Genomic DNA, 288,358 nt, shown 5'->3' with positions numbered 1-288,358 from the left:
TATGGTTAAACATTTTAGCAACATAGACGAAGACTCTACAATGCAGTCTGTTACCAAATCATGCCCGTTTTTCATATTGGGTTATTCAATTATGTTAAAAAAGCATAATGAGATAGAACTTAAATTGGACGAGTGTCAGAAAGACCTGGTGCTCGAACAAAGAAGGTTCAACAATTTGTCTGATGAAAATAATATAATTCAGGCTAAAATTCTGACCTTTCAAATAGACTGGAAGGAATGAGCAAAATGATGGATGATTATGATCAACAGATAAAACAGACACAGATACAGTTAGATAAATATGCACAGGAAATAAGTCAGCTTAAAACGCAATTGGATGAGTATGAAAAGGAGAGTCAGAAATCAGAAGTGAGGTTAGTAGTCATCATTGTCTGCCAAAAAGTTGCACAAAAATGCAAGAAAAGACTATCTGTAAATCCCCTCCTTATTAGGATTTTCCCACACCAGACCAGGTTTTCATAAAACAGTCTCAAAGAAAAGATGTGAGTAATTTTGAGAAAACACCTGTAGATTCTTGGCAGTCTTGGGCAGAACAGTTTGAAAAGACTGTCTTGGCCAAACTTGACGGAGGGAATCAGGTTCAAGGTGATAGGAATGAAAACAGACATGGTTCTGTACACTGGCAGAACTCTGATGCTGATCAGAATTGTGACAGTGAACGAGAAGCTCAGAGTGATGGGAGTGAAAGTGATTGCACTGTCCACTCTGAAGGCCATGTGACTGATATGCTATCTGCACTGTTGTACGGATCTAATTCCTCTTCAGCAGCCGGATCGCATAGACATTTACTAAAAAGAAAGGAAAATAAAAACAGAGATCGTAAATCAACGATGCCTGTTTATTAAACGCCAAAGGTTATTAAATTCCTCAAAGAGACTGTACCACGATTTTCTAGAGGTTCAGGAAACATTTCTGAACATCTGGAAAATTATGAAAGAGCCACAAATTCATTGGGCATGTATGATGACATCCATAAGAAATGGCACATTGAATCAAAGATCCATGTAATGAACCGTGTTTATCTAGAAAGTCTTCAAGCTATACAGCTCATGTCCTGGTCCAAGATGAAATATGAAATAATCATGGAATATGGTAAGTATAAAACTATTGCTTCTGTAAAGAAAGCGCTTTATAACTTAAAGTGCCGTCCAGATCAAAGCCCCAGAGAATTTTTAATAATTCTTAAAAATGCATATTCCGTGGCCCAAAGAAAACCCAGGTATGAAAGTACAGACTTCAAAGATCTGTATTTTCATACCATGCCGGTAAACATACAAATGAATCTCGCAAGAGATTATGATTGTAAGTTACCATTAGAATGGCTAGTCAGTCAGTGCATGAAATTGTATACTATACACCATTCACATGACGAAAATCAGCCAAAGGTTAAGAAGCCTGGTGATAAAATGGTGAATAAACGCCCCTGGGTTAATAAGAACCAAGGCAATTCCCAATGGAGAAGGAATCCTCAGGGAAATAGGAGATATGGAAACAGAAACAACCAATCTGATTCCAATAACTCCCAACATTCTCAGCCTTCCCAGCCAAATTCTAATGGGCAAAGACAAAATGGCAATGGGGGAAATAGTTTGCGTCGTCAGGTTGGTCAATTGACAGACCAGATGGGCAAATGAATGGAGGAAACGACAAAGATTAACCAAGTCTTTGCCAGAAATCCTTTTTTAGGGACAGCTCCAATTGCAGAGCCACCTGTGCAACTGCAGCAGCAACAACAGGTGCCGCAGCAATAATAGCCACTGTGACTAAACAGGCTAGGTTGTCAGTAGATATAATACCTAACCCTGTTTCCTTTCCAGGTACTCACAGTCAAACAAACAATAGTTGTGTTAGGAAACCTATTGCCTACCCCGTCACTTCACTTCCGGGTGAAGGAGGCGCAACATGTTCCTCTGCTTTTTCATTTCAGCCAAAGGCTAAAATAGCCCCAGCAACCACTAGTTTCCAGGATCCAGACCTGAAAAGGTTAACTGATGAGATGCCGACCACTAGTTCCCGCTTGATAGTTCAAAATATTCCTAAGAAGGATGGGCCTGTGGGTAAGACTGAGCATCCCTCAGTACAGGTAGAAACCCAAGCGCCTACATTGATCAGTACAAGCCTGCTCTATATACTGTGAGTAGTATATTTATTCTCTTTTTATACCTTTTAATTACTATACAGAGAGCACTATATACTTTATTTTATCTCCCTGGGTCGAATAATACCAACTTGGACGTTGAATCTGAGCCAGATACTCGCCAATCAATATTACTCCGCATATCCTTGAGTGGGGATTATTCCACTTCACGTGCGTTATATCAGAGCTAGGTTCTAGCTCTGAAAAGTGTGAGTAAGACTACTTTTATTTTATTTACCATTTTATTCATCTATATACTGTGCCATTGGAGTTCCTCTTGTTTTTTTCTCCACATATTACTTCACTGGATTTCAAGGACACCTTTGTGAAGACACACCCCATTTTACGCCTCAGGATCCCTGTTCTTATACACGGCATCTACCATTATGGACTTATGATAAGTGCTTTGGACTATTGCCAAATATCCATTTATATTTCATTTAATATTTAATATTAAATTGTATTATTTTATATTATTTATTATATACACTCTTATATGTTTTACTGTATATTTTAGGCGCAACCTTTTTTTGTTCTATTTTGCATCATTTCTTATCATTAGGGGATTATAGGGGACTCCCCTTTAAGGATTGCTGCCTTACTATTATTTTCTTGTGTGGCAATCTAGCGCTGATTTTTTTTTTCTCTTTCCAGAAACTACTGCTGTGACAGGTAAAGTATGGAAAACGAGTGACATTAGGAGAGCAGATAGGGCAATCTGCCACTCTGATCGGCTCAACCGGACAGTTTGCTGTCTCCCGGGTGCTCGGGTCCGGCATGTTGCTGACAGAGTGGATGGATTATTGGGAGGGGCTGGGGATGACCCAGCGATCATGGTCCATGTTGGTACCAATGACAAAGTAAGAGGAAGATGGAAGGTCCTAAAGAATGATTTCAGGGAATTAGGTAGCAAACTTAAGAAAAGGACCTCCAAGGTGGTATTCTCTGAGATATTACCTGTGCCACGCGCTACAGTGGAAAGGCAGCGGGAGATTAGAGAGGTCAATGCGTGGCTTAAGTCTTGGTGCAGGAAGGAGGGTTTGGGGTTTTTAGAGCACTGGGTCGACTTTGCGATTGGGTACAACCTTTATAGTAGTGATGGATTGCACCTAAACGGGAGAGGGTCTGCAGTGCTGGGGGATAGGATGGCTAGAAGGTTGGAGGAGAACTTAAACTAGTAGTGGGTGGGAGGGTCATAGCAATCTACAAAATGGAGGTATGACAGAAAGGAGATGGGCTTTAGCACAGTATAAGGGGGGTGGAGACGGGGGGAGGGGCAAGCTCAGAACAGAGAAACGATGTGATATTGATAATATTGAATTCACAAAATATACAAGTGACGCATGATATTAAATGTATGTTTACTAATGCAAGGAGCCTAAATAACAAAATGGGGGAACTAGAGGCATTAGTATACACTAAACAATATGATATAATAGGCATAACTGAAACATGGTGGGATGAGACACATGACTGGGCAGTTAACTTAAATGGGTACATGTTATTTAGGAAGGATAGGAAAAACAAGAAGGGTGGTGGGGTATGTTTGTATGTCAACCATGATTTAAAGCCAAATCTTAAGCAAATGGAATGCGATGAGGAAAATGTGGAAGCTTTATGGGTAAATATCTGCTTGGGGTAAAATAAGGGAAAACAACTATTGGTTGGGATATGTGATAAACCACCTAATGTTAATATTGACGAGGAACAACTTCAATACCCTCATAACCACACTCTCCCGCGAACCCAAACGACTATTTCACACATTTAACTCTCTTCTTCGCCCTGCTGTACCTCCTCCACCTACTAACTTGACTGCCTCAGACTTTGCAACTCACTTCACTGACAAGATCTCTACAATCAGAGAAGAGGTCTCTCATCTTTCTCCTCCCCCTTGTGTAACGGAGCTCCGTGTACTCCAACCGAGTACCCTCCGTTGATGGATGCTCCTAGCGCTTACAGAGGACTCCAAGCACTGCAGACGACACCACAACCACCGCAGGCTCCACAACCGCCGTAGCTTAACTGGAGCCGCACCGTCTTCCTTCCACCCTGGATCGGCTTCTGTCCTCCAGGACCATGTGGGGAAGACCTCTCCTCCAGGAGAGCGTAACAGGAACAAGCTCTTAAAAGAGCTAAGTGATTGAAAGCTCAGGGGAATATGCAGAGCATAGCAATCCCCAGTGTGATACAGCAATTCCCTCCAATAACGAGACAAGGCTACGTTTTGAAGGGAAGAAGAACTGAGGACTGGGACACCCAGCCTGCTTTTTATTACAAAAAGGTACATACAGGACACTCCCAGGGGGAGGTTGAAATGAACCAATCACATACATGGTACCACCCCCACGTCTCCTCCCCTCAGATAAACATATAACATAATTATAGCATACAGTAAAAATACAGTTTTCACACATACACTGTAACTTTAAAACTATACATTTAATCTCCATAAATTACATATTTGAACTCAGCACACTTCAAACATAAACACTTCCAAAAATCAGGCAAATCCCTCCAGTGGATCAAAAGTTAGCTGGAGGTCCCTTTATGACCGACCGCAAGCACAATTTCCTGCCCAAAACAGTTCCATAGATTTGGGCTGTGCGGCCGGTCAATTTCATGCGAAAAAACGACTAAGTCCCATTTCGAACGTCTCTGGAGCTGAAAAACGAAGTGTAGGAGAAGGTAAGGGTCAGCGGTGTTCGGTAAAATGTGTAGCCGATTTCAGTTCCACAGAATCTTTAGCATACACCGCTGACCGCATTCGACTGAACAAAGATGGCCACCGCCACGTGCAATTAACCTGCAGTAACCTCACAGCCTGGGAGGTAAATTGCCTGCACACTTTAACTTCTGGGTGGTCCGCCTGTGTGGTACTTGGTTCAGTAAGCCCTATTTACTGAACCAAGTGGGAGAAAGCCAGGGACAAGTTATTTTACGGGTCTGGGGACATAGTCTTAAAGGGGTATTGTTCAGCAAAGACACAATATGTCCCCAGACTTAAAGGGCCATACACACCCAATAAAAGTTAATAAGTTTTCAGGGGCACAATCTTCCAGGGGCCATAGTCATGAGGAAGGAGGCTGGCAAATTGGCTTCTCCACAATCCAGGGAAGCAGGGCAATTTTCCTTTTAAAGGGCCAGTTACAAATAGCGATTTGTAACACCTTGCAATACTTCCCCTAACTTCACTCCCTCTGCTGTTCTATGTTCATTCGCACCTGCTACATTGGAAGAGGTTTCTGCTCTGCTCCAGTCCTCCCGCCCCACCACCTGCTCCCTAGATCCAATTCCCTCGCATCTCATCCATACTCTGTCTTCTTCTCTTTCTCCACCTCTCACTAAAATTCTCAATCTCTCTCTCTCCGCTGGTATATTTCCATCGCCCTTCAAACTGTAACCCCAATTCTAAAGGAGCCCAATCTTGACCCTAACTCCCCATCCAACTATCGTCCTATCTCGCTACTGCCTTTTGCATCCAAGATCCTTGAAAGAATTGTGTATGCGAGATTGACAGACTTCCTCGAATCAAACTCTCTGCTAGACCCGCTTCAGTCTGGTTTCCGCGCTAAGCACTCTGTGGAAACGGCACTGACCAATGATCTACTCGCTGCAAAATCTCATGGTCACTACTCTTTCCTAATTCTCCTTGACCTGTCTGCGGCTTTTGACACTGTTGATCATCAACAGCTTCTTCTCAACCTTAGCAATATCGGTCTACAAGATATTGCTCTCTCCTGGTGCTCCTCCTACCTCTCCCAGCGCTCTTTCAGTGTTTCTTTCTCTGGCTCTGCTTCTTCTCCCCAACTCCTCTCTGTTGGTGTCCCTCAAGGTTCAGTCCTTGGTCCCCTACTGTTCTCCATCTATACTGCCTCCCTTGGTAAACTCATTAGCTCCTTTGGCTTCCAATATAATTTCTATGCAGATGACACGCAAATCTACCTGTCCTCTCCTGATCTCTCCCCGTCCCTCTTGACTAGTGTCTCTGACTGCCTCTCTGCTGTTTCTAACTGGATGGCTGCCCACTTCCTTAAACTAAACTTGACCAAAACTGAAATTCTGGTCTTTCCTCCCTCAAGTGTTGTTACTCCTGTGTCTGTCTCCCTCCAAGTCAATGGTGCTACCATCAGCTCCACCACGCAGGCTCGTTGCCTAGATGTTCTCTTTGACTCCGACCTCTCCTTCAAGCCTCATGTTCACTCTATCGCCAAATCCTGTCATTTCCATCTCAAAAACATTGCGCGCATCTGCCCCTACTTAATGCCAGATGCAACTAAGGTGTTGGTCCATTCCACTGTACTTTCTCGCCTTGACTACTGTAATCCGCTTCTCAGTGGTCTTACGTGCTCCCAACTTGCGCCATTACAGTCCATAATGAATGCGGCGGCGAGGCTCATCTTCCTGTCCGCCCGCAACTCCCATGCCTCACCCTTCTGTCAGTCCCTACATTGGCTTCCTATAAAAAATAGAGCTCAATTTAAAATTCTGGTTCTTGCTTTCAAATGTCTACATAATGCTGCTCCCACCTATCTATCCTCCCCCATCTGTATAAACCCCATACTCCTTCAAAAAAATCATTAAAAACCCACTTCTTCATAAAAGCGTATCAATTAAACTCTTAATAGCTCCCAACTGATTCCTCTTCTGCAACTGTCACTAGTCTAATACTATCCTTACCTTTTGTGTCATTTTACCCCACTCCCTCTAGCATGTAAGCTCATTGAGCAGGGCCCTCAACCCCTCTGTTCCTGTGTGTCCAACTTGTCTGGTTACAACTACATGTCTGTTCGTCCACCCATTGTAAAGCGCTGCGGAATTTGACGGCGCTCTATAAATAATATAATATAATAATAATAATAAAACAACAGCTGTTTGAGCAAATGGAGAAAGCTGCAAATCTGGGTAACACGTTAATTATTGGAGATTTTAATTACCCGGGCATAAATTTGGGACAGAGGGACTAGTAGCTCAACAAAAGGAATTAGGTTTTTAAACTTGTTAAATGACACCTTCATGTCACAACTTGTACAAGCACCAACTAGAATGGAGGCTTGTCTGGACCTGGTTTTAACAAACAACGTTGATCTTTTGACCAACATTCAAGTAGGTGAGCACTTGGGAAATAGTGATCACAATATAGTGTCCTTTGAAATAAACTCAAAAAAACAAAAGCACATGGGGTATACTAAAACATATAATTTTAAAAAGGCAAATTTCAATAAGTTAAGGGAAGCTTTACAATATATTGACTGGCATAAACTCTTTAGTGAAAAGAACACTGAGGATAAATGGATCATCTTCCAACAAATATTAGAAAGGTACATTTCTCAGTATGTACCATTGGGAAATAAATATAAAAGAAACAAATTAAAACCAATGTGGCTTAGCAGAGAAGTAAAACAAGAGATTAAAAATAAGAAAAGGGCATTTAAAGCATTTAAATCAGACAAATCAGATGCATCTTATAAAAGATATAAGGAAGCAAATAATGTGTGCAAAAAGGCAATTAGACTTGCTAAACTTCAAAATGAAAAAATGATAGCTAAAGAAAGCAACCCCAAAGCATTTTTTAAGTACATAAATTCTAAAAAAAAACAAAAATAAAAATGTGTAGGTACACTAAAAACTGAAACGGGGGTGTTAGTTAATGAAGACCAGGAAAAGGCAGGAATTTTAAATAACTATTTCTCCTCAGTATATATTAAGGAAGAACCCATGGCAATAGATGTGCAAATGATTGCTACTAAAAACTTGCAGAATAATTGTAATTGGTTAACTCAAGACAAGGTGCTGCAGCAACTAAAGAAAGTTAATAGAAACAAAGCTCCAGGGCCTGACGGTATCCATCCACGTGTACTTAAGGAACTAAGTGAACCTCTGTTTTTAATCTTTCAAGATTCGTTTATTTCAGGAAGTGTTCCGGAGGATTGGAGGAAGGCAGATGTGGTTCCTATATTCAAAAAGGGTTCAAAATCCTTTCCTGGAAATTATAGACCTGTGAGCTTAACTTCTGTGGCTGGTAAAATATTTGAAAGGTTATTAAGGGATAATATTCAAGAATTCCTTGATAAGAACATGGTTATCAGCAAAAATCAGCACGGTTTTATGAAGCACAGGTCATGTCAAACTAACTTGATTGCGTTCTACGAAGAAGTAAGTAAAAGTATAGATCAGGGTGTTGCAGTGGATGTGATCAGAGGCGGCTCTCTAATTAGGCGGTTTAGGCGGCCGCCTAAGGCCTCGCGCTGTGCGGGGCCTCGCGGCCGCCTAAACCGCCATAGGGCAGACTGACATGTCGGGTCCTTGAGGACCAACACAGGAGGGGGCCCGGCGGCTTGCCCTGTATGCCGCCGGGTGCGAGGCCCCTCCTGTCAGTCTGACCGGGAGAGCCAGCCTTCAGTCTGCAGCTCCGCCGGGTGTGAGCTGCAGACTGAAGTGTCTCGCGATCTCTAGCCAATCAGAGCGTTGCCGCGGGTTACCACGGCAACGCTCTGACTGAAGATCGCGAGACCTTCACCATGTGGTCTGCAGCTCCCGGCAGAGCTGCAGAACGGAGAGCCCACTGGATCACCAGGGAGTCTGCCACCACTGGACCACCCGGGAGTCTGCCACCACTGGACCACCAGGGAGTCTGCCACCACTGGACCACCAGGGAGTCTGCCACCACTGGACCACCAGGGAAAAAGGTACCTGCCACCCCACCTGTCACACTGCCACCCCACCTGTCACCCTGCCACCCCACCTGTCACCTCATCTGCCACCCCACCTGTCACCCAATCTGCCACCCCACCTGTCACCCAGCCACCCCACCTGTCACCCCCCCTCACTCAGCCACCCCACCTGTCACTCTCCCCACACAACCACCCCACCTGTCACCCCCCTAACCCAGTCACACTACCTGCCACCCCACCTGTCACACTGTCACCTCCCTCCCCCTGCCACCCACCTGTCACCAATCTCTCACCCTGCCACCCCACCTGTCACCCCCTCACCCTGCCACCCCACATGTCACCCCCTCACTTTGTCACCCCCTCTCACCATGCCACCCTCCTGTCACCTCCTCTCACCATGTCACCCCCCTCTTACTCTGTCACCCACCCTGTGACCCCCCCACTGTCACCCCCCCTCACCCTTCCACCCCACCTGTCACCCCCCCCTCACCCTGTCACACCCCTCACCCTGCAACCACCCCACCTGTCACCCCACCTGTCACCATTCTCTCACCCTGTCCCCCCACCTATCACCCCACCTCACACTCGGTCACCCCCTGTCACCCCCTACACAATGTCACCCCCACCTCACACTAGATCTCCCCCCTCTCACACTAGGTCTCCCCCTCACACACTAGGTCTCCCTCCTCTCACATTATGCCACTCCTTCACACTCTGTCACCCCCCTACACAATGTCACCCTCCCTCTCACACTAGGTCTCCCCCCCACACACTAGGTCACACCTTGTCACCCCCTCTTACTCTGTCACCCACCCTGTGACCCCCCCACACTGTCACCTCACCCTGTCGCTCCCCACACACTATGTCACCCCACCTCACACTGTCACCACCTCTCACCCTGCCACCCCACCTGTCACCCCTCTCTCACCCTGCCACCCCATGTCACCCAGCAAACCCATCTGTCACCCCCTCTCACCCTGCCACCCAACCTGTCACCTTCCTCACCCATTCTCACCATGCAACCTCCCTCTCACCCCCTGTCATCTTGTCATCCCACCTGTCACCCCCTCTCACCTTGTCACCCCACCTGTCACCCCCTCACCCTGTTACCTCCCTCTCACCCCTCTCACCCCTTCTCACCCCACCTGTCACCCCCCTCAACCTGTCACTCCACCTCTTACTCTGTCACCCACCCTGTGACCCCCCACACTATGTCACCCACCCTTACTCTGTCACCTCACCCTGCCACTCCCTAAACAATATGTCACCCCCTCTCAGCCTGTCACCCCACCTCACACTGTCAGCGCCTCTCACCCTGTCACTCCACCTCACATTGTCAGCCCCTAACACAATGTCATCCCCTCTCACCATGTCACTCCACCTCACATTGTCAGCCCCTAACACTATGTCACCCCCTCTCACCATGTCACTCCACCTCACATTGTCAGCCCCTAACACTATGTCACCCCACCTCACATTGTCAGCCCCCTAACACTGTCACCCCACCTCACACTGTTAGCCCTTAACACTATGTCACCCCACCTTACACTGTCAGCCCCTCACACTCTATACCCCCACCTCACACTATGTCACCCCATCACACTCTGTCACCCCATCACACTCTGTCACGCCATCACACTCTGTCACCCCTACACAATGTCTCCGTCTCCCTCCTCTCACATTATGCCACCCCTTCACACTCTGTCACCCCCCTACACAATGTCACCCTCCCTCTCACACTAGGTCTCCCCCCCTCACACACTAGGTCACACCCTGTCACCCCCTCTTACTCTGTCACCCACCCTGTGACCCCCCCACACTGTCACCGCACCCTGTCGCTCCCCACACACTATGTCACCCCACCTCACACTGTCACCCCCTCTTATTCTGTAACCCACCCTCTTACTCTCACACCCCCCTCTTATTCTGTTACCCACCTTCACTATGTCACCCTCCCTCTCACTCTGTCACACCCTCTCACTCTGTCACACCCCTTTACGAATGTAACCCTCTCACACTGTCACCACCCTCATACTCTGTCACCACCCCTCACACTATGTCATTTCCCCCCCACACTCTGTCACCACTCTCTGCGCACACTGACACCCCTCCATACACACTGTCTCTCCCTCCGCACACACGGGCACCACTCTCCGCACTCGGGCACCTCCCTTCATTCTCACTGTCAACCCTCAACACTTTGGCACCCTCCTGCTCTTTTACACTCACCCTGCCAAAGATACCCCTTTACTCACCCTGTCACCCCCTGAAGGCAATAATTATACACACTGTCATAAAACATAGCTCTGCCATAAACTCAGTGCCAAAGGACACAGGCAGTACACAAACATACACATGCTCAGAGAAACATGCATACATATACAAGTATACTCACTGCCAGACACACACTCTCAGGCACACAGGTAGACAATGCAACAATGTATACATAGACTAGCTCTCTATATCCAGTGCTGCAAGTTCCCTCTTCAATATATCTACAGCTTCTTATACACACAAATCAACTGCTATTTTTTCCAAAAATGGTGTTAGTGGGGGCCTCATGTATGAGTCTCGCCTAAGGCCTCACCAAGTCTAGAGCCGCCACTGGATGTGATCTATTTGGATTTTGCCAAGGCATTTGATACAGTTCCACACAATAGATTAGTGTTCAAACTCAAGGAAATCGGTCTAGATGAAAATGCTTGTTCTTGGGTAGAACATTGGCTTAAAAAAAGAGTACAAAGAGTTGTCATTAATGGTAAATTTTCAAGCTGGACAGAGGTGGCAAGCGGTGTCCCTCAGGGGTCTGTTCTGGGACCCCTTCTATTTAACATGTTTATAAATGATCTTGAAGACAGCATTGAAGGTCATGTTTCAGTGTTTGCAGATGACACAAAACTTTGTAAAATAATACAATATGAGCAAGATATTACTTTGCTGCAGAGGGATTTAGATAGAATGGGGGACTGGGCAATCAAATGGCAGATGAAATTTAATGTTGAAAAATCCAAAGTTATGCACTTCGGCGTAAAGAATACACAAGCAACGTATACCCTAAATGGAAGCGAATTAGGAATAACAACACACGAAAAGGACTTGGGAATTGTTATAGACAACAAACTATGCAACAATGTGCAATGTCAATCAGCAGTGGCCAAGGCCAGTAAGGTATTGTCATGCATGGGGACGAGAATATAATTTTGCCTCTTTATAAATCACTGGTAAGACCACATATTGAATATACTGTGCAATTTTGGGCACCTGTTCTAAAGAAGGATATTATGGCACTAGAAAAAGTGCAGAGGCGGGCTACAAAATTAATAAAAGGAATGGAACATATCAGCTATGAAGAAAGGTTACCAAATTTAAACCTATTTAGTTTAGAAAAACGTCACCTGAGAGGGGATATGATAACATTATACAAATATATTCGGGGCTAATACAAACCATTGTGTGGAAATCTATTCACAACCCGGACTTTACATCAAGGCCACGCGTTTAGACTGGAAAAAAGAAGATTTCGTCTAAGGCAAAGGAAAGATTTTTTTACTGTAAGAACAATCAGGATGTGGAATTCTCTGCCTGAAGAGGTGGTTTCATCAGAGTCCATACAGATGTTCAAACAGCTACTTGATGCATACTTGCAAAAACAGAATATTCAAGGATATAATTTTTCAATGTAGGGTAATAACTGCTTGATCCAAGGATAAATCTGACTGCCATTCTGGGGTCAAGAAGGATTTTTTTTCCTAGCTCGTTGCAAAATTGTGCTTCAAACTGGGTTTTTTTGCCTTCTTTTGGATCAACAGCAAAAAACAAATGTGAGGAAGGCTGAACTTGATGGACGCAAGTCTCATTTCAGCTATGTAACTATGTAACTATGTAACTATGTAATTCTAAATTCTTATGTGAATTAGAAGAACATGAAGGAAGGTACTACATATCTGTAGAAATACAGGATTCGCTACCCCAGCCTTTCAAAGGGTTGATAGATACTGGTTTACAAGCCACTATCTTATCCAATACCTACTTTCAGCAGGTAATGGACTTAGCAGCGGATAAGCCGAAGCTAAGAGATTTCCCCAATGCTCTGTTGAGTGTAGGAGGAAATGCCCTTAATGTTATTGGCAATACCTGGTTAAAAATTTAAATAGGTAACAAAACCTTTAGACACCCGGTGATAGTGGTAGATCTCCCCTATGACCGACTGATTCTGGGTATAGACATACTCAGAAGACTTAACACAATTATTGACTGTGTGAATGGAATTGTATGGTCACAAGCTAAGGTTCCTATAACCTATGAGAAATCACATGTTCAAACTGATCGTAATTGCCATGTGATAGAAGAAAGACCTGACTCGATTGAGGTACATTTTAGGAATAGTCAGTCACCTGACGTGACTATCCTGCAGGTGAATGATGCAATCGCACCTGTAGATGAGCATTCCGTAAGAGTTGCTCCAGAGAGGATCCAGAATGTCTCTCTGGAAGGTGATGTTTTAACCATTTCTCTCCACAGGGACTATGTTGAATCTGTCGATCTGGCAGGTCATGCTCAATTCCTTGCCAGAATTGAAAGGGTTAATAACAACTTATTCTTTCCTATGCAAATAAATGACTTAGGAAGAAGTAGGAATGCAAAGCTGGACTTAAAGAGTGAGAACAGCTATATTAGCAGAAGTCTGTTAAAGCAGATCGCTAATCCTAAAATGATCAGGTACGCTTCCCCACATGACAGGTGGATCCAGGACCTGGATGGCGAATCAGAGAGTCACAATGTGATAGCAAAATGTTTACTATCTATTTCCATCGCAAATAAGACAGTTAAACATTTATTCCTAGTGATAGACGAACCTCGCTATCAGGTTTACATCGGCAATGCTTGACCTGATTAATTCCAACTTGTGGACAAGGTTAAAAGGTAATCCTTGTGGATACCTTTATGAGGAAACCGCCCTGAAATCAGGACAAATACTACCATATGCTGTAAGTATCCAAGTACCTGATGACATAACCATTCAACAAGGGACAAGTAACTTTCTTTTACCTCTACAGGTCAAGGAGGGTCAGAGATTAGAAAACTCTGATGCCCTAATCTGTTTATCCGACAGGTGGTAACGCATACATCAATGGTAAGTATTGGTAAGACTCCCACCCAATAGTGTTACTTTACCAAAAGTAACATTATTAGGTCTAGCATTGGATGCTGAGTACTATACATTTGGTTTCCAAAACCAAATTATAGGCCTCATCCCTGAAGAATACTTAGCTGAGGACGAAATTGTCGGTCAAATATTCCATTCCTCCCCAGAAGGATTATTCACTATCCTATCTGTATATCCCTTCAACGGCAAAGAAGGCTCGTGTAAAATCGAAGAAGCATCAATCACCTTCGATCATCCGCTCAATGAGCAGGAATCACGAGAGTATCACGACCAAAGAGAAAAGGTAAGTCAACAGCGAACTGACCTAACTTCTAGGCTTGAAGAAGCTTATGAGATAGGCCAACCTGAAATCTTTCCAGGATTCCAGGAAAGGCTAGAAGAGCAAATATCTTTAGCTGACAGTTGCTCCAACGATGCTGAGCGGCAACAGCTAAAGGAAATCCTAATGGAATTCCAAGATATTTTTGCCAAAGATTCCTACGACTGTGGGTTAACTAACCTCCACGTAGCCAGAATACAAAATGATCCAAATTTACCACCTGTATTTATCAAACAATATAGACTACCATTAGCGTCATATGATGGTCTACAAGACATCATTCAGAATTTAAAGGAAAGGGGCATTATACGTCCGGTGCACAGTTCATATAATAATCCGATTCTGAAACCTAATGGACAATGGTGTTTATGCGCTGACTTACGACAGCTAAATAAACGCGTCTATATGTCTGGTTGGCCAGTGTCATACATAGACCAATGTTTGGTACAAATGCAGGGATCCAAAATATTCACTGCCATTGACTGTGCGCAGGGATATTGGACTGTACCAGTCCATGATGAAGACCAATACAAATTGGCCTTCAAATTTGGAAAACAGCAGTATACCTGGACCCGTATGCCCTTCGGTTACATAAACTCTGGTCATGAATTCGCTGTGTTCATGCATAAAGCTATGCCTGACGCACTCGAGAGAGGAATGTTATCATATGTCGACGATGTCTTACTGAAAAGCACTTCCTTTGATAAGCATATCATAGAGATTAGACATGTTCTCACTCAGCTAAGTGTCAGGATCGGGACAGGGATCCAACACGCAAAGTACAAACAGGAGGTAGGTACGTATACCGGACCTTAGAATGGCCGGACTAACGTAAGGAGTAAGCAAAGAATGGTCTAGAGACAAGCCGAGGTCGAGGGAACGAGAGAGCAGATAAGCGAGAGACAAGCCGAGTCAAAGGGTAATAGAGGTAAGCAGGATAGAACAAACAAGCCGGGTCAAAACCAAAGAGACAAATAGATAACAAGAGCACTGAGTGACTAGACAAGCTAGAACCACGACAGGGCAATGAACAAATGCATAAAGCCCTACTTTATACCCTGGTTCTAGATAGGTAATCACGCCCCCGACGAGTCCTGATTCGTGGTCGGGACTTGATTGACAGGTCGGAACGGATTGTCGTCATGACGTCGGCTACTGAGCGCCGCGTCATAAAAGGAAGCGGGTCCCTCGCGGCCGGCGTGTAAACGGCCGAGAGAACTGCGAGGAACGAGTGAGTCAACCCCTCTGAGAGGATGAACATCTAAGTATCTCACCTCCTCTGAGGTAGAGACAACAGGTACCCTGACACTAAGAGAGGCAGGGATAAAACTGTCTTTACAAAAGGCGCAATGGTGTCGCACCCATGTCAACTTCCTCGGACATGAGGTAACTTCTGAAGGATTAAATCCCCAGAGGAAGAAGGTTGAAGCTGTAATTAAGGCTAAAACACCTTCAAACATCAGGGAATTAAGATCGTTCCTTGGTATGACTAACTACTCCCGTAAGTTTATAGATAACTATGCAGAAATAACGAAACCACTCTTTCACCTGCTTAAAAAGGAAACTACCTGGAACTGGGGGGAGCCTCAGGACCAAGCGGTAAGTGAACTGAGGAGGAAGCTCACTCATGAACCCTGTTTAGCATACCCAGACGGGGGTAAACCCTTCTATCTGGAGACAGGATATACCGATTTAAGCATAAGTGCTGTTCTGTATCAGAAGCAGGACAGTTTAAACAAAGTTATTGCATATGCTAGCAAGACTTTGTCACCTGTTGAAGTTAAATTCAACACGTGTGAGAAAGCGTTATTGTCGACTGTCCCTATCCCCGGTGGTGCAGATGCAGAGACTACGGTCCAATCTACACTCTTGTGGGGCTTAACATCTCCCCTTGGTGGGTTATGCTGCCGCTGGAGAGAGGGGGTAACAAACTCCTCTCTCTGCACTGTAAACTGCCGCTGGGGAGAGGGGGTAACAGGTTCCTCTCCCTTACGCTCTCTCTGCTGGAGGGGGAAACCGACTGCCTCCCCTTCCAATACCTTGTCTTGCTGTTGGGGATCAGGACAGACTGTCCTTATCCCCAGTGGTGTAGGTACAGAGACTGCGGTCCCATCTGCACTGTTGTGGGGCTTAATGTCTCCCCTTGGTGTGCTAGACTGCTGCTGGGGAGCAAGGACGGCACCTTCAGCCCCCTGTAACACACACTGCCGACTGCCCAGCATCCCTGTAGGGCCGGTAGAGAGACCTCGGTCCCATCTCCACCTGCCCTCTGTGGGTCTTCCCAAGACCAGTCTATGAGGTCCCTCATTTCTGGGGCTGGTTGGGGAGTAGATGGTACAGACTCCAGGTCTCCTGATGACGGGCTTGGTGGTTGGGGAGGAAGGACGAAACTCAACGCTCCCAATGGTGTACAGTCCATAAGCCCCCTCAGGTTAGAATCAGGCAGGGTTACTGTATCAAATAAAAGGGTATAATCCTGTTCGAACTCCCCCTGCTCTGGTGGTACCTGCAAAGTATAAGATGACTGGCTGGAACTGATCAGGTGCTGGTAATCCTGTTCAAGCTCCCATTCCTGGACGGCCAATTCCATCAAGTCTGGCTCCAGGTCTCCAGCCATAGAGAGATCCAGCATGGCCCCTCTATAGTTAAGGAGAATCCCCAAAACCGGGATTCTGCAAAGGCCCCCCATAATAAACCAGGGCCATTGTACTCCTGGCCCTCCGGTTTGTCGAACTTGGCCATTCCGGGGACCCGCTGAACCGCGTACCAACGTAGTGCTTGGTACGCATCATCAAGACCCAGTTCCCTCCATGCCAGTGAATTAAGTTGTATCACTAATTCCTCCTGGGGCTGTTCTCCCAGCATAGGTATCCGTAGGGCCACTCTGGTTTGTAATCGCTGCTCCTTGTTGGGAAGAGGCTCACTTCGCCAACGCTGGACACCCTCCAGGGTTTCTTCCCACATCCCCTGTGGGGAGTCCTCTCTGCGTGCCAACCTGGATGCCTCTGCTATCGGCTTATCCAGTGTGGCCAAGATGCTCTGTAATCTCCAGTTAAACTCCTCTTCCACCTGGAGCACTGTCCAGGGACTCGCTGGTTCTATGCCGCTCCATAATAATTCCTGTGTCTCCAGGGTGTTGTTCCTCTCACACCAGGACGCCATCCCACCGCTTGCCACCAATGTAACGGATCGCCTGGCACCCCGACTGGGTACCTCCGTTAAAGGATGCTCCTAGCGTTTCCTGAGGACTCCAAGCACTCTGGCAGACACCACAATCACCGAACCGAAGAAGTATATAAATCCTCTCAAGCATATGAATGCTGTAGACAGTTGAATAGGAAACCATACGAATAGGTTTACACTCCTAGCAGTCAAACTGGAACAGCATACAATAAATCCTCCCCCAAGAATGAGACGACACTTCACTTAGAGGGTTAAAACAGGAACTCTAGATTTATTCACATCACCTCCTTTTAAGACATTCTCCCATGCAAGGGAGGGATTTACAGTATACCAATAGCATAACGGTTACAACCCACAAATTCCCTCCCCTCAGATAACCAGTTAACATAATGTACATAGTTTTACCCGAGTTTTGGATGTACCCTAAATACTTGTATCTCCAGATAGCCCTAGTCTGGAGGAACAACATATGTGAAAATCAGTCCATTCGGATAGAGGGTTCGGGAGTTATGGGACTTTAAAGGTTTGACCGACCGCACAGGCAAAGTAATCGAAAATAGTTCCATGAGGTTTGGCCTTGCGGTCGGTCCCAGATCGTGCGTTTAAAGTCCCGAACGGATTGCCATCCAGAGTTATACCGAAGTCCAGATGAATCTCATATGTACATTAGTGTTTCTACCGAACGGCGGCTCGTTCGGTAGTTGTGGCACGAATCCATGGAAGTCTGGAGGTCTCAGCGTTGTTTGCCTAGTCGAGTGTCCGATTTTAGTTCCAGACACTCGACGGCAAAACACCGCTGTTCGTGAGTCAAAGATGGCCGCCGCCACGTGTTCGTTTTACGAACAAAGGCCACCCAGCGCTCGTCAATTAAGCTGCGGTTAACCGCAGCTGCTGGGTGGTCAATTGATGGCACACTCCAGTTCCCAGGTGGTCCTTAGATCGGTACTTCGTTCGGTAAATTGGATCTACCGAACACTCTGGCAGAAAGGCACGAATAAGCCTTTCTGCAGGGAAAATAAAGGTTTGAACTGCAGGGCCATAATCCAAAGGGAGCAGGCGGGCAATCAGGCTTCTCCAGTTCACAGTGGCGAGGGTAGTTCCGCCACAGCCACTACTCCATATTAATTCTTCTTGATCTCTCTGCTGCCTTTAACACCGTTAATCATGCTCTCCTTCTTCAAACTCTTTAGTCACTCAGTCTTTGTGACTCTTCCCTCTCTTGGTTTTCCTCTTATCTCTCCTAACACTCATTCAGTGTCTCCTTTTCTAATGACACCTCCTCCCTACGTCCTGTCTCGGTTGGAGTCCCCCAAGGCTCTGTCCTTGGTCTTCTTCTATTTTTTCTTTATACTGCCTCTCTTGGCAAACTATTATTACCTCATTTGGATTCCACTACCACCTGTACGCTGATGACACTCAGATATATCTCTCCTCCCCAGACCTCTCCCCTGCCGTCCTCCAACGTGTCACTGCTTGCCTTTCTTCCATCTCTGACTGGATGTCCTCCCTCTTTCTGAAACTAAATCTGTCTAAATCTGTCTAAAACTGACCTTCTCGGTCCCTGTTTTCCTTCTCGGTCCCTCCACTCTGCCCGTGACCTTCTCCTGTCCGCTGCTCGCACACCTACGGCCAGCTCACACTTGCAGGACTTCTAGCGGGCGGCTCCCTTCCTATGGAATAGCCTGCCTACAGCCATCAGACTCTCCCCTAGTCTTCAATCATTTAAGAAGTGCCTTAAAACCCATCTCTTCAGGAAAGCTTATGGCCTCCCAGAGTAACCTCTACCTCACATACCTGTCTCTTGCTCTCTCCTAAAGGGCAGCACTCTACTCTCTCCTCCAACTCTGCTTCACTCCAACCTTATTTAAATGCTTTTTCCTGCCCTTTTGTGTTTTACACCCCACCTCCTATAGACTGTAAGCTCGTTTGAGCAGTGTCCTCTTCAACCTATTGTTCCTGTAAGTTTTCTTATAATATTGTAAAGCGCTACAGAATCTGTTGGCGCTATATAAATGGCAATAATAATATAAAAATATACTCTCAGTGTAAGCTTTTTACACTCTATACCTAATACCAAAGTTCCTAAAGTACTAAAGAAATGCAAGAACTAGAGGCCATTGCTCACGAGTAGTGATGTACCGAACTGTTAGCTGGCGAATAGTTCCCGGCGAACATAGCATGTTCGCGTCCGCCACCGCGGGCGAACACATGCGGTGTTCGGTCTGCCCCCTATTCGGCATCATTGAGTAAACTTTGACCCTGTACCTCACAGTCAGCAGGCACATTACAGCAAATCAGCAGCACACCCTCCCTAGCAGACCCTCCCACCTACTGGACAGCATCCATTTTAGATTAATTCGGAAGCTGCAACCATTTTTTTTTTCAATTCATTAATTTTTTTTATTTATTTTTTAGTGCATATAAATGTTACAAGCAGATACTCCCCCCCAGACACTCTGTATTACTGCAGATACTCCCTCCAGACACCCTGTGTTACTGCAAATACTCCCTCCAGACACCCTGTGTTACTGCAGATACTCCCTCCAGACACTGACACAGAGCAGAATAGGGACTGTTCCCCCTACATAGGGTCACTTGGCAGATATGGATTGACACCTATCCTAAGGATCCCTGATAAACACTGACACGGAGCCCTCCATGGGTGAAGATGAATTAATTTTTTTTGCGCTCGGGTTTTTTATTTTATTTTTAAGTTCGACGGGTATGATGGCTTTTTATTTGGCCCTTTTTGGGGCTGAAAAATGAAGATTTTAGAAAAAAGAAGACATTGAATAGTAAGTTGAATTTTACTTTACAGGGTAGTAATTTTATTCCCCCCTCACTATTTTTTAGGGTGAGGGGGGTAGGTAGGGGCTTTTTTATTTGGTTGTGTGACTAGGGGCTTGGGGACACACACTGCATACACACTATACACACACTGCACACACTATACACACACTACACACAATATACACACACTTTACACACAATATACACACACACTGTACACACTATACACACACTGTACACACTATGCACACACTGCATACACTATGCACACACTATACACACACACACTACACACACTGCATACACACTGCACACAATATACACACACTACACACACTGCACACACTATACACACACTGCACACACTATACACACACTGCACACACTATGCACACACTGCACACTCTATACACACACTGCACACTCTATACACACACTGCACACACTGCATACACTATACACATTCTACACACACTGCATACACACTGCACACACTGCATACACTATACACACACTGCACTAACTATAAACACACTGCACACACTATACACACACTGCATACACCATATACACACACTGCATACACACTATACACACACTGTACACACTGCATACACTATGCACACACTACACACACTGCATACACACTGCACACACTATAAACACTGCACACACTATACACACACTGCACACTGTATACACACACTGCACACACTGCATACACTATACACACTATACACACACTGCATACACACTGCACACACTGCACACACTATACACACACTGCACTAACTACACACACTTCACAAACTATACACACACTGCATACACCCTATACACACACTGCATACACACTATACACACACTGTACACACTATGCACACACTATACACACACTACACACACTGCATACACACTGCGCACACTATACACACTGTACACACTATACACACACTGCACACACTAGTCACACACTGCATACACACTATACACACACTGCACACACTATACACACACACTATACACACAATATACACACACACTGTACACACTATACACACTGTACACACTATGCACACACTGCATACACTATGCACACACTATACACACACACACTACACACACTGCATACACACTGCACACAATATACACACACTACACACACTGCACACACTATACACACACTGCACACACTATACACACACTGCACACACTATGCACACACTGCACACTCTATACACACACTGCACACTCTATACACACACTGCACACACTGCATACACTATACACATTCTACACACACTGCATACACACTGCACACACTGCATACACTATACACACACTGCACTAACTATAAACACACTGCACACACTATACACACACTGCATACACCATATACACACACTGCATACACACTATACACACACTGTACACACTGCATACACTATGCACACACTACACACACTGCATACACACTGCACACACTATAAACACTGCACACACTATACACACACTGCACACTGTATACACACACTGCACACACTGCATACACTATACACACTATACACACACTGCATACACACTGCACACACTGCACACACTATACACACACTGCACTAACTACACACACTGCACAAACTATACACACACTGCATACACCCTATACACACACTGCATACACACTATACACACACTGTACACACTATGCACACACTATACACACACTACACACACTGCATACACACTGCGCACACTATACACACTGTACACACTATACACACACTGCACACACTAGTCACACACTGCATACACACTATACACACACTGCACACACTATACACACACACTATACACACAATATACACACACACTGTACACACTATACACACTGTACACACTATGCACACACTGCATACACTATGCACACACTATACACACACTATACACACACTGCATATACACTATACACACACTGCACACACTATACACACACTGCATACACTATGCACACACTATACACACACTGCACACACTATACACACAATACACACGCACACACTGTACACACTATACACACACTGTACACACTATGCACACACTATACACACACACTACACACACTGCATACACTATGCACATACTATACACACACACTACACACACTGCATACACACTGCACACACTATACACACTGCACACACTATACACACACTGCATACACACTATACACACTACACACACTATACACACACACTGTACACACTATACAGACACTGTACACACTATGCACACACTGCATACACTATGCACACACTATACACACACACTACACACACTGCATACACTATGCATACACTATACACACACACTACACACACTGCATACACACGGCACACACTATACACACTGCACACACTATACACACACTATACACACACTATACACACACTGCACACACACTGCACACACTATACACACACTGTACACACTGCATACACTATGCACACACTATACACACACACTACACACACTGCATACACACTGCACACACTATACACACTATACACACTGCACACACTATACACACACTATACACACACACTGCATACACACTATACATACACTACACACACTATACACACAATATACATACACACTGTACACACTATAGACACACTGTACACACTATGCACACACTGCATACACACTACACACACTATACACACTGCACACACTATACACACACTGCATACACACTATACACACACACACACTACACACACACAGCATACACTATGCACACACTGCACACTCTATACACACACTGCACACACTATACACACTATACACACAGTGCACACACTACATGCACTACACACACTGCATACACACTATACACACACAGCATACACTATGTACACACTGCACACTCTATACACATACTGCACACACTATACACACACTGCACACACTATACACACACTATACACACACACTATACACACAATATACACACACTGTACACACTATACACACACTGCATAAACATACATTTAAAAAAAATTGCAGCTGTTTTTTACATTTCAAAGTTGGGGAGGGGGGTGCCAAATAAAGGATCCGCCCCGGGTGCCAAATGCTCCAGGTACGCCCCTGTATAGAGGGGAGCCATGTTACTCTGTATATAGAGAGGAGCCATGTTTACACTGTATATAGAGGGAGCCATGTTACTCTGTATATAGAGGGGAGCCATGTTTACATGGTATATAGAGGGAGCCATGTTTACACTGTATATAGAGGGAGCCATGTTATTCTGTATATAGAGGGAGCCATGTTTACACGGTATATAGAGGGAAGCCATGTTACTCTGTATATAGAGAGGAGCCATGTTTACACTGTATATAGAGGGAACCATGTTACTCTGTATTAAGAGAGGAGCCGTGTTTACACTGTATATAGAGGGGAGCCATGTTACACGGTATATAGAGAGGAGCCATGTTTACACTGTATATAGAGGGAGCCATGTTACTCTGTATATAGAGAGGAGCCGTGTTTATACTGTATATAGAGGGGAGCCATGTTACTCTGTATATATAGAGGAGCCATGTTTACACTGTATATAGAGGGGAGCCATGTTACTCTGTATATAGAGGGGAGCCATGTTACACTGTATATAGAGGGAGCCATGTTACTCTGTATATAGAGGGAGCCATGTTTACACTGTTTATAGAGGGGAGCCATGTTTACACGGTATATAGAGGGGAGCCATGTTACTCTGTATATAGAGGGAGCCATGTTACTCTGTATATAGAGTGAGCCATGTTATTCTGTATATAGAGGGAGCCATGTTTACACGGTATATAGAAGGAAGCCATGTTACTCTGTATATAGAGAGGAGCCATGTTTACACTGTATATAGAGGGAACCATGTTACTCTGTATATAGAGAGGAGCAGTGTTTACACTGTATATAGAGGGGAGCCATGTTACACGGTATATAGAGAGGAGCCATGTTTACACTGTATATAGAGGGAGCCATGTTACTCTGTATATAGAGAGGAGCAATGTTTACACTGTATATAGAGGGGAGCCATGTTACTCTGTATATAGAGGGGAGCCAAGTTACACTGTATATAGAGGGAGCCATGTTACTCTGTATATAGAGGGAGCCATGTTTACACTGTATATAGAGGGGAGCCATGTTTACACGGTATGTAGAGGGAGCCATGTTACTCTGTATATAGAGGGAGCCATGTTTACTCTGTATATAGAGAGAGCCATGTTTACACGGTATATAGAGGGAAGCCATGTTACTCTGTATATAGAGAGGAGCCATGTTTACACTGTATATAGAGGGAACCATGTTACTCTGTATTAAGAGAGGAGCCGTGTTTACACTGTATATAGAGGGGAGCCATGTTACACGGTATATAGAGAGGAGCCATGTTTACACTGTATATAGAGGGAGCCATGTTACTCTGTATATAGAGAGGAGCCATGTTTAGACTGTATATAGAGGGGAGCCATGTTACACGGTATATAGAGAGAAGCCATGTTTAGACTGTATATAGAGGGGAGCCATGTTACTCTGTATATAGAGAGGAGCCATGTTACACTGTATATAGAGGGAGCCATGTTACTCTGTATATAGAGGGAGCCATGTTTACACTGTATATAGAGGGGAGCCATGTTTACACGGTATATAGAGGGAGCCATGTTACTCTGTATATAGAGGGAGCCATGTTTACTCTGTATATAGAGGGAGCCATGTTACTATCTGAGGTGGTTAACTATGATTGGCCCTGGCATGTTTGTTAGTCTGGCCTGCATGGTTGTCTGGCATGAGTAAAAGTAGCATGTTTCAACTATATTAGTAGTTAGACTAGTTTGCACTAAAACATGTGCAAATGGGGAGTTTGCGGTTGTGTAAATGGACTGTTTGCGGTTGTTTGCGGTGCGTTAAACGGGGAGTTTGGTCTGTCACTGTGAAGCGGGCGTAACCCTTACACTACCTGATCGATTCAACATCATACTGATAACGGAGAAACTGACGGAAGCCAAGCACAGAGAGATGGACACAGGTTTCTTCAGGAAGGAAGAGATTCTTTATTCGATTCGATTCACCGAACGGGACTCAGAGGGACTAATGTCACCAAAATACAACAAGATCTGAGTCCCGGACAATAGTGTAGGCTCCTTATATAGGCATGTAACTCCTCCCATAATAAGCTCCACCCACACATACTCTTACCCAATCAATCGAACAAGAACTAACTTCCTGTTTGACCGCATGGCTTGCCCAGCACAATGGAGGAGGGGAATACTACATCCGGTATTCTCGCACATGCTCCGTACACTACTGATTGTATCTTTGCCACGTGCAACCAACCGACCGATACACCAGTATATGCACGTACACATGCCACGTGGTAATCTCGGCCTACTAAATTTATTTTTACCGAGATTCCGCCACATTCCCCCCTTTGATGCCTCTGATATTTTCACAATTCCGGAGGCATCACTTAACCATAGTTTGCATATACCTCAGGGTGGCATGAACCAGACCAGACTTTGCGATCAATGACATGAATCCCTCAACATTCCTCTTCCTGCACTGGTTCTCCCTGATTTAGAGCCTCATATCTATATATGGCCATTATCTGTGCAGCAGCCTTTCTCTCTGCTATATTTTCTATAATGCCCTGCACAGACCTAACTACCAAAGGAACAAGACATGGTAGGAGAAGACACAGCATTAAGATTAGCATGACTCCACCTACCAATGCCTTAAGTCCTCCAAACTGCTCATACCAATTACCAAACCAACTACTTGGATTATACCCTTTCCATACCTGAGTAGGCACATGCGATAGTTTAACCATATGGCTAGTAAGCTCAGCTATTGCTTGCCCTTCATCATCTATTTGAAGACAGCAATTGCTTAGGTTAAACTTCCCACATACACCTCCCTCTACTGCCAATAGGTAATCCAAAGCTAATCTATTTTGGTAAACGGCTGTCCTCATCCTAGTATTATGCTTCGCTAGGAGATGGAGCGCTTGTGATGTCTCATTGGTAATTATCTCAACCACTGCCTGTAACCTTATAATACGGTTATATTGGGGTTCTATATCCAAAAGTACCATCCTCTGCCCATGTAGCTGGCCCATAATAATCTATAATACGCTGGGGAGGCCATTCATTATCTTCCCAGGTACCTATCTCTAGGGGTCCCCTTTTCTTTCTATGATTCACATCATATACATTAACTCCCAAAGTCTCTCCTGTTTCAATAGGCAACAAGAAGAAGGATGGTTTGAGCATACCTAACACACATGCCCCTTCCCAGTCCTGTGGTAACTCCAAATAGGCTTTCTTACCACAGATCCAGTACAAATTTGCCGGGGCTTTCCAACTAGATGTGATAGATAGATCAAACCACACGTCCTTTAAATTGGTATAACTTGCAAACGGGTTAGGTGGTTCTGAGACATTTGAAGCCGACCACCAGGTTGTATTCTTTGTATTATCATCATAAGCTTTTTGCCCTAGACAATTTAATTCTCCTACAGATGTATTAAACATTATTCCTTTTCTTGCTATGCAAACATAACCTATAATGGAGGTCTTTAATCGCCACTCAGATTTACCTCTAACACTCATTTGATAATCGGCTTGAGAAGATATTATTTGTTCAATTGTCTCAGAACCAGAATACATTACCTCCTTTGCTTCCCAGGGCCATTGGTCTCCTATGTTAGTACCTCCACACACATAGCAGTTGGTCACATTAAGACTACCAGCAATACTCTCAGCTAGACCAATAAACAGGTTTTTAGCATTATGGGGGATCTTATTTTCTACACTCATCTCTTCATAAAAAGAATGAAAAACCTGATGAGTTTGGGATGCTACGGTATCGGTCTCTATCCCTATAAATAATATTGTCCCAGGATCCAAACCCGTCCCATATATCTGAAACCCAAATAAGTTTCCGAACCTATCTATAAATTGTTGAGGATTATTAATAAGTATATGGACTGGGTTACACTCCATAGACTTACAATATGGTTTGGTAGGCAACTTAGTAACAATCATATCCCTATCTACTGTCTGTCCCCAAGTTGCCCACCCCACACAAGACCAATATGGACAATAATTATAATCCCTATCTGGGCATTTTGGATTTATGTACTTGTTTTTACTACTGGGACAAATATACTTATCATTAGACCTATACGTTCTCTCCCACTTAAGATCCCCGCATACATTCCACGGTTTTCTACCACTTGATATCGCCTTACATGCATCAAATAGCAGAACACCCGAAGAATGTACGGTTTCTAATACTGTTTTATTTATTAGGGTCCCCTGTGGGTCTCCATTCCGGAGGGTCAACCAAATTGTACTGGGTTGATACTCTGGATTGAAGCACTTAGGTTCTCCGACTCCTAAATGGCATACACTATACTCTATACCTAAGTATCTACATCTAGATACATATCCTTTACACTCATATTGTGAATGCCAAATAAGGGTCTGGAAAATATGATTACCTGTTATAGTAGTCTTAATGCAAACCTCACAGCTAGGTGTGTCGGTACCTCTACCTTCCTGAATAATTAAAATCACAAAAATATACATTATCAAAAGCACTTCTTTCGACGTTTTGATCCTCAGTCTTCGTCCGTGCGATGGCACCTCAGCTTCCAGGATGTAAGGGCTGCAAGGAATGGAGTTCTGCAGGTCCTCTCTTCCCTTCACAGAGGTCCCTTCAAGACACCCTGGCTATGACACGTGGGTAAGTGGTCAGGCTTTATTATGGCCGTCAAAACACTCACTTGCTGATCTCTTTAAACACACTTGAAATCCCGATATCTCCTCGTCACTCCGACTGAGTCGTGCGCTTTAACCGGATCTTGCAGGGATTCTCTGGATCTGTTGTAGCTTGCCAAGAATCTACTGCTGCTGGTTTAACCCTGGAGTGATGAATCCACGGAGTCACTTCCGCCACCTTTATAGCTGTAGGGGTAGACAAAAGAACAACATAAGGACCCCTCCACTTAGGCCCTAACGGTACACTGTTCCACTCTTTAATCCATACTTGATCTCCTGGATGATAACTATGAACAGGGGGATAAATATTCACAGGTAATCTATCTTGTACCCATTTCTGTACCTCCTCCATAGTTTTACCCAACTCTACAACCTGCTGCCGGGTAATTCCTTCTCCCAACTGACTCAAATCCCCCCTTAAGTTACCAAGTACGGGAGGTGGACGCCCATACATGATTTCAAAAGGTGAGAGACCCATCCTTCTGGTAGGTGTACTACGAATATGCAACAGAGCTATGGGCAAAAGAACATTCCACTTAAGCTGAGTCTCTTGACACATCTTTGCCAATTGGTTCTTAATAGTTCTGTTCATCCTTTCTACTTTACCAGAGCTCTGAGGTCTATATGCTGTATGAAGCTTCCACTTAATACCAAGCATATGAGTCAGTTGTTGTAGGCACTGGTGAACAAAGGCTGGACCATTATCCGATCCTATAGAGCATGGTAGTCCATATCGGGGTATTATTTCTCGCAACAGGAATCGTACAACTTCTCCTGCTTTCTCTGTACGAGTAGGACATGCTTCTACCCACCCTGAATAGGTACACACAACTACTAGTAGGTAGCGATGTCCACCGGATTTAGGCATTACAGTATAGTCTATTTGAAGATCGGACATAGGGAGTCCCCCCATATACTGGACTCCCGGTGGTTTCACTGGTCCTTGCCTTGCATTATTCTTGGCACATATCACACATCTTCGTACAATGGCTTGAGTCAAGTTGGACAATCTTGGTATTGTGATCCTTGTTAGTAGATAGCACAGTCCTCTAGGGCAACAACATGCACAGTCCTTTTATTTTCTTATAATCCTGGCAACTTTATTTGTAAATTTACACATCAGGCAGCAGCAAACGAAACATAAATGCAATGATGTAACACAAATCCCTACAACAAAAAACCTAGCTCGTCTGAGCACTAACTCACATCAGATTCCCTATCTATCAGGGGTTAAACTATAACAAAATTTGTGGGTTTTACCAACCTAGTGTATTTGTCTGCTCTCAGCACTCCAGTGCTCCAAGCCAGCCTTGACTGCTTCCTTACGCACTCCTAGTGCTCCAAGCCAGCACTCCTAGTGCTCCAAGCCAGCACTCCCAGTGCCTCAAGCCAGCACTCCCAGTGCTTAGTCTCCTTGACTCTCTTACTGGAGAGAACACCCTCTCTCCTACCTGCTTCCTGAGAGGAAGCCAGCAATCCCCCTGTACCTGCCTAGCAGGGAGTGGTTTATTCCCACTGCTACAGCTGATCATCTGCAGCTGAGCAGTGGTTTGGAGACAGTCCAAAAACCCTGGCCTGGATCTTTGTCTCCCAAGAAAACCACTAAACTGTGGAGTGGAGCATTGGCCCACTCTTCTCTCCAAATACTCCACCCCAGGGGCCCATAACTAAACAAAGCTATGTGTTGTGCAACACAAAAACTACACGTACTTCCCCTGGGGTTAGAAGGCCTCTCTACCTTCACTTTATCACAGTATATAGAAATGTTTCCTGAGAGATTCTTCCATACTATCTCTTCCAGAATGTGTCCCGTTGTGATAGTTCTGGACAATTTCTACAGCTAGTGATGCTGGAATAACTATTCTTCCATCTACTAACTGATACCATTTGTTCTCCAGGTATTTCCCAGTTTCAGTCTTTAACCACTCTTCTTCTTGAGCTGTATAAACTGGAGTCCATTGAGACAGTGGAGTCGGTATAAGAGCAGCTATATGTTCCACATACTCCTGTTTTCCTGATTCAGCGGCACGCTTAGCTGCATTATCTGCCATCCGATTTCCTTTTGTTACATCACCATCTCCTTTCAGATGCGCCCGACAATGTATGATACCAACTTCTTTCGGTTCCCACACGGCTTCCAGTAGTTGTAATATCTCAGCTGCGTACTTGATTTCTTTACCCTCTGAATTCAATAATCCTCTTTCTTTATACAAAGCTCCGTGTGCATGAGTGGTTAAAAACGCATACTTGGAGTCCGTGTAGATGTTCACTCTTAAACCTTCAGCCAATTGTAACGCTCGTGTGAGTGCAATTAGTTCTGCCTTCTGTGCCGATGTTCCTTTTGACAATGGCCGAGCTTCTATCACCTTGTCTATGGTTGTTACTGCATATCGTGCATAGCGAATCCCTTCTTTCACATAACTACTGCCGTCCGTATAGTACTGGACATCAGGGTTCTGGATGGGAAAGTCACGAAGATCTGGTCTACTTGAAAATACTTCATCCATCACCACCAGGCAATCATGTTGACTCTCAGTAGGTTGTGGCAAAAGGGTAGCTGGATTTAAGGTGTTAACAGTCTCTAAATGCACTCTTGGGTTTTCACACAACATAGCTTGATACTTAGTCATGCGGCTGTTACTAAACCAATGATTGCCTTTATAGTCTAGCAACGTTTGTACTGCGTGCGGGACTTGCACATAGAGTTCTTGACCCAGAGTGAGTTTATCAGCTTCGGCTACCAGCAGGGCAGCGGCAGCTACGGCTCTTAGACAAGGTGGAAGACCACTGGCCACTGCATCCAGCTGTTTGGACATATATGCAACAGGTCGTTGCCATGATCCCAAGTACTGTGTCAATACTCCCACAGCCATTCTTCTTTGCTCGTGTACATATAAGTAGAATGGGCGTGTATGATCAGGTAGACCTAATGCTGGGGCACTCATCAAAGCCTTCACATCTTCAAATGCCTTTTGCTGTTCAGGGGTCCACAGGAAGGGATCGTGTTCTGTACCTTTTATAGCTGCATAAAGAGGTTTCGCCAATATCGCATAACTGGGAATCCATATCCTACAGAAGCCTGCTGCCCCCAAGAATTCCCGCGCTTGTCTTCTATTCTTGGGTATTGGTATTTGGCATACAGCTTCTTTTCTCTCTGGCCCCATTATTCTTTGACCTTCAGAGATATGGAATCCCAGATACTTGACAGTTGGCTGACACAACTGAGCTTTCTTCCTGGACACCTTGTATCCTGCCTTCCAGAGAATGTGTAGTAAATCATGTGTTGCTTGCTGACAAATTTCTCTAGTAACTGCCGCTATCAACAAATCATCGACGTATTGCAATAGTACACACTCTCCTGGGATGGACTTGAAATCCAGTAAGTCTTGACTTAAAGCTGATCCAAATAGGGTAGGTGAATTTTTAAACCCTTGGGGCAGTCTTGTCCAAGTCATCTGGCGTTTCGAGCCCGTTACAGCATTTTCCCATTGGAATGTGAAGATACACTGGCTTTCCGCAGCAATTCGAAGGCAAAAGAAGGCATCTTTGAGATTTAGGACAGTAAAATAGGTAGACCCGCCCGGAATTAAAGCAAGCAGGTTATATGGATTGGGCACAACTGGGTGTATACTTACGACCGCATCATTGACTGCTCTCAAGTCCTGCACAGGGCGATACTCATCTGTACCGGGCTTTTGAACAGGCAACAATGGGGTGTTCCAGGGGGAAGAACAGAATTTTAGGATACCATACCGTATGAACTTATCCAAATATGATTGTATGTTCTTCTTGGCCTTTTGTGGGATGTGGTATTGTCTTAAGCTCACTGGATAAACCCCAAGTTTCAGTTCGATTCGAATTGGTGGAATATTGCGAGCAAGTCCTGGTGGGTTGTTCTCTGCCCACACTCCTGGTATATTGAACAAGGATTCATCACTCTTAGGGTTTTGGCTAGTCAACACTGTATAAAGTCGCCACTCTTCTTCCTTTGGTACAGATATTGTCATTATACCTGAAGGTCCGTTGAACTTTAAAGATGTTGTTCCATTAGGTAGAAACGTTATCTGTGCTTGTAATTTAGACAACAAATCACGTCCTAGCAGTTGGACTGGACATTCAGGCATATAAAGGAATTGATGTTTCACTACGTGGCCTCCCAATGTACAGAGTCGACTTTTAAGAACCGGTTTAGCAGCACTCCTTCCAGTTGCTCCTATTACGGTGATAGTTCTTCCAGATGGAGGAGCAACTAGGTCAGTCACCACCGAATGTTCAGCACAAGTATCGATCATGAACGCACTCCTTTTTCCCCCTATTGCTACATCGACCATAGGCTCCGCTCGGCCAAGGGGGATGGAGCCCGGTCGGTATCAATAGTCCTCCATGACTGTGTCAGCCAAACATACAAAGTCCCTATCTTCTCTATCGCGGGGTCTCTGCGCTGCTGGATAGTACCTGTCTCCACTAACACTTCCTCTATTGCTACCACTATTCCCTCCAGGACCTCCTCTACCTCTCGCTCTGCCTCTATAATTACCATATCCTGCCCTAGGCCTGTCTCTCTCATACTGTTCCCTTTGTGGACACTCACTTCTCCAATGCCCTTCTTCCCTACAGTACGCGCATTGATTCCTACTCAGGGGTTCCCTATTCCATTTACTCTCACCTTTATCCGTTCCCCTATACACTTCCTTTTCCCTTCTATCTACGCCTGCGATCGCTACCGCTAGCATATCTGCCTTTCTATGCATCTTGCGCTCTTCCTCCTTCTTTGTCTCGGTTTCCCTATTCATATATACCTTGCGCTTTATATATCCATAGGCTTGGCTGACAAAGGCAGAGTTAACCATCCGGGAATTCTCAGGAGCCTCCGGATTAAAGGGGGTATACAAACGGTATGCCTCCAATAATCGGTCATAAAAGACCATGGGCGATTCATCACATTTCTGTAATACCTCAGCCGTCTTAGACATGTTAATCGCGTTCTTTCCTCCAGCTTTCATGCCAGCAATAATAGCGTCCCTGTAAGCTTTTAAATGGACCATGTCTGCGCCATTGACATTCCAATTTGGATCGTTGTTTGGATAATGGGCTGCGGCCCATGCTGCTGGGTTGGCCTGATTTTGTGTACGGGCCTCTTGTTCCAGCGCTTTAATTGCCGCTTGATTTATCCTAGTCCTTTCCTCGTTATTAAACAATTTCATTAATAATTGCTGGCAATCAGCCCAAGTGGGATTGTGTGTCTGGACTATTGAGGTAAACAAATCCGTCATGGCTTGAGGCTTTTCAGTGTAAGAGGAGTTATGGGTTTTCCAATTAAAGAGATCAGTGGTTGTAAAAGGGACATAGACAAAGACTGGATCAGCATATTGTATCTGGCCGTCATCGTTAATGTGTGTCGGGCCAGGAGTCAATCGAAGAGGCATTTGATAATGTCGGGGTTGGAGGGTACCGGTCAGTTGTCGGGTTAGTATGGGGCTTCGTTGAGATGCGTCAGTTAGGTGTTCCGGTCGAGTGGTAGTAAGACAAGGGGATGGGGACGCTTTACTAAGGGGAAGGTTGGTGAGTAGAATATTCCTGGCCAGGCTAGGAAGAGCCTGACCGGAAACTAGATATGGCGCCAAATCTGGGTATGTGGAGTTAACGGAGGTAGGTACCGGAAGGGTAGGGTTTGAAACAAGGGGGCTGGGCTCTGAGCTAGAGGAGGGAGTAGGTGGGGACAACGGGGCAAGGGGAGGAGCGTTTCCAACAGCACCTCCTCTTCCTCTTCCGGTGGAGGAGGAGTAAGGGGGTGGCATGGGGATCTCAAGGGGCGTGTCCAAAATGGGCGTGATTACGGCCTTAGTGGACAAGCGAGTCCTGGCCACCATGAGGCGACATTGCTCCTCGTGGCATACTCGGATCCATTTTGGCGAGTCATTTACGGCCTGCCTCCAACAATCAATATATGGAAACTGGCCGTAAAGTTCAGGCCTACCTGATACAGCCACGTGTACACGCTGTACCAGATTAGGATCCAAACTGCCACGTGGTGGCCATGCGGCAACCAAAGTAGGCCATTCCCTACTACACAAAGTAGTCAAGCGTGCTGGAGACATCTTTACCCCAAAATCACATGCAGTATATCCCTTTTTAAAGTTTTTTATCATACATCCTAAGGGATCCAAAATCGTCGAATCCGACGCGCCCATACTTAACAATGGAGCGTCGTCTCCAACAGAAACTAAACACACAATCTTCCAACGGTCACACCCGTTCCCTCGGCAACAGCACCAAGTGGTACAGTTACTAAGCGAAACGCACACAACAAAACACTCAGGGAATTCCCGTACACACACAGCTGTTACACCAGTCACTAGGTAACTAATACTGTGCCCTTTGGCGAAACTATACAGTCACCCACGTTATAATTCTCAGTATTTGAATTACCCATCTATAACACACCCTAGTAACATCGTCTTTACAAACAGTAGTTATAGTACGGTTAGCATTGGTTAGAGTACAATTTAAAGTCACAGTTCAATTAGTAGTGGTTATGGTGTTAAACATACAACATAGACAACAATTATTAGTACTTATTTACAGTGTCAGTAATTATACATGGTTATGGTACCGTGCGCTATAATACAATTACACACTATTCACACTCTCGCTAGACGGCAGAGCTCACGCTATCTAGCAAGATAGACACGCTACTACAACAATCTTTAGCACATTTACAATTCCCAACTAATCTATTGGCCAGTACCTTGATGGACTACCTAAAACTATCTACATACGTTTTGGTTAGCCACACTGCCCAAGCACCACATATAGCGAACTAGAGGGCGGAATTTACAACAGTACCCTCTTAGTCTATCTACTCTATCAATAGTCTAGTGGGTTCCAAATTTACACGCCTTCCCACTTAGCCAAGAAGGCGAACTAGCGAACCGAATTTACACAGGCGCTCCGACCTAGCAAGCAAAATATACACCATAGAACGCTAGTCTAGACAAGACACCGGTGTCCGGCTAGGGCTATTTACACCAGAACCCCGCCTGACTCCAAACCAAAATTAAACGGGCTGACTACAGGGCGTTTAATTGAGCGGTGCGCCTTCGCTCCTTCCCTCCACTGGAGGGGGCAGATTCCAAATAACCCCTTATGGGCCTACCGCACAATCGGTATCCAATACCCCTAGTGGGTCCGCCGTCTAAAACAGCGGTCGTCTTACCTCCTCGTTCCTGAACCTGAGTTCACACTCATCGACGGGGACACCCCAGCACTTACTACGTAGAGGCCGATGATCTCCTGGACAACAGACCAGTGGCGCCGAGACGAAGGGAGGTCCACGCAGAAGTTCAGGGGTGCAGCCGTAGAGAACGTGGGCAAAGATAGACCGTCTCACGCCTCTGCTTCTCAGCTACCGTTGAACGATGAGCTTCCCTGCCAATGCACCAAATGATACCGGAGAAACTGACGGAAGCCAAGCACAGAGAGATGGACACAGGTTTCTTCAGGAAGGAAGAGATTCTTTATTCGATTCGATTCACCGAACGGGACTCAGAGGGACTAATGTCACCAAAATACAACAAGATCTGAGCCCCGGACAATAGTGTAGGCTCCTTATATAGGCATGTAACTCCTCCCATAATAAGCTCCACCCACACATACTCTTACCCAATCAATCGAACAAGAACTAACTTCCTGTTTGACCGCATGGCTTGCCCAGCACAATGGAGGAGGGGAATACTACATCCGGTATTCTCGCACATGCTCCGTACACTACTGATTGTATCTTTGCCACGTGCAACCAACCGACCGATACACCAGTATATTCACGTACACATGCCACGTGGTAATCTCGGCCTACTAAATTTATTTTTACAGAGATTCCACCACAATACCTGATTTTTTTTTTTTTTATTCTTTATTTTTGTTATGCACAGATGAGACAAATGACATATACGCTAGCACTGCCACAACAGCTGATGCCAGATTTTACATAGTTGTAGAAAAACAGTTGTATGGCATGGAGAAATAGTGCATTTTTTGTAATTTAAGAAGAGGTGAACAACAGTATAGTGTAAGCCATAGTGTGCGTGTCTGTATAAGCCTATCCGCTGAGTAGGTATATAATAGCGTCCTAGACACTTGTGAATTGTGTGGAGGTCAGTGGTAAAACAAACTTATTTTGGTCGCTCAGCATGGCAATTTTGCAATATAAAACGATGTGTGGGCTGTCGCCCATAAGGGTCACATGCGATATGATGTATGTGGGTAATGTCTGGGGCTCAGTCCCATGCTGAGTGGGTGTTGGATTGTTTAAATCATGTCAGTTCACATATTAATACAACAGTAATAAGTCCCCCTGGGTGCATAAATGGTATGTAGCCATAAAAATAACAACAACAAAATGTCTTTCATAGACTTGAGTACGCCAGGGGGGAGAAAAGCCCCTTCTGGGGATTTGTAGTGTTGAGTTAGCCTGTTATCTAGGATAAAAAAAACACATGGAAGGGAGAAGGGGGCGGGGGATCGGAGCTAGAGTAGGAATGAGTCTCCCTTATCAGCATCCACGTTAGATGTTTGCGCGTTGCCTAAGACTGCTTGAGTAAGAAAAAAAAGGAAAAACTATGAACAAGGTGAAACAGCTGCCTACTCTAGCATGTCTGAGTTCGTAAGATGCTAGGGGACGTAATCACAGGTGCAGCACGTCAGAACGTACGCCATTAAGCCAAAAGGGAACAATAAAACACAATTGTAACTTGGTAGATATAGTCACTGATTCTAGTGGCAGAATCCGTGGCACCCTTGAGGGTGGCGAGTAGTCAGCCTGGTGCGGTGAGTTCAGGTTGCGTTGCCTGCTGGTGCGGCACGTTGAGATGACCTGGGTATGAATTCTTTTGCTGAGGTGGGATCTAGCCTGGCCGAGGTGGTTCTGTGCTCTGTTCGCGGAGCCGTCAGGCCCAGCCGGCCCAGATGAGTGTCTAGTTCCTGTGGACTTCGTGCCCGGTATCCAATCCCTTGGAAGGTGAAGGTAATGAGTCTCGGTGTTCCCCAGCGGTACTGGATGTTGTTGGATCTCAGGAGTTGTAGGCTAGGTTGAAGCGATTTGCGCCAGATTAGTGTACTTCTCGTTAGGTCGGGAAACAGCAGCAATTGAGAGTCCTCGAATGATAGAGGGGTCTTCCCTCGGGTCGCTGCCAGGACAGCGGTTTTATCTTGGTGGCCTTGGAATTTTACAATAATGTCCGCCGTGGCGGTTGGGGGTGCGTTCGCCGATCTGGGCAGGCGGAACAGTCCGTCTATTTTCACGTTTTTCACCTGTTTGGGTTGCAATAATGTTGCTATTAGGTGCCTCACATAGTGTGGGAGGTCAGCTAGGCCTATGTCATCTGGTACCCCTCTAACCTTTAAATTGTTCCTCCTCCTGTGGTCCTCCATGGCCTCCACCTTCTCTGCTGTACCAAGGTGTTGTTTGTGGAGGTCTGATACTTTTTGTTCCAGGGTATTCAGACGTGTGTCTTGGGACTTAGCTGTGGTCTCCAGCTGGGTGAGCCTCATGGTAGCCCCCTCGATGGCCACTTTAAAGTTTTCTCGGTCGGCAGCTAAGTCCTGCCTGAGTTCCGTGAACTTTTTGTCAGCAAGGCTGCAGTCACCGGTTCTCCTGTTGGAGGGGCTGTGATCTTGTGCCCTGTGGGCTGAGTTACCGATGCGCCTTCTTCCAGATCTGGGTAGAAGTCTCCTGAGGAGTCGGAGTACCCTTCTTCCCCCAGCGCCATTTTCTCCCATGCGGCCTTCTGTGATTTGCGCAAGAGTTCGCCGATATCGCGGCTAAGAGGGGTTTTGTCCGGTCTCGGCTTTTTAGTTTTCTTGCCCATTATCTTCTCCTCGACCGTTGGGTGAGGTTTTGGGAGAAGTAGGTGCCCAATTTCCGCCAAAAAATCAGGTATTTTGTTCAGTGTGGCACGGAGATTTTCACTGTGCGTCCGTGCTTGTCGGCAGCTAGCTCCGCCCCCCAATACCTGATGTTTTAAAGCACGTTATTCCAAACAATTTAGGAATGTTAGGTGATTTCTGCCCTTTATGGATTAAAACCAGACTCTGCATCAACTGTGTAATTTTCCATGGGAGTTTTGCCATGGATCCCCCTCCGGCATGCCACAGTCAAGGTGTTAGTCCCCTTGAAACAACTTTTCCATCACTATTGTGGCCAGAAAGAGTCCCTGTGTGTTTTAAAATTTGCCTGCCCATTGAAGTCTATTGCGGTTCGCCCGTTCGCGAACATTTGCGGAAGTTCCCGTCCGCCGTTCGCGAACCGAAAATGTTGTGTTCGCGACATCACTACTCACGGGCAATGGGCTAAGATTCCTCAGGAATGCTGCCAGAAGCTGGTGTCTGGCTATGTATCGTGTTTGCAGCTGGTCAGAGCAACAAAAGGGTGCTCTACTAAATACTAAAGTTGCTTGCCATGAAGGGAATTGAATTCTGAGACCGGAGAAGTCATTATAAATTGCATTTGCAGCTTAATTTGAAACCACTTAAAGCATTTGTTATAGTGAACTATTTCAATTGCTTTTGTTTGATTTTTTTTATTGCAAACAACTGAAAGTCTGTACATTTTGACAATAAACCTGATTTCCAATGGTGGTTGAATAATTTTGATTACAACTGTATAATATAATGTGTGTGTGTGTGTGTGTATATATATATATATATATATATACAGTTGCAAGAAAATGTATGTGAACCCTTTGGAATGATATGGATTTCTGCACAAATTGGTCATAAAATGTGATCTGATCATCATCTAAGTCACAACAATAGACAATCACAGTCTGCTTAAACTAATAACAAACAAAGAATGAAATGTTGCCATGTTTTTATTGAACACACCATGTAAACATTCACAGTGCAGGTGGAAAAAGTATGTGAACCCCTAGACTAATGACATCTCCAAGAGCTAATTGGAGTGAGATGTCAGCCAACTGGAGTCCAATCAATTAGATGAGATTGGAGGTGTTGGTTACAGCTGTCCTGCCCTATAAAAAACACACACCAGTTCTGGGTTTGCTTTTCACAAGAAGCATTGCCTGATGTGAATGATGCCTCGCACAAAAGAGCTCTCAGAAGACCTGCGATTAAGAATTGTTGACTTGCATAAAGCTGGAAAGGGTTATAAAAGTATCTCCAAAAGCCTTGCTTTTCATCAGACCACGGTAAGACAAATTGTCTATAAATGGAGAAAGTTCAGTACTGCTGCTACTCTCCCTAGGAGTGGCCGTCCTGTAAAGATGACTTCAAGAGCACAGCGCAGACTGCTCAATGAGGTAATGAGGAATCCTAGAGTGTCAGCTAAAGACTTACAACAGTCACTGGCAAATGCTAATATCCCTGTTAGCGAATCTACAATACGTAAAACACTAAACAAGAATGCATTTCATGGGGGGATACCACAGAGGAAACCACTGCTGTCCAAACAAAACATTGCTGCACGTTTACAGTTTGGACAAGAGCACCTGGATGTTCCACAGCAGTACTGGCAAAATATTCTGTGGACAGATGAAACCAAAGTTGAGTTGTTTGGAAGAAACACACAACACTATGTGTGGCGAAAAAGAGGCACAGCACACCAACATCAAAACCTCATCGCAACTGTGAAGTATGGTGGTGGGGGCATCATGGTTTGGGGCTGCTTTGCTGCGTCAGGGCCTGGACCGATTGCTATCATCGAAGGAAAAATGAATTCCCAAGTTTATCAAGACATTTTGCAGGAGAACTTAAGGCCATCTGTCTACCAGCTGAAGCTCAACAGAAGATGGGTGTTGCAACAGGACAATGACCCAAAGCATAGAAGTAAATCAACAACAGAATGGCTTAAACAGAAGAAAATACGCCTTCTGAAGTGGCCCAGTCAGAGTCCTGACCTCAACCCGATTGAGATGCTATGGCATGACCTCAAGAAAGCGATTCACACCAGACATCCCAAGAATATTGCTGAACTGAAACAGTCAGTTTCAGGAATGGTCAAGAATTACTCTTGACCGTTGTGCATGTCTGATCTGCAACTACAGGAAACGTTTAGTTGAAGTTATTGCTGCCAAAGGAGGTTCAACCAGTTATTAAATCCAAGGGTTCACATACTTTTTCCACCTGCACTGTGAATGTTTACATGGTGTGTTCAATAAAAACATGGCAACATTTCATTCTTTGTGTGTTATTAGTTTAAGCAGACTGCGATTGTCTATTGTTGTGACTTAGATGATGATCAGATCACATTTTATGACCAATTTGTGCAGACATCCATATCATTCCAAAGGGTTCACATACTTTTTCTTGCAACTGTATGTATATATATATATATTTATATGGGCAGGAAATTGAGGAAATTGTCCTTGTGCAGGGCCGGACTGGCCCACCGTAATACTGGGAAATTTCCCCGGTGGGCCGGCATACTATCGAGCCGGTGCGCGGTCACCTAGTGCGCACCGGCCCGTGGGTCGCACGCCACAATTACACAGTAACCGGCAGGAGGGGATGCGCTCCCCTCCAGCCGATCACAGAGTGTAGCGTGACCGAGCAGGCAGACCGCGGTAGAGGAGCTTCTGTTCCCCTACCTGGTCTGACAGGAAGTGTTTACAGATGGCATGACTGCTTCCTGTCAGACCAGGTAGGGGAACAGAAGCTCCTCTACCGTGGTCTGCCTGCTCTGCCACACTACAGCAAGGTACAGGGAGGGGGAGGAGGGGCTATAATGGGACACATTGGGGCTGGGGGAGCTATAATAGGACACATGGGGGCTAGGGAGGGGGCTATAATGGGAAACATGGGGGCTGGGGAGGGGACTATAATGGGAAACATGGGGGCTAGGGAAGGAGCTATAATGGGTCTATGATGGGACACATGGGGCTGGGGAGCTATAGGGACACATGGGGGCTGGGGAGGGGGCTATAATCGGACAAATGGGGTCTGGGGGGCTATAGGGACACATAGGGGCTAGAATGGAACATATGGGGGCTGGGGAGGGGGCTATATTGGGACACATGGGGACTGGGGGCTATAGGGGCACATGGGGGCTATAATGGGACACATGGGGGCTGGGGAAGGAGCTAGGGGTTGAGGAAGTTTGCCTTCCCGGAGAGCCTAGTTAAACTAATATCGGCGCTGTATGGTTAGGGGTTGAGGAAGTTTGCCTTCACGGAGAGCTTAGTTACACTAATATCAGCGCTGTATGATAACCCCTGTGGCTTTATTTCCAAATCATTCCAGGTCTCCAACGTGTCTCGGCAGGGTTGCCCGCTTTCCCCACTATTATACATACTAGCATTAGAACCCCTAGCACAACGTATAAGGGATTCCCCCGACATTAAGGGGATAACAATAGGGGGGAAAATGCACAAGATCACCCTGTTTGCCGACGATGTGATGCTCACCGTATCGCACCCTGACGCCTCACTGCCGCAACTTCAAAATATACTGACACAGTTTGGAAACTGTTCTTATTATAAACTTAACATCAGTAAGACACAAGCCATGGGCCTTAACCTCACAGCAGACCAACTCATTAACCTACAAAACAAATACACATATGACTGGAGACGGGACCACTTGACATTCCTAGGAATTCACCTCACACCCACAACTAGGAAGCTGTATAAAGCAAATTACCTTCCATTACTCAAAAATATCAAACAACAACTGCACAGTTGGAAGGGTAAATATGTTTCCTGGATAGGTAGGATAGCGGCAGCAAAAATGATGATACTACCCAAGCTACAATACCTATTCAGGACACTCCAAATCCACCTGCCAAGGGAATTTTTCACTGGAGCCCAACACTTATTAAATAGTTTTATCTGGGGAGGGAAACGCTCTAGAGTGGCAGCGGCCACCATGTATAAACCCTTTAAAGAGGGAGGGATGGGGGTACCAGAGATCATGGGATACTATACAGCGGCCCTCATGAGTGCCCTCATGGCGACCTTCCACCACACTACGACGCCGCCATGGCACCAAATCAAAATGGTGCACACTGGTGGACTGGCATTGTCCACCCTGGCCTGGATTCCCAAACATAAAAGGCCATGATACATGAATGCCTGCCCCACCACAACGGCTACACTCGCAGCATGGGATAAATATGTCACAAAACACTACCCTGTTTCCTATATTTCCCCAGCACTGCAAATCCAAGCACTACACGTTCTTATCCCTGGATTTGATCACGGTCTGTGGCATAACCACGGGATCAAATGCCTATCCCAGATAATGCCGGATGGCCATCTACTGGCCTATGACTCGCTCTCTAAAACATTTGATTTGCCCCATAGAGCCTATTTTACTTATTTACAACTGCACTCGTGGGTGCGGAAACATGTCATTATAGATAAGACACACCAACAGGAAACATCCCTGTCACTGATAGAGAAAATATGTGTAACCAATAAGCAACCGCAAAAACTACTATCTCTTTTATATAAAATATCTAGAACCCAAGCACTACCTAAAACTCTACACTTTGTGCGAGCTTGGGAACAAGAGCTGCACACGGATATATCCAACGAAGACTTGACAAAAATTTTGTTGGCTCACAAACACCTCACACTGAACACGTCTCATGTAGAGACGAGCAGAAAAGTGTTATACCGCTGGTACATGGTACCAACTAAACTACACAAATATGATAGACGGAAGTCAAAAGCTTGCTGGAGGTGCCTCAAGGAGCCAGGTACGATGCTCCACATATGGACATGCCCAAAACTAAAACCCCTCTGGGATAGCATCTCGCATACCATTAAGGCATCCACAGGTACTGACATACCATTCTCACCAGAAACCTACTTGCTATTAGCATTACCTCAGAAATTGAAAAAGGTAGACCTATATCTTATTTACCATATAATTATTGCAGCTCTCATGTCCATAGGCAAAATGTGGCTCAAGGCAAACACCCCGGACATTGACAAATGACTAGATACTGGGATACTTGGCGACAAGCAGTCCAAAAAAGCAACTAGCTAGGAAAAGTTCTAAATAGAGATCATGTCCCTGACAAAGAACCGATCCCCCCCCCCATTCCCCCCTCCTCACTATCCTCCACCCTTTACCTTCCCCACTAGTTTTATTTTCACACTACGTTAAGGAATATTGGTCGAGCCCAACCTGACGATAGACAAGGTTGTAAGAGTTAGATGTTACAGCAGGATGTCGTTATGTAACTAAACACTCTGATATTGCGTTAGGTTACTTTAATGATACCTTGATAATGTAAGTTACTCCAGGGAATCTGATATGCCCCTCCAATGTAACCACTGTTACCTGCTGTACATATGTGAAAATTGTTTTAAAAAATTCTAAAACATGTGGGAAAATTGTTTCTAAAAATGTTTCAAATATGGAAATTGTTATGCAGATTGAAAACTCAATAAAATCTATTATACAAAAAAAAAAAACCCTTCAGCCACTTACCTTAATCCAGCGCTGGGCTCCCTCGGCGCTGGTGACCTCTCCTCCCCGTCCAACATCAGCTCCCCCGTTTGACGTCAGTGGAGCCGAATGCGCATGCACGGCAAGTGCCGCGCGCGCATTCAAAGTGTCCATAGGAAAGCATTTCTCAATGCGAAATTTGCATCCAGCGTCGCAGATGCGCTTCTAGTGGCTGTCCGGAAGACAGCCACTAGAGGCTGGATTAACCCCAAATATAAACATTGCAGTTTCTCTGAAACTGCTATGTTTACATCTGAAGGGTTAAAACCTGATGGACCTGGTACCCAGAACACTTCATTGAGCTGAAGTGGTCTGGGTGACTATAGTGTCCCTTTAATATGCCAAGGAAGTTGTACTGAAACATTGATTATATGCAAATTCGCATCCGCTTACAACAAATCCGCTCTTTTGGTTTTTTTTTTAAGCCCTATGACTACTTTATTTCACGTTTGAGTAATAGTTTTCAGTTTTCATGTTTTTGTTTCCCGCTTTCATATCTGGAAACTATGCTGGCGCGATTCATTATGGGGCTGGTATAGAATTTATTTCCAGGGCTGCTTTTCATTCCCAGTCCAGCCCTGTCCTTGTTGAAGTAAGGAGGGTAAATACCTGGTCAGCTGACTGCATTCAGCCTATCATAGTGCCATAGTAGGTATGAATCGGTATGACTACAAGGAACTGTTTAACCTTTGATTTAAAAGTTAAAAAGAGGTCAGCGCTAATAATAATAAAAGGTGAGTAGGCAGCGTCCTAGCAGAGAGTAACCCTCTAACCCTCTAGCATAAAAGTAGGAAACAACAACAACAGTAGTGCAAGGCTGCGCCAAAGTATATTAACCCCTTAAGACCGGAGGGCGTACTATTACGTCCCATTATAGGCGGCTCTAAACGCCGCCGGGCGTAATAGCACGCCCTCCGGTCTTTCCTTACTTACCCGGTCGCCGGCGGTCCCACACCGGCGTTCGCAGTTGGGGGGACCCAGAGGAGCCCCCCCTGCAGCAGATCTTCCTCCTCCGGTCCCCCCCGGCCATGTGAGAGTGAGGTCCTTGCGAGGACCTCACAATCACATGGCCGGGATAGCTGGCTTCTGTATTGCCAGCAGGGGGACTAACTGTAATGACAGTTGGTCCCCCTGCTGGCTAAAAAAATAAAATAAAATAAATGTTAAAAGTGTAAAAAAATAATAATATATACTTAGATCATATATATATTATATATATATGATCTAAGTATATATATATATATATACACATATACATACACACACGTACACTGTATTGGTGTATTTTACTATTAATATATATATAATTATATATATATATTAATATCAAATTACACGTAGACTGATACTGATTAAATATATATATATAATTATTGTTATATATATATTTATATAAAATATAAAAAATTAAATATGTAAATACGTTAAAAAATAAAATAAATAAAATAATTAAAAAAAATAATTACAAAATATATAGATGTGTTATTTCATTCTAACTGTATTGTGATATTAATATATATTTATATAAAAAAACACGTAGATTGAAATAATATATATATCTATATACATAAATATATACGTATATATCACTATATATATACCTATATATATAAATAGAAATATTTAAAAAAAATTATATATATATATATATTCACATACGTATATATATATACATATATTAATTCTACATATATATTTATGTAATATTATTACATAATTGGGTATCTTAATTAGTTACAATTAGCGGGACCTGCCTGACAACCCATGCCAAAAGTAAAGGGAATTTAATTTGCTAGCACAATATTTAACCCTATAATTTTCCAAGACACCATAAAACCTGTACATGGGGGGTACTGTTCTACTCGGGGGACTTCGCTGAACACAAATATCAGTGTTTCAAAACAGTAAAATGTATTACAACGATGATATTGCCAGTAAAAGTGAAGTTTTTTGCATTTTTCACGCACAAACAGCACTTACACGGACGATATTATTGCTGCAATACTTTTTACTGTTTTGAAATACAAATATTTGTGTTCAGTGAAGTCTCCCGAGTACAACAGTACCCCTCATGTACAGGTTTTATGGTGTTTTCAAAAGTTAAAGCGTCAAATATAAGGCTTGTGTTTCATTTTTTTCACATTAAAATTCGCCAGATTGGGTACGTTGCCTTTGAGACCCTATGGTAGCCCAAGAATGAAAATTACCCCTATGATGGCATACCATTTGCAATAGTAGACAACCCAAGGTATTGCAAACGGGGTATGTCCAGTCTTTATAGTAGCCACTTAGTCACAAACACTAGCCAAAATCTGCGTTTTTTGAATTTTTCACACACAAACAAAAACTAACGCTAACTTTGGCCAGTGTTTGTGACCAAATGGCTACTAAAAAAGACTGGACATACCCCATTTGCAATACCTTGGGTTGTCTACTATTGCAAATGGTATGCCATTATGGGTGTAAATTTCATTCCTGGGCTACTATAAAGTCCCAAAGGCAACGTAACCAATCTGGCGAATTTCAATTTCAAATGTAACGTGCTATATTTGACCCCGTAACTTCCCAAAACTCCATAAAACCTGTACATAGGGGGTACTGTTTTACACGTGAGACTTTGCTGAATACAAATATGTGTATTTTATTGCAGTAAAAGCAAACAGTATTATGACGTTGACAGTTAAAATGTCATGTAGAACCAAAAAAAAAAAATGTATTCTTATTTTCTCCCATCTTTTTCATATTAAATTATGTTTCATAGCTTAATATTTGATATTAAGGGGGGGGGTGCATTTAATATGAAAGAGGTGAATTACGGTTGGACAGACATATAGCGCAAATGCCAGGTTTTGTTTACATTTTGTTTCGTTCACAATGTGTACATTTGGCTCCGTCCTTAAGGGGTTAATATGGACTAAGGGTAATAAAACAAGTATATAGATACAACATATATAGATAAAACATATATATGAAGTTAGTGCATATACAAAAGTCCAAGATAATTTAGAATTGCACTCTGGCGATAAGTGTCTTTTAAGGTGATTTTGGTGATGGGGTGTACTCACTGTTTATACTAGTCCGATTATTCTCATGATATGGAAGACACAAAATAAAAGACCGATTGTATAGACTGTGTGGGTCAATATATGTGACAAGAAGGATATATATATTAAACTCACCTTTAGGAGAGCTATAGCCAGCTCAGGTATAACAGGCGTACAGCGGTATGATCCCCGCTTATGGGATATATTGGTGATTCTCTTCTGGAGGGAATGATGTCCAACATTCAGGAAAGGGGTATATAAAAAAACAGCTGATAGTGTTCTCTGTTTGACAATATATAAAATTTTTAAGAAATGAAAATGTACTTACAAGTATAGTGCAGGTCAACTGCACTATGATAACAGCGTTAGTGGTATAATCCCCACTTCAGGATAAGCTTGTAAACACGCGATAAAATCGATAAAACGCCAGGTAAAAATAGAAATTGTGTATAAAAAGATAGTTGGTTCAAACAGTAACCAAAAAAACCTTTTATTATATCAAATACACAAATAATAAAACCATTTATGCGTTTTGCCTCTAGGGCTTTTTCAAAATGGGATAAAACCTGATTAACCTTTGATGTAGCTATATCTCCAGTGGTCAACACTTAGTGGACGGACAGTGCCACGGTTCTCTAGGCACTATTTCAATTAGATTAAATGTTTATAGTGCCTACACTGTCTTCTTAATTTCACAATTAAAAGGTAAAGAAGATTGTAACTAAAATGGCAGTAGATGATTTAATAGGGAGGTCTGCACTTGTGGTGGAATCTCAGTAAAAATAAATTTACTAGGACAAGATTGCCACATGGTATGTGCGCTTGCATATGTTGCTGTATCGGTCGGTTGGTTGCACGTAGCTAAGATACAATCAACAGAGTACTGAGCAAGTGTAGGAATACAGGATATACGAGTATTTCCCCTCCTCCATTGTGCTGGGCAAGCCATGTGGTCAAACAGGAATTTAGTCTCTATTCAGTTGATTAGATAAGAGTATGTGTAGGTTGAACTGATTATGGGAGCTACATGCCTATATAAGGGACCTACACTGTATGATCAGGACTCAGACTTTGCTGTTTTTTGGTGACATTAGTCCCTCTGAGTCCCGGTCGGTAAATCAAATAAAGAATCTCTTCCTTCCTGAAGAAACCTGTGTACATCTCTCTGTGCTTGGCTTCCGTCAGTTTCTCCGGTATCATTTGGTGCAATTGGCCGGGAAGCTCATCATTCAACGGTAGCTGAGAAGCAGAGGCGTGAGACGGTCTATCTTTGCCCACGCTCTCTACGGCTGCACCCCTGAACTTCTGCGTGGACCTCCCTTCGTCTCGGCGCCACTGGTCTGTTGTCCAGGAGATCATCGGCCTCTACGTAGTAAGTGCTGGGGTGTCCCCGTCGATGAGTGTGAACCCAGGTTCAGGAACGAGGAGGTAAGACGACTACTGTTTTAAACGGTGGACCCACTAGAGGTATTGGATACCGATTGTGCGGTAGGCCCATAAGGGGTTATTTGTGTATGGAATCTGCCCCCTCCAGTGGAGGGAAGGAGCGAAGGCGCACCGCTCAATTAAACGCCCTGTAGTCAGCCTGTTTAATTTTGGTTTGGAGTCAGGCTGGGTTCTGTGTAAATAGCCCAAGCCGGACACCGGTGTCTTGTCTAGACTAGCGTTCTAGGGTGTATATTACGTTCGCTAGGTCGGAAGGACCGGGAGACTAAGCGTCGTCTGTGTAAATTCAGTCTGCTAGATCTCAACCTATCTTGGCTAAGTGGGAAGGCGTGTAAATTTGGAACCCACTAGATTTTTGATATAGTATATAGACTAAGAGGGTGCTGTTGTAAATTCCGCCCTCTAGTTCGCTATCAGTGGTGCTTGGGCAGCGTGGCTAACCAAAACGGATGTAAATAGTTTTAGGTAGTCCATCGAGGTACTGGCCAATAGATTAGTTGGGAATTGTAAATGTGTTAAAGATTGTTGTAGTAGCGTGCATATCTTGCTAGATAGCGTGAGCTCTGCCGTCTAGCGAGAGTGTGAATAGTGTGTAACTGTATTATAGCGCATGGTACCATAACCATGTATAATAACTACTGATATTGTAAATAACTACTAATAACTGTTGTCTATGTTGTATGTTTAACACCATAACCACTACTAATTGAACTGTGACTTTAAATTGTACTCTAACCAATGCTAACCGTACTATAACTACTGTTTGTAAAGACGATGTTACTGGGGTATGTTATAGACGGGTAATTCAGATATAGGGAATTATAGCGTGGGTGACTGTATAGTTTCGCCAAAAGGCACAGTAATAGTTATTTAGTGACTGGTGTAACAGCTGTGTGTGCACGGGAATTCCCTGAGTGTTTTGTTGTGTGCGTTTCGCTTAGTAACTGTACCACGTGGTGCTGTTACCAAGGGAACGGGTGTGACCATTGGAATTGTGTTTGTTTAGTTTCTGTTGGAGACGACGCTTCATTGTTAGTATGGGTGCGTCAGATTCAACGGTTATGGATCCCCTAGGATGTATGTTGAAAAACTTTAAAAAGGGATACACTGTGTATGATTTTGGGGTAAAGATGTCTCCAACACGCTTGACTACTTTATGTAGTAGGGAATGGCCTACTTTGGTGGCTGCATGGCCACCACGTGGCAGTTTGGATCCTAATCTGGTACAGCGTGTACACGTGGCTGTATCAGGTAGGCCTGAACTTTACGGCCAGCTTCCGTATATTGATTGTTGGAAGCAGGCCGTAAATGACTTGCCAAAATGGATCCGGGTATGCCACGAGGAACAATGTCGCCTCATGGTGGCCAGAACTCGCTTGTCCACTAAGGCCGTAATTACGCCCATTTTGGACACGCCTCCTGAATCCGAGATCCCCATGCCGCCCCCTTACTCCTCCTCCACAGGAAGAGGAAGAGGAGGTGCTGTTGGTAACGCTACTCCCCTTGCCCCGTTGTCCCCACCTACCCCCTCCTCTAGCTCAGAGCCCAGCCCTCTTGTTTTAAACCCTCCCCTTCCGGTACCTACCTCCGTTAACCCCACCTATCCAGATTTGACGTCATATCTAGTTCCTGGTCAGGCTCCTCCTAGCCCGGCCCGGAATATTTTACTCACTGATCTCCCCCTCAGTAAAGCGTCCCTTTCCCCTCGTCTTACTACCCCTCGACCGGAACCCCTAACTGATGTTTCTAAACGAAGCCCCATACTAACCGGACAACTGACCGGTACCCTCCAACCCCGACATTATCAAATGCCTCTCTGACTGACACCAGGCCCGACACACATTAACGGTGACGGCCAGTTTCAACACGCTGATCCTGTATTCGTCTATGTTCCCTTCACTACTACTGATCTATTTAACTGGAAGACCCATAACTCCTCATACACCGATAAACCTCAAGCCATGACGGATTTGTTTACCTCCATAGTCCAGACACATAATCCCACTTGGGCTGATTGCCAGCAACTGCTTATGACATTGTTTAACAACGAGGAAAGGACACGGATAAACCAAGCGGCAATTAAAGCGCTGGAAGAAGTGGCCCGTACACAAAATCAGGCCAACCCAGCAGCATGGGCCGCAGCACATTATCCAAATACTGATCCGGAGTGGAATGTCAATGGCGCAGATATGGCCCATTTAAAAGCATACAGGGACGCTATTATTGTTGGCATGAAAGCCGGAGGAAAAAAGGCGATTAATATGTCTAAGACGGCTGAGGTATTGCAGAAATGTGATGAATCGCCCAGTGACTTTTATGACCGATTATTGGAGGCATACCGTTTGTATACCCCCTTTAATCCAGAGGCTCCTGAGAATTCCCGAATGGTTAACTCTGCCTTTGTTAGCCAAGCCTACGGAGATATAAAGCGCAAGCTACAGAAGTTAGAAGGGTTTGTAGGGATGTCCATAACCCAACTAATGGAAATAGCAAATAAGGTCTATATGAATAGGGAGACAGAGACGAAGAAGGAGGAAGAGCGAAAGATGCGTAGGAAAGCAGATATGCTAGCAGTAGCTATCGCAGGCGTAGATAGAAGGGAAAAGGAAGTATATAGGGGAACGGATAAAGGTGAGAATAAGTGGAATGGGGAACCTTTGAGTAGGAACCAATGCACGTACTGTAGGGAAGAAGGGCATTGGAGAAGTGAGTGTCCACGAAGGGAACAGTATGAGAGAGACAGACCTAGGGCAGGATATAGCAGTAATTATAGAGGTAGAGCGAGAGGTAGAGGAGGTCCTGGAGGGAATAGTGGTAGCAATAGAGGAAGTGTTAGTGGAGATAGATATTACCCAGCAGCACAGAGACCCCGCGAGAGAGAGGATAGGGACTTTGTGGGTTTGGCTGACACAGTCATGGAGGACTATTGATACCGACCGGGCTCCATCCCCCTTGGCCGAGCGGAGCCTATGGTCGATGTAGCAATAGGGGGAAAAAGGAGTTCTTTCATGATTGACACTGGTGCTGAACATTCGGTGGTGACTGACCTAGTCGCTCTTCCTTCAGGAAGAACTATCACCGTAATAGGAGCAATTGGAAGAAGTGCCGCTAAACCGGTTCTTAAAAGTCGACTCTGTACATTGGGAGGCCACATAGTGAAACACCAGTTCCTTTATATGCCTGAATGTCCAGTCCAACTGCTAGGACGTGATTTGTTGTCGAAATTACAAGCACAGAAAACATTTCTACCTAACGGAACAACATCTTTGAAGTTCAATGGACCCTCAGGTATAATGACAATATCTGTACCAAAGGAAGAAGAGTGGCGACTTTATACAGTGTTGACTAGCCAAAACCCTAAGAGTGATGAATCCTTGTTCAATATACCAGGAGTGTGGGCAGAGAATAACCCACCAGGACTTGCTCGTAATATCCCACCAATTCGTATCGAACTAAAGCTTGGGGTTTATCCAGTAAGCCTGAGACAATATCACATTCCACAAAAGGCCAAGAAGAACATACAATCTTATTTGGATAAGTTCATAAGGTATGGTATCCTAAAATTCTGTACTTCCCCCTGGAACACCCCATTGTTGCCTGTTCAAAAGCCCGGTACAGATGAGTATCGCCCTGTGCAGGACTTGAGAGCAGTCAATGATGCGGTAGTAAGTATACATCCAGTTGTGCCCAATCCATATAACCTGCTTGCTTTAATTCCGGGCGGGGCTACCTATTTCACTGTTTTGGATCTCAAAGATGCTTTCTTTTGCCTACGAATTGCTGCGGAAAATCCAGTGTATCTTTGCATTCCAATGGGAAAATGCTGTAACGGGCTTGAAACACCAGATGACTTGGACAAGATTGCCCCAAGGGTTTAAGAATTCACCTACCCTATTTGGATCAGCTTTAAGACAATACTTACTGGATTTCAAGTCCATCCCAGGAGAATGTGTACTATTACAATACGTAGATGATTTGTTGATAGCGGCAGTTACAAGAGAGATATGTCAGCAAGCAACACATGATCTACTGCACATTCTTTGGAAGGCAGGATACAAGGTGTCCAGGAAGAAAGCTCAGTTGTGTCAGCCAACTGTCAAGTATCTGGGATTCCATATCTCTGAAGGTCAAAGGATAATGGGACCAGAGAGAAAAGAAGCTGTATGCCAAATACCAATACCCAAGAATAGAAGACAAGTGCGAGAGTTCTTCGGGGCAGCAGGCTTCTGTAGGATATGGATTCCCAGTTATGTGATATTGGCGAAACCTCTTTATATGGCTATAAAAGGTACAGAACACGATCCCTTCCTGTGGACCCCCGAACAGCAAAAGGCATTTGAAGATGTGAAGAAGGCATTGATGAGCGCCCCAGCATTAGGTCTACCTGATCATACATGCCCATTCTACTTATATGTACACGAGCAAAGAAGAATGGCTGTGGGAGTATTGACACAGTACTTGGGATCATGGCAACGACCTGTTGCATATATGTCCAAACAATTGGATGCAGTGGCCAGTGGTCTTCCACCTTGTCTAAGAGCCATAGATGTCGCCGCCCTGCTGGTAGCCGAAGCTGATAAGCTTACTCTGGGTCAGGAACTCTACGTGCGAGTCCCACACGCAGTACAGACGTTGCTAGACTATAAAGGCAATCATTAGTTTAGCAATAGCCGCATGACTAAGTATCAAGCTATGTTATGTGAAAACCCGAGAGTGCATCTAGAGACTGTTAATACCTTTAATCCAGCTACCCTTTTGCCACAACCTACTGAGAGTCAACATGATTGCCTGGAGGTGATGGATGAAGTGTTTTCAAGTAGGCCGGACCTTCGTGATTTTCCCATCCAGAACCCTGATGTCCAGTGTGGCGAAACCGACCTTGCCACGTGTCCTTGGAGGGGGCTGCTTGCCCGCCTCTTGCCTTTGGACTATGGACCAGACTTTATGTGAATGTGTTAACCCAGATAGCTATGCCATGGAGCCCATTCGTGTAGTTAAAGACTTCGGCTCCATGGCAAGTGAACTGTGTGAGTAGGATCTGCGCGCTATTCGGTAGTTTTGTGCGCTCAGATCCCAGCTATCTGGGGATATGTGAAATGTCTGTGTGTTATGTGTAAAAGGTGAATTTATGTATTTTAAAGTGTTTTACTGTCTTTGTGCCCCCATGTGCTCAATGGAGTCTGTCTCTGTGCTGGGAGGTAATTGGATTACTTCTCCAGCACAGAGAAGGCTCTGTAAAAACCTGTAAAAAAAGAGTGCTTGGAGGCCTCAGGAAACGCTCGGAGCATCCTTTAACGTAGGTACTCAGTCGGGGTGCCAGGTGATCCGTTACATTGGTGGCAGCGGTGGGATGGCATCCTAGTGCGAGGTAAAGCAGCTCAGAGACACTGTTTGGATTTACAAATTGAGGGCAATGCTAGCAGTGCAGCGCCCCCGGGAGCAGACAAGTATGGAAGGTTCTGGCTCTGGAGATGATTGGCTGGCCGAGGTGAGGCAGCGAGTGGACGAGTATGGGGATGATATACCCATGGAGACACGTCGGGTGATCTGGAACCAGGTCATGGGCGAGCGAAACACAAGGCTGGGCCGAGAATTCCGGCTGGCGAAAGAGAGGAAGTATGCTCAGCAGCAGGAGCGTTACAGCAGCCGAGTAGAGGCTTCATCCGAGGAGGTTAGCCGTCTTTCTCTGAGGCGGCGGGAGGAACCCGAAGTGGGGGTCCTCATAGACTGGTCCTGTGAAGAACCACAACAGGCAGGTAGAGATGGGACCAAGGTCTCTCCACCGGGCCCACCGGGATGCTGGGCAGCCGGCCCAGATCCCCAGCAGCAGCCAGAGTTGCCTGGTGGCCCTTTCTCACAAATGTTGAGGGGCCTCACGGATTGGTCCTGGGAAGACCCACAGATGGCAGGTGGAGGTGAGACTGCGGTCTCTCTATCGGCCCTACAGGGATTCTGGGCAGTCGGCCCAGATCCCCAGCGGCAGTGTGCGTTACAGGGAGCTGAAGGTGCCATCCTTCCTCCCCAGCGGCAGAATATTTTACCAAGAGGGGAGAGTCTCGTTCCCCCTCCCCAGCGGCAGCCCAGCTCACCAAGGGGAGACAGTAATCCCCTCACCAGCGCAGATGGGACCGTGGTCTCTGCGCCCTGCCTACAGGGAGCTGATGGGGCCGTCCTTGCTCCACAGCGGCAGTCTACGGTAAAGGGAGAGGAGTTTGTTACCCCCTCTCCCCAGGGGCAGCTTAGCCCACCAAGGGGAGACACTAAGTTCCCCACTGGCACAGATGGAACCAGGGTCTCTGCGCCCAAGCTACAAGGAGTACGGACAGTCGGTCCTGCTTCCCAGCGGCAGCGTAGCCCACCAAGGGGAGATGTTAAGCCCCACAACGGTGTAGATGGGACTGTAGTCTCTGCATCTGCACCACCGGGGATAGGGACAGTCTGTCCTGTGTCCCAACAGCAAGCCAAGGTATTGGAAGGGGAGGCAGTCGGTTTTCCCCTCCAGCAGAGAGGGCATCAGGGAGAGGAGCCTGTTACCCCCTCTCCCCAGTGGCAGCTTACAGTGCAGAGAGAGGAACGTGTTGCACCCTCTCTCCAGCGGCAGCCTAACCCACCAAGGGGAGATGTTACACCCCCCAACGATGCAGATGGGACCGTAGTCTCTGCACTTGCAGCACAAGGGGTAAGGATGGTCGGTCCACTCCCCCAGCCACAGAGCTGTGTACCCAGAGGGGAGACGGTCGGTCTCTCCCTCCCACAACCAGGCTCCAATCAGGCTACTTCAGTGGTAGCGCTGGCACCAGGGCAGAGTACCGCTGGACTCTGCCCACTCAGCAACCCACCAAGGCAGTCTACCAGCTCCCCGCACAGCCGTGGTGAGGAACCTGGACCTGGACAAGCTGCTACTTTATCCACGTGGAGTAAACATTTATTGTGGGTGGGAGGTACTGCTGTTTGTGCTTCGTGGGTGGGTTGCTGGACTAACCAGGGCACTGACCGGCAGGAGGTCAGATACCCTGTGTCATGCCTTAACTATGGTATCCTCTTACTTCCTGGTTCCACGGAGCCTAGCCACACCCCTTTATGACACGGTCTGCCTATTTAATCTGACTGCACCAGCTGATCAGGGCTGGATTATTGAACTACGTTCCTTACTCACAACCAGGCTACAACTTCGTTGTGAAAGCCTCTGCTACCAAACCGGACTGAAAGACTCTGCAAAGTTCCCTTCACCTCTCCTCATCCAAGACTAAAGTTTAAACACTCTTCATACGCCTCTGAGGATATCTCGGGAACCAGTGTTCTATGTGCAGGAAGCTAAGTAAAACCAATGTGATAAGAGTTGCATCTAAAAGCTGTTATTACCTGTCTCCAAAAGTCCTTCGGTAAAAACAATCCTGTTACAGCTAACTTCAACTCATACTTCATATCAGTTATCTGCATCTGTCTTGCTTCAGTTAAAGTATGGAACAGCTATTGTAATTACTTCTCACCTAAACCGTTAACTCTATTAAGAGACTCTTTATTGATTCAGTGTCTGCAATTTTCTATCGTTTACTCCTTAAAGCTACAGTGCCTGTAATTGTGGACTTCAGTTATCATTTACTACTTAAAGCTACAGTGCCTGTAACTGTGGACTTCAGTTATCATTTACTACTTAAGCTACAGTGCCTGTAATTTGGAATTAAAGTTTTTACCTTTTACTTTCTTTAATAAATATTCAACTATACGAAATCTGCAGTTGTGTTCCTTCATAACAAATGTTTAAACGTGACAGAATAATCCAGCCATTGTAATGGATCCAGCAGATTTCGATTCTACTATAGCTACGCTGAATCAAAGAGTTAATGCACTAGCCCAAAGTGTGCAAGACCTGCAAGTTACTAATGAAAGACTTCTCACTTATATCAGAGATTTACAAACTCATACTCCTCATACTACTCTGCACTCGGCTAGTGATCCTGCTGTGTGTAACCCTGAAAAGTTCTATGGAGATCGTTCCAGATACAGGGAGTTCCTCAACTCTTGCAAACTTTTAATTGCTTTGAAACCTAGATCCTATCCTACAGAAAGAACTAAAGTTTGTTCGGTTATTTCCTTTCTAAGAGGTGAACCTATGTCATGGGCTCATTCCTTTCTGGAAAACGATGACCCCATTTTAGATTCACTGGATGAATTTTTTGAAGCCATGTCTCTTCTCTATGAAGATCCTAACAAACAAGCTACAGCTGATTTAACAATCAGAACACTACAGCAAAGAAATAGACCCGTTGAAGATTACATTGCTGAATTCAAAAGATGGGCTATAGAAACGCAATGGAATGACATCACATTGCGCAACCAATTTCGAATTGGTTTATCGGAAGCTGTAAAAGATGAATTATCTAGAACAGAACTCCCTACTAATTTGAACGCTCTAATTCGCCTATCAATCAGCATTGACAGAAGATTAAGAGAAAGAAATGCTGAAAAAGCCCTTTCACATTCAAAAGACCGCAAACCTTTCACTCCCTCAAAAGCTCCAGATAAGACTTCCATACCAAGTGAACCTATGGAAATAGGGATAATAAGAAGTCCCCTCACTCCTGAAGAGAAAAATCGAAGACGTCAATTAAACCTATGCATGTATTGTGCCTCTCAAGTTCATTTAGTCTCTGATTGTCCTTCATTGAAACGGATAAAAGGCAGAAGGCAGTCTCATGCCTCTTCCATCCTAAGTGTACTTCCCTCTACAGCAAATACTCAAATGTCCCCTATCGTTCTTGTATTACAGTGGGACAATAAAAGAATTATAACCAAGGCTGTTATCGATTCCGGTGCAAATGGAGTATTCATCGACTCAGCCTTTGTAACAAATAATAAAATTCCTTGTGTTCGTAAAAGAACTTCTGTACCTGTTAAAGTGATTGACGGGTCCCTCATCTCATCGGGACCAATACTTCATGAATCCATCCCTCTAAAAGTAACCATCAATCATACTCATACGGAAAGTCTTATATTTGATGTCATCTCATCACCATTATTTCCTATTATATTAGGGATCAACTGGTTAAGGAACCACAACCCTCAAATCTCATGGTTTCCCTTCTCTCTTGCATTTGATTCTGATTATTGCAAGAAAACATGCTTGCAACGTATTCCAATTCTCCAGTCTACGAAAGAACCAGCTAAAACCTCATGTTGTTCTGACACCGAACTGGAGTCTCCTCCTCCTACAGTCATTGGAATCCTATCTTCTCTTATCGACGACGTTAAAGGTCTCAGTGAAGACGCTCTTGAACTTCCTAAATCAAGTAAATTATCCAAGAAAAACGGTCTCTACTATTTTAAAGACCGGATTTATGTACCTCCCTCTTTCAGAATTAAAGTACTTGAAATTATTCATGATTCTCCTCTGGCAGGTCATCCAGGTATGAAAAAGACCCTTGAATTGTCTAAAAGATACTATTGGTGGCCTCGTCAAGACCAAACTATTGAATCTTATGTCAATTCCTGTTCTGTATGCCAAAGATCCAAACATGTGTCATTGCTAAAGCCTTATCATCCTGACCCTTTCCAAAGAAATGTCACTACTTCTCCTGATCCCATATTGGTCCAGGGTAAAGAAGAATACGAAATTCAAAGTATACTGGATTCAAGGATCCATCGTGGCTCCTTACAATACCTCATCAGATGGAAAGGATATGGTGTTGATGAAGATACATGGGAAAACTCCTCTGTCGTTCATGCTGACAAATTGGTTTCCAATTTTCACAAGCGTTACCCTTCTAAACCAAGTCAATAGCACCCAGAGGTTGCTCATTAAAGAGGGGGTACTGTCATGCCTTAACTATGGTATCCTCTTACTTCCTGGTTCCACGGAGCCTAGCCACACCCCTTTATGACACGGTCTGCCTATTTAATCTGACTGCACCAGCTGATCAGGGCTGGATTATTGAACTACGTTCCTTACTCACAACCAGGCTACAACTTCGTTGTGAAAGCCTCTGCTACCAAACTGGACTGAAAGACTCTGCAAAGTTCCCTTCACCTCTCCTCATCCAAGACTAAAGTTTAAACACTCTTCATACGCCTCTGAGGATATCTCGGGAACCAGTGTTCTATGTGCAGGAAGCTAAGTAAAACCAATGTGATAAGAGTTGCATCTAAAAGCTGTTATTACCTGTCTCCAAAAGTCCTTCGGTAAAAACAATCCTGTTACAGCTAACTTCAACTCATACTTCATATCAGTTATCTGCATCTGTCTTGCTTCAGTTAAAGTATGGAACAGCTATTGTAATTACTTCTCACCTAAACCGTTAACTCTATTAAGAGACTCTTTATTGATTCAGTGTCTGCAATTTTCTATCGTTTACTCCTTAAAGCTACAGTGCCTGTAATTGTGGACTTCAGTTATCATTTACTACTTAAAGCTACAGTGCCTGTAACTGTGGACTTCAGTTATCATTTACTACTTAAGCTACAGTGCCTGTAATTTGGAATTAAAGTTTTTACCTTTTACTTTCTTTAATAAATATTCAACTATACGAAATCTGCAGTTGTGTTCCTTCATAACAAATGTTTAAACGTGACACCCTGTTAGTCTGGGGGGTAAAGGGGAGAAGTGTGGCGAAACCGACCTCGCCACGTGTCCTTGGAGGGGGCTGCTTGCCCGCCTCTTGCCTTTGGACTATGGACCAGACTTTATGTGAATGTGTTAACCCAGATAGCTATGCCATGGAGCCCATTCGTGTAGTTAAAGACTTCGGCTCCATGGCAAGTGAACTGTGTGAGTAGGATCTGCGCGCTATTCAGTAGTTTTGTGCGCTCAGATCCCAGCTATCTGGGGATATGTGAAATGTCTGTGTGTTATGTGTAAAAGGTGAATTTATGTATTTTAAAGTGTTTTACTGTCTTTGTGCCCCCATGTGCTCAATGGAGTCTGTCTCTGTGCTGGGAGGTAATTGGATTACTTCTCCAGCACAGAGAAGGCTCTGTAAAAACCGGTCTGAGCTGGAAAGCTAGGGGTTTTAAAAGATACTTTACTAACTTTTGAACCCCTGGTCTGATACATGCCATTTAATATGTTGTTCCCCTGAATGGATTGATTGTGGATATGTAATTTTGTGTGAATGTGATGTATGGTTTTGAAGTTATAAATATTGTGTAAAAAGTATATTTCAACCTGTATGAATAATGGGATTATGTGTCACACTAAGGGGAGGGGATGTGTGGGAGGTAACATCTATGTCATTGGTTATTTTATGCCTCCCCCTGGGTGTGGCCTGTATGTGTACTCTTGTAATAAAAGCCAGGCTGGATGTGCCAGTCCAGAGTTCCTGTTTTACCCTCAAAGTGAAGTGTCGTCTCATTATTGGGGGAAGGATTTATTGCATGCTGTTCCAGTTTGACTGCTAGGAGTGCAAACCTATTCGTATGGTTCCTATTCAACTGTCTACAGCATTCAGAGGCTTGAGAGGATTCATATGCTTCTCTGATTCGGTGATTGTGGTGTCGGCTAGAGTGCTTGGAGGCCTCAGGAAGCACTAGGAGCATCCTTTAACGGAGGTACCCAGTCGGGGTGCCAGGCGATCCGTTACATCCAGTACTATACGGACGGCAGTAGTTATGTGAAAGAAGGGATTCGCTATGCAGGATATGCAGTGACAACCATAGACAAGGTGATAGAAGCTCGGCCATTGTCAAAAGGAACATCGGCACAGAAGGCAGAACTTATCGCACTCACACGAGCGTTACAATTGGCTGAAGGTTTGAGGGTGAACATCTACACGGACTCCAAGTTTTTAACCACTCATGCCCATGGAGCTTTGTATAAAGAAAGAGGACTACTGAACTCAGAGGGTAAAGAAATCAAATACGCAGCTGAGATATTACAACTACTGGAAGCCGTGTGGGAACCGAAAGAAGTTGGTATCATACAATGTCGAGCGCATCTGAAAGGTGATGGTGATGTAACAAAAGGAAATCGGATGGCAGATAATGCAGCCAAGCGTGCCGCTGAATCAGGAAAACAGGAGTATGTGGAACGTATAGCTGCTCTCATACCGACCCCTCTGTCTCAATGGACTCCAATTTATACAGCTCAAGAAGAAGAGTGGTTAAAGACTGAAGCTGGGAAGTACCTGGAGAACAGTTGGTATCAGTTAGAAGATGGAAGAATAGTTATTCCAGCATTGCTAGCTGTAGAAATTGTCCAGAATTATCATAACGGGACACATTTCGGAAGAGATAGCATGGAAGAATCTCTTAGGAAGCATTTCTACATACTAAGATTGTCCAACTTGACTCAAGCCATTGTACGAAGATGTGTGATATGTGCCAAGAACAACGCAAGGCAAGGTCCAGTGAAACCACCGGGAGTCCAGTATATGGGAGGACTCCCTATGTCCGATCTCCAAATAGACTATACGGTAATGCATAAATCCGGCGGACATCGCTACCTACTAGTAGTTGTGTGTACCTACTCAGGTTGGGTAGAAGCATGTCCTACTCATACAGAGAAAGCAGGAGAAGTTGTGCGATTCCTGTTGCGAGAAATAATACCCCGATATGGACTACCATGCTCTATAGGATCGGATAATGGTCCAGCCTTTGTTCACCAGTGCCTACAACAACTGACTCATATGCTTGGTATTAAGTGGAAGCTTCATACGGCATATAGACCTCAGAGTTCTGGTAAGGGGAAAGGATGAACAGAACTATTAAGAACCAATTGGCAAAGATGTGTCAAGAAACTCAACTTAAATGGAATGTTCTTTTGCCAATAGCTCTGTTGCGCATTCGTAGTACACCTACCAGAAGGATGGGTCTCTCACCTTTTGAAATTATGTATGGGCGTCCACCTCCTGTACTTGGTAACTTAAGGGGGGATTTAAGTCAGTTGGGAGAAGGAATTACCCGGCAGCAGGTTGTAGAGTTGGGTAAAACTATGGAGGAGGTACAGAAATGGGTTCAAGATAGATTACCTGTGAATATTTATCCACCTGTCCATTGTTATCATCCAGGAGATCAAGTTTGGATAAAGGAGTGGAACAGTGTACCGTTGGGGCCAAAGTGGAGGGGTCCTTATGTTGTTCTTTTGTCTACCCCTACAGTTATAAAGGTGGCTGAAGTGACTCTGTGGATTCATCACTCCAGGGTTAAACCAGCAGCAGTAGATTCTTGGCAAGCTACACCAGATCCAGAGAATCCCTGCAAGATCCGGTTAAAGTGTGTAACTCAGTCGGAGTGACGAGGAGATATTGGGACTTCAAGAGTAAACAAAGAGATCAGCAAGTAGGTGTTTTGACGGCCATAATAAAGCCTGACAACCTACCCACGATACATAGCCAGAGTGTCTTGAAGGGACCTCTGTGAAGGGAAGAGAGGACTTGAAGGACTCCATTCCTTGCAGCCCTTACATCCTGGAAGCTGAGGTGCCATCGCACGGTCGAAGAATGAGGACAAAGATGTCAGGAGTGATGTGTTTTATAATGTATATATGTGTGTTTTTAATTATTCAGGAAGGTAGAGGTACCGACACACCTGGCTGTGAGGTTTGCATTAAGACTACAAAAACAGGTAATCATATTTCCCAGACCCTTATTTGGCATTCACAATATGAGTGTAAAGGATATGTATCTAAGTGTAGATACTTAGGTATAGATTATAGTATATACCATTTAGGAGTAGGAGAACCTAAGTGTTTTAGTCCAGAGTATCAACCCCGTACAATTTGGTTGACCCTTCGGAATGGAGACTCACAGGGGACCCTAATAAATAAGACAATACTAGAAACCGTACATTCTTCAGGTGTTCTGCTATTTGATGCATGTAAGGCGATATAAAGTGGTAGAAAACCGTGGAATGTATGCGGGGATCTTAAATGGGAAAGAACGTATGGGTCTAATGATAAGTATATTTGCCCCAGTAGTAAGAACAAGTATATAGATCCAAAATGCCCAAATAAGAATTATAATTATTGTCCATATTGGTCTTGTGTAGGGTGGGCAACTTGGGGACAGACAGTAGATAAGGATATGATTGTTACTAAGTTGCCTACCAAACCATATTGTAAGTCTATGGAGTGTAACCCAGTCCATATACTTATTAATAATCCTGAACAGTTTAAAGATAGGTTCGGAAACTTATTTGGGTTCCAGATATATGGGACAGGTTTGGATCCTGGGACAATATTATTTATAGGGATAGAGACTGATACTGTGGCAGCCCAGACTCATCAGGTTTTCCATTCTTTCTACGAGGAGATGAGTGTAGAGAATAAGATCCCCCATAATGCTAAGAATTTGTTTATTGATCTAGCCGAGAGTATTGCCGGTAGTCTTAATGTAACCAATTGCTATGTGTGTGGAGGTACTAATATGGGAGACCAATGGCCCTGGGAAGCAAAGGAGGTAATGTATTCCGGTTCTGAGACAATTGAACAGATAACATCTTCTCAAGCTGATTATCAAATGAGTGTTAGAGGTAAATCTGAGTGGCGATTAAAGACCTCCATTATAGGTTATGTTTGCATAGCAAGGAAAGGAATAATGTTTAATACATCTGTAGGAGAATTGACTTGTCTAGGGCAAAAAGCTTATGATGATGATACAAAGAATACAACTTGGTGGTCAGCTTCAAATGTCTCAGAACCACCTAACCCGTTTGCAAGTTATACCAATTTAAAGGATGTGTGGTTTGACCTATCTGCTACATCGAGTTGGAAAGCCCCAGCAAATTTGTACTGGATCTGTGGTGAGAAAGCCTATTCGGAGTTACCACAGGACTGGGAAGGGGCATGTGTGTTAGGTATGCTCAAACCATCCTTCTTCTTGTTGCCTATTGAAACAGGAGAGACTTTGGGAGTTAAGGTATATGATGTGAATCATAGAAAGAAAAGGGGACCCCTAGAGATAGGTACCTGGGAAGATAATGAGTGGCCTCCCCAGCGTATTATAGATTATTATGGGCCAGCTACGTGGGCAGAGGATGGTACTTTTGGATATAGAACCCCAATATATACGCTCAACCGTATTATAAGGTTACAGGCAGTGGTTGAGATAATTACCAAGGAAACATCGCGAGCGCTCAATCTCCTAGCGAAACATAATACTAGGATGAGGACAGCCGTTTACCAAAATAGATTAGCCTTGGATTACCTATTGGCAGTAGAGGGAGGTGTATGTGGGAAGTTTATCCTAAGCAATTGTTGTCTTCAAATAGATGATGAAGGGCAAGCAATAGCTGAGCTTACTAGCCATATAGTTAAACTAGCGCATGTGCCTACCCAGGTATGGAAAGGGTATAATCCAAGTAGTTGGTTTGGTAACTGGTATGAGCAGTTTGGAGGACTTAAGGCATTGGTAGGTGGAGTCATGCTAATCTTGATGCTGTGCCTTCTCCTACCATGTCTGATTCCTTTGGTAGTTAGGTCTGTGCAGAGCATTATAGAGAATATAGCAGAGAGAAAGGCTGCTGCACAGATAATGGCTATATATAGGTATGAGGCTCTAAATCAGGGAGAACTAGTACAGGAAGAGGAATGTTGAGGGATTCATTGTCATGACATGAAGGGGTGCTGCCCTGCAACAGCACTGTCCCTTTAAGTGTGGGAACCAACTTAGCAGAGAAATAATTCTAGGACACGATAAATGGAGTAATAAAGAAAATGTATTAAGGCAAACCAAAAGGATATGATATATATAATATATACAAAACAAAATATGACAATGCCACAAATATATAAATATATACAATAACCCAATATATACAATAGAGCAGGCAGAGTCCACGATAGTCCTAGGCAAAGGTAAAGGCTAGTCAGGTTAGTGCAGCTACCAAGTACAAAATGAACATCAAGGGGCAAAGTCCTAAGCAGGTCACACAGAAATAATGCAGCAGGTCAGAATCACTGGAGAAGGAGTCTAGACAGGAACACTGCAGGCGAACACTGGAACAGGAGGCACAGGACACAGGACCATAAGGACATCGGAACACCGGATCAGGAAACACAAGATACTCAAGATACTCAGGAAACAAGACACAGGAGACAGGAAACAGCAGGTACAGGGTCAAGGATAGAGGATAATGATCTGACCGGGAGTGAGGGGAGAAACCAGAATATATAGGTGCTAAACAAGGGCCAGGTGTAGTGCCTAACGAAAGGAAATGAGAACAGTGCCAAACAGAAAGAGTGGTGAGTGCGAGTACTGCACGAGGGTATGTCGACTAAGGAGTGTCGTGACAGTACCCCCCCCTTAAGGAGCGACTCCCGGCGCTCCAAAACCCAAAGATCCCCCACGGGTGACAGAAGGAAATCAGGGCCACCCAACCAGTAGAGGAAAACAAGGAGGAGGCTTAGGAGGAATGAGAGGTGGACAATCCCATGGGAGAAACCAACGAGGCAGAATAGAAACATACAAAAGCAAGGACTGTAGAGTAACATTTAGCAATAGAAGGGCAGACACAGAAACAGAAGGTAAAGGCACATAAGATAAGAAACACTCCATACCAGTGACCGACAAATGTGTTAACCCACTAGATCTGGGACTATGGCTAGTAACAGGTTCATCACTCAGAAGTCCTGGGTCTGACTTGGTTTCTGGCTTGTGGGATCCTCGGAACAAAGACTGCGATGCAACTTCAGTCGAAGGGAGAACAGTCTCTGCGTAATCTTGGGTAGGTACCACTGGAACCAAACAAGGAGAATCCCCTAAATTAATAGGTACAGGATCAAGAACATTCTGCGAGCCTTCCTCCACAAACCGCAGATATGCATGAAGGAACGGTTCCCCAAATTTCTCCGAGCACGGGGCTAACCGAAGCAGAGACGACTCTCTCTCAAATTGACATTTTTCTGTAGCGGCTAGAGATACCTGATTAATGAAATCATTCTCTTCTTCCCTTGTGAACTCAGCTTGAGGTAGTTCTTTATTAGTCGTAGATAGACTTTCAACTGAAGGCAAGTCTTCATTTAATACTTGCTGGAGTTTAGGTGGAGTGATAGACATCATGGTAACTGAAATGTCATAGAAGGAGCTTCCTTCATCATGGGAACAGGTACCTCCTTGTTCGGTTTCACTCCCTTCCTTTGGCGTTTGGTTAAGCGGCTGATTAGAATAATCTTCGGCGCTTGGTTCAGGTACAAGCTTGGTAGTTGGGGTTTCCTCTTGCAGCAGAGAAATTGTTCTACCAGAGCATGTAACTTGAAGAACTGTAGAGTCTTCTTCAGGCTGTGGGTTTAGAACAAGCCTGGTCTCATTTAGATTCTTCTCTTGGGCTTGATCCATCACGGGTTTGTCACGTTGCACCCAGTCTGAGTCTTTGTCTTCTATTTGAAGATAACAGTCTTTTTTACTTGGCGACAACTCATTTTCCACAGTTGCGGTTGTGAGAGGGGTGCCAATCTTCAAACCCCCAGAGGTAGAAGGGTTAAAATTGGAATCATCAAGCCTCCCCACATCAAAATCATGAGCTGCCTTTGGCACAATAGCTTCTTCTTCCACTGGTTGTTCTGAAGTTTTCACCTTTGGTTCTTCAGCCTTCTCAGCCAGTGTCTTGAAAGAAGTAGGTCGTTTACCACGTCTCCTACGTGGTGACTTTTTGACAGGAGATTCACCTTCAACGAGATTGGTCCCCAATTTCAATGGTCCAACCTTGTCGTCACTTGCATCACCCGGAGCACATTTTATAGGTGACTCTTTTAGTTCGGATGCATTGTCCTTTGTGGGACAGGCCTTCAGATCAGATCCCGTTACCTGGTTAAGGTCACTGGTGGTCTCCTCAATTGGCACGGTGAGGTAGGAATTCGTATCTCTAGTTGCAGACTCAGGGGAGTCTGTTTCTGCTTCGTGGTTGGGCAGAGTTTGCTTGAGACTTTCTCTGACCAGACTTGTACCCTCTTGAACGGTGTTGAGATCGTTCATCTTGGTAGCCGGTAGCTTCACCTTGGGAATAGGCGAGTGGATCTTGCAGAAAAGAGACGGTAATATATGGGTACTATGGGTCTCTGGTACTGAGACAACATTAGGAAACTGCGTACTGGTACTACCTTCCCATTCAGACTGCTCGTCCTCTAAAGCTGCTATGCAACGAGCACCCAGTTCATCAAAGACTTGGTCCATGAGGGGATCGCCAGTGCTGTATAACCCCTCAACATCTTCGTCTTTTGTTTGGGCAGGAAGGCATTCAGCTTTAATTTCCAGAGGGACTTCGGTTTTGCAGTCGGGAGGACCAACAAGCCATTTTCCCAAGTCAGAGTCAGGAGGATTTGTTATGCTATGTACATCAGAAAAGGGAATGCCATCATTATTATCAGGCATAAAGACAGTCATTCTTTCTTGTACAAGATCAATAATAAATTGCACTTCAGGTAACAAGGCAACAAGATTATTGTGCATTACTCTCACTTGTCTCTGCAAATATGATAAAGATTTTTTATGTGATATCTCTTTAAGAGACACACGGATAAGTGTATACACCCTACTTATCACAGGAGGCTCTCTCAACCATATATCGCAATTAGGTAACTGAAAAAGCAATGAATCACATATGTTTTTGTGAAAAGTTTGAAGTTCATAGATAAATCCACATAATACAGATTTCTGGATTTGACAGGAGACATCTATAATAGATAAGCATAAATTAGAGGCCTTTCCAATCTGCCGCTGAATTTTTCCTAACTGATTACAACAAGTCTCAATGAGAGCACACTCTTGCTGTGAATCAGCGTGAATACCAACAAGGTTCTTCATTGTGATCCTAGACATTATACTCTGCCGGTTCCAAGTGGTCAGATCATTCTGTCATGACATGAAGGGGTGCTGCCCTGCAACAGCACTGTCCCTTTAAGTGTGGGAACCAACTTAGCAGAGAAATAATTCTAGGACACGATAAATGGAGTAATAAAGAAAACCAAAAGGATATGATATATATAATATATACAAAACAAAATATGACAATGCCACAAATATATAAATATATACAATAACCCAATATATACAATAGAGCAGGCAGAGTCCACGATAGTCCTAGGCAAAGGTAAAGGCTAGTCAGGTTAGTGCAGCTACCAAGTACAAAATGAACATCAAGGGGCAAAGTCCTAAGCAGGTCACACAGAAATAATGCAGCAGGTCAGAATCACTGGAGAAGGAGTCTAGACAGGAACACTGCAGGCGAACACTGGAACAGGAGGCACAGGACACAGGACCATAAGGACATCGGAACACCGGATCAGGAAACACAAGATACTCAGGATACTCAGGATACTCAGGAAACAAGACACAGGAGACAGGAGACAGGAGACAGGAGACAGGAGACAGGAGACAGGAGACAGGAGACAGGAGACAGGAGACAGAAACACGGGAGCCAGGAAACAGCAGGTACAGGGTCAAGGATAGAGGATAATGATCTGACCGGGAGTGAGGGGAGAAACCAGAATATATAGGTGCTAAACAAGGGCCAGGTGTAGTGCCTAACGAAAGGAAATGAGAACAGTGCCAAACAGAAAGAGTGGTGAGTGCGAGTACTGCACGAGGGTATGTCGACTAAGGAGTGTCGTGACATTCATATCGTTAGGGAGTCGCAAAGTCTGGTCTGGTTCATAGCAACCTGAGGTGTAAGCAAACTATGGTTAAGTGATGCATCTGGAATTGTGAAATATCAGAAGCATCAAAGGGGGGAATGTGGTGGAATCTCAGTAAAAATAAATTTACTAGGATAAGATTGCCACATGGTATGTGCACTTGCATATGTTGATGTATCGGTCGGTTGGTTGCACGTAGCTAAGATACAATCAACAGAGTACTGAGCAAGTGTAGGAATACAGGATATACGAGTATTCCCCCTCCTCCATTGTGCTGGGCAAGCCATGTGGTCAAACAGGAATTTAGTCTCTATTCAGTTGATTAGATAAGAGTATGTGTAGGTTGAACTGATTATGGGAGGAGCTACATGCCTATATAAGGGACCTACACTGTATGATCAGGACTCAGACTTTGCTGTTTTTTGGTCACATTAGTCCCTCTGAGTCCCGGTCGGTGAATCGAATAAATAATCTCTTCCTTCCTGAAGAAACCTGTGTCCATCTCTCTGTGCTTGGCTTCCGTCAGTTTCTCCGGTATCACACTGGCTAATATCTAAGATTGAGTTAATAGAGATTATATCATAAGTGCAAATAGGACAATAGAAAAAAACTATATCTATTATATCTGGTGGACTGCATACTGATACCGGAGAAACTGACGGAAGCGAAGCACAGAGAGATGGACACAGGTTTCTTCAGGAAGGAAGAGATTCTTTATTGGATCACCGATCGGGACTCAGAGGGACTAGCGTCACCAAAATACCACAAGTTCTGAGCCCCGGACAATAGTGCAGGCTCCTTATATAGGCACATAACTCCTCCCATATTAAGCTCCACCCGCACATTCTCTTGACCAATCAATACAAAATAAGAAATAACTTCCTGCTTGACCGCATGGCTTGTCCAGCACAATGGAGGAGGGGAATACTACCTCCTGTATTCTTGCACATGCTCCGTACACTACTGATCGTATCTTGCCTCGTGCAACCAACTGATCGATACGTCAGCATATGCACGTACACATGCCACGTGGTAATCTCGGCCTACTAAATTTATTTTTACCGAGATTCCACCACATTCCCCCCTTTGATGCCTCTTGATATTTCACAATTACTTGAGGCATCACTTAACCTTAGTTTGCATACACCGCAAGTTACCTTGAACCAGACCAGACTTAACTTATGATGTGAATCTTCAACACTCATCTTCCTGCATTGGTTCTCCCTGATCTAGAGCCTCATATTTATAAATTGCCATTATCTGTGCAGCAGCCTTCCTCTCTGCTATATTTTCTATCAGGCTTTGCACAGACCTAACTACTAAGGGTATAAGACACGGCAGGAGTAGACACAACATTAAAATCAGTAGGACTCCACCTACCACTGCCTTAAGCCCTCCAAACCACTCATACCAGCTACCAAACCAACTACTTGGATTATACCCTTTCCATACCTGAGTAGGCACATGCGCTAGTTTAACCATATGGCTAGTAAGCTCAGCTATTGCTTGCCCTTCGTCATCTATTTGAAGACAGCAATTGCTCAGGTTAAACTTCCCACATACACCTCCCTCTACTGCCAAAAGGTAATCCAAGGCTAATCTATTTTGGTAGACTGCTGTCCTCATCCTGGTATTATGCTTCGCTAGAAGATTGAGCGCTTGTGATGTCTCGTTAGTAATAATCTCAACCACCGCCTGTAATCTTATAATACGGTTGAGCATATAAATAGGGGTTCTATAACCAAAGGTACCATCTTCTGCCCACGTGGCTGGCCCATAATAATCTATGATACGCTGGGGAGGCCATTCATCATCTTCCCAGGCGCCTATCTCTATGGGTCCCCTTTTCTTCCTATGATTCACATCATACACTTTAACACCTAAAGTCTCACCTGTTTCAATAGGTAACAAGAAGAAGGATGGTTTGAGCATACCCAACACACATGCCCCTTCCCAGTCCTGTGGCAACTCCGAATAGGCTTTCTTACCACAGATCCAGTACAAATTTGCTGGGGCTCTCCAGGTAGATGTGATGGATAAATCAAACCACACATCCTTTAAATTGGCGTATCTAGCAAACGGGTTAGATGGTTCTGAGACATTTGAAGCCGACCACCAAGTTGTATTCTTTGTATCATCATCATAAGCTTTTTGCCCTAGACAAGTTAATTCTCCTACAGAAGTATTATACATTATTCCTTTCCTTGCTATGCAAACATAACCTATGATGGAGGTCTTTAATCTCCACTCAGATTTACCTCTAACACTCATATGATAATCGGCTTGTGTAGATATTAATTGGTCAACTGCCTCAGAACCGGACATTACCTCCTTTGCTTCCCAAGGCCATTGGTCTCCCATGTTAGTACCTCCACACACATAGCAGTTGGTAACATTAAGACTACCGGCAATACTTTCAGCTAAGTCAATGAACAGGTTTTTAGCATTATGGGGGATCTTATTATCTATGCTCATCTCTTCATAAAAGGAATGGTATACTTGATGAGTTTGGGAGGATACCGTATCAGTCTCTATCCCTATAAACAATACTGTCCCAGGATCTAAACCCGTCCCGTATATTTGAAACCCAAATAAATTGCCATATTTGTCTAAGAACTTATCGGGGTTATTTATAAGTATATGGACTGGATTGCATTCCATAGACTTACAATATGGGCTGGTAGGCAACTTAGTCACTATCATGTCTTTGTCTACTGTCTGTCCCCAAGTTGCCCACCCCACACAAGACCAATATGGGCAAAAGTTATAGTCTTTATTTGGGCATCTAGGACTCACATATTTATTTTTACTACTGGGACAAATATATTTATCATTAGACCCATACGTCCTCTCCCATCTAAGATCCCCACATACATTCCACGGCTTCCTACCACTTGATATCGCTTTACACGCATCAAATAGCAGAACACCCGAAGAATGTACGGATTCTAACACCGTCTTATTAATTAGGGTCCCCTGAGGATCTCCATTCCTGAGAGTCAACCAAATTGTACGGGGTTGATACTCTGGACTGAAGCACTTAGGTTCTCCTACTCCTAAATGGCACACACTATAGTCTATATTTAGGTATCTACATCTCGATACATCTCCTTTACACTCGTATTGTGAATGCCAAATTAGGGTTTGGGAAATATGGTTACCTGTTCTTGTAGTCTTAATGCATACCTCACAGCTAGGAGTGTCGGTACCTCTACCTTCCTGAATATAAAAATACACATAAATAAACATTATCATCAACACATCTTTCGCCGTCATCCTCAGTCTTCGTCCGTGCGAAGGCACCTCAGCTTCCAGGATGTAAGGGCTGCAGGGAATGGAGTTCTGCTCGTCTTCACAGGAGTCCCTTCGAGACTTTCCCTGGCTTATACACTATACGTCGGTGGGCGGACAGGCTTTATTATGGCCTTCTCACTCACGCACCAAATCCCAAAAATAATAAAATTTGTAATCCACAATAGTTCCTCGTTACTCCGACTGAGTTGTGCGTTTTAACCGGATCTTGCAGGGATTCTCTGGATCTGCTGTAACTTGCCAAGAATCGACTGCTGCTGGTTTAACCCTGGAGTGATGTATCCACGGAGTCACTTCGGCTACTTTTATTGCTGTAGGGGTAGACAAAAGAACAACATAAGGACCTCTCCACTTGGGCCCTAACGGTACATTATTCCACTCTTTAATCCACACTTGGTCTCCTGGTTGGTAACTATGAACTGGGGGATAAATATTCACAGGTAATCTATCTTGTACCCATTTCTGTACCTCCTCCATAGTCTTACCCAACTCTACAACCTGCTGCCGGGTAATTCCTTCTCCCAACTGACTCAAGTCCCCCCTTAAGTTACCAAGTACGGGAGGTGGTCGCCCATACATGATTTCAAAAGGAGAGAGGCCCATCCTTCTGGTAGGGGTACTGCGGATTCGCAATAAAGCTATGGGTAAGAGAACGTTCCACTTAAGTTGGGTTTCCTGACACATTTTAGCCAACTGATTCTTAATAGTTCTATTCATTCTCTCTACCTTACCAGAACTCTGGGGTCTATATGCTGTATGAAGCCTCCACTTTATACCAAGCATATGAGTCAGTTGTTGTAGGCACTGATGAACAAAAGCTGGACCATTGTCCGATCCTATAGAACAGGGTAGTCCATATCGGGGTATTATTTCTCGTAGCAGGAATCTCACAACTTCTCCTGCTTTCTCTGTACGAGTAGGACATGCTTCTACCCAGCCTGAATAGGTGCACACAATTACCAGCAGGTAACGATGTCCACCCGATTTAGGCATCACTGTAAAGTCAATTTGTAAATCGGACATGGGGAGTCCCCCCATAAACTGGACTCCTGGTGGCTTTACTGGTCCTTGTCTTGCATTATTTTTAGCACACGTTACACATCTTCGTACAATGGCCTGAGTCAAGTTGGACAATCTTGGTATGTAGAAATGTTTTCTGAGAGATTCTTCTGTGCTGTCTCTCCCAGAATGTGTCCCGTTGTGATAATTTTGGACAATTTCTACCGCTAGTGATGCTGGTATGACTATTCTTCCATCTTCTAGCTGATACCACTTGTTCTCCAAATACTTTCCTGGTTCAGTCTTTAACCACTCCTCTTCTTGAGCTGTATAAACTGGAGTCCATTGAGACAGTGGAGTTGGTATAAGAGCAGCTATATGCCCCACATATTCCTGTCTTCCTGATTCAGCAGCACGCTTAGCTGCACTATCTGCCATCCGATTTCCCTTGGTTACATCACCATCTCCTCTCAGATGCGCTCGACAATGTATGATACCGACTTCTTTCGGCTCCCACACTGCTTCCAATAGTTGTAGGATTTCAGCTGCGTATTTGATTTCTTTGCCTTCTGAATTCAGTAGTCCTCTTTCTTTATACAAAGCTCCGTGGGCATGAGTGGTTAAAAACGCATATTTGGAGTCCGTGTAGATGTTCACTCTTAAACCTTCAGCCAATTGTAACGCTCGTGTCAGTGCTATCAATTCTGCCTTTTGTGCTGATGTTCCTTTCGCCAGTGGCCGAGCTTCTATCACCTTGTCTATTGTTGTCACTGCATATCCTGCATAGCGGATCCCTTCTTTCACATAACTACTGCCGTCGGTATAATATTGAACATCAGGGTTCTGGATGGGAAAATCACGAAGATCTGGTCTACTTGAGAATACTTCATCCATTACTTCCAAACAATCATGTTGACTTTCGGTAGGTTGTGGCAAAAGGGTAGCTGGATTTAAGGTGTTTACAGTCTCTAAATGCACTCTTGGGTTTTCACACAACATTGCTTGATACTTGGTCATACGGCTGTTACTAAACCAATGATTTCCTTTGTAATCCAACAACGTCTGTACTGCATGTGGGACTCGTACATAAAGTTCTTGACCCAGAGTGAGTTTATCGGCTTCAGCTACTAGCAGGGCGGCTGCAGCTACGGCTCTTAGACAAGGTGGAAGTCCGCTGGCCACTGCATCCAATTGCTTAGACATGTAGGCAACAGGTCTTTGCCATGATCCCAAGTACTGTGTCAATACTCCCACAGCCATTCTTCTTTGCTCATGTACATACAGGTAGAATGGTCGTGTGTGATCAGGTAGACCTAATGCTGGGGCACTCATCAAAGCCTTCTTCACATCTTCAAATGCCGTTTGCTGTTCTTGGGTCCATAAGAAGGGGTCGTGCTCTGTACCTTTGATAGCTGCATACAGAGGTTTTGCCAGTATCGCGTAGCTGGGAATCCATATCCTACAGAAGCCTGCTGCCCCCAAGAATTCTCGCACTTGTCTTCTATTCTTGGGTATCGGTATTTGGCACACAGCTTCTTTTCTCTCTGGCCCCATAATTCTTTGACCTTCAGAGATATGGAATCCCAGATATTTGACAGTTGGCAAACACAACTGAGCCTTCTTTCTAGACACCTTGTATCCTGCCTTCCAGAGAATGTGTAGTAGATCGTGCGTTGCTTGCTGACAGATTTCTTTTGTAACTGCTGCTATCAACAAGTCATCTACATACTGTAACAATACACACTCTCCTGGGATGGACTCGAAATCCAATAGATCTTGACTTAGAGCTGAACCAAATAGGGTAGGTGAATTTTTAAACCCTTGGGGCAGTCTTGTCCAGGTCATTTGGCGTTTTGAGCCCGTTACAGCGTTCTCCCATTGGAAAGCGAAAATTCATTGACTTTCTGCGGCAATTCGGAGGCAAAAGAAGGCATCTTTGAGGTCTAAGACTGTAAAGTAAGTAGCCCCGCCCGGAATTAAAGCAAGCAGGTTATATGGATTGGGTACAACTGGATGTATACTAACAACCGCATCATTGACTGCTCTCAAGTCCTGCACAGGTCGATACTCATCTGTACCGGGCTTTTGAACAGGCAGCAATGGGGTGTTCCAGGGGGAAGTACAGAATTTTAGGATACCATACCGTATGAACTTATCCAGATAAGATTGGATGTTCTTCTTAGCCTTCTGCGGGATGTGGTATTGTCTTAGGCTTACTGGATAAACCCCAAGTTTTAGTTCAATTTTAATAGGTGGAATATTGCGGGCCAGTCCTGGTGGGTTGTTCTCTGCCCAAACTCCTGGTATGTTGAATAAGGACTCATCACTCCTAGGGTTTTGGCTAGTCAACGCTGTATAAAGTCGCCACTCTTCTTCCTTTGGTACAGATAATGTCATAATACCTGAAGGTCCATTAAACTTTAAGGATGTTGTTCCATTTGGTAGGAACGTAATCTGTGCTTGTAATTTTGATAGCATATCACGTCCCAGCAATTGGACTGGACATTCAGGCATATAAAGGAATTGATGTTTTACTACGTGGCCTCCCAATGTACAGAGTCGACTTTTAAGAACCGGTTTTTCAGCACTTCTTCCAGTTGCTCCTATTACAGTAATAGTCCTTCCAGATGGAGGAGCAACTAGATTAGTCACCACTGAATGTTCAGCACCAGTGTCGATCATGAACGCACTCCTTTTTCCCCCTATTGATACATCGACCATAGGCTCCGCTCGACCAAGGGGGATGGAGCCCGGTCGGTATCAATAGTCCTCCATGACCGTGTCAGCCAATCCTACAAAGTCCCTGCCTTCTCTATCGCGGGACCTTTGCGCTGCTGGGAAATACCTATCTTCCCTAACACTTCCTCTGTTCCCATTGCTCCCTCTATTACCATTACTCCCTACGGGGCCTCCTCTACCTCTCGCTCTGCCTCTAAAGTTTCCGTAACCTGCCCTGGGTTGGTCTCTCTCGTACTGCTCTCTTTGTGGACATTCGTTCCTCCAATGCCCTTCTTCCTTGCAATACGCGCACTGATTCCTACTCAAAGGCTCCCTACTCCATCTACTATCGCCTCTATCTGGGCCCCGTCTATCTACGCCTGCGATCGCTACCGCTAGCATGTCTGCCTTTCTATGCATCTTGCGCTCTTCCTCTTTCTTACTTTCGGTTTCCCTATTCATATATACCTTATTCGCTACCTCCATTAGTTGGGTGATGGACATACCTGCAAACCCTTCTAACTTCTGTAGCTTGCGCTTAATATCTCCGTAAGCTTGGCTGACAAAGGCGGAGTTCACCATTCGGGAATTATCTGCGTCTTCCGGATTAAAGGGGGTATACAAGCGGTATGCCTCCAATAATCGGTCATAAAAGACACTGGGCGCTTCATCACTTTTCTGAATCACCTCAACTGTCTTCGACATATTAATGGCTTTCTTTCCTCCGGCTTTCATGCCAGCAATTATAGCGTCTCTATAGGCTCTGAGTTGAACCATATCAGCACCATTTACATTCCAATCGGGATCGGTGTTGGGATAATGTGTTGCGGCCCATGCTGATGGATTGGCTTGGTTTAAAGTACGGGCTTTATCCTCTAGCGCTTTAATGGCCGCTTGATTAATTCTTGTCCTTTCCTCATTGTTGAACAAAGTCATTAATAACTGCTGGCAATCAGCCCATGTCGGGTTATGTGTCTGTACTATTGAGGTGAACAGATCAGTCATAGCTTGTGGTTTCTCAGTATACGAGGAATTGTGGGTCTTCCAATTTAAGAGATCGGTTGTCGTGAACGGGACATATACGAAGACTGGGTCAGCATGTGCCATTTGGCCTGCGGCATCGATATAGGCTGGCCCAGGATTCAGACGAAGAGGCATCTGATAGTGTTTTAATTGTTGGGTACCGGTCAGTTGTCGGGTTTGTATGGGGCTACGTGGAGGGGCGTCAGTTATGGGTTCCAGTCGGGGAGAAATAGGGTATGGGGATGTGGGAGCTTGGTTTTGGGAAAAGGTTGTAAATAAAACACTTCGAGTCGAGCTAGATGAAGCTTGACCGGAAGTCTGAAGTGGCGCCAAATCAGGATATTCGGATCTAATGGGGGTTGGCTCTGATTCCGGAAGGGGAGATTTAGTACGAGAGGGGGTGGATTCTGTACTGGAGGAGGAAGCGGAAGTGGATGAGGGTAATGAGGGAAGGGTTGCAGGACTTCCTGCATTTGCGTCACTTCCTCTTAACGGAAAGTAAGGGGGCGGCAAAGGGATCTCGGACTCAGGGGGCGTGTCCAAAATGGGCCTAACACCAGTCCTAGTGGACAAACAAGTCCTAGCTACCATGAGGCGACACTGCTCCTCGTGGCATGTCTGAAGCCATTTTGGCGAGTCATTTACGGCCTGTCTCCAACAATCAATATAAGGAAACTGGCCGTAAAGTTCAGGCCTACCCGATACAGCCACGTGTAAGCGCTGTACCAGAGTTGGATCCAAACTGCCACGTGGCGGCCATGTCGCAACCAAAGTAGGCCACTCCCTAGTACACAAAGTGACCAAACGTACAGGAGACATTTTAACCCCAAAATCACAAGTTTTGAATCCCTTTTTAAAATTCTTCACCATACAACCTAAGGGATCCGGAATCGTTGACTGCGACGCGCCCATACTTATCAATGGAACGTCGTTGACAACGAATACTATGCACGCGTACTATTCAACAATCACACCCGTTTCCTCTGGCAACAGCACCACGTGGTACAGTTACCAAGTGAAACGTATACAATAACACAATAAACACTCAGGGAATTCCCGTACACACACAGCTGTTACACCAGTCACTAGATAATCAATATTATGCCCTTTGGCGAAACTATACAGTCACCCACGCTATAATTCTCTATATACGAATTACCCGTCTATAACACACCCCAGTAACATCGTCTTTTACAAATAGCGGTTACAGTACGGTTAGCATAGGTCAAAGCACAAGTTAAGGTCACAATACAATTATTAGTGGTTATGGTGTTAAACATGCAATGGACGACAATTATTAGTACTTATATACAGTGTCAGTAAATATACAGGGTTATGGTACCGTGCACTATAATACAGCAACACACTATTAACACTCTCGCTAGACGGCTGAGCTCGCGCTATCTAACAAGATATACACTTTACTAAACAATCTTTATCACATTTACAATTCCCAACTAAACTATTGGCCAGTACCTTGATGGACTACCTAAAACTATATACACCCGTTTTGGTTAGCCACACTGCCCAAGCACCACATATAGCGAGCTAGAGGACCGAATTTACACAGGCGCCTCTTAGTCGATTACTATCAAAAATCTAGTGGGTTCCAAATTTACACGCCTTCCCACTTAGTCAAGATAGGTTGAGAGCTAGCGAACTGAATTTACACAAGCGCCGCTTAGTCTCCCGGTCCCTCCGACCTAGCGAACGTAATATACACCCTAGAACGCTAGTCTAGACAAGACACCGGTGTCCGGCTAGGGCTATTTACACAGGACCCCGCCTGACTAACCAAATCAAACGGTCTGACTAAAGAGCGTTCGATTGAGCGGTGCGCCTTCGCTCCTTCCCTCCGACAGAGGGGGCAGATTCCATACACAAATAACCCCTTATGGGCCTACCGCACAATCGGTATACCCCTAGTGGGTCTGCCGTCTAAAACAGCAGTTGTCTTACCTCCTCGTTCCTGAACCTGAGTTCACACTCATCGACGGGGACACCCCAGCACTTCTCACGTAGAGGCCGATGATCTCCTGGACAACAGACCAGTGGCGCCGAGACGAAGGGAGGTCCACGCAGAAGTTCAGGGGTGCAGCCGTAGAGAACGTGGGCAAAGATAGACCGTCTCACGCCTCTGCCTCTCAGCTACCGTTGAACGATGAGCTTCCCGGCCAATGCACCAAATGATACCGGAGAAACTGACGGAAGCGAAGCACAGAGAGATGGACACAGGTTTCTTCAGGAAGGAAGAGATTCTTTATTGGATCACCGATCGGGACTCAGAGGGACTAGCGTCACCAAAATACCACAAGTTCTGAGCCCCGGACAATAGTGCAGGCTCCTTATATAGGCACATAACTCCTCCCATATTAAGCTCCACCCGCACATTCTCTTGACCAATCAATACAAAATAAGAATTAACTTCCTGCTTGACCGCATGGCTTGTCCAGCACAATGGAGGAGGGGAATACTACATCCTGTATTCTTGCACATGCTCCGTACACTACTGATCGTATCTTGCCTCGTGCAACCAACTGATCGATACGTCAGCATATGCACGTACACATGCCACGTGGTAATCTCGGCCTACTAAATTTATTTTTACCGAGATTCCACCACAATACCAGGCTCCAAAAGACTGCTGGGCCAGGAATAATCCATTCCAAACTGACCTAAAATACAGCAAATAGTTGGCTTCCAGAAAAAGCAGTGTTTAGCTGAAAAAAAAAACTTTATTGCCACTTTTTAGACAGGCATGGAGACAGCATTACAAAGAGGCAGCCAATAGAAAAATGTGCTTCGGAATAAACAGTCCTTCATTCACATGCCGAGCTAGTTGTGGAAATCTGAGTCTTGAATTTATATTTTTGGCTAAGTGTTCCAAATGGTTTCATATTCTTGGTTTCACTTTTAAAAGTATTCATATTTTTTATTTACAAGATCTTTTTTGATATCTTAATATTTAAAAATACTATTCTAAACGTTTATCCAAAAAGCTGGAATCCAACATATTCAATCAAGTCCATTGTATGTTAATAAGGCTGCCATTAACAGGAGTAAATGTTTTATGTAAATTTGCAACCTTTTATTGAAAGCAATTGCATAAAAAAAAAAAAAATGTTAACATTGATCTTTCTACAGGGAGTAGGCTCCTCTTAAAATAATACAGTGTGTGCACTAAATAAGTAATAGAGCATTTGTTGTTTCAGAAACGGGGCTTTAGCCCTTAAACGCCAAGCATGCGCGTAAAGAATTAATTCATACTAAGTTACATACGAGTATGACACAGAGCCAAACCACAAAATGTATTAAGGTGGCGTCATGTTGTGGGCGGAAGCGACGACATCTTGCGTACATTTGCCAGTAGTTCCTCTTTTTTTTTTTTCCTTTTCATCTTCCTGGGGTGAAAGTGTTCAATCTCCGGGGTGGTTCCTTGTGTTTGTTAGTCGTGCAACTGAGTCTATAGGAAGAAGGCCTTGGATGAATAGGGAAAACATCAGAAGTAGGGTGAATTCAGATCTGTTGGACCACTTACCTAATTCATTTCACACGCTGTCGCCTGGAAGCTGCACAGTATATACTATGTGCCAGTAACTGACATCTAAACCGCAAGGCAGGTACAGGGGAAATGTGCCAGATCATACATCTGTCTGATGTTTATGTATTCTAGAATGTTGCGTATAATGAATGATTTTATGCAAAATGCACTGGTTTCAGCAAAAACCCGTGTTAATGTATATGTTTTTCACTTGGCCCATACAAACGTTAGTTAAACGACAACTACGGTAAAACTCATTGGTATATTTTGAATGACCGTTTCATATTGCTGTATTGTGTGTACATTAGGTGCATTTGTCTTTCGTTTTATTTGTGATTAAGGATTATTTTTTTGTGAATTGTATAGTGAATGGAATATGGTGAGTTAGAGAGGATGTTTTCATGTTCATTAGGCCGTTGTTGAATCCACCTTTGGACGAATATGTAATATGCCTTGAAAGATATATTGCTTAGTTTGTGGGCAAGGCTGAATCCAACTAAACGTCACTACGCTTCATGGCTGCTCTGTGGAGTATGCCAAAGGTGACCGTATTTTATTAGGGATGCTTATGACGATTGCGTAGGCCTGCAGAGATTATAATGTAACTGCTGTATTAACATTCTATAGGGTAGGATGTTTTTTCATAATTATATTTTACACCGTTTTCTCTGCCTCTATGAAACCCAAGCAAATCACAATAAAAATGCTGATCAAGCTTAGAGTTCAAGAGCATTAGTTCAGTGGTTATCTTTTTTTGAAGCTATCCATTATGGTTGAATAACTAACTCGGCTGTAAACTACGTGGTGGTTTTTTTTTGTATATAATTTTTAGTTTACTGTGACCCTGTGTAATGTTTTGTCTAAGTATCAGTTATGAAAAGGGAATTGTCACGTCTCTGGAATTTACACAGTACACCGAATAAAACCTCTATAACTTACTTTAAAGGAACACATTTAAACCACTTCTCTTTAGACGTAACTGCAAGCCCCCTTGTCCCTATTAATAAAGTGCTGCTTTCTCTTGAATTCTTTTATGAATTAAAATGATACTGTAAGCACCAAATATAGATGATTCTGCAGTCTCCCTGCTATTCTCTGCTATTTGGAGTTAACCCCTTAAAAAGACACTGTAGTCACCAGAACAACTACAGCTTATTGAATTTGTTCTGGTGAGTAGAATCATTACCTTCAGGCTTTTTGCTGTAAACACTGTCTTTTCAGAGAAAATGCAGTGTTTACATTACAGCCTAGTGATAACTTCACTGGCCACTCCTCAGATAGCTGTTAGAGATCCTTTCCTGGGTCATGGCTGCTTAAAATACGTCCAAACATTCAGTATCTCCTCCCTCTGCATGCAGATACTGAACTTTCCTCATAGAGATTCATTGATTCAAAACTGTAAAACGTATAATGATGATTAATTCTAGTCAGTGAAAATGCAGTGCTTGTGTGAAAAATATAAACACTGTCTGGTCAGCGTTACTAAAAATACTTGACACACCCCATTTTGAATACCCTGGGTTGTCTATTTTTGCAAATGGTATGCCATAATGGGGGTTATTTTAATCCCTGGGTTGCCATACAGTCTCAAAGGCAACATAAGTCTGGCAAACCAATCTGGCAAATGTCAGTGGGCAAAATCTGAAATAGGCATGCTCTTTATTTGACCCTGTAACTTTCCAAAACATCATGTAACCTGTACTGGGTAGGTATCGTCGTACTTGTGGGACCTCACAGTATACAAATATGGGTACTTTATTGATGTAAAAGCTATGAGTATAATTCACAGTTCACATTCACAGTTAAAATGCCATTCACACTTATTTAGATGTTATTCGTAGTAAATAGTTACATATATAGATCAATAAAAAGCCTGTCTTCTGCTGTACAAATGCTATATAATAAGTGTGGGTACACTTAATTATGAAAGAGGTAAATTCTGTTTGAACAGACATATATATTTTAAATTCTAGGTTTTGTTTTGGTCAGAACTTGTAGAATTGCCTCCGTCCTTAAAGGAACACTCCAAGCACCATAACAACTTAGTCTAAATGAACTCTGGATGCACTTTTAATTTAAGGGGTTAAACTGTTCTCCATCGCCAATACCAAATTTGCCTCCATCGCTAATCTCAACAGCCTAAAGGCGACATCCAGCTTCTGAAATTTCCGTTTTGGGAAGCATGGTGTCTCTCTGGGCAGAGATGCCCCTGATTGGCTGAGAGTAATCAGCTGACGCTAAGAGTAGCGCTTCATGAAACATAAATTTTAAAAGCCAGATGCTGCCTGGAGGGAGTTGATATCAACGCTTAAGGCAACTTTGGGGTTAAACCATTCTTGAGGTGACCATGCACCAGAGGGATCTGTCACTATGATAACTTCATTTAGGTAACGTTATTATGGTGCCTAAAAACGGTCCATTTTATAGTAAGAGACTGCTGTCACTGACTGTCTCCCTGGAACGTAGCACTTATGAGTGAAAAAGATAAGTAACCATTATTGTTTTAATTTAATTGCGAGTTGGGAGAAAAGGCAGTGTTTACATTTGTGCCTAGTAACATTTATAGTGGCAGTCACTCAGCTTGCCACTAGAGGTGATTTCTAGTCCGGCACTGGCATTCAGCGTCTCCACACTGTGTATGGAGGTGCTGAGAGTTCCACATAGAGATGCATGAGTTCAAATCAATGCTATGAGGAGTTACTGATTGGCATGTTTGTATTCCTGCAACTATAGTGTTCCTTTAACCCCTTAAGGACCAAACTTCTGGAATAAAAGGGAATCATGACATGTCACACGTCCTTAAGGGGTTAAATTCACACACAAAGAATACTGGAACCAAATGTCATGGTCATTTAACTTATGCAGATAATGAATATATTCTGATGGGATGCACCTAAAGTTATATGCACTGTATCAGTTTATTTTTACTTGACTTTTTGTGTCCTTGTATTTTTAGAATTAAAGGGACACTGTAGTCACCTGAACAACTTTAGCTTAATGAAGCAGTTTTGGTGTATAGAACTGCCCCTGCAGCCTCACTGCTCAATCCTCTGCCATTTAGGAGTTAAATCCCTTTGTTTATGAACCCTAGTCACACCTCCCTGCATGTGACTTGCACAGCCTTCCATAAACACTTCCTGTAAAGAGAGCCCTATTTAGGCTTTCTTTATTGCAAGTTCTGTTTAATTAAAAATGTCTTATCCCCTGCTATGTTAATAGCTTGCTGGTCCCTGCAAGAGCCTCCTGTATGTGATTGAAGTTCAATTTAGAGATTGAGATACAATTATTTAAGGTAAATTACACCTGTTTGAAAGTGAAACCAGTTTTTTTTTTCATGCAGGCTCTGTCAATCATAGCCAGGGGAGGTGTGGCTAGGGCTGCATAAACAGAAACAAAGTGATTTAACTCCTAAATGACAGTGAATTGAGCAGTGAAATTGCAAGGGAATGATCTATCCACTAAAACTGCTTTATTTAGCTAAAGTAATTTAGGTGACTATAGTGTTCTTTTAAAGTTCAAATACACACACACATGCTTACTGACAGAAACACACACTCACAAATGATGTTTTATTTTAATTAACGTCCACCCAGCTTCCCTACCTTTGGGATAGCTGGAGTGGATCCTTTCCTTGGGGTCCAGGGTGGCTGTAATCTTCAAGCTTTTCTTGTTCTGCTCCTTTGCGCACTGTAGTGATGCCGAGGCCGTAGTGATGTAACCCGGCTCCCGGCATCACAACAGGGCGCGTGAGGAAACAACAGAGCAAGAAGGGCTATAAGATTACAGCTCCCTCCCCGCCCACCTCCATTGCTCACAGACACCCTCCTCCAGTTTAGCACATATCGGTTTGTACTGACCCTGTGTATATATTTGTATAGTGGGATCATATCCCCTCTGAGGCTCTTTTTCTTCTATAGGAAACCATTTCAGTTTTTCTAGCCTTTTCTCATAATTGTTTTCCTTTCTGCTTGCCTCCTCCTCCGGACTGGGAAAAAAAATTGGGCTGGGCATTTTTTAATCACAACGGCCCACTGAAAGGGAGGCAGAGCCAGATAAGGTGTGTTTGGTCATGACAAGCACACCCCATCACAAAGTGAGCATGTTGGTTCAATGCTCTTCTAGGGCAGACCATGCGCAGAGCTCTGTATTTACCCTGTATTTGTAATGCACAGCACAAGCAAATTTAATAACATGCTTGCGCTGTGTTTGCTTGAAACTTTTCTCTGGATACCAGGAGAAAAAAAATCCAGGAAAGAGTATATTGTGCATGTGTTTGAAAGCCTACTTGTGGGATTGCGTGTGTATAGAGTGCTGATTGTGGTGTGGTATTGTGTAAAGAGGTTGGTTTCAGGCGTGTTGTGGTGTAATGTATGTGTCTAGGTGCTGTAGTGAGTTTGTATAGAGGATGTAGCAAGTGAGTGCAAACTGGCTGTAGTGTGTGTGTTTAGGGAATGTAGTACGTGTTTTTCTTACAAGGAATCTAGTGTGTTCATAGGAGATCCAGAGTGTGTATGTCAGGAATGTAGTTGTGTGTGTGTGTGTGTGTGTGTGTGTAGGGGATCTAGTGTGTGTGTGTGTGTGTGTAGATGATCCAGAGTTTGGTAATGGATCTAGTGTGTGTCTGGAGTGTAATGTGTTTAAGGGGGCAGTGAGTGTGTGGGGTTCTGTAGTATATGTACACATATGTTTGGAAGTGTTGTGTGGGGTGCAGTGTGTAAATATGTTTGGAGGAATTGTGTGTTGAGGGAGGCAGATTAATGTCAATATATATGTATTATTTTTTTTTTTTTTTTAATAAAAATAAACAAAACCATTGTATACCCCCTCCCTTCTTACATTTTGCTTGGGAGGGGGGGGAGAATGCTGCAATCCCTGGAGGTCCTAGTGGTGAGTGAACTCTAGCCTGCGGTGCTAGAGTTCACCATCGCAATACCTGGAGCATTGTCCTTGTGAGAGGAAACCTGGCGGAGCTGCAAGATAGAGCTCCTCCCGGGCCCTCTCCTGTCTCCCTCCCCCCACCTGCGGCTGCATGTCAGTGATAGTGGGCCTGTGAGGGAGATCTTTGATCTCCCCACCGGCCTGTCATGGAATACAGCAGTATGGCGTGGGCCCTGCATGGACTGGCCGTGGAGATCCTATGACTTCCCCTGCTGGCCTCGGCCCAATGTCCAGTCCGGGCCTGCTTGCCTCTGCACTTTTTCTAGTTCTGCAATATCCCCCTTAAAACCTGATGTCCACAACTGCATGTTATATTCAAGATGAGGTCTTACCATTAATTTGTAAAGGGGCAAAATTATATTTGGATCACGTGAATCAAAACCTTGGGTTTGACGAGTGCCATTGACCAAATATCCTTCAGCGAGGATTGTACCACAGAAGGCTGCCGGACTTGAGCTATTGTGTTTAATGCCTCTTCACATGAAGGGGCATTCTTTATTTGATGTTTCTATCTTTGGAATTTGCAATTTACAGCACTACACTTTTTTTTTTTATATAGTTACATGTTGAGGACATATATATTATATGTTCAAGAAGAAATAAATGAAAATCGAATCCCAGACCCATGAACAGACATTTGGGTTGTTTATTCTCTTCCATAATATATAAAGTTTTCCCTTCTTTTACATTGCAGGTGTATTCTTTTGAATATGTATTTGATTTTTTTGGTCTGGTGCTAAACTACCTGTTTTTCATTTTAAGGCTCCAGAATAGCACAATTTGTTGTAACCAGTGATTTTTCAAATATGAAGGTACACAGTTGCGTGAGGACATCAGCGATGCTATAGCACACTTTTCATGTGCTATAATCACGGAAGTGCCCTCTAGTGGCTGTCTAGTAGACAGCCACTAGAGGAGGAGATAGTCCTGCAAGGTAAATATTGCAGTTTATGAAAACTGCAATAATTACACTTGCAGGGTTAAGGGTAGTGGGAGTTGACACCCAGACCACTCCAAAGGGCAGAAGTGGTCTGGGTGCCTGGAGTGTCCCTTTAAAGGAACACTATAGGGTCAGGAACACAAACTTGTATTCCTGACCCTAAAGTGTAAATATACCAGCCCCCCAAATATAGTAAAATCTTACTTTTATTCCAGTGTGCTGCTGCCTCTGCCCCTGATCTGCCTGCTTGGTTGACATAATCAGAAGTTATGATCTGCGCCAATCACAATGCTTTCCCATAGGAACGCATCAGATTGGCTGGCTAAAACTGTCAGGGAGGCAGATCAGGGGCAGAGCCAGCACAAGCCACACACGTGACCAATCAGCCCTCCCTCATAGAGCTGTATTGAACCAATGCACACCTATATGTGGAAAATTTTGTGTCTGCATTCAGAGGGTGCAGACACTGAATGTCATTGCTGTACACTGTGCAGCACTGCCCCAGGAAGCACCTCTAGTAGCCATTTGGGAACTGGCCAAGGGAGGTATCCCTAAGCTGTAATGTAAACTTTACCTTTTATATGCAAAGAAAGTGCTTACTGAAAAAACGCCTGAAGGGAATGATTATACTCACCAGAACAAATACAATAAGCTGTAGTTGTTCTGTTGACTATAGTGTGTCTTTAACCCTGCAATTGTGATTATTGCAGCCTTTAAAAACTGCAATAATTGCCTATGAGGGTTAACTCCTCTTTGACATCAATGGGGAGGAGCAGATGTGGAGCCCAAACCAGCGCCAAGGAACATCGACACTGGACTCAGGTAAGTTACAAAAGGGTTTGTAAGTTACGAGGGGATGTTAAAGGGAAATTGTAGACCTCTTAAAGCACTTCAGCTTTTTTAAAGGCTTTCTGAGTTAAGAGGATGTCTTTTTGTAAAATAAAAAATAGAAAAAGTCAGATTTTAATGAAAATTTTGTACTTTTGTTTTATAAATTAACCTTAAACCCCCTTCTTGTCAATTGGACATTTGGTCCTATTGTTCCTTGTTGTTTAGCCGAATGTAGCTAAACTCGAGGCAGGGAATTGCTTAAGGTCTGCCTTGGAAAGAATCTAGTTAAAGGGACACTCCAGGCACCCAGACCACTTCTGCCCATTGGAGTGGTCTGGGTGCCAACTCCCATTACCCTTAACCCTGCAACTGTAATTATTGCAGTTTTCATAAACTGCAATAATTACCTTGCAGGGTTAAGTCCTCCCCTAGTGGCTGTCTACTAGACAGCCACTAGAGGGCACTTCCTGGTCCATAGCACAGGTTTTGAGGACCTCCAGCGTCGCTAAAATCCCTATAGGAAAGCATTGAAAAGCATTTTCAATGTTTTCCTATGGAGAGGTCTAATACGCATGCGCGGCATTGCCGCGCATGCGCATTAAGTCTCCCCCACCGGCTGATGTAATGAAGGGGAGGAGCGGCGGCGGAGGAAGAAGCAGCAACGTGGGACATGTCACTGCCTCTGGTGTTTTCACCCCTTTAGCAACCGGGGGTGGGAGGGAGAGGGGACCTGCAGTGCCAGGAAAACGGATTGTTTTCCTGGCACTGGAGAGTCCCTTTAAGCTGCATTGGGACATCTGTAATTGGACAGCCACAGAAAATGTGTTCTGGGTTAGAAATGGAGGACTTGCAAAGCCTACAGGGGAAAAAAAACCCTGCATCTTTTGCAAGCTGCTTTTAGATATAACCCTAATGAAAAACTGTCTCTATTCATTAGGGATATATAGGCTGCTAAAGTTTTTTTTTTTTCGGGAGGGGGGGGGGGAGTAGTTTGAGAGGGGGATTGTGGCAGCATAGCAAAATGCATATAAGCAAACACCTAGGTAGCCTATATGATTTTGACTCCAATCAAATGTATAGGTACTTAACATAGCATGAGACAAATTGACTTTAAATTTTGTGGTATTGCACCTTGCTGTAAGCCGCAAAGACTAATTCTGTGGGAATTTTTGGAGATGGCATATGCTTTAAAGGAACACTGTAGTCACCTAAACAACTTTAGCTTAAAGGGACACTATAGTCACTAGAACAACTACTGCTTATTGAATTTGTTCTGGTGAGTAGAATCATTACCTTCAGGCTTTTTCTTTTCAGAGAAAATGCAGTGTTTACATTACAGCCTAGTGATAACTTCACTGGCCACTCCTAAGATGGCTGTTAGAGATCCTTCCTGGGTTATGGCTGCCTAAAATGCATCCAAACATTCAGTATCTCCTCCCTCTGCATGCACTGAACCAATTCATCTCTATGAGGAGATATTTATTTGCCAGGGCTGTGTTTGAATTGTGCTGGCTCTGCCCCTGATCTGCCTCTTTGTCAGTCTCAGCCAATCCTATAGGTAAGCATTGTGATTGGATCAGGCCAGCACTTCTGATGATGTCAGAGGAAGTTCACAGGCAGAGGCAGCAGCTTCAGACTTGACTACAAGTAAGATTTTACTATCTTTAGGGAAGAAAAGTGGCTAGTTAGTGGTTTTAACACTGTAGGGTCAGGAATACATGTTTGTGTTCCTGACGCTATAGTGCTCCTTTAACCCCTTAAGGACACATGACATGTGTGACATGTCAGGATTCCCTTTTATTCAAGAAGTTTGGTCCTTAAGGGGTTAATGAAGCGGTTTTAGTGTAGATCATGGGGCGTCAACCTGGTCCCTACCGTCCACTAGTGGGCTTTACAGGATTCCAGGTGGGTGGTACAGGGTTTGGCAGCACAACAAGCTGAATCCTCCTTCCATCGAGAGAGTGGGAGGGCGCGAGTGCACAAACGCACATCAAAGCATGAATGTGTACATACGCGCTAGAACATGAGAATGCGTGCACACGAACGTGCCAACTCGAGCGTGTGTAACACGTGGAAAGAGGAAGTGAAGGAGTGGGAGCTGATGCATGATAGCAGGGACAGGCAGAAGCAGAGTAGAGCACCGGAGAAGGAGAGAATTGTTGTTGGCTAATAATAATAATAAGATAAATCGGAAGAGATTTAAAAAAAAAAAAAAAAAACGAAAAAAAAAAAGTAAGAAAAATAGAAAAAAATTATAAAATGAAGGAGAGAAATTGGTGTTTAGAGTGGCTCATGTTTTGGCAAGTTAAGTTTTATCTTATAAAATTAAATAAAGATTTCTTTTTATGGTGACATGTAATAAAAATTGGCACCTAATACAGTGTTGTTTTTGTAATAAAAGGGAAAAGAGTGGGGGGGGGGGGGAGTGCAGATCAAAAAGTAGTTAAATTGTGCAACAAATTTAGAACCCATGTCTGAAAAAAAGAAATACATATCCTGTAGAATCAGACTTTAGTGCTGTTAATCATATTATAAGAAAACCGAGAAATCGTCTGAATATCACCGAAAGAGGAGACCTTAGTTTGTTCCTTACGAAAATCGAACCGGATATCAAATATTTAGTCTCGCAGCATCAGCCGCAAGGATCTCATTAACCCCTTAAGAACTGAGCCAAATGTACACGTTGTAAACAAAACTTAAACAAAACCTGGCATTTGCGCTAAATGTCTGTCCAACCGTAATTCACTCTTTCATATTAAATGCACCCACCCTTATTATATATCATTTTATTCAGGGGAAACAGGGCTTTCATTTAATATCAAATATTTAGCTATGAAACATAATTTAATATGAAAAAATGGAAGAACATAAGAAATTATTTTTTTTAGTTCTACATGACATTTTAACTGTAAATGTCATAATACTGTTTGCTTTTACTGCAATAAAATACACATATTTGTATTCAGCAAAGTCTCACGTGTAAAACAGTACCCCCTATGTCCAGGTTTTACGGTGTTTTGGGAAGTTACAGGGTCAAATATAGCACGTTACATTTGAAAGTTCAGTTCAGGAACTGAAAAGTTCACCTGGATTTATTTGGAAAATAACAAATTGATTGTAAATCCAGGAGTGCCGGTATTTTTCATGCAAAGTATTTACTGTTACTTGGCACTGGGTATCTGACTGGAGGTTTGCGTACAAACGTTTGAATCTACAGACACATGTAATGAATAAATTATTATTCTTTGACTGTTGAACCCAATATGTGCTGAATATTCATGGGGTTTGCTCTGCCTCTGCACTCCTATTCTTCATTAGTAGGAGTGTATGTGTCAAGGGTCAGATCAAGAACCATATTCAGTCACCACATAATATAATATTAGTTGTTGGGATAGTAGATCATTTAAGTGGTACAGCACTAAGAGTGGGAATAGGATTATCACTTGGCAGATACATATTTACTATGGTAAGCTCCATTCTATTTATGATGCCAGCCACAATATTAAATATGCTGGTTTCATTTTTAAAGACTGAGAAAATACATGAGAGTTTCTCAAAAATTGATAGATACCTTTTTTGTTTTGTTTTGTTTTTTTTGTTTATATAATTAAGTACATTAAGTACTATCTGGGTAATTCACTGAAGTCCGAACCGGCCTGAATTTGGTTTGTGTTTCAAACGTCTGAAATCCAGGCCAAATGTGGCAAATCCATGCTCTGAGAATTCAACTCAGAGCCTAAATTGGTAAAAAAAAAATAAAAAAAATTAGCTGAACAATTTGCAAAATGCAATGGGCAAATAGTTTAAAGTTCTCAGCACTGCGAGTCTTAAAGACCCCCATAGGTGTTTTATCTATAATTTTTTATTACTTTTTAATGTGGTGGCTGGCTAGCAAGCACTGGCCAGCCGCCACAAAAATAACTCTCATGCTGCCGAGGGTTTTTAACTATTTGTCCTCCGGCTTCTAGTGCTGCCAGCAAGCAAATATTTCTTCAAATGATCAAATCACTTGCAAAAAGTGAATGATTTGTATACATGCATTCTGTCTGATGCATTCGGTTTAAAATTGGCCACTATGCGGTCTTTGACAAATCTTCAAGTGCTGTAGATTTTGAACTCATCCACACCAATGTTAACTAATCGGTCTGACAGACCTATTTCTGACGGCATATGACTAAGTATGAGAATTGCCATAGGGGTTGGCATTGGTCATTTTCACCAGATTTTGTCCATGTTAGTATATAGCACTGAAAATACTTGCTATCAGATAATGCCTTTTTGTTACTATTAAAATAAAAAAGGCCCAATTTGCAAAAATCCTACCAAAAACAAAAGAAAACATGCACCGCAACAAGATTAGGTTGAATGCTTTCACAGACTGTTTCAGGAACTTTGAATTCTAAGAAGGGTTTACCATGGCAAATTTTGCGAGAAGTGATACTTGTCTGAACACTGGTTGGCTTAAAAGCCAACCAATCGCAGCACTCTACTTAGAATTAAAAGCAGCTGGCTGCTCACTGTGTAGTAGATACACCCCACCTGCTTCATGGCAGGTGGGTGCATAAGAGAGGCTAAATTAAACCTCTTATAGTGGGGGTCATAATGGCCCCATTTGTTGATCTATTTAACTTTTTTTTTTTTTTTTTTTTTTTAAATATGAGGGTGCTGGGTAGGAGTTGCTGTCTTAACATCCACATGATTGACCATTGTGCTGCTGAGGGTTATTGAACTATTTGAATGGTGAATTCTGGTGGCAAATGGTGCTTGCAAAAAGCAAATGAACAATTTTGAATACGCATACTGCGCGATGCATTTGGTCCCAGGTTTTTTCTTTAGGTTTTTGTTTTGTTGTTTTGTTTTTTTTAAATATGGGTGCTCCTATACATGTTCCAAAATGTATTTGTTGTATTGGGTCAAAATGTTAAACCCACTGATTTTAAACTGGGTATTGACTACATTAGTGGTGCAGATTCCATCAGGCTGACAGAATTACGACTAGAATTGGCTTTAGTAAATTTGATGGTAAACATTCCGGTTGGAAATAGGACATCTTCACCAGATTTTGTTCATCAAGTCAAAATCCTGTGTAGTGAATTATGTATCGAATGTATGTCTCAAATTAGAAAAACGATTCACAATAGTTTAAGTGGAAAGATAGTCATGTAAGGATACTTAGTCTTCCAGAAGGACTGGGAGGTCGAAAAGGTGATGACATGGCAAACATTTCCATGTTAATTTTAGACAACCAGGATTCATCAGGTTTGGAGATTTTGCAGGTAAGGAGAGGTCCCATAGTTGAAAGCTTGTTCCCCTCACCTAGGATAGAAAGAACATTAGTGAAGACTGCCAATCATAAGCAATCCGTTTGGATATCTCCATCTGTAGATGATTGTGCTCTCTTAGAATCTGTGTCACCCGGTGAAGATCCAGGGCCATTGCATGGAATATGTGGACAGGTCCAGGTAAAGCTAGACACTGGCAAACTTTTCTGGAAGTTCCCTTGCTCCTCTCGTTTGTCAGTAAAGGACAAAAAAAATGCAACCTTTTCCAAGTATCCTTGGAAGTGGTCGGTAGATATGATAAATGTGAAATTAATCCTTATTGAAGTCAGGGAACATCAACTGAAATCTTTGAAACGTTTCAACAACTCATTGTTGGTTGCAGAATCCAGTTTCACAAATTCAGCTGTTATTCTGTCTCGAACAAGCTTCTGTATCTGCATTTTTTTGTTCTGACCTGGTGTCTTTGTCCGAGAGCCCCAGTGAGTTCTGGGAGTGCACAAATTCATCCATCTTAGTTTTGTACTGCTCTGTTCTTTCTCCAAGATCACCGATGGGATAGAAAATCTTTTTATAAGTTCTGCAGCATAGCTTTCATTTTGGCCTCTGAGTCAAGTAATATGGCAGTTGTGAGGATAGGCTCCATGGCTTGGCAATGAGAAAGTGGATTAGACGTAGCCTGTAGCTTCTTGGTATTATTCCGCGCAGTCTCAGTAGTGTTAGGTAACTTTATGGTAAAGCTATGAAATGCTCTGCGCTCAGTGCAACAGCCAACACAAATGACCATCTCGTGCTTGCTCTCTCCAACAGATAACCCTAAACACAACCCAAAAAATGTAATTACTGCTCGCAGGCGAGACCAGATTTTGACCCTCAAGTCAAAATCCAGTGTAGTGAAATATGTGTTGAAAGAATATCTCAAAACATAATGTCTCAAAAAATACCTGTTCCAAATTATTATGCAAATGATATTTTTCTCATTTTCCTAAATAATTGATGTAAATAACAGTCAGCATAATTCTCATGTTATCAACTATTAAGAGTACAATTCAAATTTTATTGAACAAACCTCCTAATGATAACAGTATTTTTTTTAAACATAAATTTACAATGCACTGTTACAAATTATTACGCACAGTAAGTTTCAAAACACTTTATAGGTTTTAAAGAACTGAAAATTGTCATTTGTTGTGTTTGCAGCATATTTACTGAAATCAAAAGCTATTTCAATCAAACTTATAACAACATTTTAACAGGTCACGTTACTTTTTAACATAGGAGCCCTGATTTCATAGCAGCTTCACAAGTCTTGCATCCATCGAACTTGTGATTTTTTGGACAGTTTCTGCTTTTATTTGTTTGCAAGATGTCAGAATAGCCTCCCAGAGCTGCTATTTGGATGTAAACTGCCTCCCACCCTCATAGATCTTTTGCTTGAGAATGCTCCAAAGGTTCTCAATAGGATGGAGGCCACACCGACTTTCTCTCCTTTTATCCCCATAGCCATTGATGCAGTTGTATTCTTTGCAGCATGAGATGGCGCATTGTCATGCATGAAAATGATTTTATTACGGAAAGCATAGTTCTTCCTTCTGTACCAGGGAAGAAAGTTGTCAGTCATGAGCTCCACATACTTTGCAGAGGTCATCTTTACACCTTCGGGGACCCTAAAGAGGCCGACCAGCTCTCTTCCCATGATTCCGGCCCAAAACATGACTCCACCACCGCCTTGCTGACGTTGCAGCCTTGATGGAACAGGGTGGCCGTCTACCAACCATCCACTACTCCATCCATCTGGACCATCCAGGGTTGCACGGCACTCATCAGTGAACAGGACTGTTTGAAAATTAGTCTTCATGTATTTTTCTGCCCAATGCAGCCGTTTCTGCTTGTGAGCATTGGTTAGTGGTGGCCGAATAGAAGGTTTATGCCCAGTTGCAAGATTCTGGAGGACTCTACGCCTTGATGTCCGTGGGACTCCAGAGGCACCAGCAGCTTCAAATATCTGTTTGCTGCAATGTAATGATATTTTAGCAGCTGCTCTCTTGATCTGATGCATGGATCTGGCAGAAATCTTCCTCAATGTGCCTTTATCAGCCACAAATCTCCTAATAGTGCGATGATCACGCTTAAGTTTTCGTGAAATATCTAATGTTTTAATTCCTTTGATTTTAGCAATTTCCTAATTCTAAACCCCAGGGGTTTCCCTCTGCTAATATACGTACTGTGTGTAATGTGTAATGTGTTTATTTGTGTAGTGCGTGTATATAATGTGTGCAGTGTGTATTTGTGTAGTGCGTGCATGTAATGGATGCAGTGTGTAGTGTGCGTAAAGTGAATACAGTATGCGTGTAGTGAATGCAGTGAGTGTGTGTATATAATGAATGCAGAATGTGTGTGTTTCTGTAGGTATGTAATTTGTGTAAAATGGGGGGAAGGGGAGGCATTTTTTATGTTTTAATTATTTTATTTTTTTAAATATATATATATTTTTTTATTCCCCCTCCCTGCTTCTTACTTGGCCAGGGAGGGAGAGAGGGGGGGGGGGGGGGGGGGGAACTATGGCATTCCCTGATGGCATGAACTGTGCAGTGGGGGGCCCAGCAAGCACTTACTTACCTTCCCAGCAGCTCCCCTGTGTAAATCTCGCGGCTAGTGTGCCGCGCAGAACGTTGCCATGGTAACCTGTGGCAACGCTCTGACGCCCGCGGGACTCGCGAGATTTACACATTGGAGCTGAAAGGAGCTGCTGGGAAGGTAAGTAAACGCTTGCTTGGCCCCCCAGGACCGCCGGGATGGTATGTATTATCGGTATCTTTATTGGCCTATACCGATATTGCAGAAAATACTGAATATCGGCCGATAATATCGCAGAGACCGATAATCGGTCGATCCCTACTTCTGAATTAACAAAAAACTTTTAATGAGATTAGACACTAGGGAGACCCTGATTGTGTCAATCATTCCTTTTCCCAAACAATATAAAGATGAACAATTAGTAGTTGTAGACCATCTCATTACCAAACACATTTATCAAAATCTGTAATGGTATTGACCGAAGGAATAAAAGCGATAATTACATTTTTGATTGGAGAAGACAGAGTTGAGTTTGTTCCCAGAAGATTCTCAAATAATCATATAAGAAGTATCATAGATATCGTAGATGTGTCAGAGAAAATGAAGGTCCCCATGATCAATCAATTGATGCAGAGATGGCCTTTAATAGGTTTAGATGGGAGCTTGTTTAAAACCTTAGAGAATTATGTTTTTTCTTTTTTAATTATTTATTAATTCTTATATGCTTTACAATTAATAAAGGAACACTGCAAGGCTGCCCACTCTTACCGCTCCTATACATCTTGGCCCTAGAACCACTTGCAATTAAAATCAGAGAAAGTCATCAAATTAGGAGTTTTCATGCTTTCAACACTATAAGCAAGATAAACCTTTACACTGATGATGTCTTGCTGACAATGGAGGATCCCTTGTCTTCTAAAGAATTAGACGACTATTCCAAATATTCGGGCTATAAATTAAATGTAGAAATAAAAAAAAATATATATAATATATATATATATATTTTTTTGTTAATTGAAAACTTTTCATAGCCGCGTAGCAGATAATTGTACAAGGACATATGGCTTTAATTTGGGCACAAGATCATATTAAGTATGTAGGTATTAAAGGACCACTATAGTTCCAGGAAAACATACTCGTTTTCCTGGCACTATAGTGCCCTGAGGGTGCCCCCATCCTGCCGGGCTGGATGGAGAGGAAGGGGTTAAACTTACCTCTTTCTGCAGCACCGGGCGGGGAGCTCTCCTCCTCCTCCTCTTCTTCCGTCACCGGCTGAATGCGCATGCGCGGCAAGAGCCGCGCGCGCATTCAGCCAGTCCATAGGAAAGCATTATCAATGCTTTCCTATGGACGCTGGCGTCTTCTCACTGTGAAAATCACAGTGAGAAGCGCATAAGCCCTCTAGCGGCTGTCAATAAGACCGCCACTAGAGGCTGGATAACCCATAGGTAAACATAGCAGTTTCTCTGAAACTGCTATGTTTACAGCAGAAAGGGTTAATCCTAGATGGACCTGGCCTCCAGACTACTTCATTAAACTGAAGTGGTCTTGGTGCCTATACTGGTCCTTTAACATTACATCATTTTAGACTCACTAATAGAAAACAATTTTCTTTGGTTAGTAAAATAAACAAATACAAATTTAAAGGGACACTATAGTCACCCAGACCACTTCAGCTCAATGAAGTGGTCTGGGTGCCAGGTCCCTCAGGTTTTAACCCTGCAGATGCAAACATAGCAGTTTCAGAGAATCTGCTATGTTTACATAGCCTGGGTTAAGCCAGCCTCTAGTGGCTGTCTTCTGGACAGCCACTAGAGGCGCATCTGCAACGCTGGAGGCATATTATGCCTCCATCCCTCAGAGCATACATAGGAAAGCATTGAGAAATGCTTTGAGAAATTGAGAAATGCTTTCCTAATGACAGCTCGAATGCGTGTTTACAAAGCAGGGTTAATCCAACCTCTAGTGGCTGTCTTCCTGACAGCCGCTAGAGGCGCTTCTGCGGCGCTGGATGCAAAATGTGCCCCTTCAGCCCCACGGGGGGGGGGGGGGGTGGGGGGGGGGGGGGAGGATGGACGGACGGATGGGACCCTGAGGCTGAGGGTCCCCCAAGGATGACATAGTGTCAGGAAAACAGGTATGTTTTCCTGTTTTCCTGACACTATAGTGATCCTTTAGTTGACTGGAGAAAATTGGGTTTTTCATGGTGGTGGAGAATTAACATATTGTGGGCATACATTCTTCTTAAATGTCCATATGTTTAGAGATTAAAGGAACACTATAGTCACCTAAATTACTTTAGCTAAATAAAGCAGTTTTAGTGTATAGATCATTCCCCTGCAATTTCACTGCTCAATTCACTATCACCGGGACCCTGCGTTCATACCGGGTCGCAGGGTGGCCGGGCCCCCTGGTGGGCCGGGCCCGGTCGCAGCTGCGACCGCGGTATGTACACCGCTGGTTGGAGATGTAGAAAGAATATAGGGAATTTTGTGCATATATGTTGGAGCTGTTCATTGATTACGAAGGTTTGGAGACACAGTTTGATTTTCTGTGTAATTTGTGTGGTATAGTGATATAAATGAATCCAGAACTTGCCCTACTCCACTTATGGTTAAATAGATTAGAAAGAGATCTTCGTGCTATAGTCTTGCATATAATAAGTGCAAAAATAATGATTAAGAGGAACTGGATATCTCTCGACAGATTGGGTAAACAAATTATTTGGCAATGTAAGAGAGAGTTTGTTGTGCTGGAGTAAAAAAACACTGGAACCCATTAAATATTAAAATGTGGAAATAATGGATTTAGAGATTAGACCCCATTAACGAGCGTGACTGATAAAATTGGTGGATCTAGCTTCATAGAACGTACAAGTAACTCTCTGGTCCATACTTTCTTTTCTTTTTTTTTTTTTTTTTTTTATTCATGTTTTCAATGTTTTAGCATATAGTCACTTAAGAAAAGTATATTTAAATAATGGTGTGCCTTATTTTTTTTTTTTTTTTTTTAACTGTTTATCAGTCAATGTCTGATTTGTATTTTTTTTTCTTGTATGTGAATAAAATAAAAAACATTAAACAAAAAGGAAAAGAGGGGGAGAAATACAAAATGCTGAATCCGCAATCAAAGTATTCAGACATAAGTTATTTATTTATAAAATATTTTACCAGGAAAGATACATACATTGAGATTTCTTTCGTTTTCAAGTATGTCCTGAGTCCACAAAACATTGCAAGTTCTAGTGTGATATAGGCCTGTGTGAAAGGGAGATGCAATGTCTCAATACTAATGTAGCCATTTGGGTCCGAATGCTACTGTATAATATACTGCAGCAAAAAAGAGGGACGTCTTGGCCCCATTTTCCTCCCCTCTATTGGTATATCCTTACCATTTAGTAATTAATTGTATATTCTGCTATAGTAGGGTGGGTAGTCCCTACGTTTGTGTGGAAGCTGCCATAAGTTTGCTCTTTCCTATTTGCATAGAGCACTTTGTTGTTTTCTTTACGAAAGTACACTGTCCCGACTATGAAAGATATGATCTATAGTATGTATCCAATACGGTGTTCCATTGTAGGCTCCCCCAACTTATCAGAGAAATCTATAAATGCACAAAGTGAGCTATAATGCAAACTGTATAGAAATGTTATTGAAATAAATGATAAAAAAAAAAAAAAAAAAAACTTTAAATCTGCTCACACCAATATTTCTTCAAAGGTGTTTAAAGAGCTGCTCGCAGAGCTGGCTCCCAGCATTTCAGGCAGCTCATCGAACAATTGGAGGCCAGTAGACAGAGGAGAACTCAATTTATCCTTTGATACCTGGTAGGGATGCACCGAAATTTTGGGTGCTGACATTTTCAGCCAAAAATGGGCCTATCCCATCTCGGCCGAAAATGAGTCAAATCTGCAGAAAATTACCCCACCTCTTTTCCCGTATGAGAGAGCACAATCCCCGGTTAGTAGCCAGCACTATGAGAGGGCACAATGCCTAGGTAGTAGCCAGCAGTATGAGAGGGCACAATTTCCAAATTTTTCTGTCTCTTCTCAGAACTTCAGAAGTGTTAGAGAATACAATACACAGGAGAGGAATGAGATTTTACCAGCTGTCTCCGTGCCGTCACTGCTCCTCCTCATCTAGATGGTTCCAGTTACCAGGACTCTAGTTCCGTGGCGGTCGGTGACACGAGATCACGGAGCTTCAGCCGTCAAAGCACGCAAGACCAAAGCGTTACTCCTCCCTTCTCAAGCCGGTGATCCAAAGCACAGGAGAAACCGCATTATCACGCCAACCACCACGCGACTCCATCCACTCGATACAGCCGAGAGTTAGTCAGTGAGTGTTATTGTTGAGGATAGCCACGCCCATTAGCTCATGCTCGCTGTGGGATTGGATCAAAGCCCTGGCTTGAATAATGGTTGGAGAGTCCTGGCTGGCAAGGAAGGCGGCGGACATATTGTGATTGGCAATTCTTCACCCAGTTAAAAATGTTGTTTGGTGTCTTTGACCAATTCACTAACTAGTGCTACAGAGACTGCGTTTTGCAATTCCTCACCCAGGCTCCACAATGATCAATCTTGTAAATAAAAACAAAAAATAACAGCTGAAAGTTTAAGCTATAAAATCCAGGTTGGAAAAATGGGTTTAGTCAAGTTATTCACTAAAGTGTCTTTTAAAAAAAAAAAAAAAAAAAAAAAAAAGATTTCAAAATGTGAATAAGCACTTTTCTGGGTTATTCAGCAAACTCCTCGATGTAGCAAAATTAGATCTGAATTTTGAAATAGCTCTGGAAACGTGGGGGTTATTTTCGGTTTCTGTTTTCGGCCAAGGGCATCCTGAAGTTTTGGTTTCGGCCCATAATTTTCATTTCGGTGCATCCCTAATACATGTGGCTCCTGGTACCAAATCTGCAGGACTTTCCACGCCGTCCTACAGAGATTTAAGCCCACTATGTGTAGGTACATCCTAACATTGGGAAGAGATTGATATAAGTTTTTATAAGAATTAGAGATCGACCAATTATCAATCTGGCCGATATTCTGTATTTTAAGCAATATTGGTATCTTCCAATAAAGATACCGATAATGCAGACCAGGGCCACCATCAGGGTCCTGGGGGGCCCAGCACACTCTTACTTACCTTCCCAGCAGCTCCCTTCACCCTGTCTAAATCACGCGAGTCTTGCGGCCGTCAGAGCCATGGCAACGCTCCGCGTGGCACACTGGCCGCGAGAGTTAAGCAGAGGAGCTTACTGGGAAGGTAAGTGTGTGCTGGCCCCCCCAGGGAATGCCATATCCCCCCTCCGTGGCCAGGTAAGAAGCAGGGAGGGGGGGGACTAAAGTTAAATGTAAAACATTTTTATATTTAAAAAAAAGTTAAAACAAAATGCCCCCCCATTTTACTCACATTACATACCTACACACACACCCTGCATTCATTATATACACACACTGCATCCACTATACACACTTGAAACTCATTATATACACACTACAGAAACACTGCATTCACTATGCACACACTACACAAAACACACACTTTGCATTCTTTATATGCACACACACTACATTTTACCTTAATAAAAAAAGACATTTGCAAAAAATGTTCCGTTAACAGTAGATTTGTGTAGAAATAGTTTTTTCAAAATGGTAAATGTACAGAATATCGGTAAGTTATCGGCTATCTGCCTGAAAGTTCACATATTATCACTATCAGCTCTAAAAAAAAAAAAAAAAAAAAAAAAAATATCAATATCGGTCGATCCCTAATAAGAATTAAATATAAAAAGTTCTCCCCTTTGGGAGCTTTGAAGACATTTAGTGTGGCTATTAGGAGCACTGCAGACCTGCTGCAGCAGCAGGTCTGTAATATATGTAGCTTTAAGATCTCCCCTTTGTCCTAGTATCTCACTGTAGCGGGCTCTGCTCAGCCACATCCTTCCCTGAAAGGGAATATGTTCTAATACAGAGAGACCCATTTACCACCCAGTAACTGGATGGCACACCGTTCTGGGGGTACAACTTCATTGACCACACTCTGCTTTTTGCTTTCCTCATGCAAGGGGTGGATCACACAAAGTCAGTGTCCCCTCCCAGGGTCCTGTCCCTCCCAGAGGGTCGTATAATGGTACTAGAACCCCAGTCCCTTTGTCCCTCGTTGTCGCCACTCCGTGTCCCCTCCCAGGGGCTCCTGACAGAAGCGGGGCTCCTGACAGAAGCGGAACTCCAGTCCCTTTGTCCCCTGTTCCCACCACCCATCCTCAGGATTTCCCACCTCCGGTGACAAGGGAATCTTCATCCCATAAGCCTCTGTACATGGGAGTCCCAGCGCGGGAAAGCTTCCCGCCTCTTTGACTCTCAGTTACAGAAAGCCTGCCAAACGGCCATTGTCCCCACCAATCTCAGGGACCCCCAAACTGTAACTACCACGAACAGCCTCTGTTCGCAGGGTCCCTGGTTGAAACCAGGCAAGGGAAGTGTAGCGGAACACCTGGTGACCCGACCGTTATCTCCGCTTGCTCCCCTCCTTCAGAGTTCAGGAACCGTTCGGCGCCCAGGGCTTGATTTAGGCATCAAGGGTGGGCAGAGGCTGCCTGCTCTCTGCCCGGAGGCCCGCGCCTCCACACCAACTGACTCCTGGGAAAGGAGCGAGCAGAGGCTGGGTGCACTCTGCTCTGGTGCCGGAGCATCCTTAAGGGATGGGGTAGCGGCAGCCGTAGCTTCGCCCGCGACCTGCTGGCCCGGCCATACCAGGTCCCTGGGCTCAGCTCCAGGGAGGAGCCAACTCCTACTGGGAGCCCGTGGCCCGAGTCCCAGCAATGACACCATCTGTACCCATCTGTCTCTCCTGATAACTCACACTGCCGCTGGGACGGAAGGACATAACTCTTCTCCCCCTGGATTGCGAAGTCCATTAGCCTCACTTCCGAGCCTAATGGTTGGGTCCCAATAAGGGCAACAGTTTCTTCATCTGCCTGTCGAGCTCTGCCTCACTGTAGCTGGGTGCAATCCTTGCTCCTTTGGGCTGGGAAGTACGATCTCGCGCTTGCCACCAGTGTAGCGGAACACCTGGTAACCCGACCAGTTAACTCCACTTGCTCCCTTCCTTCAGCCGTTCAGGAACCAATTAGCAGGCACAGCGACCCAGTTCTCCTCCAGTGACTAGCTCTCATAGTCCTTACAAGGACTTTACCTTGCTGAATCACCTGCAAGCTGGAACAGCAGAAAGAGGGGTTAAATGTTCGTTCCTTCTTTCCCTCCAGTAACCGGACGTCACACCGTTCTGGAGGTTAAAACTAAGAATCAACCGATATTATCGGCTGATATTCTGTATTTACAGCAATATCGGTATCGGCCAATACTGATATTGGTGATAATGCAGATCAGTACTGTCATCAGGGTCCTGGGGGGCCCAGCAAGCGCTTACTTACCTTCCTAGCAGCTCCCTTCAGCTCCCCTGTGTAAATCTTGCGAGTCCCGCGGCTGTCAGAGCCTTGCCACCGGTTACCATGACAACGCGGCGTGCAGGCCGCGAGAGTTAGACAGGAGAGCTGAAGGGAGCTGTTGGCAAGGTAAGTAAGCGCTTGCTGGGCCTCTCAGGGAATGCCATATCCCCCCTCTCCGGTCAGGTAAGAAGCAGAGAGCGGGGGGGACTAAAAGCTCCTGCCTCACCCATGGATATTGGGTCAGGACTTCCATTCAAAGAATGGGTAGTAGACAGATCACTGTCCACCTGCACAGTTGGGCTAATAATTAAATAAATTAAGCAGTGGAGACACTACTCCATCTGTGGCAAGCAGATGTGGCCATAATTAAAATAAAAAATTAAAATAAAAAAATTAAATATTTAAAAATAAAAATGCCCCCTCCTCCACCCCATTTTACACACTTAATATACCTACACAAACACACACTACATTCATTTTATACACAAACGCTCTGCATTCATTATATACACACACTGCATTCATTATATACGCATTCACGGCACAAACACACTCTGCATTCACTTATCAAGTACTCTCACTGCATCCACTAATCAAGTACTCTCACTGCATCCACTACACCAGGGCTTGACAAATTTGTTTGGAATATAGGAGCCAGCTAAATAAAGTTAGGAGCCAGTTATTTTCAACGAGAGTGCAATTCTTAAAGGAACACTATAGTCACCAGAACCACTACAGCTTGATGTAGTTGTTCTGGTGTCTATAGCCTGTACCTGCAAGCGTTTCAGTGCAAACACTGCCTTTTCTGCAAAAAGGCAGAGTTTACATTGCTGCTTACGAACACCTCTAATGACAGTCACTCAGACTGTCACTAGAGAGTTCTGGGTCACTGCTGCACCATGTGCAGCACCCAGGTTCAGTGTCTCCAAGCTCTGCATGGAGGCGCTGAATGTTTCTCATAGAGATTGGTTAATGTAATGCATCTCTATGAGGAGATGTGGATTGGTACATTTGCTGCGCATGCACAAAATCCTCCCATTGCTTTCCTTATGGAAAGCATTGCCTTAGCTGAGATCATAAAGCTTGATCATCTCAGTCATGGCAAAACTGTCACGGCGTGGGAAAATGGGAAGAAAGTTGAGTAAAAAAACACCTTCCTCATGAGATCGGAGGGGGCAGGTACCTAAACGCGCATACACATTCTGACTAGCTCTCTCACACACACACACACTCTGACAGGCGCTCAAACACACTCTTGACAGGCTCTCGCTCACACACACACACTGACAGGCTCTCACAAACACACACACACTGTCAGGCTCTCTCGCAAACACACACACACTGTCAGGCTCTCTCGCAAACACACACACACTGTCAGGCTCTCTCGCAAACACACACACACTGTCAGGCTCTCTCGCAAACACACACACACACTGTCAGGCTCTCTCGCAAACACACACACACACTGTCAGGCTCTCTCGCAAACACACACACACTGTCAGGCTCTCTCGCAAACACACACACACTGTCAGGCTCTCTCGCAAACACACACACACACTGTCAGGCTCTCTCGCAAACACACACACACTGTCAGGCTCTCTCGCAAACACACACACACACTGTCAGGCTCTCTCGCAAACACACACACACACTGTCAGGCTCTCTCGCAAACACACACACACACTGTCAGGCTCTCTCGCAAACACACACACACACACTGTCAGGCTCTCTCGCAAACACACACACACACACTGTCAGGCTCTCTCGCAAACACACACACACACTGTCAGGCTCTCTCGCAAACACACACACACACTGTCAGGCTCTCTCGCAAACACACACACACACTGTCAGGCTCTCTCGCAAACACACACACACACTGTCAGGCTCTCTCGCAAACACACACACACACTGTCAGGCTCTCTCGCAAACACACACACACACTGTCAGGCTCTCTCGCAAACACACACACACACTGTCAGGCTCTCTCGCAAACACACACACACACTGTCAGGCTCTCTCGCAAACACACACACACTGTCAGGCTCTCTCGCAAACACACACACACACACTGTCGGGCTCTCTCGCAAACACACACACACACACTGTCGGGCTCTCTCGCAAACACACACACACACACTGTCGGGCTCTCTCGCAAACACACACACACACACTGTCAGGCTCTCTCGCAAACACACACACACACACTGTCAGGCTCTCTCGCAAACACACACACACACTGTCAGGCTCTCTCGCAAACACACACACACACACACACACACACACACACACACACACACATTTTTGTTTGAATTGAAACCCACTCAGCCTCCCTACCTTTGGGAGAGCTGAGTGAGTTTTTCCTGGGGTCCAGTGGGGCTCCACTCTTCCTGTGTGCGAAGGAGCAGTACTCTGCCTGTAGCTCCTCTCTGCTCCCTTGCGCTCTGTAATGGTGCCGGGGCCGGAATTACGTCATATTCCGGCTCCCGGTATCAAGGGAGCAGATGCCTTGCAGGCGGCATCGTCCATGTACCCGCGGGCTGGCGGCATCGTCCATGTACCCGCGGGCTGGCGGCATCGTCCATGTACCCGCGGGCTGGCGGCATCGTCCATGTACCCGCGGGCTGGCGGCATCGTCCATGTACCCGCGGGCGGGCGGCATCCTCCATGTACCCGCGGGCGGGCGGCATCCTCCATGTACCCGCGGGCGGGCGGCATCCTCCATGTACCCGCGGGCGGCGTCAAAGCTCCCTCCCACACTAACTAGAGAGCTGGCAAATCCCAGACGCCAGGGCGAAATTTCTAGTCGCCGTGGCGATCTGGTGCCTGGGATTTGTCGAGCCCTGCACTACACACACGTATATTCTTGAAAACATAGAAAATTCTGACTGACATGTATAAAAATTGCTAAATAAAATAAACATGCTCAGTTAACAGTAGATTTGTGTAGAAGAAATAGTTTATCTTTTTAAAATGGTAAATGTACAGAATATCGGTAAGTTATCGGTTATCGGCCTGAAATTTCACAGATTATCGGTATCAGCTCATTTTTAAAAATAATCTCTTGTTCTACAAACTGCAAATCATTCACCTTGCAATAACTTCATGATCTGTGTGAGGAAGGCTGAACGTGGTGGACGCAAGTCTCTTTTCAGCTATGTAACTGTGTGTGTATAATGGTATATAATAAAATAAAGTCTTACGAACCTTACCCTCACTGTTAGTTGTGGAATAAAATCTTTTTGCAATTGTTATATACGACTTTCCCAAGGGGAATCCCAGTAAATGTCCCCTTATAAAATAGCCACAATATAAAATATGAAGGTAATACAGCTGATTGTATCTACCAAAAAAAAAAACCCTGGTGTAATACAGTTAAAATTAGTTTAAACACTGCGCAGCTAGAAATGCACTCACAAAATAGATGGTAGTTAAATAAACTCTGCATGCCTCTCCTTACCTCGCCACTGTTTTTTGGAGGGGCCTGTTTGCCAGCCTCCTGCCCTGCAACTATGGCCCTGGGCTGTACTGCCCTTTAAGGAACTGAGTTGGGGCTTATGGACTTATATTGGAATGTGTATGGCCCTTTAAGAACCGTCTGTGACTTTGGTGAACAATACCCCTTTAAGACTATGGCCCCTGGAAGATATTGCCTGTTAAAGACTATTTTAGCAGATTTGATTTTAAAAGACTCTTGCTGCCCCTTTAAATTGTATTGGAGCAGTTCTGCATCTTTAAACTGGCACTTTGGATACAGCCGCAGTAGTCGAAGTGGCCGCCATTCGACAAACGAAAACGTGGCAGCGCCCATCTTTGTTCATTCGAACCGGGTCAGCGGTATGTGTAGCCAAATCCATGGAACTGAAATCGGCTACACATTTCAACGAACACCGCTGACCCTTACCTTCTCCTACACTCCGTTTTCAGCTGCAGAGACTGTTTGAACTAACTGCTATACTAAGCTAAATGCATGAACGGCCCCGTGCATTCGAATGGGACTTAGTCATTTTTCTGTGTAAAATAGACCGACCGCACAGCCCAAATCTATGGAACTGTTTTGGGCAGGATAATGTGCTTGCGGTCGGTGATAAAGGTCTCCCAGCTAACTTTTTATCTACTGGATGGATTTGTCTGATTTTTGAGTGTTTGTTTGAAGTGTGCTGATTCTGAATATGTAATTTTTATGAAGATTGGACGTATATTTTTAAGTTATAGTACATGTATAAAAACTGTATTTTTCCTGCTTGTGATAATTATGTTAAGCATTGTGCACCATAATTATATCACAGGCAGAGGGAAGGATTTTGTGTAGAATTGCTGGGAGTGTTTTCTGTAATGTACGTGTCTTATTGGTTGTTCTGTAAAACCCTGTGGGTGGTCCTATGTAGGGAAAGCCTGCATAAAAGAAGGCCCTTTGGTGCCAAGTAAAAGAGTTCTTCTTCACCCTCAATCTAGAGTCCTGTCTCTTATTGGGGGAATTGCTATATCACTACAAGGGATTGCTATGCTCTGCATGCTCCCTTGGATAATCACTTTTAAGCTCTTTTAAGAGCTTGTTCCTGCTTCACTCTCTTGGAGAGGTTCACCCACTGGAACCTGGAGCCTTGTCGTAGGTCCAGGGTGGGTAGGAGACGGCGAGACCCCAACCAAGCTGCGGTGGTTGTGGTGTCTGCGGAGCGCTTGGAGCCCTCTGTAAGCGCTAGGAGCATCCTTCAACGGAGGTACCCAGTCGTGGGTGCCAGGTGATCCGTTACACCCCCACCCTCAGGGTCCCCCTCCCGTGGTGCTGAGGGGGTTAAAAGCCACTTGCCTTATTCCAGCGCCGGGCTCTCTCGGCGCTGGTGACCTCTCCTCCCCCGCCGACGTCAGCGGATCCGAATGCGCATGCGCGGCAAGTGCCGCGCGCGCATTCAAGCGGTCATTAGGAAAGCATTTCTCAATGCTTTCCTATGTATGCTCTGAGGGATGGAGGCATAATATGCCTCCAGCGTTGCAGATGCGCCTCTAGTGGCTGTCCAGAAGACAGCCACTAGAGGCTGGCTTAACCCAGGCTATGTAAACATAGCAGTTTCTAAGAAACTGCTATGTTTGCATCTGCAGGATTAAAACCTGAGGGACCTGGCACCCAGACCACTTCATTGAGCTGAAGTGGTCTGGGTGACTGTAGTGTCCCTTTAAATTAATTTTAACTGTGTTACACGGTTGGAGAGAAAAACAGTGTACCGTATATACTCGAGTATAAGCAGAGTTTTTCAGCACATTTTTTGTGCTGAAAAACCCCAACTCGGCTTATACTCGAGTCAGAGTCTGTATTATGGCAATTTGCATTGCCATAATACAGACAGGGGCTGTGGGGGCTGCAGAGAGATGTTACTTACCTTTCCTGCAGCTCCTGTCAGCTCTCTCCTCCTCCGCCGGTCCGTTCAGCTCTTCTGTCAGCTCACAGTGTAAGTCTCGCGAGATTTACACTGGGAGCTGACCGAGGTGCTGAACGGACCGGCGGAGGAGGAGAGAGCTGACAGGAGCTGCAGGAAAGGTAAGTAACATCTCTCTGCAGCCCCCACAGCCCCCTCCTACACAGTGCCCATCCACTGGACCACCAGGGAAGGAGAGCCCCCCCTCCCTGGCCAGCTAGCAAGCAGGGAGGGGGGACGAAAAAATTTGAGGATTAGTGCGGATGCTGCTCAGTGTAACTCTCTCTCTCTCTCTCTCTCTCTCTCTCTCTCTCTCTCTCTCTCTCTCTCTCTCTCTCTCTCTCTCTCTCTCTCTCTCTCTCTCTCTCTCTCTCTCTCTCTCTCTCTCTCTCTCTCTCTCTCTCTCTCTCTCTCTCTCTCTCTCTCTCTCTCTCTCTCTCTCTCTCTCTCTCTCTCTCTCTCTCGCCACTAAACAAAGACATTGTCTGCGATGTTCCCCCAGGAGAGACATGTTAATAGGGCTGAATGTTCACTTTGCTGTAGGTTTTTCAATGTTTAACTCCTTCTGCTAGGGCTACAGGATAGCTAGCATAAGCTATATATATAGTACTGAAGAACTGCATGGACACCAGGAGTTCTGGAGAAACAGGAGGCACAATTAATAAATGGCAATTATATAAACTTCACTGTGTGTATTATCGTCTTCAGTGTATATGCATAATAATTAATAATAATAAAAAATTAATGAAAAAAAATAATAAAATAAAAATAATAAAATAAAAAATAATAATAAAATAAAAAACATTTAATGAAACAAAAAAAAATATTAAAATAATAATTAAAAAATAAAAATGCCCACCCCCCACCAAGGCTCTGCATCACACTCTGCATCTCACACACACACACACACACACTGCATTCATACACACACACTGCATTCATACACACACACTGCATTCACACACACACACTGCATTCATACACACTGCACTCATACACACACACTGCACTCATACACACACACACTGCACTCATACACACACACACTGCACTCATACACACACACACTGCACTCATACACACACACTGCACTCATACACACACACTGCACTCTCATACACACACACACTGCATTCTCATACACACACACACTGCATTCTCATACACACACACACTGCATTCTCATACACACACACACTGCATTCTCATACACACACACACTGCATTCTCATACACACACACACTGCATTCTCATACATACACACACTGCATTCTCATACACACACTGCATTCATTATATACACACACTGTAAATAAATATTCAATTAATATAATTTTTTAGGATCTAATTTTATTTAGAAATTTACCAGCAGCTGCTGCATTTCCCACCCTAGTCTTATACTCGAGTCAATACATTTTCCCAGTTTTTTGGGGTAAAACTAGGGGCCTCGGCTTATATTCGGGTCGGCTTATACTCGAGTATATACGGTAATTGAGCTGTTGTCCGTTCTCCCCTCTCTTGCTGCTTGTGTTTGTCTCATTAAGTTTAAAGGGCAATCCAGACATGGACCCCTTGCTCACGGTGCCTAGAGGGATATTGGCTATACCTCACTGATGATACCTTACAAGGTTGAAACGATCGTCTGTAGTTGCTGTATCTCTCGTTCAGAGGGAAATTGCTGGCATTTTGGATTGCCCCCAAAACAGGTCATTGGAAGACCAAAGCGGTTTCTTTATTTGCAGCTGCAAAGTCCCAGTAAGTTCTGAAATACATGATATACACTGGGCCCCAAACAACAAGAGAACAAAGAATATATAACGTAAATTACGTATTCCATACTTATAGAGAAAATCCAAAATCACACCCATATTACAAAGATTATTATCCAGTTGTTGGGTTAACACTTATCTCTTGCATATATTAACTTCTGGTAGGCATTCCTGGCATTCCACACATGCTCCCTGGTCCTAGATGTTTACATAGTAGTTTTAACCATGTGAGTACCAGAGATTTTTCTAAAGCATTTTGAAGCTTTTACCACAAAATCAGCTGCATTCCCCTTGTATTTTATCAGATCCAATCTGCTCCACATAAGTCCATATGGCCCTGTAAAGGGCAAAACCATTTGGCTGCATTCGGGGCATGAACAATGTCTCGGTTTTGCAGTCCAATGTCCAGATATAACAATTTAGGCCGAATGGATTGCAGCTGGACTAAATTAATTAAATCCTGGACCCAGTGGCTTCCAATCTGGGCTCAGATAAAAAAAAAAAAATAAATAAATTTGCCCACTGGCATCGCTAGCAGTCAGTGGTCAAATCGTTTAAAATCCTATGTGGCAGCTGGCCTGTGCTTCTAACAAGGCCAGAGTAACATTGGGGCTGATGGAACTAAAGCTCAAGGCCCATGGAATAGGCTAATTGATAAATAATTGTAGAGTGAGCGCATCATTAGATGCATGTGCGCCAACCTAGGGCGCTTCCTGCATCCTACTCTCAGTTGGCTTGCTTGCAGTCATGCCAGGCTGACCTTCCAAATCGTCTGACAGACCTGACACCTTCCTTTGCATGTTTGCACTGTTGGGCCATGTTTGTTTACGGGAATTGCATCAGTTGTCCACTTTTACCCTGTCTTCCAATGTCCTGCTTCACAAAACACTGCTGAGATGAAAGTGAGTTTTATTTTTTTATTTTTTTATTTATCTTTTGGTATATCCTGTGATTTTCTTAATTTATTTTCTTTTATTTTTTTCTTACAGCACCACCTCTGTCAGATACAGGACTGTATCATTAGAGATTTTGCCTTAATGTTTAAAGGAACACTATAGGGTCAGGAACACAAACATGTATTCCTGACCTCATAGTGTTAAAACCACATCTAGCCCCCCCCCCCCCCCCCCTGCTAAATATAGTAAAATGTTACTTGTATTCAAGTCTGCAGCTGTTGCCTCTGCACCTGATCTGCCTGCTTGGCTGACATCATCAGAAGTGATCCAATCACAATGCTTTCCAAGCAGGGGTGGGGAACATTAAGGCCCTTTAGATGTTTTGGACTAAATCTCCCATAATGCTGGCAAAGAATCAACAGAGATGTAGTCCACAACATCTGGAGGGCCGAAGGTTCCCCACCCGTTCTTTAAAGAATCAAGGGGAAGTATGGCTCATCTAAGAGTTTTTGCCTTGATGTGGCAGGTGAGCCTACACTTTAATGACCATTGGAGTGATACTAAAAAAAACTGCTACAGGGTTATTTAAGTGTACATAGAGATTATTTTGGATAGTGCGCAAGTAACTTTTTTTTGTAATGTCAATATATGTACTCTTTTTGAATAGGAATTTGAGCCTGCAACAACATAATTTTTCTAATCAATCTTTTTGTTTTCTTACAGATAATTCAATGGCAGACTTCCTCATTACCGGAAAACTCAAGAATTTGTATTTACGGATACCCTTAACATCTTAAGAATACAGTTTTAGCCCACAAAGATTTTTTTCTTTGACCAAGACAATTCAATGTGTGAACACAGAGTTCTGTTGCTATAAAAGTTTGCCCTTTGTGGAACATATTTTTTTATAAGCTGCCACTTGCCATATTTGGACAACATGTCTACCTCCTCGTTACGGCGTCAGATGAAAAATATTGTTCATAATTACTCTGAGGCAGAAATCAAAGTGAGAGAGGCCACATCAAATGATCCATGGGGTCCATCCAGTTCTTTAATGTCTGAAATTGCTGATCTAACCTACAATGTAGTTGCATTCTCAGAAATAATGAGCATGATTTGGAAGCGACTTAATGATCATGGCAAAAACTGGCGACATGTCTATAAAGTAAGATTTTATATGGGTAAATTAGTTTCTTAAATAGTATATTTTCTAATTAAGTAGTATGTTACTTAAATATGTCTTTAAATTATATTTTTACTTTTTAATGCTGCCTATTACCGATGGTCTATTATGCATGGTTATATATATATATATATATATATATTTTTTAAATTCTTTATTTTTACGTATGCAGGTGAGTACAACAGTGCCTGTGTCGCCACAACAGCGTTAGCAGGCTCGTTTCGCATATTTATATTAGTACAAGAATGTGGCACATTAGTTATGCATACATTTTTAAATTTCTGAATTTTTCCATCTTGACAAAGGTAGCATGTAAAAAGTGTGCAATTACGGCTTATGCAAAAGCCCAGTATGTTACGTCATAGATGAATGTAGATATACAGTTACCCATACTATACATGTAACTACAAGCGCATCTGGCATTAGGCCTATTTAGCTATTCACCAATAATTTTTAAAGTTACGCGAAATTTGTGTTTTTCAGTGCAATATAGTCTGCGTAAACAATAGGACTAACGTTATAACAGTCCGGTGTAAGCAGGAGCCTGTGATACAAGTCGGTCAATGGAACATCAGTATACGGTGGGTGGGTTAGTACCCAATCTATGTTTACTAATCTCTTTTCTACATTCAACCAGTGGAGATACACGATATGTTGCTACGACCGACTATCTATTTGCCATTCCGTCATCGTGCCTCCAATCATTTTCTATGTCTACAGAGCTTTTGCCACCCTGTCTCTTATCGTGTTGTGTTCTACACACGCTCGCTCCCATGTAAAGCATGGGGAGAGAAAAAGAAGAGAAAGAAAGGAAATTATAGACACATAAAAGGAAAAAAGGGGCCCCTGCGGCGCGCGGCGGGAGATATGGGCGACCCGGATCATATCGTTAGTAACCACGTTGCCTTCCCACAGGCACTTTCTATAGCGACTGCCTCTCATGCCATCTAGCTTCCCATAGGGCTCCTCTCAATCACCTCCCTGTCCCATTGGGCTGTTATCCCAGGGTTCCCACATTTTTTGGAACGCTGCTGTGGTGCCTTTCACCCTGGCTGTGAGATCATCCATTCATCTACTATCCCTGACCTTAGAACATACTTCTGTAAATCTTGGTCCCTCAGGCGCCAACCACGCTGTCGCTATCGTTCTAAAGTGCAGTAATTTTTGCTCCCTCCTAGTCCACCCCTCCACTGATCTATTCAGGAGGTATACCCACGGGTCCACAGCCGGTGATCTAGAAAAGATCTGTCGCACTAAGTTCTCTACCGATTTTTCCAAAATCTATGCATGGTCGGGCATTCCCACCACATGTGAATGTACGTTCCTCTATTACCGCACCCCCTCCAGCAGTCATCAGTGGTTATTTTTTGCATTCTTAATAGCTTCACTGGGGTGGTATACCACCGGAACATGGTTTTCCACGCCTGTTCCTGAAGCGTCACGCATATTGATGTATTTTTGGTGGCTTCCCAGATCTCCTGCCATTCCACCCCCTCAAGGGTCTCGCGCAGGTCCCTCTCCCACTGGTCCGTGTAAGTCAGTCTGCCCCACTCCGTGTTTTCGGAGCTAAGGTGGGCATACAGCAGCATTATTAAACCCTTCGGTGCTCTCTCTGCCTCGCACAGCCTCTCGAAGAAGGTCAGCCGTCTACAGGCTGCCGTTTTTATGTGGGGGCGGTTAGCAAAATCTCTAAGTTGAACGTATCTGAAAAAGTCGGACGGTGTTAAGTGATGATGTTGCTGAAGGTCTGTGAACTGCACTATTTCTCCTCCCTGGAACATGTTGCCAAGTCTCTGTAGACCAACCCTTTCTATGTTCCGAAATTCCCTCGATGCCATACCCGGGAGGAAGGCTCTGTTTCGGCGCAACGGCGTGAGTGGGGACGGGAATGATGCGAGACCGTATTTGACGTTGGTCGCATCCCAGATACGTATTGCATTCAGGATTGCTGGGCACGTCGCCCTTATTATAGGTCTGTGTTCCTTTGGAACCCACATCGTAAACTGAGGAAGGTCCAATCCTGCCATGAGAGCCTCTATGTCTACCCATTTCCGTTCGTCCGGCGGGGAATGCCACATCACCTGCGCCAATTGGGCCGCAAGGTAATAAAAATAAAGGTTTTGCAAACCCAGTCCCCCTCTATCCTTTCTCCTGTATAAGACCTGCCTGGCGATCCTGTGTCTCCTGTTCTGCCATATGAAATTTCCAATTGCGCGTTGCAGGGGAACAAGTTGTGTTTTTTGTAATGCGTATGGGCAGCGTCTGAAACAAGAGGATTCGTGGGATAATATTCATCTTGACTGAATTAATTCTTCCTATCCACGAGATTGGTATGTCCACCCACCTTTCCAGGTCCCCTATCAGAGTTCTGAACATCGGCGTATAGTTTGCAGCATATAGCGTGCTAGAGTCCGCAGTCAAGTTGTGTGTCCCGCAGCATGGCCACCGCGTCCGGAGACATCCCTACTGGTAGGGCACTTGACTTAGTGAAGTTAGCTTTGTACCCTGAAATCGCCCCATATTCCTTTATCACTTCCCGTAGACCTCCCATCGAGTCCATCGGGTTCATTAGGGTCACGAGAACATCATCAGCGTAGGCGGAGACCTTAAACTCGCTACCGCCCAGTATCACACCCCGAATATTCGTGTGTCTACGTATCGCTTGTAAAAAGGGCTCCAAGGCCAGGACGAATAATAGGGGTGAGAGTGGGCACACCTGCCTGGTGCCATTGTGCAATTGAAAAGGGCGTAACTGAGCCCTCACGTTGCTGTACATCGCCTTGGTAAGCGCTATATATTCTGCCGGGAATCCCAGGTGTGTGAGCAGGGTAAACGGGTATGGCCACCTGACCCGATCAAAAGCCTTCTCGGCATCTATGGAAAAGACCAGTGTGGGTGTCCTCGTGACCGTTTGTTTCCAGATAAGATCTATATTCCTCCTGGTGTTTTCAAAAAGTTGTCTACCAGGTATGAATCCAACCTGATCTGCGATGATTGAGTCCAGAAGCGGGTTCAACCATTTTGGCTAGTATTTTCATGTCATGGTTGATGAGGGAAATCGGTCTGTAATTTTCCGGCTGAAGCGGGTCCTTGCCGGGTTTCAGCGGTAGCAGTACTATAGTGGCCAGTGACATTTCCCGTTCGGGGGCAGGCACCTTTCTCCACTCCGCGAACAGCTTTATCAATCTCGGCGTGAGTTCTTCCCGAAAAGCCTTGTAATAAGCTCCGTCGAAGCAGTCAGGCCCGGGTGCCTTATTCCCACTCAAACCCGAGATAGCTCTATCCACATCTTCCTCTGTTATGTCTGCAGCAAGATTGTGCATAGCTTCCCTCAACAGTTTAGTCAACTCCAGTCCTTCCAGGAATCTTAATATGTGTTCTTCTTCACGTCCGTCCTGTTGAACATCTCCCGGGGTATGGTTATACAATCGTTTGTAAAAGTCTTCAAATACAGCTGCGACATCCTGTGGGTTTGTTTTTATAGAGTCGTCTGGATGCTTTATGGCCGTCACATGGGATCTGTCCTGTCTAGGCCTGAGCGTTCTGGCCAGGAGTGTGTCCATTTTGTTGGCCTTCTCATACTATGTCCTCCTGCCCCACAGCATTGATTTTGCTGTGTCGTCCAACAGTGTCGTGCGGATGGACCGCCGTACAGATTCTAATTGACGGTATGTTCCGTCTTCCGGAGTCATTTGGTGCCGCTGTTCAAGATTTCTGAGTCGGGTCATGAGAGCTTCCAGCTGTTGGAATTTCAATTTCTTTTTCCAGGTTGCAATTTTGATAAGGGCCCCCCTAATCACTGATTTATGGGCTGCCCATACCGTGCTCATCTGCATGTCAGGGGTATCGTTTAACTGAAAATATTCTCGTATCTTGGTCTTTATTTGTTCCGCTATCCGTTCATCCCTAAGTAGTGAGTTGTTAAGTCTCCACGTCCAAGGGGTCGCCGCGCATAGGTTACCCAGAGTGATGTACACCTCAGCGTGGTCAGACCAGGAGATATTCCCCACTGCCGTCCCCGTTATCTGAGCCATGCTGATTGTACTTACAAGGAACAGATCTATCCTAGAATACGTCCCATGGGGCGCGGAATAGTAGGAATAGTCCCTTTCCCCTGGGTGTTGAGCACGCCACACGTCTATTAGGCCTGTTGCTGCTATAAAGTCCCGAAGCAGCTTATCCTGCCCTCCCCTTCCCTGAGATCTAGGGCCTCCTCCCCTCCTGGTCCTGTCGACCGCCGGGCATGGCACCGCATTGAAATCCCCTGACGTTATTATCATTCCGTGTGGTCAAACCGCTAGTTTGTCCTTCAGTCTGGTCCAGAACTCCGGGTCCGGCTGAATTGGTGCATAGACATTTACGAGATGAATGGTATGTGAGAAGAGAGTGCCTGTCACTATAACGAACCGTCCATCTGGGTCGGCCTCCCAGGAGACCACACCAAATGGGCAGCTGTGACGTATTAAAATGGCAGTTCCGTTCCTTTTGCAGTGTGACCTAGCCTCAAAGGATTCTTTGTACATGCGATCCCTCAAGCTAAACTTCGCTTGCTTTGGTAGATGAGTCTCCTGCACAAAAGCTATGTCTGAATTCAACCTTTTCAATTCTCTAAACATCGTTCTACGTTTCCTAGGTGGGTTTAGGCCTTTAACGTTTAATGAGATTATTTTTACTGCCATGAACTTTCACTAAGAACTACGCTTAAAACCACAGCCGTCCCCGCTCCTACAGCTCCTCTCTGGAGTCTCCAGCCGCCAGCCCGTCCGCTATATCTCCTGGACCACCCGCTGCCCCCCACGCCCCTCGAAAATACAGACATAGAAAAAAGTGGAAGAAGAAAGATGGAAAAGGAAAAACAAAAGGACGAATTAAGTAAGCCTGTGTACACCCTTATGGGCGTAAATAGTCTGGTCTTATCTATCGCCAGACTCTGTTGGGGTACATGATCCAGCCCCTCCCCTGCGGTCAACGCCGTGAGGAGTAGCGGGAGCATGATGCCTGACTCGCTTGTGCCGTTTTGCATCACTGTGACCTGTTACAAAATGTGTGCAAACCTGGGGATAACAGGGATCCAGGCAACAGCCCGGTTACGAACCATAAATTGGGGAGTGTGAGAAGTGCGCGATTGCGTTCATACACCCTGTGCTACCCCAGGGGCGGGAGTAATAGAAGTATAATTTGTTGATTGTAATTGTTTGGGAATTTTTTAGAATTTTTTTTCTTTTAATTTTTTTTTTTTTGTTAATATTAATTGTCTTACGGGGGCTCTCGTGAGTACAGGAGTGCTGATAGGGGCTCCCCCGCCAACTTGGATGTGACTAACAGTCTTATACCCCGCACTAGTCCCTCCGCTGTCTAAAATCGTGAGTAAACTGTAGTATGGGGTCCGCAGCAAACTCCCATCAGCTGAACTTAAGGTCCAAAGTCACCCCTGCGGAAGGCCTCTCTGTGATACCCTCCCCAGACTTCATCTGGAGCGATATCCGGGCCTCGGCTGCCCGTCTCCCCGAAACCCGGTCCTGCCTCCCCATCCCTTACCTAAGGCTCCCATTTTACTGGACCTGTGACCGCGGGACCATCCACTCTTTGTCACCATCTTCCCTACAAGGCAAATGCAAGTTTAACCCCTTAAGGACCACACTTCTGGAATAAAAGGGAATAATGACATGTCACACATGTCATGTGTCCTTAAGGGGTTAAACTCGTGAATTCTCTGTTGTATAAATGTTGCATTTATTTTCACCCTGTCCAAGTTTTCAAAAGGTTACTGGGAAGTAATGATTCAGACCACCTTTGTCACACCTTCACCCCCACTATCTCCAGTCGGCCCTCCCCCTTCGGACCATATCTCAAAGCCTCCTGCACACCTAGAGCTGCACCCCTATAGGGTATGGGACCCCCCGGAGTGTACAGTCTCCTAAGTGTGCCCTTGACCCTTAATTTGGCCGTCAAATTCCGTCAGGGGGTAACCCTCCCTCCTCCTCCCCTCTGTACACAAAATCAACAACTCATATAAGAACTTAGAAACATTTGCGCCAGTGACTTATGCATTTTCAACGAATATACATACACATAGGTATTTCTGTCCCCGAGGTACCAGTGCAGTGTACAATTCCCTTCCCCTCCCTAGGTGCTCGAAAAATACATGGAACAGCACATGCCTGTAGAGACCTCTGTAATTTTTGATTTCCAAATGTAAATTGTTATATGCAATTTTTCTAAATTTTTATACAAACCAACTCTTAAACATTACGTGACCTTTACTCCTAAGCTTTTCACCACCCACCCCCCTAACAGCCACAAAACCTGGGACATCCATTATGGCCATAAGCCGATCCCCAAAAGGTGGGGCAGCGCCCTGCCCTCCCCTCTATCCTCGCCCCCCATAATCCGATCGGAGGTTAGCCCCCCCTCCCCCTGCCCAAGCCATGAAACATGGAGCCCCTACGTGGTAACTTATAAACAAAAAACATCATTATTGTATGCAGATTTGCACGTACATGCCTGTTGGTATGTTACTATGTCCCCACGGCATGTGAACGATGTGCCGAATGGTAGCCTCCCCCGGGAGTCCAGCAAATTATACAACCTTACGCACCTCAGGGCTAGTTAACCCCTTTTTTTTTTTTTGTGGGATCTCACGTAAATTTGTACATTTTTATATTATTAGTTTTTATATATTTATATATATATATATATTTTTTTTTTTTTTTTTTCTTTTTCCCCCCTCTTTTTGATATATTTTAAAAAAATTTTTTAATATAATTAATTCTTTTTTGTGGGGGGGTGGGGGTTGTGTGTGTTATCCTACTTCTTTTAACCCCTTAAGGACACATGACATGTGTGACATATCATGATTCCCTTTTATTCCAGAAGTTTGGTCCTTAAGGGGTTAAACGATTCAATAAAACATGAAAAACAAAATTTAACACACAGTGCAACCTTTCGCCCGGGAAATTGGGGACATAGTAACTCTGACTATAAGCGCATCACTTGACCCACTTGCCGATGAAGTCCAAAACATGTGAGTCCGTCGTCCCCCATTGCTAGGGAATGCTCCACTTCACCGCGTGCTTGGAACAACGTCCTCTGGAGGAAATTATACTATGATGGGAATGGGCCACCTGCCACCCTCTCCCCCCCAAACCCTCATTCCCCCCCCTCCGTAGTAGCTTAAAGGAGGACCCGTTCGGCAAGCCCCCCGAATTTTCGGCCTGCTTCTAAGCCTCCAAGGCCCAAGAAACGCTCAGTCAACAGGAGCTCGCTCCCCTGCAAGGGTCGGACCATACCCTAGACTCTTGTCCCATGGCCCCGGAAGGCCATTTCCCCCCCCAGGCCCAAAGCTCTCCCAAGGAAGAAAAAAGACCCCTCAGTCCCTGCCAAGTAGGCTTCCCTTACCCCACCCGCATCCATACATGGAGAACCCCACACCATGGTAGGCCCCCGCACCCTCAGCTGGGTACTGTACCGTGCTCAGTCAGCGCTGGCCTCTCGCTCCTTCCTCCTGCCAATCCGTCAGTAGCCGCGGCAATTCAGGTGGGCGCATCTCCACACTAGGAAGGTCGGAAGGGGGTTGAATCCCAAGGTGGGACACCACCCGGTGTCAGGACGTGTGTCCGGTCCCCCTTGAACGCCAGGAGCTTAAAGGGAAAACCCCACGCATACCGGACACCGGCGTTTCTCATAGCCGCTGTAATCGGCCTCCACTCCCTTCTCCTTTGCAGGGTGGAGGGGGCCAAATCTTGATAGAGCGATATCAGCGCGCCCTCGAACCGGATGGGCCCTTCTCTGCCTCTCCTCATGAGGGCTTCTTTAGTGCCGAAATGCAGGAATCTGGTTACTACATCCCTAGGGGCATTTGCCTCTGCCCTCCGAGCTCGCAGGGCCCTATGGACCCTTTCAATGTGCCACTGGTCATTGGGGAAATCCGTCAGGAGAGGCCGCAGTATCCTGAGCACCAGCTCCTGCAGATCTCTTTCATCCCCTTCGGGCAGGCCCCGCAGCCGCATGTTGTTACCTCCAGGGCGAGGTCGGTTTCAGCCATGTGAGCGGCCATCGAATTAACTTGATCCACCAGGCCATTATGAGACTGAGCGTGGGTCTCCACGCGCTCTTCCAGCCGCGCGGTACGGGTCCCCAACGACTGAATTTCCGCCTGGAGCACCGCGGTAGACCTTGCAATCTCGCCTGCCAGGTAGGACCGAACCTCGGTCAACCTAGCTAGGACCTGATCCTGGTCCTTTAGTGGGGCTTCCTTGGCAGGTGAGGCTCGTGGCGTCTCTGCGCCGCCATCTTGACCCTCGGGCTGTCCGTGTTTCTGGGCCGACATGAGGTCCAGCACCGTGTTCCCGACTTCGGAACCTTTCTTGGGCAGCTTTTTGGAGGTCCTTTTTTTCCATTTCTGATGAAATTAGATAATTAGGTCGCTTTTGTAAGCTGTTTGAAGGCGCTTGGAGAGCGGAGCTCTAGCAAGATGCGTCCAGCGTTCAGGCCACTGCATGGTTATCTTTATATCTACCTGTCACATATCAAACAATACTAAGGACAATTCTTACAATTCAAGATAAAATGTGTAAGGTTGCTTATCTATATATTAAAATAAACTATTTATCCTAACATCTAAACTACTAAAATGTAAAGCTTAAGTTTGATTATAATGGACTGCAGCTTTTAAAACCTTCATGACAAAAGGTGTGCTGGGACCGTCATTGGAAACTGTACAGAGAGGACAAATGACTGTCACAGCACATTCTTTAAATGTCGTGTTTTTTTTTTGTTTGTTTGTTTTTTTTGTTTAACCAGAACACTCCCAAGAACTATAACCACTTCAACACACTGTAATGAATATGTTGTCAGGACTGCTTTGGTGCATCCCATCTGTGATTGTCTAACAGGACAGTTACAGAAAACTGCACATAGAAGTCAAGTGACTGTCAGAACACATTCTTTAAACTAAATACTAGACAAAAAGTTTGCACTCAAGTATGTAACTAAAGGCTTCTGGAGCCATCAGAGGGATTAACCTGTGAGATATAAAGAAACGACAGATGTCACAATTCCCACTACTACGGTGGGACAAGAAACCTTATGCAATGTATTTTTATTTTTTATTTTTTTTTTAATGGACACTGTAGGCACCTAGATCACTTCATCTCATTGAAGTAGTCTGGGTGAAGTGCTCCTGCCCCCTTAACCCTTGTTACCTGGTACGTCCGATAGAAAATAACCGCTTACCTTATCGATCACGATCCTGGGGTCTGTCTGGGAGCTCAGGCAGACCCCCACTGCCTGATCCGGCCCTCCCGTGCCATGTAATCGCCATGTGGTCGCGGGTCCTCGCGATCATATTGGTTGCAATAGCCGGCTTGTGCAGTGCCTGCAATGGGGGCCTGCCTGAGCTCTCAGGCAGTGCCCCTAATGCCTGCAGAAAAGTTTTAAAAACTTTGTAAAAACTCTGAATAAAAGTGTGTGTGTGTGTGTGTGTCTATATATATATATATATATATATATGTGTGTGTTTATATAATCTAAGAACTTTTCTTGACACACAAATCATTATTAAAAGTGTTTTTTTTTGGGGGGGTGGAGCCAGTAGCCTCATGGAATGGACGTGTTTCTCATGCGCTCCGCTCAAGCCAGGGAAAACCACGCTATTTTCCCCTATAATACCTACCACACCAGCTCCCGCAACGCGCCTCCTGCCTTGCCGAAGTAATGGGGTGCAAAAGCAAAAAATACTGGGTGGAAAAGCCCCCATCCACCGCCGATGTCGGCAAACTATTGTGGAAGCCGCAAGCATCCTCGAGGCCTGACATGGCACCACTCTCAGACGCGCCCTCCCGAACGTCCAGCGAAGAATCTATCTCCAGCCTCGAACTGATGGCTGAGACACGGAGAGCAGGCAAGCATATGGTGCATGGCAGCCTCCCAATCACTGAAGAAAGACTGAAGGCCCTCCTAGATAACCTCAGCCGTCATATCACGGCAGATATAAATTCATTTATGTCTGAAGGAAATTCATGGACTGTCAGTGCAACTACATGATACAGAAATCAGCATTGCTGCACATGAGGCCCGCATTATTAACCTTGAAAATGAGCTGACAACGATGAAGAAAGATCTGACCCAAACTCAGCACCAAGTTGCGGCCATGGAGGATGGCAGGCGATGGAAAAATGAGGGATACGTTTGATTTTCTATTCTCGTGCGTAAGGGTCTGGTAGTGCGCTCAATATAGTTAAGGCCGCACGGGCATGTGAGCATGTACACAACACCACTAGAATGGCAAGTAATACACTCTTTAATACTTTAACTGTGACCATTTACTACATTAACTACATATTGTATGATGTGGAGTCTTTTAGAGTTTGTAATTTGGCATACTTTACACCTGCCATAACAATAAGAAAACGCTCTATTGAGTTAAAAAATAGCTTTTATTCTCCTCCTTACTTTTTCAAATAATGCTGTCGGTTAAAACTCTTTTTAGATTAGGCAGACCTCTATGCACAATTTTTGGTGATGATGGTAAAATCTCATTCAGTAATGGATCATTTAATAGCAAATGCCAGTGTTTCTTAATATTCGTAACTTGGCCATTATGATTACCTGAAAATTGGCAAATAAAAGGAACTAGATTGGCTTGGCTATTGGAATCTTTATTTTTATTATTTAATAGTTCCTCCCTTTCGATAGGGTCCACAGAATTTAATGCCTTCCGTAAGAGGTTATTATTATAGCCTCTTTCCAGGAACTCTTTTTAAAAAAAAAAAAAAAAAGAATTTTTTTATTTTTTTTGTCCTTGGTTCATAAAAATGTCTTGTTCCGTACAATTACGCGTGAGTCTGTTAAACTGACTCTTCGGTATGTTATCGAGCCACGGGCTGAAATGGCAACTGGCTTTCTCAATGTAACTGTTCACATCGACGGTTTTGAAGAAGGTTTTAGTTTTGATTATATCGTCTTGTTTATAAATGGACAAATCTAAAAAGTCTATTTCTGAGCTACTATATGTAAAAGACAAGGTGATACCCGAATCGTTTGTATTAACAAAACTTATAAATTCTTGGAGTAATGCTTCTCCAACTCTCTATATAAAAAGCAAATAATCAATGTATCTCTTATAGAGCACCAGGTTTGCTGCCCAGCCACTCCCCTCGCCCAGGCAAAGTGATTCCCAGTGTGCCATGAAGAAGTTGGCGTAGCTGGGGCAAACCTGGTCCCCATCGCTGTACCACAGTTTTGTAGGTATGAGCTATTTCAGGACCAAAAATAATTCTTGTTCAATATAAGCAATATGGCTTCCAGAACAAACTGAATCTGAATCTCTGCATACTGGGTATTCTAAAAAAAGTCAACTGCGCGAATCCCAAGTACATGCTTAATCACAGATTACAACGAGGAAACGTCTGCTGTGATCAATAAAAAATATTTTTGCCATTTGTCTGTATTCAGAACTTGTAGCAAATTGGTCGTATCTCTTGGGTAGGAAGGGCAACAGCTTACCAATGGCTGAAGGAAATGGTCAACATATTCTGACAGTCGACTTGACACAGAGTTAATGCCTGATATTATAGGCCTGCCCGGAGGCACTGCGCGAATCCCAAGTACATGCTTAATCACAGATTACAACGAGGAAACGTCTGCTGTGATCAATAAAAAATCTTTTTGCCATTTGTCTGTATTCAGAACTTGTAGCAAATTGGTCGTATCTCTTGGGTAGGAAGGGCAACAGCTTAGAAATGTGTTTTTTTGCATTTTAGGCAAAAAGTAAAACACTGGAATTTCGGGGTGTCTAACATCCAAATATTGATGTTCCTTTTTGTTTAAGATTCCTGAGGTAAAACCTTTCTCAATGAGTTTTGAGAATTTTGTTTGTATATCCTTGGTGGGATCTAATGGCAGTTTTTGGTAGGTGGCACTGTCATCTAGGAGCCTAAAGAACTCTCAAAGGTAGAACTCACTGCTCATGATAACGCCACCTCCTTTGTCTGCCGGTTTGATAACTAGATTAGTGTCCTTCATTATATCAAGGCCTTACGTACTTGTACATTGAGGTTTTGTTGATATTTATTTAGATGTTTAACCCCTTAAGGACGCAGCTTCAAAAACTGGACTTACCCTTAAGGACACAAGCATTTTTTTGCATGTTTTGCTGTTTGTGTTCAACCTCTGTTTGCATTTTTCTTATTTATTGCACCAACACATGTTATATATCGTTTTTTAAAGGATAAAAAGGGCTTCAATCTGATGTGACATATATAAATTCTTCTTTATTATAAAAACAATATATATATTTCTTTCACAGTTTAGGCAATAACGTGTGTATAATAAGTGCAGCTTAAGGAAAGTAATTAAAAAAAATCAATTAGTTCTGATTTTCAGAGTACATAATGTGTCTAGGATTTCAGCTTATTTTGAAAGTTACAGGTCACAAAATACAAGGAGTAAAATAAAAATGTAATGTGGAGCTATTTTAGAATTTGGTATGTTTGTCTTGTAAGCTTAATAGCCATCACAGAAAGCAAAATTGCTGCACAAAAGTATATATTTTTTATTAAGCACACATCACAGGCTATTTACCAAAGGGTATTCTGACACTTTTTACGTAGCCATTTCGCCGCCAATCTCTGCTAAATAGTGTAGTAAAATTGTGTTTTTTTTTCCAGATTTTTCATAGACACATAAAACAAGGATTTTTAATGTGTATTTTATAAAGCTGATGTATACTACTGCTGTAGAAAACCCCATATTGTTTTCAGCCATATCAACTGAGTAAAACGATACCCCCAATCTATGTCTTTGCCACTATCCTGTGAAGTTAGTGTCATAAGAGACCTGACCATTTCTGTTTTCACAGTGATAACTTTGATAGATGAATTTGATGGGGGCAAGTCTCATTTTGGGGGCATTGTAGCAGTTTAACTGTTGAATTTATCCCTCAAGGACCTACTATTGGTGAAAGTAGACACTACAGTGTATCACATATGGTGTATATTGTGCCTTAACGTGATGCCATTTTTTTCACCAGTGTATGTCAAACTTTGTGGTAAAATATTTTTTTTTTTCATTTTTTTTTTTACATACACGTAATTTTTCAAGTCTGGTATGTGCCACTGTGATCAAAACCCCATTAGTATGCTCGGCAAACTCTTCTGAATAAATTAATACCCACAATGTATGTCTTTTCCACTATCCTGTGAAGCTACAGTGCCTTAAGAGTCCTGACCATTACAGTTTTTACAATTAGAATTTTGATAAATGCATTTGATGTGTCTATATCACATTTTAGGGCATTGTAGCAGTTTGACAGTTAAAATTACCCCATAAATGCATACCATTTGTGAAAGTAGACACCACGGGCTATGTCATATGGTATATTTTGAGCTTTATTATACAGTTATGTCAGCACCAATTTCTTAGAAATTTTATCATATTGTTTTATTTTTGCATTTTGTTGTTTTCATAATGAATATATGCATGCATGTATTAATTTGGGGTATATCTACTAAACTTTTTTTTTGGTGGGGGGAGGTGGGTTGGAAGAGTGGAGTTGTCATTTAACTATTCAAGTGAAAACATTGCAGTTTTCATTTATTTTGTTACTGGTTGTTCAGATTAACTGCAATGTTTACCACCAGAGGCTCTTTGCATAAGGATGTCTTTAAAATCCCCATAGGAAAGCAATGATTCAATGCATTCCTGTGGGGAAAATCTAATGTGAGTAACACTTGCCCTGCATGCACTTTAGGTATCTGCTGGAGGAAGAAATCAATCCACCACCAAGGGACTGGAATTAAGGTAAATATTAAAAGGATGTTTAACCCATGCTGGACACTGGTAAGACAAACAAAAGATGTTCTCAAAACTAAACAATGCGGTACAATGCTGGAAATAAATTTCAGGCAACCTCCTTAGCTGCTTTCAGCCAACACCATGTGCGGGCCACGATAGTGAGTTCATCTCCATATTAATTTCTGAGCAACCTCTTGCTCTCTTGGGACTTTGCGGGTAACGGTGGTTCATCACTTGTCGGGTAAGTCAAGAGTGGTAGTGCTGTGACCACACAGATCTTCAAGCCCAGGTTGAAACAGAAGTCACTTCCCTGTGTCGATTGTTTCCCCCTCCTCCCCCCTCCTCAGCTTCGTGCGGTAGGACCGTGGGACCTCGGTAGTTTAGAATCCTGGCAGCCCCTTTGTGTTTATGGGTGATGGGTTGGATATGTTTCCAACGAAGAAAGAGCTCAGATAAAGAAAGCGCAACCCCCGGCAGCTGTGTGGGTCCAGTTCTCTGGCACTGTCCCTCCGTTCAGTGATAAATCATTTTCAAGCAATTTAACACTGAATGAGGGTCCTTGGCCATCCCCAGCCTGGCACCTACTGGAGCTCTGGCTAAGTCAGAGATTACACATGTTCTTGTAGTTATACCTAGTCATGCTGGCAATGGGAGCTTTGATAGGTTAAAAACAGTCAGCTAACACTCTGACAATCATAAATGCCAATTTCTGCTCGGGCTAATACTCATTAGCAAAGACAAAGGACACAGACGGGAGAGACTCTTGTTTAGCATTGAAACAACCAGTTTGTTGAAATGAAGCAGATACAGCGCCTACATTGTCCCTTTTAAATGTAATTTTAAATTTGAGATAAGCCTGCTAGAGTTACCAGATCTTATTATGGGCTTCAAGCATATTTTAGAACCAGGCAGTTAGGTCCCCCATACTGTGGATCAACCTAATTTTATTCATCAGTATCTCAATTGAAAGGGTGGAGACCTTCCATTTTCCACACCAAGCCTTGTGGCTTTGAATTTGTCTTTTTTTTTTTTTTTTTTTTTGTGGCATAGTCTCGGTGAGAGTAGTAGTCATTCAGTAATTCAGGTAGTGAGTTTTCCAAATCTGGCTCAGAAGCCTGCAGACCCCATTCCAGAAATGAAAAGGGCGAGGAAAGTATTTTCTTTCATAATACCCAAAGCACAGGGCAGAGCAGGTAGGTTCAAAGTGGTGTAACCTGACAGGGCTAGAGTACCAACTTAAAAGGCATTTAAACTGTTCTACATAGTTGTACAAACCCGTTTCCATTTGTAAAATGAATACAAAATTCTCCATAGACAAAATGTTACTATACAAAGTATATCAAAATCTATATGTATATAATATTCAGAGACATTTTTATATGTTGCAACATCATTCTTCAATTGTTTAAAGTATTTCATCAATCTATACACCGAATACCCAATAATGGCAAAGCAGATTTTCACAAATGTTGCAAATTTACTAAAAAGATATGATTTAAATCCTGTTGACAACATGCGTGTTCAGACACTTTGTTATAACACTTAAAGTTGTATCTCAGCTGCATCCTGTTAACCCCTTAAAGACACATGACATGTGTGACATGTCATGAGTCCCTTTTATTGCAGAAGTTTGGTCCTTAAAGGACCACTCTAGGCACCCAGACCACTTCAGCTTAATGAAGTGGTCTGGGTGCCAGGTCCAGCTAGGGTTAACTAATTGTTTTATAAACATAGCAGTTTCAGAGAAACTGCTATGTTTATCAATTAGTTAAGCCTTCCCCCTAATCCTCTAGTGGCTGTCTCACTGACAGCCACTAGAGGCGCTTGCGTGATTCTCACTGTGAAAATCACAGTGAGAGCACTCAAGCGTCCATAGGAAAGCATTATGAATGCTTTCCTATGTGACCGGCTGAATGCGCGCGCAGCTCTTGCCGCGCGTGCGCATTCAGCCGACGGGGAGGAACGGAGGCGGAGAGGAGGAGGAGAGCTCCCCGCCCAGCGCTGGAAAAAGGTAAGTTTTTACCCCTTTCCCCTTTCCAGAGCCGGGCGGGAGGGGGTCCCTGAGGGTGGGGGCACCCTCAGGGCACTCTAGTGCCAGGAAAACGAGTATGCTTTCCTGGCACTAGAGTGGTCCTTTAAGGGGTTAAAGGACCACTATAATGCCCTGAGGGTGCCCCCACCCTCAGGGTCCCACTCCTGTGGCGCTGAAGGGGGAGGAAGGGGTTAATCCCTTACCATTTTTCCAGCACCGGGCTCCCTCGGCGCTGGGGACTCTCCTCCCTTTTCTTCCGTCACCGGCTGAATGCGGACGCTGGCGTCTTCTCACTGTGAAAATCACAGTGAGAAGCGCAGAAGCGCCTCTAGCGGCTGTCAGTGAGACAGTCACTAAAGGCTGGATTAACCCATAGGTAAGCATAGCAGTTTCTGTGAAACTGCTATGTTTACTGCAAAAAGGGTTAAACCTAGCTGGACCTGGCACCCAGACCACTTCATTAAGCTGAAGTGGTCTGGGTGCCTATAGTGGTCCTTTAATTCGGATCATTTTTGAGATGTTTCTAAATGCTGACTGAAGTCCACCTGTGACAGATTTATTTTATTACAGCGATTTAGGTTTAACAACTTAAGATAAAGTTCAGACAGATTTTATTTCTCTTTCTTTGTTTTGAGAATCAAGTTTTAGAAAATGGCCAAGGATCACACATTGCAAGGCAGCCCATATTGAGACTGGAGATATGTCATTAGAAAATTTTTCTTGAAAATAAAAATGAATATTTTATTTATATATATATATATATATATATATATATATATATATATATATATATATATATATATATATATATATATATATATATATATATATATATATATATATATATATATGTATGTATATATGTGTGTGTGTGTGTGTGTGTATATATATATATCTTTTTATGCAGATTCTTTAAGCTTCCATTCCGGGCTCTTTTTAAGAATTTTTTTCTTTTTCCTCCCAAAAAAATTATGTTGTGATCTGACCATGTAATCTCCTCAATCCCAATTTTCTTTGTATAGAATTTACATCTGTCAAAATTTAGTCGATTCTCGAATAAGCAAGATGTGTCTTAGAAAAGCATGTAACTCTTCCATCCCCCTCTCTCTTTTCTATCTATACCTCCCTGTGTAACACCACTTATCTTGTAATGGGAGCAAGGAGAGATACAAACAGGACGGAACTCCTGACATAGGGGCGCCTAGTGGGACATACACCACGGCCCTTGGGGGGCCCCGCCGGATACCGGCAGTAGGTGGGAGCGCACGCTGCTGTCTGCTGCCCCTCCGGCAGATGGAGAGCGATAAACCCACAATAGCATTCTGCCGCAGGCCTATCACCTTAGCCTATACACACCACCTTACCGTAACAGAAGCACTCCCCCTAGGAGCAGGTGCACTCCTGCGTCATGCATGTCACTGTCCAATTGGCAGTGGTACAGGTGTTACTACTTTTCTTTGAGTTTCTCGTTCATAACCCTTTAAAACTAAAGTTGACAGCCAGTAGCTGGACATACCGAGGAATACTGACAGGCATACAATATTGTTATACTGCACCCTGTATGCTGTATATATGTCAATGGATGTGCATTTTGTGACGTTCTCGATGTATGTGCAGTATTTCCTGTCAACGAAAATAAAGAATTAAAAAAAAAAAAAAAAAGAAAAGCATGTATAGTCTCGTTCCTGGGTATGAAATAAATGCCAGGTATCATAGAGGAAATGTTCCCTGGGCAAACGATCGAAATTTTGATGCTTGTATGTGGACATTTCTGTCTGTCTACCTTGCATTGTCTGTTCATCCAACCCAGGGTCCATCACACAGTTGAAATCTCCCATCCAGATAATATGTCCCTGTTTAATCTTATCCTATCTATGCCTAAATCTTGATATAAACTTAATTGGTGCAGCATTTAGTGAATACGCGTTAACTAGTGTATAGAGAATGTTATTAATCATGCATAATGTAATTATAGATCTCCCTTCCTTATCTTGTTCAGAATTTTTTATACATAAATCTATATGTCGTGAAAATAAAATTGCTACCCCACATTTTCTTTTGTCTTGTAGTGATGATACAATAATCCTAGGGAAGTCTTGAATTTTGGAAAACTGTATCTAGACAATTCCAATGCGTCTCTTGTATAGCACATACATAAATTTTTTAATTTTTATTAGTGATTGGATGAGAATAGATGTTTTGTGAGAGGAATTTAATCCCCTCACATGCAAAGAGGCAAACTTAACCATTTATCTCCGTATTGCAGTTACCTCCTTGCTCGTCTCCTATTTCCATCCTCAAGAGCATAAAAAACTGTTTTACAGCAAAAAGAGTTAAACCTAGCTGGACCTGGCACCCAGACCACTTCATTAAGCTGAAGTGGTCTGGGTGCCTATAGTGGTCCTTTAAGTTTTTTTTTGTTTTTAATTCTTTATTTTTGTCGTGCAGGTGATTACAAAGCATAGTCATACGCCACAACAGCGTGCTTGCATAGTTAAATATAGGATTAACAGTGGCATGAAAGGTTTGCACGTTTTTGTTTTAAAGGAAAAGAAACATAAGTAAGCGAGACAAATATGTCCAATCAAGTGTAAATTATTTGCATTAACTGCCTTGTGTTATTAACAATAGCTTTGTCAGGATGCCACAACAGTGTAGTCATACAGTGTCCTGCAGATTAGGTAGTGGCTTGCAGTTCTGTACATTTTTATGTAGGTTAACAAGCCTAACCTCTTGAGTAGCCTATCTATGATGCCTATGGCGTAGAGAGACATTACAGGTTTAGTCAGTTGTATTACAGGCTGAGATAGATAATAAAAACATAGGTAAGTTAAGTAAATTAAATAACACTCGTGTGGCAGTACCGTGCCTGTCGAAGTAGTCACCTCTCCTCCCGACTTTCCTGGAGTGTAAGCCTTGTTGCTGTCACGGTAACAGTGCCGCGGAGGGAGGGGGGGGGGGGAAATAAGCTGTGGTGAAGGGTCTAGAGCCCTTCTAACTTAGGCAGACAATCTACTTGGGCGTGTAGCGTCGTGTAGGCAATGGTCAGCCTAGGTGGGTTGCATATGTTGTGTGAACGAGAGTGTGGTTTTGCAACAGTAAAAATATACAGCTAGTTTAACGACAATATAACATTAACGGCAATATAACTTTTACATGAAATTCTGGCACCAGTGGTGTATGGTATGTCCATGGCAACGGTGAGAGGGTGTCCCACCTATTCTGTTTAGGCAGTTCATTGTACGGCCGTGTCCACCGGCGGTCTGGTGGGTTCGGGATCTCGGAGCGTTCGGGGAGTGAACTCTGGGATACCTGTAGGATCTAGCCGGTGCCGGGGCTGTCAGGAGGTGGAGGGAACGTACGTGAGCCTCCAGTTCTCGTGAGTTATGAGCTGTGTGTGTGACTCTTTGTGGGTAAAAATAACCATTCTTGGGTTCCCCCATTTGTATGCTATGTCCGCTTTGCGTAGCGTTTGCAGTTGCGGTTGTAGTGTTCTGCGCCAGGAGAGTGTACCTTTCGTGAGGTCTGGAAACACCTTAAGGATTGCGCCTTCAAAATTTAATGGGGTTTTCCCCCTGATTGCAGCTAGCAGTGAGGTTTTATCCTGCATAGATTGAAACCGGATGATTAAGTCCGCCGTTGCCGGCGTTGGAGCATTCACCGGTTTTCGGGAGCCTGAACATCCCGTCTAGTCGGATGGCTTTTGCTTGCTTTGGCTGCTGCCGTGAAGAGGCGTCGGAGGAAGTGGGGTAAGTCTGTGAGGCCCACATTGTCCAGTATCCCCCTCACTTTAAGATTATACCTCTGTCTCTTGTCCTCTATTGCGTCAATTTTCACAGCAGTTGCCATTTGCTGTTTCTGCAGGCCAGCCACTTTCCCCTCTACAGCGGTGAGCCTGGTTTCATGGGTGGTGGAAGAAGCTTCCAGGTGGGTAATTTTGGTCGTGGCGCTGTCTAGGGCCGTTTTATAGTATGCCATGTCAGCTGCTATATTTCTCCGTAGGTCAGCGAGCATGCTCTGGAGTAGCTCCGCTGTGACCGGGTCCCCGGTTGTTGGTAGTTTAGGGCTTCGCTCCCTTGGCAGGGTGAAAGAGGCTCCCTCTCCCAGGTCAGTCAGTGCTTCTTCTGACGAGTAGGAAGACAGTTCAGCGCCCAGTGCCAACTTGGCCCATGCGACCTGTTGGGAGCTCTGCAGCATATCACCGATATCTTTGCTCATAGTGCCCTTATCGGGCCTGGGTTTCTATTTTTTTTTTTTTGCCCATCGTGCCCCCTCATAGCAGTGGTGTAGATTTGCAGCAGTTTGGGCTGGATTATCCCCGGGTGAAACACAATTATTGCTGTTTTGTGTGCGGAGCTGCATGCGATGCGTCCGCTCAGGCTGCTTGCCGCGCCGGTCCTTTAAGTTTATATATATATATATATATATATATAAAATTAACATTCTGTGTCACGTATTCTGTTTCCATTTCAGGCCTCTGCTTCCTATCTTGGTTATTTGAAGTCGGCTTCTGGAATTAAGTCTCTCGTTTGTAGCCAAACTTTCAACTTTTCTGGGGCATCAATTTCAAATGTTCTTGAATCCTTAAAGATTTGTAATCTTGCCGAAGGACCCCATCTGTATTGAATGTTGTTAGCGCTTAGTATTTCTGTATGAGTTGCATAAGCTCTTATTTTAGCTCTTGTATATATCGATATTATTTTTTTTTTCCATAGGGAGCGTACGTTTTTCCTTCTCTGATTGTGTTTATGGCTGTTTTGATTCAAAAGGACGAGCAGCAGATCATGACGTCTCTAGGAATATTTATAGACCGGTATTTAGGTTTGGGTATCCTGTGCCATCGTTCCATTAAAGGGCCATGTGCCTCATTTTTGATGATCAGACTGGCAAAAAAGTTGTTTAAAAATTCTTCCAGTTTATCTGTAGAGACGTGACCTGTCTTCTACATCTGCATATTTTTGTTAAATTTGAACAATTTTGCTTTTTAAATAATCAATATCGTTATGATTCTGTATCAAGCCTTGTTCTGTTTGTTTTATTTTGTGTTACTTTTCTGTTTATATTGAGTAGGTTTTTTTAAACTCTTCTGAAAAGCGTTATTTCATTTCTGATCTTTATAAATTGTTTCCAAAGCGTTGTTAAGCAGATCTACCGTCACCTTTTGAGACTCTGTTGCTGTCTCAGCCTTTTCTAATCTCTCATGTTCCCCACTTTTCGATGTTTCATCTAGCAAATTGCTTTGATCTCCTAATTTCTGGGGTTGGTGTGAAAAGAAAGATAGGCGTTTCTCCAGTGGTTCTTTTTTCTTTTCTATTTTTTTCTCTGTACCCCTATTTTCCTGGGTCTTTTTAGCCGCCATTCTATATTGTTAGATATGATATAGGGAAAAAGGCCACAAAGACCAAAAAGAAACGGAAAAACAAAAGGCAAACTGCAAAAAAAGTATTTACAGTCTTTAGCTTTGTATCCTGCAAATTTCCAGTCCTAAATGTTCGGCAGCGGTACTGCTTCTTCTATCTCTTAATCTCCTTATGCTAACTTGTTGGTTTTCTATTGGTGTCCCTCTCCTTTTAGTACTTTTAGTCTTTCTTCTCTGTAGGGGCTAGGGTCAGTACAATTATTTGCAATATACAGGTTTAGCAGTCTTTGCAGTTAAATTCTGTTTGTTTTCCCCCTCTCTCCTTTCTCCCCATTTCCTTTCTTTTCCCCTTTTTCTTTCCTTTTGACTCCCTTTCTCTCCTTTTTTGTTTTTGCTATTTAAGAGCGTTTAGCTTACTCACATGTCCCCAGGAGAACGCAGGGGAATCCCCCTCTCGGACTCCGGTCAGAAGCGTCCACTGCAAGTCTCCACTCCCGTGCCAAATCAGTATGGGTTGAAATTTGTGACAGCCCGGCTTGATCTGCGGTACTCTGGCCACTCCACTCCTCTCAGCACTTCAGGATCCATCAGCTCCCGGGTTTACACGGCAAATCCACTGTTCCACTCACAGGGCTTCCTCGAGAAATAGTTTGCTCGATCTCGTCAGCACACTTCTACTCCATGCTCCACCATCGGCCGATACAGTCAGAGCCCTTGCTTTCTCCCTCCATCCTCTCTCACCTAGCTCCTAAAACTCGCAAGCGTAACAGCGTGCTAAGTCATCGCTCCACTACCAATTTAGTTAAGTTACTTATTTTATTTTTTTTATTTAACAAGTATTAGTAAAAAGGAAAATGTATTCATTCTTACTGTAATTTTCTTTTCCTGTCTATTATTCATGCCAGCATTTAACTAATAGATTAGCACCACCTTCCTGCCAATAGGACAGAAAATCCAATCAAACAACGAAGTCTGTGGTATGAAAGGCACCCTAGTTCACCAGTCAAGTAACAAGATGAATCCAAGCATGAAATAGGAAGGAAATCCAAATGTTGCTAGGAAAAATAGCCAGGAAAAGACCATGATGGTAATTATGGATACATTTTCCTTATTTCTGGATTTTGTGAGAAAGAGCCATAAGGGCACTTCCAAAGGTTCAAATGGAGCTTCCGTTAATGCACATAGAACCATGTTAAGTAGGTGGCCCGCCTTTTCCTCATAAAATGGTGTCAAATGCACTTTTATTCAAGTGCCGTGCGGGCCTGCTGTGGCTGGCTCCACCTCCTTGGCCTGCATCATCAAAACACCACGCTGCACCAACTCACGCTTTTGCTGTACGACAGTGATGCACAATGTCCAGCACTGATCCAGAAAGTATCTCTAGTGGCCATCTGAGTGACTGCAACTAAAGGTGTTCCTTGGCAGCAATGTAAACAGAGAAAAGGCAGTGTTTACATCAAAAAGCTTGCAGGGACAGGCTATAGACACCTTAACTACATAAAGCTGTAGCTCTGGTAACTATAGTGTCCTTTAACCCCTTAAGGACACGTGACATGTCATGATTTCCTTTTATTCTAGAAGTTTGGTCCTTAAGGGGTTAAGTTAACTGTTTAAGTGCAGGACCAAACTATTGTGTGTGTGTGTGTGTTAAGTAGAGATGATTTTTTCTCACCCTCAGTGTCAGTATATTTAAACACATTAATTGGATTACCATAAATAGGTCGACTTTGCCGAAAATATTCGAAATATGCTCCTCTGACTAACAGCCACTGATAAAAATAGCTATTCAAAACCCAACAACAACATCCAAAAAGAAAATGGGATTACACAACATACCAACATACAGAAGTCATAAAAGCTGGAGAAGAATAGGCTCAATGTGTATAAAAAAATAAAAAAAAATTCACTGCCCCCCCCACCCTCAACGTTTTGGCAGAAATGTAGGTTTGTCATAAGCCTGGTCTTCCATTTTTATGTCTGTGTCATTGTTGCTCCTATAGTCTTCTGCTTCACAATAATTGTACTTCTAATTGACCAGGGTAGATGTAGTAGGACAGAAATTTCACATACAGACTTATGGTAAAGGTGGTAACCTTTGGCCGTGACAAATTGAAAGGAAGCCTATTTTACTGCCAGTGTTTGTGTATGGAGATCTTAGTTATGTGTTAAATTTTATGCATCTGTTCGCAATTAGTGAAGCTGCAATTCCTGAACTTGTAATTAGTAATGGTGTCCACGTATGTTTAACCATATAAATTTTGTGTGTAAAATTAATTTATTTATTTGTCTTCTTCAGGCTATGACATTGATGGAGTATTTAATAAAGACTGGTTCTGAACGGGTGGCACAGCAATGCAAAGAAAATCTTTATGCTATACAGACACTGAAAGATTTCCAATATGTGGACAGAGATGGAAAAGACCAGGGAGTGAATGTCCGCGAGAAAGCTAAACAATTAGTCTCTCTGTTGAAGGATGATGAACGACTGAAAGAAGAAAGAACACATGCCCTAAAAACGAAGGAAAAGCTGGCACAAACATCAACATGTAAGTTTAAATAATTTTTCCCGATAACTTTAATTAAAAAAGCAGGCCATTTTGAACACTGTATCAGTTGTAAAACCCAATCTAGACACTGCATAATATGGGCAAGCTTTGTCTTGTATGAGAAACATCAATGTCTACATTTGCCAGTTGTTGCACTATGTGCAATCAGCCACCAGAGAGACTTCCTAGATAAGACTTGAGTCTTCCCAAAACATTTTTTTATAGTTTTTCAGATTCGGTGTTCTGTTTACACAGAATGCAGTTAAACGGACACTACAGACACCAATACGATTTTTAATGCATTTCCATTTTTGCACGCTCAAATATTTTGTAAAAATATATATGTATGTATAAAGTAAATGTTTTGCAGAATGCTGCACCATAAGCCTGCCTCTTTAGCCACACTGCCCTCACTCCAGAAAAAATACTTGCTTATCGAAGGCAGGGCTTTGCTTTGAATCTAGGAGCCAGCTAAAAAAAAAGTTAGGAGCCAGATTTTTTTTAAAACTTACAAAGCTTTATATTCAACAACAAAAATACAATTCTTGTTGTTGAATATAAAGGCCCCAAATTCTTAAAGGGACACTATAGTCACCAGGACCACTACAGCTTTATGTAGTCGTTCTGGTGTCTAAAGCCTGTCCCTGCAGACATTTCAATGTAACCACTGCCTTTTCAGAGAAGAGACATAATTTCCGCCACAGATGCAGGGCCAGTCGAGAGAATACCAGCACGGCGTGGGAAAAAAGGTGAGTAAAAACACCATTCCCTTGCAAACGGAAGGGGTCTGGTCACCTTAACACACCATGCCACACACACTCACACTGATAGACACAAACTAATACACACACGCATACATGACATGCACACACATAATCCATCACAGACACACACATACCATGACACACACAAAGACAGACAGACCCATACACTCACACTATGACAGACATACACTCACACATTATTGCTTGATTTAATACCTTTGAGGGTCCAGTTGATGACCGGGCTGGTGGATTGTGCAGGTGGGTGGCATGCTGGGGGGGGTCGCGGAGGCGGGCGGCTAGCTGTGCGTATTGTTGCCGGTGGCGAGGGAGCTGTGATGTCCTTGCTCTGCTTCTCCGTGCGCCGTGTCATATCCACTCAATAAGTGGCGCGCAGGGGAGCAGAGCCGGGACGTCACGGCTTCCTCGCGGCCCTCCTATTCGCACCGCTAGCCACCCGCCTCCACGACTCCCCCAGCATGCCGTCGGCCTCTATAATCCACCAGCTTGCTGCTGGCCGCCCACCTTTGAAGTAAGGGGCTCGCATATCCTAGACCCCAAGGCAAAAATTTTAGGCGCTATGGCGACTTGGCACCTGGAATTTGTCGAGCCCTGATCAAAGGTATGCATATAGCTCAACCACTGACTGTGCTGATTGATCTGAAAAAAATATGGAGAGCAGACCCATGGAGCCATACTCTAAGGATATCATTACTTGTTTGAATATTCTTTGACTGACTGCATCCAGGTTGTGAATTCAAATCTGCTTACTCAATGATTTTGGGACTGAGATTATGTGCATGCTTTTGATAAGGAAGTCTTTCTGACATGATGGTGTGACTAAGAAGGCAGGTTTATGATGTGGTGCAGAATTCTGCAATATATATTTATTTTTTGGGCAAAACTTTAAAGGTTTGAGTGTGCAAAAAATACAACCTACTTGTGAGGTCGAAATCTATCAAATGCATTACATTTGTATTTGTGCCAGGAGTGTCCCTTTTGGTCTCCCCAGAGATTAGCATTTTAATTTGTCTCTTTGAGAATTATATTTTCACAGAGTGCACGCGCTGTTGGGCCCTCAATGCTGTTCTAAGGAGAAGCATTTGAATGGCCCAAGATCATCCATCCATATAATCCTAAAAGGTGTAATAGTGGCTATGGCAAGGCCAGGACACCACTAAATAAGTGATTAATTGAATTCTATTTGAGCTTGTTAAAAGGAGCCTAATAATCCAAAACCAACATACACAATCTATCGTTAATATTATATATATATATATATATGTATATGTATATATATATGTATGTATATATATATATGTGTGTGTGTATTCATAATGTTCAAGTGTTCCTATTAATCATCAACATAGTGCAGGCTAATTGTATATGCATACAGTTCTAAAAAAAAAAAAAACTTTTATGAACATGCTTAGATTTTAGGAACATGCCAAGGACAATTACCCTGTGTCACAACAATGTAGACACAACACTTTTGTGCTCAGCTATGTAGAACAGTAAAGTGCGTTGTAGCGGAGCTCCCTGTATCCCAGCTGGGTACCTCTGCCAAAGACCGCTTCCTAGCTACAACTGGGGAAATCCTCAGTGCTTCTACCACAGTCGCCATGGCTTGATTGGGGTCCTCCTGGAACCTCTCCTTTCTGGAACAGAATAGGGGACTAGCTCTATCCCCTCCCAGGGACTGGACAACACAGTCCTGGGAGCTCTAGTCCTTACAAGGACTTTCCCCACAGAATCCTCCACGAGCTGGTACAAGGTGCTGAGCTGTGATTAGCCCTTGCCCCTACCAGTAACAACGACACATAGTTCTGGGAGTACAACTGATTTTAATGAGCCAAAGTCTGCCTTTTTTATTTTTTTATTCTTTATTTATGTTGACAGAGATAACATGCATAGATTGAATACATTTCGTAACTCAAACAAAGATTGTCATACACATTGTATACAGAGTGTAGTAACCTGTCGCATGGTGGTCTAAAATTCTCCACCATTGCCTCCTAAACGGATGTATTAGTTACCTTAATACTCTCTGATATTGCGAGTTACAATTAGTCAACTTTAGTTTTGTGATTTATAAAAGAACAAAAACAAGAAATATTTGGTAACATATGAAACTTGGCTGTTGTACATGTACATAAACAATGTTGGTGTATGCCCTCCAACTGCCGGGAGCCCTCTGATCTAATATTGAGCTGTGTAATGGGTTTCTCTGTGTCTTATAGTTAGATAACCGGCTGCGTGTTTCCCACCCTCTGGTCTTTTAAGGGCCCAGTGGGTCTCCCGTTGCGGGCATCATTGCATGTTGCCGGCAGCTGGCAGGGCACCCTGAAGGCTTTGGTTTGCGTTCCTTTGTCCACACCTGGTCTTTAAACAGTTTCCGGGTATACCTCTCCTTACACCCTCTGGGAGACATATGCTACACATAACAATAGAAAAATAGAAGTAGGAAAAAGATAGAAAGGTGTCAAAAAATAGTAAGGTGGGGGGGGAGGAGGAGCCGAGGATCCGCATCCATTTGTTTATCTGTCTTGTGGGCTTTAGGTCTACTGGGTGTCCCTAACTCAAGAGGCTATCTTCCCATGGTGCCTATATTTTCTGGAGTTGTTTTTGAGTACCCCTAACTCTTGCCATCAGGTTATCCATCATGTGTATCTCCCGTATTCTATTGATGACTCCTACAATAGGTGGAGTGGTCTGTTTAAGCCAATCCGCTGCAAAGTCTGCCTTTTAGGCACAGACCCCAGCATGGTGTCTCCATTGTATTCAACACAAGCCCATCCCAGGAATCTCTGGGCCTGGGAGATAATGGAGTTAAAGACCAGTAAGCTAATTATCTCCCAGGAGAATTGTTTTAGAGCCCTACACAAAACATAAAAAGTACCCCAAAACATAATAAAAACATACAGTAACCCCACATATTATACATCCCAAATAGCCCTGATCTGAGCACTCAAGTTGTCCAAATAGCGCCCAGATCCATGCAGTGTAGGGGGAAACGTCACAGTGTTAAAGTTCTGACCGGCCGCATAAGTGGTCCTATGCCCACAATAGTTCCAGAGTGTTTGGTGCTTTTGCCAGTCAACTTTCAGGTGCTCCGCCTGGCTCTCAGGTAGCGTTTGTTCCCCTTAGTCTCAGGCACCTTCCCTCCAAAAAGCGCTCTCCTGGTGGGTCGCAAAGTGGTTCAAAACCCTGGACCAAGTTGTCAGGGAACTGCAAGGTAACCTCATACCGAAAACGGTTCCATTACATTCGCAGCTGAGGTGATGACCGGGGAACCACGAAGTCCTCATGCCGAAATTAGTTCCATAGTGGTCGCGGTTACTTCCCGCTGAGGATGCGAACGGCCGCCAAAGAGCTAGCATTTGTTTCCATTCGAATGAAGGGATAGTGCCGAACTAGGGGCACCTAAGTAAAGCTGCTAATAGTGGCTAGGCAGGTTAACTCCCGAACGATATATAAAAAAACAAAACAGAAAACACTAGAAGTGAAAAGACACTGGTGAGAGTGATAATCCTAGTGTATCTCACAAATACACCAAATTAGACTTATAGGTAGGTAAGAGAGGTGGAAAACCACAAGGCACTAGTGTACACAAATGTAATTTAAAAGCAACCTGCTATATGGAGAAAGAAGAACACTGGTAAACTGTATCCAGAATAAGGTGGAGAATCTAAGACCAAAACCAAAGAAAAAAACTATATTACGCTATGCATTGTCTGTGATTTTTGGTCTTAGATTCTCCACCTTATTCTGGATACAGTTTACCAGTGTTGTTCTTTCTCCATAGAGCAGGTTGCTTTTATATTACATTTGTGTACACTAGTGCCTTGTGGTTTTCCACCTCTTTTACCTATAACTCCCGAACGTTGTCTCAGACCTGGACCATAGTTGGTGGGCAGGAGGCCAGCTTCCACACTCCTCCAGGAGTTTGTGGCAAACGTTCATGGGAAGGAGCGTTTGTCACATCTCTTCCCCTCCTGGGTTGACTAACAAGACCCCGGACCTCCAATCGCTCTGGGTCTGTTAGTCAACCCAAAAGGTTCAGTTATCCAAATGGCCTCCTGCCAAAAGCTCCAGTTTGTACATCCGGGGTCCTTCTGGGAAGGGAGACTGTGGCAAACTCCCCTTTTTACCTGAGTTTGCCACAAGCTCCTGGAGGGAGCCTTCTTGCTAGCCTCCTGCCCACAGACTATGGACCCTGTGAAAAATATTGTAAAAAGTCTCTGTTCGGGCAATTGGGATTCTATGGTTAGTTTACCGAAAAACCGCATGAACAGAGACCACCCTGGAGCTTGTTAACACCTATTAACAACTTGGAACGTTTCTCACCGCAGTGTTCTAATTGTTAGTATGGGTGGCCTCATTTCCTCTAAGCAACCACGAGGTGGCGGCCATCTTGTTCGCATGAATGCAGGCAGCGGTGTTCGGGCATGAATCTCCTGGAACTAAAATCGGCTACAGAAACTCCCGAACACCGTTGGACTTCCATCATCGTCTTCGTTCGGTTTTATACCAGTTAGAAGAGCACTGTTCGGTGCGGTCATTCTTCTGGAGGAAGGGAACAAGCTCCAGGGTAAGACTTTTGACTCTGTTCGGTAGTTTGTTCGTTTTCAAACTATCGAACTAGATCGACCACAAGCCCTGATTCTCTGGAACTATTTTGGACATGGGGCCATGCTTGCGGTCGGTCAAATAAATGACTTCAATGGAATTTCTGAACCCCTGCTCTGATCTGGGTGATTTATGGATATGTTGTTCACCCAGATCAGGGCTAACAGGGGATGTGTTATGGGGATATGCTGTGTTTTGGGGTACTTTTGGGACTTTTAAAAAATGTGTTTTTTCTGCCTGGAGATAATTGATTTGATACAGTAATTAACTCAATTATCTCCCAAGCAGAGGGGAGGGATTGTTTACCTTGTGTGGGAGTGCCTTACATTGTAAATGTGGTGTTATTGGTTTGGAAGTTTGGATCCCTGTGCCCAACAAGGTTCACCTGGGTGTCGCCCTTGTTGGGAAACTTGCATAAAAGACGAGTGTGCCTCCATTAAAATGCTATTCCAGCTTACACTCCAAAAGTGTTTGTCGTCCTGGTATTGGAGGGAAAGAAGATTTACTCCTGTGTCTGCTGTTCCAGCTTGCAGGGGATACAACAGAGAAAGTCCTTGTAAAGACCAGAGCTCCCAGGAGTTTCGTCCAGTGCCTGGGGGTGTCTAGAGCTAACTCCCCATTTGGCTCCAGTAAAGAGCGGTTACAGGGCCCCAGTCAAGCCACGGCGACTGTGGGCAGAAGTGCTGCGGTTTGTCCCCTGTTCCAGCTAGGAAGCGGTCCTTGGTGGAGGTACCCAGCCATGGTACAGGGAGCTCCATTACAGAGACTGTTATAATCCACTCCTAATGCACCAAGTTGTCGCTGTGGAGGATGCAATTTTCCTCTCTCTGGGATACACAGGGCTGCTGGGGAGGGAGGAAGGAACTATCCGCTCCTTGTTGTACGTACTGCCGCAGGGAGTGAGACCGGTTGTCTCACTTCCCTGGAACACACTCTGCTGCTGGGGAGTGAGTCTGACTGTCTCCCATCCCTGGAGGTCACTGGGGATGGAGGACAACACGCTCCTCTCCCTGGGTTGCCAAGTTAATGAGCTCCATCACTTTGTAGACCGGCGGCGTTATCTGGCGAAACAGGCATACATAGTCCTACTCCAACTCCCGGATAGCCAGAAAAGTCAGATCCGCCTGAATTTCTGCGATCTCTATAATGCCCGAGCTGTCTTTCCTCTCATCATGGATGTATCAGAAGCGGGAACTGTCTGGGTTTCCGAATGCCATACCATGATCAAAAGACCAGGGCCATTGCAGTCCTCTCTCTCAATGCATGCGATGTGCTCGACCATCACGAGTGGAGGCTTGCCGCATGCCACTGCAAGGCCCGGTATGAGTCATCCAGCCACAATTCCGTCATGACCAGCGTCTCCAGTTCTAGTACCCAGTCCTCTAATGGCTGTTCTCCCAGGAATGGCATCCTTAACTCCATTTGTTCCTATCTGCGTTGGTTGGTGGTCGGGCGTTCATCAATACAGTGCAGTAACCGCTTCTGGAGTCTTGCGTCGAAGTGGGATACGGCACAACCTTCCATATCCCCACTTCTCGTAGGTGGGTGTCCCCGAAGATACACTGGTTTCCTCTCGGCTAGGAAGCTGTCCCAACGCTGCCACCATTTGTACCTGAGCTCCCTGTACCCCGGCTGGGTATCTCCGCCAAGGACCGCTTCCTAGCTGGAACCGGGGGAAACCTCTGCGTTTCTGCTACAGTTGCCAGCCTCTCCATCCTGGAACAGGATAGGGGACTTGCTCTATTCCCTCCCAGGGACTGGACGACACACAGTCCTGGAAGTTCTAGTCCTTACAAGGACTTTCCTCGCTGAATTCTCCACAAGCTGGAACAAGGTGCTGAGCAGTGATTAGCTCTTTCCCCTTCCAGTAACTAGACAACACAAAGTTCTGGGAGTACAAGCCTCAGCGACTGGGTCTGAAGTGCTCTAGGGTACCTGATTTCTATGAGGAAGCAGACTTGGTGGAGGTACTCGGTTGGACTGTTGGAGCTCAGTCACACGTTTTTACTTGAAGTACTCTTGTCTGCTGACATTGAATTGCGCAAATACGGTTTCATTGTTATATTGTGGTAATGTCTTGTATTTCATACTGATATTGGGAGTGCCTTCTGACTAAAAAGTTTATCAAGCCACTAGCTTCTTCACAAGTTCTGAAAATAGTATAGCCATTGTATGGCATTTAACCCCTTAAGGACACATGACGTGTGTGACACGTCATTATTCCATTTTATTCCAGAAGTTTGGTCCTTAAGGGGTTAAATTAGATATGCTTATAGACAGAGGTTTGGAGGAAGGTGTCATTTAATTACTTCTGCAAATCAAGAAATCTTCCATTTCTCAAATTTATTTTATTTTTTTATTTTTTACACTTCAATAATTGACACTTTGAACCTCATTCTGATATTCTTCTAGAACTGAGAATTGAGACGAAAGTCTTCTTCATCACAATAATCTTGGCTAAAAAATTAATGCAAGAACTAGAATGTTCCCCAGTAATTCTGTTGGAACCTAGGTCAAACTCTAAGCTCCATAACTACTACAACCCGTTGTTAACATTTTGACATTTACCCGGGTCATGTGGGATATATGCAGTCTCAATTCAGTTAAAGAGCTCTTTTTTGTACACTCTTTTTGACTGTCTGTTTCCGTGCAACCTGCAGGCTCTTTGCGGCTGCTTCTTCCCACACTATCTGATTTTATAATAGAAAGCTGATGAGACATTACATGCAAGGTGCTCATTGGCTCCTCTGTGGATGTTCATGACCATCATTTGGAAGAGCCAAATCAGGACAGTTCTGTATACAATATAAAATGTCATTTTGGCATATTTTGGATTCCTGGCAGTTTAGTGTGTTGACTGTTTGTATTTTGCTCTCAGTTTATGACCTTGGCTAGTTATGCATTGACTTTGCCCTCTGATAACATCAATTCATTAAAACAATGCTTTTGGTTATTGAAAACCTTGCTGGCATGATCCCCCTCTTCCCCACTTGATAAAGAAAAACAGGATAGTTACTTAGATCTCAAACCAAGGCCAAGTTCTCCTTGTAGCTTGATCCACCTCCAGTGATCTCAACAGATGCCTTTAATGCACAGAATTAAAGGGACACTATAGTCACCCAGACCACTTCAGCTCAATAAAGTTGTCTAGGTGCCAGGTCCCTCAGGTTTTAACCCTTCAGATGCACATATAGCAGTTTCAGAGAAACTGCTATGTTTACATTTGGGGTTAAGCCAGCCTCTAGTGGCTGTCTTCCGGACAGCCACTAGAGGCGCATCTGCGACGCTGGAGGCATATCATGGCTTTTGAGTGTCCTTGCAAAGAAAGGTGGCTATATTGGTCACTGATTTGTTTTTATGTTTTTGAATGTCAGAAATTTATATTTGTGAATGTTGAGATGTTATATTGGTTTCACTGGTAAAAATAAATAATTGAAATGGGTATATATTTGTTTTTTGCCTAATAATTGTGCACAGTAATAGTCACCTGCACACACAGATATCCCCCTAAAATAGCTATAACTAAAAACAAACTAAAAACTACTTCCAAAAATATTCAGCTTTGATATTAATGAGTTTTTTGGGTTCATTGAGAACATGGTTGTTGTTCAATAATAAAATTAATCCTCAAAAATACAACTTGCCTAATAATTCTGCACTCCCTGTAATATATGTCTATATATCATATATATAATGTCATACTAAGTGTATTTTTATATTAATATGTACATATATTAATATAAAAATACACTTATAATTAAATTACACACGTGTATATATATATATAATATATATAATAACTATATATATATTGTATATATATTATTATAAAATACAAATAAAAAGTAATTTAAATTAAACATGTAAAAATAATAATAATATAAATTTTAAAAAAATTATATATCTATTCGAAATTTTATTCAAACTGTATTTTGATATTATTATATATATTTATATCAAAATACACTTAGAATGAAATTGTATATATATCTATGTATATATAAATAAATAAAAAGAATATGAACTATTCATATGTCCATATACAAAATTACATAAATAATTATATAAATATACACATAGACTTCAAATATATAAATATGCATATATATTTAAATTCTACGTGCGTATTTATGTAATATTTTTACAGAATTAAGTTATTTTATTGATTGCAATTTAAGGGACCTGCCTGCCAACCCAAGCCGAAAGTCCAGAGAATTTAATTTGCTATCACTGCATTTTACCCTGTAACGTTCTACGACACCCTAAAACCTGTACATGGGGGGTAATGTTTTACTCGGGAGACTTTGCTGAACACAAATATTAGTGATTCAAAACAGCAAAACATATCACACCGATGATATTGTCAGTGAAAGTGACTTTTTTTGCATTTTTCACACACAAACAGCACTTTTACTGATGATATAATTGTTGTGATACATTTTCCAGTTTTGAAACACTAATATTTGTGTTCAGCAAAGTCTCCTGAGTATAACAGTAACCCCCATGTACAGGTTTTATTGTGTTTTTGAAAGTTACAGGGTCAAATATTTTTACATTGAAAATGGCCAGGTTGGTTACGTTGCCTTTGAGAGCGTATGGTAGCCCAGGAATGAGAATTACCCCCATGATGGCATACCATTTGCAAAAGAAGACAACCCAAGGTATTGCAAATGGGGTATGTCCAGTCTTTTTTAGTAACCACTTAGTCACAAACACTGGCCAAAATTAGCGTTCAATTTAGTTTTTTACTTTTTTCACACACAAACAAATATGAACGCTAACTTTGGCCAGTGTTTGCGACTAAGTGGCTACTAAAAAAGTCTGGACATACCCCATATTGAATACTCTGGGTTGTCTACTTTAAAAAAAATATGTACATGTGGGGTGTTATTCAGCGATTTATGACAGATAATAGTGTTACAATGTCACTATTGATACATTTTAAAAATGTATGTTTTGAAACCGCAATATCCTACTTGTACTTATAGCCCTATAACATGCAGAACAATAGCAAAAAGCATGTAAAGACTGGGTATTTTTAAACTCAGGACAAAATTTTGAATCTATTTAGCAGTTTTTTTCATTCGCTTTTGTAGATGAGTAAAAGATTTTTCACATAAAAGTAAAAAAAATGTATTTTTTTTCAATTTTTCATCATATTTTTTAAAAATTAAATTACATGAGATTATATAAATAATGGTATGTAAAGAAAGCCCCTTTTGTCCTGAAAAAAAACCAATATATAATTTGTTTGGGAACAGTAAATGAGAGAGCGGAAAATTACAGCTAAACACAAGCACCACAAAAGTGTAAAAAGATCTTGGGTTTTATCAATGTATAAAAATAGATTGAAAAAAAATGTAAAAAAAGAACCTTGATTACGTTTGTAGCATGTAGTTGAATCAAGAGTTTTGTATCTTGATTTTTGCAATAATATTTTTGTGTCATCCTATGTTTGGTTTCATTTACATTCCTGGTATCCTTATAGGTGATTTGATTTGATATTCTACAATAATGAAAGGTTTTGCTTTTGTGAACGAAATTTGGAGACTTGGAATTTTTAGCAGTCTTTGCAGTGTGTTAATATAAAATTATATATTGTATGAAACTGCCATGTTTACACTATTTAGTTTTAATTATGAAATTCTAAAGTATCGGGTTCTAATTTGACCAAATGTAATTTGACAAATGTGTGCTTTTCTCAGTGGAACGACCTAATCAATTTGTTGTTTAGATTGCTTAACATTAAGCAAGATTTTTGTTTTTACAGTACATTTTTGTTTGTATTTATTTTTCCCTTTTTATTGTAGCATCTTCTGCATCATCAACTGCAAACCCAGCTACAGAAGCTGAGCAAGCCTGGCCTCAGAGCACTGGTGAGGAAGAACTTCAGCTCCAGTTGGCTCTGGCTATGAGCAAGGAAGAAGCGGAGCAGGTAAGAGCAAAGGTAAATTCTAAAGAAGAAGGAGAAACGTATTTGAACTTGAAGCAACATAAAGAAATACGTATGTATATTTGTAAACCTGTTTGTGATACATCATGGAATGACACTCATTAGAAAAGCCTATAAACGGTTAAACCAGCTCCAACCCATTTCATTGTATTTCAGTTTTTAATGTGTAATCTTTGCGTAGTCTGTTTTTATTTTACAACGTAGTATTGTTTTTCATTTACTACAAAGGTTTTCTTCTCATTACATCAGGATTTATTTATTTTTTCTACCACAAAAAGTTTATTTTTAAAGAGACTGAAAATAAAATAAAAAAACGGATGTATAAAAATCCATGCAATTCTTTTATTTTCTAATTAATATAGAGTTATTCCCTGAGCCATAACTTTATAAGGAATTCATCATGGAATTGCAAATCTTAGACAAAATTACTGATTTTGAAATAACTCCTCTATTTCCAGCTGTCAGAATACTGAAAGGATCCTCAGCAAGGTAATGGCTACAACCTAAAATAAGGCACAGGAGGAATATTATAGGGGTGTATTACTGTACCTTAGAATGGCCAGGCTTAAAATAAGAGATAAAAATAGCAGTGATAAGTTAACAATGCATTCAGGCCAGGGAAACTAGGAAAACAAATCCTCAAATCCGGAACTAACACAGGACTGGTTCTCAAACACAGGATGAATCATGAGTAAATGGATATGGCAAAGACATGGTCAGGAGCTAGCAAGGGTCAGATAAATGGCTAAATCTGAATCAATATCATAAGCTTAATGGTCCAAAAACCACAAAAGAGCACGGAGTCCTAACCAAAAAGATATATGTATAGGGCCAGGCCCTTTGTTGCAGTTCGCATGGGTTACTGATGCAGAACTGAGGCAAACAAAACCTCAAGGTATCAAATCTTATAAAAGGGGGAAAGGCTGTGGAACAATTGGGTCCAGAATGACGTGGCTGCAACTTATTACCAGTAGCACTGCTAAAAGAATTAACTTATCTGTTCATGCGTTTGATGAGGCTGCATCAATCTGAGAAGATGGATACTGATATTGATGCAATTGTAATGGTAAATTGAAATGAGAAGTAATATCATTCTTGGTAAGTGCTCTGGATTTTGACGTGGGTGTGTCAAACTTGGCATTAAATACTGTGGCTCTGGAAATCATGTTGTACACACGTGCGCCAATACTACTGCTATAACTAGAGGTTCTTAGTGTGTTTTGATGCAGAAGTGCCAGTTTTATGCAGTGGGCCTGGCATAACATTTTACAGCCTCCTCTCCCCCATAAACCACCTGCATTGGGGTTCTCTCTCTGTTTACTGGAATGTTGTAAATAGAAAAACTAGTGTATTGGGCACTATCAGCATGAATGCATGCTCTGTCCTTGAACCGTATCCCTTCCAATTAACCAAATGTTGCAACTTGCCTCTAGATACTGTAAAATTTGATTATGCATTGAACTTCATATTGCTCATGCACCATAACAGGAAAAGGAATTGGAGGAGCATTAGAAAAAAACAATTACAAGTAAGAAAATGCCTAAAGGATTTTTAGGTAATTTCAAGTTTTATGTTATTTAACCCTATGGATAAAACAATATGGTCCAACGTATGGGGAAGAAACGTGAAAATAAATGTTCCAAGTGGACAATCAGACTTGATATTCCACCTGATAGGAAGGTTCATCAATGCACCTGCAGTCAGCCGATCTCTTTTGGAACACCCCTGAGTGATCTAGGTGGTTCTTTACCTATATTCATAAAACCTGTAACTCAGCCAAATGCTTGTTAAAGGCTGGGATACCCAAAACAGTACTCTCACAGTAAGAACTGTGGGGTGAAACACAAAATTTACCAAGAATGGACTTTACCCCAAAAAATCACGGGTTGCATTGTTTCTAGTTAATTCGGCACAAGGCAACAAATCTGATAAACTATCCTGGTTAACCTAGATGAAAGAACCAAAGTACTGTTCCAGAGACTAATTTGACCTCTCAACTGCCTCATTAGTCTGTGGGTGATGAGCAGTAAAGCAAGAGAGTCTGATGCCCAACTTTTAATCTCCTTTCTGAAAACAATTCTGTGATCTGGCTCCCTGTACCCTTGTTTCTGTTCTTAACTCATGCAACTGAATGATGTCGCAGACAAATTCATTGGTTCAATCTGCAGAGCATGAAAGTTTGCGAAGAGGCATGAAGAGGCCAATTTTTGAAAATGTATCGAACAAACATAGTACTAAACAGGTTAGAATGAAGTAAGTCAACAGTGAAGTCCATGGAAAGGTGAGACCAAAAATGTTCGGGAATCGGCAAAGGAAGTGGGAGAATTGTCTACATCAAAGCTAAAATGTATGGACGGAATATCTACTTTTCCATTCCTGGCACCAGAACGGTAGGTAATAATATGGTTAAACTTGCATAGGAATAGAGACCATCTAGCTTGCGAAGAGTATAGTCTGTTAGCCTCACTAATATAAATAAGATTCTGATGGTCTGTATAGGTATATGTGAGACTGATCCTTCAAGCAGGTGTCTCCATTACATAAGACCTAGAACTGTGGCAAGAAATTCTCTATTGCCAATGTCCTATTCTTTTCATCATTCAAGATTTTTTTTTTTTTTTTTTAAAGAAACAAGTTTGGGAGGGTGGGGGGGTTAGGGAAAGAATGCCCCCTACGCCAACCTTGGGTGCATCCACTTCCAGGATGAAAGGTTTATTGTCTTTGGGATGTCTTGGAATAGGAGTTAAAATAAATTAGGTCCAGGCACTCAGGATTGCTGCAGGTAGGCAGGTTTATTAGAACAAAAAGTTTAATAAAGCTTAAAGGACCACTGTAGGCACCCAGACCACTCCTGCTCAATGAAGTGGTCTGGGTGCCAGGTCCCTCTAGTTTTAACCCTGCAGCTGAAAACATAGCGGTTTCAGAGAAACTGCTATGTTCACTTTGAGTGTTAATCCAGCCTCTAGTGGCTGTCTCACTGACAGCCACTAGAGGCCGCTTCCACGATTCTCACTGTGAAAATCAGTGAGAAGACGCTGATGTCCATAGGAAAGCATCAAGTAATGCTTTCCTATGGGCAGTTTGAATGCGTGCGCGGCAGGAGAAGAGGTCACCGGCGCTGGAGAAAGGTAAGTGACTGAAGGGTTTTAACCCTTTCAGTCCAGTGGGAGGGGGGCTGTGAGGATGGGGGGCACTTAAGGACTACATAGTGACAGGAAAACGAGTTTGTTTTCCTGGCACTATAGTGGTCCTTTAATAAAGACTTCTGTATTGGCTGAAACATTGCACTTTATGTTTCAAGAAACCTGCAATCCTGAGTGCCTGAACCGAATTTATTTTATCTGCTAAACTGGGTTTTGTCAACCCTGGCCTGTGATAAGCACCTGGATTCCAAAGTGAGTGCGGTGTGTGGTATACTAAGTTTGTGATTTAGCATAGGAGTTGACACACAAGCTTTACGTTTTTAAAAAGCTTCTAAAGCTGCAGACGACCAGTGAAATGTGTCAGCTCCCTTTTTGGTAAGAACTGTAATAGACAAGATGGTGGAATAAAATTATTTAATCTATACATGTAAATGGGAAACCAATAAACATTTGGATAGATCCAAGGCCCTGGGGATGGGCCAGTCTGCAATGGCAGATAATTTATCATGATTCATCTAGAAACTAGACAAAGAAATTATGTAGCCTAGAAACATAATTCAGTACTTGTCAAAATTACACCAGTATTCATTATACCCATTGTTCTAACAACACGGTGATAACTTGACTTAATTGTAAAAAATGGGAGGTAAGATCAGGGGGGGAAATAAGCAGGTCATCCTAATATATCAAATATACAGTGACACAGGACTGGAGAAATTTACAAAGTATGTGACTAATTATTTCTTGGAAAACTGCTAAATCATTACATAAAACCAAAAGGCATTATAGTGTATTCATAATGCCCACTGAGTGTATTAAAGGCCATTTTCCATTCATGACCTTGTCAAACACTCGCCAAGTTGTATGCTCCTCTAAGATCAAGTTTCGTGAAACGTTAAGTCTTTCTGTGGTGATGGAAAGGGAGTAATTTAGTTTAACCACCTGTAGTTAAACAAACTTGTCCCAGCTGCAGAGGATGACTTGTGGATAAATCCCTTTCTTTAAGGCTTTGGTCACTTAGTTCTCCATAGCTTTCTTCTCAGACGGAGACAAAAGTTAAGTATGGCGTCTAGGAAGGTTAATTCAATGCAAGATATTTTAAATTTGTCCGCTTCTTTTTTTGTCAAAGGCCTTTGCCCTGTCTGCATAATGGGTAGGGATTAGAGAATTTAATTTAGTGGTGTCAGAAATAATGGGCTGAGGCCATCACAGAGGTTGCTCTTTTCGACCAGATCCATATTGACAGTGTCTTTTTACTGTTGATTTTGTCTTCATCTATTTGCTGCATTCGTACTAGATTTTCTTTGCTTCATGCTTTTACTGTGGATTTGTAGAAGTGGCCTCCACAGGTCATGTGACTTTTATGGGACATTAATATACCAAAGCACTGTGCCATTCCTAGGAATAGTTCCCCTAATATCCCCGTCCGGGATGTTAGGGGAACTGTTTCTTGCATTGATAACTATATTGCTTACAATATACAGTCTCCACTAGGGAACCATACTTAGTATGCCTTTTTTTAGTACCAGGTCTTGTCAATGTATCCAAATGTGATAGATCTGATCTGTTTGCTTATACTTGCCTCTGAGGGTTACCGTGACATACGCACACTCTACTGTAAACTAGTTTTAGTCCAACCGAAATGCTTATTATGCATAATTTAAAAATGGGTATAGATCCAAGACAGCATGTTAACCTTCAACCTTGTATTGTACTGCACTTATGTCTTTTGATTATTGTGCCGTATATCTCACCAGCAAAAATAAAGAATACAAAAAAAAATTCCCTACATTCTTTAGAATGTTCTGCAAAAGTAGGTGGGTTGCATAAATGCAAGGTAGGCCCTTTATAACACCTCTCAGTGGTGGTAGAGGGGATCTGAATTAATCACAGGAGGATTATTTGCTGGAGGAGCAAGGTTTTAAGTGCTTAAATTATCTGATCCATCCTTTGGTCCTGTTCTTAAAGGGACACTATAGTCACCAAAACAACTTTAGCTTATTGAAGCAGTTTTGGTGTATAGATAATTTCCCTGCAGTGCCACTGCTCAATTCTCTGCCAGGAGTTAAATCACTTTGTTATGCACCTTAGTCATACTTCTCTGCATGTGACTTGCACAGCCTTCCTAAATACTTCCTGTAAAGAGTCAGCTAATGTATATACGTCCTTTTAATATTCTATTATCCCCTGCACTGAAGCCTCCTGTGTATGATTAAAGTTCAGTTTAGAGAGCAGGCAATAATCACTTTTAAAGTAAGTTACATCAAATTGAAATTGAAAAAATGTATTTATTTATTTATTTATTTTTCATGCATGTTGTGTGAGTCACAGCCAGGGGAGGTGTGGCTAGGGCTGCATGGACAAACAAAAGGGATTTAACTCCTAGATTGCAGAGAATTGAGCAGTGAAACTTCAGGTTCATGGTCTAGACCCTTAAACTGCTTCATTAAGCTAAAGTTATTTTGGTGTCTATAGTGTCCCTTTAACCCCTTATGCATAGTGCCGATTAATTTAACCTCCTGGTTTGAATGAGTTGCAATTTTTCTTGTTCTCCATAAAACCTTTCTCTTTTGCCAATAACCCAATTGTTGGTGAAAACATTATCAGATAAATCTGCATTTTGGTCTTTATATTGTTTTAATGCCACGGTATCACTTAATTTTTTTAATTAATTGATCTGAGAGAGGCTGAATTTCATGGACGCATGTTTCTTTTCAGCCTATGCATATATGATTATAGAGATGAATGACACTCTTTATTCCAAGTATTAAATTTAAATCCACACAAGCTTGTTGCAATTAAATTTATTTTTACACTAATTCTTGTTTATATAACGTGAAAAAAAAAACCTTATTCAAATTTGTTGAGCAATGTTTTTTTCAGGGCTTTGGGAGTTCTATTTTATCTCTTTAAAGTAGAAGCTGCGGTATACATTGTAGAATGGTCTTTTTTTTTTTTCTTCCTTGTTTTTGCTTCCCATTTCCTTATTTTATTTATTCCCTCTCCCACCATTGTGGTGTGTCCTGTGCTTTTATTTTGTTTTTCTTTCCCAGCCCCCAGCTGTCCCTGAAGAGGAATTGCAGCTTCAGCTTGCACTTAACTTGAGCAAAGAGGAACATGACAAGGTAGAGCTCATGAGTTTGGTACAAATTAAAATAACAATCATAACACCCAATACCATAACAGCAAATTTTCTAAATCTTCCTCATTTTTTGCTGGGTTAGGGCTCCTTAACCCCAACTAATCCCTTTCTGATTCTTTGCACTGACCAATTGCTTTGATGAAGAGCGTGAACAGTGGCTAGATTTGATAATTAAAGGGGCAGTCTAAGCATCATAACTACTAGCGCTCTTTGTAGCGGTATGGTGCTATATAATCATAGATGCCTCCAAACTTTTTAACCCCCTTTAGTCAAACAGCCTTGGAGGAGTATGACAAATAACTGGCATAGTTATAGTCCTAGCCTGCCAGCTATTGAGCTGCATATAGGATGCACTCTGCCACACAATCAAGTGTGATTCTCTTCAATCTGGATTGCATCTATATGTTTAGAGGCCTGTTCTAACCTGCCCCAATGCATTCTACTGCAGATGAAGAGGAGGCAGGTAGTTTGTAATTGTAGAGGTCTTCCAGCCATTTTTTTTTTTTTTTTTTTTTACGTCCCTAGACAATGAGCTTCTAATGGTTATTGTGCTTAGATTACTCCTTCAACTGTAGCTAAGAATCTTTATTTTATGTCACATTTTCTGGTAAACCTAAAAGTGAAGCAATTCTATTTAAAGAAAAAAAAGTTTTACTAATGTACTATGTATGAAACATTGCATAGAAGTGATTGTTTAAAATAACGAACATGATTCACTGCATTTCTGCAAAATAAGATTAAAAAGCACTGTGATGTTAGATTTTATTTATTTGGCTGAGCACTGAATACAAAAGGCCTAGGAAGTCAACTCCACTGGTATAAAAGAGCCTAGATTATATCTAACGGTAGGGCCCACTTTACTTTTGTATTGGTCTGTCTGTGCTGCAGAATATGTTGCCACTTTATAATTCCCAGTAATAAGGGCACATAAAGTCAAATTGATAAAACTAAATGTAAGAGTAAAGTTTAACAGAAATAAAAATATACAAAAACTTTGAAATGTTTTCGATCAAATGGTACAAAGGGGGACAACTTCTTTTTCTGCCTTTTCCTCCCAAAGGCCACGAAAGGCCCTGTCAGAATATTAACTTCCATTGCTTAGGATTTGCACTATTTTTTTCAGAACCGTGTTTGACTGACTGTATGTACATCTGGTTATGTATACATAGCCATATAAACAAATTAACATTCTGGTATTTCAGCCTGTAAGAATTGACCATGGCATTTCCAAAGGGAAAATTATCATTGAAAAACCGCTTTACGTTTTTAACAAATTGACAAATACATAAAATATGATACCATTTCAAAAATACGATTTCATAATCCATCCTAGAATAGGTTGCTTGACAGTTTTTTTATTTTTTTTTTTATTTTTTTTTTATTATTTCTTTATTATGAGTGATTACCTATGTGTATTGGTATTGCAAAACTAGTAGTTTTTATTCTTAGTTTACTTGGTTTATCTACAGCAGCCATATTGGTATCATGGTACATTACACAATTTGGTTAAAGAGATGCTTACAGAAACCTCAGTGTCTCAGCTCAGGATAGTCCTATCTCCTTGATCTAAAAACTGATCTCTTCTAGAGAATTTTACAAGGTACATATATGAACATTTTGCATTCTTAGAACGTAGAGCAGTCCTAATGTAATTCTCAAAATGGCTGAAACTTCCCCAGTGTGCCCTCTTGTAACCCTCTACCCAGTGTGTCTGTTTATTAACCTCTATGGAGTACCCTCTTTTACCCTCTCCTGAGTGCCTTTTTATAAGCCTCCTACGTGGGGATTCTTATAACCCCACAGTGAGCTTTTAAACTCGCCCATTGTGCTTTTCTGTACCCTTCTCGGTGCTCCATCTTATAACCTCCCTTTTTGCCTTTTTATATTCGTTTTTGTGCATTCTTAGGTACGCTCCCCAGTGTGCTCTCCTATATACTTCCAAGTGTGAAATCTTTTACCACTCAGGTTGCAATGTTATATATTCTCCAGTATTCTCCATTCTGCTAAGTGCCCTTATAACTTAGTTTGGTACATTATAACACCCATTGTGCCCTCTTATGCCACTTAATGTGCTCTTATAGTCTTTCCAGTGCACCCTATTATACCCTTCCCACTGTGCCCTCCTGAACTCACAGCCTGAATTCATGGTGATCTACCATATTGCTGCCCCTCCACCATTTCATACAGATAAACAAGTACCTAGTTCCCCCCACACCCTCCAACACACAGACACACACACATGATAATGAGCGCACATTTTGAGCTTTTGGCATGGGTGGGTCCTGGCAAGATGCTCGCATGCATAACAGAACTCACTTAGTGGAGTTGCGTTGCAATAATGGAAGAGCTTTATTGATAAAGGTGTAGCCTATTGCCTAATATTGTCCTTCCTGGACAAACCAAACAGCCAACTTGGCACTACTAAGCCTCAGTCAACAGAGGCTTGAGTGGTGCCAGGTAGGCTGCGTGAAATCGCTCAAACTTAAGCAGCCATCTGTAAAGTATTTGATTTTATTCTGATTAGTTCATTTTTATTAATTTAATTTCTCGTGGGGAAAAAACAGGGAAACTAGCAAAAATTTACGTCAATCCAGAGTTCTCAATCAAAAATGTAAACCACAAAAACTCCACAAATTTTAAAACTGTAAGCGTTCTTCTAATACTTACCTTTTGGTGGTAATTGTATCAACTATCCAGTTAAGAACTACAGTTAGTCTGTGTTTTATTGTATATGTAAAGAGTTGCACATTTTTAAATATTTAACATGGAGCACCGAACCCACTCTCGGAGGACTATGTGAGGTTATTTATGGGGATCAATTATTATTAATTTTCATTAATTAAAAATAATTTTATAAAATTTATTGAAATGTAATAATTTTTATTAAAATATCAGGGGTTGAGATTCCCAATTATTATTTTAAAAGCAAAGAGTTCCGGGAGCCAAGCTACTGAGAGAGAAAGTCGCATGGGGCATGAGCTCCGACACAATCAGGCCCAAATTCACAGAAATTCAGCAAATGGTGACGCCTGAACGGCACTGATATATACTACTGAACCGCCAGGCTCCGGAACCACATAATGGGGCGGAAATCGAAAAAGTCCAGGCAAGAGATCCCGAGATCGGGCCCTAACATTGTCGAAATGCTCCGTCAAACACAGGGGGCGCCTAGGCCCAAAATGGCCGCGTATCCGGACACATACCCGGAGTTCTCCGATGACTTTTCCTCGGGAGAAGACGGAGCAGACTCCCCGGCGGAACCGGCTCCGAAACCGGCTACTCACCAGGAGGATACCTCGCCAGTAACGACGGCGGTGCTGAAAACACTGCTCGCCGACCTCCAACGCACCTTACAATCCGATGTCGCGGCCCTGCGGTCCGATATCCATGGCCTCACAGGGAGAATGGGAGCCCTGGAAGCAGAGTCGACTAACCAAGCCACACAACTTGCGGCGCTGCAACTGGAAATACAGGGTCTCAAAAAACAAAATGATAAACATGAGCGCCGGTTCGCGGCACTCGAAGACGCAAAGCGGGCTAATAACCTGAAAATCCGGGGCATCCCGGAGGATACCCCAGCGGAGGAACTACCGCACATTTTGAGGCGTCTATTGACAGCACTACTCCCACCACGTCAGGCCAAAACGGCGCAACTGGAGGGCTTTTTCCGCGCCCCAAAACCTGCTATGGCACCCTCTGGAACACCCAGGGACTTAATTATAAAGCTTCAGCGCCATAAAGATAAGATGGCGGTCGTGGCGGCAACCAGGGGACAAGCACCCTATCGATTTGAAGCAATGGATCTTACATTCTTCGCGGACTTAACTGGTGGCACACTCGCCTGGAAACGGTCCCTTCGACCTTTCACCACACTGCTGAGGCAGAAAAATATACCCTACAAGTGGCTGATGACCAGAGCCCTAATGATACAGACCGGGGACACAAAGCACACAGTAAGCACCCTCACAGAAGCAAAAGCGCTACTACCTGCCCTGGGGCTGCCAGTGGACTCTCTAAATTCTACTGCAACCCAAAGTGCTACAGCCTCGACACACGCATGGAACCCTGATCGGGTAATCCCCTTCGTCCCGCGAGGTCCGACCCGGGAACAACCTGTTACGGCAGCAACCTGAACGCACGGGCGGGACCCTCACCCTAAGGACTTTTACGTTAATGCATAAACTTTTGCTTCACCGTTTTTACTCTCCCACTATAACCTCTCAGTTTTCAATGCAGAGCCTTAAATGTTTCACGTTTAAAATGTTCATTAGTTACCAAGATGATGAATCACACTCTCACCACCTTAGAATAGACGGCCGTGAGGCCATGACTCACTACCCTCCCCCACGCCTGACAGTACTAGAGCAGGGATCTCAAAACCTATATCTACTGAGACAGGCGACATACTAAGCAAGGCACTAAGCGACATTACATCCCATTACAGGGAACATGTCACCTACGCACGACACTCATCGCCCAACTTCCCGGACTAGGCTGTGTACGCCATACTGCTCAAACATAACACTATCAGCCTTCACGCAGCACACACGGCATACTACACCCAACCCGCATTAAGCAATGGACCGGACGGAGACAACTAGGTCACATAGGACACCAGGGAAGTTACCCCAAGCTACAGAAATTATTTTATGTTCCGCGATAAAAAAAAAAACCTAAAATGTGCTTTTTATAACACGCCATGCAATATTAAATACTGCTTATTGTCTAGTTTCCAAGTTACAAAGCTGTTGTGGCAATGTGACTATATATGTTACTTTATGCACTACCAAAATAAAGAATTAAAAAAAAAAAAAAAAAGCAAAGAGTTCCCACTATTTAACTCTTAGATCTAGAGCACGTTGTTTGAATTTAATATTTCATACATTATCACAGCTTTTTATAAAAATTCTAATATTTATTTGTGTCATGGTAATTGGTGAATAGTACAGTGTCACAATCTCAGTGTCACAAAGTTCATGACAATTCAATCAACCGGGTTAGTATATGGAATACGTTCTTCATACACTATTGATTGAGACAATCAGCAAATAGCATGTAACCATTTGTTAAATTATAAGGAACCATATGAGTTTATCAGCATATGGATTATTATAATTAAAAGACAGAATTTTTCAGGATCGTAAAATAAAATCTTGGCTTTTTACTTCTTAGTACAATTTACAAACACATGTGGATTGTTTACTTATTGTTAACATCATTCATTACTTAGCTGGACAGAGTTCGTTATTTACTCAGGTGATCAATACTCAGTTTTAAGACAATGTTGTATCAGCTAGCATAGAAGGTTAACCAGCTCAGTGCTGTTTCAGAGTAATTAATTATGATTCATTCATGCAGTAACTAAATTCTTGCAGGTTTAGTTTAAACAGTTCTTTTTTGATAAATATTTCCTAGATTGGTATAGATTAATATTCCCCTGGGTAACTGTTGATATTCTATTTTTTCTATTTCATGATTTTGATTAACATTCCACTCTGCAGTTTGAGATATCAATCTTTATCATGAGCTATCATGAAACCCTATCTGGCGCATTTCGTATCCGCTTTTAGTTGGATAATGGGCTCAATTTAAAACTCTGGTGCTTGCTTACAAGTCCCTACATAATGCTGCTCAAACCTACCTATCCTCCCTAATACACAAGTATGTCCCGTCGATGCCCCTACGTTCTGCCATATCTACGTATATCCTCCGTCCGTACTCCCAGGAAAGATTTTCTTTCACATTGGAAGTTATTGTCTTTGAATTTTACACAGCCATTCAAAATGGGTATCCAATACCAATCTGGTACCCACAGTTGGAAAGCCAAAACATTAGGAGTTTGAACTTTAACCCCTTCAGGGCGGAGTCAATAGTGCACGTTCTGATCAAAACAAAAAGTAAACAAAAACTAGAATTTGCACTATGTCTGTTCACCCGTAGTTCCCCTCTTTCAAATTATATGCACCCACACTTATTATATATCATTTTGTTCAGGAGAAACAGGGCTTTAATTTATCATTAACTATTCATATATGGAACATAATTTATTATGAATAAAATGTAAAAAAAATGTGAGAAAATACGATTTTTAAAACAAAAAAGCATTTCCGTCTGACATTTTAACCGTGAATGTCATAATACTGCAAAAAAATGCACATATTTGTAATCAGCGATGTGTCACGAGTACAACAGTATCCCCCATTAACAGGTTTTATGTTGTTTTGGAAAGTTACAGGGTCAAATATAGAACATTCCATTTTCAAATTGAAATTTTCCAGATTAGTAATGTTACCTTTGAGACGGTGTGGTAGCCAGGAATGAGAATTACCCCCATAATGGCATAGCATTTGTAAAAGTAGACAAGCCAAGGTATTGAAAGTGGGGTGTGTTTAGTCTTTTTTAGTAGCCACTTAGTCACAAACACTGGCCAAAGTAAGCGTTCATATTTGTTTTTGTGTGGAAAAAAAGCAAAAAAAAACGAATATTTGGCCTGTGTTTGTGACTAAGTGGATACTAAGAAAGACTGGACATACCCCACTTGCAATACCTCGGGTTGTCTACTTTTGCAAATGATATGCCATCATGGGGGTAATTCTTATTCCTGGGCTACCATACGCTCTCAAAGGCAACATAACCAATCTGGCAAATTTCAATGTGAAAAAAATGAAATGCAAGCCTTATATGTGACTCTCTAACTTTCCAAAACACCATAAAACTTGTACATGGGGGGTACTGTTATTCTCGGGAGACTTCACTAAACACAAATATTAGTGTTTTAAAACAGTAAAACATATTACAACAATAATATAGACCATAAAAGTGCCGTTCGCTTGTAAAAAATTCGCAAAACGCCACTTTTACTTAAAATATCATCGTTGTAATACAATTTACCAGTTTGAAACACTAATATTTGAGTTCAGCGAAGTCTCCCGAGTAAAACAGTACCCCCTATGTACAGGTTTTATGGTGTCTTGGAGAGTTACAGGGTCAAATATAGTGCTTGCAAATTAAATTCTCTGCACTTTCTCCCTGTGTTGTCAGGCATGTCAATCAAATTTTAATTAATCAAATCCCATAATTACATTAAAAGATTATTTAAATATACACATATAATGTTAATATATATGCATTTATAGGTATTTAAATTCTACGTGTATACTAATGTAATCTTTTATGTAATTATATATATATATATATATATATATATATATATAATTTGTGGTTATTTGTTTTTTATATATAGATAGATATATATAGAATGTCATTCTAAGTGTATTTTGTTACCGATATATATATATATATATATATATATATATATTAACAAAATACAGTTAGAATGAAATTACATATGCATATATAATTTATATTAAATTTTGTTTCAATATTTTATTTATTTATTTTATTATTTTATTTATTTATTATTTTAATTATACGTATTTATATATAATATATATACATCTATTATATATATATATATATATATATAATATATATACATAATATATATGTAATGTCATTCTAAGTGTATTTTAATATTAATATTTATACTTATATTAATATTAAAATACACTTTGTATGACGTTACATATATATATGACGTTACATATATAAATATATTAAATTTAATTTTACACGTCTAATTTATTTATTTTTACTTTCCCACCAGCAGGGGGACTGTCTGATATATAGCCAGCTATAGGGGGCCATGTGATCGGTCTTTGAGAGCGATCACATGGCCCCTGGGGGCCTCATTTGCCGGAGGGGGGCTGCCTGGGCTGTCAGGCAGCGCCCCAGAAGAGGATCGCGGCGGAGGTGAGTACACCTCTTTTCCAGGGGCTTAAAGCCGTTACGACGTACCATGCCGCCGCAACGGCTTTAAAGCCCACTTAAAGCGGGACGGCATGGTACGTCGTAACCGCGTTAAGGGGTTAACATGGATATCCTCCTTCCATGTACCGACATTATAAATTGTTTTCATTTGGAAAATGTTTCTGGGTGTGACATATGGAATGGCCAATAAATAGCAAATCTCCATGCGTTCAGCGTCAATTGAGAGAGGGAGAGCGCTCCCAATCTCATAGGCCGAATTTAATTGCAAGGGTTCGATTGTTTCTCCATCCACATTAGCAAGTATCGCATGAATTATATCCTTGGATACAAACTACAGAGGTATGCATCCACCCGCCAATTCACTCAATCTGGTTTGCACTTTGTCGATGAAAGCAAGTGTGTGGAACAAGATCGGGTCATGCAGGAAAAGAAGTTCACGTTTAAACAAATTGTGACTTGGGTGTAACTCAGTCGACTTGGCAATTAATTTTGAATGTAAATTGGTAGTAACAACTGAGTTTTCCACAATGGTTACAACGTCTTGAAGTGATTTTTGTTGGTGTATTGCCTGATGCATATCATTGTGTTGTTTGAGTGCAAAGATTTCCATATCCAGTGTTTGCACTGTGATAGAATTTTGGCTGCAGGAATTCCTGTTGCAACAACTGCACCAACGGCAGAAAAAAAACAAAGCAACGATGATTGCCGTTAGGATCCTTTTAGGTTGGTTATTCATCGAAACAGAACTGAATACAAAAGGTTTCCGAGCTTGCTCCAAGATGTTTCGCACACGGTCCTGTGCTTTTTGGAGGTGCATCTGGTACCAGGCTTGTAACTCAGGAAGTTGTATGCCTTCTCAGTAGAAATCTTTGGGTCCAGGCTGACGAACACACGCTGCTTCAGGATCCTTTTCTAGGTCAAGATACATCCTGGAGTTTCCTGGATCAGGATGCCGAAGGATGGTCCTCTCTCTGTGATCGGATTGGTCCGTAGCTCTTGTCACAGGAGCTGCACGATCCAGAGACACGCCACATTCTTCTTGGTCATTTTTGGACAGGTACGGATCAGTATCAGGAACACGCCTTTGACTTATCTACTAACGATTCAAAGTGCTTTAACAGACTCTTACTTATGTAGCTGTTCTCACTCTTTAAATTCAGCTTAGCATTCCTATTCCTTCCTAGGTCATTTATATGAATAGGGGGGAAAAAGGTTGTTATTAACACTTTCAATTCTGGCAAGACCTGTCAGATCTACAGCTTCAACATAGTCCCTGTGATACGAAATGGTTAACATATCACCTTCCAGAGAGACATTCTGTATTCTCTCTATGGAGACTCTTATGCAATGGTCACCTACAGGTGTGATTGCATCATTCACCTGCAGGTTAGTCACATCAGGTGACTGACTATTCCTAAAATGGACCTCAATAGAGTCAGGTCTTTCTTCTATCACTTCTATCTTTTACGTTCAGATTGTATATGAGATTTCTCATAGGTTATGGGAACCTTAACATGTGACCATACAATTCCATTTACACAGTCAATAATTGTGTTAAGCCTTCTAAGTATATCTATACCTAGAATCAGGACGATGAAAAAAAGCTAGCACTCAGGGTCTCGTTGAAAAAAAAGATCTTCCAGTTTTATTCCAGTTAAGTCTTGACTTAACTGGGGAAAAAAACTGTAAGATATTTTTTTCAACAAGACCCTGAGTGCTAGCTTTTTTCATCTCCTGTATGTTGTGCAGCTGAGCACCTTGCAAGAAACATTAGGAAAGCTGGAGTGCAAAATCTCTTTGAATTGTATACCTAGAATCAGTTGGTTATAGGGGAGATTACCACTATTACCGGGTGATTAAAGGTGTTGTTACCTATTTTAAACTTCAACCATGCATTGCCGACAACATGAAGGGCATTTCTTCCTACACTTAGCAAAGCATTGGGGAAACCTTTTAGCTTCGGCTTAACCGTTGCTAAATCCATTACTTGCTAGAAGTAGGTATTGGATAAAATAGTTGCTTGTGAACCAGAATCTATTAACCCTTTGAAAGGTTTGAGGTAGCGAATCCTGTATTTCTACAGATATGTAGTACCTTCCTTCATGTTCTTCTTATTCACATAAGAATTTCGAACGCATCAACATTTCACTCTTTTTTTTTTCATATGTTGTTACCTGTTACAGCGGTAGTTTCAACCTGTACTGAGGTATGCTCAGTCGTGCCCACTGGCCCATCCTTCTCAGGAATATCTTGAACTATCAAGCGGGAACTAGTGGTTGGCATCTCATCAGTTAATCCTTTCACGTTAGGTTCCTGGAAGCTAGAAGCTTTTAGGGATACTTTAGCTTTTTGCTGAAATGAAAAACCAGAGGGGAGTGTTGCATCTTGCATCCCGAAAGTGAAGTGACTGGGTGTGCAGTAGTTTTTCCAACACAACTATTGTTTGACTGTGAGGATCTGGAAATGAAACAGGGTTAATCATTACATCTATTGACAACCTAGCCTGTTTAGGCACATTGGCTTTTATTGCTGCGGCATCTGCATTTGCTGCTCTGGTTGCCGTTGCGGTCGATAGGTGGCTTTGTAATGGGAGCTTCCCCTAAAAAAGGATTTGAGGGAAGGGCACGACTAAGTTTAGTTGGTTCTTCCATTATTTTTCACACCTGTTAAGTGAATTGACCTACCTGGCAATGCTAATTATTCCCATTGCTGTTCTGACCTTGCCCATTAATTAGGCTGGGATGGCTGAGACTGTTATTGAAAGCAGCTTGGTTATTTTTGTTTCCATAGTACCTCCTGTTTCCCAGAGGATTCCTTCTCCAATGAGAACTTCCCTGGTTTCTGTTAACCCAAGGACGTTTCCCATTGGAACTGGAATTCTCAAACATTTTCAGGGGAACTGTTAATTGTTGGTAACCTCTTGCTGTTTCTGCAGTTTAAGTGATTTAACAACCTGTGCATGTGCCTTTTCTGCAGGGATTCTAATCCTAGCTGTACTTTAGTCTCTGACACCATTTGATCATTAGGCTTTTTAACCTTTTGATCAGTCTCGTCATGTGTATGGTATATCGTATACAATTTCATACACTGACTGACTAGCTATTCTAAGGGTAGTTTACAGTCTTAATCTCTTGCGAGATTCAACTGTATGTTAACTGGCATGGCATAAAGATACAGATTCTGTACTTCTGTACTTTCATATGTGGGTTTCTTGTGGGCCGTGGTATATGCGTTTTTAAGGATTATTAGAAATTCCCTAGGGATTTTATTTGGCATACACTTTAGGTTATACAATGCACTTTTAGCTGATACTAGATTTTTTAATTTCCCAAATTCCATTATTGTTTCAGTTTTCATTTTTCCCAAGACATTGTTTGCATGCATTGGAGAACCCTCTAGGTAAATACGACACATTGAATCAAAAGTCTATGTAATGTATCCCTTCTTGTAGAGATCATCATAAATGTCAAGTGTATTCATTGCCTTTTCATAACTTTCCAGGTGTTCAGAAATATTTCCTGTACCCTTGGAAAATTGTGGGACTGTCTCTTTTTAAGAAATCTTATTACTTTTGGAGCCTGATAAACTGGGGTAGTAGACTTCTCTTTGCTTTCGATTGTTTAGCAGACACATGGCCTACAGAGTCGAGTGGAATCACTTTCACTCCCATCACTCTGATCCTCTCGCTCACTATCATCACTCTGATCAGTACAAGAATTTTGACTGTGGCTTGGGCCTTGGTTGCTTTTACTTCTACACTCTTTAGTGGGATTCTTTTTCTCATACTTGGCCAAGACAGTCTTTTCAAATGGTTTCTGCCAAGATTGCATTTGCCCAACAATCTCCTGAGATAGGGAATTCCTTTCTGGAGAAGTTTTTGCAGATTTACCCAATAGTCTCTTTAGGTGGTGTTGGGGAAGATCTGGCTTGTTGTGGGAACATCATAGTAAAGAGGGGATTTATAGGTAATCATTTCTTGAATTTCTGTACGGCTTTTTGGTACACAGTGATTGCTACTAACCTCCTTTTCATATTTCAATTGCTTTTTAAGCGTATTTATTTCCTGTGCACATTTATCCGTGATAGCTTTCAGTTCTTTTTCATTATCAGGGGTATTATGCTCAGCAATTAACATCTTGGTATTTCCCATCTTGAATTACCAGGCTGTCTCTGTATGTGTCCAATCTGCTATTCTTTAGATGTCCAAGCACAAAGAAAGACCAAGAATGCAATATGTACCCCATTTTTTCTCCATTTTTTTGGTCTCCAATCATTTTAAGATATATTATTATGGAATAATCATTTAGAATGGTAGAATTAATCTCTTGTTCTATCTGATTAATCCATTCTTTTTTGTCATGGTAATTAGTGAATAGTTTTAAATAATATTGAATAAGGTATGGCATAGTACAGTGTCATAATCTCGATAACCATTTTAAACTCTTTAGAATGATAAGATTGTTAGTTCATGACAATTCAATCAACCAGGTAAGTATATGGAATATGTTCTTCATACACTATTGATTGAGACAATTACCAGATTGTACCAATTACATGACGTAAAGTCATGATTTTATAAAGGACACGGAGGCTCTTATTAGGCTTATCTCTTTCTTTTATTCCTCAGCAGCAAAGAAAAGCTAAGGTGTTTATTTGTAGAAAAAAAAGAAACCTGCATAACTACCCTCACAGGGTTAACATTACATCATTATCTCCTAACCAATAGGAACAGTCCTTGTCTGATATCCTTTCATGTAACCTCCTCCTCTTCCTCTTTCTTGATGGTGCCGAAGCTAAAAAAAATTCACCATAAACTCGTTATAAACCGAACAGAAGAAGGTTGGCAACTGGATCCTTGACATTGAATCCTTCCATAAGAAAAACAGGGGATCTTCCGGAACTAATCCTCTTAAACTGCGAGATCAAGCGCCGTCAACAATGGTTATTTGCAGGTTTTCAGGCTGGAAAGGACAAAGAAAACAATGGTAAAACGTGTCCTTGCCAACTATTTTCATTTTCAATATTCTATAGAAAAAACTTTTTATGAAATCAGTTATATGTAAACATGCAATCGTTACTTGTTTGATACATTTACCAAAATCAATTATATAAATGAGAAACTACTTCTACTAAAGTACCTATTACGTACCTGGGTTGGGATACAATTTCTGTATGTATCTGATCCGGGTGGGCTAATACTCGCCTCCGTGTCCTTTTTAAAATCATGACTTTACGTCATGTAATTAGTCAAATCTGGTAATTTTATTAAAGGACACGGAGGCTAGTTCAAAGCTGTGAGATAACTATACTCGACACATGCTCTGTAGGTCGAAAGTAATATTCCTTAAATGTCGATTAACGAGACCAATCTGCTGTTCTCAAGAGGTCCTCTAATCTACCACCTAAATTGAAAACCTTTGACGCCATGGCTCCTCTAGTAGAGTGTGCGCCATACACAGTGATATCTATGTGTGCCAAAGCCATTATCCATTTCACCCAGCGGGCGTCACCGTGGATACAGGTTGGTGAGGTTGTCTGATGGCCAAAAACAATTCTGGGTGTGTCGGGTTCCTGAATCCCAAGGTTCGTTTCTCGTATTCTTGTAAACAGTCCACTGGACAGAGTTTCTTGTTATGCGGGAACGAAGGATATGAAACTGATGTACTTGACGACTTTGTACGCCTGGAGATGTTGAATGAGACTCCTGTGGGGGTAAAGGATCGTGCATCAACATCCAGTGCTCTAACATCGGACACCCTCTTGCACGAGATCAGGCAAAGGAGCATGGTCAGTTTCGCTGACAGTTGTTTAAGCGTGAGTGCTTTGTTTTGTGGCCAAGTTTCCAACAGTTTCAGGACTGCATTGACATCCCACAGTGACGTGTATCGGGGTTGTGGTGGACGAGCAAACCGAATTCCCCATAGAAGATGGCATGACTAGTAGTTGTTGACCCATCGGGGGTTCCATCTATTCCTCGAGGTCCTGCCGAAATCGCCGATCTGTAGACATTAATAGTTCGGTAGGCTAAGCCTTGATTATACAGGTTGGTAAGTGTCACGTATTCATCCGCTTATAAAAATGTGGTTAATTACATTTACTGTCCACACAGGAAAAGTTGTGCCGAGTAGCAACCTAATCCACAGAAGGGTTAATGCTGAGCAGCAATTATGCAAATGAAACCTGGTAACTGACTTTGGGGTCAAAGGCCGGTTACAGCCTATCAGATCTAGAGGAGGGGTAGTTGGGCCCAAATCTCATCCTGCTCAGTGCCCTGTCGTGGTTTCCCTTGTGGTTGTCTGAGAGCGCGTTCCTGTTTATAGTTTTATACCTGTTTTTTTTACTTTGGCTTTGTTTATTGACTTCTTTATATTCTGGTATCCTGACTCCTGGCTTTCCTCATCGCTGTGTCCCTTTCTGTGTTCCCTGACCTCGGCTAGTATTTTTGACTATTCTTTGTACGTTAAATCCAGTCATTCTAAGGACCGGTAATACGTTACTTATTTGTCATCCGTGCTGTACAGTTCTACGTGCTGGATCAAACAGTAATCCTGACAGTAAGGAAACGTAACAGGTAATTTACAGGAGCACGTACGGGATCCACCTGTTGTTCCATGCACCAACTACTCCATCCGTTCCAGGCATAGAGGCAGGAGTGTCTTGTTCCAGGCGCCCAAGCTCCTGCCAGTAATTCGATAGTTTCTTGTGGAACATCTGGTACGATCCAGGGTCCCCCGAAAGGAGCCACGGTAAGAGTTTGAATTGCCCCTGGGCCAGCAGGGGGTGTGGGTTGCCCTCTGGGTCTGATAAAAGGAATAAGGCATCTGGAAGCAATCTCGGTAGGTCTATGGACATCTCCATGAGTGTTGGGAACCACGGTTGAGCTGTCCAAAACGGTGTTATGAGGACCAGTGACGCTTGGGTACGTCTGAGGTGCACCAGTGTTCGAGCTATGAGGGAGAACGGAGGAAAGGCATACAATCGGTTGTTCGGCCATCTTTGGAGAAAAGCGCCCGCTGCCAGTGCGTCTGGGTCTGGTCTCCAGCTGAAGAATGTTGGTAGTTGGGAGTTCAACCGAGATGCGAATAGGTCGATTTGCATCGGGCCCCAGAGCGTCTGGAGTCGTAAGAACACGCTCGTGCAGATGTCTGGTGTGCCAGTTCGCTATTACGTTGGACATGCCCTGGATGTACTCCGCTTGGACTGAAATATTGCGATCTAGGCAGTGTTGCCAGAATTCCTTGGCCAGGTCTGCCAAAATCTTTGATTTTGTGCCACCGAGGTGGTTGATGTAGCGGACCGCTGAAATGTTGTCCATTCGTAGGACAATGGAGCAATTGGTTGCGCCCCTGAGGAGGCTCTTCAGGGCAAATGATCCCGCCATTAGTTCTAAACAGTTGATGTGTAGGAGTTTCTCTGAGCGGGACCAAATTCCTCCGGTGGAGGTAGGCCCGCATCATGCTCCCCAACCGTGTGTGCTCGCATCGGACTCGATGATGAAATTCGGGGCAGTCCCGAAGATTGCCCTGCCGTTCCATGCCTCCATGTGTTGTAACCACCATGTGAGTTCTTGCTTGGCTGCATAGTCGAGTGGCACAGAATCTGAGTATGAGTGCCCTGAGCGTAGTTGTGTGGTTTTTAGTCGTTGCAGGGCCCTGTAGTGTAGTGGCCCGGGGAAGATTGCCTGGATGGAGGCTGAGAGGAGTCCGATTATTCTGGCTAGTTGTCGTAATGTTAACACTGGTCTTGTGAGTGTTCTGCGGATCTCCTTTTTGATGCGTTTGACTTTCTCTGTCGGTAGGCTGAGTGTCCCGGTAATTGCGTCTATGTGGAAACCAAGGAATTCTATGTTTTGGGATGGGGTAAGTACCGATTTTTCCCAATTGATGAGAAATCCTAAGTTTTGTAGCAACGTCGGTGCCCATGATGGGTGTTGGCGAACCTCTTGTGCCATGATCAGCATATCGTCTAGGTAAATGATCATTCGTATGCCTCTGCTGCGTAGCAAGGCGACCACCGGCTTCAGCAGTTTGGTGAAACACCAAGGAGCCGACGAGAGTCCAAAGGGAAGGCATCGGGATCTCCACGTCGCCTTTTCCCATTGGAATTTGAGCAGGTGGTGACACTCTTCCGCAATAGGGATCGTGAGATAGGCATCTTGTAGGTCCAGTTTGACCATCCAGTCCCCTAATCTAAGCAGGTCTCACAGGCAGTGGATACCCTCCATTTTGAAATGGTGGTACCGTACAAATGCGTTTAGTGGCCGCAAGTTGATGACTGGGCGGACTCCACCGCCCTTCTTGGCTACCAGGAATAGGTTGCTCATGAACCATGGGGAGGGTGACGGGACCTGATATATGGCGCCTTTTTCTTGTAGGGTGAGAATCTCTTTGCTCACTAAGCTCTTGTCTCGTGCGGAGAATGCTATTCGGTGCGGCATGATTGTTTGGACAGGGGTTTGTACAAACTCTATGTGATACCCCACAACAGTATTGAGGACCCATATGTCTGCGGTCAGTTGTTGCCAGGTCTCTATAAAGCGTAACAGTCTGCCCCCCACAGTCGGCATACCCGGGGAGGGGAAAGGCAGTACACTCACCATAAGGTCGTCGGCTGTATGATTTGCCTCTGGGTCGTAGAGGTTGCCATGGTCTGGCCCAGATCGGAAAGAAGGGTGAGGGTGCTCTCGTTTCTGGAGGCTGAAATCTAGTCGTGGCGGGACCTCTGTATCCCCGGTAAGAACCGCGGGAAGAACGGCCGGGCAGACGGCCCAGGTGTCTTCCGGCCCCACCAAAAACTCTGGGGGAGAACACTCGTTTTATGTTCGTCTGTGCCTTGTCTAGGGCCGTAAATGTGCTCACGTAAGTTCCCAGTTCCTTAACAAAACTGTCTCCGAACAGGAGACCCTTGGCTTGCGGTCCCGGTTCAGTGAGGGCCATGTTAACGAGCTTGGGCTCGATTTTCATAAATATCGTTTTGCGCCTGTCAGTGGCTAGCGCATCATTTGCGTTGCCGATGAGGCATATAGATCTCTGGGCCCAGCCTCTAATGGCTAATAAATCAAGAGGTGTCCCCTCATTTAAGGCCGCCTCGACCAAATTTAAAAATCTTGGCACTAGGGCCTAGTGTATCCAACACTGGCAATGGCGTAGGGAGTAATCAAGTCCCTTTTTTGCTTTCCAGACAGATTTACCTAGGAATTGTGCGATTTTGGGATCTATGTCTGGCGTGGCGCAGGCCATATCGGACACTGTTGGGCGTGGGCATTCTGCCCGCAGTTTTTGCCTGGTGGCTTTATCCAAGGGCTTACGGATTCTGGCCGCTATGTACCGTGCCACATGATTGGTCGGGTACCATTCGGCCGACCTAGGGTTCTGTAGTGTATCCGGGTCGAACAAAGGTTCGCCCTGGGGGTCCAGGATAGCGGATGTATCTGCGGTATCATACAAGGGTTTGGTCGTTTTGCGTGCTGGACTATGGCCCGGGGAGGAACCCTCCCATTCGTTAGAGTCGACTTCGTCGGACTCGCTCGAAACCAACTCAGCATCCGAACCAGAGTCGGAAGAGTCTGTTAGGGCTTTTGCCTATTTCCATGTCCGCGCCGCTTTTGCCCAGCGGGTGGCTTGTTTTCATGGGGGCCCCACGACCTCAGGTGTGACAGGATGTACCCTGTCCGTCAGTTCGTTTTTGGAGGCATGTTTTCCCACGTTGTGGGTTTTGCTCGTGGCTTTACGGCCCTCTCTGCGTAAAGGGCCCTCATCTGAGTTATTTTGGGGTTGGATGCCTTAATGGCGTTCGAAATGGAGTGTGATATGTTGTCAGACATAACCCCCATTGTGGTATAAATAGCCTGGGTGACTGATTTTGACATGGTGGCGTTTAGGAGCGAGTGAAACTCCTGAGTCCAGGTGCTCCAGAGGGGTCACCACGTCCTCTTGCAGGGTTAAGGGTTCAGACACCGTGGGACTGTGGTGGGCTTTGGCATCCCCCTTATCACTGGGGCCAGGGGCAGAGTATTCGCTAGGGGTCTGCATCTTGGGGTAGCCAAGTGTGAGTGACACAGTAGCTAAAAAAAAAAAAAAAAGGTAGGCAGGTAACCTTCTGCAGTAGCAGTTAATAAGGCAGGTAGTTAACCTTCTGCAGTAACAGTTTAAAGGTTAATAAAAGGCAGGAGACAAGGCAACAGAAACAGAGACAAAAACTTGCACTGTCGGCTTACCGAGTGTTCCCTCAGGAATGGCCTCTGGGAGCACTGGCAAGCTGGCAGGCAAGCTATTAAACCAATCAGCTTGCGCCTTCTTAATGGGCTGTGCAAGCTGAGGTGGAAAAAAGAGCGGCAAAATATTGTATCGCCGCCCCTTTAAGATGGATGCTGTTCTGTGCGGCTGAGACCGCGCATGCGTGTGCGCGGCACTCGCTCGCGAGGGGTTGTGGCGGGGGAGCCCTCTGAAGAGAAGACCGGGCTCTTCCTAGAGGATTCCCCGCGTTGTGCGATCAGGGGGGGGGGGGGTAATAAACTACCCGGTAGAATTCGCGGGACTGGTACACCCGCCGGGGGGAGGCGGGGAAGCGCGGGAAAAGGCTTCCTGACGGAGGGAAGACCCTCAGGGAGGTTAAAACAAAACGCCCAAGGCGTTTTTGAGCAAAACGATAAGCAATAAAAACAGTAATTCAATCCAAACATACACAGATAGTAATCACAATGTTGTAAGGAAAAGCAAAGGTGTACTTAGCTGTGGCAGCAGCAAAAAAAGAGGAAGAGGAGGAGGTTACATGAAAGGATATCAGACAAGGACTGTTCCTATTGGTTAGGAGATAATGATGTAATGTTAACCCTGTGAGGGTAGTTATGCAGGTTTCTTTTTTTCTACAAATAAACACCTTAGCTTTTCTTTGCTGCTGAGGAATAAAAGAAAGAGATAAGCCTAATAAGAGCCTCCGTGTCCTTTAATAAAATCAGCAAATAGCATGTAACTATTTGTTAAATTATAAGGAATCATATGAGTTTATCAGCATATGGATTATTATAATTAAAAGACAGAATTTTTCAGGATCGTAAAATACAATCTTGGTTCGTATACATTGGTTTCTATAGATGTATAGATTGCTAACTTAGGATATATCACACCATATTTCTATTTTTATATATAATTAAACTTAATTGTTATACCTCATAGCAATAGATGTTTTTTTGCTGAACACGTACTTTTAATTAACACATACTTGTCTTATTTTTTATTGACACAGATGTATTTACTCAATCTCTGGCTGTTTTAGCTGACAGGGTCATACTTTGAGAAAAACATCTTGTTTCTTCATTTTAGCACCTAATGGCATATTAATTGCATTTTTGCTATTATGCACATATTATTTTTATCACACAATATATACGTATTTCCTTCCTACACAATATCTCTAACAACAATTAGACTACAATTTTGATTATTCTTATACTCAGCCCTCCCCCTCCTTTTTTTATTTTTGTGTGCGTGTATAGAACGACTCTTATGTTTGATGTAACAGTGATGCTATTGATTATGTCATGCCATGCCCCCAGTGTGTTTACATTAATAATTGTTTTGCTTTTGAACATTTGATTGAGCACTTAAATTTCTGGGCATAAATGTTTTGCTAATCAATGTCTAAAAAACAAAACTAAGATATACCTAAAATGTGAGAAACAAATCATAGGATAATACAGTAAAAACACTTGAAATTCTGACAATTTAGGATCATTATTGTTGTATATGCTCCAGGAGTTCAGCATTGTCAAATATTCGGAACACCCATATAAAAAGAAAATAGAGACAAATATAGTGCAACACTGTGATAAAAATTGTAAAACACGCTTTATTATGTTACACTTACAAGAAGAAAGTGAATAAAAGGCCCATCAAATAAAGTCCTGTGGTCTCCAATCCTGGTCTTTGCAGTAGGATAAGATGGTAAAGTAGGAGTGTACTCTCTGGTACCATATAAGAATGGGTCAAATAATATTTAAATACAATAAATGGAATTAAAAAACTATATTCAGGACGGCTGATTATATATTTCTATTTTCACTTTATTTATATAGAGCTACTCCTCACTTACCGACTGGGCTCCGTTTCTACGACACGGTCGTAGAACGAATTGATCTGTAAGTGAGGAGTTAAGGGATTTCCTGCTCTGGTGTGCTTGTCTATGTTTGGTGAAATTTCCCTGAACATAGATTAGAGGGATTCCCTGCTCGGTGTGAATGTCTGTGTTCAGGGACATTTTCCCGAACATAGACCAACGCACAAGAGCAGGGAATCCCTCTAATCTATACTCAGGGAAATGTCCCCGAACATAGACAAATGCAGTAGATCAGGGAATCCCTCTAATTCCCACGATAGCTTGCACTTACCACCCCGCGAGAGAGCTGGTAAGTGTGAGCCGTCGTAAAACAGGTAGGTCGCAAAAAGAGGACCACCTGTATATAAAGTTAATATATATTTTTATATTCACTTTATTTTTATTCATTGTTTATTATTTATTTGTCACATTCTTATATGGTACTCCTACATTACCATCCTTTCCTACTTCAATGACTAGGATTGGATACCACAGGACTTTATTTGATGGGCCTTTTATTCACTTTCTTCTTGTTAGCGTGTTTTCCGATCTTTATCACAGTGTTGTACTATATTTGTCTCAATTTTTTTATTTATTTTTTTATGGGTATTCTGAATATTTGACAATGCTGAGCATAGATTAGAGGGATTTCCTGCTTTTGTGCGTTCAGGGAAATGTCCCTGAACACAGACATGCGCACCTGAACAGGGAATCCCTCTAATCTATGTTTGGGTAAATTTCCCCAAACATAGACAAGCGCACCAGAGCAGGGAATCCCTTAACTCCTCACTTACCGACCAATTCGTTCTATGACTGGGTCGTAGGAACAGAACCCGGTCAGTAAGTGAGGAGTACCTGTATATAAATAAAGTGAATAATACTGATTATATTTTTTTATTCACTTTATTTTTATTTATTGTTTATTTTACTTAAATATTATTTGCCTAAATTGTCTGAATTTTGTGAGTGCAACCTTGAAATTTGGAGATTATACGTGTATTTACTGTATTATCCTATGATTTGTTTCTCACATTTTATATTTTAGGTATATCTTGGTTTTGTTTGTTTTTTACTGTTTGAGGATTAAGAGGAATCCTCTGTTATACCGAAAAGGTAAATACCATTTAATTTATCTGATTGTGACTATACTGCACCTTGGGAGGTTTTTTACTTTGTTTAATCAATATGTGTGTGTGATTTACTATGGACAACTGAGTTGTTGGCTTTAGTGCTGATTGTAGCCTGCTTTGAATCAGCCAGTACTCAAATAGCTTATTTCCACAAGTAGCTAAAATCAAACTCTGAATAGTCAACACCAGGTAAGGGAACACTTTGGTCTATGTGTCATACAGCTGCACCTCTATGAATACAGAACTTTTTGATCTTGCAACTTTCTTACCAAGACCGTACTCCTTTCCAGGAGAATTCAATAAGTGAGCTTGTTAAAGATTAATATTTGGTTATTCCAAATAGAATTTTTTAGGCACCTGGAATGGGTCGTTGTTTGACCTCCAAATCACTACTTTTATGTTCATGGGGGCATCTGCATTAGCCACAGTTGCCTTCTGGACTCAGAATGCTGATGCCCCTATATTTGGGCTTCTGGGCCTATGCTTTCTGATATCCCTTTGTGATGGATATTTTTAATAAAATTCCTATCCTCTATTGAGGTCACTGTGCTGTTTATCCTCTCCACTTGTGGTGTTAGTGCTTTTAATTGTGCATGGGTCTCTCTTTGGTAGTTCTCAAAGTCCCTCTTTCCTGACTCAATTGCACTTAATCATATTTCCTGGCCCCTACTTCCTTATGTACCTACAGATGGTGTCTCTTCAGACTTTCCTGACGTCATTGAGCAGGACCTTTAAGACCCCTTCAAGGACGGGATAGCATCCTCATCTGTAGTGGAAGCTTTCTGCCATCTATAGGGTGATTGAGGCAAGTGTCTGGTCGTAATACCTCAGAGCTGCTGGTGTCATGGGAGGCCACGTGTGCCATGTTGGAAGGAACATTTTAAGGATTTTCAACTTTTATGACACCTTATGCTTCATCCCTACATGGGGGATAGACTGATGAAAATAGCTGATGTCACCTCGGAAAATAGTTAATGTATTTGTTATTAATAAAAATCTAAATTACATCTCAATTTCAGTATCAACGGGTTCATATTTCAATATTATTTGTTGTGAAGGCAAAAAAATTGAAGAACAAGACCTGATACTAAGCAAAAATCACTAGTTATTTTGACCTCAAATTAAACAAGGTGTTAATAGTATATACTTATTTTTTGTGTTAGAATATAAAAAGCAAGAGGGTATGCACCTTTGTTAAATATATTTAGAGTATTGCACACATACTTTTACCCTGATGTCCCTTTACTCTCATTGCATAAAGCATTGAGGTGTTGGGTTAAAGCTGTCTTTTGTACTACAATATGAAAATATTACCTTTTTGCCTGACAGGAATAGTAATTCACAGGGATGACATCCTTTTGAAGTACTTAAATCAGGACTTGACAAATTTGCTTGGAATCTTGGAGCCAGCTAGAAAAGTTAGGAGCCAGAGAAACCAATGCCAAATACAGTTCTTAAAGGGACACTATAGTCACCAGAACCACTACAGCTTAATGTAGTTGTTCTGAAGTCTACATTGAGAAGCATTCAGGGACAGGATATAAACACTGACTTTCAGACAAAAGGCAGTGTTTACATTGCTGCCTGGTGACACCTCTTGGAGTGCTGGAGTGGATAGGCTTTCTCTGGGGTCCAGTGAGGCTGCTTTCATCTCCCTTCTCCCTCTCGCGCACTTAGTGAGCAAGGGGCTGGAGTGACGCCATAACTCTGCTCCCGGCATTACTTAAGAGAGAATACAGCTCCCTCACTCGCTTCCTCTGTGCTCAGTAAGCCGGCTGCCCCCCTCAGTTAGCCGCGTGCCTCAGCTCTCAGGCAGCCGTTCACCTCGGGAGCTGAAAAGGCTCACAAATCCTAGACGGCAGGACAAATTTCCTGGTCGCCATGGCTTTGTCGAGCCCGGACATAAATAATTCCAAATTATCTGCTTATGGACAAGTGTTTTTTTCTTATTGCTTGTTTTCTGCAAGATATCTATAAATCTAGCAGCGTAGTGTAGTATTTTGTTTACAGGATTGCTGTCATATTCAACGTTATCTGGGTTGTTTTTTTTTTTCTTTCACAATACATGAAAAATCTGAATGTGCTTTACAAAAATTTGTATACAATTCAGCAAAAACAGGCTGTGAATTGAAAAATAATTGACTTCCTTCACCTGTAGAGCTGTGGCTAAAATCTGTTACATCTCGACCTAAAAATGTCAGACTCACCCGAGATAGACCTAAACCTACCCATTCCCCCCCTTCCCTCTCCCCAACCCCCCCAACTTATGGGTGCTAGGACGCCTGCCTACCCTGATACCTGAACGACAAGGAATACCTAGTGGAGGGCGACGACGCCCCGCAAGACGTACCGCTCCTCAGACATGACACCACACACACTGACTATCACAACTGGCGACAACGTTATACTAGACACTAACCTGACCATACTACCTACGCTGACACTGACAAGCATACCCGTTTAAACTAATGTTTGGATATTGAATTTGCTTCTGAATTAATCTTTACCAAAGCCAAGATCCTCAAGCTATAGCGCTGTTGACCCATCCTCGTGGGGACCCACGGGTCCCGCAGCTTACTAAAAATTTTGTTGCCTTTAACTGTTAAAGTTTATGTATTAGAATTGACTGGTTCTTAAGTGTACCAGGAACAACTGAAGCAAGATGGACATTCTCACGTTTGATTCCCCTGTAAGCCTTTCTGATATGGATCTGAGTATCCCTCATCCCCATTGTTGATGTGACTTACTTGGAGACCTGCGAGTCCCACCGTCAAAATGCCTGATATGTATGCTTGTTCCTTTATTATGTCAACTGAACACAATAAAAAGTAACTTTACAAAAAAAAAATAAAAATGTCAGACTGTTGGTGAGCCCTATAATGAGACATTATATTTTACAGTAAACCCCACAAAGGTTGTAGCAGTATTGACTGTATTCTCCACCCACTTAGTCTTATTTACCTAGTCCAATCCTCTGGTATTGGCACCTCTGCCTGGTCTGATCATGCCTAGCATCTCCACTTCTTTATACAAACCTAAAAGCATTCAGTGGAGGATCAATTAAACACACCAATATGTTTTTGCTCTTAGGGAGACTTCTTACAAACCATCATTCATTGTTTTACAGATAATTCCAGATCACTTAGAAGGACCACAATACTTTGTCAGAATCAAATGCAACAAGGTTCCAGACAAAAGTAACAAAGTAACCCCTCACTAAAAAGATATCGGATTTGGAATGCTCACATAGTTGTACTTTGGAAGATGCTGTCTGCTGAGTGACTGCTACTAGAGGCAGTGCTATGCTTCAGGTGAAGGCGCAATTTTGGCGCCTAAATGCGCATCGGCCTCTTTTTGCTTCACATTTCATTCACTTATGTTTTAAGCACTTCTTTATTCACTTGATTGGTTGCTGATTTAGTAACTTCTTGGTAAAAAGGAAGGAAGGGAGGTTGGAGGGTCACCCCTATTAATAATCACTGTTACTGATATGGTGAATGGAACTTGCTTGGGACAGACTAACTAAACAACTTTCCTAGTCCATCGTACTTATCCTCAAATCTGGAGTATTCGTTAATCAAATATTGTTGTAGCAGATTCTTAAAGGGGTCTTTTTAGTATTACGACCAATAATTAATTTTTGTACATCTAGTCTTCTATCAGGCAGGATTTATTTTAAACAACTTTAAGGGCATATTATCTAAATACGTCTATTGGGACCCGGTTTCTATCTCTATAATGGAGAATCTTCTATTCTAAATATTATTGTGGTTATACATTGTATACAATTGGGTTGTTTTATATATTTTTTCACTCCACCATTTCCACCTGGCAGATCACCAGAAGAGTGGTCTTTAGTGTTTTTTGTTTGTTTTTTAAATAAGTTTAAAATCTATTTTTGTGAGACCTTTTGTCTGGCTCTTTGATGCATCAGGGAATATCCCTGTCTAAGACCCTGTTGAATTTATTTTGTGAAATGGTTGGTTTATATGTACCTACCTAAATATAAACCCAGTGTGCACCATAGCCTCATGGCTTTTTAATGTGCATATGTACGGACTTACTCAGATTTTTCTAATAGTTGCATATTCTAAAAAAGTTGTTCTACCATTATTTTATCTATTGGAGGGATCTCCATCTTTGCACTTGTATTCCTTTTTGGGCCTATTTGTCCATTTTGTAATCTAATTAAAATAATACATCAATGTGGTGCAGTAGACATTTCTTACCTAGATTTCAGTAAGACTTTTGACACTGTCGCACATAGAAGGTTTATCAATAAACTGAAATCTTTATAAGTTTGGATTCCAATATTGTTGAACGGGCAGTGGCACTGGCTTGAGTGGCAGTCAACAGAGTGTTGTAGTCAACGGAGTATATCAGAAGCAAGGTCTTGTCACCAGTTGGGTACCTCAGGGAACTGTACTTGGCCCCATTCTCTTTAATATTTGTATGAGTGATATTGCAGAAGGTCTTGATGGTAAGGTATGTCTCTTTGCTGATGACACAAAGATTTGCAACAGGGTTGATGTTCCAGGAGGTATAAGCCAAATGGGAGATGATTTAGGTTAACTAGAAAAATGGTCAGAGCTATGGCAACTAACATTTAATGTGGATAAGTGCAAGGTTGTGCATCTTGCGTGCAAAAAGCCCTAGGGCAGCGTATAGAATATTTGATAGAGTCCTAACCTCAACATCTGAGGAAAGGGATTTAGGGGTAATTATTTCATATGACTTAAAGGTAGGTAGACCATGGAATAGAGCAGAAGGAAATGCTAGCTGAATGCTTGTTTCTATAGGGAGAGATATTAGCAGTAGAAAGAGGGACGTGCTCATGCCATTGTACACAGTAAAGTAGGAGAGTATATTTAGAGAAGAAAAACTACCACAACAAGAGGACATAGTCTTAAAGGACCACTATAGGACCCCAGACCACTTCAGCTCAATGAAGTGGTCTCGGTGCCAGGTGCCCCTAGTTTTAACCCTGCAGCTGAAATCATAGCAGTTTCAGAGAAACTGCTATGATTACATTGCAGGGTTAATCCAGCCTCTAGTGGCAGTCTCCCTGACAGCCACTAGAGTCCACTTCCGGGATTTATCTGACGCTGGACGTCCTCACGGAGTCGGCGTCAAATAAGATCCCCATAGGAAAGCATTGAGTAATACTTTCCTATGGACGGGTTTGAATGCGCACATGCCTCTGGCCGCACATGCGCATTCGACTTCACTCAGGAGCTGACGTCGGCGGGGGAGAAGAGGTCACCGGTGCTGGATTAAGGTAAGTGGCTGAAGGGAATTTAACCCCTTCAGCGCCAAGGGAAAGGGGCTCTCCAAGAGCCTATAGTGCCAGGAAAATGGGTTTGTTTTCCTGGCACAATAGGATCCCTTTAAATTAGAGGGTCAAATGTTGAAACATTTCAGGAAGTATTACTTTACCGAGAGAGTAATAGATGCATGAATAGCCTTCAAGCTAAATAGGTAGAGGTTAACACAGTGAGGAAATTTTTAGCATGCGTGGGATAGGCATAAAGCTATCCTAGATATAAAAGACTAATATAAAAGACTAATGAAACTAATGACTATTTAGAAAATCGGGCAGACTAGGTGGCCCAAATAGTTCTGATCTGCCATCACATTCTATGTATCTTTGTTGTGGCAGGCTTGTGCAGTATGCGATCATATACTGTGACTAATTCCCCATTAATGTTGTCTGGGTCAGGTGTCCTTTAAAAGAACTATCCCATTCTGTGAGCTTTGAAGTTTGTTTAGTGAGTTTGCTGGATCTTCTGTAATTATTTATACACACACACTGATCAGCCACAACATTAAAACCACTGACAGGTTCACATGAATAACATTGATTATATTACCCTGTCAAGGAGTAGGATGTATAATGGAGCAAGTGAACAGTCAGTTCTTGAATTTCATGTATTGGAAGCAGGATAAATGTGCAAGCAAAAAGATATACGTGATTTTGACAAGTGACAAATCGTGATGGTTACACAACTGGGTCACAGCATCTCCAAAATGGCAGGTCTCCTGGGATATTTTTTAAATTAACTTTTTCACAAAGTTACCTTTGATTGGAGAGGCCCAGAGATAGAAGACATAATTGTGGAAATGGGGAGAGGAACACGTTTAAGGGACAGAGAAATTAATTGATGGAGTTGGAGAGCGATAAAGAATTGCAGATAGTAATTGGAAACCCAGTGAATAAAAGTACAACTAGACATGCGCAATAAATGCCACACTAAAACTTCACACAAATATGCTCATGCATGCACACACTGGCACACCACTTTATTCACACAAAAGCATTTTACACACACACCTGTCATTCACATGACTCACGAACACTCCAGACAATTATGCACCTACTTACACATAGTCATTCAGCCACATAGTCCTAATCCCACATATTCCCCTACACACCAAATCAGAGAGACCCATCTCCCCTCCTAGTCATAGTTTTTGCAAGTTGTTTTCAGATTAAACAAATCTGGCCATGAGTGTACCTATTAATATACACTAACAGAGAATCTGTGAGCAAGCTCTGTTAGTTAGTACTGTGGGTGATATGGTTGCACAAGAAGCCACTCAGATGAAATTTAACACCTATAGGACTCAAACTCAATTTGTTTGTTTTCTACTTAAAAGTATACTATAGGTATCAAAATAACTTTAGCTTAATGAAGCACTTTTGGTGTATAGATCATGCCCGTGCACTCTCACTGCTCTGTTATCTGCTATGAGTTAAATCACTTTTGTTTGTTTATGCAGCACTAGCCATCCCTCCCCTGGCTATGACTGACACAGCCTGCATGATAAAAACGGTTTCACTGTCAATAATTTTCTTTTGATATGTTTTCAGGATGAAAAAATAAAACTTAGCGCTTGGTTTTTTTTTTCAGCTTGGCAGATACAAAGCCAGTGTTTTCATTTTATCATAAAACTTCCATCAGGACCTTTTTATGATGAAACTTAAATGTCGCCTTTTTATCTGCAAAGCTGAATAAAAGCTTTTTATTTTTATTGTATTTATTATCCTGAAAAAAGTCCCCTGATTGCGATCATTTCGTACTTGGTATATTATCTGTGGATCAGCATCGGGTGCTGGGCATTTTTAATCCTGAATAAAATCAATACCTCCAATGTATGCCTTAAAAATAGTCCAGCCTCTATTATGGCACTGTAGCTTACAGGATAGTGGCAGTTTTCGCAGTTGGAATTTTGCTGAGCCTGTGTCTCATTTTGGGGCATTGTAGCAGTGTGACAGTTCAAATTACCCAACAAATGCATGCTATTATTGAAAGTAGACACCATGTATGGTATTTTTTTTTTTCTTTTTCTTACACGCACATTGCAATTAAGTGCTTTATTCTACATAGCTGAAAAGAGACATGCGTCCATCGAGTTTAGCCTTTCTCACATCAGTTTTTGCTGTTGATGTAAAATAAGGCAAAAAACATTTTAAGTGCTCCCAATTTTGTAACAAACTAGGAAAAAATATTTCTTGACTCCAGAATCCAGATCAAGAACCTATTACCCCACAAATTAAAAATCATATCCCTGAATATTAGGTTTTTGCAAGCATTCATCCAGTTATTTAAATATCTGTACAGACTGATAAAGCCACCTCTTCAGGCAGAGAATTCCACATCCTTATTTTCTAACTGTAAAAATCCCTTTCCCTTGCCTTCTTCCAGTCTAAATGCACAACCTCATGTCTTGCTTATGATAGATTTCCTGGCCTTGAATTCATTTGTATAATGCTATCGTATGCCCTCTGAAGCAGCGGTTTTTCTAAACTAAACATATTAAAAAATGTTCTCCCTCCATCCATCACTTGTACCTTAATCTCCTCTTCACTTACTAGCTCTTCTCTGATTTACTTCTCTTCTCACTTTTTGTGTCTCTCAACAGCAGGCAGCTGGTGGTACAGGAGGTTGCACAGAGTCATGACGCTGACTTTAAATCAGTTAACCTCTCTTCATAACTAAAATGTTCCAATCCTTTGTTAATTTTGTTGCCCGCCTCTGCACTTTTTCTAGTGCCATAATATCCTTCTTCAGAACAGGTGCCCAAAATTGCACAACATATTCAAGGTGTGGAACTTACCGTTTATTTTTAAAGAGACAAAATTATATTTTCATCCTGAGAATTAATGCCCGTTTTTATACATGACAATACCTTACTGGCCTTAGCAACTGCTGATTGATCTTACACATTGTTATTCACTACCGTTTTTAGGGTGTAAGTTGCTTCTGCAGTCTTTATTCCGAAGTGCATTTGTCTATGTTAAATTTAATCTGCCATTTGAGTGCCCATATATATCTATATCAAAGTGCAGCGAAATAATATCCTGTATTACGTTATAGTGCTTTGTGTCATCTGCAAACACTGAAACATGCCTTTCAATGCCTATTTCAAGATCATTTATGTTAAATAGAAGCGGTCCCAGAACAGAACCATGAGAAACACCACTTACCACATTTAACCAGCTTGAAATTTACCATTAATGACAACTCTCTGTACTCAATCTTTAAGCCAATGTTCTACCCAGGAACAAGCATTTTCATCTAGGCCAATTTATTTTAGTTTTAACATAAGCCTATTGTGTGAAATCATATCAAACACCATTGCAAAATCCAAGTAGTTTACATCTACTACAACACACTGATCTTCTATACTACTATATACTTCTACTTATTTCTTCATAGAATGCAGTTACGTTTGTTTGACATGGCCTATTTTTCATAAAACCATGCTGATTTTTGCTAATAACAATGTTCTTTCTAATGTATTCCTGGATATTGTCCCTTAATATCCCTTCAATTATTTTCCCTGCCACACTAGTTAAGCTCACAGGTTTATAATTTCCGGGTATAGGTTTTGAACCATTTTTGAATATAGGAACCACATATGCCTTCCTCCAATCACCCGGTACAATTCCTGAAAGAAAATAATCTTGGAAGATTAAATTCAGAGGTTCACTTACTTCCACACTTAGCTCCTTAAGTACTCATGGGTGAAAACAGTCAGGCCCTGGAGCTTTGTTTACATTAACTTTCTTTAGTTGATGCAGCATCTTGTCTTGTGTCATCCAGGCACAATTTTTCTACAAGTTTTTGCAGCAATCATTTGCATATCTCTTGCCATAGGTTCCTCCTTAATATATACTGAGGAGAAATAGTTATTCAATATTTCTGCCTTTTCCTGGTCTTCATTAATGAACACACCATCTCTGTTTTCAGTGTACCTACACTTTATTTTTTGTAACTTTATTTTATTAGAATTTTTGTACTTAAAGATTTTTGCGGTTGGTTTTGCTCTCTTTGGCTATCACTTTCATATTTTCTATTTTGTGGTCTTTTGTATCGGCTTAGTACAGAATGACCTCCTTTGCATACACTTTTCAAGCTTTTATGAAAGTAAAATGTATACTTTCCAGTTTTTATAAAAAAAAAACTTGTATATGGGTCTATGGTGCATTTTAGTAGCTGAAGTGTTTAAATTACTCCATAAACATGCCATCTGCAAATTATTTTATTGAGGTGCCTTTTTTCCACCATTTTTTCAAAGTTTGGTGCTTATTTTTTAACTCTCAGTTGTGCTACTGTAATACAATTCTCGATTACTTTGCTCTGCAACATCTCAACAATACAACAATACCCAATCTTTGAACACTGCTCATCTGTCAGTCTGGGGCTACTAAGTGTGCTCCCCAGCTGACAGTAGAACCTCCTCTGTCTCCCTTTTGTGAGTGGAGATTTAAGCCAGCACACACCACATTGCAGCAAATAGGGAATTTAAATCCCCACTTTAAGAGCTGCATGCCTCACATTCTGATTGCTGCATGTAGGTCATCTGTCAGTCTAGGGCCATTAACTTTAGCCCCAGCTAACAGAGGGGAGCCCCAGGTGTCAATTTAGCAGTGCTCACTCTGAGTCTTTACTTTCAAAGCCTATAAACTATTATTCCATGTCAGACAAAAATAATTTATGGAAGTTTATTGAAAATTTGTATCAGACATTTTTACCCTTTTTTTTTTTTTTTTTTTTTATCAAGTCCAGGTAAATTTTGCATCTATTTCCATCTAATTACTTTAATCCTATTTCCAGTAATTCAGTAGGAGTATTTGGATTTAGTGTGGTGTCTCAAGACATTGTGAAATAACAATTGGTTGGGATTGGTCTGCTGTATTGCTTGGAAGATCAATGGATGCTTTGTCTGGATTTGGAGTTACAAGCCAACTTCAGAATCTTGGCAAGTTATCCTCATAGTTTGAGTTTATAATAAAGATTCTATTTCTGCATAATTATTACATGTTATTTATCACCTTGTTTTCATGTTAGGAGGAGAGGATCAGACGAGGAGATGACCTAAGGCTTCAAATGGCCATTGAAGAAAGTAAGAAAGAAGCACCTTCCAAGCAAGAAGAGGTAATCTATAATTGTAAATCATACATGTTTTGGTCTTATTAAATTGTATTGTCCCACATCATTTGGTTTTGGTTGATTTAAATATGATGCCATTAAGTGTTTAAAATATTTTGTACTGATTGAGAATGTCCATTGAAATAAATTTATTCCTGGATTCTGAGAAATATATGTAAATTTTTCATAGAAAGTACATATTTCAGTTGCACAATAAAGTGTCTATATTTAGCCGATAAGCGATATAGACTATAATTGTATTACCAATTAAAAATCTAACCCCATTGTTGACCAATAAGCCCTTCAGCTGTTTCTTTTCCACGTAAAACAATGTGCGAGTGTTATTGATATAATCTATGGTAACATTTATTAAGAACTTTTCAGCTGGGTGTAATAGGTGAGTTTCAATTCCATCATCCTTCCACAAATGTGGAAATAGGGAAGACGAGCAAATCTTTTCTCATGCGATTAATGCAGGGATACAGAGATGGTGAGACAACACAAAAACACAAATTCAAAGAAATCAAGTGATCATGATTCCTCATTAGTGAAATGCTTGTTCTGGTTTTTGGTACCAGATGTGAAAGTCTGAGTTTAAAGGAACAGTGTAGACACTGTAACTATAGAGTCTGGAGTCCCCGTTGCCATCTTTCTATTAGCATTGAACCGGTTTAAATATTAAATGAGAATTCCCAACAGCCCAGCCACCTGTGCTTCTTGGAATAATGAGAAAGCATTAGCCTGAGCAGCAATGGGCAGATATGAGTTTCAGCTGACCACTTTCATCCTATCTTATCACAGTATGAATTGGTATAGCTAGAAGGAAGTGTATAATCTCTGCCTTAGCCATATCTCCAGTGGGGACTGGACTATGGGTGGACAGGGACCCTTATTTGTTTTAAGCTGACTAAAAATGGTTAATCTGAATGAATCGACATCAACAGAGGACTCCAGGCACTCTAATTCAATTAGATAAAATGGTTTAAAGTGCCTACTGTGTCCTTTTACTGTTTACTTTTTGCCTTTGCAGATAGCAATTTGAGTGTGCCTATATGTGTATCTGTGACTGTTTGAGTCTGTGATTGTACATACAGGTGATACTCGAAAAATTAGAATATCGTGCAAAAGTTGATTTATTTCAGAAATGCAATGTAAAAGGGGAAACTAATATATGAGATAGGCGCATTACGTGCAAAGCAAGATAGTTCAAGTCGTGATTTGTCATAAGTGCGATGATTATGGCTAATAGCTCATGAAAACCCCAAATCCAGAATCTCACCAGAACTAGGATGCTTCAATAGCAGCCTTCAGCACTTCTGCATTGTTTGGTCTCGTGTTTCCCTTCGCAATGCCCCATAGATTCTATATGGGATTCAGGTCAGGCGAGTTTGCTGGCCAATCAAGCACAGTAATCCCACGGTCATTGAACCAGGCTTTGGTGCTTTTGGCAGTATGGGCAGGTGCTAAGTCCTGCTGGAAAATGAAGTCTGCATCCCCATAAAGCTTGTCTGCGGAAGGTAGCATGAAGTGCTCCAAAATCTCCTGGTAGACGGCTGCGTTGACCCTGGATTTAATGAAGCACAGTGGACCAACAACAGCAGATGATATGGCTCCTCAAATCAACACAGACTGTGGAAACTTCACACTGGACTTCAAGCATCTTGCAGTGTGTGCCTCTCTATTCTTCATCCAGACACTGGGTCCTTGGTTTCCAAATGAGATGCAAAAGTTGCTCTCATCAGAAAAGAGGACTTTGGACCACTGAGCAGTAGACCAGGTTTGTTTTTCTTTTGACGTTGTTTGTTTGTTGTTTGTAGTTCAGGAGCGGCTTGACAAGAGGAATACGACCTCTAAAGCCCATGTCCAGGATCAGTCTGTGTGCGGTGGCTCTTGATGCACTGACTCCAGCCTCAGTCCACTCCTTGTGAAAGTCCCCAACACATTTGAATGGCCTTTTCCTGACAATCCTCTCCAGGCTGCGGTCATCCCTGCTGCTTGTGCACCCTTTTCTTCCACACTTTCCCCTTCCACTTAACTTTCTATTAATGTGCTTTGATACAGCACTTTGGGAACATCCAACTTCCTTCGCAATTACCTTTTGAGGCTTTCCCTCCTTATGGAGAGTGTCAATGATGGTTTTCTGCACAATTGTCAGGTCAGTAGTCTTCCCCATGATTGATTCCTTCTGAACCAGACTGAGAGACCATTTAAAGGTTCAGAAACCCTTTGCAGGTGTTATGGCTTACTTAGCTCATTAGAGTGGGACACTGTGAGCCTAGAATATTGCACCTTTTCGCAATATTCTAATTTACTGAGTTTGTGGATTTGGGGTTTTCATGAGCTGTAAGCCATAATCATCGCACTTATGACAAATCAAGGCTTGAACACCCTTGCTTTGCATGTAATACGTATATCTCATATATTTGTTTCCCCTTTTACGTTGCATTGCTGAAATTAACTTTTGCACAATATTCTAATTTTTTCGAGTATCACCTGTAAATGCATGTGTTTGAATGTGTGTTCTGTGCACTATAGTAGGTTTTGGGCAAGAAGAGCCCTGGTGTCCACCCACCTATGTAAGTAGTCAAGCCATTTGTGATCCGCTAATGCTCTCATCCAGTGATCTGGACCTGCACTGCAGTGCTTAACTCAGGCACTAACAGATGCTCTTAGCAGGAGCTTCCATCTCTTTATACGGGAAGTGAGAGGCGCCTGGCGGTCCCCAGGTAAGTAACATAGAAACATAGAATGTGACGGCAGATAAGAACCATTCGGGCCATCTAGTCTGCCAAAGTAGAATGTGCTGTAGTGGTTATGGTGCTTTGGGGTCTTCTTTTAAATTCACTGCTAACTCTAAAATGTAAAACTTGAATATATACAAGAATAACATAAGTTTAGGGTTAATCTAATGCAAAATAAATATGGCTCCTAACTTTTGGACCAAGCACTGATTTACACCTTCTCCGTGAGTCTAATAAAGAGAAGTTTGTTATGCAATATTTTTGACAGAGAATGGTAGAACTATGAGTAATTTTATTTTCTACAAACAGTGCAGCAATTTGTCAACTGAGAATGTAAATTGAAGATTTGCGCTACTTCAGGCACCAGAAATGATAATGTTCACTGATTGTTTTCAATCAGTGGCCTAAGCCCTGCTTTACAGGGCTTTGCTCAGAAGGGCAAACTGAAATTCCTGCTAAGGAACTTCTGTCTCTCATGAGATAGTAGTTGAGGCGGGTAACTGCACACAGCGGATCCAAGGTAAGAAGTCAAGCTTTAAAAAAAACATTTGACTCCTTATGGTGTATTGGGGCACCAGAGCACTCTAACCAATACAGCGAGTTATCTCAACCTAATTTGCACAGCTATCCTTCCTCTTTATTGATTACTCTACTCAACTTTGATAGAAATCATTATTTGAAATGAGCGTAATAATATGCAGAGTTTAGATTAAAGGAACACTCAAAGTGTTAAAACTGATTGAACATCTAGCGTTCCTTTAATTAGAACGGTGCCAGGCAAATTGGAAAGAAATAAAAAATAACTTGCCTTTTCAGCCTGCCAAAATGTACTTTGCTTTGTGTTTGCTGCACATGTGCCAATTAAAGTTAATTAACTGTTCTTCTCATAGTGAAACATGGAGTAATACTTCCCCATGGAAGTTCTTTACTACTTCTTAAATAGTAATTTAAACTGAGTGAATTCTGAAATCCTGGCTGTCCGTTTAAAAGACTTGGGATGTTCCCATATAGTCCCCAATCATTTCATAAAAGTGTCAACTCCTCTTGAAATCGGGACATTATGAATTGGGACTTCAAGCAAGCTGAAGTGCGTTTGGAGTTTCCCTTTCATGCAATTCACACAGTTTGGAGTAGCAATCTGCCAGCATGGTAGCTGCATGCGTACATATTCTTAGATTATTATTTTTCCATTACTATTTTAAGAAATTGTATGACCAAAGAAATATTACAAATTATTTTTGTTTTAAATGTATTCTATTGGTATTTTATTTTTTGAATAAAGTGTGATTGTATTGTGAAATGACTAGAAATGCGTACTCTGCTGCACACTGTTATGTGACCTGTAATACTTTTTAGATTAAGCAAGTCGAAATAGCTAATTTTTTGTTTTATTTTCTTATTTGCAGTCTTCTTTAATGGATTTAGCAGATGTTTTCACCTCTTCTGCTCCTGTAACTACTGCTACAGATGTGTGGGGACAAACTGGTGCCCCTACAGTAGATCCATGGTCTAGCACTTCCACAGTTCCAGCAACATCAGACCCATGGGGAGGACCACCTGTTGTAGCTGGTGCCACTACTGATCCGTGGGGTACATGTGTGCAGACAAACCCTGCTTCCAGTGACCCATGGGGTGGGACTCCATCAGCTTCCGCCACAGATGCCAAATCAGTGTCTGACCCATGGAATCCAGGAGGTGGGTGCCCAAGTATATTTTGAAACCTATTCTGTTTGATGTAAATATGAATATGTATATATTTAATAGATGCCAAATATTTAAATTTAAGCAAAGATGTATAGAGACTGCACTATGTTTAGAGAAAGATCCCCATAGAAACTAACCTACAGTATTTTATTCCCTGTGTCAATGCAGTCTTCTCTGGTCAATAACAGTCAATGATTGCTACTTGCAGTGAGACACTCATGAGCCTATATTAAATGTAAAGCTTCACTATGCATAGTTTATCTTACTGTGACGCTGATCCAATCTTCTAACAACCTTTAGTCAGCACTGCTATCAGCCCATGCCACAATTTACAATAGGATATACAAAGCGGAAACCATTGCCTGTACTATTCTATGCCTTAAAGGAACACTATAGCATTAGAAATACAAACATGTATTCTTTTTTTTTTTTTTTTTCTTTTTTTTTTTTGCAATTTACATTTTTATTAAGTTTCAATTATAGAAATCATGTAACTTCTTTAAAGTAACATATATAACATCAATGTTATTATGAAGAGACTAAAAATACATGAGGCAAGATATTATGATAAATCTTATTGCTCCCTTCAGGGCAAACAAATTGATGTTAAATTCATTATCCTATAATAATCTTTGTTTACAATATCAAAGCAATGTAAGAAAAATATTATACAGGTATAATAGTTTTTAAAAGGTTCATTGTTTTATAACTTAATTGCCTTAAGTATTCTCATATCCCTTAGTAATCGTATGAAAACTCAAAGATTTCACAGTAATCTACTTCCAATATTGTTGCCTGGTTAACACATATACATACTTACAGTAAAGAATAAACAAAAAAGAATGGGTATCTTATGCGCTGGGGGGTGCACTATGTGATTAGGGAGGGGAGTTGCTATAGCTGTTCTTTAAGATTTTATTGTTGCAGAGAGAACTTTGTAATCTCAATCCAAAATTCGAACAAACCTGTATTCTTAATGTTATAAAGTCCCTAAGATATTTGGTACCCTCCCATTCTCCAAATAAAGGACAAAAAAAACTTTTTTCATTTACTTAATTTGAGCGACGTCATGAGGATGGAGCGACCGAATATGCTGTGCTTGCCACGCACAATGAAGCTTCCCCACAGGAAAGCTTTGAATTCATGCTTTCTTATGGGGAATTTGAAGACATACTCATGCCAAGCGTAAATACGTCTAACATTGTTTCATGTAGTAAAACTCCATTAGGCACCAGGAAGTGCCTATAGTGGCTGTGTCGAAGACATGTCTTGGGTGCCGATAGTGCTCTCTTAACTATATATATATATATATATATATGTATGTATGTATGTATGTATGTGTATATATATATATATATATATATATATATATATATATATATATAAGCAGAAAAAAGATGAGAAGAGCACTCCAGAAGACTTAATAATTGATTTTTATCGGTGTTAAACAGAATCTACGTTTCGACCCGCAGGTCTTAAAGACCTGCGGGTCGAAACGTCGATTCTGTTTAACACTGATAAAAATCAATTTATTAAGTCCTCTGGAGTGCTCTTCTCATCTTTTCTCTCTCTCTCTCTCTCTCTCTCTCTCTCTCTCTCTCTCTCTCTCTCTCTCTCTCTCTCTCTCTCTCTCTCTCTCTCTCTCTCTCTCTCTCTCTCTCTCTCTCTCTCTCTCTCTCTCTCTCTCTCTCTCTCTCTCTCTCTCTCTATATATATATATATATATATATATATATATATATATATATATATATACACAATTATGAGCTTCTTTGTGTCAATCTCCATAAATACACATCTTTGCCTGTTAATATAATTTAACATCTAGAATCACTAGTGGTGTGTTTGTTTAGATTGGTTGATGTACAACTTATACTAATAAACTCAAAGCATCACTTTTTCTCACTTTAAAGGGACTATATAGACACCCAGACCACTTCATCTCAGTGGAGTGGTCTAGGTTCAGTTTCCTTGTTCCCTTAACCCTGCAATGTAAAACATTGCAGCATTAGAGAACCTGCAATGTTTACAACATGTTGAATTCCCATAGGAAAGCATTGACTCACCACTTTCCTAAGGGGTAAGGCCTAATGTGGCCATGCTTGTCCATTAGGTTCCCCCCCCCCCCATCAGTTTACGTTGGAAATGGAGGAGCCGGACCAGGGATGTCAGAGCTGGAATCAGATAAGTGTTTAAAGGGTCATTAATACTTAAATTGCTGACATGGGGAAGGGCTGCAAGGGAGGGTGGAGGAGGACACTATGGTGTTAGGAATAAAGCTTTATATTCATAACGCTATAGTGATCCTTTAAGTGCGAATAATTTCTCTCTTTTGATTATGGGGGTTATGCCTTCGAAAAAAACTGGAGGATTTTTGTCAAATTTTGTTTTTGTTTTATGTATCTAATAAGCATTTTTTTGCTACCCCTTTCTTTGCCATTAGCAGCTTAAAAAGCCAACATCATGCTTCCCAGCTATCCCTATATAGGGTAAACAGTCACAATTTATTGGTCCTTTACCTACTTTGTTCCCTGGTGTCCGGCTTTTAGGAACTGATGTCCTGCTTTTGGGAACCAGGGAACTGTCCCTTAAAATTTTAGCTTTTTTAAAAAAAATTTTACTTGCATGTATTATGTCTCGTGCTCGTATTTTTTGTCTTTCAATAAAAAAAAACTTTTGAATAAAGATTATATAAAAAAAATTGTAGCACGAGTGCATCATTATACATACTCCCAATACACTTAGGACACAAAGACCCTGTATAAAGAATTTAAATACAAAAGGTAATTGTTCTTTCTTTTATATCAGGTACCACACCGACTGTAGCTACTTCAAGCAGTGATCCATGGTCTTCAAATTCTCCTGGTGCGGATCCTGTTAAGCAACCAGCAGATCCTTGGGCACCAGTTTCAACTTTTTCTGATCCTTGGGGTGGATCACCTTCTAAAGCAAGCACAAATGGGACAATAGGTATGTGACTCATTTGATACAAATTTGAACTCTGTGATGATTTGGAGCAAAATACATTAAACCGTTCTGGATAATAGTGGGAGATTACATAGTTTTGCATTTGTTGGGGGGGGGGGGGACTGAAATCCTTTACATTCAACTTTTCACACATCTGGTTAGAGAATTTTGAAGCCATGGGGAAAGAAAATGGAAATCGCCCTCCCCCCCTTTCTCCCCTCCCACAGAGAGAGAGAGTGAGAGAGGAAAAACATCTGAAGTGGTTTAGAAGTAATTAGGAAGTCATCCTTAGTCCTGTTTGATAAGATGTCTTACTTCATGATGATGTACGTTAATAAATGGGAATGATCAAAGTTACAACTTGAATTATTTTATTTTTTTTAAATCTGCAAGCAAACCTTTTTACACAGATGTACAAACTAAAATAATAAAAGAAAAGTTTAGAAAAGATATGTAATAAATCTTTATAAACTTGATCAGCTTACATTGTGTGACGCGCATCTTGGCTAGGGGAGTTTTTTCAGCCTCTCCTAGCCCCTTCACACATCTGTCAACACACCAATTTCTGTTTAGCCATGCATGAGAGAGTACGTGCATGCCCATGACTTTTGCAAACAAAAGAGCAAAAGTAGCTGAGAGTCAGCGAATCAATGACAAACTGATTCACTGCATACAGAAAAGAAAGAGCTAGTGTAACAATTGATATATACATACACACTTTTACATATACAAAAGCATACATTCACAGGTACACACATAATCATAAGTGTGTGTCTGCCAGTATGTATTGGTACCTGTGTGTGCCTGTCTGACGTGTATATGTGTATATGCCTGATAATGTGTGTCTGGCAGGAGTGCTCTTGTGCATCTGTGTGTATGTGTATCTGAGACTGTGTCTGTGCATCTTTGTCTTAAAGGGTGTGTGGGTGTATGGGGAACCTGCTTGCGATTTGTTTTATGTAGAGGAGGGCCACTTGTGGTTTTGATGCATGTTGTGTTTATGGCACAGCTTTGGTGTGCGTGTGATGACTCTTTGTGTGTTTCTGGGACAGTGTGTGACCGGATAACTGTGTGGTTAGAGTAAGGGATGTGTGGGGTATTCTGGGTGCTTATGAAACCGAACCAATTTTTTTTAAATTAAAGGGACACTATAGTCACGAGAACAACTACAACTTATTGAATTTGTTCTGGTGAGTAGAATCATTACGTTAAGGCTTTTTGCTGTAAACACTGTCTTTTCATAGAAAATGCAGTGTTTACATTACAGCCTAGTGATAACTTCACTGGCCACTCCTCGGATGGCTGTTAGAGATCCTTCCTGGGTCATGGTTGCCTAAAATGCATCCAAACATTCAGGATCTCCTCCCTCTGCATGCAGACACTGAACTTTCCTCACCGGGATACCGGGAAATTTCCCGGTGGGGATACATACTTTTTGGTACCTGTGGGTGGGCAGACTGATAGCTGTGCTGGCGGCCGCAGGGAGAACTTGAAAGGCGGCCGCAGGGGAAGCTCTTCATGAGGCTGCTGAGGGAACAGGCTCTTCTGGGGGAGCAGGCTGTTCTATCTCTGCTCTCCCTCGCGCGCTAAAAAGAGACCGGAGGGAGGGGGAGCAGAGACAGAACAGCCTGCTCCCCCAGAAGAGCCTGCTCCCCCAGCGGCCTCATGAAGAGCTTCCCCTGCGGCCGCCTTTCAAGTTCTCCCTGCGGCCGCCAGCACAGCTATCAGTCTGCCCACCCACAGGTACCAAAAAGTATGTATGTCAGTGGGTGTGTGTGTGTGTGTGTCTGTGTCTGTGTCATGCTGTGTGTGTCTGTGTCATGCTGTGTGTGTGTCTGTGTCATGCTGTGTGTGTGTCTGTGTCATGCTGTGTGTGTGTCTGCATCATGCTGTGTGTGTCTGTGTCATGCTGTGTGTGTGTGTCTGTATCATGCTGTGTGTCTGTCTGTATCATGCTGTGTGTCTGTCTGTATCATGCTGTGTCTGTCTGTGTCATGCTGTGTGTCTGTCTGTGTCTGTCTGTGTCATGCTGTGTGTGTGTGTCTGTGTCATGCTGTGTGTGTGTGTCTGTGTCATGCTGTGTGTGTGTCTGTGTCATGCTGTGTGTCTGTCTGTGTCATGCTGTGTGTCTGTCTGTGTCATGCTGTGTGTGTGTGTCTGTGTCATGCTGTGTGTGTGTGTGTCTGTGTCATGCTGTGTGTGTGTCTGTCATGCTGTGTGTGTGTGTCTGTGTCACGGTGTGTCTGTGTCACGGTGTGTCTGTGTCACGGTGTGTCTGTGTCACGGTGTGTCTGTGTCACGGTGTGTCTGTGTCACGGTGTGTCTGTGTCACGGTGTGTCTGTGTCATGCTGTGTGTCTGTCTGTGTCATGCTGTGTGTGTGTGTCTGTGTCATGCTGTGTGTGTGTGTCTGTGTCATGCTGTGTGTGTGTGTCTGTGTCATGCTGTGTGTGTGTGTCTGTGTCATGCTGTGTGTGTGTCTGTGTCATGCTGTGTGTGTGTGTCTGTGTCATGCTGTGTGTGTGTGTCTGTGTCATGCTGTGTGTGTGTGTCTGTATCATGCTGTGTGTGTGTGTCTGTGTCATGCTGTGTGTCTGTCATGCTGTCTGTCATGCTGTCTGTCATGCTGTCTGTGTCATGCTGTCTGTGTCATGCTGTCTGTCTGTGTCAGTCATGCTGTGTGTCTGTCTGTGTCAGTCATGCTGTGTGTCTGTCTGTGTCAGTCATGCTGTGTGTCTGTCTGTGTCAGTCATGCTGTGTGTCTGTCTGTGTCAGTCATGCTGTGTGTCTGTCTGTGTCATGCTGTGTGTCTGTCTGTGTCATGCTGTGTGTCTGTCTGTGTCATGCTGTGTGTCTGTCTGTGTCATGCTGTGTGTCTGTCTGTGTCATGCTGTGTGTCTGTCTGTGTCATGCTGTGTGTCTGTCTGTGTCATGCTGTGTGTGTGTCTGTGTCATGCTGTGTGTCTGTCTGTGTCATGCTGTGTGTGTGTGTCTGTGTCATGCTGTGTGTGTGTGTCTGTGTCATGCTGTGTGTGTGTCTGTGTCACGGTGTGTCTGTATCATGGTGTGTGTTTGTCATGGTGTGTGTGTGTGTCTGTCTCATTCATACAAACACACTGCACTCATTCATACAAACACACTGCACTCATTCATACAAACACACTGCACTCATTCATACAAACACACTGCATTCATTCATACAAACACACTGCATTCATTCATACACACACACTGCATTCATACACACACACTGCATTCATACACATACACACACATACACACACTGCACTCATACATACACACACACTGCACTCATACATACACACACACTGCACTCATACACACACACACACTGCACTCATACACACACACACACTGCACTCATACACACACACACACTGCACTCATACACACACACACACTGCACTCATACACACACACACACTGCACTCATACACACACACACACACACACTGCACTCATACACACACACACTGCACTCATACACGCACTCATACACACATACACACACTCCACTCATATACACACACACACACACACTGCACTCATACATACACACACTGCACTCATACATACACACTGCACTCATACATACACACACTGCACTCATACATACACACACTGCACTCATGCACACACGCACTCATGCACGCACACACACACACACTGCACTCATGCACACACACACACACTGCACTCATGCACACACACACACACTGCACTCATGCATACACACACACACTGCACTCATACACACACACTGCACTCATACACACACACACTGCACTCATACACACACACACTGCACTCATACACACACACACTGCACTCATACACACACACACACTGCACTCATACACACACACACTGCACTCATACACACACACACACTGCACTCATACACACACACACACACACTGCACTCATACACACACACACACACACTGCACTCATACACACACACTGCACTCATACACACACACTGCACTCATACACACACACTGCACTCATACACACACACTGCACTCATACACACACACACTGCACTCATACACACACACACTGCACTCATACACACACACACTGCACTCATACACACACACACTGCACTCATACACACACACACTGCACTCATACACACACACACTGCACTCATACACACACACACACACTGCACTCATACATACACACACACTGCACTCATACACACATACACACACTGCACTCATACACACACACACACACTGCACTCATACACACACACACTGCACTCATACACACACACACTGCACTCATACACACACACACTGCACTCATACACACACACACTGCACTCATACACACACACACTGCACTCATACACACACACACTGCACTCATACACACACACTGCACTCATACACGCACTCATACACACACACACTGCACTCATACACACACACACTGCACTCATACACACACACACTGCACTCATACACACACACACATACACACACACACACACACATACACACTGCATTCATTATATACACACACTGTAAATAAATATTAAATTAATACAATTTTTGGGGGATATAATTTTATTTAGAAATTTACCAGTAGCTGCTGCATTTCCCACCCTAGTCTTATACTAGAGTCAATAAGTTTTCCCAGTTTTTTGGGGTAAAATTAGGGGTCTTGACTTATACTCGAGTATATGCGGTAGGCTTGTGTATACCATGTCCCTTTTAATTGTTTGTACAATTGTTTATCTTTTGAAATGGCAAGCAATGTACACGCATTTGCTCTGACAATACTACACACACAATCTTTATCTCTTTTACCCTTTCAAGGTGAGTTGGATCTTCTTGCTGGAGAGGTCCCTGTGTCCCATTCTTTAGGATCCAGAAGTCCAGATGCTTTTGACATGAGAGCAATGCATGATTCACTGTCTGATTCCACAAAACCCACACGAAAAACACCAGAGTCCTTCCTTGGACCAAATGCTGCACTGGTAGATTTGGACTCTTTGATTTCCAAGCCGACATCCCAGAATACAAAGTTGTCTAATCCTTTCCTTGTTGCAGGTAAGTTAATGACATTTTAATTATTTGTTTTCTAAGGAATTGGTATTTGGATAACTGGAGTCTAATCTGAAACACATCTTGAATGCTAGCGATTCCACACTGTTTACTAGCATACAAAACAAAGATCCTGACATGTTGAGCTAAGTATTTAAAAAAAAATCGTTTGCATTCGAGTAAAGAAACAAATGTGAGTATGTGTACATTTCCATCCTCCTTTCTAGTTCTTACTGCATGCAGCAACATTCTTGCCGTAGAGCATGCCCAGCACTCCTCTGTTGAAATCAAAAGAAGAATATTAGAAGTCCATTTACTGGACATGTTACTGCAAACCAGAAATGTATTTAAGTTACTAATTCTTGTTAACTCAGACAATAACTTAATCTGTGGAAATTGCAGTGAATCTACCCATTGTCAACCTGTTAGTCTCTAAGAAAACATCTGTGTAAAATGTTACACTATATGTTATGCCACCTTTTATGGCCTGATTATCTTATTCAAGCTCAAGTCTGTGCCTCCCAAATATACAGATGAGCTGGAACAAGATGAGAAAAATCAGAGGGAACCTGTCTGCTTTCAAAAGGCTTTGAAAACTCAACTTCTTTTCCCAGTAGTAAGCGTAGATTGAGAAGTATAATATGGCACTACAATTTATTATACCTGTGCATACATATCAAATTGACAAAAAGGGATACTTTAATTTTACGTGAGGAGTGTGGTCAGGTCTGTTCTGAGTTTATGGGCTTACTAATAACAAGTAAGTTGAAATTGTGCTTAGTGGAAAGAAAGAGGCAGCAAAAACTTAATAAAGTACTATTTTTAGACGCTGTTACAAAAAATATGCACTGTAAAACATGTAATGCTAAGTCGTGCTAATACAATGTTGCTTGTAGTGTCCACTTTAGAAAAAACATCAAAAGATGGGGAAAAGTATGTAGTGTGATACTGTATATCCAATATAGGGTAAACAATAATTATTGATGTATAATTTAAATGTGTGCATTTTTATAGGTACACTGGTTACCTAAACAACTTGAGCTTAATGAAGTAGTTTTTTCTGTATAGATCATGCCTCGGAGGTTTCACTGATTAGTTCACTGCCATTTAGGAGTTAAATAACTTTTGCTTCTGTTTATGCAGCCCTAGCCATGCCTCCCTTGGTTTTGACTGACACATTTTCAATCAGATGTAACTTAATTTAAAAGTTTTTATCTCCTGTACTGTAAATTAAACTTTAAGCTTATGCAGGAGGCTTATGCAGGGTCTTGCAAGCTAGTAACAGAGATTGAGATAAGAAATTCTAAATTAAACAGAATATGCAATACGGGTGTGTAAACATTAGATGACTCTTTACAGGAAGCATTTAGGAAGGCTCTTTAAGTCTGTTACGTATTCATCCACACATACAAATGTGGTTGTGTCTGATTCTGTGTTCCTGACCTCGGCAAGTATTTTGACTATTCTTGGGTACGTTAAGTCTGGCCATTCTAAGGTCCGGTTATACGTTATCCTTAATCCCTAGGTGTTACACAGTTCTGCGTGCTGGATCAACTTGTAATCCTGACATTACGACATGGCCGTAGATCCTGCAGAATTGTGTCAGCAGCTTCTGCGAGAAAGCTAGGGGAGAATGATCACCGTATGGATCAATTTGCCCAGGCTTTTAGCACGCTCCTTACTAGGATGGCTCATTTACAACCTGAGGCTTCTCCGATTCTGTCACCGCTGCCTAATGTACCTCCACCTATAGTATATAATGCACCTACGATCTCCTTATCTCCTCCCCTGCATTTTTCTGGTAATATCCAGGAATGAAGGGGATTTCTCAATCAGATTGAGTACCACTTTGAGGCCTCACCTGGTTCATTTCCTTCAGATAGAGCTAAGATTGGGTATCTTATGAACCAACTTAAAGGTAAGGCCTTTAGACAGGAAGGAACACGCCTCCACTGCCTTAATGCATGTCAAACAAGGGAACCGGTCTATCTCAGATCATGCCATAGAATTTCGTACTTTGGCATCTGAGGTAGACTGGACTAATAACGGATTAATCGCTGCTTTTAAAAAAGGATTATCCAAGAATGTTCTTGACGAAATTGCTGCCAAAGACCTACGTAATGACTTTATTACTTATGTGATGCAGATCGATAATAGACTCAAGACCAGGGAAATTGCTAGGAACAGAACTAGACATTTGACTGTGACTAGCACCTCGATTCTCCAAACCTGTTGTTGTCTCTGGCCTTCTGGCCCCTATGCAGTTAGAGGTTACTGGACTGTCTGAGGCAAAGAAACCGTATAGGAGAAAAGAGGGTCTTTGCTTATATCGTGGCAAAAAAGGACAAATGAGAGATGCTTTTCCTATACATCCGGAAAACTTCCGCACCTAAGAACCTTAAGAGGACAGGTCTTAGGTGTAATGGATATGTCCTTAAGCAATTCCCGAAGCAGATTTCTCCTTGACATTCCGCCTTTTGCAATGACAAAGCAAAGCCCCGGTTGACTCAGGTGCGACAGGTAAATTTATTGATTTACATTTTGTTAAGAAACACACTATACCAGTCAAGTAGAGATCATCACCTCTAGCGGTTGAGCGGTTGAGGCTATTGATGGGAGACCCCTATCTCAACCATTGATTACCCATGAGACCTTGCCTATTTGCATTACGATAGGAGCTTTGCATAAGGAAGACTGTACCTTCCAGATAATCGCTTCCCCTTGTCCCATCGTATTAGGTTTCCCTTGGCTCATCAAGCATAACCCTCATATTGACTGCAGGGGAAATACTGGAATGGGGTAAAGACTGTCAGGAAAACTGCATGTTTCACCTTACTAAAAAAGTGGGCGTTGTTGCTTTACCTGCTGCTACGTCTCTGACCCCCGAAATTCCCGTACAGTATTTGGAGGTTAAGAAGGCGTTTATTAAAAACCAGACTGATGGGGGGCGGAGCCTGGCTTCCGGGCTGCATGGACGTGCTGCTACAGAGCTCCTGAACGCAATGGCACAATTTGGGGCAAAAGCCCCAAAAAACAAGCACGTACAGCACCTGGAGGGTGATAGAAACGTGGGGGACACCCGGACAAAGCGAAGGATACCAGCCGTTAACCCACTGCCTACCGGGAACCGGCACCAGCAACTTGAGGCCTACTTGAGACCCTGTAGGGGAGAGGCGGCCGCTCTCCTCGCGGGGAACCCAGTGCATGGAACCCCCACGCTACTCACCTCCTACCCCCCCCCCCCCCCCTTTGGACCGGCGGGGGTCATCCCGGTCTGCAAAGTGTGTTCGGATCCACCAGCTATACGGGGAAGTGAAGCGGAGATAAAGCAACGCCAGCACCCACACAGCTCCTCCAAGATGGCGACAGCCGACACGCTGACTGCAAATAATAAGCTACCGCTAAAGTTGATCCGACGAGACACAGCTCTGCGCCTGAACGCGATATTCAGCCGTTTCTGGGCACAGCTCAACGACCGCATAAGAGCAGCACAAAGCACTCAGGAACCTGCACAGACGGCGGGTAAGAGAGGCAGCTGGCAGCAGGGGCAGGGAGGGGAACCCTCGGGCATAGCGACAGGCAACCCACACACCCCCATACCACAGAGCCCACCCGGGCTGAAGGCCAAAATGGAGAAACCCCGGACGCATCGTCCACAGGCAAGGAGGCGTTATCGCCGCAAGCGGCCAAAGACCAGCAGGCCCTCCATTGCCCCCGAGAGGGGAAGCAACTCAAGCTCCAGTAGTCTTCGAGTTCGTGGCACCGAGATGCAGGCCTACAAAACAGCCTGGGGCTTGAAGGATGTCACCACACTGCGCACTGCCACCGCGGCCTTCAACATCACACCGACCACTACTCACTGTCCCACAAGAGAAGGCATCGGCTGATAGAGACTATCACTGAACCAATTGTATGGCGGCAGCCTGCAGGATCCCAATGGCGAACCCAAGGTGCCTTTACCACACCACTTACCAAGCATATGGACTGTACCGGGCAGCAGGACACTCTAGAGTCACTTGAGTATACCCCAGACAACAATGAACACTTATTATGGGACTCATCCAAGGCTAACTAGTTTCTTGAAAAATATTATGTTTTGCACTGTTAGCTAGTCTCTCCCCAAATTGTCTACCGTGCTTTCTCCGCATGCCATTTATCAACTCCCCCTCTCATGCATTGTTAAAGGCACATTGCTAACTATCTTAATATTGTCTGAATGTGCCTTAATTTACTAATTGGCAACTGCGCGATCTCTGGGGCGTAGTCCATAGTCAGTAAGGTGTGCATAGCTTGTTAGAGACAGTCCTGTTCAATTTGTAGCCTGTAATTTTTGACCCTACATCGTTTATTGTATTAGCATGTTCCTACTGTTTGAGTTAAAACCTATGCGACAGGGAAATCTTGCACCTGCTTCTTAATTTTATACAAAGCTTACATATTTTAAAAAGAGTGTGATACCAGCATGTGACCTTATCCTGTACCTATTATACTAAAAATGTGCACTGTCTAACAATTCCCCTACTTGTTACCTATGCCAAGCAGCTCAAGGAATGCCGTTGGGGTACCTAGAGCCAGTTGTAATCCCTATATGCACTGCAAAAATAAAAAATTCAAAAAAAAAAAACCAGACTGATGTTCTTCCTCCACACAGGTCATACGATTGCTCCATTGATCTGTTGCCCGGGACTATGCCTCCTAAGGGGGCAGTATATGCCCTATCCCCACAAGAAAGTAAGATCATGAATGAGTACATCAAAGAATCGTTAAGAAAAGGCCATATACGTAAATCATCCTCGCCTGCTGGAGCAGGATTCTTTTTTGTAGCTAAAAAAAGATGGAGAGTTACGTTCCTGCATTGACTACAGGGCATTAAACAAGATTGCTATAAAGAATGCCTATCCCATTCCCCTTATATCCGAACTGTTTGATAGACTCCAGGATGCTAAGATCTTTACCAAACTTGACCTTAGGAGTGCATACAATTTGGTGAGGATTAGGGAGGATCACGAATGGAAGATGGCATTTAACACTAGGAGTGGGCACTATGAATACCTTGTCATGCCCTTCAGATTATGCAATGCGCCGGCTGTGTTTCAGGATTTTATTAACAATGTATTCAGGGACTATATCTATTCATTTGTTCTAGTTTACCAGGATGATATCCTTATTTATTCTCCAGACTCATCATTAACATGTTAAACAAGTATTACAAACATTGCTTGATAATAGACTTTATTGTAAACTTGAGAAATACATATTTGATCAGCATGAGGTTCAGTTTTTGGGGTATAATATTTCTGCCGCTGGTTTCCAAATGGATCCTCGCAAACTAGAGGCCGTTCTACACTGGCCATTACCCAATGGGTTAAAAGCCACCCAAAGGTTTATTGGTTTCTCTAAGTATTATAGGAGATTCATCAAAGGTTTCTCTTCGGTAATAGCCCCCATCACCAATATGACACGCGAGGGGGCTAATTGTACTATATAACTGTAACGGAATGCACTGTATCAGCATACGATATCCGTTGGTACATCTAGGAAATCCACAGTCAGAGTAGAAAGCAAGGCAATATCCCCAATCCTCCCAATAACCGGACGAAACACAGTTTGGGAGTCAACTAACTCGGTTTATTCACAGGCAGCATATTTATACAGTTCCCCATGCAAGGGGTTTCCATACAGTAATTCCAGGGGATTTCTCCCAACATGCACTGTGACTTTCCCAACAGGCATTGCTGCACGAGAAGGATACTCCCACTAAAATGGACGATTAAGTGGATTATCCCCTCGTGCAGCAAAACGGACAATTGACATTAAAATCTGTAATTCACACAATATTCGGTACTTCGGAATAACTGAACGTTCGGTAGATAGCTGGGGTCGGGGCGCACACTTTGGGAGAATACCGCTCCGATCCCAGCTGATTTGACCGAACGCCGCACATAATACAGTTAAACATTAAAGTGGGTTTAAAAGTACCGAATAAGTACGGGACACATAATGTACCGAACGCGGAACTCCCGAACGCTCTAGAAGTCCAGCGGTGTTCGGATCATTGAGTAGCCGTTTTCAGTTCCAGGCTCTCGACGACCGAACACCGCTGCAGAGACAAAGGATCCAAGATGGCCGACCGCCGCATGGTCGGTAGTCGAACGACGGCCACCTAGGAGAGCCCTTAATTACCGATTGCAACAATGTTGCAACCGGGTAATTGGTGCCACACGACCTGTGAATGTGTGGTCTACCTGGGGAGTCCACATTCGTACGGTGAACGGCCAGGATAGCCGTGTTTCGCCGTATGAATGCTTTGTATGCTGGCAGCATACGGCTGTCAGCATGCGAACGGCCATAGGAAAATACATATACAGTTAACGTTACATAGTATAGCTTCAGCCTACGGACAACCTGCAATGAATATAGTCCAGAAGTGGCTAGGTTTGCCACAATGCTCCCCCAGAACCAAGCCGGCATACACAGTCTGATCCCAACGGATCGGCTTGGGGATGTCCGGGAGAGTACTCACAGATCACTTCTCGAGTTCAGTCTGTCTGGATAACCCGTCAGCGTTACCGTTTTGTTTTCCTGGCCGGTAATGGATAGTAAAGTCAAAGGGCTGCAGCGCCAAGCTCCAGCGCAGCAGCCTGGCATTGTCTCCAGACACACGGTTTAGCCACACTAACGGGTTGTGATCTGTGAGTAAGGAAAAAGGTTGTCCGTACAAATATGGCTGTAACTTTTTAAGGGCCCACACCACGGCCAGGCATTCTTTCTCGATGGCGGCGTAGCTCACTTCACGAGGCAGCAACTTGCGGCTTAAATAGGCTACGGGGTGTTCTCCGCCATCGGCTCCCACTTGGCTCAGTACTGCCCCCAATCCAAACATTGAAGCGTCTGTGTGAACAAGAAATCTTTTAGTTGGATCAGGAGCAGTTAACACAGGAGCATTAGTGAGAGCAGTCTTGAGTTGTTGGAATGCCTGCTCACACTCTGGGGCCCAGACAACCAGTCGGGGAAGGTTCTTCTTCGTCAGGTCGGTTAGGGGTTTGGCCAGGGTGCTATAGTCAGGGACAAACTTTCTGTAATAGCCGGCTGTCCCTAAGAACGCCAGCACCTGGGTCTTAGTCCTGGGGGTAGGCCACTTGGCTACGGCCTCAATCTTGGCTGGCTCGGGCCTCTGCTGCCCACACCCTACACGGTGGCCCAGGTACTGCACCTCGGCCATACCTATGTGGCACTTGCTAGGTTTTAGCGTTAACCCGGCCTCCCCAATGCGATCTAATATCGCCCCTATGTGGTGTAGGTGATCTTCCCAGGTCTGGCTAAACACGGCTATATCGTCTAGATAGGCACAGGCATACTCCTGAAAACCGTCCAGTAGCCGATCTACCATCCGCTGAAAGGTAGCCGGAGCGTTTTTCATCCCGAAAGGCATGACCTTGAACTGGTACAGGCCAAACGGGGTGACAAACGCCGACTTGGGGATGGCGTCATCGGCTAGCGGGATCTGCCAGTACCCCTTACACAAATCAATGGTAGTGAGATACTGGCCCCGTGCCATCTTATCCAACAGCTCGTCTATCCGGGGCATCGGGTAGGCATCAGACACCGTTTTGTCATTTAGCCTCCGGTAGTCAACACAGAATCGGGTGGTGCCATCCTTTTTAGGTACCAGGACTACCGGCGATGCCCAGGGGCTATCGGAGGGTTCGATAACCCCTAGCTGCAACATTTCGTCCAGTTCGGCTTTCATATGGGTCCGGACGGATTCCGGAACCCTATATGGAGCCTGGCGCATAGGTAGCTGTCCTGGGGTCTCCACTCGGTGGGTGGCTAGCGGAGTGTACCCAGGTAAATTGGAGAAGGTAGTCCCCTTGGCTACAATCAGCGCCTGTACCTGGGCACGCTCTTGGGGGCTTAGCCGCTCCCCCAGTTGAACTCCCCGGGAGGGCTCTATCTGTTCCTCGGGTTCTAGTAGGTCGGGTAAAGGTAGATTTTTCCTGATCCTCTACGGAGGAGGCACATATGGCCGTTACATCCTCTATCCTCTCATGGTAGGGTTTGAGCATGTTCACGTGGAGCATGCGTCTCTTCCCTACCCCTGAGCAGGGGCCGATCACATAGGTAGTGTCGCATCGCTGCTCCACTACCTGGTATGGGCCTTGCCAGACGGCCTGCAGCTTATCTGTGCGGACGGGCTTTAAGATCAAAACCTTCTGTCCCACCTGAAAGCTGCGGTCCCTGGCTCCTCTATCGTACCAGCGGCGCTGGCGTTGCTGGGCCGCCTGTAGGTTTGTGTGTACAGCCTGAGTCAGCGCCTCCAGACGGTCCCTGAACTCCAGGACGTATGACACGATAGGGGTCTCGTTAGTGGTACTCTCTCCCTCCCAGTGTTCCCTAATCAAGTTCAAGGGTCCTCGCACCCTCCTCCCAAACAGTAGTTCAAACGGGGAGAATCCTGTCGACTCCTGGGGGACCTCTCTATAGGCAAAGAGTAGGTGAGGTAGAAACCTCTCCCAGTCTTTGTGGGTCTCCCCGAACGTCCGAAGCATCTGCTTCAGCGTCCCGTTGAACCGCTCACAAAGCCCATTGGACTGGGGGTGGTAGGCGGAATTAACTATTGGCTTAATGCCACACACCTTCCACATATGTTGGGTAACTTCGGCCGTAAATTGGGTACCTCGGTCCGAGATTATCTCTTGGGGGAAAACCTACTCGGGAAAATACCTTCATTAATGCCTCTGCTACGGTCTCAGCGTGGATATTAGAGAGGGCCACGGCTTCGGGGTATCGGGTGGCGTAGTCCACTATAGTTAAGATATACCTTTTGCCAGAGGGACTGGGTTTTGGCAGGGGACCTACGATGTCCACTGCTACTCGGCTGAAGGGTTCTGCTATGATGGGCAGGGGGCATAGCCTGGCTTTGTGGCGATCTCCTCGTTTACCTACACGCTGGCAGACGTCGCAGGAGGTGCAATATTGGCGCACATCCTGAGAGATCCCGGGCCAGAAGAAGGCATGGGTCAAACGGTATCGGGTACGGGTCATCCCTAGGTGTCCGGACAAGGGGATGTCATGAGAAATTCGCAGCAGCTCCTGTCTATACTTCTGGGGTACCACTAGCTGTTTATTAGTTAAGGTGACAGACCCCCCCACATCTTTTGCTGTGACACGGTAGAGCAACTCTCTTTCCCAGATGAACCGCTCCCCCTCTAACCCTGCTTGGTCGGTTTGTGCCCGGTCCCTATATACTTGGAGAGTGGGATCGGTCTGGACTTCGGTCGCAAAGGTAGTCGGGGTGTCCCAGGACATGGGGGTCAGTTGGGGAACCTGGTCTCTTACCTGAGCCTCAGAGTGCGTTGGTGTAGCCGTGGTGCGAGCCTGTTGCCGGGTGGTTACGGGAAGTGCCTCCTGGTACGGAGTCTGGGGAATAAAAGCGGAAGTCATTTGGCCCAAGTCATTCCCCAGTACAACATCAGCAGGTAAATTCTGCATCAGCCCCACTTCTACGGTCCCCTCTCCCACACCCCAATCCAAATGAACTTTGGCAGTAGGTAGCCGGTATACTGCTCCCCCGGCCACCCGTACTGCCACGGAGCCGCCAGTGTGGGTTGCGCCTGGTACCAAATGTGGTGCAACCAAAGTTAAAGTGGCTCCCGAATCCCGGAGCCCTTGCACCTCCTTTCCCTCCAGGGTCACTAGCTGCCGATGGTGCTGTCGGTTGTCGGTGGCTCGGACTGACATTACTTCGTGCAGTACCCCCAGAGGCTCCTCAATTTGAGCGCTCAGCACGTCTTGGGTGGCGGGTGCTACCTGGTAATGGTGCGCAGCAGCCCTGGGTGCCAAATTTTGTCGCACCTGATTCCAAGCTTGCCGGCTCCGGTTTTGGGTGCACTCTCGAGAAATGTGCCCCCACTGCTTGCAGGTGTGACACTGAATGTTAGCCCTGCCGTTGTATCGGGAGGGGGCTGGTGGAGTATTCAGTGCCGGCCTGTGCAGGGGTACGGTGGGGCTGGTAGGGGTAAAATTATTAGGTGGCCCTGTAATCCGAGGGAGGGCCTTAGTTTGGGCCCCGTGATGTCTCCTGGCATCAAAATGTTGATCCGCCAATTTAGCGGCTTCGGGTAGGGTGAGGGGTTTCCGGTCTCTCACCCATTCTTGTGCTTCTGGGGACAAACCATTAAAAAATTGTTCCAGCAGCATTAACTGCCTCAACTCCTCCATGTTAGTAGCGTTGCTGGCCTGTATCCAGCCTAGCGATGCTTGGTCCAGCTTGTGCGCCCATTCTGCATGAGAATCTTTCTCAGGCTTGCGCAAGCCCCGGAATTTCCGCCGGTATGCCTCTGGGGTAATAGCATACCTCTCCAAGATTGCCTTCTTCACTTTAGGGTAATCCTTACTGTCCTCTCGGGGTACAGCACGGTAGGCTTCAGCTGCCCTACCCGATAATTTGCCTGCCAGCAGCGGCACCCATACTGCGGGCTCCAAATCGTGCAGATCGCACAGCCGCTCAAAGTCCTGCAAATACCCATCGATTTCGTCCTTTTCTTCACAAAACGCTTTAAAGGCGTGATGTGGGACTTTGGGCTTTACCTGTCCGTAGGTGGAGGCAGTAACAGACTCTGCCCTAGGCGGGGTTGCTGGTGTGCTGGTCGCCATCAGATAGTCCTGTACATCTGATACCATCACGGTCAGTATTTCCAGCGGTACTGGTTGCGGTAAAAACTCCAACCTGGTTCGCAGCTCTTTTTGGAATGGGGTCTCTTCCTTGGCTGGTGGGGGTGTAGCGCTGCGGGCTCGGTCTTCCTCCATCAGTTCAGCGATCAGCACAGCTTTAGACTTGTTGCTGGCTATCTTACCCCTGGCTTCCAGTAGCTCTTTTAAAGTTTGTCGCTTTAGTATGGTATAATCAATCTCCATACGAATTGCCCTTGCTTTCCTTGTTCGGTCGTTCCAGTTTCCACGAACGCTGCTTTTTCGGCTGTAAGGTTCGGATCCCGTCGCTTGCCACCAATTGTAATGGAATGCACTGTATCAGCATACGATATCCGTTGGTACATCTAGGAAATCCACAGTCAGAGTAGAAAGCAAGGCAATATCCCCAATCCTCCCAATAACCGGACGAAACACAGTTTGGGAGTCAACTAACTCGGTTTATTCACAGGCAGCATATTTATACAGTTCCCCATGCAAGGGGTTTCCATACAGTAATTCCAGGGGATTTCTCCCAACATGCACTGTGACTTTCCCAACAGGCATTGCTGCACGAGAAGGATACTCCCACTAAAATGGACGATTAAGTGGATTATCCCCTCGTGCAGCAAAACGGACAATTGACATTAAAATCTGTAATTCACACAATATTCGGTACTTCGGAATAACTGAACGTTCGGTAGATAGCTGGGGTCGGGGCGCACACTTTGGGAGAATACCGCTCCGATCCCAGCTGATTTGACCGAACGCCGCACATAATACAGTTAAACATTAAAGTGGGTTTAAAAGTACCGAATAAGTACGGGACACATAATGTACCGAACGCGGAACTCCCGAACGCTCTAGAAGTCCAGCGGTGTTCGGATCATTGAGTAGCCGTTTTCAGTTCCAGGCTCTCGACGACCGAACACCGCTGCAGAGACAAAGGATCCAAGATGGCCGACCGCCGCATGGTCGGTAGTCGAACGACGGCCACCTAGGAGAGCCCTTAATTACCGATTGCAACAATGTTGCAACCGGGTAATTGGTGCCACACGACCTGTGAATGTGTGGTCTACCTGGGGAGTCCACATTCGTACGGTGAACGGCCAGGATAGCCGTGTTTCGCCGTATGAATGCTTTGTATGCTGGCAGCATACGGCTGTCAGCATGCGAACGGCCATAGGAAAATACATATACAGTTAACGTTACATAGTATAGCTTCAGCCTACGGACAACCTGCAATGAATATAGTCCAGAAGTGGCTAGGTTTGCCACAATAACCTAAAGAGGCTTTTGAGCTTCTTAAACAAATGTTTGCATCTGCTGACATATTAAGACATCCTGAAACTAGTAAATCTTTCCTACTTGAGGTTGACGCCTCCGAGACAGGGGTCGGGGCTGTTCTTTCTCAGAGAGAGAGAGTCCGGATGCCCCTTTGCATCCATGTGGATACTTCTCCAGAAAGTTGTCTCCTGCCGAGTGTAACTGTGACATTGGTAATAGAGAACTGTTAGCCATCATACTAGCGCTTACGGTATGGCGACATCTTTTGGAAGGTTCCAAGGATCCCATTCTGATTTTTATGGATCACAAGAACCTGGCATGTATTGGGGATGCCAAACGACTGTCTTCTAGACACTCTAGATGGTCATTATTTTTGTCTCGCTTTAACTTCATTATCACCTACAGACCCGGTTCTAAGAACGTTAAAGCTGACGCCATTTTGACGTTGAATCTGATCTTGAGCAAGAGACATCCCCTATTATTTATCCTGAGTGCATTATTCCATCCACTGTCCTTTCTTTATCGTCCCCTTGCTCCGTGTTATCATGACTGCTCATCCCGAGGCACCTTGCAGCAAACCTCAAGATAAATTGTTTATTCCATTGCCTGACAGAAAGAGGTGCTGAAGGTATTCCATGACAATGTGACTGCTGGGCATCCGAGTGTTAATAAAACTGTATCCGCCATTTCCAGGTCATTTTGATGGGAGTCACTGAGGAGGGATATTAAAGATTATGTAGAAGCCTGTTCTGTTTGTGCAGTTTCGAAGGTTCCTCATAAATTTCCGTGTGAATTGTTACAGCCACTTCCTATACCCAGTATCCCATGGTCTCATTTATCGATGGATTTCATTGTTGAACTCATCCTCATGGTAGTTGACCGTTTTTCCAAAATGGCACACTTTACTCCACTTAAAAAACTGCCATCGTCTCAGGACCTGGTGCACATATTTATACGCGATATTGTCAGGCTACATGGTATTCCTCAAAATATTGTATCTGACAGGGGTTTCCAATTTGTGTCACGGTTCTGGAGAGCATTCAATAAACAGTTAAGCATTGAATTGTCATTTTCCTCTGCTTACCATCCCCAAACTAATGGTACGGCTGAAAGAGCTAACCAATCACTTGAGCTGTATTTACGTTGCTTCGTGAATAGTACACATTCTAACTGGGCTGAATTATTGCCCTGGGCCGAAATTTGCAAGGAATAACGCTACCCATGAGTCATCTGGGCATAGTCCGTTTTTTGTTTTTTTTTGTCAAGACGGGTCGTCATCCTGCTGTTCTCCCTGCTGTTTTCTGATACGGCTATCCCTACTCTGGATGATCACCTTACCTCTATTCGTGATACCTGGACTAAGGTTCACTCCGCTCTTGAAACTGCGGCTGCTCGCTTTGTTTCATGCGGATAAATGGCGGAGTGCCAATACCGTTTACCAGGTGGGTGATCGGGTTTGGTTATCCTCACGAATCATCAGGTTGAAGGTTTCCAGCATGAAGTTTGCTCCGATGTTCCTTGGTCCTTTTCATGTGGTTAGGAGAATCAACCCTGTTTCTTATTATCTGGCCCTTCCAGCGTCCTTACATCTAATACTTTTCATGTGTCCTTGCTCAAACCGCTTGTTTGCAATCAGTACACAAGTCCAGTTGTTCCCCCTCCTCCTTTGGTTGTTTCTGGACAGGAGGAGTACGAAGTCTCCTCCATCATTGATTCCAGGTTTTCTCGTGGTTCCTTACAGTATTTGGTTGATTGGAGGGGTTATGGGCCTGCTGACCGTTCTTGGGTTTCGGCTTCTGATATCCATGCTGGCAGTAAAAAAATGTATTTTTACGCCAAGTTTCCTTTCAAACCTAGTTCTGCCCGCCGGTCTTCAGGTCTTCAGGTGAGGGGTAATGTCACGTATTCATCCACACATAAAAATGTGGTTAATGGCATTTCCCGTCCTGACAGGAAAAGTTGTGCAGAGCAGCATTACCGTCCTGACAGGAAAAGTTGTGCCGAGCAGCCATCATGCACATGGAAACCTGATAATTGCTTTTGGGGTCAAAGCCAATCGGATCCACTGGAGGTGTATTTAAACCCAATTCTCCTTTTGCTCATTGCCCTGTCGTGGTTTCATCCTGGTGGTAATCAGAGAGTGCGTTCCTGATCTTGATTTTCTGGTATTTGACTTTGGCTTTGTTTTGACTTCCCTGAATTCTAGTATCTTTGACTTTTGACTTTCCCTCATCGTTGTGTCTGATTCGGTGTTCCTGACCTCTGCAAGTATTTTGACTATTTTGGGATATGTTAAGCCCGGTTATACGTTATCCTTAGTCCTAGGTGTGACACAGTTCTGCGTGCTGGATCAACTTGTAATCCTGACAAAGTCAAATGCAGGAATGTGTGCCTAGGGCTATATAAACAAAGCAATTTGACTCCTAAATAGCAGAGAATTTAGTGGTAAGACTGTAGAAGCATGATATACGCACCAAAACTGTTGTTTTGGTGACTATAGTGTCCCTTTAAAATATTTATTTTGTATTGGTGTATACATTGGATTATCTTTTAACCCCTTAAGACCGAAGGGCGTTCTATGCCGACCTTAATTGGCCGTCTCTAAACGCCGCAGGGCGGCATAGAACGCCCTGGGCGGTCTTACCCCCCACGTGGCCGGCGGCACATGGCCGCTGCAGATCGCGGTCGGGGGACATGCCTGGCCCCCCTGTGCCTGGGGACCGCGGTCTGCAGCTTCTGATCGCAGTGACAGGCTGTCACTGCGATCAGTATTTACCATGTGTCAGCCAATTTGAAATCGGCTGACACATGGAGCTGGCCGCATTCTCCTGCAGCAGATCGCGGTCGGGGGGCATGGCTGGCCCCCCAGGCAGCCCCCCTGCGGTCAGTGACCGCGATCTGCTCAGTCAGGCTGCAGTCTGATCGCACTGACAGGCTGCCATAGCCTGTTAGTGTGATCAGTGTTACTATGTGTCAGCCCATTGGACACATGTAACTGCAGCCATTAGCCCCCTACAGATCGCAGTGGGGGGCATGCCTGTACCACCCAGGCACTCCCCCTGTGGCCAATTACCGCGATCTGTAGGAGGTGATCACAGTGACAGCCAGTCACTGTGATCACTGTTAGTATGTGTCAGCCAATGATCTCAGATCACTGGCTGACACATTGTCTCTGCCCCTCTCCTCACCTCACTTCAATCTGAGAGAGAGCGAGGCAGAGAGATCGTTGGTGTAGCAGCTCCTGTGAAGAAAAAAGTTTTAAAACTTTATAAAAGTTTAAAAATATATATTTTATTTAACCCTTTCAGTGCTGATCACAGCATAATACTGTCATCAACCTGATTAGGGCAGTTAGTACTTTTGTACTATATTTATACATTTTTTGGGGGTCAAAATTTTTTTTTTTTTTGAGGGCGGGTAGTAGGTGTTAGGCAGGTAGATATTTAATTACCCACTTAGTATATAAATTAATTAATTTGTCCCCCTAGAATCGCACGTCGCTACTCAGCCGAGGAGGCGTATGCCATTCTGGCAGGCAGTGATAGTGACACTCTGCAAGACAGTGACGCTATCACTGCCTCTGGCATTGAGCCTCTGAGTGAGACCTCAAGTGATGGTGCCCCACCACCACTCACAAGAGGACGCTCAGCAAGCCCAATGCCAGACGGAGACTGGGTGCCTCCAAATATCATGGCCCCAGAAATACCGCTGTTCACTGTTACACCTGGCATCACTGTAACAGTGGACGACTGCGAGCCAATTCGTTTTTTTGAGCTGTTTGTCAGACGATATATTTGAGCTCATGGCTCAGCAAACAAATTTGTTTGCCATGCAGTATCTCTCTGCACATCCGGGGTCCCATCATGGTCGCAGGAATATGTGGAGACCCACGGATGCCGCAGAGATGAAGCGGTTTTGGGCTATAACCCCAATGATGGGTATTGTTAAAAAAGCCCAGTATCAGGTCCTTCTGGAGCAAGCAATGCATCCTGGCTACCCCTCTTTTCCCTGAGGTTATGTTGAGGGATCGCTACCTGCAACTGCTGGGATTCTTTCATTTTAATGATAACTCTCTGTGTAACCCTTGAAACGACCCACTGTTTGACAGGCTCTATATAATTCGGCCCTTTATCCAACTCCTGTCAGACAGATTTTCTGAAAATTATGTCCCCGATAAAGATATTTCAATTGACAAGTCCCTTATGAAATTTAAAGGTCGACTGCTATTTAAGCAATATATTCCATCTAAGCGGTCCCGATATGGCGTTAAATTTCATAAATTATGCGAATCCTGTACTGGTTACACATGGGCGTTTCGCATTTACCAGGGGAAGGATAGCCATTTTGACCCACCAGGATGCCCTGATTCTGTGGGTACAAGTGGCAAGATTGTTTGGGATCTAATCCTTCCCTTGTTGAATAAGGGATATAGGGTTGACAATTATTATACCAGTATAGAATTATTTAAAAAAATTATATTGCTTTGAAATCCTAGCCTGTGGCACAGTGAGGAAGAATCACAGGGGTTTCCCCCAAGCCCTGGCAAGAGGCAGAAGCAGTAGAGGTTCCTCTTCAGCTCCCCGCCAGGATGAGTTGCTGGCTCTTCACTTCAGAGATAGGAAAGATGTATACATGCTGTCTACGATGCATGACGAAAGTACAGTGCCAGTGTCTGTGAGAGGTAGCACTGAGCATCTGGAAAAGCTGAAGTGCATTGTAGACTACAGCAAGTTTATGGGGTGAGTAGACTTGGCTGACCAATGCATACAGCCCTATCTGGTGAACCGAAAAACTAGGACCTGGTACAAGAAAATTGCAATCTACGTGAGCCAGATTGCAATTTTCAATGCCTATGTCCTCTATACAAAAGAGGTCATAGGTAGGCCCTGCCGTTTCCTCGAATTCATATTAAGCCTTTTGTCCCGTATGTTATTTATCCAGCCCCCCAATACCACTTTGGAATCAGGAGATCTCCAAAGACTTTGTGGCAAACACTTCCCTTCCCCAATCCCACCCACCCCTAGTAAAAAAGCTCCCCAAAGAAAGTGCTGTGTTTGCTACAAGAAAGGAGTCCGAAAGGACTCCAGTAATTATTGCCCAACCTGCCCATCTCTACCCGCCCTCAGACTGTTTCAAAGTCTACCATGCAGAGCTGAACTTCTGAATCACTCTGTATGGGACTTTGGCAGTTTGTTTGCTTGATTTCCCTGGATTTCTGACCTTGGCTTGTCCTGACTACGCTTTGTAAGCTGCCTGTAACGACCCATTGGCTTGTTTTACCGACTACTCTGACTTCTGGATCCCCCTGACCATGGCCTGACCATTCTAAAGTGGCTACACCAAACTCCTCAAAATACTACATTTGTAGTACTTGAAATGTGACTTCCCAATAAAAAACTAATCACAGGGTTAATGCTGTGATTAGCACTGAAAGGGTTACAAAAAACTTTTTTTTTTTTTTTTACTTCTCAAACTTTTCACACAGTGACTTTCTATGTGATATCAAAGATATCTCTGCCTCTCTCTGCCTTCAGATCAAAGTGTATGTGGGGGTACTGTTCTATTCATGTGATATAATAAAAACCTGGAAACATGGTACATGTGGGTAATGTTATATTCAAAAGACAGTGTTAAATCAAAATACCAAGTCTCTAGTGCACTAACTAATATCAGGATTATGACATTTCCAGTGAAAATGCAATTTATCTGATTAAAAAGACAGAAATAAAATTAGAAATCACTACATGGGCCCAGCATTTCTATTAAAATGGCTAGACCAAACTTCTCAAATTATGCCATTTGTTATACTCTGGGTTGCCTACATTTGAAAATGGTATGCCATAACGGTGGAAATGTGATTACCCAGGCTGCCATATTCTCTGTAAAGCCACATAGGCCCAGAAAATCACTTTGTCAAATCTCCAACTTTGAAAAGGACATCTAATATTTTTGTCCCCGTGACTTCCCCCCCAAAACAGAAAATCTAGTACATGGGGGTACTGTTACATTCAGGAGACAATACTAAATACAAATAGTGAGGCTTTGTTGCAATAACTCATATCAGGAATATGAAATGTCCTGTGAAAAGTGAGTTATGTGTGTGAAAAAGCACAAATAAAGCTAAGTGGGCCCTTCATTTCTGATAAAGTGGTTAGACCAAACATCTTAAAATGCACCATTTGTTATACTCTGGGTTTCCTACTTTTGAAAATGGTATGCCATAATTGTGGAAATGTTATTACCCAGGCTGCCATGCTCTCTCAAATGCGATATAGGCCCAGAAAACCACTTTGCCAAATTTCAATGTAATAAAGCATAAATGGATAAGCTGTATATATGACCGTGTAACTTTCCAAAACACCATAAAACCTATACATGGGGGGTACCGTGGCGCTCGTGAGATATAACTGAACAGAACTAGGAGTGTTTCAGGGCAGTAAACTATATACTAACAATAATATCAGTGAAAGTACAGTTTTTATGTGAAAAATGCAAAAAAATAAACGCTAAAATTGGCTAGGGTTTGTGTCAAAGTGGCTACTACAAAAGACTGGGCATACTCTATTTTGAATACCCTGGCTGGGATGTCTACTTTTTCAAATGGTATGCCATGATGGGGGTAATTTTCATTTCTTGGCTGCCATACGGTCTCAAAGGCACCCTAGGCCACTCAAACCAATCTGTCAAATTTCTATGTAGAAAATAAAATAATGGACAAGCCGTATATTTGAACCTGTAACTTTCCAAAACCCCATAAAATCTATACATGGGGGGTACTGTTTTACTTGTGAGGCATTTCTGAACACAAATATGTATGTTTTATTGCAGGAAAACCGAACCGTATTCTGACATTAAATTGACATGCTGAAATTGAAAAATAACAAGATTTCTAAACATTTTTAAGTTTAGATTTTATTCATATAAAATGGAGTTCCATATATGAATGTTTGATATGAAAGAAAGCTCTGTTTCCCCTGAACAAAATGATATATAAGTGTGGGTGCACTTAGTATGAAAGAGGTAAATTATTGTTGAAAAGACATATAGTAAAATTCTGTGGTTTGTTTACATTTTTTTTGGATCATAACTTGTACATTTGGCTGCGGTCTTAAGGGGTTAAGCATAAAATACGGAAAATAGTTTGTTTGTACAATATATATAGGCATTTAATCGTTGACACTTTCATAGAGCTCTTCCTGTTTTTTTTTTTTAGTTGTTGCTATGAATATTTTATGTTCCATGGAGTAAATTGTGAAAATTCACTGTGTTGAATCTTTTGGTTCCAGCATTTGATTGGATCTACAGAACGGAGTCTGAAAAGTCCAACTGATGGAGACTGAACCTAAAGTGCTACCACTCGAAGCAAAGTTAATCTTGCTCCCCATACATATGTATGGTTTTTACCAATTGGATCAGTGTTTCCCAAACAAGTCCTCAAGACTTACCAACAATCCAGGTTTTGCCAGTATCTCCATTGGAATAAAACAGGGAAATGCATAAATTATTTAAATTGGTGGGCCATGAGAATTTTTTGGGAACCACTGAATCAGATAAAACAGTGTTACATTATTGGATTATTGGAGCCCCTTCTTATTACTTGAGCCTGTTGGAATACTGCAACTCCTCTAGTGCTGATGCTCAACTGGGATTCAGTTGCCCCACGTCTCACTGCACTCCTGCTCAGGCCCTACTATTTGGAAATCTGCACCGTAATGCAATCAATCTTGCAAAATCTGAGATCCGATGCGGGCATTGAACCACTCCTGCTGTTTGACATTAATCTAATAGCTCTCTCTTACATGAGTGCTTCCTTAATTATTGCTTAATTTATATTGGTTATACAGTATTGCACTATATACTTCTGTCCTTCAGTTTTTACTGAAGTGCACAACAAAGAAAAATTAAAGAAACACTGAATACTGTAGACCGTAAAGGCTTGAGACAATGAATACTGTAGACTGTAAAGGCTTGAGACAAAGGCTAAAGAATTTAAATAATCTTGATTAAGATAAAAAGAATAAACAAAATGAACCACCCACGATCTGTGAAATAGATATATTAAAACTAATCCGCTCATTAGAGACAAAACATATATAAAGTTATATCCCTGTAAAAAAAAGACTGTCTAGTATCCTAAAATAGAGAGAAAAGTATAGAAGACTTTCTCAATAGCAGGTAGTGAACCAATCAGTCTAGTGACTATTTGAAATGTAAATAGGAAATACAAATACTAGTAGAATGAGTGAGTGTCACTATAATTAATTCTGTCCAGAATTGGGCAAGTAAAGCCAAACAAAAGGGCAAAAGTGTTTTTTGTTTTTTTTATTAGATAAGGTTGAAAAATACACCTGTTATTTATTTCACAGTTTGTATTTTTTTTTTTTTTTTTTTTTTTTTATCAGATCGTTAAAGCGGCACTGTCATATGCCGAACTTACCTTTCTATAATCACTTCCTCTTCTCTTCCTCTCTCAGGATATGTTCTTCGCGAGTAGGGACATGTCTAGTAAACAGTGAGCAGCCTGTGACTGCTCACTATTGTGTAAAAAAAATGTTTTGAACAGTGAACAGCCACAGTCTGCTCACTGTTTAGTAGATCTGCTCCTACTCGCAGCATAGATTTCAATCTCCCTTATGCTCTTCTATTTATACATATTCCAAGGAGGGAGCTGTGAGCCGGTAGCTCCCTCCTTGTAATAAAGTAAATGAACGAACAAACGAACACCGACATTTGGTGTTTGTTTGTCTGAAATTTCTATTCATTCATTTGTCTTTATGACGAATGAATAGATGGAATTCCCCTCGAATTTCGGACGATGGCGAATGTGTTTAATTGTGCATGCACGGTAATTTTACAACCCTACCTAGTGTGGACAGATGACTTGTCATACATGGCCTTCATCTGCCCACATAAAGATGGCAGCGCCCAGGACCTATGTCCGGGCACAAAATAAACATTGAAAAATTTAATATGGCGGGGTTTAGGGGCATTTGGGGGTGACTAAAGGGGCAATTAGAGGTAGTGGAGTCGGGAGGGGGGGGTTAAAAAAAAAAAGAAAACTAATGCGGCCCTGACAGTGCCGCTTTAATAAAGATTATTTCCATTCCTTGGCCTTGTAGGGATAATCGTGGGGCAAAATATTAAAAATATTTTGTGAAAATGTATAAAACATTAAAATATTAATTATGTTGCTATTCATTATCCACAATTTTGATTAAAGAGATACCTACTATTTATCTGACCCTGACCTAGGGAAGTGCTATAGGGAGCTATAGTTTATATAGAAAATAGTGAAAAAAGGGAAAATATTGAAAGTATACTCCAAATCACACAAAATACATAGAGTAACAATAAACAAGCAATATGGTGAGAGCATAGTGAATAAACCAATTGTGTAAAATATAGAAAACATGCACTTTTACCATAAATCTGTAGACATCCTAAAATTATAAAGTACAGAACATAGTATAGCCAGCATATAATAAATGATAAAAGTAGATAAAAAATCCCCACTCACGTGGTACTGAGCCGTAAAGAAGTGGCTCAGACTATAAGCGCCTTTTCCAAACAAATTGGAGACCGTAATGCTGGAACCAAGATAAAGATGCTCACTGAAGAATAGCTCCTTTCCCTTAGGTAAAGTCCAGGTAGAAGATAGATACAGGAACAAAAATCTGTATTAGTTACATAAAATACAGCTGTATTTTAGCTGTATTTTATGTTACCAATAAAGATTTTTGTTCCTGTATCTATTGTTTACCTAAGCTATATAAGGGGAAGTAGCAACTCTTCAGTGAGCATCTTTATCTTGGTTCCAGCATTACGGTCTCCAATTTGTTTGGAAAAGGCGCTTATAGTCTGAGCCACTTCTTTACGACCCTAACCACGTGAGTGGGGATTTTTTTTATCTACTTTTATTATATGCAGGCAATATTATGTTCTGTATTTTATATTTTAGGATGTCTACAGATTTATGGTAAAACTGCATGTTTTCTATATTTTACACAATTGGTTTATTAGTGCTTGTTTATAGGGAGCTATAGTGCAAGGAAAACAACTTTTTTTTTTCCTGGCACTATAATTTCCCTTTCATTCATGTAATACAATAAAACAAACAAAATTATATTATTTAAAAATACAATTTATTGTGACAATAGTGATCATACAACATGTAATCAAAATATGTCAGCATGCAATACTTTCAATGGCGATAGCAATGCAGTGTGAGAGGGGTAAATCCTTAATCAATAGATACCTTTGGTTCCCCTCTGTCAGATGTTGAAAGTCGACACTGCATACAGCAATTCAACTCCGTAGAAAACTCTGCAGCTAAGCAATCAAGCTCAGCTACAGTTAGTCTCTGGATCTAAACAGACCCTAGTCTCTGGATCTTGATCACTGCTCGTCTTGGTAAATTGCTCGGAAATTATCTCAATGCATTAGACATGTTATTTTTGATGTAATCACTGTCAAAATGAAAATCGTCTAGGTGGTGTCAGCAACCACTCTGTTCTAACTTCATTACTTATATTAACAGAAGGAAAACCCTTGGGATTAGGATTACATTAAGATTTAAATTCATGGATTAAGATTAGGTTTAGAATTTAAATTTAAGTTTGGGATTAGGTTTCAGATTAGGGTTTGAATTAGGATTAGAGCAAGCAAGGACATTCCTCTTCTGAAATCAGCAATTAGAATCATTTTAACACTTTCTAGGGTAAAGATTTTTAAAGGGACCCTATAGGCACCCAGACCACTTCAGCTCATCGAAGTGGTCTGGGTACAGTGTCCGTATTGCACTTAGAAAATGTTCCTTGGTGCTGTTTCAGGCTCTGCCTCTGCTACTCTTCCACCGACGTCAGCCGGCAGGGGAGACCTAATGTGCATGCACAGCGATGGACACGCTCGCCTTAGGACTTCCACGATGGAGGGGAGGGGGGGTTGGCTGACGCTGGATGTCCTCATGCATAGCCTGAGTACATCCAGCGCTAAGCGAGCAAGAGTCGTCTATGACCCGAAAGTCCCTCTAGTGACTGGTATTAAAAACTGCAATAATTACCTTTGCAGGGACCTGGGTGACTATAGTGTCCCTTTAAACTGCACTAATTTTGCGCCCATTATTATTGCCAAAACTGGATTTTTTTATTTTATTTATAATAAATTATAACTGTTGTATGTATATCACATCAAATTAAACCCCTTCTGCCCTTTAAAAATGGTATAAAGTATGTGTCAGGTACAATTAATGAGAGATGGAAATTGCCTTTGAACACACGCATAGCAAAATGCAAAAATTACCTTTGTCTTTAAGTCAAAGACAAACTATTGAAGCTCGGCCCTCAAGGGTTTAAACAGAAAATATAGCTTTCTTCTGTTACCCAATATGTATGCATAACACGGATTTAAGTATAAATATATTCAAAATAAAAATAATTGATTTGCTCATAAGTGCAACCAAAGACAATAACTCAAAATGTATTACTAATTATTATTAATGTATTACTTTTAGACCTGATTGTTAAAATACCCAATTTGTCTAGAATATTAATTACATTTTGGAAGTTATAGCAAAAATGTTGCAGTGGTACAAATGTTACAAGCAAGTGAATTAAAAGGAAACTTTTTTGCAAAATTTGGTTTGCTAAGACTATAACTTACAGCAATCACAGAAACAAAAACTGCTACATAGAAGCGTATATTAGTAGGAAATGGACCCAACCAACACCCCTGTAATGCACCGGATGTCACCCTATGCAGTGAAATAGGCGGCATTCAGCCAACCTTCTGCTCCCGTGTACCACAGATCTGAGCTAAAATCTACACACAGCTCTGGCAGATCACACTGTAGCAATGAATAACTTCACTGTGCAGCGACCTGCGAGGGAGCGATGTGTAGAACTAGCTCAAGTTGCTCCTTATGAGATGGGCCAGATGAGTCACTTCAAGCAAGCAAGTAAGTGATGGACCTATATCCTATATATAGGTGTGCTACCAATGCATAGCACAGCATTCCATTAAGCTGTCTGCTGTGTCTAGATTTGTGACTGTATGTGTGGTTGCCTGCATGTGTGAGCGTGTGTCTGTATGGCTATGGCTGTCAGTATGTGTGTGTGGCTGTCTGCATGTCTGTATGACTGCTTGTATGTCTCTGTGGGGAAAATTTTAAGTGTTCTGAAAAGTAATTTGTTGTGTCACGGAAAAATGATATATATTCAAAAATTATAGGTGACATGGATGAGAAGAGGAAGGGTCAAGGGGAGAAGAAAGGGGTGATTTCAACTGGCGTAATGGAAAAGAAAGATAAACAGACCAATTAATAAAACTACTTATGATCAGGCTCTAAAGTTCTGCTCCTTTGCCCAGGGAAACTCTCTTTGCTACACATGGCGTGTCCTTCATACAAATGAGACTATACATGTTTTTCAAATTCCTATTCTGCCTATTTGAGAATTGACTATATTCTGACTGACTTAAATACTATTCAAATCGATAAGAAAATTGATATTCATGAGACCACATGGTCACATCACAAGTCATTATGGAATTAAGAGAAGTATATTAAAAAAGCTTAATTCCTATTGGAATCAGTATTGGAATCCGTTCAAAATAGAGAATTCATTAAATAAAATATATAAATCTTTATTTTCAAGAAAACATTTAATTGATTAATCTACATCCATGATATGGGCAACTTTAAAAATGCGTGATTACGTGGTTAGAGACCACAAAAGGGTATCCACAGAGAAAAAAAATCTTTCTGATCTTTATATTAAATTAGAAGTTTTAACACGGGAGAATAATGCTAATCCATAAATATAAATTTCAGAAAAGATCATAGATCTGAAAAAGAATATTAACAAACTACTGATCATCAAAACTGAAATCCTTCTGGTACTACATGAGCAACAAAGCAGAAAGGATGCGAACTAATAAATTGGAAAACAAAGCTAAATATCAAAAATTGGGTATGACAATGAAACTTGTCTTTCTTTAGATAGAATAGCTAAAGCCTTTGAAAAATATTACAGCAGTTTATATAATATCAAATCTAATGTACTGCCCTCTAAATTAGAAACTTACTTTCAAGGAAAAAAAACCTAAATAAATTAACCTCTTTAAAATTAGAGAAATTAAACTAACCTTTCGCCAAAAATGAGATTTTGAAGATTGATGAATCCAAACTTAAAAAAATTAAAATAAAAAAAACACCAGGGCCTGACTGCTTGATAGCAACATTTTATATAATATTTAGAGTTGATCTGGCGCCACATATATTGTTTGCTGACACATGGACTTCCTGCTGATCTCTTAAAAGGCAATAGTAGTACCATCCTAAAACATATTCAAAATCCTGAAGACGTAAAAAGTTAGACCAGTTTCCCTCTTGAAAGAAGACCTAAGGATGTATGCAGCAATAATGGCTCAAAGAATGAAACTGGTTATCCCTAATCCGATACATTTAGACCAAGAGGGATTTATACCAGGAAGATATTTCTGTAGCCATATACATACTTTGCTTAATATTTTTGAAATTTCTAAATGTAAGTGGGTACCCATGCTGGCTCTGTCACTGATGCTGAAAAAAGCCTTTGACAGGGTCAGCTGGGAATTTCTTGCGAGTACATTAAAAGCTTTCAGCTTTTTAGGAAGGATTCACCAAGCTATAATGGCCCTTTGCTCTAACCCTACAGGGGAGAGCTATTAGGGTATATTATCAAATTGCTTTAAATTAAACGACACAAGACAAGGCTGTCCGCTTTCACCGCTTTTATGTGTTTTGACCATTTAAATATTCGCATCCAAGATAAGAAATAATGATAAATTCAAAGTTGTAGAATCCAAAAGAATAGGTCCTTTTAATTTTTGTTCTCTGGTTAACTCCTTAAACCAAGCATGTCAAACTCCAAGTCTAGCATGGGCCACAGAAACAAGATTTAAGTTTTTCATAGAAACGTAGGTTTATTTTGAAAAGTACAGTATTAAAAAAAAGCATCCCCCTCTACTAAATCAAAGTCCCCTCCCTATATATTAAATCCCAGTACCCCCGTTTAGCCAACAAGCAGACTCCACTCACATTGCCGCTGCCAGTATGCGACTCTGGAGTCCGGCCTCTGGTATACCCCAAATGGCGCAGTCCGCACCCTGTGCCAAATCTGATCCTCCCGCTACTTCTTGAAACCCTGTGAAGTTGGAGCACGTCGATGTCATGTTGGAAGGTATTCCACTGTCCAGTCGCAGCCAATGCAACACTGACCAACACACACACACACACACACATTTACACATTCTTGCACTCACATAATTTTATTTATTGCTCCCTACTTTTGGGAGCTGGTGTGGGCCCTCTTCTATCTGGAGCTCAGCCTTCCTGCTCTTCACTGCTCCCTCTCGAGCAGTTTGTAGTGATGCCGGGTGCCGGAATATGACGTCATATTCCGGCACCCGGCATCACTACAGACAGATCGGGCACGAGGGGGAGCAGTGAGGAGCGGGAATGCTGAGCTCCATCACTGCCGCCAGGAAACTCTCCTCCCTGCCCGGGTAACTTTTAGCAAAGTAGGCCCCTGCAATGTGGAGATAGCAGGTGCCTACTCTGCTTTAACAATAATCATGCACTCGCGGCTTGTCGGGCCACAAAGATGTCCATTGTGTGGGCTGCATGCTTTCATTAAACTATTAAAAAAACAAAATTTATTTTGTGAAATTCTATCTAAATCAATCTCTGGTTAATTGGTATACAATTAAAACTAGGCTGAACCTAGAGACAAATATTTTATGATCACTTTCTAGCTGGAACCAGGGAAAAATCCTCAGCGCTTCTGCCCTAGTCGCCGTGGCTTGACTGGGGTCCTCCTGGAACCTCTCCGTCCTTTTATTCGATAGGGGACTAGCTCTATACCCTCCCATTGACTGGATGACTTACAGTCCTGGGAGCTCTAGTCCTTACTTTCCCCGCTGAATCCTCTTCGAACTGGAACAAGGTGCTGAGTAGTGAATAGCCCTTTCCCCTCCCAGTAACTAGACAACACATAGTTCTGGGAGAACATCAGATTTTAATGAGCCAAACTCGACCTTTTATGCACAGACCCCAGCATGGGTCTCCATTGTATTCAACACAAGCCTCTCCCAGACCGGTAAGCTAATTATCTCCCAGGAACAGAGAGCTCAACACAAAACAAAAACGTAACTAAACAAAACCTGGCATTTGCGCTACATGTCTGTCCAACCATAATTCACCTCTTTCATATTAAATGCACCCACACTTCTTATATATCATTTTATTCAGGGGAGACAGGGCTTTCATTTAATATCAAATATTTAGCTATGAAACATAATTTAATATGAAAAAATGGGAGAACATAAGAAATTTTAGTTCTACATGACATTTTAACTGTCAATGTCATAATACTGTTTGCTTTTACTGTAATGAAATACACATTTGTATTCAGCAAAGTCTCACGTGTATATTCAGGTTTTATGGTGTTTTGGGAAGTTACAGGGTCAAATATAGCACATTAAAATTTAAATTCGCCAGATTGGTTACGTTGCCTTTGAGACTGTATAGTAGCCCAGGAATTAAATTTACACCCATAATGGTGTACCATTTGCAATAGTAGACAACCCAAGGTATTGCAAATGGGGTATGTCCAGTCATTTTTAGTAGCCATTTGGTCACAAACACTGGCCAAAGTTAGCGTTAATTGTTAATTTGTTTGTGTGTGAAAAATGCAAAAAAACGCCAATTTTGGCCAGTGTTTGTGACTAAGTGGCTACCAAAAAAGACTGGATATACCCCATTTGCAATACCTTGGATTGTCTACTATTGCAAATGGTATGCCATCATAGGGGTAATTTTCATTCTTGGGCTACCATAGGGTCTCAAAGGCAACGTAACCAATCTGGCAAATTTTAATGTGAAAAAATTTAAACACAAAGCCTTATATTTGACGCTGTAACTTTTGAAAACACCATAAAACTTGTACATGAGGGGTACTGTTGTACTCGGGAGACTTCGCTGAACACAAATATTTGTGTTTCAAAACAGTAAAAAGTATCGCAGCAATAATATCGTCCGTGTAAGTGCTGTTTGTGTGTGAAAAATGCAGAAAACTTCACTTTTACTGACGATATCACCGTTGTAATATATTTTACTGTTTTGAAACACTAATATTTATGTTCAGCGAAGTCTCCCGAGTAAAACAGTACCCCCCATGTACAGGTTTTATGGTGTCTTGGAAAGTTATAGGGTTAAATATAGTGCTAGCAAATTAAATTCCCTATACTTTCGGCATCAATTGTCAGGCAGGTCCCGCTAATTGTAATTAATGAAAATACCTAATTATGTAAAAATATTGCATAAATATATATGTAGAATTAATATATGTGTGTGTGTATATATATATATATATATATATATATATATATATAGATAGATAGATAGATATAGATATCTAATTTTTTAAAAATATTTTTATATATATAGGGATATATACGTATATAGGTATATATTTCGTTCTACGTGTATTTTGATATAAATATATATATATTATCACAATACAGTTAGAATGAAATAACACACATCTATATATATTTGTATTATTTATTTTTATTTTTTAACGTATTTACATAATTACGTATTTACATATAACTTGGACCAGGAAGGGAGGAATCCTATCCCTTGTGGCAAATGCAGCTTGTCTGCACCCCTTTCGCCCAGCATTACCGTGGCAATGTTCTAATACAACTGAAGGAGCAAAGTTTTCCCCCTCGAAACCTGGGGACCAGGGCCTTCGCGGCCTTGGCTTAGCATCTCGAAGAGGGGGGACACAGAGGCCGTCAGGAAGACCTTCTCATTTCAATGGCAGCTTGTTAAGCAGCCGGAACTTGGGACTGCATTAGGGTGTGCTTAGGCACACCCTGTGCACATGCCTGTGGGTAACTCCTTAATTGTTTTTCATAATTATTGAACTTTAAAGGATCACTATAAGGTCAGGAACACAAACATGTATTCCTGACCCTATAGTGTTAAAACCACTATCTAGCCCCCTGGGACTCCCATGCCTCCATAAATATAGCAAACTCTTACTGTATTCAAGCCTGAAGCTGTAGATCTGCATGCTGTTAGTCTCTGAAAAAACAAGCTGTCTGCTGACATCAGAAGTGGTAGCCTGATCCAATCACAATGCTTCTCCATAGGATTGGCGGAGACTGACAAAGAGGCAGATCAGGGGTAGAGCCAGCATTCCAACACAGCACTGGCCAATCAGCTTCTCCTCATAGATATGAATTGAATCAATGAATCTCTGAGGAAAGTTCAGTGTCTGCATTCAGAGGGAGGAGATACTGAATGTTTGGATGCATTTTAGGCAGCCATGACCCAGGAAGGATCTCTAACAGCCATCTGAGGAGTGGCCAGTGAAGTTATCAATAGGCTGTAATTTAAACACTGCATTTTCTCTGAAAAGATAGTGTTTACAGCAAAAAGCCTGAAGGTAATTATTCTATTCACCAGAGCAAATTCAATAAGCTGTAGTTCTTCTGGTGACTATAGTATCCATTTAATGATTTTACAGCCCTATTACTTCAAAGACCACATGTTAGTATTCTGCTGCCTAGCCTAAGTACCCCATGTATGTATAAAGGGCTCATCCTAGGATCACTGGCGCCTGGAATGGGTTGCCTTAATGGACCCGAAGGCTTTCAACCAGAGCTAGGTTTATGAGTTTTCCATTTTTTACTTAATACTCCTTATTTTTAATATATCTACACTTGATTTGTAATATTTTTAATTCACTCGGATTATTGCGGTTTCACAGTCCACCAGACAGCCACCAGATGGACTTCTGGATGGTTAGGCGACATTGCACGATGACATCCAGTGTCGATCAAATCGTTATAGGAAAGCATTGAAACAATGCTTTTCTATAAGGAATCCTAATGCGAGGCTCGCATTAGGATTCCTTATAGAAAAGCATTACCTTAAGTCTCCCCTTCCGGCTGATGTCTGCAAGGGAGGAGTGTGAGCGGAGCCTGACCCAACGTCGAGGGACATCGGCGCTGGATTAAGTTAAGTGACTGAAGGGCTTTTAATCTCGAGGAGTGCCGCAGGAGGGGGGGGGGGGGGGGGCCACAATGGGAACCTATAGTGCTTTCCTGGCACTATAGTATCCCTTTAAGGCCAAGTATTCAAATTGTTTTGACCTACAACTTTAAATTTCTTGACCTGGTTTAGTAGATAACAATGTACCTTGTTGTTTTGCATGTTGAAAAGTATGCAGTGTGAGACATGTTTTTAGTATTGCAATTACTTACGTATTCTTTTTCTTTTTTTTTCTCCTAGGATCAAACAGTACAACAACAAATCCATTCCAACCTAATCAACAACAACCATCGCTTACTTTAAACCAGCTTCGATGCAGCCCTGTTATGACACTGGGACAGCCAGTTACGCCAGCTGCCCAAACACCTTCAAGCATTCCATTTTCTTCTATGCCCTCTTTAGTTCCCGGAATTGCTCTAACCAGTGCAACACCAGTTGTTGGGGTGCAACCCGTACCTGGCTTGCCAGTTGCTACAGTGGCTCCTGGAGTTCAAGCAATTGGTTTGCCCACAATGATGCCACCACAGCATTTGGTGACACAGCCACTTGTCCCAAATTTATCAACACAAGCTGTAACTACTACCACTAACCCTTTCCTATTATAATAGTGAAAGTGAAAATGTGTAATGCCGGTGACTAGGGGTGTAGATCAAGAATGGTATCTTCATGCAAACACAAAAAGACCCTTATGTTTACTACCATCTTATTTAAGCAGAAACATTTTCTTGTATCCGTTCTTGTTTCATTGTGCCTCTGAATACCAAGAAATAGTATTTGTATGAGCAGTACAGATAAAAGCACTGAGATAACCGGCCACAATTAAAATATTGCTTTCTGCAGATTGATTGGCATTCGGTAGTAGTAATGATGCATGTGGTCAGCATTATCTCCCTTATCAATTTTCACTTTAATTACCAGTGATTCCCATTTATTGTGATTAGCTTTGTTTTATTTTCCCTAGTAGCAATGTAAGGGTTTTCCAGCTGTTTCTTTTGATTTTTTTTTTTTTTTTTTTGCATCTGACAAATTATTTCCATACTAAATGAACATATGTTCTTATATGTTTAATATAATTTAATACCATAAACTTGCCTTTTTAAAAATCATTTAACCTGACTCTAAATGATCAAGTATTCTCTCCAATATGATGACATTTAAATCTTTTACAAATGTGCATCTAGTACTAATGAGTACAAATACTTGCAAAATATAACCCTGGAACCCTTGGAAGTACTGCAATAATCTCCTATTTTGAAATCTCTATAAACAAAACACTAAATGCAAGGCTCTGGGCTTTACGTAAGATAATTTTGGGGAATAAATTATTTCATTTGTGATGCTTTTTGTATACACCCCACTCATCACAAATAATTTTTAAAACAGGGTCTTATTTAAATGCACATGTTTCCAGTCACATTAGAAATTAAATGTGAAATTAATTTTATTTGATAGCCACTGCATTTCGAATTGGCTTTGCTTTGTATGCTGTTCAAACTTTCCCATTCAGTATGCATTTCTACATAATCTTTGCCTTATAAGTACAAATAAAGTCAAATTGGGACAATTCCTATCATTTTGTTTTAAACATCTGGACTGCAATCGTGGAATGCTGGTTTTATACATTTGGAATGGTATGAAACGCAATGCTATCATTCATGTAGGTATGTTTCAAATATGTCTAGTGAAGTTTGCTGTGATTTGCAAACCTTGAAAAATAAAAATTGCAAAGAAGATCTACTTAAAAACAAAACACGGATGCTAGTATAGTTAATTTTTTATTTTTATTTTTTAAATAAACCAGGGGTTTCTCTATGTATTCATATGTGACATATTTATCTACATAGCCCGTTAGGATAGATATTGTGTGCATCAATTTTAGTGCTGCTGTGTGGAAGAAAAAAAAGCAAAACAATTACCCTGTTTCAAGATTACACAGCTCAAATAACTTGTCAATTGACGCTTACTTTATCTTTAGCGTATTTTAGGTTAGTCACAAATAATCATTGGCATTTTGGCACTAATCAATGGCACCAATTCATAATATGGTGTTGACCTTTGAAAATATAATTTCAAATGCCTAGCAGGATGATCTGAGCAAAGGCTAAAAATACTCCATACTACATATATAATGTGGTGACATACAGAGCAGTGCCTAAGTCCTAACGTAATGATAGAATCCATTAGTATGAGTCACACTTAATCTCGTTTTGTGTGTGTGTAATGCAGTATTTGTCTCCTTTAATAATAGTTCAAAGCAACACCACTATTCTCCTAAATACATCTTTCAGTTAACTGTTTCCAGGATAGATAATACTGGATTTCCCCTTTCCAATGTCTTAACATATTGTACAAATTCTGAATAAAAGTGGTTTTATCTTATTTCCATTGTCAAAATCCGTTCCCTCCATATTTGGACAACATTTATTGATTGAGCAAGACATTCAGTCAATGGATGCTATCCAGACATAGACAAAATTGATGTTGTTAATGTGAAAATGAACTATTGGGCTAGTCCAAAAAAATCCTCCTTTTGTGCCAAACCAATTGAAAAGGGTTTGATACAAAACCAGGGGCATGCAGGCAAGTAATTTAGATTTTTTTTTAATTTCATTATGTATGTTGATTGTTGAGTTGTAAAATATGAGGCGATTCCACAGAAGTGTGTAAAAGACTGTGGTCAGGGTGGTGATGCACATTGCTTTCTTTCCAGTGACTCCAAGAGGAATGGATCAAATTTCTAGATTCCACAGCCATTGATGAGTGACAATTCAACCTCTGATTTATATGCTACGGACTCTTCATGTTTGCAGTGATGCACACCTTCCAATTTTAATTTTAGGGAGGGGAAAAGAGGGGGGGTTAGGGGGGGGGGGGGGGCTGGGACGTGTGAAATGTTCAGTGACTAACCACTTAAGGACACAGTTTCAGAAGTAAAAGGCCAGCATGATGGAAAATGTCATGTGTCCTTAAGGGGTTGTCAACTTATGCAACTAACATGTAATTTAGAGGTATTGAGGAAGAATAAAAGTGTTAAGAATTCAGCTCCTCTCATGATTAATAGCAAATAAGTATATCAATATACAGAGGGTGCAAAAAAAAAATTAAATATAAATTTGCTTGTTTAAAAAGACTTTATAACAAATTTATTCAAAAATTACATTAGAAAGGAGATACACAAGCAAATATAACAGGGACTTCTAAACCGTGCTCAATGGCAAAATGCATGAATCAAAAACATATATTCCATTTACTAAAAAAAAAATATATATATTCACTATTATAAGATATCTAGCAATACATAGACTATGGTATTCGATTTGTATATTATACCAAAACGCCAAACAAATGTATGAGAAGCAACAGGTTCCAATTAGTGGACGGAAAATATAAATCCCAACATGACAAGTTTGTAACCAGTCCTCTCCGGGAGTTCAATCCTGCAATCAGCATTGTAGCAATAACTACAATGTAGTATAATGGTGGGGCTTAGCTTGACCCATCACTTTAATAGAATACACATACAATTTTTAGATATTTATTTGATGACTAGTGATAGAGTTGGCACAAGAATGTACCAGATAAAGGTTGATGTAAATGTTTGGGGGAGTTCCTTTTTTTTTTTTTAATTTTTTTTTTTTTCCCACTTCCAAGTGGACACTGATCTCAGTGGTTAAACAAGATAGCTGGTAAGCATCTCAACCAAGCCAGTGGTCCAGTTTTTCTCACTACATGTAACTGTTATATTATAGAGGTTCTCAACAGCCATTGTTGTATTGTGTAACAAAATTCCCTGGTTAATACTTAAATCTTAATCTTATTTGATCTTATTTGAAAAATATTCTAGCCTCCACTAGACTGAAGCCCCTAAAAAGCCACTGACAGATCAACTGCTAGTACTTTGGGCAACTAAATATGTGGAGCGATGAGGTGTATCATATTCAAAATGGTAGTTTCGAAAAGGTGTACTGGTGAAGCGCTTATGTATAAAATGGAATAGATATGGGATCAAAAACTTTTACCTAATAAAAATGTTTTCTTTTTTTACGTAGTCAATAGTCTCTTATTAACCTCTAGGTAAAACACAAAAAGATAAACAACATAGTGCAAACAGTTTTTCAGAAACAAATAAATTTATGAATAAATGCCAATTGGCAACTCACACTTTTCTGAGCTATTGAATCTAGCTCAGATTTTAGCGCCTTAGGGTCCGTGCAGGCGACCTTCTCCCTTCTTATTTCTGCAATCCAATCCTATATAGGTACAGAAGGGGGTATATAGTGCAATACTGTCTGTACTATAAATAATATATATAAAATAGTGAATTAGGTACTCACAAACCCAGAGCCGATATATAGGCTCACTTCAATGCGCATATGTGGTTAAGGACCACATTCCTTCTTTTTATCAGCAGGAAAAAAGCCATAAGTGTATAAAAATTATAATTTATTGACTATATTAAAATGTATTCAACAATATAAAATCATATAAAAAGTATATATAACTAAACACTTATTAGGCTTAAAAGTCCAATAGAGTCCAGAAAAGTCTCTGTGCTCACTTTTCCTCCAGAACGCGTTTCGCTATATAGGATTGGATTGCAGAAATAAGAAGGGGAGGGTCGCCTACACGGACCCTAAGGCGCTAAAATCTGAGCTAGATTCAATAGCTCAGAAAAGTGTGAGTTGCCAATTGGCATTTATTCATAAATGTATTTGTTTCTAAAATACAGTTTGCACTATGTTGTGTATCTTTTTGTGTTTTACCTAGGGGTTAATAAGAGACTATTGACTACGTAAAAAAGAAAAAAAATGTATTAGGTAAAAGTTTATTTGATCCCATATCTATTCCATTTTATACATAAGCGCTTCACCAGTACACCTTTTCTATTTTCTTACCACCTTGGTTTAAAAGATATTCACGGTGATTGGCAGCTATTTAGATTATATATATATATATATATATATATATATATATATATATATATATATATATATATATATATATAAAACAGACCACTCAAATAGCGCTAATACTATCCTATTTTTTTTATCTACTGTTTAAAATGGTAGTTTCCCTTTGTTTGTATTTTTTTTTTTTGGCACGTTAATCTTGTTATAAAGTCCAACAGAAGATTACTTGCAATAGCGAATATGTTGTATACTTGTTGGCCAAATGACTGTTTAAGGAACTCCACAGATCTATCTTGCACAATCCGTATGTAAACTCTGTGTCTACACATTTAAGAAATGTCAGAAAGGTAATCACTCTGCTTTATTACTTATGGGGATAGTACAGATCCCTCCCGCAGGATCACGGAGGAAACCGCTTTTGCAAGTCAAAACTAAGTGGATATACAGAGTAGAGATGATATCCCTGAAGGGTCTAAACAAGGTCCTTTATCTCTCTATATTGGCAATTCATAAGCTTGGTTTGTGTTAATAATATTAGTTCCTATATATATGTAGTGATATATATATACACACCCAGATTAGGGTATGTTATATTGTATTAATATAGAATTCGTACATTTATAACCTAATATATTAATATTTATAGTTCGATTTTCATTCTTCAACTTTATCTTAGAGTTATTTTCTTTTCACACAGACTGAGAAATATAACTTCAGAAAACCCACATGTATAAACAGGGATTAAAGGAGAGATAAGTGAAATAAAACGGTAATTAAACTGATTGACACAAAAATAAATGTCAACACAGACAGACTAAGATGAAAACTTTTTTTTTTTTTTTTTTGGTAAATTCTTTATTATGACGAACAGGTGAGTGCAGAAACACACAGTCATACACCACAACAGTGTATATACGGCAAGTCAGTTCGTAAATTAACATCGAAAGTAAGCATTATTATCTTCTGATCATCTGATATGCAACAAGCGTCATATGGCTGTTCAACAACCAATAAAGCGTAGGCAACTTGAGCAAAGTAAACAATCAAACAAATATAGATAGATGCATCTTTAAAAGCTAATACAGTTCCAGTAACATCAAAAACCTCTCAATTAAAGCTAAACAATGGGATATCTCAGGGCCCCCGTTCCGTGGCACCTTCAGGTGGCCCGGTTTATAAATCTAATAGCCGGGAGAGTAGGTAGTAGTCATAGTCACAGTCATGGTGAGATGCGACATATATGGCTGAGGGCCCCTGCGTAATCCCAAGTGGGAGCAGTGTCGAGGACATGTGGGTATTTATCGATGAGCTAAGTACATTGTGTAGCAAGTGAGAGTGTGAATGTCAAGCACATACAATGCACCACTAAGGGTGTAACCCCCAGATCCTCTTCCTAGTCTAGGGTCCCCTGGAGGAGAACCTCCAGTGGCCACCCATGTTACAGGAGTGGTTTGGGTGCGTCTGTCCACTTCAGAAGTCCGTCAGTCAGACGCCTGATGAGGTGCCTTGGAGTGTCGCAGGGCGTATGTTATGTTCCCTTCCTCTCGTCGGTCTATTGAGTCATACTGTGGAGTCATCGTTCAGTTCGGTCAGTTCCCTAGTCGTCCCTGTAGTCAGTTTTTGGTGATGGCACTGGAGCGCCTCCCTGGGATCTACTGCAAAGTTCTCCTATAGCTCACGCATCCTCACAGTCAGGTACCCCCGGTCCGGCCTCCCTGGGGCAGTCCGAGCCGCCGCCACTGTGTCCCAGAAATAGGTCGCGTGGGGATGAGTAAAAAACCTTGTATATTGTTGAAAGGAGAAGAAGGGGGGGGTGGGAAGGGGGGAGGGGTTGGGTTTAGATGTGGCACCATACATCAGCGCACGCTCGGGCACTCCAGGACCATATGAAATGGTGTGTTTCATGGTCTCCCTGCTCCTGGTCGTGAGAGGTATACATACCACGGGGTCCAGGCATCGACATGTTTGGTGCTCCTTCCTAGCAGTTCTGCATATCGCGCCTCGGCCGTGTGAATGTCCTCTACCCTCTGAAGCCAATCCGTCACAGTCGGTGGTTGTGTTTGCTTCCATTTAGCGGGAATGGATGCTTTGGCCGCATTTAGTAGGTGTCGAACTATCGACCTCTTGTATTGGGCTATTGAGCCTTCGGTGTGATGGAGTAGGGCCATTTCTATGGTGAAGTCAGGTAGATCTCCCAGGATGATCCTCATCTCCCGTTGTATATCCTCCCAAAACGGCTTAATCCGTGCGCATTCCCACCAAATGTCTTATTGTGCCTGTGTGGGTTTCGCATCTCCAACATGCGTCTGAAGATCCTGGGAATATTCTATGTAGTAGGGAAGGAGTCCTGTACCAGTGGGAAAGCAGCTTGAAGTTGACCTCCTGGTAGTTGGTACTGATGGAGCTCTTGTGCTGCAGAATCAATATCTGTTCCCATTGTGTGTCAGTGAACGTCCTATCCGTCAGCTCTTCCCATCTTCTTTTGAACGCCGTGTTCCTTGAGCGTTCTCCCGTTATTAGCTGTTGATATATGACTGAGACTCTGCCATCGGCAGCTGAGCCGGTCATGCAGAAGCGTTCAAACCACGTTTGTTCCCTATGTACCGCTACCCTGTTGGGAAGGTTGTAGTAAAAATGTCGTAGTTGCGCATAATGAAATCTATGCATGAGTGTCGGATGTGGTATTCCACTCCAGTCCCGAAGGTTCCGTATACCCACGTTACTGAGGACTTCGGATATCGGGACAAAGTCTCCATTTCCTACAACTGGCCAGGAAGAACGGGGAAGTCCTCCGCCTATATCAGAATTGAAGGTGATCGGTATCAGGGGGCTCGGCTGCGGGGAGATATGTTGGTTACGTCTCAGGTGGGACCATGTCTTCAATGTTTGAGCGACGGGTGATTCAGCGCCTAGCATTGACGTTGCGTCCACCGAAGTATGCCACGTGAGTCTGTGGAGGGCTTTGTTAATACCCTCTCTATTCAACGCCACCCACAGTTTGGTGTCAGGTGCCACATGCCAATCCCTGATCCGCTGCAGTACCGTGGCATGAAAGTATTTGCGAATATCTGGCAAAGCCAGGCCTCCCCAATTCTTGGGTAGGCATAACTTGTCAAAGCTGAGTCGAGCCCTTTCTCCCTTCCAGACGTATTGTATCACCGCTGACTTAAGAGATGTAAAAAAATCCTGTCGGGATGTGCCAGGGGATGGTGTGAAAATAGTAAAGTAGCCGCGGGAGAATGTTCATCTTTATTACCGATATACGTCCCTGCCAGGAGATGTGGTCGTAGTTCCAGCTTTTGAGATCGTTTAGGATTGTGCGCAAAAGGGGGATGTAATTCTTGGCATACACTTCTTTCGGGTTCCTGGGTATCCAGATTCCCAGGTATCGCATCTGGTCCCGACACCAATGAAAGGGGTACTCACGTTGAATTTGCTCTCCTACGTCCGTCGGGGTCGAGACATCTAATATTTCGCATTTAGTTAGATTGAGTTTCAGTCCCGATAACCGGCCATACGCATCGAATTCTCGCATCAATGCCGGCAGGGAATCAGTTGGGTCGTTCACGAAGAAGAGCATGTCGTCTGCGTATGCAGCTACCTTATGTTCCTGAGTCCCATGCCGAAACCCCCTGATCTCCGGGGTATGCCTCACCCTATCCAAGAACGGTTCCAGCGAGATGGCAAACAAGAGTGGCGATAATGGGCAACCCTGACGCGTACCGTTGTGGATGGTGAAGGCGTCCGTAAGAGCGCCATTCACCCGTACTTTAGCGCAGGGGTCCGTATAGAGCGCCTCTATCCAAGCCATCATCCCTCTTCCTAGTCCCACTTTTCGTAGTGTCGCCATCATGAAGCTCCAGTTTACCCGGTCAAAAGCCTTTTCGGCATCCGTGGAGAGCATTAGTAGGCCTGGTTTCTCCCTAAGGGCTAATGCCTGAATAGAGAACGCCCGGAGCGTGCAATCTCTGGCTTCCCGTCCCGGAACGAAACCCGTTTGGTCCGGGTGTATCAAGCGTGGCACATACTGTTGTAGTCTGGTGGCAATGATCTTAGTGAAGAGTTTCACATCCGCATTGAGAAGCGAGATCGGCCGGTAGCTGCTGCAGTTTTCGGGGTTTTTGCCAGGTTTAGGAATTACCGTGATGGTGGCTGCCAACGTCTCCTGGTGGAGTCGATTTGAGGGCTGTCATTAGATGCGGCGCGAGAATGTCCCTAAATGACTTGTAATATCCCGCCGAGAGTCCGTCCGGTCCCGGAGCTTTCCCTCTCTTCGCTGTCTTAATCGCCGCCTGTACCTCTTCCGTGGTGATCGGGGCCTCCAGCAGTTCCGCTTCTTCTGGTGTTAGAGCGTCGGGTTGGAAACCTTGTAGGTAACGCCATGTTGCGTCTTGTAGGTTCGCTCCGTGGGCGTCGGGGAGTGATGGTGTGGAATTGTATAGTTGTCTGTAGTAGTTACAGAATTCAGTGGCAATTGCTTCAGGGAATTGAGTAAGTGTGCCATCAGTCTTCCGAAGTTCATGAACCTGCGCCCTCGCTTGTTGGTGCCGGATCATGCGAGCCAGGAGTCTCCCACCCTTATTCGCATGGATGTAGAAGAAGGCCTTGGATCGTTGTGTCACCCTATGGTGTTTGCTGGCAACCAGGTCTGCCAGTTGTCGGCGAGCATCCAAAAGTGGGCGATAGTGTTCTTCAAGTTGTGATCGTTTGTGTTGTGTTTCCAAGCGGGAGATTTGGTCGGTGAGCTCCAACATTCGTCGCTGCGATTCCCTCTTCTTACGGGAAGCAATTCTAATGAGGTGACCTCGAAGTACACTCTTATGTGCCTCCCATAGCGTCACTTTTGATACCTCTTCCGTGTCGTTTTCCCTGAAGTAATTAGTGAGGTGTTCTGTCAGGTCAGCCAGCACACCCGGGTCCGAGAGGAGCGACTCATTTAGTCTCCACTCCGTCCTGGTGGGCCTGAACAGCGGGGAGTCAAGCTTCACGGCCACTGCACTGTGGTCCGACCACGGTGTAGGTGCGATTGTTGCCGACTGTAGGTGTTGGAGGCCTTCTTGTTGGATAAGAACATTATCAATGCGAGAGTATCTCCTATGTATGGCGGAGTAGTGCGTAAAATCGCGGGTTGTTGGATGAATGGTCCGCCACGCATCCACCAATCTCGAGTCCCGCATGGTCTTCTTGATGGCCCTAATCGCGGATTGTGGGATACTACTGTGTCCTGTCGAGGAGTCCAGCAACGGATCAAGTGGTGCGTTAAAGTCCCCCCCTATAATGAGGGAGCCTTCTGTGAATGCTGCCAGTTGGCGGAATGTTTTGCACAAGAACATCGCCTGTTTTGCGTTTGGCGCATAGATAGAGGCAAAGGTGTATGTCTTCCCCGTAATCGTGCCTTTGATGAAGAGAAACCTACCGTTGGGGTCTGTCTTTCGGTCTAGCAGAGTGAAGGCCAGATTAGCGGCCAACAGTATCGCAACTCCTACCTTGCGGGCTTCGGGATGAGTGCTGTGATAGTTGATTGGGTCTTTCAGTCTATGGGTATCCGAGGATTTGAGATGTGTTTCTTGTAATATTGCTACCGAGATCCGTTTGCGATGAAGTTCTCGTAGGAGGTGTGCGCGCTTCTCAGGTGAGTTAAGGCCTCGGCAGTTCTGCGTAAGGACATGTAGAGGCGCTGCTGTGTACGCCATTGGGATAGTGCGGGCGAGGTCGCTGGTGACTCCGCAGTCGTGTTCAGGTGTTCTGGGTCCAGTGGCCCTCGCGCACGCTGCCTGCCGGTGTGAGGGGGGGGGAGAGGGGGGGGTGGATGGGAAAGAAGGATACAAGTGCAGTTAAAGAAGAGGAAAGGTAGAACCTTTGTAAGTTACAAGTCCCACGAGTTGGGGGCGGCTCGGCCCACGCCCAGTTTAGCCCGTCCCAGGAGGCCCCTGGTGTAAGTGCTCAGTGTTACGATGTCAATAAGAATTAGAGTTATCCCCTCCACTTGAGGGTGTCCTGTGTAGCTGGGTGGATAACAAGACCGTACCGTTCCCTAGCAAGCTAGGGCAGCCACGGTCTTGGGGCCCCCAGTAATGTGGTCTACACAGGTGTATGTCGGGGTGGCGGTGTGGCCGAAGAAGTCCAGTGTCACTGTCCGGTCAGTAGTAGAGGCACAGTGTCCAGTGGTGTAGTAGTGTGTGTACTCTCAAAGGAGTGTCCGTGTCCCACGTGTTCCTAAGTTGAATTCAATGGCCAATACTTGTGAAAATATCGATTAGTACGGTCACGTAGTATGGGGGAATGGGTCAACAACTGTAGGGATAGATGGTGCAGGTGGCTGCTGGTCCTACCCTGTGTCGGGGCGGATAGCCCATTGCTGTCGTAAGGTAGTTCGAATTGTGGGTCGTGTCTGGCCGGGCTGGCCGCACAGGGAGTTCGATCTAAGTCCCCCTGTCTCCCATAGCGGGCTCCGTCCCCGGTCCTCTATTCTGGGGACAGGAAGCGGAGCTGGCCGTCCATGGGGGAGGGGGGGGGTAGGAGTCAGGCGGTATGGGTGTGTGTGTGTTTGTCCGCCAAGAGTGAACGTCTCAAGTGGTTCCTATCGTACAGTGCAGGAAACAAACAATGCTACCTAATAAACACATGACATCACATCTTAGCATTATTCAGAAACCAGCCGCCCCCCCTCCCAGCCCGACCCCCCCGTACTCCCCCAACCCTAGAAATCTGGTGCTATTGGTGTATTCGTAGGTGTAGTCCCAGTTAAGCTCACTTCGTGACCCCTATCCCTTTCGTAGCCCTAGGGCTCTGTAGCATCCCCGCCCTTCTCCCACCCATAAAGCTATCACACCCAATATAGCCCGGCATATCAGTATCAACGAAATAAGATCTACATTCACATAGAAATCCCCCATTCGTTCTCCACCTCCCTCTATCCATCCCTCTTATGGTGCTATAGTCAGTGGTAAGTTATAGCTACGACCAGACCAACTCACATTACAGCATCAGTAAAACCATAATATATCAAGTGCTTGAGTGTCCCGTGATTAACCAACAGTCTCATGAAGCGACCTAATTCGTGTTCCGCGTGCACAAGTGGGGCATGTCTTGCAAGAGTCCCATCCCGCGGGCAAGTTAGATGGTGCATCCCATCCCCCTCAGGCCCCCCTCCCAAGCAACTCAGAGCAGCCTCCCTTCCCCCGGGGCGTGTTAGGAATGTGTGGCAACACCCGGCCATGCGTAAGTCTCCATATATGTGCACGTGTGTACAGCATTTCAACAGTCCCGTATAGCGACATAGGTTGTGTCTTACGTGCACATGTGGGATATGCCCTGCAAATACCCCATCCCACGGGTAGGCCAAACGGTGCGTCCCCCCCCCTTCAGGCCCCCCTCCCTAATCAACTTGGGGTAGCCTTCCTCACCCAAGGGCGTGTTAGAAGAGTGTTGTAACACCCGGTCATGGATAAGTCCCCTTACATGTGTATGCGTAAACAGTACTTATCTGGCATCTGATGTACACGGGATGGCGTTGTCATCTGTGGTTGTCAGCGGGCCGTGGTATGTTAGTGTGTCCTGGTCAGTCTTCCTTGCTTGGTGGATACAAGTGGGGGGCAGAACTTTATTCCTCCGGGTCCGTGGGCATCAGTTGCCTGCGGGCCTGTGGGCGCCTAGGTGTGACGTCTCGTCGTCTTCGTTGCAAGTTCGGGGTGTGAAGTCCCTGCCTCTGGTCCAGTGGCCCCAGGATCCAGTCGGTGACCTCTGTAGGCGGGAGGTTGAGGCGCTGTAGGAACCTGGGCACCTCTTCTGGCCAGCGTAGCGGGAACCAGTCGTCATGGTGTCTGGCTAATAACATAAAGGGGAAACCCCATTTGTATGGGATCCCCCTATCCCTGAGTAGCGCTGTGATGGGTCTCAGGGCCCTACGAGCCTCAAGCGTGAGGGGAGATAGGTCCTGATAGAGGGCAACTTCTGCGCCATTGAAACGCCAGGTGGGTCTTGCGCGGGCTTTGTTCATTATTTTCTCCTTCAGCTTATAGGAGTGTAGGCAACATATAATGTCTCTCGGTGTGTTATCAGACGTGCGTGCTCTGTTAGCCCTATGCGCCCTGTCAAACGTTATGGAGTCTGGCGGTTCTGGGCCCAGTATGTCGCGGAACAGCGTCTGTAGTGTTGCTTCTACGGCCTCCGCCCCTTCAGGTTCCGGTAGGCCGCGGACCCTAATGTTTGATCTGCGGCCCCTGTTATCAAGATCTTCGGTTTGGCGTCTCAGGTGTAGGAGAATATTGCCTTGTCTATGTATAGCCAGATTTGAGGCTTCAACCCTCTCCCCAACAGCTTGCACTGAGGCCTCAGCTGCCTGTATCCTGGAGGCCTGTGTGGAGATTTCGGCCTTAATAGAATTTACCTCTGTGCGGATCGCCGAGTGTAGATTCTCAGATAGGGTCTGCATGTCAGATTTAGTGACCATTGCTGCTGCCAGGGCTTTAATTGCCTTTATGTCTGCACTGATGTCCGCCAGCGTGGGTGCAGCCGTCTCCGGTATTGGTGAGGAGGCCGGGGAGTCGGCCATGCTTGCGCCGGCTGCCTCGTGGTATTCGGCGGGTGCCGGGGCCAGATATCCATCCATGGGGCCCGTGTGTGTGGCAGTCGCTGGATGCCTGGGTGTTTGGGAGCCGTCAGGGCGTTTAGTGCGCCCCATTTTCGTGCCGTGCTGATGGGTAAGCCTGCTTTATTTGCTAAGTGGGTCGGAGCTCGTCCTTTACGCGGCCATCTTCGTTCACGGCCAAACCACGCCCCCCCAAGATGAAAACTTAATGTCTAGCTATAGGTATGGGCTAATAAATAGACCTGGGCAAATCACTGGGAACTTGTTACAACCAAAGTAACTATTAAATGTTGCAGTATAATTGTAGCAATTTGTGTATATATATACCAGAAACCCAGATTTGTTAGTCCAGTACTAATTCAACAGAATGTATGTGTAGATGGCTATCAAAAATAGATAGAGCTAGACAAAACGAAAACTGTCAAATCTGCCTGTAAATTCAAGACATTGCCTAAGTTATCGGCAATGCTACAAAGTCTGTTAATGCTGCTGAGCGTTCAAACATAATAGTAATACAAGAAGAAGATATAACTTGATGTGGAACTGCTTCTATATACCAGTATTGTCGGCTACTATATAGAGTCAAAGTACAGGCCGTCAGTTTAAATGTACCGTATATACTAGAGTATAAGCCGACCCGAATATAAGCCGAGGCCCCTAATTTTACCCCCAAAAACTGGGAAAACGTATTGACTCGAGTATAAGACTAGGGTCGGAAATGCAGCAGCTGCTGGTAAATTTCTAAATAAAATTAGATCCTTAAAAAATTATATTAATTGAATATTTATTTGCAGTGTGTGTATATAATGAATGCAGTGTGTGTATGAGAATGCAGTGTGTATGTATGAGAATGCAGTGTGTGTATGAGAATGCAGTGTGTGTATGAGAATGCAGTGTGTATGAGTGCAGTGTGTATGAGTGCAGTGTGTATATGAATGCAGTGTGTGTATATGAGTGCAGTGTGTGTATGAATGCAGTGTGTGTATGAATGCAGTGTGTGTATGTTAATGCAGTGTGTGTATGTTAATGCAGTGTGTGTATATGAGAATGCTGTGTATGAGTGCAGTGTGTGTATGAATGCAGTGTGTGTATGTTAATGCAGTGTGTGTATGTTAATGCAGTGTGTGTATATGAATGCAGTGTGTGTATATGAGAATGCTGTGTATGAGTGCAGTGTGTGTATGAGTGCAGTGTGTGTATGAGTGCAGTGTGTGTGTATGAGAATGCTGTGTATGAGAATGCTGTGTGTATGAATGCAGTGTGTGTGTATGAATGCAGTGCGTGTGTGTATGAGTGCAGTGTGTGTGTATGAATGCTGTGTGTGTGTATGAATGCTGTGTGTATGAGTGCAGTGTGTGTATGAGAATGCTGTGTGTATGAGTGCAGTGTGTGTATGAGAATGCTGTGTGTGTGTATGAGTGCAGTGTGTGTATGAGAATGCTGTGTGTGTGTATGAGTGCAGTGTGTGTGTATGAGAATGCTGTGTGTATGAGTGCAGTGTGTGTGTATGAGAATGCTGTGTGTATGAGTGCAGTGTGTGTATGAATGCAGTGTGTGTGCATGAATGCAGTGTGTGTGTGTATGAATGCAGTGTGTGTGTATGAATGCAGTGTGTGTATGTGTGTGTGTAATGCAGAGTGTGATGCAGAGCCTTGGTGGGGGGTGGGCATTTTTATTTTTTAATTATTATTTTAATATTTTTTTGTTTCATTACATTTTTTTATTATTATTATTTTTGTATTTTATTATTATTTTTTATTTTATTATTTTTATTTTATTATTTTTATTTTTTTAATTATTATTAATATATATATATATATATACACATTTTTTCGGCCCCCCTCCCTGCTTGCTAGCTGGCCAGGGAGGGGTGCTCTCCTTCCCTGGTGGTCCAGTGGATGGGCACTGTGTAGGAGGGGGCTGTGGGGGCTGCAGAGAGATGTTACTTACCTTTCCTGCAGCTCCTGTCAACTCTCTCCTCCTCTGCCGGTCCGTTCAGCACCTCGGTCAGCTCCCAGTGTAAATCTCGCGAGAGCCGCGGCTCTCGCGAGATTTACACTGTGAGCTGACAGAAGAGCTGAACGGACCGGCAGAGGAGGAGAGAGCTGACAGGAGCTGCAGGAAAGGTAAGTAACATCTCTCTGCAGCCCCCACAGCCCCCAGTCTGTATTATGGCAATGCAAATTGCCATAATACAGACACTGACTCGAGTATAAGCCGAGTTGGGTTTTTTCAGCACAAAAAATGTGCTGAAAAACTCGGCTTATACTCGAGTATATACGGTATATACAACAGTAGGGAATTAAATTCCTCCTGCAATTGTAACTGTGACTTCACGGGCACCTGTCACATAGGTAGAAGGCTATTAGCTAAAATTTTAGACCGATATAATAAATTCAGTAAAGAAAAGTATGCACCTAAAACTATTTACCAGTCTAATTGTAGCTTGCCTGCTAAATTGCCAGACATATAACGTTATTGGCTCCTAGATCTAAGTCAAGGTACAGACTGTGAGTTGATTAGAGTGCATATACGATAGTAAAGAATTCAATTCCTCCTGTAGCTGTAACTGTGCCTTCAAGGGTACCGGTCATATACGTAGAAGGCTATTCTACTAGCTAAATCTGTACACCGATATTGGTTTAGTACAGTAAAAAGAAATGTGCACTTAGAGCACTATTTAGCAGTCTAATTTTAGCTTGCTTGTCTAATTGTCAGACATGTACATGAAAACAGTTCTAAACAGAACTAAACTGAAAGTGTATAATCAATCGGCCAGAGGTCCCCAACGATATCACTGTGCCTTCGAGGGCACCTGTATTTTCACATTAACTGCTGAGCTAGCTTATGGACAGACTCGGAGACCCCCCTGCATAGTTGCGTATAAATACTGTATGGAAGGATAGCCTTGTGAGCTACCCATACCGTGCTGATAGAGATCTCATCTGAGGTGTTTTCTTTAAAGTACTCAGAGGCCTCCCTAGTCACTGCGGTCAACACCGGGGCTCTGTCCAACAGCCCTTCGTTAAGCCTCCACTTTCCCCTTCCCCTAGCTGGGTATAGTGCTGCGAACGTGACCACGACTGGTGCGTGGTCTTGTCATGATTCGGGGAACCCAACACGCTAACACACCCACAGACACACACACAGAAAGTGTGCAGTACCGGACCTTAGAGTGGCCGGGCTAAGCACACACAGAATAGTCAGGAGACAAGCCGAGTACGGGGAACCAGAAAACAGAATAACGAGAAACAAGCCGAGGTCAAAGGGTAGGAGAAAGTCAGTATAACAAGCCAGAGAGTACGTAACCAGAAAGCACACGTTCAGTATCAATACTATAAAGCAAAGACCACAACAGGGCACAGAGAGACAGGAAAGGTAAGTATTTAAATCCTAGCCTGAATCCTGATTGGATAACCTCCAATCAGTATTAACAAACACACGTGGGGGATATCTATACCCCCCACTGTGATTGTTGCACTGTAGCTTTAACGCCGGGTCACGTGAGTGACCCCGGCGTTTAGATAATAGTGCCGGTTCCCAGCGTGCAGCGTTAGACATGCTGCCGCTGGGAGGAGGAGAGGAGGACGCGAGCGGCGTGTCAAGAGGAGAGGACGCCGCTCGCTTACCGGAGCCCTGACATAACCCCCCCCTCGAAGACCGCCCAGAGGGCGGGAAGCCGAAGGCTTCAAAGGAAACTGCGCATGAAAGGAGCGGATCAAGGAGGGGGTGTTCAAGTCAGAGACAGAAACCCACGACCGCTCCTCAGGGCCGTAACCCTTCCAATCAACTAGATACTGCAACCGACCTCGAGAGAAACGAGAATCAAGGAGAGCAGCCACCTCGTACACATCACTAGAGACCGCGCGGAGGGCATCGGAACGCCTGAGAGACCCAGAGAACCGATTACAGAGCAAGGGCTTCAAAAGGGAGGTGTGAAAGGTGTTAGGTATACGCATGGAAGGAGGCAAGGCCAGGGAGTAGGACACAGGATTCACCCTACGCAATACCTTATAGGGACCAAGGACCCTGGGCGCGAACTTCATCGAGGGAACCCTAAGGCGGAGATTCCTAGAGGACAACCAAACCCTATCACCCAGAGCATAAGAAGGAGCCGCACACCTACGACGATCAGCAAATCTCTTTTGAGTAGCAGCAGCACGACAAAGAGCAGTATGGACCTGATCCCACATCTTCCGTAAGGAGGTGAGGTGCTCGTCCAAAGCGGGCATTCCCTTGTCGGAGAACACACCGGGAAGGACAGCGGGTTGGAACCCATAAGCCACCATAAAAGGACTTACGCCAGTCGAAGAATGAGACACAGTGTTCCTGGCAAATTCAGCCCAGGGAAGGAGATGGGACCAGTTGTCCTGGTGTGCATTCGTGAAACAGCGTAAATACAACTCCACAGACTGATTTGCTCGTTCGGCAGCTCCATTAGATTGCGGGTGATAGGAGGAAGTAAACGATAAGGACAAAAGCCCCTCCAAAACCGAGAGACAGACTGAGGACCCCTGTCAGATACGATATCTTGCGGTATACCATGCAAGCGGAACACCTCTTTGGCAAACACCTGAGCCAACTGAACCGCAGAAGGTAGCTTCTTAACCCCTTAAGGACACATGACATGTGTGACATGTCATGATTCCCTTTTATTCCAGAAGTTTGGTCCTTAAGGGGTTAAGCGGAATGAAGTGCGCCATTTTGGAGAACCTATCAGTTACAGTCAAGATTACTGTCTGTCCATCAGATGAAGGAAGATCCACAATAAAGTCCATGGATAAGTGTGTCCACGGTTTATTGGGTACAGATAGGGGCATAAGGAGTCCCAGGGGTTTAACATTAGGGGACTTACACTGTGTGCAGACACGGCAAGCCTGCACATAATCTACCACGTCTTTTTTGAGTGAGGGCCACCAAAACTGTTGGAGAAGACCCTTGTAAGTCTTGGTAACCCCTGGATGACCAGCAGTTTTGGCTGTGTGAAATAAAGTTAATAACTTCTTTCTGTCTTTTACTTTTACGTATAGCTTACCAATAGGAGTCTCAGGGGGTGCTTGGGATTGGTATGACTTGATACCATCAAGAAAAAGGGACGAAATAACCAAACGGGTAGTAGCTATTATATTAGTTGTAGGTACAATGGGCTCAGGAGTGGAGGTTATAGAATCTACAGGTTCGTACTGGCGGGAGATACCATCAGCCTTGACATTTCGATACCCAGGCCTGTATGTGATTATGTACTGAAAACGTGAGAGAAATAAAGACCATCTAGCTTGTCGAGAGGATAACCTTTTAGCGTCTGCGATATAGGATAGATTTTTATGATCGGTTATAACCAGAATCTTATGTCTAGCTCCTTCTAACAAGTACCTCCATTCTTTAAAAGCCATCACTATAGCTAATAATTCCCTGTTCCCAACATCGTAATTCTTTTCAGACTCAGACAAGCGTTTAGAAAAGTAACCACAGGGAAGGAGGGGTTCGTCATACGATTGTCTTTGTGACAACACTGCTCCTATACCTGATTCAGAGGCGTCTACTTCCAGTACAAAGGGAAGGGAAGGATCAGGATGGTGTAACACAGGGGCAGTGGCAAATGCCTTTTTAAGAGTCTCGAAGGCCACAATAGCATAAGGATTCCAAACCCTGGGGTGTAAACCTTTTTTAGTCAGTTTAGTGATAGGGGAAATGATGGATGTGAAGTTTTTAACAAATTTCCTATAATAATTGGCAAACCCTATAAATCGCTGTATTGCCTTAAGTCCTTGGGGAAGGGGCCAGGACAGTATAGCTTCCAATTTTGAAGGATCCATGCTGAATCCTTGTTCAGAAATAACATAACCGAGGAATTGTACAGAAGTTTGGTCGAATAAGCATTTTTCTAATTTACAATAAAGACCGTTCTGCAACAACCTCTTAAGCACCATCCTAACATGAGTATGATGTGTCTCCAAATCCGGAGAATATACAAGTATGTCATCAAGGTAGACTACGGTACAGACATGCAGTAGGTCTCTAAGGACATCGTTTATGAGATCCTGAAATACGGCAGGAGCATTACACAATCCAAAAGGCATGACTAGATACTCGTAATGCCCACTGCGTGTATTGAACGCCGTTTTCCATTCATCGTTCTCCTTGATACGAACAAGGTTATAAGCCCCCCTGAGGTCTAGTTTTGTAAAATATTTAGAACCTTTGACACAATCAAACAACTCCGTAATGAGAGGGATCGGTTAGGCATTTTTAATCATTATATTGTTTAGAGCTCTGTAGTCTATACACGGCCTCAAATCGCCCTCCTTTTTCGCCAAAAAAAGAAACCAGCACCAGCCGGAGAGGAGGACCTTCTAATAAAACCTTTACTTAAGGCTTCCCGTATGTACTCCTCCATGACCTGGTTCTCTTTCTCAGAAAGAGGGTAGACCTTACCCCTAGAAGGCATAGTACCCGGTAATAGGTTTATGGCACAGTCATACTCACGGTGTGGAGGTAACTTATCTGCCTCCCTTTTTTCGAAAACCAATGCAAGGTCTGCATATACAGAAGGGACAGAAACAGAAAATGGTTTAGCCGTGGGCACGTTGAGTAAACAAACGGGACGTACATGGGCCATACAGTCTCGTTGACAAGATTCCCCCCAGGAGAGTATATCTAAACAACCCCAATCAAGTACTGGGTTGTGTTTAACTAACCAGGGAAAACCCAGAACGATGGTAGCAGTAGGGGAGTCAATTTTTTGGAAGGTTAATAGTTCCTTGTGTAAAGCACCCACAGACATAACTATATCTTGGGTTTCATGGGTCACCAGAGGTTTCTCAAGTGGTCTACCATCTATGGCCCCAACGGCCAAGGGTGTGGCCTTTCGGATCAAAGTCAGGGCTGCGGTTTTGGCAAAGTTCTCATCCATAAGGTTGTCTGCTGCACCTGAATCGATCAAGGCTTTGGTTGTTATAGTGGTTTTATTGACCAAAAGAGAAACCGTAATAAACGGTCTGGAGATGGACACATGAGGGGACAAGGTCATAACACCCGAGGCCGACCCCCCTCTGGGCCTTAGGTGCTGTAGTTTCCCTGTAACTTAGGGCAGGTATTACAGTGGTACCCCCTCTTTCCACAATAAAGACATAACCCCTCACTTCTACGATACGTTCTTTCAGCCTCAGTTAACCCCGTAGCACCCAATTGCATGGGTTCGGGGGATGGTTGCCTAGGAGCGGGTAATGCTAGTAATGCAGTACTGGGTAGAGCAGGTAACACCCGTGTATCCAACCGTCTTTGACTACGCCTCTCTCTAATACGGTTATCAATAAGGATTACATAGTCTATAACATCATCCAGAAGAACAGGCAGTTCCCTGGATGCTATATCATCCAGTATGTAAGCGGCCAAACCCTCCTGAAAGGCTGTTACGAGGGCGTCATTATTCCAAACCACTTCAGCTGCTAGAGTGCGGAATTCGATAATATAATCCGCTACAGATCTATTACCCTGTCGAACCCTAAGCAAAGCTTTGCCAGCAGAGGCAACCCTACCAGGTTGATCAAATGTGCGTTTGAATGCTGACAAAAAATCTGCAAAGGACATAGGAGACATATTCTCCCACATGGGGTTTGCCCATGCTAAAGCTCTCCCGGACAGGTGGTTTATCAAAAAGGCAATCTTGGATCTGTCAGTGGGATAGGAACGTGGATTCATCACCAAATGGATGTCGATTTGGTTGAGGAAACCACAACACAATGCTGGGTCACCACTATAGCGCTGTGGCGGCGTCATGTGAACTACATGAGCAGGAACGGGTACTGGAGTAGGGATGGGTTCGGGCACAGCAGCAGCAGCCTCCTGAACGGCAGGCTGCAAGTGTGCAGTACGAGCCAGTATGGTTTGCAAAGCTTGAGCAAACTGATCCATACGGTGGTCCAAGCCATCCATTCTAGCCTCCTGATTAACTAGGAGCTGTGGTATGTCAGCAGGTTCCATTATGGCCCTGTTGTAATGTCACGATTCGGGGAACCCAACACGCTAACACACCCACAGACACACACACAGAAAGTGTGCAGTACCGGACCTTAGAGTGGCCGGGCTAAGCACACACAGAATAGTCAGGAGACAAGCCGAGTAAGGGGAACCAGAAAACAGAATAACGAGAAACAAGCCGAGGTCAAAGGGTAGGAGAAAGTCACAAAGTCAGTATAACAAGCCAGAGAGTACGTAACCAGAAAGCACACGTTCAGTATCAATACTATAAAGCAAAGACCACAACAGGGCACAGAGAGACAGGAAAGGTAAGTATTTAAATCCTAGCCTGAATCCTGATTGGATAACCTCCAATCAGTATTAACAAACACACGTGGGGGATATCTATACCCCCCACTGTGATTGTTGCGCTGTAGCTTTAACGCCGGGTCACGTGAGTGACCCCGGCGTTTAGATAATAGTGCCGGTTCCCAGCGTGCAGCGTTAGACATGCTGCCGCTGGGAGGAGGAGAGGAGGACGCGAGCGGTGTGTCAAGAGGAGAGGACGCCGCTCGCTTACCGGTAAGGGGAGAGGGGGCCGCGGGCGGCGACGGACCGAGGGTGAGTGCTGCGACAGGTCTGACCAGGTCCTCATCCCTATGGACACCTCTGTTACATTTGGTAAGGTTGTGGCATCTACTATGCAGAGGTCTATACGTGAGTAAGTCATATGGACGGGGGAGAAGTACGTATAGTCTTTGTCTTTGGGATATGTGGAGCGCAAGGTGTCAAAAAAGTTATGTTCAAAGAGTAAGTTGGAAAAAAGAGTTCCCTTGGTACTTGATTGCGCTGTGGGGTGTTTATTCTGTTCTCTTTTTATATCTAACTCTGGATTCGGTGCACAGTTAAAGTCGCCACAGATAATGACATGTTCCTGTTTCAGGGAGGCTACTTTTTCCAGAGCTTTGCGAATAAAGGTGATTTGGTTGTCATTAGGGGCGTAGAGGGACACCACGGTAACTAGAAAGCCATTCAGGGATCCCACTAGAACCACCAGTCTTCCCAATGTATCAATATATCGCTTAATTTCCTGGAAGACCCAATCCATGTGGAATAAGATGGAGACCCCTTTAAATTTACTCGGGGAGTAGGCATGGAACGCTTGGGGGTATTTTTTCGTGTAGAGTTGGGGTGGCTTACGTGAGCATAAGTGGGTTTCTTGCAGACACACTATAGCTGCTTTGGATTTTGACATTTCTTGGACTGCAAGGCGTCTTTTGTGGGGACTATTGAGGCCCTTTACATTAAGGGAGAAAACTTTAAATGAGGACATCATTGTGGGTATTAATCACCCTATGTGATTGTTGTAAATTTATGCTGCTTACTATTCCCTCCTTAGGTCTTTGTGCCCTCTCCCCGTAAACATAAGTGGGGCGGGTCTGTGCGTGACCAAACGGCACCTGCCTGCGATGTCTGCTATATTTGTTCATGTATGGAAGTGTGTGACTACTGCCTGTTTTTCGGTTCTCAGAACGATTTAATACAAAATTAAAAACAAACCATAATAAACTACACAAATAATAAGATATATACAAGACTCCTTTGTGATTGTCGCAAAGAAAGGGACCAGGTCGTGAGTGTCGAGATACACTACACATGATATGGTCAAGGAAAGAATTCTCAGGTTATACGCAAACTTGTGTTTGGCTATTGCATATTATAGAGTATGTCCCATAATGTTTGGGTTGTGAATAACCTCTCTTCGCTATTGATACTGGTGCAGGACTCGGGCATCAAGCTAATAAAAAAAAAAAGACAAATCTGGGATAGTTATTGTAACGGATCCACTGGCACCCCGACTGGGTACCTCCGTTGAAAGATGCTCCTAGCGCTTCCAGAGGACTCCAAGCACTCCACCAGACACCATAAGCACCGCAGGCTGCAGCTATCTCCCTTCAGAACGAAGCAGGAACAAGCTCTTACAAGAGATCAGTGATTATAGCAAGGGAATATGCCTAGCATAGCAATCCCTTGTAGCAGATTCCCCCAATAAGAGACAGGACTCAAGTTGAGGGTAAAAATAGAACTCTCTGGCTGCTAGCTTGCAGCCCTTTTTATTAGGTGCTCCCATGAAGGGGAGGGACACACACAGTAACGTACATTAACCAATCACACAATAGTTACATCCCACACATAGCCCTCCCCTCTACCTGTAAACTAATTATCTGTACACACAGGAAAATACAATTATCATAGGTAGGGAAAATACAGTTTTTACACAACATTCATAACTCCCAAAATATACATCACATTCGCATAAAAATACATATTCACAATCAATCCATTCGGGGGAACAAGATACTCAAAAATCATACGAATTGGACCAGGGGTTCAAAAGTTAGTACAAATGTGCATTTGACCTTCTGGAAGCATGGTTTTTCCAGCTCAAACTAGTTCCCCAGAATCCTCTATCCTGGAGACAATGGAGAAGCTGATTTAATTATATCCAGGGACAAACACAGCCTCCATTAAGCACATGTTACCAGCAACCACCAAAAGACATAAAAATACATAACTCCTGTTATACTAAACAGAACCCCCACATTCAACCCATCCCCAGATGGCTTGGATCTGAGCGCTCAACATATCCAAACAGCGCTCAGATGCCACAAACACAGTTCAAACGCCATGGGGTTTAAGTTTCGTATGGGCTGATGAGAGGGCCCATAATCCTGGGGCAGCCCAATAACCCACCGTATGCCCAAATACCGTGCATAAAGGGCCAAATCGCCCAGGGACCGTAGTCACAGGGTAAGAGGCGGGCAAGCAACCCCCTCCAAAACACAGTGGCGAAGTGGCTTTCGCTACAGTTATTAACTTCAAGAATGTAAAAGTAATGTAGATATCATGAGATACAGGAAAATAAAATTAAAAAACTGAGTTACAAGAGTTCTTAAAGCTCAGTTATAACGAATATAAGATGAAAGTGCACAATGTACAAATGAGTTATGCTTAATTAGTATTAGGGAATTAGGTAACCAGGTACAAATTGGATTCATGCTATTAAAAGAATGAGAGGTGTCTAAAATGTTAGAACCAGCCCCATTGTATGAAAATACTGCCACTGGTGCTGTACTCAAGCACTGTACTTAGATTATGGCTAGTTCTTAGTTCTGTGAAACTATCTATTCAGGTTTGGAACTATTTAGCCCTAGTGCTCCAATAAAGGATAAAGGTTCAAAAAATACCTAAGTGTCCCAATTGGGGATTATTAGAACAGAATCAAGGATTAGATGTGCTCAAAAACAACAAAGGTCAAGATATAGGGAGAGTGAATGACAGAGCAATAGTAACTAAAGCAGGACTCTTAGATGGTACTGTGATTATGATGAGACATATAGGTGGCTAAACCAAACTATTCACCAACCCTAGTCTCTGGAAAACAAACAAACAAACAAAAAAAACCTAAATGTTTGTGTCCATCAGTGAAATTGATCAATGGATCAAGAAGTACCTTTTTAAGGGAATAATAGAGGCAGCACTTAGTTATGGATGAAGGGGGTTGTTGGGGATATATTCAGCTATATACGAAACTCTCTAGTTAGATGGATATTTTGCTAGAGCCGCACCCTCTGTGATAGACAGACAGGATCCCGGGAATCAGCCAAGAAGACAAGAGATGTGTTCTATAACCAATTCAAAGTTTATTATACAGTCATATGCATTTATACCCCATTCTCATGTCGGTGGGGGCCATGAGCATTAGTGACATAATTTGTTTTTCACAAGTTATAAACAGCTGTTTCTAGTTATAATCTTTCGTCATATAACGTATCACATATTTGATTAAAACCAGATATTTACAAATACCCATATATTGGACAACTAACAAGAACATTTCGAAATCAGTACTTTTCCCGTAACTAGGATTTTATATAAATCCTATTTCCGAGAATATGAGATAAAATGCCAAACTTAATCTTGGTTCAAATTAACCCTTATATGGACAGCTAGGATAGATATCAAAATGGATATTTGCATCTACAATTCCCCTCTTAGATCATATCATGATCTATGTTACGGTAAATATCCATGGGAGGCCTGCGGCAGAGAAACAAGAGGAGGTATATTCAGACGTGCTAATCACGTCTGCAGGACTTTCATTATTTCTTCACCTCGATTTCCCCCATTTGCTCTGTGCCATAGGTTTTCCCTTTAAGAGGAGTTCGAGCTGTTGATTTCAGCTTTTTCAATTATCTGTTGAACACATCTTGTAAGTGGGTCAATATAGGCAAAGTGTATTTGTGAAGGCAAAGTGTTATTCCCAACAACGGGAATATTATTATAATTCAAAATGTAAGCTCGTATAGTCAAAACGGGAATAAGATCCATCCCCTCTTTGGACCAGGGTCTTGGATTACCATTCCACCCGGTGGTCTGGGGCCAGGTCAAAAAACCCAGTGGCAAAAACTCATATTTGAGGAAAAAAGCACATCTGGGGAAACTCTGAGTGAGGGCCATCCCCTCACGTTGACAGCATTAGTGACTTATAAAACCCTGCATTTGTAAGTAAATAGCTCGGGAAACATTTCTTGATTAGTTTCAAAAGGCCCATTTACATATTAAATCATGAGATAACTTATAATCAGTTTGTAATTCTAACAATAATCCCAATCATGACCTTGCATCCTATGTCTCCTAATTACATCCCTATTTCGATGGTCCAGTCATATCCACACTTAATAAATAGGAATCCATCCTTGGTACACTCAACATACATCAATGACACACATAGTACATCCATGGAGAATAAAGAATGTTAGACACCATAAACTTTGTTCCATAATCTTAGACACCATAACATAGCTAAGGGTAGCAATATGGCTGACAACAAGACAATGTCAGCTTCCACATAGTTCTTAATTCTTCTGTTTGCTGGATGTTCACCACAATGCTCTGTGCAACACCCCAATTGTTGAAAGGGTTAATACAGACATAGCGGCATTAGACAGCACTGCACCTTCAGGACTTTCCAAGTTAGTTTATGTACTCATAAGTAAGCATCTTAGTTTCTTCGGCCAGCATGGATTTTGACCAAACAGATTTAATTGCAAAAAAGGTAGGTAGGCAGGTAGGTCAGCCAGAGAGATTGGTGTGTAGTCCCAAATATCAGGCGGCACAAATACTCCAGTATGGTCTCTATAATCATACAAACACAAGGATCAGTACGACATCAATAAATTAATTATCTAGGCTAAACTCAAATTAGAGACTAATGTTAAACCCTTAACTTGTGTAACATGTACTTCTCTCAGTGTTGCTTATATTTCATTGCATTGTCCTTTATACAATTTTAATACATAATTTCCCTTTAGAATGCCTTTGCATGGATGAGAGAAGCACTCATTCTATATAAATGCTTGTTGAGTACTAAAACACTAACATATACATATTGGAATAATTCCTAATAAAATACTGTTCTTAAACTTAAACCTTAATTTGATAATCCCAATTAATTACTTTAATAGAATTGGAATGCTGAATTCTGTCAAAAATGTTGTGGACCCAGGTAACATTTTTTTTTTTTAACCAAAACCTTTTATAGATCCCGATGTCCAAAAAGCCACCAGTTCTGTATGTGTGTGATCATGTTTAATACATGGTGGAACCTCCATACAGTTATCCCACTTAAACAATATTTTTTTTTTTTTCAGAACAACTAGGAATGAAATAGGAGAAACAAAATGAATTAAAGTTGTTGGGGAGTGCTTTGTTTAACCCCTTAAGGACACATGACATGTGTGACATGTCATGATTCCCTTTTGTTCCAGAAGTTTGGTCCTTAAGGGGTTAATACAGAGTTGTCTTGCTTTGCTAAAATTGCAAGTGGCCTCTGATAAGGAAGGGGCAGCAAACTGTAGACATATGTTATATTAAGTTGCCCTCACTTGTCAGGTCTTGTAAACTCACTTATTTTATTGCAGATGCCTCTATGATACCACGTTACAAATTGACTAAGCATACTTATTATTATCCTATTTTATTTTAGTTATTTCACATTGCGCAGCCTATGCAAACAATGTCTACATCTCAACTTCAGCTTGTACATCCTCTAAGTGCCAGCATTAATACCGTTGTATCTATATATAAAATATTAAGAACATGAACCATCTGTGTATTAGGCTGAGGTTGTTGGGTGTGGGTATAGGTTGGAAGCTGTGGTTGGTATTGAGGAACCTGCCAGGGTGGGTCCTTGAACGCCAGCTGGGCCAGGTTCTCCCTTAGCACCAGGTTCTCCTTTGTTTCTCTTGGGTCCAGGGGAACCTACGGGGCCTTGAGGTCCAGGAGCACAACAGGCACCAGGGAAGCCAGGGGCACCAGCAATACCCAGAGTACCAGTGGGGTTAGCTTGATCAGAAGAACCGGGTTTACCACGAGCACCTTGGGGTGAACCCCTGCTATCCATAATTACAACAGTGCTGAAGTTGCCACCTCTACAAAAGTTAGACCCTTTGCTCAAATTCTCTACCTCTGTCTCTAAAACTTTTCTGATTCAATCTCCTATCACCTCACAAATGTCCTTGTCTCGTCTGCTTAAGATCACAATCCTTTGTGACCGATACAACATACTTTTCCCTCTTTCTTTATATCAAAACAACCTGCTGTATCTTTCTCATGAAGCATATTCCATATGCAGGTCGAGATTACCTAACTCACACCCCCTCTTTGTGTACACTTCTTAGTGTACCACACAGATATAATATTAATAAGCTTTTGAAGAATTAGTACATAAACAGTGAAAGCAGAGTCTTCCTACAGGGTTTGCAATACTGACAGTCTGGGTCATAGGTGTAATGCAGTTAGTTACTTTTCTATTGTTAGAATACATTGAAAACACAAATATATTGCAAATATTAAAATCATATTGCAGCCGTCTCCTACACCTATAAGGATATGGTTGTAATACTTCAATTGAGTTCAAATTGAGTATCAAAAATCTAACCACAAAAACTAAACGTTATATACTTATCAAAAATGAGTTTAACCCCTTAGAGAGTTAATAGGGTGACCTCTTCCCATAGTATGGTTCCTTTTAGAATTATTATATTATTTATTCTCTTCCGGGTCTGCAAAATGCTTTCAATATACCAATACAAATATAATACAGTAGTTTAGAATTGCCTCAAAATAAATTGTCTGATCTCTATTAAAAATACCATTTCGGGGGGCGTGGCCGACCACGGAGCAAGATGGCCGCATGAATTCTTGCTCTGGCACCCTGGGCACATAATCCACTTTAATCTGGCGACATAACGCTGCATCCAACAGAATTTAAACAAAATGTCTCACAACAAAAGCAAAAAGAACTCGGCCAAACCGGACAAGATGCATTTTTTCAACCAGAAACAGCCACAACTGGTTGAGTCGCACCAGGCCGTGAATGACACCGGAGACCCAGGCTCAGAGGCCGGAATGCAAGGCCGGGGACCCGGCTTACAAGCAGACTCTGCCCCAATTACGAAGGCAGACCTCACTGCAGCACTGGAAATTCTCTCCAACAAATTAGTGACCACATGGCAGCACACAGCGGACGCCATGCGGAGGGACATACAAGAGCAAGGGAAGCGGACATCCCACATGGAAGATAAGTGTGATGAATTCGCAACAGCTCACAACGACCTAGCAGGGACCGTGGAACAATTAAAGACGAAACTTACCTACATGGAAGAAAAACTGGCGGATCTCGAGGATAGGTCCCGCCGAAATAATCTCCGTTTGAGAGGCATCCCAGAGGAGGTAACAACCGCTGAACTCCCAGCCTATGTACGTACGCTACTGCATGCACATGCCCCAGACGTACCAACGGACATGTTGCTGGTAGACAGGGTGCACCGCATCCCGAAACCTCGCTTCCTCCCGCAGTCAGTTCCGAGGGATGTACTCCTGCGCGCCCACTACTATCATATCAAAGAAATAATCCTCCGGAGCAGCAAGATGAGGGCGAAGCCTCCAACAGAATTCCCCAACGTGAAAATCTTTGCGGACTTCTCAGCGACAACACTCAAGAGGAGGAAAGAATTTCATCAAATTACTACCACACTACGCGCACAAGGCCTAAGGTACAGATGGGGGTTTCCCACCAAAATTATCATCACTAAAGATGGCGACACCACTATCATACCCACCCCCGAAGAAGGCCTGAAGCAATTGAAGGCCTGGGACCTGCCTGTGGAGGCACCCGAACACCAAACGAAATCGTCCGGGCACCTCAAGCCCGACTGGAAGAAAACCTCTAAAGGACATTAAAGCCAGTTGACTCACTGGTTTATGAGACTGAGACAAAATCAAATTAACAAGCACGGACTCAATGGGACCGGGCCGGGCAAACATCGCTAGATCGGGGCCTCCCGCCGAAACAGTAAACTGTGACGAAGTGTAAACGGAGCAGGAACCGAACCGGGGGTCCCCGATCGAGGTAAGCCGGCACAAACCACAGGGCCTCCCTTATATACCCTTGTACGAGAACACGAGACTTACCTCTGTGAAAGGGCGAGAGAATCCATCACCGCCATTACTCTGGGCCTCACGCCACTCCGACAACGAGGCGCAAGCAGAGCCGGGGTGGACGTGGGGGTCCTGGGCCTACACACACTCAACACGAACTGTGTAACCATCTCCTGGCAAGAGGTATGTGGGTCACGAATAGACTGTTCAAAACCTAACCTTCTCGGACCGGGTCTTCTACCGGCCCGTGACGAGGCTCAAGCAGAGCGGGAGCCGCGGTGGGAGCCCCGGACCCGCATTAGTGAGAACAGGACACACCACCTTCCCCCCCTGAAATAGGTGCTACGTGGAGAGCCAATATAACTTTCCCGGTCTCTCCCGGTCTCTCCCGATCAGCCTGAGTAACTGGGCCTCGAGCCGCACTGGCGACGAAGTGCAAACAGAGCCGGTGCGGATGTAGAGACCGAGGCAGAACCCACAGCTTTGACTCAACATGCACGAGCGGTATTCCCCAAGAAGAAACATGTACTTTTTATTTTTTATTTCGGCTCTCTTTCCCCTTTCCCCTTCTCTTATGCTTACAAATGGAACAGACAGGCCGCATGTGGACTACTCATACGGAGCTGGGACTTCCCGCCGGCCTGTGACGAGGCGTGAGCAGAGCCGGTACCGGCGCGGAGTCCCCTGGGTCCGGACTAACATATGTGAGTGTGCCAAATATCTTTGCAGTTCCCCCAAATTTCAGATCACCATCGAGGTGAGAATCCCCGAGCACGGCTCGTACCACGCATCACAGGACATGTGTCGCTCCACAGAGCCGGGTGTAGCGGAGAGCCGATCTTGCACAGCTATTCTCCACTAGAGATTCCAGTGAGGCTCAGGAACAAGGTGATGTTAAGTCCATAGGCAAGGTTTCCAGCAGGTAAAGTAATACAGCAGTATCCCCATCGCAATCCCAATAACTGGACGACACACAGTTTCAGGAGTAGACTGACAAGCTTTATTCCACAGTTCCTTATAAAGCCCTCTCCCATGCAAGGGAGGAGGTTCTAACACTTAAGACATTATCCAATCTCTAAGTAGTAACCTCCCACAGATCTCCTCCCCTCCTCTAGCATCATAATCCCCTTATTGTGTACACAGTTTTCCCCGAGTTTTGGATGTACCCTAAATACTTGGGGTACATCCACAAATCCAACATCCCCAGATAGCTCTATTCTGGGGGACCAACATACTTAAAAATTAGCCCATTCGGATGAATGGTTCGTGAGATATGGGGTTCCAAAGATTTGACCGACCGCATGGGTAAAGTATCCGAAAACAGTTCCATGCATTTTGGCCCTGCGGTCGGTCACAAACAAGGGAATGAAAACAGGCGAATTGCCTGTGTTATAGAGCCTGGAGAGGGTTTGAATGAATTCCCTTGTTTATGGGGCTCTTTCTACCGAACGGCGGGTCATTCGGTAGTTTCCATACGAATTTCTGGAAGTATGGAGGTCTCAGCGGTGTTTGCCTAGTCAAGTGTCCGATTTTAGTTCCAGACACTCGACGGCAAAACACCGCTGTTCGGTAGTTTAAGATGGCCGCCGCCACGTGTTTGTTTCCCGAATGGCGGCCACCCAGAGGACAAAGACCACACTGCACTGATTGCCAATTACCTGTTTGCAACATTGTTGCAAACGGTAATTGGAGGCACACTCATTCCTGGGTGGTCTGGTTGTTCGGTAGTTTCATTCCCTTGTTTTATTTGAATGATTCTACCGAACAACTAGAGGAATACAATTCTTTACATACATTTAACTGTCATTATACCCGGATACCATGCTTTCTATACATGTACATACACATTAAACCAGCCATATGACCAAATACACTTATTCTCATACATGTCGTGGGACAGCCCGGTACCAATCCGCTACACTGCTCCCCCTTGCCCACAAGCCGGCATACACAGTCTGATCCAACAGGGATCGGCTTGGGGATGTCCGGGGGCTCACGGATCATTTCTCTAAGTCAGTTTGTCTTGACAACCCGTCAGCATTTCCATTCTGCTTACCCGGCCGGTACTGGATATTAAAGTCAAAAGGCTGTAGCGCCAAACTCCAGCGCAGCAGCCTGGCGTTGTCTCCAGCCACCCGGTTCAGCCAGACTAACGGGTTGTGATCCGTGAGCAAGGAAAAGGGCTGTCCATATAAATAGGGTTGTAGCTTCTTTAGGGCCCACACCACAGCCAGGCATTCCTTTTCGATGGCGGCGTAGCTTACTTCTCGAGGTAACAGTTTGCGACTGATGTAAGCCACTGGATGTTCCCCGCCATCGGCCCCGACTTGACTCAGTACTGCCCCCAATCCAAACATAGAAGCGTCTGTGTGAACAAGAAAACGTTTAGTTGGATTGGGAGAACTGCCAAGACAGGGGCATTTATCAGTGCATTTTTCAATTGTTGGAATGCCTGCTCACACTCCGGGGTCCAGTTTACTTGGCGGGGAAGGTTCTTACGGGTCAGGTCAGTGAGGGGTTTGGCCAGGGCGCTATAATTGGGAACAAACTTCCGGTAATACCCTGCTGTCCCTAGAAACGCTAAAACCTGGGTCTTAGTCCTAGGGGTGGGCCACTGGGCTACAGCCTCTACTTTGGCGGGTTCGGGTTTTTGTTTACCGCACCCTACTCTATGTCCCAGGTATTGTACCTCAGCCATGCCGATACTACACTTGGCCGGCTTCAGGGTCAGACCTGCTTCCCTTATCCTATCTAGTACAGCTCCGATGTGAGCTAAGTGTTCCTGCCACGTATTGCTAAAAATAGCAATATCGTCCAGGTAGGCACATGTATAGTCCTGGAATCCATCTAGGAGTCGATCCACCATCCTTTGGAAGGTGGCTGGGGCGTTTTTCATCCCAAATGGCATGACCTTAAACTGGTACAAGCCAAATGGGGTGACAAAGGCCGACTTCGGGATGGCATCTGGGGCCAGGGGGATTTGCCAATACCCTTTACACAAGTCAATAGTGGTGAGGTATTGGCCCCTGGCCATTCTGTCCAGTAACTCGTCTATCCGGGGCATCGGATAGGCGTCAGATACAGTCTTCTCGTTCAATCTCCTATAGTCCACGCAGAAGCGGGTCGTACCGTCTCGCTTTGGTACGAGGACTACAGGAGATGCCCAAGGACTGTCTGAGGGTTCAATCACCCCCAGTTGGAGCCTTTCGTCGATCTCCTTACGCATGTTTGCCCGTACCGCTTCTGGAATGCGGTATGGCGTCTGGCGCATGGGTAGTTGCCCTAGGGTCTCGACCCGGTGAGTTGCCAGAGGCGTGTATCCAGGTACATTAGAGAACGTGTCGCGTTTCTCTTCCAATAGTTGCTGTACCTCGATCCGCTCCTGTGGGCTCAGTCGATCTCCCAGCGTAACCTCCCCTAAATCTCCGGACAGCTGCCCATCCCCCAGCAAATCGGGGAGGGGTAAGCTGTCAAACTCTTCCGTGTTAGGGGCACAGATGGCGGTTACCTCCTCAGTACGCTCGTGGTAGGGCTTCAGCATGTTCACATGGAGCATGCGTCGCCCCCCAGTCCCTGTGCAGGGGCCGATAATATAGGTGGTATCGCATCTTTGCTCCACCACCTTATATGGGCCCTGCCAGGCGGCCTGTAACTTATCATGTTGGACAGGTTTTAAAATTAGTACCTTATGCCCGACCTGAAAGCTACGGTCCCTGGCTCCCCGATCATACCATGTACGCTGGCGGGTCTGGGCCTCCTGAAGGTTTTCCCGTACCGTCTTGGTCAACGCTTCTAGGCGGTCCCGAAAGGCCAACACATATGGTAGGATGGGAGTGCCATCTGTGCTCCGGTCTCCCTCCCAATGCTCTCTAATAAGATCCAATGGGCCTCGGACCCTCCTTCCAAACAATAATTCAAACGGGGAGAACCCTGTGGATTCCTGCGGCACCTCCCGGTATGCAAATAGGAGGTGCGGCAGGAATCGTTCCCAGTCCTTGTGGGTCTCTGCGAAGGTTCGGAGCATCTGCTTCAAGGTACCATTGAATCGTTCGCAGAGCCCGTTCGTCTGGGGGTGGTAAGGGGCGCTGATAATAGGCTTAATGCCACAGATCCTCCAGAGGTGTTGGGTGAATTCTGCGGTAAACTGGGTACCCTGATCCGAGATAATCTCCCTGGGTAATCCCATCCGGGAGAATATCCGCATGAGGGCATCCGCGACCGTCTCAGCGTGGATGTTGGTCAGAGCCACTGCTTCTGGATACCTGGTGGCATAATCTACGACCGTTAAAATATACCGTTTTCCTGACGGGCTAACTTTATTGAGGGGGCCTATCAGATCCACCGCTATTCGGCTAAAAGGTTCCTCTATTATGGGTAAGGGGTGAAGTTTAGCCTTCCTGCGATCCCCCCTTTTTCCCACTCTCTGGCAGGTATCGCAAGTCGTGCAATATCTGCGTACTTCCTGGCTAATCCCTGGCCAGAAGAAACTCTGGGTTAGTCTGTACCTGGTGCGACTAACCCCTAGATGTCCGGATAGCGGAATATCATGCGCTATCCGGAGTAATTCAGCCCGGTACCGCTGTGGTACCACTAATTGTCTCCTCGCTATCGGGTCTAACCCCGTAATCTGTTTGGTTGTTTCCCTGTATAAAAGTTGTTTATCCCAGATAAACTTCTCTCCCTCCGCCCCGGGGGAACCCGTGCCAACCTTGTCCCTATACACCTGAAGCGTGGGGTCTGTTGCGACTTCAGCTACAAATTCATTAGGTGGAGCCCAGGGGACACATTCTAGAGGGGGGGTAGGGTTGCTTACCTGGACCTCCGGCAGTGTGTTGTGGTCCTGGGTGCGGGCCTGTTGTCGGGTGACTACAGGGTTGACCTCTCCTGTGGTGGGTGACTGGGGCTCAAAAGCAGAAGTGAGCCTCCCCAGATCGTTCCCCAATAAAACCTCCGCCGGTAAATGTGGCATCAACCCCACCTCCACTTCCCCTGCCCCCGCTCCCCAATGTAAATGTACCCTTGCTGTAGGTAGCCGGTACACTGCTCCCCCAGCTACCCGGACGGCAACAGTTTTGTTCAGTTTTGCCTGATCTGAAATCAGGTGGCTCTGTACCAAAGTGATGGTGGCTCCCGAATCTCGTAATCCCCGGACTGCTGTACCATTCAGATATACCGTCTGTCGATGGTGCCGTAGATTATCCACATTGGCCTGGACCGGATCTGCCTCGTGCAGTACCTCCCATTGTTCCACAGTAGTAATGGGGACTGCGGAACCATATGGGGTGGTGACTAGGTCCTGGTAGTGGTGGGCTGCGGCCGCTCTGGGTGGAGGTGGGCCTGGACGAATCCAGGTGGAACGGTCCCGTAGCTGTGGGCATTCCCTTTTATAATGTCCCCACTTCTGGCAGTGATGACAGGGGCCAGCGGTGGGTTGTCGGAACCGGGGCTGTGCAGCGGGTGGTGGAGGTGGTGGTAGCGGTCTCGGTGGAGCTGGGGTGTAGTTGTTTCCCCCGAATGTTTTAAAGGTTGCTTTTGGAGCTGCAGGTTTTTGTGACCTGCGTGCATCCAGGTAGTCATCCGCTTTCCTAGCCGCCTCGGTAAGGGAAGTAGGGTTTCTGTCCCTTACCCATTCCTGGACCTCATTGGTTACTCCCTCATAGAACTGCTCCATCAGCAACATTTGTATTACATCCTCCATAGAACGTGCCTTGCTAGCTTGCACCCACCCGAGCGCTGCCCCCTGTAATCGGCATGCCCACTCTGCGTGCGAGTCCTTCTCTGTTTTCTTTAGATCCCGGAACCTCCGCCGGTATGCCTCGGGTGTTATAGCATACCTGGCGAGTATAATTTCTTTCACTTTACTGTAATTCCTTATTTCGTCATTAGGTACAGTCCGATATGCCTCTGCTGCCCTCCCGGTTAACCTTCCGGCCAAAATAGGTACCCAGTCCTCTGCGTTAATTTTATGCAGTGCACACAGTCTTTCAAAGTCTTGCAGGAAAGCATCTATATCTTCCTCTGCCTCCACATATGTTTTAAAAGCCTGGTATGGTATTTTAGGCTTACCTTCCTGTGGCACATTAATTGCAGAGCTTTGTTCTGGTGCCTGTGTCCTTAGGATGAATTCTTGTACCTCGGCCATTGTCCTGGTAACAATTTCTGTTGGGGGGTTTTCCCCATAAAAGGATAGCCTGAACTGAACCTGCCTCTGGAATTCCGATCCTTGTGGTGTTCCTCCCGGCTCCCTCTGTGCCGGAACTGAATCGCCCTCCATTCTGTACTCTGCCATGAGTTCTGTAACAAGTACTGCTTTCTTCTTATTGCTGGCTTGTATACCCCTTGCCTCTAGGAGGTCCTTTAGCGTGGAGCGTTTTAGCGCAGAAAAATCAATCTCCATCCGTACTCCATTTACGCTTGTTCCTCTGTGAGTTTGGATCCCAGCGCTGCCAACCAATGTAGCGGAGAGCCGATCTTGCACAGCTATTCTCCACTAGAGATTCCAGTGAGGCTCAGGAACAAATACATACAATTGGTGGAACACTTTGGGCGAATCTGTAGGAGAAATATATCACATAGGGTAATATTGTAAAGGAAAACAAACTAATTTATAATCGAGAGTAAATACTCACAAACATGGAGCCAAATAAAATCATAAGGCTCTCATGAGTAGCGCAGGAGGACTCTTTCAGGACGTCCTCAATCCTGCTTCTTGTTGTGTTTGGTGCAGGTAATAGATGAAAGACGACGTCTTTGTGAAAGGACAATTCTTTATTGCACAAGCAAGCACCTATATATAAGTGCTGGTAGTGGTTTAAAATCAGATATCTGGGGTATCTCTGATATCTGATTTTAAACCACTACCAGCACTTATATATAGGTGCTTGCTTGTGCAATAAAGAATTGTCCTTTCACAAAGACGTCGTCTTTCATCTATTACCTGCACCAAACACAACAAGAAGCAGGATTGAGGACGTCCTGAAAGAGTCCTCCTGCGCTACTCATGAGAGCCTTATGATTTTATTTGGCTCCATGTTTGTGAGTATTTACTCTCGATTATAAATTAGTTTGTTTTCCTTTACAATATTACCCTATGTGATATATTTCTCCTACAGATTCGCCCAAAGTGTTCCACCAATTGTATGTATTTGTATTTTGATTTTTAGAGTGGTATAAGGGGCTCCCACTCAGGTGGTTTATAGCACTGGTTGCTAACACTTTCTCTCCCGCATATTGTGTATTGTATCCTTTTTACATTTATTGTATATAGGCTCAGGAACAAGGTGATGTTAAGTCCATAGGCAAGGTTTCCAGCAGGTAAAGTAATACAGCAGTATCCCCATCGCAATCCCAATAACTGGACGACACACAGTTTCAGGAGTAGACTGACAAGCTTTATTCCACAGTTCCTTATAAAGCCCTCTCCCATGCAAGGGAGGAGGTTCTAACACTTAAGACATTATCCAATCTCTAAGTAGTAACCTCCCACAGATCTCCTCCCCTCCTCTAGCATCATAATCCCCTTATTGTGTACACAGTTTTCCCCGAGTTTTGGATGTACCCTAAATACTTGGGGTACATCCACAAATCCAACATCCCCAGATAGCTCTATTCTGGGGGACCAACATACTTAAAAATTAGCCCATTCGGATGAATGGTTCGTGAGATATGGGGTTCCAAAGATTTGACCGACCGCATGGGTAAAGTATCCGAAAACAGTTCCATGCATTTTGGCCCTGCAGTCGGTCACAAACAAGGGAATGAAAACAGGCGAATTGCCTGTGTTATAGAGCCTGGAGAGGGTTTGAATGAATTCCCTTGTTTATGGGGCTCTTTCTACCGAACGGCGGGTCATTCGGTAGTTTCCATACGAATTTCTGGAAGTATGGAGGTCTCAGCGGTGTTTGCCTAGTCAAGTGTCCGATTTTAGTTCCAGACACTCGACGGCAAAACACCGCTGTTCGGTAGTTTAAGATGGCCGCCGCCACGTGTTTGTTTCCCGAATGGCGGCCACCCAGAGGACAAAGACCACACTGCACTGATTGCCAATTACCTGTTTGCAACATTGTTGCAAACGGTAATTGGAGGCACACTCATTCCTGGGTGGTCTGGTTGTTCGGTAGTTTCATTCCCTTGTTTTATTTGAATGATTCTACCGAACAACTAGAGGAATACAATTCTTTACATACATTTAACTGTCATTATACCCGGATACCATGCTTTCTATACATGTACATACACATTAAACCAGCCATATGACCAAATACACTTATTCTCATACATGTCGTGGGACAGCCCGGTACCAATCCGCTACACCGGGGAACCCAAGAATAGAGACTCAATACAACACCATGGCCTGCTAGACATGTACCATAAAAATGTAATGTATTGGGGAACGAAACATGGTATACTAGACAGAAAAAGCAACTGGGGAAGGGACAGGATAAAAATGAGGGGATAGAGTGGGAGGGAATGCTTGTATGGGGTTTGTGGGGAGGGGGTGGGGGACGATGGCAAGTCAGATGGGAGGTAATGGGGAAGATCCGTTATGGAATCTTGAGCAAGGGGAAGTTAGGTGGTATATACAATGTGTTAATATGCTAACTGATATGTCGACCCCCCTACTCACCTACGGGCCCCACAGACCATAACATACTAAGCCACACGTATTGGTTACACCCATGACGAACCACATGACAATACAGAGATACTAAAGAGCCCCAAGAGCCGCAACTAAACCCCGGTCCCAGGCCCGAACCCAAGCCCGTGCACCTTATGTAAGCGAAAGCAGCCAAATAAAAGAGCTAAACCGAGCCCAGAAGGGCGCCAACGACCACGCAAATGGAGGAAAGGAATTTCTCCACTTCCCCGAGTGTGGAATACCCACACGAGATCTCCAAAGGAGATACCATGTACATAGTTATCCCACCTCCCCTATGTCACCTACCCTTAACCCCACCAAGACCACGATCGCTCAAATTCCTAACGATAACATACACAATACGCAACTCACACCACTATCAACTACCCTATAGAGGCAATGGCCCCAAGATCTGCTACCACAATCAAAGTGGCCTACCAAGGGACACATATAAAACACATAAGAGGCAGAGGGACAAAACTCCCCACAAGATAAAAAAAAAAAAAAAAAACACAAAAAAAAACAAAAAACGAAACAATGCAAATCAGGGCATACCGCCCAAACACAAAAGCAACCTTTTAAAATCCAATAAGTAAAGTATGAAAATACAAACCATAAATGCTCGTGGCCTTAACACGCCACACAAAAGGAGGCTTCTCCTTGAAGATGCGACTCGAGCAAAAGTGGATGTACTTTGCGTACAAGAGACGCACTTTGTCCACAACAGGGTTCCGGCCTTCGCCAGTAGGGACTACCCTGTACAATACCACTCAACTTATTCCACAAAGTCACGAGGGGTCTCCATTCTTATTCACAAATCAGTATCATTCGAACTTCTAACCCTAAAAAAAGATGCACAAGGCAGATACCTGATATTAGGCTGTACACTAAACAACTCATTATACACTCTGGTGAGTGTATATGGACCCAACACTAATCAAAGAAATTTTCTGAATAAGGTCCTCAACAAAATTCACACTACCCAAAAACAGTCCATAATCCTGTGTGGAGACCTGAATCACGTACTGCAACCTAAACTTGATACTACATTAACAGACAAATCACCCAGACTCAAACAATTACGTAAACAAGCGACAGAGATTATGAAAATACTGACGGACCATGATCTATATGACACATGGAGGTCCCAATACCCCAATGGTCGAGAATACTCATTCTACTCCCCGGTACATGGCACGTACACGAGAATAGACTATATATTTACATCTGGGAACCTGCTTCCACACGTAGAACACAGTAAGATAGGGAATATTGTATGGTCTGACCATGCCCCGGTGCATCTATCCCTAAGGGACGCTTTCAACTTCCGTGGGACTACACAATGGCGTCTGAATGACACCCTACTATATGATCAGGAGTTCTGCTCCAAACTCACAGACGAACTAACATCATACTTCAGCACTAATGACACACCGGACACCTCCCCTGCTACTCTATGGCAGGCCCACAAGGCGGTCATAAGGGGCATTCTCATAAGCCAATCATCATATCTACACCGACGATCAAAAACAGAGTACATGGAGCTCCTGCGAGCACTAAGGGACACAACTGCTGCACATACGCAAAACCCATCCCCATCCTCGCAACTCCGCATTGACCAACTGAGACAGAAACTGAATGACATACAATTGCGCAACACAGCACTTCTGACACATAGGTTAAAATTGAATACATACACCCAAGGTAACAAAGCAGGGAAAACACTAGCAGCGCTTCTGAAGCACAAAAGACAAAATGCAAAAATACCATATCTTGTAAACTCACAAGGAAATAAAGTGCATAACCCTCAGACTATAAATGACATGATGGCGGAATACTATGAGACTCTATATAACCTACGGACGGACAAACAAACACACCAACCCACAAACACGGACATAGAGAAATTCTTAGCCGACATTAAACTACCCAACCTACCAATACAATCCCAAAAAATGCTGGAGGATCACATTACCCAAACTGAAATTGCAGACACGATTAAAGCCCTCCCAAAGGGGAAATCACCTGGCCCGGACGGGTTCACAAATATCTACTACAAAACCTTTGCACATATTTTGATCCCCACATTAGAAAAACTATACAATGACATTATCACCACAGGAACTATTCCGAAAGAAATGTTAATAGCTCACATAACCACCCTACCAAAGCCAGGGAAACCCCCACACAAATGCCAAAACCTACGCCCCATATCACTATTAAATACTGACTTAAAAATATTATCGAAGATATACGCCAACAGACTAGGTACCATTATACCATCCCTAATCAATGCCGACCAGGTGGGCTTCGTTCGAGGCAGGCAGGGATCGGATGGAACCAGAAAATTGATCAACATCCTTCACAAGATCCAGAAAACGGGGGAACCCAGTGTGGCTCTGTCACTGGACGCGGAGAAGGCGTTTGACAGGCTACACTGGGGATACCTAAAAGCAGTACTAAGGAAATTTGAGTTCCCAAACAGCTTCATTACACTAGTCTCAACAATTTATGACAATCCAACAGCAAAAATAGTCAACGGGGGGTTCTCCTCCAGGCCATTCCACATCTCAAACGGTTCGAGGCAGGGCTGCCCACTGTCACCCCTACTATACATTTTAGCTTTGGAACCACTAGCACAAAGTATAAGGGACTCTGATAACATACAAGGGATCCAAATAGGCGAGAGCTCGCATAAGATTACTCTGTTCGCAGACGATGTCATGCTTACCTTGGCTAAACCTGATATCTCTCTACCGGCTCTTCAATCTTTAATACAACACTTTAGCAACTGCTCATATTACAAATTAAATGTTACCAAGATGCAGGCTATGGGTCTCAATATCGCAGAGGACCAACTAGCAGTCCTACGCAGCTCACATGCATACGACTGGAAAAGCGACCACCTAACCTTCCTAGGCATCAATCTCACACCGTCCCTGCATAAACTACACAAGGCGAACTACACAAAATTATTAAAAGACATTAGATACCAACTCCAAGGCTGGACAGGGAAATATGTCTCCTGGTTAGGTAGAATCGCGGCAGTGAAAATGATGGTTCTGCCGAAACTACAATACTTGTTTAGGACTCTTCAGGTTAGAGTGCCGATACATTTCCTCACAGAAGCCCAACGAGTCCTGAACCAATTCATTTGGGGGGGGAAAAGACCCAGAGTTGCGGCAAGTATACTATATAGACCCTTTAAGGCAGGGGGAATGGGAGTACCGGATGTGAGAAAATATTATACAGCAGCCATGTTAAACACACTCATATCCACCTTCCACCACAAAACACCGCAGATCTGGAGCCAAATAGAGGCGGCACACACAGGTGGGACTATGCTACCCACGCTCATATGGATACCCAAACATAAACGACCTAAATACACAGACATATGCCCCACAACGGAGGCAACACTCCATGTCTGGGACAACTACTATAGAAAACAATACACAGCGACACACATCTCCCAAGCTCTACAGATCCAAGCTCTCAAAATCCTGATCCCCGGATTTGATTGTGGAGTGTGGAACAGATGTGGCATCGACAACATCTCCCAGCTAATGACGAAGGGCCGACTGTGGCAAAACTAGCCACTTCTGGACTGTAGTTATTCAAGGTTGTCCGTAGGCTGAATATGTACTGTGTATTCTAACCTGTGTATGTACCGTATTGTGGCCGTTCGCATGCTGGCCGCCGTATGCGGCCAGCGCACCAAGCATTCATACGACGAAACACGGCTATCCTGGCCGTTCGCCGTACGAATACGGGCTCCCCAGGTCGACCACACATTCCCAAGTCGTGTGGTACCAATTCACCGATTGCAACATTGTTGCAATCGGTAATTAAGGGCTCTCCGAGGTGGCCGTCGATCCACTACCGACCATGCGGCGGTCGGCCATCTTGGATCCTTTGTCCCTGCAGCGGTGTTCGGTCGTCGAGAGCCTGGAACTGAAAACGGCTACTCGAGGATTTGAACGCCGCTGGACTTCCAGCACGTTCGGGAGTCCCGCGTTCGGTCCATTGTATGTCCCGTACTTATTCGGTACTTTTAAACTCACTTTAATGTTTTATTGTATTATGTGCGGCGTTCGGTCAATTCAGCTGGGATCGGAGCGGTATTCTCCCAAAGTGTGCGCTCCGACCCCAGCTATCTACCGAACGTTCAACTATTGCAAAGTACCGAATATTGTGTAATTTCTGTATTTTAATGTCAATTGTCGGTTTCGCTGCACGAGGAGATAATCCACTTAGTCGTCCATTTTAGTAGGAGTATCTCTCTCGTGCAGCAAGGCCTGTTGGGAAAGTCACAGTGCATGGTGGGAGAAATCCCCTGGAATTACTGTCTGGAAACCCCTTGCATGGGGAACTGTATAAATATACTGCCTGTGAATAAACCGAGTTAGTTGACTCCCAAACTGTGTTTCGTCCGGTTATTGGGAGGATTGGGAATATTGCCTTGCTTTCTACCCTGACTGTGGATTTCCTAGATGTACCAACGGATATCGTATGCTGATACATTGCATTCCGTTACAATTGGTGGCAAGCGACGGGATCCGAACCTTACAGCCGAAAAAGCAGCGTTCGTGGAAACTGGAACGACCGAACAAGGAAAGCAAGGGCAATTCGTATGGAGATTGATTATACCATACTAAAACGACAAACTTTAAAAGAGCTACTGGAAGCCAGGGGTAAGATAGCCAGCAACAAGTCTAAGGCTGTGCTGATCGCTGAACTGATGGAGGGAGACCGAGCCCGCAGCGCTACACCCCCACCAGCCAAGGAAGAGACCCCATTCCAAAAAGAGCTGCGAACCAGGTTGGAGTTTTTACCGCAACCATTACCGCTGGAAATACTGACCGTGATGGTATCAGATGTACAGGATTATCTGATGGCGACCAGCACACCAGCAACCCCGCCTAGGGCAGAGTCTGTTACTGCCTCCACCTACGGACAGGTCAAACCCAAAGTCCCACATCACGCCTTTAAAGCGTTTTGTGAAGAAAAGGACGAAATCGATGGGTATTTGCAGGACTTTGAGCGGCTGTGCGATCTGCACGATTTGGAGCCCGCAGTATGGGTGCCGCTGCTGGCAGGCAAATTATCGGGTAGGGCAGCTGAAGCCTACCGTGCTGTACCCCGAGAGGACAGTAAGGATTACCCTAAAGTAAAGAGGGCAATCTTGGAGAGGTATGCTATTACCCCAGAGGCATACCGGCGGAAATTCCGGGGCTTGCGCAAGCCTGAGAAAGATTCTCATGCAGAATGGGCGCACAAGCTGGACCAAGCATCGCTAGGCTGGATACAGGCCAGCAACGCCACTAACATGGAGGAGTTGAGGCAGTTAATGCTGCTGGAACAATTTTTTAATGGTTTGTCCCCAGAAGCACAAGAATGGGTGAGAGACCGGAAACCACTCACCCTACCCGAAGCCGCTAAATTGGCGGATCAGCATTTTGATGCCAGGAGACATCACGGGGCCCAAAATAAGACTCTCCCTCGGATTACAGGGCCACCCAATAATTTTACCCCTACCGGCCCCACCGCACCCCTGCACAGGCCGGCACTGAATACTCCACCAGCCCCCTCCCGATACAACGGCAGGGCTAACATTCAGTGTCACACCTGCAAGCAGTGGGGGCACATTTCCCGAGAGTGCACCCAAAACCGGAGCCGGCAAGCTTGGAATCAGGTGCGACAAAATTTGGCACCCAGGGCTGCTGCGCACCATTATCAGGTAGCACCCGCCACCCAAGACGTGCTGAGCGCTCAAATTGAGGAGCCTCTAGGGGTGCTGCACGAAGTAATGTCAGTCCGAGCCACCGACAACCGACAGCACCATCGGCAGCTAGTGACCCTGGAGGGAAAGGAGGTGCAAGGGCTCCGGGATTCGGGAGCCACTTTAACGTTGGTTGCACCACATTTGGTACCAGGTGCAACCCACACTGGCGGCTCCGTGGCAGTACGGGTGGCCGGGGGAGCAGTATACCGGCTACCTACTGCCAAAGTTCATTTGGATTGGGGTGTGGGAGAGGGGACCGTAGAAGTAGGGCTGATGCAGAATTTACCTGCCGATGTTGTACTGGGGAATGACTTGGGCCAAATGACTTCCGCTTTTATTCCCCAGACTCCGTACCAGGAGGCCCTTCCCGTAACCACCCGGCAACAGGCTCGCACCACGGCTACACCAACGCACTCTGAGGCTCAGGTAAGAGACCATGTTCCCCAACTGACCCCCATGTCCTGGGATACCCCGACTACCTTTGCGACTGAAGTCCAGACCGATCCCACTCTCCAAATATATAGGGACCGGGCACAAACCGACCAAGCAGGGTTAGAGGGAGAGCGGTTCATCTGGGAGAGAGAGCTGCTATACCGTGTCACGGCCAAAGATGTGGGGGGGTCTGTCACCTTAACTAATAAGCAACTAGTGGTACCCCAGAAGTATAGACAGGAGCTGCTGCGAATTTCTCATGACATCCCCTTGTCAGGACACTTAGGGATGACCCGTACCCGGTACCGTTTGACCCATGCCTTCTTCTGGCCCGGGATCTCTCAGGACGTGCGCCAATATTGCACCTCCTGCGACGTCTGCCAGCGGGTAGGTAAACGAGGGGATCGCCACAAAGCCAGACTATGCCCCCTGCCCATCATAGCCGAACCCTTCAGCCGAGTAGCAGTGGATATCGTAGGACCCCTGCCAAAACCCAGCCCCTCTGGCAAGAGGTATATCCTAACGGTAGTGGACTACGCCACCAGATACCCCGAAGCCGTGGCCCTCTCTAATATTCACGCTGAGACCGTAGCCGAAGCATTAATGAAGGTATTTTCCCGAGTAGGTTTTCCCCAAGAGATAATCTCGGACCGAGGTACCCAATTTACGGCCGAAGTGACTCAACATATGTGGAAGGTGTGTGGCATTAAGCCAATCGTTAACTCCGCCTACCACCCCCAGTCCAATGGACTATGTGAGCGGTTCAATGGGACGCTGAAGCAGATGCTTCGGACGTTCGGGGAAACCCACAAGGACTGGGAGAGGTTTCTGCCTCACCTACTCTTTGCCTATAGAGAGGTCCCCCAGGAGTCGACAGGCTTCTCCCCGTTTGAGCTATTGTTTGGGAGGAGGGTGCGAGGACCCTTGAACTTGATTAGGGAACACTGGGAGGGAGAGAGTACCACCAGCGAAACCCCTATCGTATCATACGTCTTGGAGTTCCGGGACCGTCTGGAGGCGCTGACTCAGGCCGTACACACCAACCTCCAGGCGGCCCAACAACGCCAGCGACGCTGGTACGATAGAGGAGCCAGGGACCGCAGCTTTCAGGTGGGACAGAAGGTTTTGATCTTAAAACCCGTCCGCACAGATAAGCTGCAGGCCATCTGGCAAGGCCCATACCAGGTAGTGGAGCAGCGATGCGACACTACCTATGTGATCGGCCCCTGCTCAGGGGTAGGGAAGAGACGCATGCTTCACGTGAACATGCTCAAGCCCTACCATGAGAGGATAGAGGATGTGACGGCAATCTGTGCCTCCTCCTTAGAGGATCAGGAAAATTTACCCTTACCCGACCTACTAGAACCCGAGGAGCAGATAGAGCCCTCCCGGGGAGTTCAGCTGGGGGAGCGGTTAAGCCCCCAGGAGCGTGCCCAGGTACAGGCGCTGATTGTCGCCAAGGGGACTACCTTCTCCAATTTACCTGGATACACTCCGCTAGCCACCCACCGAGTGGAGACCCCGGGGCAGCTCCCTATGCGCCAGGCTCCATATCGGGTTCCAGAATCCGTCCGTACCCATATGAAAGCCGAGCTAGACGAAATGTTGCAGCTAGGGGTTATCGAACCCTCCGATAGCCCCTGGGCATCGCCGGTAGTCCTAGTACCTAAAAAGGATGGCACCACCCGATTCTGTGTTGACTACCGGAGGCTAAATGACAAGACGGTGTCTGACGCCTACCCGATGCCCCGGATAGACGAGCTGTTAGACAAGATGGCACGGGGCCAGTATCTCACTACCATTGACTTGTGTAAGGGATACTGGCAAATTCCCCTAGCCGATGATGCCATCCCTAAGTCGGCGTTTGTCACTCCGTTTGGCCTGTACCAGTTCAAGGTCATGCCTTTCGGAATGAAAAACGCTCCGGCTACCTTTCAGCGGATGGTAGATCGGCTACTGGATGGTTTTCAGGAGTATGCATGTGCCTATCTCGATGATATAGCTTTTTTTAGTCAGACCTGGGAAGACCACATACACCACATAGGGGCGATCCTAGATCGCATTGGGGAGGCTGGGTTAACCCTAAAACCTAGCAAGTGCCACATAGGTATGGCCGAGGTGCAGTATCTGGGCCACCGTGTAGGGTGTGGGCAGCAGAGACCCGAGCCAGCCAAGATTGAGGCCGTAGCCAAGTGGCCTACCCCCAGGACTAAGACCCAGGTGCTGGCGTTCTTAGGGACAGCCGGCTATTACAGAAAATTTGTCCCTGACTATAGCACCCTCGCCAAACCACTAACCGACCTGACGAAAAAGAACCTTCCCCGACTGGTTGTCTGGGCCCCAGAGTGTGAGCAGGCATTCCAACAACTCAAGACTGCTCTCACCAATGCTCCTGTGTTAACTGCTCCTGATCCAACTAAAAGATTTCTTGTTCACACAGACGCTTCAATGTTTGGATTGGGGGCAGTACTGAGCCAAGTGGGAGCCGATGGCGGAGAACACCCCGTAGCATATTTAAGCCGCAAATTGCTGCCTCGTGAAGTGGGCTACGCCGCCATCGAGAAAGAATGCCTGGCCGTGGTGTGGGCCCTTAAAAAGTTACAGCCCTATTTGTACGGACAACCTTTTTCCTTACTCACAGATCACAACCCGTTAGTGTGGCTAAACCGTGTGTCTGGAGACAATGCCAGGCTGCTGCGCTGGAGCTTGGCGCTGCAGCCCTTTGACTTTACTATCCATTACCGGCCAGGAAAACAAAACGGTAACGCTGACGGGTTATCTAGACAGACTGAACTCGAGAAGTGATCTGTGAGTACTCTCCCGGACATCCCCAAGCCGATCCGTTGGGATCCGACTGTGTATGCCGGCTTGGTTCTGGGGGAGCATTGTGGCAAAACTAGCCACTTCTGGACTGTAGTTATTCAAGGTTGTCCGTAGGCTGAATATGTACTGTGTATTCTAACCTGTGTATGTACCGTATTGTGGCCGTTCGCATGCTGGCCGCCGTATGCGGCCAGCGCACCAAGCATTCATACGACGAAACACGGCTATCCTGGCCGTTCGCCGTACGAATACGGGCTCCCCAGGTCGACCACACATTCCCAAGTCATTCCCAAGTCAATCGGTAATTAAGGGCTCTCCGAGGTGGCCGTCGATCCACTACCGACCATGCGGCGGTCGGCCATCTTGGATCCTTTGTCCCTGCAGCGGTGTTCGGTCGTCGAGAGCCTGGAACTGAAAACGGCTACTCGAGGATTTGAACGCCGCTGGACTTCCAGCACGTTCGGGAGTCCCGCGTTCGGTCCATTGTATGTCCCGTACTTATTCGGTACTTTTAAACTCACTTTAATGTTTTATTGTATTATGTGCGGCGTTCGGTCAATTCAGCTGGGATCGGAGCGGTATTCTCCCAAAGTGTGCGCTCCGACCCCAGCTATCTACCGAACGTTCAACTATTGCAAAGTACCGAATATTGTGTAATTTCTGTATTTTAATGTCAATTGTCGGTTTCGCTGCACGAGGAGATAATCCACTTAGTCGTCCATTTTAGTGGGAGTATCTCTCTCGTGCAGCAAGGCCTGTTGGGAAAGTCACAGTGCATGGTGGGAGAAATCCCCTGGAATTACTGTCTGGAAACCCCTTGCATGGGGAACTGTATAAATATACTGCCTGTGAATAAACCGAGTTAGTTGACTCCCAAACTGTGTTTCGTCCGGTTATTGGGAGGATTGGGAATATTGCCTTGCTTTCTACCCTGACTGTGGATTTCCTAGATGTACCAACGGATATCGTATGCTGATACATTGCATTCCGTTACACCGACTAACGGACTTTCCAACATTGGTTGAGATGTTTAATATCCCAAATAAAGCATATTTTTCTTACCTGCAACTACAGTCTTGGATGCACAAACATATGACACAGCATAAATCACAAAACCAGGGCCATGAGCCCACTGATATGGAAAATCTATGCACTACGCGCAAACCTCCCCAACGGATGCTGTCAGTGTTATACAAGCTACTCCAGAAGGACGAGCAGGTAGAGACACTAAGCTATGTAAGAGCATGGGAAAAAGAATTAAATCACAACTTCTCAAGCGACACATGGTCTAAGGCCCTTACTGCACACAAACACCTCACTCTGAATGCATCCCACGTAGAAATTAGCAGGAAGGTGTTGTACCGATGGTATATGGTGCCAACCAGGCTACACAAAACAGATAAAGGCAAATCAGCTGAATGCTGGAGATGCAAGAAGGAAGCGGGAACAATGACCCACATATGGTGGTCATGTCCAGCGCTCAAATCCTTTTGGGAAGGTATATCAAAAGCCATATTGGAGGTAACAGGTACCACAATGCCTCATACGCCAGAAACGTACCTACTATTAGTACTGCCATCAAAAATGCATAAGGCCGACAAATACCTAGCCTACCACATAGTCATAGCAGCACTCACGTCAATTAGCAGAACATGGCTAAACACAAACCCACCCAGTGTTGACCAATGCATCACCTCAATAGACACCACTAAGAAATACGAAAAGGCAGCACGACGACTAAGAACCACAAACAAATATTGGCAAACAGCATGGGAAAAATGGGACGCATGGTGCAAAGCTACCAGAAGGTGTACTCCAACATAGCACCAAGCCATCGCACCCACCTACATTTCCCGAAGTAGCAAACACTGAGGAAAGTGATCGACCCCTCTCCCCTTGCCCCACCCTTTCTTCCCCTCCCATACCCCCCTTAATATGTTAAAATATGTAAATCTTTATAATCATCAGATGAACGAGAAACGGGAACAATTGCAGTTCATGTATAACACTTTTATAGGTTCCTGAAAATGTTTGACGACAACATGCACTGTTTATGATGTAACCTTTATGCGATGTAATTATGCTCGTTTGTCTGGTTTTTTTTTTCCTTTTTGAAAATTCAATAAAATATTGAACATAAAAAAAAAAAATACCATTTCATCATTTTGCTATAATCAATTAGGCATATTAGATGAATCTTAATCTGGGAAAAAACTTATCCTATATATTCATTAATTTTTTCTTGTTAAATATAACACAAATACTCCCCTAATAATATGAACGTGGATCCACGATTTTGAAAAGCAGATTTTTTTTTCCAGGGGCCCCTTTTTCGTGAGCTGATCAGCATTTAATCTGTTGTAAAAAGACACTAAAAGCTTGCGTTAATGACATGCAAATATTCTTTAAATAGTCTTCATACTCATTGTAATATCACACATGTCCTCTTATAACACAGAACACAACGAATGTAGCAGATATCCAGCAGACATCCCAATACAAAAAAAACTATTCATGGACAGGCAATTAACTCAATCCAAAATAAATTATTAAATGTCACACCCAAAAGAAACACAGACATAATGTAGGTTTCCCTTGTTTGTGCATTCTGCAACTATGCAAGCAGTACTGCTTTAAGATCAGAAAACCTGGCAGCTGGACTGGAAAGTCGAATTTTGGCAAGAAGTCCATTATTACAACAGAATTTTGGAAAACAGCTAAAACTTAGCGTGTTTTTTTTTTCTTTTGCTTTAAGGATTACAACTCATATTGCTCTTGGACTAGTATTCAATAATAAATCAGTTATTTAATAGATTATTACGCTGCCACTTCCAGCTTATTCAATACTGAGACAAACGTATTTAAATATAATTTAAAATAGCACAGCAAATTACCCATTAACATACATGACACTCAAACTGCATACTTTAAAATGAGTAACCAAAACACATTTATCACAATCACCATTTACACAGAATTCACTTTTCACAGCTGTATTCAGAACATATTATTGTATATACTTTTTTATTTTTATTTTATTATTTAAGAGTTCTGGTACCATTTTTTTTCTTATTAAAGAAGGGATCCCGTATGGCCATATAACGCGTTTAACTTAAACATTTGTATAACACTTGCATTAACCAGTTGCAACATATGTACCCTGTAAATAGAATTTCTCTCCTATACGCTTATAGAACATTTGGACCAGATTACACAGACATGGTATCACCTGCATTTGTCGGAACTCTCAAATACTCAAAATATTTATACTACTCCATGTTAAAAGCATGGGAAATTTTGACCGGTCAATTTGAGTTCCCAAAAGTCATAAAAACACAGGTAAAAACCCTTGTCCATGGTTTCTGATCCTACATTCCGTGACCAACATTTCAAACCCACTTCTGCACAGGGGGTCCACGATTTGGGTCACAATCAATAAAATCTCTGCATCCCCAGACAACAATTTACAGATTTTCACAATTCTACAGAATACATACAATTTAAAGCATTTACAACATGTCAGGTACCTGTAGCAAGCAAGTTAGTTTACAGCACGAAATGAAGCATGTGCTGAAAATATAAATTTCATATTAATTTATAATCATCTACATTTACAACATGAATTTGTAGCCCCCCTTAATTAACCTCTATTTTTTCCTTTATTTATCATCACCTTCTCATGTACCTTTGACATTCCCTCAATTATTTTATTCCCTTAATTCTTATACCTGGTTTGGACACCCTCAGGGCTTTAGAGGAGCTGCCCAATCCTTTCTTCCTGGGGAGGGGGTAAAAGGGAACTCTATGGAGCAGTGGGTACTAACTACCACAGCAAGGATAGCACTCATCATCACCAATCATCATTATCTTTAGGTAATCAGGTGGGGGCAGTGATTTACAGGTATCAACAACAGTCTCTCCTCTTGGGAAACAGGGTATCAGTGAGGTGCAATCTTACCCCCATGTCTCATGTATTCCTTATCCCATACTCAGAAAAATAATCATTAGCCCCGTCTTTAGGGAAGGGAGTTTCATTACCCTGTCCTTGTGTCCACCCTGACATATTATCCACCCAAGGATCATCTAAATAATCCCCCAGCTCACCAACTCTAGCAACATACTGTTTGCAAGTCTCCCCTGGATTAGGGCGAGGGTATTTTTTAGACTGGGAAGTACCCATTTCAAACTCAATGAGAATTGGATTTGGAATAGCTGATTATTCAGTGGTTAAAGAACAGCTGTACGGAATCAAATGTTCCAACAAAACTGCTACTTCTCCACGAGCTGTATCGCTTAAAATCAGAAATTCCAATCCCTTGCAAAAAGCACAAAAGCCAACAGATATATCGCAAGCAAGCAAAACAGAGGTTGCAGCCAAAATAACCATCAACAGAGTACGGAGTTTAAAACAATTCCCTTTTTAATTTTGTTTTATTTTTTTTACTTTCCTTTGCTAAAACATTACAGTTTGCAAAAGTTTTACCTGTACATAACTTTACCGCAGTCTGCTAAGAGACTGAATTATACACCGCAGTCTGTCTAACAGACTGAATTATACACCGCAGTCTGTCTAACAGACTGAATTATACACCGCAGTCTGTCAATACCTGTCAGACTGAATACCTTTTTTTACAACCTTAACAAAGGCAACCTCTTTTCTTTCAAAGAAAGAGGGGTCCTGGGACGTCTCCCACAGTTATGTACAACCTCATCTCCTACCTAAGGAGTGAAAAAAATCTCAAAAGTGAAATTCCCCTTTAAATAAAATCATAATCTAATGTGCAATGTGTAAAGGATGGGAAAAGACAGGTAAAAGAATAAAGGTCAAAAAAGACACCGAATCCTCCTACCTGATTTCCTCCTTTAATTGACCCCACTTCTGGTACCAAGTTGTTGGGGATATATTCAGCTATATACGAAACTCTCTAGTTAGATGGATATTTTGCTAGAGCCGCACCCTCTGTGATAGACAGACAGGATCCCGGGAATCAGCCAAGAAGACAAGAGATGTGTTCTATAACCAATTCAAAGTTTATTATACAGTCATATGCATTTATACCCCATTCTCATGTCGGTGGGGGCCATGAGCATTAGTGACATAATTTGTTTTTAACAAGTTATAAACAGCTGTTTCTAGTTATAATCTTTCGTCATATAACGTATCACATATTTGATTAAAACCAGATATTTACAAATACCCATATATTGGACAACTAACAAGAACATTTCGAAATCAGTACTTTTCCCGTAACTAGGATTTTATATAAATCCTATTTCCGAGAATATGAGATAAAATGCCAAACTTAATCTTGGTTCAAATTAACCCTTATATGGACAGCTAGGATAGATATCAAAATGGATATTTGCATCTACAGGGGTGAAATTTAACTCCTCTTTGAGTACATGAGGTGCCAGTGTTTTGAACTGATGTATCCATCTTGATTCTTTTTTTGAAAGTATAAGATTAAAATTGCCTTTTCTTATATTGAGATGGATACGTTTACCAAAATTTGGAAAGTGAGATTGGAAGGATCGGTGTTGTGGAAATTTCTCACGTGATTTGCTACAGGAGTAGAGATGTTTAAGTTTGTCACTGAGTTTACATGTTGTAATACTCGCCTACGGAATTCTTGGTAGGTTTTTCCTATATATTGAAGATTGCAGCTACAAGTTATGATATAAATGACCCGAGTCGTGCTGCAATTCATAAATACTTTGATTGTATGTACAGTTTTTGTATTGGTACATAGTACTGTTTTGTCCACACCTGTACAGCCCCTTAGATGACTGTAACCAGGTCAGAGGTGGTTGTTGGGGTTCCAGGTGACAGTGGAATAGTAAATCACGTAGATTTTTTTTGCTCTTCGTGGTGTGATGCTCGGAAATTGTGGAAGGCTGGTTGCTACATCCTTATCATGAGTGAGTATGGGCCAATTATCTGAGAAGATCTTATGAATGGAATCCCAATACTGATCATAGGTTCCAATGCATCTTATTGTGTGTTTCGTGGATTTGCTCCTTTGGTTTCTAAGGCTAGTGGCTCTGTCCATCAGTGAGACACGTTGAAAAGCTTTTTTTAAGGATCCTGTTCTGAGTGCCTTGGCTTCCTTTTGGAATGTTTCCTCATCGGAGCAGTTCCTTTTGGCTCTAAGGTACTGTCCGAAGGGAATATCCGCCTTTAGTTTATAGGGGTGGTGGCTATTCCAATGTAATAGATTACATGAGGTGGGTTTGCGGTATAATTCCGTTTCAATTTCTCCTCCTGCTGTTAATCGGATTGTAAGGTCAAGGAACTCCAATTGATTCTCACTGATGACTAGTGATGTACCGAACTGTTCGCTGGCGAATAGTTCCCGGCGAACATAGCATGTTCGCGTCCGCCACCGCGGGCGAACACATGCGGTGTTCGGTCTGCCCCCTATTCATCATCATTGAGTAAACTTTGACCCTGTACCTCACAGTCAGCAGACACATTACAGCCAATCAGCAGCACACCCTCCCTAGCAGACCCTCCCACCTACTGGACAGCATCCATTTTAGATTAATTCGGAAGCTGCAACCATTTTTTTTATTTTTTTCAATGTATTATTTTTTTTTCTTTAGTGCATATAAATGTTACAAGCAGATACTCCCCCAGACACTCTGTATTACTGCAGATACTCCCTCCAGACACCCTGTGTTACTGCAGGTACTCCCTCCAGACACCCTGTGTTACTGCAGATACTCCCCCCAGACACTCTGTGTTACTGCAGATACTCCCTCCAGACACTGACACAGAGCAGAATAGGGACTGTTCCCCCTACATAGGGTCACTTGGCAGATATGGATTGACACCTATCCTAAAGATCCCTGATAAACACTGACATGGAGCCCTCCATGGGTGAAGATGGATTAATTTTTTTTTCGCTCAGGTTTTTTATTTTATTTTTAAGTTCGACGGGTATGATGGCTTTTTATTTGGCCCTTTTTCGGGCTGAAAAATTTAGATTTTAGAAAAAAGAAGACGTTGAATAGTAAGTTGAATATTACTTTACAGGGTAGTAATTTTATTCCCCCCTCACTATATTTTAGGGTGAGGGGGGTAGGTAGGGGCTTTTTTATTTGGTTGTATGACTAGGGGCTTGGGGACACACACTGCATACACACTATACACACACTGCACACACTATACACACACTACACACACTATACACACACACTGTACATACTATACACACACTGTACACACTGCACACACTGCATACACTATGCACATACTATACACACACACACACTACACACACTGCATACACACTGCACACAATATACACACACTACACACACTGCATACACTATACACACACTGCACACTCTATACACACACTGCACACTCTATACACACACTGCACACACTGCATACACTATACACACTCTACACACACTGCATACACACTGCACACACTGCATACACTATACACACACTGCATACACACTATACACACACTGCATACACTTTATACACACACTGCACACACTATACACACACTGTACACACTATGAACACACTGCATACACTATGCACACACTATACACACACTGCACACACTATACACACTGCACAGACTATACACACACTGCATACACACTATACACACACTGCATACACACTGCATACACATTATACACACGACACACACTATACACACACTACACACACTATAAACACAATATACACACACACTGTACACACTATACACACACTGTACACACTATGCACATACTGCACACACTATGCACACACTATACACACTGCATACACACTGCACACACTATACACATACTGCATACACTATACACACACTACACACACTATACACACAATGCACACACTGCATACACTACACACACTGCACACACTATGCACACACTGCACACACTATGCACACACTGCACACACTATACACACACTGCACACACTATACACACACTGCACACTCTATACACACACTGCACACACACTGCATACACTATACACACACTGCATACACACTGCACACACTGCATACACTATACACACACTGCATACACTATACACACTGCACTAACTATACACACACTGCACACACTATACACACACTGCATACACCCTATACACACACTGCATACACACTATACACACTGCACACACTATACACACACACTACACACACTTTACACACAATATACACACACACTGTACACACACTGTGCACACACTGCATACACTATGCACACACTATACACACACACTACACACACTGCATACACACTGCACACACTACACACACTGCACACACACTGCATACATACTATACACACACTGCACACACTATACACACACTGCACACACTATACACACAATATACACACACACTGCATACACACTGCACACAATATACACACACTACACACACTATACACACTGCACACACTACATGCACTACACACACTGCATACACACTATACACACACTATACACACACAGCATACACTATGCACACACTGCACACTCTATACACACACTGCACACACTATACACACACTGCACACACTATACACACACACTATACACACACTGTACACACTATACACACACTGCATAAACATACATTTAAAAAAATTGCAGCTGTTTTTTACATTTCAAAGTTGGGGAGGGGGGTGCCAAATAAAGGATCCGCCCCGGGTGCCAAATGGTCCAGGTACGCCCCTGTATAGAGGGGAGCCATGTTACTCTGTATATAGAGAGGAGCCTTGTTTACACTGTATATAGAGGGAGCCATGTTACTCTGTATATAGAGGGGAGCCATGTTACACTGTATATAGAGGGAGCCATGTTACTCTGTATATAGAGGGAGCCATGTTTACACTGTATATACAGGGGAGCCATGTTTACATGGATATATATCGGGAGCCATGTTACTCTGTATATAGAGGGAGCCATGTTATTCTGTATATAGAGGGAGCCATGTTTACACGGTATATAGAGGGAAGCCATGTTACTCTGTATATAGAGAGGAGCCATGTTTACACTGTATATAGAGGGAACCATGTTACTCTGTATATAGAGAGGAGCCGTGTTTACACTGTATATAGAGGGGAGCCATGTTACACGGTATATAGAGAGGAGCCATGTTTACACTGTATATAGAGGGAGCCATGTTACTCTGTATATAGAGAGGAGCCGTGTTTAGACTGTATATAGAGGGGAGCCATGTTACTCTGTATATAGAGAGGAGCCATGTTTACACTGTATATAGAGGGGAGCCATGTTACTCTGTATATAGAGGGGAGCCATGTTACACTGTATATAGAGGGAGCAATGTTACTCTGTATATAGAGGGAGCCATGTTTACACTGTATATAGAGGGGAGCCATGTTATTCTGTATATAGAGGGAGCCATGCTTACACTGTATATAGAGGGAGCCATGTTATTCTGTATATAGAGGGAGCCATGCTTACACTGTATATAGAGGGAACCATGTTACTCTGTATATAGAGAGGAGCCGTATTTACACTGTATATAGAGGGGAGCCATGTTACACGGTATATAGAGAGGAGCCATGTATACACTGTATATAGAGGGGAGCCATGTTACACGGTATATAGAGAGGAGCCATGTTTACACTGTATATAGAGGGAGCCATGTTACTCTGTATATAGAGAGGAGCCGTGTTTAGACTGTATTTAGAGGGAGCCATGTTACTCTGTATATAGAGGGAGCCATGTTTACACTGTATATAGAGGGGAGCCATGTTTACACCGTATATAGAGGGAAGCCATGTTACTCTGTATATAGAGGGAGCCATGTTACTCTGTATATAGAGGGAGCCATGTTTACACGGTATATAGAGGGAAGCCATGTTACTCTGTATATAGAGAGGAGCCATGTTTACACTGTATATAGAGGGGAGCCATGTTACACGTTATATATAGAGAGGAGCCATGTTTACACTGTATATAGAGGGAGCCATGTTACTCTGTATATAGAGAGGAGCCGTGTTCAGACTGTATATAAAGAGGAGCCATGTTTACACTGTATATAGAGGGGAGCCATGTTACTCTGTATATAGAGGGGAGCCATGTTACACTGTATATAGAGGGAGCCATGTTACTCTGTATATAGAGGGAGCCATGTTTACACTGTATATAGAGGGGAGACATGTTTACACGGTATATAGAGGGAAGCCATGTTACTCTGTATATAGAGGGAGCCATGTTACTCTGTATATAGAGGGAGCCATGTTTACACGGTATATAGAGGGAAGCCATGTTACTCTGTATATAGAGGGAGCCATGTTATTCTGTATATAGAGGGAGCCATGCTTACACTGTATATAGAGGGAACCATGTTACTCTGTATATAGAGAGGAGCCGTATTTACACTGTATATAGAGGGGAGCCATGTTACACGGTATATAGAGAGGAGCCATGTTTACACTGTATATAGAGGGGAGCCATGTTACACGGTATATAGAGAGGAGCCATGTTTACACTGTATATAGAGGGAGCCATGTTACTCTGTATATAGAGAGGAGCTGTGTTTAGACTGTATTTAGAGGGGAGCCATGTTACTCTGTATATAGAGAGGAGCCATGTTTACACTGTATATAGAGGGGAGCCATGTTACTCTGTATATAGAGGGAGTCATGTTATTCTGTATATAGAGGGAGCCATGTTTACACGGTATATAGAGGGAAGCCATGTTACTCTGTATATAGAGAGGAGCCATGTTTACACTGTATATAGATGGAACCATGTTACTCTGTATATAGAGAGGAGCCGTGTTTACACTGTATATAGAGAGGAGCCATGTTACACGGTATATAGAGAGGAGCCATGTTTACACTATATATAGAGGGAGCCATGTTACTCTGTATATAGAGAGGAGCCGTGTTTAGACTGTATATAGAGGGGAGTCATGTTACTCTGTATATAGAGAGGAGCCATGTTTACACTGTATATAGAGGGGAGCCATGTTACACTGTATATAGAGGGAGCCATGTTACTCTGTATATAGAGGGAGCCATGTTTACACTGTATATAGAGAGGAGCCATGTTTACACTGTATATAGAGGGAGCCATGTTACTCTGTATATAGAGGGAGCCATGTTTACACTGTATATAGAGGGGAGCCATGTTTACACCGTATATAGAGGGAAGCCATGTTACTCTGTATATAGAGGGAGCCATGTTACTCTGTATATAGAGGGAGCCATGTTTACACTGTATATAGAGGGAAGCCATGTTACTCTGTATATAGAGAGGAGCCATGTTTACACTGTATATAGAGGGGAGCCATGTTACACGTTATATATAGAGAGGAGCCATGTTTACACTGTATATAGAGGGAGCCATGTTACTCTGTATATAGAGAGGAGCCGTGTTCAGACTGTATATAGAGAGGAGCCATGTTTACACTGTATATAGAGGGGAGCCATGTTACTCTGTATATAGAGGGGAGCCATGTTACACTGTATATAGAGGGAGCCATGTTACTCTGTATATAGAGGGAGCCATGTTTACACTGTATATAGAGGGGAGCCATGTTTACACGGTATATAGAGGGAAGCCATGTTACTCTGTATATAGAGGGAGCCATGTTACTCTGTATATAGAGGGAGCCATGTTTACACGGTATATAGAGGGAAGCCATGTTACTCTGTATATAGAGGGAGCCATGTTATTCTGTATATAGAGGGAGCCATGCTTACACTGTATATAGAGGGAACCATGTTACTCTGTATATAGAGAGGAGCCGTATTTACACTGTATATAGAGGGGAGCCATGTTACACGGTATATAGAGAGGAGCCATGTATACACTGTATATAGAGGGGAGCCATGTTACACGGTATATAGAGAGGAGCCATGTTTACACTGTATATAGAGGGAGCCATGTTACTCTGTATATAGAGAGGAGCCGTGTTTAGACTGTATTTAGAGGGAGCCATGTTACTCTGTATATAGAGGGAGCCATGTTTACACTGTATATAGAGGGGAGCCATGTTTACACCGTATATAGAGGGAAGCCATGTTACTCTGTATATAGAGGGAGCCATGTTACTCTGTATATAGAGGGAGCCATGTTTACACGGTATATAGAGGGAAGCCATGTTACTCTGTATATAGAGAGGAGCCATGTTTACACTGTATATAGAGGGGAGCCATGTTACACGTTATATATAGAGAGGAGCCATGTTTACACTGTATATAGAGGGAGCCATGTTACTCTGTATATAGAGAGGAGCCGTGTTCAGACTGTATATAAAGAGGAGCCATGTTTACACTGTATATAGAGGGGAGCCATGTTACTCTGTATATAGAGGGGAGCCATGTTACACTGTATATAGAGGGAGCCATGTTACTCTGTATATAGAGGGAGCCATGTTTACACTGTATATAGAGGGGAGACATGTTTACACGGTATATAGAGGGAAGCCATGTTACTCTGTATATAGAGGGAGCCATGTTACTCTGTATATAGAGGGAGCCATGTTTACACGGTATATAGAGGGAAGCCATGTTACTCTGTATATAGAGGGAGCCATGTTATTCTGTATATAGAGGGAGCCATGCTTACACTGTATATAGAGGGAACCATGTTACTCTGTATATAGAGAGGAGCCGTATTTACACTGTATATAGAGGGGAGCCATGTTACACGGTATATAGAGAGGAGCCATGTTTACACTGTATATAGAGGGGAGCCATGTTACACGGTATATAGAGAGGAGCCATGTTTACACTGTATATAGAGGGAGCCATGTTACTCTGTATATAGAGAGGAGCTGTGTTTAGACTGTATTTAGAGGGGAGCCATGTTACTCTGTATATAGAGAGGAGCCATGTTTACACTGTATATAGAGGGGAGCCATGTTACTCTGTATATAGAGGGAGTCATGTTATTCTGTATATAGAGGGAGCCATGTTTACACGGTATATAGAGGGAAGCCATGTTACTCTGTATATAGAGAGGAGCCATGTTTACACTGTATATAGATGGAACCATGTTACTCTGTATATAGAGAGGAGCCGTGTTTACACTGTATATAGAGAGGAGCCATGTTACACGGTATATAGAGAGGAGCCATGTTTACACTATATATAGAGGGAGCCATGTTACTCTGTATATAGAGAGGAGCCGTGTTTAGACTGTATATAGAGGGGAGTCATGTTACTCTGTATATAGAGAGGAGCCATGTTTACACTGTATATAGAGGGGAGCCATGTTACACTGTATATAGAGGGAGCCATGTTACTCTGTATATAGAGGGAGCCATGTTTACACTGTATATAGAGGGGAGCCATGTTTACACGGTATATAGAGGGAGCCATGTTACTCTGTATATAGAGGGAGCCATGTTTACTCTGTATATAGAGGGAGCCATGTTACTATCTGAGGTGGTTAACTATGATTGGCCCTGGCATGTTTGTTAGTCTGGCCTGCATGGTTGTCTGGCATGACTAAAAGTAGCATGTTTCAACTATATTAGTAGTTAGACTAGTTTGCACTAAAACATGTGCAAATGGGGAGTTTGCGGTTGTGTAAATGGACTGTTTGCGGTTGTTTGCGGGGCGTTAAATGGGGAGTTTGGTCTGTCACTGTGAAGTGGGCGTAACCCTTACACTACCTGTTCGATACAACATCATACCTGATGTTTTAAAGCACATTATTCCAAACAATTTAGGAATGTTAGGTGAGTTTTGCCATGGAACCCCCTCCGGCATGCCACAGTCCAGGTGTTAGTCCCCTTGAAACAACTTTTCCATCACTATTGTGGCCAGAAAGAGTCTCTGTGTGTTTTAAAATTCGCCTGCCCATTGAAGTCTATGGCGGTTCGCCCGTTCGCGAACATTTGCGGAAGTTCCCGTCCGCCGTTCGCGAACCAAAAATTTTGTGTTCGCGACATCACTACTGATGACATGAGTGAGTTTTAAGCCTATTTGGTTCTTGTTTAATCTTGAAACTATCTCCTCAAAGGTGTTACTGGGGCCTGTCCAGAACACTAGGACATCATCTATGTAGCGATGCCAACTGAGGATAAATTGCTTGTAACCAGATTGCAATATTTTTTCCAAGATGGTGGCTTCCCACCAGCCTAGCTAGAGATTAGCATCACTAAGGGCACAGGCTGTTCCCATAGCTGTGCCCCTAGTGTGCAGATAATAGATGCCATTAAAAACAAAGAAGTTGTGGGTAAGTATAAATTCCAAGATTTCCATAAGAAATATTCTTTGTGTTTCTGTGAATTTCTGAGATTTTTCTAAGAAGTAAGAAGTAGCCATTAGGCCTATGTCATGGGGGATGTGGTTGTATAAGGCAACAACATCAAGACTAGCAATGAGGGTGTAAGGGGGTACCGTAAGGTTTTCCAGCATTAGTAACGAATGTTTGGTGTCCTGGATGAATGATGGAAGTTCGACGACCAGGGGGTTAAGTATTCTTTCTAGATACTTGCTGGGATGTTCGGTAAGAGAGTTCCCAGAGACGATTGGTCTGCCTGGTGGATTCGTGACATTCTTATGTATCTTAGGCAGACAATAAAAAGTAGCCACTGTTAGGTATTAGAAATGTAAACTCATCTTGTGTTATCGTCTCATTGTCTCTAGCCTTAGTGAGTAGTTGTTTGAGCTCTTGCAAGTATTTAGTAGTGGGGTCCCCTTGGAGTTTTAAATAGCAGGATGTGTTTTTAAGGTGGGTCATGCATATATCAATGTACCTTTGTTTTTCCAGAATAATACCCCCTTATCAGAAGGTTTAATGATTAGA

The 288,358-nt window shown here is 43.4% G+C and overlaps 1 protein-coding gene across 4 annotated transcripts; it reads left to right on the top strand.

Annotated features, from left to right (window-relative positions):
* Positions 1 to 79,094: 79,094 nt before the first annotated feature.
* LOC134577564 (epsin-1-like) lies at positions 79,095 to 228,307 on the top strand. 4 transcript variants are annotated; one of them, XM_063436366.1, is made up of 10 exons: positions 79,095 to 79,317; positions 110,053 to 110,494; positions 133,994 to 134,243; positions 145,444 to 145,568; positions 151,783 to 151,854; positions 183,280 to 183,366; positions 187,508 to 187,796; positions 190,614 to 190,775; positions 195,625 to 195,858; positions 226,169 to 228,307. In XM_063436366.1, exons 2-10 carry the CDS (start codon positions 110,267 to 110,269, stop codon positions 226,531 to 226,533), a joined length of 1,812 nt encoding a protein of 603 aa, XP_063292436.1. In that variant the 5' UTR covers positions 79,095 to 79,317; positions 110,053 to 110,266; the 3' UTR covers positions 226,534 to 228,307. The 4 variants fall into 4 exon arrangements, with proteins under 4 accessions (XP_063292436.1, XP_063292435.1, XP_063292438.1 ...); XM_063436365.1 differs by having other exon boundaries at positions 145,444 to 145,580; XM_063436368.1 differs by lacking the exon at positions 151,783 to 151,854.
* Positions 228,308 to 288,358: the final 60,051 nt, after the last annotated feature.

This window comes from Pelobates fuscus, chromosome 11, assembly GCF_036172605.1.
Source record: "Pelobates fuscus isolate aPelFus1 chromosome 11, aPelFus1.pri, whole genome shotgun sequence".
In the NCBI taxonomy this organism is placed as follows: Eukaryota; Metazoa; Chordata; class Amphibia; order Anura; family Pelobatidae; genus Pelobates; species Pelobates fuscus.
The sequence above is the reverse complement of the archived record's forward strand: the minus strand, read 5'-3'. Positions and strand labels throughout refer to the sequence as shown.

Bases quoted from the DNA above. Each gene is read 5' to 3' on its own strand.
- LOC134577564 (XM_063436365.1), top strand. From the start codon at position 110,267: ATGTCTACCTCCTCGTTACGGCGTCAGATGAAAAATATTGTTCATAAT. The intron at 134,244-145,443 runs GTAAGTTTAAAT...TTTTTATTGTAG, and splicing joins GCTGGCACAAACATCAACAT to CATCTTCTGCATCATCAACT. The intron at 187,797-190,613 runs GTGGGTGCCCAA...CTTTTATATCAG, and splicing joins TGACCCATGGAATCCAGGAG to GTACCACACCGACTGTAGCT.